General features: G+C 55.9%; 17 protein-coding genes, 2 long non-coding RNA genes and 1 other non-coding gene across 33 annotated transcripts; 10 read left to right on the top strand and 10 right to left on the bottom strand.

Annotated features, from left to right (window-relative positions):
- Positions 1 to 1,363: 1,363 nt before the first annotated feature.
- On the bottom strand, positions 1,364 to 22,614 carry LOC128337062 (sodium/calcium exchanger 1-like). Its single transcript, XM_053277615.1, has 7 exons — positions 21,381 to 22,614; positions 12,375 to 14,145; positions 8,906 to 9,012; positions 7,879 to 8,000; positions 5,641 to 5,740; positions 4,708 to 4,980; positions 1,364 to 3,202 (listed from the first exon to the last, which is right to left on the bottom strand). Exons 2-7 carry the CDS (start codon positions 14,126 to 14,128, stop codon positions 2,826 to 2,828), a joined length of 2,733 nt encoding a protein of 910 aa, XP_053133590.1. The 5' UTR covers positions 14,129 to 14,145; positions 21,381 to 22,614; the 3' UTR covers positions 1,364 to 2,825.
- LOC128337064 (glyoxal reductase-like) lies at positions 6,423 to 29,100 on the top strand. Of its 3 annotated transcripts, none has more exons than XM_053277618.1 (4): positions 22,721 to 22,832; positions 24,106 to 24,465; positions 25,983 to 26,142; positions 28,005 to 29,100. In XM_053277618.1, exons 2-4 carry the CDS (start codon positions 24,282 to 24,284, stop codon positions 28,867 to 28,869), a joined length of 1,209 nt encoding a protein of 402 aa, XP_053133593.1. In that variant the 5' UTR covers positions 22,721 to 22,832; positions 24,106 to 24,281; the 3' UTR covers positions 28,870 to 29,100. The 3 variants fall into 3 exon arrangements, with proteins under 3 accessions (XP_053133594.1, XP_053133593.1, XP_053133592.1); XM_053277617.1 differs by lacking the exon at positions 22,721 to 22,832 and adding an exon at positions 22,938 to 23,151; XM_053277619.1 differs by lacking the exons at positions 22,721 to 22,832; positions 24,106 to 24,465 and adding an exon at positions 6,423 to 6,877.
- BAD (BCL2 associated agonist of cell death) lies at positions 29,017 to 32,665 on the bottom strand. Its single transcript, XM_053277622.1, has 4 exons — positions 32,438 to 32,665; positions 31,471 to 31,681; positions 29,910 to 30,079; positions 29,017 to 29,577 (listed from the first exon to the last, which is right to left on the bottom strand). The coding sequence occupies exons 2-4, from the start codon at positions 31,607 to 31,609 to the stop codon at positions 29,449 to 29,451; spliced, it is 438 nt and encodes a 145-aa protein (XP_053133597.1). The 5' UTR covers positions 31,610 to 31,681; positions 32,438 to 32,665; the 3' UTR covers positions 29,017 to 29,448.
- Positions 32,666 to 35,204: 2,539 nt separating this feature from the next.
- Positions 35,205 to 42,184, top strand: GPR137 (G protein-coupled receptor 137). Its single transcript, XM_053277620.1, is given in 8 exon segments — positions 35,205 to 35,935; positions 37,062 to 37,111; positions 38,008 to 38,233; positions 38,892 to 39,041; positions 39,612 to 39,740; positions 40,244 to 40,338; positions 41,543 to 41,577; positions 41,580 to 42,184. Coding segments are annotated over 8 exon segments (1,311 nt in total). The 5' UTR covers positions 35,205 to 35,569; the 3' UTR covers positions 41,840 to 42,184.
- Positions 42,185 to 42,321: 137 nt separating this feature from the next.
- On the top strand, positions 42,322 to 61,434 carry LOC128337063 (uncharacterized). 4 transcript variants are annotated; one of them, XR_008312171.1, is made up of 14 exons: positions 42,322 to 45,336; positions 46,782 to 46,978; positions 47,693 to 47,781; positions 49,059 to 49,111; positions 49,230 to 49,416; positions 49,812 to 49,948; positions 52,143 to 52,220; positions 52,383 to 52,491; positions 53,394 to 54,289; positions 55,096 to 55,261; positions 56,773 to 56,946; positions 59,165 to 59,323; positions 60,534 to 60,626; positions 60,987 to 61,434. XR_008312171.1 is itself a non-coding variant. In XM_053277616.1 (12 exons), the coding sequence occupies exons 1-12, from the start codon at positions 45,175 to 45,177 to the stop codon at positions 59,305 to 59,307; spliced, it is 2,391 nt and encodes a 796-aa protein (XP_053133591.1). In that variant the 5' UTR covers positions 42,322 to 45,174; the 3' UTR covers positions 59,308 to 59,948. The 4 variants fall into 4 exon arrangements, 1 of the variants encoding a protein (XP_053133591.1); XR_008312170.1 differs by having other exon boundaries at positions 60,534 to 60,723; XR_008312169.1 differs by having other exon boundaries at positions 60,534 to 60,727.
- A 1,190-nt stretch (positions 61,435 to 62,624) lies between these two features.
- Positions 62,625 to 89,901, top strand: KCNK4 (potassium two pore domain channel subfamily K member 4). Of its 6 annotated transcripts, none has more exons than XM_053278091.1 (12): positions 62,625 to 62,709; positions 67,329 to 67,648; positions 68,456 to 68,570; positions 69,903 to 70,063; positions 71,412 to 71,598; positions 72,414 to 72,553; positions 73,060 to 74,566; positions 76,169 to 76,809; positions 80,515 to 80,999; positions 85,518 to 85,623; positions 88,011 to 88,087; positions 89,628 to 89,901. In XM_053278091.1, exons 1-7 carry the CDS (start codon positions 62,643 to 62,645, stop codon positions 73,561 to 73,563), a joined length of 1,494 nt encoding a protein of 497 aa, XP_053134066.1. In that variant the 5' UTR covers positions 62,625 to 62,642; the 3' UTR covers positions 73,564 to 74,566; positions 76,169 to 76,809; positions 80,515 to 80,999; positions 85,518 to 85,623; positions 88,011 to 88,087; positions 89,628 to 89,901. The 6 variants fall into 6 exon arrangements, 4 of the variants coding, with proteins under 4 accessions (XP_053134066.1, XP_053134064.1, XP_053134065.1 ...); XM_053278089.1 differs by lacking the exon at positions 62,625 to 62,709 and adding an exon at positions 63,339 to 63,484 and having other exon boundaries at positions 72,342 to 72,553; XM_053278090.1 differs by lacking the exon at positions 62,625 to 62,709 and adding an exon at positions 63,353 to 63,488 and having other exon boundaries at positions 72,342 to 72,553.
- On the bottom strand, positions 80,324 to 83,004 carry LOC128337291 (uncharacterized). Its single transcript, XR_008312223.1, has 2 exons — positions 81,495 to 83,004; positions 80,324 to 81,381 (listed from the first exon to the last, which is right to left on the bottom strand). It is a non-coding gene; the product is annotated as an uncharacterized LOC128337291 (long non-coding RNA).
- Positions 89,902 to 91,590: 1,689 nt separating the features above from the next.
- LOC128337102 (speckle targeted PIP5K1A-regulated poly(A) polymerase-like) lies at positions 91,591 to 96,052 on the bottom strand. The gene is made up of 3 exons (XM_053277705.1): positions 95,712 to 96,052; positions 94,166 to 94,353; positions 91,591 to 92,634 (listed from the first exon to the last, which is right to left on the bottom strand). The coding sequence occupies exons 1-3, from the start codon at positions 95,824 to 95,826 to the stop codon at positions 92,545 to 92,547; spliced, it is 393 nt and encodes a 130-aa protein (XP_053133680.1). The 5' UTR covers positions 95,827 to 96,052; the 3' UTR covers positions 91,591 to 92,544.
- Positions 96,053 to 114,056: 18,004 nt separating this feature from the next.
- On the top strand, positions 114,057 to 135,897 carry LOC128337269 (uncharacterized). Its single transcript, XM_053278059.1, has 6 exons — positions 114,057 to 114,102; positions 114,492 to 114,571; positions 132,552 to 132,605; positions 133,034 to 133,111; positions 134,600 to 135,275; positions 135,749 to 135,897. Exons 1-5 carry the CDS (start codon positions 114,057 to 114,059, stop codon positions 135,248 to 135,250), a joined length of 909 nt encoding a protein of 302 aa, XP_053134034.1. The 3' UTR covers positions 135,251 to 135,275; positions 135,749 to 135,897.
- LOC128337091 (proton-coupled zinc antiporter SLC30A1-like) lies at positions 134,929 to 139,832 on the bottom strand. The gene is made up of 2 exons (XM_053277688.1): positions 138,583 to 139,832; positions 134,929 to 138,092 (listed from the first exon to the last, which is right to left on the bottom strand). The coding sequence occupies exons 1-2, from the start codon at positions 139,139 to 139,141 to the stop codon at positions 137,362 to 137,364; spliced, it is 1,290 nt and encodes a 429-aa protein (XP_053133663.1). The 5' UTR covers positions 139,142 to 139,832; the 3' UTR covers positions 134,929 to 137,361.
- A 2,216-nt stretch (positions 139,833 to 142,048) lies between these two features.
- Positions 142,049 to 150,652, top strand: UBXN1 (UBX domain protein 1). 3 transcript variants are annotated; one of them, XM_053277692.1, is made up of 10 exons: positions 142,210 to 142,338; positions 143,348 to 143,426; positions 144,338 to 144,391; positions 144,482 to 144,603; positions 145,904 to 145,982; positions 146,577 to 146,768; positions 147,147 to 147,198; positions 148,172 to 148,315; positions 149,523 to 149,706; positions 150,268 to 150,652. In XM_053277692.1, the coding sequence occupies exons 2-10, from the start codon at positions 143,371 to 143,373 to the stop codon at positions 150,315 to 150,317; spliced, it is 933 nt and encodes a 310-aa protein (XP_053133667.1). In that variant the 5' UTR covers positions 142,210 to 142,338; positions 143,348 to 143,370; the 3' UTR covers positions 150,318 to 150,652. The 3 variants fall into 3 exon arrangements, with proteins under 3 accessions (XP_053133665.1, XP_053133667.1, XP_053133666.1); XM_053277691.1 differs by lacking the exon at positions 142,210 to 142,338 and adding an exon at positions 142,364 to 142,412; XM_053277690.1 differs by lacking the exon at positions 143,348 to 143,426 and having other exon boundaries at positions 142,049 to 142,338.
- A 363-nt stretch (positions 150,653 to 151,015) lies between these two features.
- DMAC1 (distal membrane arm assembly component 1) lies at positions 151,016 to 152,148 on the bottom strand. The gene is made up of 2 exons (XM_053277708.1): positions 151,871 to 152,148; positions 151,016 to 151,569 (listed from the first exon to the last, which is right to left on the bottom strand). Exons 1-2 carry the CDS (start codon positions 152,055 to 152,057, stop codon positions 151,502 to 151,504), a joined length of 255 nt encoding a protein of 84 aa, XP_053133683.1. The 5' UTR covers positions 152,058 to 152,148; the 3' UTR covers positions 151,016 to 151,501.
- A 2,427-nt stretch (positions 152,149 to 154,575) lies between these two features.
- On the bottom strand, positions 154,576 to 156,280 carry LOC128337104 (ubiquinol-cytochrome-c reductase complex assembly factor 3). Its single transcript, XM_053277707.1, has 2 exons — positions 156,103 to 156,280; positions 154,576 to 155,010 (listed from the first exon to the last, which is right to left on the bottom strand). Exons 1-2 carry the CDS (start codon positions 156,220 to 156,222, stop codon positions 154,879 to 154,881), a joined length of 252 nt encoding a protein of 83 aa, XP_053133682.1. The 5' UTR covers positions 156,223 to 156,280; the 3' UTR covers positions 154,576 to 154,878.
- A 1,939-nt stretch (positions 156,281 to 158,219) lies between these two features.
- On the top strand, positions 158,220 to 163,932 carry LOC128337099 (proline-, glutamic acid- and leucine-rich protein 1-like). The gene is made up of 4 exons (XM_053277702.1): positions 158,220 to 158,283; positions 160,684 to 160,922; positions 161,293 to 161,644; positions 163,228 to 163,932. Exons 2-4 carry the CDS (start codon positions 160,716 to 160,718, stop codon positions 163,269 to 163,271), a joined length of 603 nt encoding a protein of 200 aa, XP_053133677.1. The 5' UTR covers positions 158,220 to 158,283; positions 160,684 to 160,715; the 3' UTR covers positions 163,272 to 163,932.
- A 1,331-nt stretch (positions 163,933 to 165,263) lies between these two features.
- Positions 165,264 to 168,052, bottom strand: CSKMT (citrate synthase lysine methyltransferase). Its single transcript, XM_053277698.1, has 2 exons — positions 167,941 to 168,052; positions 165,264 to 166,877 (listed from the first exon to the last, which is right to left on the bottom strand). The coding sequence occupies exons 1-2, from the start codon at positions 168,050 to 168,052 to the stop codon at positions 166,183 to 166,185; spliced, it is 807 nt and encodes a 268-aa protein (XP_053133673.1). The 3' UTR covers positions 165,264 to 166,182.
- Positions 168,053 to 168,964: 912 nt separating this feature from the next.
- On the bottom strand, positions 168,965 to 170,362 carry LOC128337107 (uncharacterized). Its single transcript, XR_008312178.1, has 2 exons — positions 170,176 to 170,362; positions 168,965 to 169,187 (listed from the first exon to the last, which is right to left on the bottom strand). It is a non-coding gene; the product is annotated as an uncharacterized LOC128337107 (long non-coding RNA).
- LOC128337743 (small nucleolar RNA SNORA57) lies at positions 169,416 to 169,556 on the bottom strand. The gene has a single exon (XR_008312425.1). It is a non-coding gene; the product is annotated as a small nucleolar RNA SNORA57 (small nucleolar RNA).
- A 9-nt stretch (positions 170,363 to 170,371) lies between the features above and the next one.
- Positions 170,372 to 173,685, top strand: C14H11orf98 (chromosome 14 C11orf98 homolog). The gene is made up of 4 exons (XM_053277706.1): positions 170,372 to 170,528; positions 171,335 to 171,459; positions 172,744 to 172,841; positions 172,936 to 173,685. Exons 1-4 carry the CDS (start codon positions 170,490 to 170,492, stop codon positions 173,052 to 173,054), a joined length of 381 nt encoding a protein of 126 aa, XP_053133681.1. The 5' UTR covers positions 170,372 to 170,489; the 3' UTR covers positions 173,055 to 173,685.
- A 1,191-nt stretch (positions 173,686 to 174,876) lies between these two features.
- INTS5 (integrator complex subunit 5) lies at positions 174,877 to 180,591 on the top strand. The gene is made up of 2 exons (XM_053277668.1): positions 174,877 to 175,110; positions 176,019 to 180,591. The coding sequence occupies exons 1-2, from the start codon at positions 174,920 to 174,922 to the stop codon at positions 178,858 to 178,860; spliced, it is 3,033 nt and encodes a 1,010-aa protein (XP_053133643.1). The 5' UTR covers positions 174,877 to 174,919; the 3' UTR covers positions 178,861 to 180,591.
- Positions 180,592 to 182,620: 2,029 nt separating this feature from the next.
- On the top strand, positions 182,621 to 201,213 carry GANAB (glucosidase II alpha subunit). 2 transcript variants are annotated; one of them, XM_053277669.1, is made up of 25 exons: positions 182,621 to 182,704; positions 185,078 to 185,179; positions 185,414 to 185,522; positions 185,859 to 185,986; positions 186,947 to 187,126; positions 187,843 to 187,908; positions 190,381 to 190,480; positions 190,943 to 191,036; positions 191,194 to 191,290; positions 192,084 to 192,264; positions 192,558 to 192,711; positions 193,003 to 193,238; positions 193,560 to 193,686; positions 194,640 to 194,719; positions 194,825 to 194,968; positions 195,355 to 195,451; positions 195,681 to 195,782; positions 195,972 to 196,215; positions 196,612 to 196,676; positions 197,143 to 197,219; positions 198,375 to 198,449; positions 198,577 to 198,690; positions 198,789 to 198,901; positions 199,056 to 199,156; positions 199,764 to 201,213. In XM_053277669.1, the coding sequence occupies exons 1-25, from the start codon at positions 182,634 to 182,636 to the stop codon at positions 199,871 to 199,873; spliced, it is 2,967 nt and encodes a 988-aa protein (XP_053133644.1). In that variant the 5' UTR covers positions 182,621 to 182,633; the 3' UTR covers positions 199,874 to 201,213. The 2 variants fall into 2 exon arrangements, with proteins under 2 accessions (XP_053133644.1, XP_053133645.1); XM_053277670.1 differs by lacking the exon at positions 187,843 to 187,908.
- The last annotated feature ends 787 nt before the right edge of the window (positions 201,214 to 202,000 follow it).

Genomic DNA, 202,000 nt, shown 5'->3' with positions numbered 1-202,000 from the left:
CCCAGGAAGCGTTGGCTGAAGCATCTCTCTCTGTGAGTCTTGTTTGAAGCGCTGCAGATGGACGGACTGCTCATCTTGCGGGTCTGGGGCCAGCTTCCCCTCGGAGTGGGGCTGGGCTCCCTCTCTGTCCGTTGTCTCCAGCCTTTCTCGGGTTCCAGGTCCTAATTCCAAACTGCAGCCTGGGACTCTCGCTTCTGCCGGTCTCTATGCCATTTCCCCCTCGCTCCGATGCAAACTGGTCTCCCTGTCCCGGGGTCTTCAGAGCGTGTGAGCCACCCCCAAGATGCTCATGGGGGCGTTAGACAAGGCCCACAAAAGAGGCATTCGCCTTGCCAGACCCCCAGTGTGGTGTTGGGCTTTGAGCGTCCTGACCCTGGGGCCTTTAGGGGCCCAAATGGCAATGGTGTCAACACACAAATTACTGTCAACTGTTGTTGATGTTGTCAGAGGACTGGAAACGAAAATGGGCACGAATGTGCTCCAAAGAGGACTCTGGAGAGAGGACAAGCATTCTCCCTCTGACCCTCACCCTTTCCTCTGTGCAGAAATGACTGCAATTTTACCCCATACATTTGGGGGTGCGATGAAGAAGGACTGAAAACTCACAGAAAGCTGTTCAGTGCAGCGATGCGATCGCCTCCTTTCCATGTCTAGAGGGGTAGATGTTGCCAAAAATCACTAGGAGCCAGTTGGATGGTAAAGGTAAAGTGAATCGAGTCCGTGTCGACTCGGGGCGCCCCCAGAGCCCTGTGGTTGTCTTTGGTAGAACCCCGGAGGGGTTTCCCATGGCCTCCTCCCGCACAGTATGAGATGATGCCTTTTGGCATCTTCCTATATTGCTGCTGCTCAATATACGTGTTTCCCATAGTCTGGGAAATATACCAGCAGGGATTTGAACCGACAACCTCTGGCTTGCTATTCAAGTCATTTCCCCATACCAAGGGTCGAAATGTGTAGTCCTGGCTCAGCTGGTCTTGTGGCAAGCATTAATAGTCCCCTTTGCTAAGTGGGGTCCACCCTGGTTTGCATATGAATGGGAGACTAGAAGTGTGCGCACTTTTAAGATATTCCCCTTAAGGGATGGAGCCGCTCTGGGAAGAGCAGAAGGTTCCCAGTTCCCTCCCTGGCAGCATCTCCCAGATAGGGCTGAGAGAGAGACTCCTGCCTGATACCTGGGAGAAGCCGCTGCCAGTTTGTGAAGACAATACTGAGCGAGATGGACCAAGGGTCTGACTCGGTATAAGGACGTTCCCTGTGCCTATGGGGCATGTGCTCTCAAGAATGATGCGTTCGCAGTGCCTGCTGCTACAAGCCACCCCCAACCAAACATGCTTTCTTAAAAAAAAAAAAAAACACACACAACTTTCTCCAGCAAGTTTTAAATAACCTTTTTTAAAGAAAAAACAAATGAACAAAACCACACACGCACACGCGCGCGCGCACACACACGCACACACACAAAACAAGTTCAAAGTAGTACATACAGGCAATTGGACACGGAAAGGGGGCCATGTGGGCAAGGAAACAGGACAGCAGGCGGGAGCGACGGGCAGGCACTGGCAGAAGATGGGCCACAAGCATGGCACGAAGCGACTCACAGACACACGGCTCGGATGAGTTGGACACGAGGGCCGCCATGCAGACCAGGGCATGGGACGCACCGAGATCTCCACCCGCCCTCTTTTGAGGGAGGAGTGGGGAAGGAAGCACCGCGCACAGCAACCACAAGGTAGGGAGTGGGGCTAAAGGAGTCCACGTTAAGGGACAGTGAAAGGGGCAGAGGAGTGAGTGGGTGTCACAGGTTTTTCTGTTTTTTCTTAAATAAAAATAAAATAAAGAGATTTTTTTTTCTGTTAAGCAAAATAAGAAAAACTAAATATAAATCTAGGTTTTGTACAGAGGGGAAGAAGTGAATGAAGATGGTGGGGAAAGGTGGTGGATTTGGCAGCTCTGGCAGGGAGGGAAAAGCCGCTGTCCTGCCATTTCTTGCTGTTTTTGCAATGTTTGTGCTGTTCTGGGGTTTGTTTGTTTTTTGCAAGAGTGCAGGTTTTTGAGAGAGAATTCACTGTGCTTGGAACAGGAGGAATGGGCAGGCTGGGACCCTCTTTCCCCACCACGGCACAATTATTTGGGTGGGGTGTGTGTGAGGAAATGGTGCCCCCCGCCTCGAGGGCAATGCCACGTTCTCGCCACCACATTCCACCCCACAAAAATTGTCCCGGCTTCAGAGGTGAGCGGCCTCTGCTCTCCTCTGCCAAAATGGTGGCCAGACTTGAGGCGGAAACGCCACCCTGTCAAGCCCTCTCCAGCCCATCACCAAAGACTATTCAGAGTTGGCCGGGGTGGGTGGCTGGGTGGGTCATCTCTTCCCTCCTACAGTCTGGGGTGTTTAATTCATGGGGCACCCCAGCTTTGCTTGAGTCAGCACCCCCAAACGGACTGGTGTCCCCAAACTTGGGTTGGGGGTCTCCTAGACCAGATCCTGGAAGCCACAGGAGGCAGGCGGTGTTTCTCCCAATGGAGACGGAAGACCCCCAGCGGTCCGTGGCAGAACTGAGGTGCAGCCGGTCAGCCGGGGTTAGCCCCGTGGTTTCCTCGCCCCGTTCCATCGACGCTCGGCTGCGGGCTGTTTTTCTGGCCAAGTCTTCATCTGAACTCGGCAGAAGTGAAGGTGTCCCTGTGTTGCTGGACAGGGAAGAGGGGGTCCCAACCTGGGCGGGGGAGTCTTCTTTCAAGTCCTCCAGGGAGGGGTCTCCCCAGGTTTGGGCAGGGGGGGCTCCCCTGAGCCAAGCCTGTCGGCGAATCGACCCAGTCCGGCCCCTGCCCTAAAAGCCCTTAATGTGGCAATAGGCCTCTAGGGCAGCCAGGAGGATGTAAATCAGCCACAGGCAGACGAAGAGCAGCGTGGACAGGATTTTCGGGGTGCGAGGCCCTCCCAGTTCGCCGCCGACGGGTGCCCGGCGCCGGTAGAGCAGGACCGCAATGCTGACAAAGGCGAAGATGGTGAAAAGGGTGACCGAGAAGGCCAAGTTGCCCGGCTGGACCAGGAACGGCTTGCCCTGGCTGGCCCAGTAGCCGGCTGCAATAGTCCAGGCCACCCCGATGCCCAGGAAGACGTTGACTGCGTTGCTGCCTGTCACGTTGCCGATGGAAGCGTCGGCATGCTGGTCTTGGATGGCAGCCACCTTGCTGGCGAAAGTGTCTGTGCAGGGGAGAGAGAGAGAGAGAGAGGAGGAGAAGGAGGAGAGGATTGGTGAAGGAAGAAAGCCGCCTAAGTTCACGCCAGGCGCCACGTCCATTTGGGATCCAAACCAAGTACGGAACGCTGGTTGCACCAAAGGGACTAGGCACTTGGGTGTTTTTGAGGAATCCAAGCAAGTGGATCTGGCCACCTCCCACTCAGCGACTTCCATCCATCATGACAACAACCCACAAGCCAATGAAACTGGGATGTATTACGCCAGTCTGCACAGCAGAATGAAGGGATTTTATGCCCGTCAATGACCAGCTGTGGCCTGCTGCGAAGTTTGATTCGTCACTTCATTGAGAAGTTGTTGTTTTTTAACCTGCTAAGATACTACTCAGTTGGGCAACAGATCTTTTTTAAAAAGCACCTATATTTAATCCAAGTACCCTTTTTTGGAAAGATGGCCAGCAGCAACTTAAGAGGCATTTCTGGAGAAGACCTCGTCCACCATGTTGTTTTGTTTTTAGTTGTTGTAGCTTTAAAGTGTGTTTAATTGCATTTTTATTTTGTTTTACTACTTTTGTTGTGTGAGCCACCCAGGAAAAAATGGTCATGGGGCAGCCATACAAATAAATGTGTTTGTTGTTACTTTTTATGCATTCCTTCATTCTGGGGAAGGGGTGTGTGTTCCTTCTCCATTTCTGGCTGGCATCTGCCCAAGCGCCAGTTTAGAAGGTGTTCCCACCTGTGTGTGAGAGAGAACAGGGCACCCCTCTGCCAACAGGGCACCCCATGGCCAGCAGTTTCTTAAAGTGGGGTTGAAACCTAGATCTCCCCCCACTAATATTCCACCCCCTTTCCTTCTGAGGAGTCCTTTTGGCCCCCACGGTTTTGCAGTCTGCCTCTTCAACCCTTCCAGAATCCCCCCTTCTCCGTCATGATTTCCTGTCTTTAGAGAGAGAGAGAGAGGCATTTAAGTACTTCACGGGTTGCCTCCTCCCCGCCGCCGCCACCACCACCGCCCACGAGATTTAGCCTTATCACCATTTCTCCACCAGCCTGACGGGAGAGCTTTTCCATTCCTAATCCCGTTCTCCAGACTGTCGGTTAAATACAGCCACCACCGTCTCTCCCCCTCCCGGCACCATTCCCGCCCCAGCCGCTGCAGCCTCTGGCGGCTTTATCAGCGGCGTGTCCAAGAAGTTAGATGTTCTGCTCTCTCATCAAAATCATGACTCTGCATGTGCAGCTGGCTTCGATGGGCGCTCCCCAAATCACAGCAGGACTCAAAGGTACCAGGGCCAATTGCGGGGTGGGTGCAAGCCGGGGAGAAATCTGTGGATGTACTAACCCTAACGGGGGCCCTGCTTTGCGTTTCAGCTGCTCCGTTTGCCCCGAGAAAGGGGCCTCATCCTGCCTGATTTGTGCGGCTGCCCCACCCAGCCAGCCCCCCCCCCCCCCCGACAGCATCCTGCTGCATTCCAGACCCACCCTTCCCATGCCTGGTCTCCCTCACTGACCGGGGACGGAAGTGCCCAGCGCCACGAAGACCACGGCCGTGACCGAGTCCTTGAGGCCGACGGTGCAGCCGAAGTGGGCGGCCAGGTCCCCCGTGAGGGCGGTGAGCACCCCGATGAGGCAGATGGAGACAAAGAAGCAGGCCCAGCCGCACCAGTACTCCGTGGGCGGCACGAAGGCGAAGAGGACCTTCCAGAAGACCGTCAGGAAGTGCATGATGTAGTCAAAACAGGAGGGGAGGCGTTCCTCCCCAGAATCGTCATCCTCGTCGTCGCCTGCAGTGGGGAGGGGGCAGGGGGTGGAGAGGCACACCAGCGATCAACACAGTCCCCCCACCCCACCCTGGCCCTTCCAGGCTTTCTCCCCCCAACTGTAGGGTTGCCCTTTCTCCAGGACTGGCCTGGGCGCTTCCCAGATGACACGCTGTTCAGCGTTAATGTGCTTCGGCTCGGCCAGATCGTTTTGAAAATGTAAATAGCTTGCACAACCCTCCTACAATGCCGGGTGGGTGGGTGGGGGGATACCGCTCTCTTTTTTTTTGGCGTCGTACATGCCACGTTGCAGGGCTAAAATGCAAGGATGACATCCGAAAGGCAGCATGGGAAATGTGATCGGCACCCTGCTGACCACGCAGGGAGTTCAGGGTCGAAACACAGGCAGGACGGAAGCACACTTAGCAGACAGTAGGGACACTGTTGTGGCGGGTCGTCTGGGAAGCGCCCCGGCCTCTCCCGGAATTGGCATCAGGTGCCCCTTGAAAGCCAGCCTGGAGATGGTCAGGGCAAGCCCCCTCCCTCTGAGAACTAGACTGCAAGTTGAATGGCAGCAGATCCACCTGCAAGGAAGCACCCAGGTGTCTCTGCCGTGGCCGGCCTGATGCCAACCTCCCCTCCCTCCCCTCGACAACTACGGATATTCCTCTCCTCCTTTCTTACCTGCGCTGACGGTCACGGCACTCACAAACTGCTCCCTCCAGCTGCTGCTGCCAACCACCAGGGCCAGGTTGGTTTTCTTGATTAATTTGTCCACAGTGCTCTGGAAGCCGGGGAGAACCAGAGGGTTAGAGGGGCCTCGGGCAGGGCAGAGCCCTTTTGCATGGCTGGCCGGCAGGCGCTCGCTCGCCCCCTGCCGCCCGCCTGGTCTCGGCTGCCTGGTGCCAGTGAGCGGGCACAGCTCAAGAAATGTCACGGCCTCCTCTTTTGGCAGGGCGCTGCCCCCCCCCCTCCGCCCTGCCTGCCACATCTGCCTAACCAGCCATGAAGACAAGGGCGCTGGAGCATGTGGCAGCGCGAGGAACGGGAAGACAGATTCAAAGGGGCCGGGAACCGGTGGGGCATGCATCTTGCGCCCAGGCAGGGATGTCAGAACAGCCAAAACAGGGCGCTGCGATTTGTGGCGTGCCTCCGCCTGGATTGGCACGGGGGCATATGGCGCTGGAGCGCACGGTGGGGGAAACGCCAAAGCATTGCGCTGGGCAAGGTTCCCTCCCGGGGGGCTGTCTCCTGGGGGCGCAGGGATCTGTGATGGGGAGGCCAAGGGGATCGGGGCAGTGTGGGGCCGGGGGAAGCCTGCTTCCTGCACCGCAGTGTTTGACAAAAGCAGTGCGTGGTGCAGGACGTGGCTTCAATGTCCCACGTTTTGGGCGGGATGCAAGTATGTCAGATAAATAAATAATACACGAAATCTTCCGTGCCGTATTTCGCAGAAAATATACGCCGGAAGGTTTATAAGGCCCAGGAGGAGTTGGGGAGGAATCGGGCAGAGAATTTGCTCGGGGAGTCTGTAAGAAGAGGTTGGGGGAAGGCAGTGCAGTGATTGTATTGCTTGTCAGTGCAAGGACTACTCATGTGTAAAGTGACTGTAACACTGAGTAGGTATCAAAGCAGGCCATTGGCTGACTCTGGCGAAGTAAAGTGTGTTTGTTTTGCACCTTCCCTCCAAATGATCCCTATATGTTTGCCGGGTGGAAGCCTAACCAGGTGTCAGAAGGGCCTGGCCCTTGCTGAAGGAAGAAAATGGACCAGCTAAAACCTCCCGATGAATTGTGGCTAGAAGGAGGTGTTGCTGGGAACTGGAGGAAGTGGAAAGGAGGCTTTGGACGGCATGATTGTGCTGCCAGGGGAACAGGAAAGAGGCTGGTTTCTGCCAATGGCTGGAGAAGAACCCGGAAAGGTACCCAATACATTTTTCATTTTGATGATGGAGCTGATAAACAAAAAGGCTCCAGGACTGGGAGATCAGTTTGATGCTTATGGTGCACCTAGAAGGAACGTTGCCTATGCAAGGTTACTAGTCGGAGGGCTATGGGCCACCTCCAGCCTCAGAGGCAGGATGCCTCTAAATACCATTTGCATGGGAGCAGCAACAGCAGGAGAGAGGGCATGCCCTCAGCTCTTGCCCGTGGGCTTCTCAGAGGCATCTGGTGGGCCACTGTGTGAAACGGGATGCTGGACCAGAGGGGCTTCCAGCAGGGCTGTGCTTAGGTTCTTAAGGTGTAAGTTTTTCACTACCTCACAACCAGGAGGAGGAAATGCAGATCCCTGCAGGGCTGATTGGAAGTAATTGGCACAGCCTTGTGAATGTGACCAGATGTATTGCATTGTATGCAGAGTTAGACCGGAGAGAGTCAGAGCAGGGCAACTGCGAGGGAAAGACTGGGCCCTTGAACCTGCCGAGGAAGGGGAAGGTAAGCGACTAAAGGAACTTGGGGGGTGGTAGAGAAATGAGAGGATGGTTGTGAAGAGTCTCACCTGGTGTCGAGGAATCTAAAATCAAATCAAGTTCCACCACGACTTTTAGAAAGCATGTCAAATCTTGGCTTTTTTACCCAGGCTTGTATATGACTGTCTCTGCTGCTGTTCTTTGTAGTTTGCATTGTTTTTATACTTGTGTTTTAAATGTTTAAATCAGATTTGTCTTATGTTTTCTGCTAAATATTTTAACTGTGTCATGTTTATAATCTTGTTTTTAAATTTTGCTGTAAACCGCCTTGGGATTGGTTTTAATGAAAGGCGGGATATACATTTAACAGTAAATAATCCAGTTGTAAACTTGCACACGAGTAATACAGTCACTGCAGGGGGGCTGCTGAGAGGCAAGGCGAGGGTTCTGGGGGAGTGAAGGAAGGGGACCTCTCTGCAAGGAATTCCCGGGGAGAGGCAGCTCCCATTTACCTTGAACTCGTAGGACTCCTCGATGACCACCTCGAGTCTGCAGTGCTCCCCCAGGCTGGGGCACCCCATCTTGGCAATGGCTTCCTCTTCTCCCTCGGGCAGCCGGTTCTCGTTGGAGTCGCCTGGGGTGAGCAGACAAAGCAAATAGGCGGGCCGTGAGAGTCGGGCACCCCAGGGTCCCCTCTCCGGTGCGTCTGCCTTTCCAGTCCACCAGCCCCCAAACCGCTGCTCTCTGTTCTTAACTGGCACCCTCTTTCTACGGGGCTGGCTCCTCTTCATAGCAGCCTGGTCACTTTCCGGATTACACACTGCCACGGGGTCACTACGGATTTGCCAAGTGTGCTTCCGCACAGGGGCGTAGCTAGGGGAGAGGAGGCCCGTGTTCACCCCTCTCCCCAGTGGCCCCTTGGAGTGAGGGAGATAATTAGGAAAATAGGGAGGGGTGGAACTGGGGGGGCCTCACCTGGGGGGCCCCGGGTTCTTCGAATCCCTCCGCTCAATTATAGTGACAGCCCTGCTTCCGTACTTCCTGAGTTGTGACACCGCAGTCCCTGTGCTGTCAGCAAGGTGCCGTCCACATTTGCGATGCCTCCTTTCGGGTTTTATCCTTGCGTTATAGTGCTAAGACGTTGCATGTGCGTCGCGAAAAAGGGTCGCTGTATTTTCCCACTGTAGGAGTTTGAGATTCTGGGGGTCGTTTTCAATATGATCCTGCCCAGCCTAAGCATTTTACCCCTGTGGTCGTGTGGAATCTGGACACCCTGGCAGGCAGAAATCTAAACAAGCTTTTTCTCTTCATCTCCCTGCCAGGGAAGGGGAATCTTTGCCTGATATTCTGCACATCAGGTGGTGACTAAAAAATGCAGGAGCATGGCCAGAGGAAAAGGTGGCAACCGTATATAATATATATTGAAGCAAAGGATGGAGAACTTTGGAGACTAGAGTTCTCCTTGGGCAGTCTTTGAATCCATTCCACAAGGAGGCTGCATTTGCCTCTGACTCAGACATCCCCTCTCTCTGCACTCACCATGCCGTGGGCCAGTATCCAACAGTTCTGGCGGCCCCAGCTGCAGGTGGAAATTCTTGTTTTTCTCATACTCCTCGTCATCAATAATTTTAATTTCGATGTATCTCCTGGGGAAGATTAAAAAAAAAAAAAAGATGACAACACACCCCCATGGAGATAGGCAATAATTAGGTGATCAGTTACTCAACCTTTCCTGGGACAGGAATACTAACTGGAGTTGGGAGAACCCTCCCCCCAACAATTGCCCCATTTTTTCCTCTGGCCCAGCTCCTATGCCTTTAACAGCCACCCTAATATGAAATCCAAACACAAATTGAGCCGCTGGCCTTTGACTTGGCACAGAGATGACCTGATGAGGAAAGTGTCACTTGCTCGCTTTCAGTGTAGCTCTTCTGGCAGCTTTTAAAGGTATAGGAGCAGAGCCAGTGAAAAAAGTTGGCAGCCCTGCTGCTAGCATCTAGCTCACCACTGCCAACATCTATGCACAACCTCACAGCTCCTGACCAGCCAAGCTGTAACCCCCTACAGTCATGGCAAGTCCTTGGACCTCCCTCGGTGCCATCTGCTTAATTTCCTAATTGCAAACGAAAAGGGCATCTGTGGGTCAGGCAAGGGTTTATCCTGTGGCGTTGCCAGGAGCTTGGGCCTGCTCTGTCTTTCCCCATTTATTTTATTATCTACCTGCTAACTAATGGACTTGCATTCTTATCCTGGCTGTCCTCCAAGGAGTTCAGGCTAGTGAGCAAGATTCTTCTCCCACTTCATTTTATCCTCCCAATAACCCTGTGAGGTGGGCCAAGCTGTGGGCAGCCAGTTTCGTGGTCTCCGGGCTCCTAGCCCAACGCTCTAACCACTACACCCCGCTGCCTTTCAGGGCTCCCCTCCCTACCGTGGGCCACCAACAGACAGGGAGGCCACAAGCTTGCGTTCACCTTGAAACCTGGAGCTAAGGTGGGCCTTTTTCTTCCGGCCCCGCTCCTGCACCTTTTAACTGCAGCCTGGCAGGCAGATATTACGGAGGGGAAGCTTTTTCCTTGGTCAGCTGGTTTCCATCCCAGGAGAAGCTCCGCCAGCTTAATCCCCGCCTGCCAGGTTGCCGTGAAAGGGTGCCGCTGCCTGCCAATGACACCAAGGCAAGAGAGCAGACAGCGTGTGCGCTTCAGATGTCTGCAGACGCCAGTGGTGTGTGTGTGTGTATGTGTGTGTGTGAGTCCTCCAGATGAGGTGATGCTCAGAGACAGCTCATGTGTGCGCGCACACACTCATCCCACGAAATTTCACGGACGCTTGCTCATGTCTGCCACCCTCCCCACACCACACCGGCCCACCGGCTCCCGCTGCACCGCATGCGCCCGTTTCCAGCGCCTCCCGCTCTCACCTTCTCTGCCTCCTCGTGCCCCTTCCAGTCCCGGACGCCCCCTGCCCCCTGCTTCCACGCTCTTCCCCCGCCCGCCGTCCAAACGGGCCACGCTCCTCCTCCTCCTCCTCCTCCTCTCCAGCGCTTCCCTTTCTCACGCAATTAGGTCAGAGCCTGTCAAACTGGGAGTTGGAGCCTGCCGTGGTGGGTGAGCAATTAAGATTTGCAGAAATGCATCCCATGTGTCTGATGGAGCCAGAGGGCGGCCGGGCGGCCGAGCAGTAACGGACCGGGCTGGCTTTCTGCAAAGATGCCCGTGTGAAAGGGGGGCTGGGTGGGCAACTCCAGCCAGCCTTGGCGGAGCGGAGAGCATGTGCAGAGTGCCAGCTGCTCGGGCGGCCAACTCTCCTCCTGGCGCTGCTCCCCTATGCCGTCGACACCGACCCCCACGTGTTTTCCTCTGTCCCTTCGCTCCGGCCTGCAGCAGCAGAGTCCAGTTTCTGCCTGTGTCAAAGGCAGAGGCGGAGGCTGGCCGATCATGGGGGCAGCAGGGCTGGCAATCCCCTAAGCGCATTCGTCAGTGGGGCGGAGCAGAGGGGGGCAACACCCTCCTGGTCCAGCACCCTGTTTCCCACCAGCTGCCCCCCGGGGAGTCCCCCGCCCGGATTTGAAGGCACTGAGAGGCCTCGGGTCCCCTTGGGCTCCGTTGTCTGTGTGGCAGGCACCTCCAGAGAGGGGCTCTGCTGCTAGGGTTGCCAGCTTTCCCCCCTGGCCCAGCTCCTCTGCCTTTAACACAGGCAGGGGCTAAGCTGTAAAGCCCTTCCTGCTCCTGCTCCTTCTGCAAAGAATATCTTCCCCTAGTGTGGTCCCTACTTCCCGGTTACTGGGAGTGAAGACAGACGAATATAATCACATTCAAGGAGCAAGGAGAGCAAAAACCCCACCACTTGAGGCTAAGGTTCACAACTGGCCTGGCACAGAAGCCAGCCAGTGTGACGAGCTGGCTCGCTTTCAGGACCACCCCTTCTTCAGGCAAACGGTCCACTTTTTGTTTTGTTACAACAAGAAAAGTAAGCATGCCGAGTCTGTCTGTCTGTTTATCTGTTTACGTTTCCCTTGCTTGCCATATATATGTTGTGTTTTCCTCTTCTGAAAAACAAACGGTTTTTAAAAGAGTTGCACGGCTGCTGCTCTGGGAACTGCAGGCAGGGAAGGAGGCCGCGACATCACAGGCACTAGCCAATGGGCAGCCCTCCACAGCTGCCTTTGCTCTGGTGCCAAAGGCGCCAACGCCCCCAGCCGCCAGAACCGGTTTTTCAGAGCTGGGGCTTTGGGCCCCAAAGTGGTGAGGACACTTCTGATACATCTTCACTGTTCTGAAAAATGTGAGGTTGGTGTAGTGACCAGGGGCACAGCAAGGATGGAGTGGGGGCCCTGGGGCAAAAGAGGGAGATGGGCCCCTGCCCCCCTCCCACCTTCTTCTTGGGAGGGGCAGGAGGGGAGAGCACGGGGGCCCTCCCTCGGGGCCCAGGGGTATTTGTGCGGGAGGAAAGCTGGCCTTGTGGCAGCAAGGATGCGCTGTCTCCTTTGCTAGGCAGGATCCACCCTGGCTTGCATTTGGATGGGAGACGACACCTGTGAGCTGCACAGATATTCCCCTCAGGGGATGGAGCCGCTCTGGGAAGAGCAGAAGGGTTCACGTTCCCTCCCTGGCAGCATCTCCAAGAGAGGGCTGAGAGAGATTCCTGCCTTCAACCTTGGAGAAGCCGCTGCCAGTCTGGGTAGTCAATCCTGAGCTAGATGGACCAAGGGCCTGACTCAGTATGTGGCAGCTTCCTATGTCCCTATGTGCCCCGCTCCCATCCAGTTATAGCTACCCCCTACTAGTGACCCAGAACCACCATCTCTCCCCTTCGTGGGTGTGCCCCAGTGTGATATCCCTTGCACACTGCCCACCTGTGTTCCCAGATGCTCTTGACTACCACGCTCAGCCAAAGGCCGTTGCAGCTGGGGATGCTGGGAGTTGTAGTCCACAACATCTGGGAACCCCGGTTCCAAGGGACACGGTCTCCCCCCCCCCAGCCCCCTTCCACCACCCCCACCGTCTCTCACATGGTCTCGTCGTTCTGGAACTCCACCTTGCCGGCGACCTCCTCGTAGTCCTCCCCAGCCTTGGCGGTGCCCTCGATGGTGTGGAAAGGGATGGCTACTCGCCCGCGGGCCCCCGAGGTCCTCAGCACCTTGATGCGCACGGCCCCCACGCTCTCGCTCACCCGCATGGAGGCCCCCTCGAAGGTGAAGATGCCGGCGTGGTCGTCGTCGAAGATGGTGACGGTCGCCATCTTGGAGGGCCCGAGGCAGGCTTTGGGAGGAGGCTCGGAGCCCGGCTCTGCCCAGGTGGCCCACACGTTGCTGAGGTGGACGTAGAAGTACTCGTCCTCCTCGAAGATGTCGTCGTCGATGATCCCGACCCGGACCTCCTTGTGGGTCTCGCCGGGCTTGAAGAGCAGAGTGCCCTCGGCAAACTCGTAGTCGGAGCCGGCGTTGGCGCTGCCGTCCTCCGTGCGGAAGTCCACACGCAGCGTGACGCGGGACGGGTCCCCTCCTCGCCGGGCCACCGTCAGCACCACCGAGCCACAGTTCTCGAAGCACTGGTAGTGCGCCGGCTCGAAGCCGACCTTGGTCACCGACTCGTCGTCTTCCGCACGCACTTCCTGCATGCTGACGGCCTTGCGGGCCTGGTCGGCCGCGTGCTTCTTGAGGACGTTGCCTGCCCCGATCATCATGCGGGTGGCCTGGATGCGGTAGAAGGCCCGGCTCTTCTGCTGCTGGACCAGGACGTGGTAGTTGGCCATCTCGATCAGCTGCTCCATGTCCTTCTCCGGGTGCTTCTGCCTGAGGTCCCTCAGCGTGCGGGCCATGTCCCGGCGGGCTTCGTCGTCTTGGTCCTTGGCTCCTTCCACGAGGCCTTCGGACCCTTCCTTTAACGAGTGGTCCATCTCCATGTCCAGCTTGGGGTAGCTGCTGTCGCCCTCGGTCTCGATGATCAGGCCCCGGGCCTTATCGGCACGATATTTCTTCTGGACGTACTTGTAGAAGAGCAGCCGCCGGTCTGCAACCCAAGCCTGGAGGACGCAGATGGGGAAGAACAGGAAGGTCAAGAGGCCCTCCCATAACTCCACTTCCCCGGGGGAGAACCACGCCAGGATGAGGTACAGCCAGATGTAGGCGAAGATGCTCCAGGCGGCCGTGACGAAGAAGACCCGCAAGTGTTTGATCCGCCGGACTTCCCCCTCGGGGACCACGTGGACGCAGACGGCGATGATGATGAACATGTTGAAGGCGGCGCTGCCCACGATGGTGCTGGGCCCCATGTCTCCGGCGTGGAAGCCGTGGCCCACGATCTCGATGATGGAGAGGAGGATCTCGGGGGCGGAGGAGCCCAGCGCCATCAGGGTCAGGTTGGAGACGGTCTCGTTCCAGATGCGGATGGTGGTGGTGGTGGTCTCGCCGTTGGGCTTCTTGATGGTGATCTCCTTCTCCTGGGAGGTGATGACTTCGATGGAGGCCATGAAGCGGTCCGCGATGATCGACATGCCCAGGAACATGTAGATCAGCGCCACGAAGTAGACGATGGCCCGCGCCACCTTGTCGCCCACCGAGGGGTTCTGGGGCAGCCACACCGGCAGGATGACCCCTTCCTGGCACTCCGTCGCCTCCTGGCACTTGGCAGTGCGGTTGCCGCCATCGGGAGACGTGGCCCCGATCCCAAGCGTGCCCAGGTGGTCGTCCACCGTTGCGAGCGGCGAGGGGAGGAAGAAGGCCAGGAGCAGGGCCGAAGCCTTCAGCTGAGACAGGTGCGACATGGCGCGGACAACGGCCCCTGCGAGGTAGGACAGAGAGCACTGGTGAGGTCAAGGGTCGTGGTGCTTGGCATTGGGGGGCGCTTTGGGGGGACTATTTGAAAGTGGCCAGACCTGGCTGGATCCAAAGGTGAGGCTGACAAATCTGGGATGGCTGGGTTGTTTTTTTCCCCAGACCCCAAAGTAGCCGGCAATTTTGTCTGAGCTTTGTCCCTGTGGTGTGGGCCCTCGATTGCTACTCTGGCCAAGGCACCCTCCCCACCAGGTTTCCAGCTTGGTCTAAGGGCCCACAGTACAACCCCCTTGCTGAAGCTAAGCAGGTGTTGGTGTGGCCAGTGCCTGGATGGGAGGCCCACGCTTGCCCCCTTGGGGGAGGGGGGCTGCCAGAACCTAAGCGGTATACTCGTGAGTCAAATGGGCTGTAACCCAAAGTTTGGCTTAAAATAAGCCAAATCTGGCCACCGCTCAGTGGTCGAGCCCCTGTTTTGCAGGCAGAAGGTCTCGGGTTCGGTCCCTGGCAACATCTTCATGTGGGGCCGGGGGAGACGCCTGGAGAAACCGCTGCCAGCCAGTGTAGGCAGTACTGAGCGAGAGGGACCAAGGGTCTGACTCGGTGCAAGGCAGCTTGCTGTGTCGGCTGGGTAACCCTGTCTGCACTCAGGACAAATGTAATTATGTACTTTTCACACCCGGGATTCTGGAATGGAATGTTTGCAAAAGAAGCGACTCTCTCTCTCTCTCTCTCTCTGCCTCCCTTCCTCTTTCACGCCTTTTCTTGCAAGAGGGGAGACAGCGGCCCCCCCTTCCCACTCCCCCTCCACTAACTGATGCCTGCAAATAGACTCCACTCATCTCCCCCCTCCCCAAGCCCCAGAAATAGCAGGCAGGAGTCACACGGGAGGGCTGTCTCTCCCCCACATGCAAAGGGATGACGCAGATCTCACACCCTTACGAACCCCATTCATTAATCCAGAATAACAGCCACTCGGGCCCTGGCAGGCACCCAGACACCTGATCCTTTTGCAAAAATGCTCTGAAAAGTTTGCAGGGAAGAGGGGAGGGGTGGGAATCCAAGGCTACCTCTCCTGATTCCTGTAGAGCCCAACAATTCCTGCTGTCCACCTGACATATTCCTGCACAGGGAGAGGAACCCGAGGCTGTGTCTCCTAGCTTTGCCGGTCTATATTCCAGATTATTACCAAAGTAAAACTTCTCCGTTGGGTGCCTAATTAAATTGATGGAACTCACTGCCACAAGAAGTGGTGATGGCCACTAGCCCCGATGGCTTTAATAAAATAAGATTTGACCAATGAACAGAGGAGGATGGGTCTACTGAAGGCTATTTGGAGCTTTGGCATTCCAAACCATTCAGCCGCTGGAAACCACACCCTGGGGAGCAAGAGGGCTCTAGTTGTGTCCTTTCCTGCGGTTGGGCTTCCCCAAGGCATCCAGTTGGGCCAACGTGGCAAGCAGGATGCTGGACTAGATAGGCCTTGGGCCTGATCCAGCAGGGTTCTTCTTATAACTACAGTGATAGTTGAGAACGGAACCTCCATGCTCAGAGGCAGTATAGCTGCCCAAAGTGGGGGAGGGTTCCTCTCTGGCCTCTGGAGCACGTGCACGGACCCCACACATCGAGGCATTGCTGCCTTCCTTCCCTCCACTCCACAACTGGAGACGTAAATGCCTTTCAGTTCTGTAAGCGGCATAACGGGGTCCGTCCTTTAGGATTAAGCACTACGTTAAGCATTCCTCAAGTGTGTGTTTTTGTTCAAGAACATGATGGTCAATTTACTAATGCACTCTGCTTCTGAAGCCAGCGCAGGGCAGAGTAAGCGAGTGCTTGCTTTTCTTTTCTTCTTGGCTTTTGGAATCAATCGCTTGTGAACGGTGCTAATTTAGATAGCGAAAGCGGGAGAAAGAGGCACTCAGAAAAATCAAACGAGCCTCATCAACATCCAGGGCTGCTGTCCATCTGCGGGCAGAGCTCGTCGGTTCCTTTCCATTCCGCGAGTGTCCCGTGTCTCGGCTGGAGACGCTTCATGCCTGCTCAATCTTGATGCTGTGATTAATCCATCTTTTGGATTAATCATTTTATTTTCAGGCAGGAGAGACAGAAAGGACGGTGGAAAATGGCCTTTGAGGAACCAACTGCCCCCTGAATCTTGTCCTCGGTCCGGAAAAAGCGAGACGGCTGGTCATAGGAACTGAGGAAGCTGCCACATACTGAGTCAGACCCTTGGTCTATCTAGCTCAGGATTGTCCACCCAGACTGGCAGCGGCTTCTCCAAGGTTGCAGGCAGGAATCTCTCTCAGCCCTATCTTGGAGATGCCGCCAGGGAGGGAACTGGGAACCTTCTTCTGCTCTTCCCAGAGCGCTCCATCCCCTGAAGGGAAGATCTTACAGTGCTCACACTTCATATGCAACCAGGGCAGACCCTGCTTAGCTAAGAGGACAAGTCAGGCTTGCTACCACCAGACCAGCTCTGCTCTCCTAGGCCTCTCACTACCTTATGCCCTGTATGTTGTTTTTGCTTTTCTACTTTTCCCCACAGCCAAAGTGGGAAGGATCTAAACCAGGAGAGCACTATGATGATGCTCAAGGCACAATTTAAACCTCAGAGCCTGTTTCAGCCCGAACACGTGTGGAGAGAGTGCCCCTGAGCTTTTGCAGAGTACATTTCCCTCTCCTAAAGGACGGCTAGCTCTGATCTGGACAGATTAAGCAGTGCCACTTCCAGTGGGCAATTGTAAATCCCTGAACAGAGGGCAGGACCCGAGAATCGTGTCCGGCCTGAGTCCACCTAGCAAATTCCCCGCGCTGGAGTGTGGGCTTCTTGGTTCACAGCTGACGCTCTTAGCCGGCAGGCTGTGCTAAGATTTGGTGAGGAGGAGAGGCAGGGAGGGAATCTCTGCGGAGGCAACTTCTCCCTGGCTCAGGAGACTTCTGGAAAGTGGCCCTGTTCCCCTCCACCGCTGTAGCTCCTGCAGGGAACCGATAAGCAGATGGAGGGTCTTACAGCAGGAGGCGGACACCGGGCGGGGGGGGCAGTGTCTGTGCACCCCCGCAAAAAAACACAGGAAGGAGCCTCCCTCCCTGGCTGCTGGCGTCCTCGGCCGCCTTTCGGGTTCTCCTGCCTCTTTCTCCCCGCCTTCGTCTCTGTCCTAAATCGGCCCTTGTGCCCATTTGGCTGGGCAATCTGGCATTGTAATCCCCGCCATTAATCCATCCGCCTTGGTTTGTATCGGAGGGTGGAGGGGGGGGAAGCGATGCCCCCTTATTCGCCTTCTGCTTGCCCTCCTCCCGGGGGTGGCGGGTAGGCCAGCCATCTCTCCCCCTCCTTCCCCGATGGCTTCGGTTCCAGATCTCCCACTCTGGACACCCAGTGAGGATTTCTAGGATTCGTCGGGTGTCCTGCAGGGCGAGACGCTCTCTGGGTCTGTCACCAAAGGGAAAGGAGGGCGGAGACCCTTCAAGGCCCCCCCCCGCCGGCCGGCTTACATGCGTCAGATGCTGCATCCATGCACGGCACTTTTGGGGAGGGTGGGGGGGACGTGTCCCATATGGACGTGGTCTCGTGTGCCACTCGTGTCTCTTTGGGTGGCTGACGCCAGTGCCCAGATGGCGGCATCTCCGGGCTCCCCACCACAAGACCACGTGGCGAAATCCACACGTGGCGCCTGGTTCTCACCGACCAACCTCCTCCAGTTTTGGGAAACATGGCTTGGGAACACAGGAAGCTGCCTTCTACCCAGCCAGACCCTTGGTTCACCCGACTCGGTCTTCGTCTACACGGACTGGCAGCGGCTTCTCCGAGGTTTCAGGCAGGAGTTCTTCCCCGCCCGACCTGGAGATGCTGCCAGGGAGTGAACCTGGGACCTCCTGCAGGCCAGGCAGATGGGCAGGGCGATCTCTCCTGACTCATCCTCCATGCACGTTCATTTATCCAATATTCCGGGCGGGGACTTCTCTGTGGTGGTGCCACAGTTTGGGCACCCTGTTCCTACAGACAGTCCTTAAGCCCTTCTCTCTTTTAACTGGGCAGGAAAACCTTCCTGTTGCCTACAGCTTTTTAACCGGCCGATGTATTTGATGCTAACGGCTGCTGTTTTTATGCTGCTTGCTACACTTACAGATCTTGCTCTGCTTTGTCTGACTAGCAGCTTTTCTCTAGGGTCCCAGACACAGCAAGGCGTTCCCCAGTCCTACCGGAAGATTGAGCCCCTCAGGTATTGCCTCTTCTTTGAGCAGTGTATTTGGAACACAGGAAGCTGCTACCCACGGAGTCAGGCCCTTGGTCCCTCTCGCTCAGGATTGTCTGCACTGACTGGCAGCAGCTCTCCACAATCTCAGAGAAGGGTCTTTCCCAGCCCTACCTGGAGATGCTGCCGGACTCTAGGCCTACAGAATGGCACCCCATCTCCAAGGCCACAGAGATTAGCAGACTACCAGGTCCTGTGGCCGGCAAACAAAGCCTAATAATAACCTCAGCTAACTGGGCAAAGAGGCACCTTTTAAAAGTGCCGATTCTCTTGTGTTTAGCAGGGGGAGAGCAACTGGCCCTCTCCACCCCCAGCACAGCATCCCTCCAGTGACTGTGGCTGGTGTCTATCTTTTATGTTTCTTTTTAGATGGTGAGCCCTTTTGGGGGACAGGGAGCCATCTTATTTATTGATGATTTCTCTGTGTAAACCTCCCCGAGCCATTTTTGGAAGGGCGGTATAGAAATCCAATTAGTAATAACAATATAATAATAATAATAATAAATGCATGAGTGTGAAGGAGGCTGTGCATGTGCGAGAAGCATCCCAGCGGAACGGACCGGTGAGCACAGAAGGCACCCTATGCCGTGCTGCCCGTTTCTGGCACCGGGAAGGTCCGAATTCAGAAGCAGAGGGCCTTGTGGTCAGGCGGCAGAGATGGGAAAGCACTTCACTCGTGCTCAGAGTTGATCGCTTGCACCCCGACTCGGAAGCAGGTTCCGAGGCGGAGCTTGGCTTGAATCGCAGGGGTGGTGGGTGCCAAGGGGGCGTTTGCTCCGGGCACGGGATTGAACCCCTCCTCTCCCTGACAGCAGCACCAGGTCAGACTAGCTGCCCTTTGGGGTCTCTGTGCCCGAACGTGCCTGTCACGGCTTCCTCCACGGGCAGGCACAACCCCCCCCTTCCGTGAGGATGGCCTGGCAATCCCCCAGGGGAAGCGACATAACGGCTTGGGCTACCTTGGCAGGGGCGTGACCAGCTGGGTCCTGGCCAGCTATGTCCTCGCTCTCCACCACCAGGCCACGTCCTGGGCCCGGCCAGCCTCAGCCTCCCCTTTCCCTGCCCCGTGGCAGCGGGACTCTCACGGCCTGGCCGCTCTGCCGTTGGGCCGGCAATCGCTTCGCAAGACAGACCACCCTGGGTTCTTGGGTGCCCTTCATCACACAGAATTTCCTGACCCCCAACGCGGCTCACAGAATATAATTCCTACCTGCCCCACGCCGCCAGCCTGCCCTCTCTGTGCCCACCACAGTTTGGGCTTCCTGTCTTGTTCCCCGGGCAGGGTGGCCAGCTGGCCAGCTGCTGTTGGACTACTGCTCCTATCACCCCCTGCTGCACTAAATGGCAGCAGGGGGCTGTGGGAGTTGTAGTCCTAACCGCTGCTGGAAAACCTCTGCTTCGATGCCCCCCGCTCTGGGGAAATCTCACTGTGCTGACTGCAGGAGCGGGGAGGCTGAGAGCCGGTCTGGTGGGAGCAAGCATGGATTGTCCCCTTTGCTAAGCAGGGCCTGCCCTGGTTTGCATTTGAATGGGTGACCACGTGTGAGCGCGGTACGATCTTCCTCTCAGGGGAAGAGGGTCTGCTTTGCATGCAGAAGAGTTGAAGTTCCCCACCGGGCAGCAGCTCCAAGACAGGGCAAGGAGAGATCCTTAAGCCTGAAACTCGGAGAATCTGCTGCCTGTCAGGGCAAGCAGTCCTGAGCTAGAGGGACCAAGGGTCTGACTCGGTATGTTGCAGTGTGTGTGTGTGTGTGTGTGTGTGTGTGTGTGTGTGTTTCCGTTTCCGCACTGCATACTCATCACAACCCTAAACAACGTTGTGTCTCGCATGCAATGAAGAGTGCAGTGATCTCTCTGAGCTGGTTGCCCCCCCCCCCCCAGCTGATCTCCGCCATGCCAAGCAACCTGGCCGGGCCGACACGGGGCTGGTTTGTGTGCATGCAGCTCCCCGGACGCCAGCCCCCACCCCCGCCAGGCCGTGCAAGCATGCCCTGGCGGCTCGCCCCCCCCGCCCCGCCCCGTGCCAGGCAGCGCACCCACGTGCTCTCCTGCCTCTCCCCCCCCCCCGCAGTGGTGCAGTTTCTGTTCAGCCTCGTTGCATCCTCACGCCGGGCAGCCAGACAAACACCCCCTCCCTCTTCCCATGCAGAGGGGAGGGGGAGACAGTCCGTGTGAAGTGGGGGGGGAGATCCTCCCAGAATCCCCCCCCCCGCAAGCCAGGGCTGGGCTGGGGAGGGTGCTGTGGGTGAGCGTGAGAGAAAGCCAGCCAGCCATTCATTCCTGGACAGCAGGGGTTTTTTGGGGGCGGGGGCGGGGGGGGGAGAGAGAACCAGCCTGGCGCCTGCAGTGGAAGTGTGGGGCGGGAGGGGGCGCTGCCCGGGAGCACTGGACCCTCAAACTTGGGGCTGGCACTGTGCGTGCGCTGCATCCCAAATGCGCCTGGAGGGCTGGCTGCTCCAGGCTGGGGGGGGGCACACGGGTTTGGCTTGGGGCAGGCCCCCCTCCAGCGCGGGGCTCTCCCCACCTCAGCAGCCAGCCTGGCTTTCCTTGCTCCCTGTCCAAAACACCCCTCCCCGCGCGCTTCCTTCTCTCAAGCGCCTTCTGCTGCTGCTGCTGCTGCCATGTGCCCCACAACCTGCCCTACTTCTCCCCTTCCTAGTCTGCACCCCCCCCACGCACACACACCGGGCCTCCTCGGTGCAAAAGCCGGGGGGGTGCAGGATATGGCCCCCTCCGCCCGCGTCGTGGGGCTGGCTGCATCCTCCTCGCCTCTGGACCGGCTTCTGGTTGGGCGGCGGGGGGGAGAGAACCCATCCATTTCCCCCACACCTCCAGTCTATTTGCCATTCAACTTTCCTCCTTTTGGGGGTCGGGGCGGGGGGGGGAGGAGAGGGAAATAAAGATCGGGAATATGCTGCCCCCCCCAACCCTGGAGCCCCCCACAGACACATTTTAACCCCCCAGACAACCCTCCTCCTCCCATAAATCTTACCTGCTGGTTAGAAGGGTTTGGGGAGGGCTGTTTTCCCGTGCAGCCCCCCAGGGATGGGGCGGGCAAGCGCGGGGTGGGTGGGCGCGCAGTTGTCGCCTTGCCTCACTTGTCCATGGTGTTGCGGGGGGGCTGCTGCCTCCCTCCCGCCTCCCCCCCCGCCTCCTTTCGCTTGCTAGGAGCGGATCCGATAGGCGGGGGGGCGGCGGCAGCAGCAGCAGATGCTCGGGACTCTGGCGCCGAGAGATGCTCCAGCAGCGACCAGCCGCCTCCTCCTCGCTTGCTCCACCCTGGAGAGAGCCTCGTTGCGGGGGGGGGGGGGAGGACCGCGCGCAGCTTCTGCAATGGTGTGTGTGTGGGGGGGGTGTCGCTCCGGCCGCTGCTGGGCTGCCGCCTCTTCCTTGCCTGGATGGTGCTTTCCCCCCCGCCAGGACCCCCCCATCACCCCTTTCCTAGGAAAAGGGACCAGCGGCCCCCCCAGGAATGACCGGGAAGGTTATGGGGGCCCCGCAGAGCAAAAGGACAAAGCAAGAAGACCTGGGTGTGTGGTGTTGTGCGGGGGGGGGTCTTCTTAGAGCCGATGGGGGGAATAGGGAGGGGGGTGAGTCGGGAGACTTGGACCCCCCCCCCGCAAGCGAACCAGGAGGAAGGACTTTAGTAGGTCCGCCGATCGTGCAAAAAAGTATTGAAAACCTCCCCATCAACAATCAGGACCCCCCTCTCATCAGTTGTAAAAAAAAGAGAGATCTAAAGCCCCCCCCCCAACTTATCATAAAGACCCCAATGCTAACCAGCGAAGCGAAGCCCAGTCCCACCCGGTAATAACCCACAAGAAAGAGCAGGATCGCGCCCCCCGACTAAGAAGGAAGACCCTAATTCCCAACCTACAGGGAAGACCCTTAACCACTCATAAAGACCAGCCCGCGCCCCCCATCTTCCCCAGGATAAAGCTCCCCTCTCCACTGACTCTCGATCTCTGCCCCATGATTCACAAAGCGACCCTTGTGGGTGAATCGGGCCCAGTGCTAAAGCCAACCCTATCATGGAGGTAGGATTCCTTCACATACACCGGCCGCCCCTATTCAAGGGAATGCAGAGCAGGCAGGCAAGCTGCAGCAAACTGCTGCCCGAGGGAGCCGGCGGAACTCCCTGCTGCTGCCTAGCCCAGGTGCATCCACCCAGAACGCAGCCCGACATCTTTAGCCTCTCCAAAAGGTTGGTCTTTCCTCGAGTCGTCAGGGGAGGGAGGAGGCCGGGAGAGGCGGCACCCCCCACCCCGCCCGGGCAAAAAGCCCCCCCCCGTTCCGCCCTCTGGCAGCAGGAGGCGCTCTGCGGAGTCAGGACCCGGCGGGGAGTTCCGCCTTCTCCCCCGGCAGCCGCTGCCTCTGGCCACGCCGCCGGCCCTGGCTGCTGCTGCTGCTTCATCTCGCCTCGCTCTGCATTCCGGGCACGCCGGTGAGTTCCCGCGGCCTGCAGTCGCTTCTTTGCCAAGCGGTGGGGGCTGGAAGGAGGGCAGCGGGGTGGGGGGGCACTCCTGAACTGAGCTGCTCCCCCCGCCTCCCTGCTCTGCTGCTGCCCCCTTTGCAGAAACCCGCCCCACATTCTGCCCCCCAATGCGCTCGCCCCAAGGCCCGAGTGTGGGGCTGCAGCAGCTGAAGGATGTCCCCATTCGCGGCCGCTGGGATTTCCCCCTCCCTCCGACCTGGGGGGCGGATTCCCCGGGGGCCCTGCCCTGGAGGAAGGCAGGATTCGGCGGCGCTCCAGCGCCCAGGAGGTCGGTGTGTGCTGCGGGGGGCCGTGGGGCTAGCTTGAGGCGGGGGGCGACGCTCACAGCATGCTTGGGGGTCTTCCGCCCCCCAGGCTGCAGCTGGCTCGATGTAGGGTCTGGAGTGGGGAGAAAGCATTGCAATGATCAGGGAGAAGAGACTGAGTGTGGGGCGCGCTTCTTCCCAGCCTCTCCACGAGCCATCCCCAGAGGGCCAGGAGTGTGTGTGCCTCCCGGTGTGCCCACCCGCCCGCTGCTGCCACACGATACAATGCCATCCAATAGAAGAAAGTGGCCACGCTTTGGAGCGGTGTGTGGCGCCCTCTGCCGGCCTGCCCCTGCTGCCAGCTCTCTCTGGGTTCTGTGCTATTAATTTCTCTCGCCCCCCCCCCCCCAGCCCCTTTGGCAGAGGCAAGAAAATAAATAAAAGGGAAAAGTTGAAGTCTTGCCAGAGGTATTAAACTGAAATTCGCATCTGATGGCATTTTATTGGAAAGACAACTCTGCTGAACATTGCCAAGGTCTTCTGGGGGAACTGTAATTTGGTTAGGAAAATAATTGGGAGAATTGCATGAGAACGTGGCAGGCCGCAGCGAGTGATTACGAGAGAGCAGTGACCTCGCTTCTGGGGGTGGGTGGGTTAGGAGATCCCTCTTGGAACGGCCTGCTTTATCCGGCCTCCTGTCTCTTGCACTGCCCAAGGGCAGAAGTCCACAGGCAGGCCTCACTCCCTGGGGCTGCACCCCAGAACTGGTATGCAGAGATAGACAGCCTCTGGCTCTGGAGGTTCTGCAGAGCCATTATGCCTAATTGCCACGGATGGGCCTCTCTCCCTCAGCTTCCTCCACTAATCCTCTTTAAAAAGCTATCTGAAGCGAAGGGCTCTCAGCGCGTCTTGGGGCAGAACACTGCGTAAACTTAATTATGCATCGTGTGAGGAAGTGCTTTCTCTTGTCTTTCCAGAGTTTGCCTCCAGTCCCTGGAGGATTTGGATTCTAGTGTTGTGGGAGGCGAAGAGAAAGTTATCGCTCTCTGCTTCCTTCACACCGTGCATTGTTGTGGAAACCTCGGTTGCTCTCTGTACAGATCCTTGGGGGATCTCTCCTAGAGGAAGATGGGTCTGTTAATGGCAACCAGTAATGACTGCTAAATGGAACCTCCTGCTTCGGAAGCAGTCTAGCTCTGAATGCCAGTGGTTGGGGAGGAGCAACGCCCGCAGAAGGCTGTTGCCTTCAAGCGTATGGGCATCACAGAAACATCTGGTGGGATCCTGCAAGGAGCAGAACGATGAACTAGAAAAGAGGGGTTTCAGGCTTTTGAGTGGTAACAAAAATGTTTTTAAAATGCCTTAGAGCTGATTTTTGTACAATTTATCGGGGGGGGGGGGGAGAACGATTAAATTACAGGCAAGACTTGGGTATTGTAACTGATACTTGTTCTAATGATGAGATGGAAGTCTTCATGTTTTGTTTTGTTTTGTTTGTGTGTTTTTCTTTTTTCTTTCTTTTTATTTTTGTGTGTGCGTGTGTGTATCTTATGTTGTGAAAAATTGAACAAAAAGTCGTTGAAAAGAAAAGAAAAGAGGGGTTCCATCTACACCTTGGGTCTCCACGTGCTTTTTGACCACTTCCACACCCCCAGCCACAGTGGCTGAAGGTGATTGTAGTTCCACGGAGGCTCTGCTTTGCACGCAGAAGGTCCCAGGTTCACCCCCTGGCAGCATCTCCTCCAGCAGGGCTGGGAAGAAGCCCCCTGAGCCCAAAGCCCCAGAGAGCCCCCCCCCCCCAATCCAGGGTAAGACGTGACTCCAGCTTCCACTCTGGCAGAAGGGAGTGGCTCCCGTTTCAAGGGCTTGGAAAATCGCGATAGCTGTTTGAGATTGCGAGCCCTCTGGGGACGGGGAACCATCAGAACAGCCCTGCTGCTGGATCGGGCCCGAGGAGGCCCATCTAGTCCAGCACCTTTTTCCCACAGTGGCCCACCAGATGCCTCTGGGGAGCCCACAGGCCAGGGGCAAGGGCAGGCCTTCTCTCTTGCAACTGGCATTGAGAGGCATATTTGCCTCTGAGGCTGGAGGGGGCCCACAGCCACCCTCGGATTTATCCTGTGTCAACTGCTTTGAGAACTTTGGTTGAAAAGTGGTATATCAATCTTGATAGTAGTAGGTTGTTTTTTTTTAATGGCTGGCATCTGGATGAAGTTTCTCAGGAGTGACTTGAAAGAACTAATTAATTTCAGTAGGACTATTTGGGAGTAATTTAGTTTGGAGTAATAAAATAAATAAATAAAGATTCCTTTTATAAGTGGCTATCCGGGTTCTTACGGACTCTTCCTAACTTGATCATCTTCTAGCTGACCAGAGTGATTTAATGTCTTTATATTAATATCTTCTTGGGTAGCCAGCAAAGATTCGTCAGGTGCTCATTATGAATTCAGTTTAGCTGTCCTGTTTGGAGGTTCAGCTTGTCAACATTGTACTACAGCTGTTATGGTTTGCTCTGCTGGGCTTCTGTGTGTATGCATTATTGTGCACTGCCCTGTGACTGTCATAAAGTGTTTGATCTTGATCAATGTCTTTCTTTATTATTTTATTAAATTATTATTATTATTATTATTTTATTGTGTCACTCTATTATTATTATTATTATTATAAAGCACGTGTACAATTACCAAAGAGAAATTAGGAGGCTGGGTGTGTACGGTTCTTTTTAAAAACTATTATTATTATTAAAGAGGGGCGGAGTGGGGATTTGAACCCCCGGTGTTCAGCCGCAAGTCCGACGCGCTAACCGCTACGCCAAAAGCCGGCAGGCGGACGCGGCTATGCTTTCTTCCTGCAGCGCGCAGCCCCGCCCCGCCTCCTTTTCCTCGCGCGCTGATTGGAGGGCAGCCGCCGTCGCTCCGCGCCTGGCCCCGCCTTCCCCGCGCGGCAGCGCGCCCGAGCAACTTGCCCAACACCGCCAGCGCCATGCAGCAGCCGGCGGAGCTTGCGCGGCCGCGGTGAGTATGCAGATGCCCCGGGGCGGGGAGCTGCCTTCGGGGCATGCCTCTGGAGGCTCCCCCTCTCTCTCTTGCATGGCTGCAAAGGCCGCGGGTTGGGCGAGCCGGGGGCCTCCTTGGCCTTTCTCCTTGCACACGCGTTGCACACGCGTGTGAATTAGTGCAAAGTACGTCTGCCTGCCCTCCCGTTGTGAGGCTGGTGGTGCTCCTGGTTCAGGGCTTCCTTGTGGCTTTTGGGATTGGCAGCCCTCCCGGAATTGGGCTCCGTTTCACCAGGGGGCTCAGCCAGCGCGTTAAAAACACTGCGTGTGTCACGGGTGTGTGTGTGTGTGTTAGGGGGATGATGCGTAACTTGAGGGGGTGGGGCGGGGCTCCAAAGACTTTTAGGTCCAGGCTCCAAAATTACCTCTGGGTGCAAAATGTGGGCAAACAAACAAAAAAAGTCTCCAGAAATAGCTTGTCTAAGCTAGCAGTCTTGATGGAGGAACAACTGAAACATAAATAAATAAAATAAACTTTGCAGCCCTGAGTAAGACGACTGTAGAACAAAATAAACCTTCTTGTCATGATCTCACGGTGCCGTGCGCTGGCTAATTGACTTCTTGGTGGCTTTGAGATGTTTGTTTTGTGGTCCCCTGGGTGTGTTTACAGGGCTGTTAATTGAGGCGGATTTTTATGCATTGCGTTGGTGATAGATTGCTTTGAACTGAATTTGGTGATTGCTTTTCCATCCTTTTATGGTCGTCTTATTATTTTTGTATTAATTGGGCTTTCTGGGGCTGTTGTTGGCTGCTTTAAGCTTCCCGGGGGAAGGAAAAACAGGTTATAAGCAATGAATTGAGAAATTAAATCTCAAGACAGCATGCCTATTCTCATCTTAAACTTAAATGCCAAACGCCTTTACTAGGTCGGGAATGTTCAAACTTGGGTCCCTGGATTATGTTGGACTACAACTCCCATAATCCATTGTGGCTGGAGATGATGGGAGTTGCAGTCCAACATCATTTAGAGCCCTGAGTTGAGAAACTCTATACTAGGGAATAAATCCCCTTGAACTCAGTGGGCTTTGCTTCTGAGTAAGTATGTTCTGGATCACTTTGCCCAGTGACTATCATAATTAGCTAGGCCTCTTCCACTGTTGATGCATGCTGCCCATTTCACTTCGGTAATGCAGTTAAGATACTTATTTTCCTCTTCTGGAATGGCCTACTGTGTCCTACCTCAATTGAGCTCCAACCCCAATTCCCAAAACAGAGAGAGAGGTTCACACTTCCCCATGAACCTCTGAAGCTGCTGTCTGCTGAGCCTGGTCTTTGGTCCAGCTAGCTTAGAACTGTCTGCACTGACTGGCAGCAGCTCTCCAGGTATTCAGCTAGGGGTCCTTCCCAAACTTGGGGGTGCTAGGGGCTAAATCCAGGACCTTTGCAATGACCCCTACGACTGTTCCCTCTAACAGGGATTCCCAGCTGCCACGGCCTTTGGCTGGGGATTCTGGGAGTTGTAGCAATCAACACCTGGAAATCCCTGTTAGAGAAAACACTGACCCGTCCCCCACCCAACCATTAGCAGTACAGTACAGGAAACTGCCATTTACTGAGTCAGACCCTTGGTCCACCTAGCTCAGGATTGTCTACCCAGACTGGCAGCGGCTTCTCCAAGGCGGCAGGCAGGAGTCTTTCTCAGCCCCACTATCTTGGAGATGCTGCCAGGGACTGAACCGGAGACCTTCTGCCTGCCAAGCAGAGGAGTTGCGACCCCATCCCCATAAAAAGAAAGGAGCTGGCCCATTTGGCAGGGGAGGGCAGCAGAGGCAGCCGCCACACCCCCAAGAGACCGGCGTCTCCCTGTTCTGTTGCTTGCAGGGCCCCAGACCACACGGTGAGCCTGAACACGGGCGCCCCCTTGCCCCTCCTGGGACTGGGCACCTTCCGCCTGCGTGACGAAGAGACCCTGCGCCTGAGCCTGGACGCGGCGCTGGGGAGCGGCTACCGTCTCGTGGACACGGCCGCCGTCTACGGCAACGAGGCCGCCCTTGGGCGCGCCCTGGGCGAGTTGTTGCCGCGCCACGGGCTCGCCCGCGGAGATGTCTTCCTGACCAGCAAGCTCAGCCCCAGGGACCAGGGAGAGGGGCCTGCCCGAGCGGCCTGCCTCCGCAGCTTGCAAGAACTGGGCTGCGACTACCTGGACCTCTGCCTCATCCACTGGCCGGGCACTCAGGGCCGCCCCCAGGAAGACGAGGGGAACCGAGAGTGCCGGCGGCTGAGCTGGCAGGCCCTGGAGCGGCTGCATGAAGCTGGGAAGCTGCGAGCCATCGGCGTCTCCAACTACACCGTCCGGCACCTGCAGGAGCTACTGGCCCATTGCCGGGTCGTCCCGGCCGTCCTGCAAGTGGAGTTCCACCCGGAACTGGCCCAGTCGGCGCTGCTGGACTTCTGCCGCCAGAAGGGCATCCACCTACAAGCGTACTCCTCGCTGGGGGCCGGCCACTTGGTGGGGCGGCCAGAGGTCACCGAGGTTGCCCGGCGCCGGGGCCGCACGCCCGCTCAAGTCCTGCTCCGCTGGGCTCTGCAGCAGGGCGTGAGCGTCATCCCCAAGTCGGCCTGCCCGGCCCGCGTGGCTGAAAACGCCCAGCTCTGGGACTGGGAGTTGAGCCCGGCTGATATGGAGTTGCTGGGAGGCATGGATTGTGGGAGGCGCTACTGTTGGGACCCCAGCGAGGTGGCGTAGGCAGGATGTCAGGCCCGGAGTCCGGCTCTCCAAGGTCGGCCCTCAGTGCCATATCGGGGGGGGCGGGCACTGGCTGATGTGAGTTTGGGCAGTGTCTGCACCCCTAGAGATGGAAAGTCGCGGCTTCTCTCATTGACACGCTCTGCACCAGAAGTAACAACACTTTAATGAAGGCTTGTACAAATGTGATCCATAGAAAAACAGAAATCCAGGCCTTTTATTCCAATAATGCATTCAGTGTTTGCCTTTTTTCTTCCTTTTTAAAGTACTCTTTAGACAGGGCAGGGCGGGACCCCCGCGGAGTTGGGAGTGGGTGGGTGGGAGGGATTCAAGGGTGGGTGGCAGGCAGCGGAAGGCATTTGATCCTGTGTAAAGAGGCAGCAGGTAAGATTCGTCCACATCATACTGTAGTGTGAGGTGTGGGGCAAAATCTTCTAAGGGGGCGGGGTGTTTGGGGATTCTCCCCCCACCCCAATACTCTGGGACACCACAAAGGAGGATGTGCCATGTGGGCCCTGCAGGCTGAGTTCCCCATCACCGCTGCCTTTCCTTCTCGTAACAGGCAGCAGTGGGGCGACGTCACGGAGGCCCCCTGGGGGGCTCGTTGCTAGGGGGACCTCGGGACCACCACGACTGCAGGGTTTCCTTCCAACCTGTGGTCCGGTACATTTGGGAAGCGGCCCCTGCACTTTTGGGCCGTGGCAGCTTCTGCAAGAGAGAGGAGACGCTAGAAAGATGTCGCATTTCCCACCCCCTCTGCCTTCTGAGCTGCGGAATCCTAGCTGCTTCTTTTTATTTATTTGCTTAGGGACGTAGGAAGCTGCTTTATACAGAATCAGACCCTTGGTCCTTCTAGCTCAGTATTGTCTATTCTGACTGGGAGTGGCTCTCCAGGTTCCAGGCAGGGGGTTCCCCACCAGCCCTACCTGGATTTGCTGCCCGGAATCAAACCCGGGACCTTCTGCGTGCAAAGCAGATGCTCATGCTCCGCGGCTGAGCTGCACCCCCATCCTCATGCGCCCCACCACCACCAGCCTCACCTGCAGTGCTCCGTGGAATTCATCGCTCATCCTGCGCAGCTCCCGCCCGTAACGCTGGGCAGCCCACAGGTTAGGGGGAGCGGAGCGTGAGCGCGCCCGGAAGGTGCCCAGCTCATCTGGTGTGTCTGGCTCCGGCAAGGGAGCGTCGGAACCGATACGGCGGCGCAGCTCTGCGGGACGGGGACAAAGCAGAAGGGCAGGATGGAGTTATCCCTTGCATGCAAATGTTAGGCCAGGGCTCAAGTCAGTACGGCCTTGGGTAGGCCTGGTGCCCACATTCGTTTGAATCTAGCTTTGGAGTCTGTGACCAGCTTTAGTGTCTCCATGTGAACCCGCACAAAGGCGGAAATCTCAGATTCTTATTGGGACACAAGCCAAGATGGATGATAATCTTTGGCCTGGGTTCACACAACCATGCTTATGTTGGTTTCCAACTTTTCCAGCCAGGCTGTAGAGAGCTAGTGTGGTGTGCTGGATAAAATCTTGTATGGGACCAGATGTCAGGAATTGCATTTTTAGATTCAACCCATGTTTAAAAAAGTAGACAAACCCTTGCCTGCTAGTGGACTTCTGCGAGGTTTGCAATAATACATTTGAAGGTGTTGTACACACACAAAGTGTGATAGAAATGTTACGTAGTATAATTATCAACCATGTTGCCTCCAACGCCCTCTGCATTCAATCTGACTTCCTCCATTTAGGATTTCAGCCCTAAGTTTGGGAATTGGTGTTCCAGGAAACAAACAGCACTAGCAAAAGGTGCGAAACGGTACAGAATAACATGAGAAAACAAGAATCAATTTGAAAAAAAAGGAAATTGAGAGTCTACAGGAGTGCCATTCAGACATTATCCTGGACATGTGTACAGGATCTGTGTGTGAATGGCTATACCTGTGTTCATTTTAAAAGTGAACCTGGGAACAGGTAGGAAGCGTACTTACTACTATACAGCCCTGTTCACACATTATGTTCAACTCTTGTGCAATCTGTGTTCCGTATACACAGGTACAGATGTTGCGTTGAACACGGGTGCCGTGGTATGCTTCCAAGTTGCCTTCTGCATTTTGAGGGGCCTGATGCAGGTTCACTTTTAAACTGAATATGGATAAAGTCATTCACACCCCAATGTACCTGCATTCAGATGTTCGTACACATGTACAACATCATGTCTGAATGGCACTTATAGGTGTTGGCCGTAATGCTTGAATAACTGCATATGTGTACAGATCTATGCGCACACTGTATACACACTGTATGTGTGTTGAAGCATTCTGTGTGAATAAGGGTACAACAGATGCCACTGACACAACAGAAAATTGAGAGTAAGGAACTGAATGGGCCCATAATGCCATCTCCATAAGGAGAGAGGGGATTTTGACTAGGATACTCTGTTTCAGTATAAAGGACCCCTGAAGGCGAAATGATTTATGTCTAAACTGTTTTTCAACAAAAAAAGTTCTAGCAGAAAGAAGGTGGTGGTTTCCTGCCCTGAAAGAGCCCACACTCGAAATCCTAAAAGCTGTCTTGCCTGCACCCCCGCCTCACACACACAGACACACACCTTGGTGCCCAGGACTAGCTGGGCTTCCTGGCTCCTTGGCGCCTTCTGGATCTGCCTTCCAGGTCAGCTTCTGTTCCGGTGGTTCCTTCTCCTCCGCTGGGAAAGTCTCTTCGTCATAGTACTCGGCAATCTTGAACATGGTCAGGGGGCTGGCATGGCCCCCACTGCTCAATGCGCCTCTCTCCAGGGGTACGCAGGGTTGTTGGCACAGCTGTGGAGAAGGAGGGAGAACAAGAGGGTTGCCCTGCGGCACCTAGATTCGTGCCAAAGAGAGCAACCGGGCAGTGCTGGCTTCAGTCCTCGCTCCCGCCAAGAGTTCCCAAGGTAGCCTTAACCATTCTTGGTCGGGTTCTGGGCTTTAGGGCGGGTACAGGCAAATCAGACATCCGGTTTGATTAATAAACCTGATTTCCCCTCCTGGAATCCACAGCAGGAGCACCTTGGAGAAGCCACTGCTGCCAGTCTGTGAAGACAATCCTGAGCTAGATAGACCAAGGGTCTGACTCAGTAGACGGCAGCTTCCTAGGTTCCTGTGTGGACCCCAGGAGGCAAGGTTGGCTGGTCTTACTATGGTGGGGGGGGGGGCATCTTGATGCTGCCGCTTTCCAACTAGAACCCCCCCCCCATCTTTATTCTCCATAACAAGAAGCAAGTATGTAGAGAAGGCTTAGGGGGAAGCTTGAGGGAGGTTTCCCCAGGAGCTGCGCCTTGCATTTCCTGAGGCATGATGCATGCATGCCCGCGCATCCTGCCCTGCCCTGCCCTGACCCCACACCTACACCTCAGGGCGGCTGCTGCAGCTACCTTGACTCCCCCCCTCCTCCCCCCAGCCAGATGCATGCTTGACTTCCCCCTTCCTTGCTTCCTTCCTGGATCCAAGGAGCCTCCAGCCCGCCCTGCTGCCCCTCCCAGACCCTGCTGGGCCTCCCCCCCCCCACACACACAGGCAGCCCCCCCCCCATGCTACCTCTGAGTGAGGGTCGCTCTGGCACTTGCGCGCGCGCGCTCTGCTGCTGCCGCCGCCGCCGCCGCCGCCTCTCTGTTTACAGCCCGCAGAGTCCCGGCCACAGTCGCCGGGGTAATGGAGAACTGCCAAGCTCAGCGCCCAATCAGGGCTGGCAGCGTCACGGCGCGGGGGGGCCAGACTGCCCTGTCTCCTGGCGACCTCGGCCCCGCCCAGCCCCGGCAGGGCTTCCGCCACATGCAATTGACAGGCGGAGGAATGTGGGTCGGAGCGATGCGGGGCCCTCCCTCCCTCCCTCCCTCTGTGCATTTCTTTCTTCACCTTTCCTTTTTCTCTTTCCTCTCTCTCTGTTTTTCTCTCTCCTTTCTTTTTCTCTTTCTTTCCCTCTTTCTTTCTGTCTTTGCTTTTTTCTTTCCCTTTCTCCTTTCTTTCCCTTTCTGCTCTCCTTTTCTCTTCCTCTTCCTTCATCTCTCTTTCTTTTTCTCTCCTCGCTCTTCTTTCTTTCAATATCCTTTGACTTTCTCTCTCTCTTTCTTTGCCCCCCCTTCCTTCCTTCCTTCCTTCTCCTTCCCCCTCCCTGAGGAAGAGTCGCCCTCACATTTCCAGTCCAGAATGATTGACTGATTGATTAAGTGCCATCAAGTCGGTGTCTACTCTTAGCGACCACATAGATAGATTCTCTCCAGGGTGATCTGTCTTCCACTTGGCCTTTGAGGTCACTCAGTGGAGAGGTGCATTCACTGCTGTCGTAATAGAGTCCATCCACCTTGCTGCTGGTCATTCTCTTCTCTTTCCTTCAACTTTCCCCAGCATTATGGACTTCACAAGGGAGCTGAGTTTTCGTATAATGGGTCCAAAGTATGATAGTTTGAGCCTGGTGGTTTGTGCCTCGAGTGAAAATTCAGGATTGATTTGTTCTGTGATCCATTTGTTGGTTTTCCTGGCTGTCCATGGTATCCTCAAAAGTCTTCTCCAGCACCAAAGTTCAAAAGCGTCAATACTTTTTCTATCTTGCTTCTTCAAAGTCCAGCTTTCGCATCCATAGACTGTCACGGGGAAAACTATTGTCTGAATGGTTCTAATATTTGTAGATACAGACATGTCACGTAGACATGTAGATATAGACATTTGTCAGATATAGACATGTCATGGCATCTAAATATCCTTTCCAAGGCCTTCACTGCAACCCTACCAAGTGCTAGTCTGCTGCATATTTCTTGACTGCTGGATCCTTTTCTGTTAATGGTTGATCCTAAAAGGCAGAATCTATCCACCCCTTCAATGTCTTCATTGTCAATTCTGAGCCTGGTTTCTGTACCCGTTGTAATCAGTGTGGTCTTCTTTACATTTAGTTGTAGTACCATCTTTTCACTGTGCTCCTTGACTTTCACTACTAGAGCTTGCAGATCATCCACATTCTCAGCTGTCAGAGTGGTGTCATCAGCATAGCGCAGGTTATTGATGTTTCTTCCTCCAACTTTGAAACTATGCTCATTTTCCAATCCAGCTTCTCTTGTATATGTTTCCAGTCCAGAATAGGACCATCTGTTTTGTTGTTGTTTTTTTAAATAAAAAGCAGCTTTTAGGGGAGGGGTGCATTAAATAAGTGCTCTCTTCAGGTTAGAGAGCGAGAGTCTGCTATAGCTCTGCACATCCCACTGCTGTCAGGCAGGCTGCTAGTGTGAACTGTAATGTAATTCCCTGCCTGCACTGGGAATGCATTCTTCAGTGGGGCCTGGGGAAATCTCTGGCACAAGAGTGAGGGGGGAGGATGTTCCTATAAATGAGGCTCCCTTATATCCTCCATTTGTGTTGGGGGCTTCAGTACTTGAGGGACACAACTGGGGTTCATGGTTCCTACTGGTGTACTGGGAGGTTCTGGGCATATGGGCTGGTCCTTATGGGTCACGATTGGGAGGCAATGTGGGAATCATGTTTGCGGGGGGCGCGTTTCTTGGGCGCCCCCTGCCCCTCGGAGACCTCTATGGGCACAGAAGGACAACGTAGCTCCGCCTGCCCACAGTTATGATGGCGGCCGGAAGCAGCGGCGCCGTTCTAGTCTCACCCCCTCCATGGTGAGAGCTATTCACGGCGCCGCGCACGCCCTTTGCGTAGGAGAAGGGGCAGCTGCTGATAGGAGCGGCGCCGCTCGTTGCGCCCGAAGCGGCGAGAGGGAGGGGGCGGGCCCTTACGCAGTCTTCGCAGCTCGCTCCTGCCGGGAGTTAGCGCAGCTGATTTAGGCCGGGGGTGGGGGGTGGAGGGGGGCTACCTTCTTCCCCCCTTTCTTCCCGGGTCTCGGGGAGGACGAGGGGGGCGGCCTGCGGGACCCAGGCGTCCGGGAATGTGAGGAGGGGTGGAGGGAGCCACCAGGTGTGTCCCAAGGACTGGGAGGGGGCTTGGGGACCCAGGCGTCCGGGGGGACCCCGGTGCTCCAAGGGGAGTAGGAAGGGGACCCAGGCGTCCGAGCGGAGGTCAAGGCCGGGGGGCGGGCAGGGTTTGCTAAGGGGCCCAGAGCCACCCAGGGCTTGGAGGCGGAGGAGGGACCCAGGCGTCCTGGGGTGGGGTGAAGAAGTCCCTGAGGAGCTGCTTCTCTCCCCACCCACTGGGGCAGGCAGGGCAGTGGATGGTCCCCCCAGACCCCTGCCCTCTTTGGGCCTGGCCAGGAAGGAACCCAGGAGTCCCAGGCGGGTGACCCTCAGAGAAGGGCCGCCCCAAGGCTTGGTCTGCCCCTCTTGGTGGGAGAGGGGATCGGGGCCCCCGGAGTAACTGGTGCCTGCCGAGCCTGGCTTGGAGGCTCTCTCAAGGAGCTCCCTGCTCCCCTCGCCAGGGATCGGTGCCGCCAGCTTTCCTCTCCTCCATGCCTTCTTAGCCAGGAGGGGAGGTGGGTGGGCACCCCCCCCTCCGGCGGCGGCGGCTGCTGCTGCTGCTTGTTCTCCCCACCTGCCCTTCTGTGCCCTCCTCCATGGACCTTGCAAGCGGCCCCTGACTCAGGAGGACGTCGGGGGCCCCCTGAAGGATGTAACCCCGGGCCCTGAGCCAGGGGCCAGCTCCTCCGCCTGCCCCGCTCCCCTGGACGCCGTGGCTTCTGGAGATGGTGCCTGCCTGCTGAGTGGGCTCCCTCTGCCGGCCCTCGGGATGGAGAAGGCCCTGGGCAACCTCAGCGCAACGGTGCCAGCCTCGCGCCTCACCCCGGCCTTCCCGCCTGCGGTCAAGGTTGGCCTCACGGCCCTGTACACGGCCCTGTACGCCCTGCTTTTCCTCTCCGTCTACGCTCAGCTCTGGCTGGTCCTCTTCTACCGCCACAAGAAGTTTAGCTACCAGACGGTCTTCCTCTTCCTCTGCCTCTTCTGGGCCGCCCTGCGCACCACCCTCTTCTCCTTCTACTTCAAGAACACCCTCAAAGCCAACCACCTGGGCCCTTTCTTCTTCTGGCTCCTCTACTGCTGCCCCGTCTGCCTGCAGTTCTTCACCTTGACCCTCATGAACCTCTACTTTGCCCAGGTATGCACTGACGCGGGGGGGAGGGGGCGCCCAGAGGCTTAACCCCCCACACACTGCCCCGAACCGCGGGAGGCCTCTCTGGGGCGGATGGGATGGCATCGTCCTTGGATTATGCTGCCACCTCCGCCATTATTCATGCATTGCTTTTTGAGTTCTGAAAACAATAGCAAAAGCAGTCAGAAAACGGGTCCCCCTCACCTGTGATCTCTGTTTTTTTCCAAGTGGGGGTCACTTGGGCAAAGAATCTCCCATGTGAGAGCCATTCCTGGAGAAGGTGGGGCTGAGGTACTGAGGCCCCCGAGAAACCTCAGATGCCACCCAGGCCGTGAACTCCTGAGGAGGCCACCTAAAGCCACCTCCTGCCTGCAAAATGGAGACCCCCCTGGCCTCTTTCCCTGCCGTGGTCGTTTTAAGGCAGGCCTCAACTGCGGCCCTCCGGCAGATGTTGGCCTACAACCCCCATAATCCCTGGCTATTGGTCACTGTAGCTGGGGATTATGGGAGTTGTAGTCCAAAAACTGCTGGGGGCCCCAAAGTTGAGCAGGCCTGTTTTAAGGGGTGTGTGAAACATGCTGGAGATTCGGAAGTGTGGCAATATATACGCGGCTGCAGTGACACAAAAGCATCCTGGCCTATGGCTCAATGCCGTAGAGAGAGCGTAGCTGCAGTAGTATTCCCCTTCTACGGATGGAGAACTGAGGCCCCTTCAGAGGCTGGCTTTCCCAAGGCTGCCGAATGAGTCAGCGGTCTGGCTGGCTTCCAGATCTGTGTCCCTCTCGTAGACACCAAGTGTCTAGTCCTGTGTGGGCTCCTGCTCTGTCCACACTCCTGGGTTCCTCCCCAGGTATCTCCTGCACACGGAAGGGCAGAACTGTGGCTTGCCTGTGTGCCCCATCACCTTGCTCCAGAGGTCAGCTCCTTCTGTTGGCTACTGATTAATTTGATCTGCAATGAATGACCGGACGGTGGCGTTAGGCGGACAGCCGTCTGAGGAGACCGTGCTGGATGTTACTCTGTTGTTCTTGGCTATGGGGGCAAGAGAGGGGCGCATCCATTGAGCTAATCTCCCCTCTTCCCCTCCATCTCCACCCAAGGATGCTAATCTTTCCCTTCTATTTCCACCTAGGTGGTTTTCAAAGCGAAAGCAAAGTACCGCCCTGAACTGACCAGAGGCTTGTGAGTATCTGTATTTCTGTGCATGGGTAACGTGTGAACATTTGCCCCCCCACACATGCTTCCCTGTAGCAAAGCGATCCTTGAGCAAATGGGGACAGGTATTGCTGGTGGGGCGGGGCGAGGGGGGGGCTGCCACCGGATCACAACTCTCTTCCCGCCCCCTCCCCCCCCCCCCCACTAAGTCTGGAGACAGCCACTGGTTTTACTGGCTTTAATGAAGGGTGCAAGCCGTTCATGGAGCAGACGGCTGCCCGTGGTTCTTGGCCGTGAGAGCTTGTTCTTTTAATCGGATCTGTCGTTTTCTATTCTAGCTCACGTTTTAATGGTTTTAGTTTTGTGTAAACTGCCTCGGGATTGCTTTGGTGAGAGGCGGTAAAGGAATTTAACAAAAAATCAATCCATAAAATAAATAGATCCTACACGTTCGTGGGGGTTGGGCTGTTTGTCTACCTCTGAATGTTACTTAGTTAGTACACCTTAAGTGGCACAGCGGGGAAATGCTTGACTGACAAGCAGAAGGTTGCCAGTTCGAAACCCTGCTGGTATCAGGCAGCAGCGATCTAGGCAGATGCTGGAAGGCATCATCTCATACTGTGCGGGAGGAGGTAATGGTCAGCCCCTCCTGTATTCTACCAAAGACAACTGCAGGGCTCTGTGGGTGCCCAGAGTCGACATCGACTTGACGGCACACTTTACTTTTGCCTTAACTTTGTATACCACCCCATACCAAAAAGCCCCTGGGTGGTTCACAATTAGCTGCTAGGGGGTTGTTGCCTTCCGGCTTCCCATGTTCCTACAGCTGGCCACTAGCCCAGGAAGCTGGGCCGGACAGACCCGCTCTCTGGCCCTCCAGGACTCCCCTTGCATCCTGCTCAAGACCTCTGTGTATCCCTCAGGTTGGCGGTGCGGGGGGCGTGCCTGGGCGCTAGCCTCCTCTTCCTGGCGGTGAACGTGGTCTGCGCTGTCCTGGTGCGAGCGCGCCGAGCCGAGCCGTGGGCGGTGGTCCTGGCCCGCGTCCTCATCAACGACTCGCTGTTCGTCCTGGGGGCTGTCTCTCTCGCCCTCTGCCTCTGCCTGGTGGCCCGTGGGTCCCCGTCCACCCGTGTCTACTTGGAAGCCAAGGTAGGTCCCTCCGCTCCGGGCGGGCATCTCTCTTTCTGCCGAGGTGGCTTGCTCCGATGCTGAAGGCCGGCAAGGGCAGGGTGGGTGGGTCATGAGGAATGAGAAGGGCTCACTGCTGAACTGGAGAGGGCTGCACGGACATCCCACAAACCGCCAGTGGCTGTTAATGGGGCCGCTTGAAGACTGCTTGGGAAATCCTGGGATCGGCACAGATAGGAACCTAGGAAGCTGCTGCCATCGACTGAGTCAGACCCTCGGTCCATCTCGCTCAGTATTGTCTACCCAGACTGGCAGCGGCGTCTCCCAGTGTGGCAGGCAGGAGTCTCTCTCAGCCCGATCTGGAGATGCTGCTGCCAGGGAGGGAACCTTCTTCTGCTCTTGCACAAGACCAGCGCTCCTCTCCTGACGCTTGTGCAAGGCAGATGGTCTCGCCTGGCTCTGTGCTGCTCTTGCTAGGGCCGTGAATGGGGTGCCACCCTACAGTTCCAGAGAGGGTCACTGCAGAGCCCCCCGGGGTGGGGGTGGGGTGGGGGTGGGGTGGGGGTTCTTCTGGCCCACGAAAGCTTTCCCGCCATCGTCCCCCAAGGGCGATGCTTCGGGGAGCTCTCCCCTGGTCGCTCCCCCCAGGTTAACCGGGCCTCGCCCCTTCCGTGCACAGGGCACCACACTCTGCCAGACAGCGGCCATGGGGAGCGCCATTGTCTTGCTGTATGCCAGCCGAGCTTGCTACAACCTGGCAGCGCTGGCACTTTCCTCCCGCGCCCGGCTGGACTCCTTCGATTACGACTGGTACAACGTCTCTGACCAGGTGAGTGGGATTGGCTGAGATTTGGGGGGCAGGGGTTTAAGCTGAGCGGTCCTCGGGGAGTTGACTCATTAAACCAGGGGTTCTTGGACGTGGGTCCCCGGTTGTTGGACTACAGCTCCCATCACCCCCTGTGTCACATTGTGGCAGGGGGTGATGGGGACGGTAGTCCAACCACACCTGGCCGCTTTCCAGAGGACGCGCTGTTCAGCAGTAAAATGCTTCGGCCTGGCAGGGTCGTTTCGGAAACGTAAGTAGCTTGCGCAACCCTCCTGCAACGGGAGGACACAGCTGTCGGCTTGCGACGCACCTGCCACGTTGTAGGGCCAGAACGCAAGGGTAAGACCCGAAAGGCGGCATGGGGGATGTCAACGGCACCCTGCCAGAAGCGCAGGGGAGTGCGGTGTCGAAACACAGGCAGGACGGAAGCACACTTAGCGGACACGCCGTGGCCCTGTTGTGGCGGGTGGTCTGGGAGCGCCCTGGGGAGGACCCACGTCCGAGAACCTCTGGATTAGGCAGTTCCGGCTGCAGACCTAAGACTCCCCCCCCCCCCCCGCCCTTCTGCTCCAGGCGGACCTCATCACAGACCTGGGAGACCAGGGCTACATCGTCTTCGGCCTCATCCTCTTTGTGTGGGAGCTGCTGCCCACCACCTTGCTGGTCGGCTTCTTCCGGGTGCACCGCCCGGCTCAGGATATGGTGAGTGAGGGGGCTGGCTGGGGAGAGGAGCGAGCCCCCAGAGGTGTCCTGGGAAGGAGGTCAGAGTGGGGTGGGGTGGGGTGGCGCCTCCTTGGCAGCTGCCGGCATGGCATGTCATCTTAGAAGCCGCTTCTGTGATGAGTCAGACCGTGGTCCCTCTAGCTCAGGACTGTCTACACTGACTGGCAGCCGCTTCTCCAGGGTTTCAGAGCCAGGAAGATCTTTCACGGCCCTCCCTGGAGAAGGACCTGGGGCCTTCTTGTAGCCCTTGCTTGGAAAAGCAGAAAGGATCTCATGTCCCGTGGGCTTTGGTGTTCCCTTTCCCTGGAGCTGTCAGCGGCAACCCTACAGAGATGTCTCCGACATGCGCCCTGCTGGAAGGGGATGGGGTGGCCCAGGAGGAGAGCCCTCCCTCGCTTTGCAAAGGGGAAGGGGCGGGGAGGGGAGGGGAGGGGAGGCGTTCTCAGTAATGGCTTCTCTCCACCCGCCTGCCTGCCTGCCAGAGTGCCAGCCGGGTCTTCAACCGCCAGCTCGGAGTCTCCCGTTCCTATTTCTTCGACCACCTCGGGCAGCGCGAAAGTGAAGGATTGACTGGCAGGTAAGGACTCCCCTCCCCGGGCCTGGGGGCATAACCATCACCTCCATAATCCTCCAGCTTCCCGAGTTTGTGTAGCGGTGCCCGGGACAGGGTGGCGTGTGTTTCACAGGGCACTGAAGAGATGCGTGCTGGGAGTTTTGCTCTCTAGCCTGGAGGGCCTTGGCGGGCCACATCCACCCACGGAGGCAGACTAGAGTCGTGCACGGCTTCAGCCCCCCGGTTTAAACCGAAATCCTCTGCTGGAAATCCGTGATCCTCTGCGAACATAAAACCAGCCCTGCTGGGTCAGGCTCCAGGAAGCCCAACAAGAGCCCAGCACCCTGGTTCCCACAGTGGCCCACTAGATGCCTCTGGGAAGCCCACAAGCAGGAGGTGAAGGCGTGCCCCCTCTCCTGTGGTTGCAGCTGGCATTCGGAGGCCTCTTGCCTCTGAGCCTGGTCGCATGCTGTAGCCGTCTGGACTATTATTATTATTATTATTTATTTGATTTGTATACCGCCCTTCCAAAATGGCTCAGGGCGGTTGAGTAGCCAGTGATGGACCAGGAATTTTTCTAAGCCCCGCTTAAAGCTGTCCAAGTGACCATCACCACATCCTGTGGCAGGGAATTCCATAGGTCAGTTATGCCCTGTGTGGGGAAAATACTTCTTCTGATCAGTCCTAACCTCCCTGGCCATCAGTTTCCTGGGATGACCCCTGGTTCTGGTGTTGTGAGAGAGGGGGAAGAATCAATCTCTCTCTCTCTCTTTCTCCACACCGTGCATAATTTTATAAACCTCTACCATCAGTTTAATACCAGAAGTGCCAGGGAATATTTCGGTGGCACTGTACACCCGTGCCCCATCTTGTATCAGTCTTCAGACTGGGGATCAGGCCAGGGTGGCCAGCTATGGACTGCCTGCCTGATGGTAAACCATTCATAGGAACATCGGCAGCTGCCATATCCTGAGTCAGACCCTTGGTCCATTTCGCTCAAGATTGTCAACCCAGACTGGCAGCGGCTTCTCCAAGGTTGCAGGCAGGAGTCTCCTCTCTCAGCCCTCTCTTGGAGATGCTGCCAGGGACTTGGGACCTCAAATGCTCCTCCCATAGCATCTGGGATTCAAACAATCAATGCACTCAAATGCCAATTGCACACTCCAGACTGGAAGTTTAACCTGATGGTTGCCATATGCCCAACCCTCTCTCTCCTCTTCCCCCTCAGCTTGACGGGCCGTCTGAGCAGCGGGAGCTGGTACGGCTCCATCAACCATGGCGGCCTTGGCGAGCAGGACTGGTTTGGGGGGCCCCCTCCCACAGCCCCCCTCCTCTTCTCCCAGGCAGCGGTCTCCGGAAGCCACCACCACAGCCTCTACTCCACCCCACAGAACTGAGACCGGGAGGGCTTCTCGGCGGGCCAGGAATCTTAATGATGCCGGACGTGCGTGTTTTATCGAGGTTGGGGGCCAGGAGTGCGCGCAGTGTTATGTCCCCACCCCACCCAGTTTTTCAAACGCTGTAGTCAGAAACCCCAGCTTGTTCCTTAGCCGTGGGGCTGTATGCCAGCATCTTGATGCTTCAACCTCCCCCCCCCCAGGTGTACCTGCCTCCCCCCACCCCACCCATTACCAATAGTATACTCTGGCACTTTAATTGACCAGGGGGAGGCGTTTTTATCTGTGATGTCATTGTTTCAATGAGTTTTGGCAAAACAGCCGTGGGGTGAGGTGGGGGGGGCAGCTTTCTCCCCCCCCCCGTGAGCTGGTAGCTGCAGTGATTGGGGTCTCCTCACGCCCTCCGCTACACTTGCTGCGGATCAGGTGCTGTCCCTCACCCACCCACAATAAAGACAATGTTGTGTTAGTGACACTGCGTGTGGTTTTTCTGTGGACCTGCTGGGCAGAATTGGAAACCAGAAGTGTGTGTGTGGGGGGGGGGGGACCTCCCGCTACCTACTAGTACGGAATACTGTATAATTATGAGGCCAGAGAAGAAACACACAGTCGCTTTCTTGGGGCGTGTATTCGTGGTCTGGCAGCCGTGGTTAGTACCGGCTCAGTGGCATCTGCTTATGTGCTTCGACCTGTCTGAGAATTGTGTTTCTGTCCCATCTCTTAAACCGACCCTCCGTATAAACCATTGCGGGTAGAGAGCTAGGAATGTGATGGTTGGCATTAAATGTTGGGCTTTTTTGTGTGTGGGTGGGGGGGGACACTGTGCCCGTTCTTTTGAACTCGAGCTGATTATTTTTGCATTGTGAAAATGTTGCCTGAAGTAGAATGCTCTCGTGTCCTTCTGTCTCTCTCTCTCTCTCTCTCTGCCTGCTTCCACCAAATCTCTCTGAAGGGGTCAGCCTTCATTTTAGAAGGGGAACGGGATTGCGTGCGAAACCCTGGAGCCACCCACTCCGTCCGTTTGGGACCCGAATGCCTTGGTTTTCTGTCGGTTTCCTTCTTTCTATGAAAATTCGACACAAATTGCGTCTTCTCATGGTGTGTTGATGTATGGCGGTTCCATGCTAGGAAGCTGAAGAGCTAAAGCGGAGAAAGTTCATGTTTGTGTCCACTGCATTGTGGAAAAGATGGAGAGGTGGGCGGTCTGATCTCCTTTTTGTGTGGAGCGTGTCGTCTGTGATGGTTGCTGGTAGTTTCCTTTTTGTTACCTTTCGATCAAGCAAGCGGAATTGTGGCAGGAAACCGCTTCTTAGCCCATTCAACAAAATTGACAAGAAGCCAGTTCTTGTGCTGAATGTTGCCTGTTTCCAGACCTTCACTCACTCCTCTGTTTTAGGACGGACGGGTACCTGCCGCGTGCCCCAGCTGAGTAGCTCTGCAGTCGTCCTCTGAGTTGCAGCGTTGTGGTCGTTGCGCAAAATAAACGTTGTTGTTTCCCACTCGAACTGGTTCCTTGGGAGAGGACGCTTGCTGCGGGAGGCCTGTCGGCCTGGAGGGCAGACCACTTCCCGGAAAGACGGCCCCAATCTGGAGGGTTGCCTTGGCGTTCCTAGTCGGTGGAAGTGTCTTGAGTTTAAAGATGGCCCGCTAGGAGGTGCCACCCCAACCTGCTTCACGCCGAGTTGGGCCAGGGTGGGGTTTGGCCTTCTGGGGCCCCCCCCTGTGAATTGAGCAAAGCGGCACCTTTGCAGGTGGGGAGCAAGTGGGCCTGTTCAGCACAGCGTCCCTTCTGGTGGCTCTTGCTGAGGGCTGGGCGAGAGAGAGGAGAGCTTGGGAGCCCCTCTGGGGCAGGGAACCCCCTTCTTATTCTTTTCTCCCTGGAGCCTGCTGTGGGGACCTTTCCCCCCTGCAGAGGCCAGTGGAGGGGTCCCACTGCTGAATAATTGATGAGCTTCTCCCCCTCGGGCAAAGGTCGGGCAGAGGTCAGCCAGGCGGCACCTGCTCAGAATGGGGGCTCCCTTGTGCTGAGGAGGGGGCTTTGGGCCAGGACCCCCCTCCGACCCCAGCAGAGCCTCCCTCCCAGGGGCCGGTCCTGGGGTCTCCCTGGCGTCTCTCTAGACTGGGAGCCCTTTGGGGCAGGGAACCACCTTCCTTTCTGCTCTGGCACCCGCTGTGGGGACCTTCCCCCCCTGCAGAGGCCAGCGGAGGGGTCCCACTGCTGAATAATTGATGAGCGTCTCCCCCCGGGGCAAAGGTCAGCCAGGCGGCGCCTGCTTAAAATGGCGGCTCCCTTGTGCTGAGGAGGGGGCTTTGGGCCAGGGCCCCCCTCCGACCCCAGCACAGCCTCCCTCCCAGGGGCTGGTCCTGGGGTCTCCCTGGCGTTAACTTTTTAGACTGTAAGCCCCTTGGGGGCAGGGGCCCTCTTCAGGCCCTCTGGAGGCACACAGGTGAGGGGGGGCACCTTTTCAAGTGGGGGCTCCCTTCTGGATTTAGCAGGGGTGCGTTGGCAACTGGGTTTCCAGGTTTGCAGGAGACCCCAGAAGCAGACGGACACAGGTGGAGAATCGGGGGCCTTGCGAAACTACCGATGGGCCGTGTTCAAATCAGGTTCAGATTTTTCATGACAGGTCATTGTTCTCATGTTTCCACGTTGTTCTTAATCTGTGGTGTTTTATTTCATTGTAAGCCGCCCAGAGACGCGAGGCTTGGGCGGTATACACACATGCTAAATAAGAAAATTAACTGAGTGAAGGTGATTCTGCAGAGGTCTGTGCAACAATCAGTGCTGGTGGCCCCACCCCTAACAGTCAGGGGGTGGGGCCTAGGGACTTGGGGGTGGGGCCTGTTGAAGTAGAGGTCGCTGGTCCCTGGATCTTCATCGGAAGAGTCAAGGTTCTAGGCCGCCTCCTGATGAGTTTGAAATGCAGGCTGAATAGCGCCCGCTTTCTCCTGATTTCCAGGGTTTTTTGTTTTTTTCCAAGAGAAGCACTAAGCCCGCCTTGCCCCCCCCCCCCACCCCGTCCCCCCAATTCCTGCAGAAGAAGAGGCAGACAACTGAGCCGGCCAAGGAAACCTTTTCCCCTCTTTGCCTGGAAGTATTCCTTCCCTGCAGGGGGAATTGGGGCAGATTGAAGTTGAGGAATAGGCAGGAGAAAAGGCCCGAAACTGACTCGTTCTGGTGCTTTGCAGCAAGATTAAACGCCCTGGCCTTGGAGACCCCGAGAGGGAGGCTAAAGCCCTGACCGGGTCAGACCCGGAGACCCGGCCAGGCAGCGTTGGCGCCGCGTGGGCGGTCTGGTGCCCGCCCCGCCGGTGCCCGCGGCCCCTCTGCTGCCGTGCAAGGGAAGATCCCCCTGCCAGCTCTGACGGCAGCATAAGCCTTTGCCGCCTCGCTAATCCCAGCAATCTGTCCTTGGAGGCCGCAGGGAGGAAGCCGGGCCCAGCCCTGGTCCGTGCGGGCACCATGAGCTGGCCGGGCGAGGAGTGGAAGGTGGGGCTGCCGGCCCAGGCCCTGAGGGCCATCGCCGAGGTGGAGCAGCGCCTGGAGCGGGCGCAGAAGGAGCGCCAGCAGAAGCAGGTGCAGCTGGACACCCTGGAGGCTGTGATGCACAAGCAGAAGCAGAAGGTAATGCAAGGCCCCCCCCCTTGCAGGCGGGGGTGGGGAAGGGAGACCCCCTTTCCCCCATGCCCCCACGGGCATTTGGAGTTGCTGCCTACCGAGTCTGACCCTTGGTCCCGCTAGCTTAGCGTCGCCTACACTGGCTGGCAGCAGCTCCCCTGCGCTTCAGGCCGGGGTCTCTCCCAGACCGACCTGGAGATGTGCAGCCGGGGACTGAATCCGGCGTCTGCCTAAGGCAGGCGCTCCACCCCTGAGCCACCACGGCTGCCCTGCAGAACTGTCTTGCAGCCTGTTCCCAAACGTGACTTGTCTCAGTGCTGGGGAAGGAAGAGGGACCCTTTTAACAGGGACGGAGGAGCCCACACAGAAGAGCTCTGGGAGGGGATACACTTCCCGAGGCCCTGGGCACCCTCCTAAGATGAGGCAGGGGCTCAAGAAGGCTCCGTTTCCCTTAAGGGAGGGGGAGCCCCCCACACACACACCACCGCACAACACGGCACAGTGAGAAGGGTGATCTCCGCGTGGTGCCAGCCGGGGGGTTTGGGTCAAGCATTCAGCTTTGGCTGAAGCTTCACACAGGCCCAATAAAGAATTGGGCTTGGGGGTTGTGGGGGGGGGGGCTGCCACTGGCTTCTGGGCTTTACAATATTAGGACCCTGGCCTTGGAGGTCCAGGGCCGTGCTGTGCTGAGATTTGCCGCTTGGAAATCCTGACTGCACTCCAAAGCAAGGTTCTAGCCCTCAGGATGGTGGATAAAATCTTGGGGATGTCTGTGTTCTGGCTCTTTTGGGGCACATACACAGACAAATGAAGCGTGGGAGTACAAAACCCCTCCAAAAGGTAGACCTGATGCAAATGATGCATTTCTGCATACCTTTTAGGCCCATTCACACGTTATGTCTGACACGCGTACAAGTGTACAGTGTACACGGGTACAGATTTGTGCAGAGGGACAGTCGTCTGCAGGTTGTGTGGGCCAGCCGTCCACTCCCTCCCACTTGAGGGGCTTGTGCCCAGTTCCGCTCTTAACAGGAACGCAGCAGTAACGGTCCTTCCCATAGCCAGCGTGGTGTAGTGGTCAGAGTGCTGGACTAGGACCGGGGAGACCCGAGTTCAAATCCCCATTCAGCCATGATTCTTGCTGGGTGACTCTGGGCCAGTCACTTCTCTCTCAGCCTAACCTACCTCACAGGGTTGTTGTGAAAAGGAAACTCAAGTATGTAGTACACCGCTCTGGGCTCCTTGGAGGGAGAGCGGGATATAAATGTAAAATAATAATAATAGACATGTGCCCAAGTGGACAGACCTCTGTGTGCTCCTGCAGCATCATGGCTGAACCGGGCTTCTGTTCACACACCGGTCTCCTGGCCACCCCACTCTAGATTTTGGAGGGAGAGGTGGGGCTGCCCCTCCAGCCCCGGTGCTCTCACGAGACCCCTCCTCCCTTGCAGCACGCGGAGGAGAAGGCTTCGGGGGCGCTCCTCTCGCAGCAGAACCGCGGCCTGGCCGAGGCCTGTGAGCAGACGGAACGGGCCCGCCAGCGCCTGGCCCAGGAGCTGCAAGCCAAGGAGGCCCAGCTGAGCTGCCTGGAGGCCCAGCTGGCCCAGGCCGCCCGCCACCAAGCCGAACTGGAGGAGGAGCTGCGCAGGTACTGGTTCACCAGCATGGCGCCCGGCTGTGCTGTCTTCTGCTCGCCAAGGAGTGGGAAAGTGTGCCCGGGGCGGGGGGGAAGCTGACATTTTATATTTTTATTCCTCTTCAAGCATGTGGCTAGTCCCTAAGCTGTGTGGGCCAAATGGCTGGGAGATCTCGGGAGGTAAAGGGGGGAGTTAAGCAGGGTTGCTTGGGGTTGTTGGGGGGCAAGGCCTACGGCCCCCTCTACAGCCGGGGCCGGCCACCTCGGCGCTCCAGCGCTTGTTACTGGACTACAACTCCCATTACCCCCAGTCGCAATACTGGGGAGGGTGGGAGTTGTAGTCCAGCAACAACGGGCGCGCCGAGGGGGCTGACCCCTGGCGTAGAGTAGTCGACTTCTCTTGAGGAGGTGGGGAGAGCGGAAGCTTCTCTGAGGCCGCTTAGTGCTGGTTCTTTTTAAACTCTTAACTGCTGCCGTTTCATCCATCCTTTCCTCCTCCAAGGAGTTCAGGGGTGGCATACAGCCCTGCTTCCGTTTCATCTTTGCTACAACCCCTCCTCGTAGAAGTTCAAGGGTGGCATGCAAAGTTTTCCCTTTCTACCCCCTCCCCCCAGTATTTTATTCCTGCAACAACCCTGCGAGGTAGGGCTCCCGGGCCCCAAGCGATGCTAAGCAGCTGGGCTTTCTCGTCTCCTCCTCCTCCTCCCCCCCTGCCCCCCTCCACAGGTGCCAGGTGGAGCTGAACAGGCTGCAGTCCAGATCCCATCTGGTTCTCCTGCCCTCCCGCTGGGGGTCCGCCATGCAGTGGGCTGAAGGTAAACCCCCTGACCTGCTGCCTCCTGCTGAGTCCGGGCATGGCTCCCTCTCGCTCAGTAGGGTCTGCCCTGACCGGCAGCGGCTCCCCTGATGAGGCTTCCCAAGCGGGTGCCGCCCTGCCTTGGAGCTCCGGCCCCATCCCGCCGGAGAGGAGGTGGCGGAGGCTTCCTTAGGCCTTGGCAACCTCTGCTCCCTGCGCCTCGGCCCCAGGATTAGCGGCCTTGGCAGATGGAGACGGATTTAGTGGCCAGAGAGGGACAGGGCAGCCTCGGTGTCTTTGCGGGAGGGAGGGAGGGAGGGAAGGAGAGCCAGAGGGCTGGTCAGTCCAGGGAGGCGGCCAGAGCGGGTGGCTCTTTTTAACGTTAAGCATATGGAGACCACTTCTCAAAGGGGTTCACGTAGCGAAAGGAGGTGGCTCCCTGTCCCCAAAGGGCTCGCAAGCTCCAAATAAACGAGGAAGGCGCCAGCGTCACCCCCTGGAGGGATGCTGGGGCTGGAGGGGGACAGAGGCTCCCCCCCCACCGCTAAAGACCAGAGGATCGCCGTTTTAAAAGGCTTCTCTTGGCTTATTCTTTCCCCAGTGTTCTGCTTCCTATCAAAGCCTCTGTTTTGCGTTCAAGACTCGCCCGGAGAGGAGACGGATGCCGATTCCTGTTTCCCTGGAATGGGCTTTGGAGGGGTATTCATGTGAACTGGGGGGTCAGCTTATTGCAGGGCTGCTCCGCTTCGGCCCTCCTGCAGATGTTGGCCTACAACTCCCGTAATCCCTGGCCGTTGGCCACTGTGGCTGGGGATGATGGGAGTTGTAGTCCAGAAAACAGCTGGGGGCCCTAAGTGGAGCAGGCCTGGCTTATTAGAACATAAGCAAGACACAACCTGAGCGTGTTTCCCTCTTCAGTTTTTAAAATTAAGCTTTCTAGTCCTCACGACCGTGACTGAGCAAAGAGGCTCCTTTTAAAAAGTGGTGATTCTCTTGACTGAGCAGGGGGAGAGCAACTGGCCCTATCCATCCCCAGCACAGCATCCCTCCAGTGGCTGTTGCTGGGGTCTCTCTTACTTTTTTTTTTTTTAAGATTGTGAGCCCTTTGGGGAGAGGGTGGCCACTTGGTTTATTTATTTATATCTCTGTAAAACCGCTTTGGGCAGAAGTCAGATGAGAAGTCATCTCCGCAGGGGTTGGGCAGCGCCCGAGCCTTTGACTTGCAAAAGCAGAGTCTAGTTCAGACCTGCAGGCTGCAGCCGGGTCCCCCAGAAATCCTGTGCGTCTGTCCTGCAGGTGGGACGGAAGCCAAAGCAGACCCCAGCAGAGCCCTGGCGGGCAGAACAAACGTGAGTACAGGAAACGCCCCGCTACCCCGGCCCGGCTTAATTCCGCCAGTGCTTCAGAAGGAGTCCTTGAACCACGAAACGCTCCCTTTCCCCCCCTCTCTCTTTCCATCACTTTCAGTCCAGTTGCCCTCCGCTTCGGGGTGCCTGGGGGAAGGACAGCCCCATGACCTGCTGGCAGCAGCAAGCGGCCGCCTGCCCCAGTGCCCCGCCTGGCAGCCCTGTGCCCACGGAGAATGGCGAAGGGGCCCCCCCAGAGGGGCCAGAAGTGACCTCCGCAGGAGACGGGCTGCAGAACGACAACGAAGGTATTGGAGCTACTTTGGGGCTCTTCTGTGCAGCTGGGCTCACTTGTTCGAGCCGCCTGCAGGGCACCTTTCCACCGCGATCTTGCTTGGGAGTGGCACGCGGTAGTCGGAATGGGACCCTTTATTCTGCTTCCACTGTGGGGTGGCAGCAGGGGATAGGCACAGCCCCCAGGAATCCGGCTCAGTCCTCCAGGTTTGGAAGGGTGCAGGCAGCCTGAATCTTTGGCCTTAGTGTGTTTGTCTTTAAGGTGCCACAGGACTCTTGGGGGCCGATGCTTTTAAGTTTGCCCTCTTCCTTTTTCTGGAGGGAAGATTTTTGGGGGGGGCGGGGGCTTCACTCTACTTCTCTCTCCGACCCTACCACCTATGCTGTGCTTCTCTTTCCTGACCCTCAGAACTGAGACAGGCGCTTCTCAAAGCAGAGGCCCAGGTGCAAGAGAAGGAGAAAGAACTCTGGAACCTGCAGGGGCAGCTGGAACTGACTCGGGCCGAACTGGCCCAGTGGAAAAAGCACCGGGAGGACCCCTCGGAGGTGAGCTGAGTCCCAGGAGGCTGGGTGCCCCCCACCCCCGGTGTAGGGCTTGCTGAACTGTTGTGAGAGGTGGCCTGCTTTGGGGATTCAAAGCCATGTTTGAAAAGCAGTGGCGAGGCTTCTCCTGAGCATGCACAGAGGGCCTTTCCTACCTGGGCATCTAGGACCGCAAGGCAGGGAATGCAGGCTTCTGGGCTGCTCTCGGACCTCTTGGTTTAGGCCGGGGGGGAGGCAACCTTGGGCAACCCAGCCCAATACAACGCAGCTGGGGATGATGGGAGTTGTAGTTCGGCAGCGGGAGGGCGAGAGGTTGCCTGCCCCTGGTTAAGACGTCTGCCTGCCAGAGGCTGAGGAGGGAGGGCCCAGGCTTGGTGCATGCAGCATCCATCAGGACTGAGGGAAGGGCAGCTTGCCAAGGGGAGAGGAAAGGAAGTTTCCTTTCCTATGCGTCAGTCCCTGCCCCACGGAACGCGGAGTGGGGATCACGGTGGGTCATCCAGCTCCCGGGCTGAAACGGGCTCCGTCCCTCATGCGCAGCCTGACAGCTTTTATGAGGCCCCGGCTCGCCTCCCTTCCTGAGCGGACGAAGTTAATTCGGATCGTTAATGATCGCCCGTCTTCGGTTCGGCGGAAGCCACCCCTGTCGCCGCCCGATCCGCAGCGGGGGATTTTTTTTTTACGAGGCTGCAGGCTCATCAGCAAAGTGCCTTTTTACAAGCTCCTGGTCGGGAACGGTTCGAGAGGGTCCTGGCAGCCGCTGTGGTGTCTGGACAGGTCCGCGTAGGAGACGCTGCCTGCAGGGTTGCTTTGTCTGGGCCGCCGAAAAGCAGGCGTCAGCGGCCATGTGTGGCCCTGAGATCCTTGCCACGGACCCCTCGCTAGAGCCCTTATGTGTGCAGAGCGGGGGAAAGCGCTGCTGGTGCTGAGCGGTGGCACAGTGGAACTTTTAATTCCTTTGGCCATTTCTAGCCAGGACGGGCCAGCCAGACAACCTCTTCACGGCCTGACTAGCTTCAGTTAGCAAGAGCCGGGCAGTTGCGGGGAGGCAGAGCTCAGCGCAGGAAGCTTCTACGGCAGGCCTGCTCAACTTAGGCCCCGCCTCAGCTGTTTTTGGACTACAACTCCCATAATCCCCAGCCGCAGTAGCCAGGGATTATGGGAGTTGTAGGCCAACCTCTGCAGGAGGGCCGAAGTGGAGCAGCCCTGGTCTCCCTGATGGAGACTCCCTGACGGAGGGCCGCCCAGCCTCTGTTTGGAAACCTCCAGCGGAGAGAGCACACTGCTTCATGTGGCAAGCAGTTCCACTGTCAAACAGCTCTTGCAGTCAGGAAACGCCTCCTAATGTCTAGCCTGAGTCTGCTTCCTTGTTTTAGTCTTGTCCTCACAGACCCCTAGTCCCTTGGAGAATACAATTAACACTCTTAAAGTACCCCAGTAATGCCTGTGGGAAGTCTTGGATTAACCATTAGCATCCCTGACCAGTGAGCTTCCTAGAGGTTGATCCCTGTTGGAGACAGAAAGCTGGGTTAGATGCATCTCTGACAAAGAGTGTTAAAAACAGTGCATTCATATCCATGAAGGAGAGAGATGAAACAATGTTTGCGGCAGCGGTGACTGAAAGAATTGGGAGCATTTTATTGGCACTGCCTATTTTAATTTCCAGAAGTGGATACATGAGCATCAACCCTGGGTGGATCAAATCATCTAGCCCTACATATTTGGTCTTCAACACAGGCCGGGTAGAAACAAAGAGGTGACAGACAGACATCCCCAGCATGTTGCATCCAGGGGTATACTGCTTTGGCACACGGAGGCTTTATTTATGGGTCATTCCTACGGCTAGCCAGGAAACGTCTCTATTTGGTATTTTAATCTCCTAGACCATGCACACTCCATAACCGTTACTGCAGGTGCTGTGCTTTTCCTATAGCATCTGAAGACAGTGGAAGCCGAAATGTATTTCTCTGCTGTTCATCAACAGTAAATTTATATTATTCTTTCTCATTAACTGCATCCTTCTGGGACCCAGGTAATACTTGCATAGAGTTCTGTCTGCAGCTGTCAAAGGCCGCCTGTCTCTGTCTCTCTCTCTCAAAGCTCTCTGCAGTTGTGGGGATGGGAGAGTGAGTTTTGGGGGGCTGAAATTTGGTGCGGTTACTCCCTCCTCCTGATCGGGTGCTTTTTCCTGTCTCAGGTTGGCCCCCTGGAATGCAGGGGAAGGCGGCGCTCCGAGGACGTGAGCGGCCAGCGCCGAAGCCGGGAGCAGCACACGGTGGGTCTCTTTTGCAGTGGGGCTGAGCAGAGTTAGCGCTTGGCCACCCTGGACGGGACAACCCTGCCCTCTTGGCTAAGCCAGCCTCAGGGCTGGGCTCCCTTTTCCCTGAGCTTGGATGCACAGCTCTTAAAACTCCTGCTGTGCTCCATTCCCAAACAGGGCCCGGTGGGGTTGGAAACGATGCCCCCAGGAAGCGGCCGTCGGAGTGCCAGCTCATCCCGTCTGGAGCAGCCGGCGGAGAAACGGGGCGCTACCGGCAAGCTAAAAGGTGGGACCATGTTCGGGTTGGTGTGGGCGGGGCTGGCTGTCTGGCTGCCCAGGTTTGCAGTCCGAACTGCGTTTGCTGGGACTCTGAACCTTGGGTCCCCCAGATGCTGGACTACCACTCAGAGCTGGGCTGGTGGTAGCAAACAGGACTGGTCCCCTTAGCTAAGCAGGGTCCACCCTGGTTGCATATGAAAGGGGGACTAGAAGTTTGAGCACTGCAAGTGATTCCCCCCTCCGGGGATGATGGAGCCGCTCTGGGAAGAGCAGAAGAAGGTCCCAAGTTCCCTCCCTGGCAGCATCTCCAAGACAGGGCTGAGTGAGATTCCTGTGAAGACAATACTGAGTGAGATTCCTGTGAAGACAATACTGAGCTAGATGGACCAGTGGTCTGATTTAGTATGTGGCCGCTTCCTCTGTTCCTAAAATCCAGGATTTTATACAAATACGTTTAGCAGGAGGGGGTTACAAAGAGGTGTGAGATACAGGTAGGTGCATGAAACAGCAGTAGTTACCCTGCCTCTCTTCCAAAAAGAGAGAGGAGAGCTGGTCTGGTGGGAGCAAGCATGACTTGTCCCCTCAGCTAAGCAGGGTCCACTCTAGTTGCATATGGCAGCTTCCTATGTTCCTAAGAGCTCAGAGTGTGGAGTATAAATCCCTCCCCCTTGAACCTGACAACAGCCCTGTGAGGTAGGTTAGTTTGAAGAGAGTGTCTGGTCCAATAATATCGCCCATTCCGAGTGTAGATTTGAACCCGAGTCTCCCCAGGCCTTGCCTGATGCCAGGGAGAGGCTCTCTGCTTGTTGTGGAAGATGGCGGACAAGAGGCGGAGACCTCCATGATGCATGACCTGCTCCACACCCATAAGGACTAGCACCCTGAGCTGTCGTCTGTCGTCTTTCCCAGGCATTCCAGTCCCGAGTCCCCGACCCCCAAGCTCCGAGCATCGCTGGGAGGAGCTGCAGGCTCTCAAAGCCGAGGTGCTGACCCTCCGGCGGCGCCTGGATGCGTCCGAGAGTCAGCGCAAGTCCCTCCTGGAGACCTGCTGGCGGCAGAAGAGGTCTCAGGCCTTGGCCTCGGAGAAGCCGGCGCCGGCATTGCAGCCCCAGGGGAAAGAGGCTGCGGATATCCGGGGCGGCGGTGACCCACTTGGGGATGAAGCGCTGGCCCGGGGCGGTGGGGGGTCAGGAGAGGCTGGAGGGGAGGAGGCCGAGACGGGGCCTGAGGAAGCGAGGCAGCAAGCAGGGGAGGCCAGAGCAGGCGCAGAAAGGCGGGAAGAGGGCAGCCAGCCCGAGGCTTTGGCCAAGCAGGGAGGCCTGGAGGCCCTGAGAGAGGAGCTCCGAGCCTTGGCTGCTGGGAAGGCCGAAGCGGAGGCCGAAGCGGGCTTGGCCCAGCGGAAGCTCCAGAGCCTGCAGGCCACGCTGGGGATGCAGACGGATCGGTTGGCACAAGCCATGGAGGCCCAGAGCTGCCACATGGAAGAGCTCTTGGCGGACGCGGAGGAGAAGGCGCGGCTGACGCAGAGCCTGAGCGAGGCGCTGGAGGAGGCCCAGAAGGCGCTGGAGGAGGCCCACGCGGAGAGCCGGAGGCTGCGGGTTCTGCTGGGGCAGCGGGCAGGAGAGCCCCACCCAGCCACACCCACCGGTGTGCCAGGGCTGTGCGAAGGTGGCCAGACGGCGGAGGCCCCCGCGGACAAGCCACCGGCCCGGACAGAGGGAGGCGAGGGATACTCTGGCGAAACGAGCCGAGCAGGATGTCCTGGAGGAGCGGAGGAGAGGAGGCAGTTTGCCGGACAGGAACAAGTAAGATCGTCTCGGCACAGACTGCTGGGGGCGTTGTGTGACGAACTGAAGCCAGAGACCAAGTTTCTGGCCCTCATGAAGGCAGAGAGATTTGGAAGTGTTAATTGGCACGGTATTGGTGTGGGTGGGGGTGTCTTAAGGACAGAGGATATAGGGAACACATCAGGGTTTAATTTAATGTTCGTGTGGGATGAATTTGCGGACAGCACCAACTCCACTCCACTCCCTCAGACGCATGAGGTGACTAGGCAAGGATGTGTGTAGTAGATAATAAAATACATATTAAAATGTAACCAAGTAATGGAATATTAAAAACGGGGCCAAAAAAACCCCAAATAGAAAACAAATTAAAATAATAGGAAAATGAAAATAGGGGGGGGAACCCCGCCACATAGATCGAGGTGGCATTCTGCCCGCTGAAAATGCCATGCCAATTAAAGCGTTCAGAACCCCTCTGCCTTCATGAGGGCTGGAAACTTCTTGTTGGAATGGCCATATGGTGCCCAGCATTTGGTGCGGTGTGGTGCCTGTGCACTGCTCTTTTGCCCTTTCTCGAAGTCGTGGGAACTTCCTCTCCGGGGCTAACAGGTGTGGGAGTGCTCTCATCTGGGTCAGGGCTAGGGTGGGGCAAAAAAGCCCCCACCCCAGTGCGGCTCCAGTATCTCCCTCTTTGTTGCTGCTATTTGGAGCAGAGCTGCTGGGCCCAGCCCCAAAGGCGTGCTTAATGTAACGCACATGGGATGGAGGCTACGGAACTCATTTCCACCAGTGACTTCTCTGCCTCTCCTCCTGCCTTCTGTCTGCAGCTGGAGGCCTCTCTTGCCCGGCTCCTCCAGGAAAACCAGGCCCTGCGCAAGGAACTGGAGTATTGGGAAACGCAGCACTCGGAAGGAGGAGGCGACAACCTCCTTGCTGGCCTGCCTGAATCGGCTGGTTCAGGAGGCTGCGGCGACCCAGTGGAAAATGCAGACGGTGAGTTTTTTTTTTCCTGGGGTTGGAAATCTGGACGGAAAGAAACAGAATCCGAGCCGAGTGGGAATCGCACTGGCCGGGAGGGGGAAATGCAATTGCTGATGGACAGGTGGATTTTCGGCAGGGAAGATCTGTTATGGACACCAGAGCATTATTCTTCAGCAACTGGTAGAGAAATATACCAGTAAACCCAAGAGTTCCTTTTATGTCGCATTTTTAGATTTCCAGGCTGCTTTTGACGAGTGTTGCCAGACACAGGGATTCCCATCCCAGATGTTGTAGACTACAACTCCCATAATCCAAGGGCCATGGCGGCTGGGGATTGTGGGAGCTGTAGTCAACAACATCTGGGAATCCCTGTGACAGGCAACACTGCCGAAAACTTGGAAGAATCTTGTATCGATGGGCGGCCGTTGGGTTTATATCAAAATACCTCACTTAGAATTAAGCCTTAGAGCAGGGATTCTCAACGTTGGGTCCCTAGATGTTATTGGACTTCAACTCCCATAACCCCCAGCCCCAGTGGCCTTTGGTTGGGGATTATGGGAGCTGAAGTCCAATAACATCTGGCGACCCAACGTTGAGAATCCCTGCCTTAGAGGACACCTTCAGAGAGATGAAGAATATCTCTTCAGGACATTGGCTCTTTCTTAGGTCTCCTCAAGCTTTTTGATTAGGGTCTGGGCTATTTCCGCTTCGGACTGGCTGCTGTCGTGTCGGAATGAATCGGGGCACGGCTAATCCTGGAGGAAAAGGCTGACCCCTAGACGACAGCAACAACAGAAACTTGTATACCGCTTTTCAACAAAGGTTTCCAAAGCGGTTTCCACAGAGAAATAATAAGATGGCTCCCTGTCCACAAAGGGCTCACAGTCTAACAAGAAACCATAAGAGGGACACCAGCCACAGTCACTGGAGGGATGCTGTGCTGGGGGTGGAGAGGGCCAGCCGCTCTCCCCCCTGCTCAATCAAGAGAACCACCACGTTAAAAAGGTGCCTCGCTGCCCCGTTCGCAGAGCCACACGGCCGCCCTTACGGATTTTGTGTTTCCCTTTGAAGGAGAATACTTGGTTTGTCCTCTGCCTTTCCAGAGTTATTGCCTGTAAAATGCTTGGATCTCTGCAGTCCTCACAACCGCCCTCCGGGGTGGGTCAGAATCCGGATTTCCATGACGTAGGTGGGAGAAGTAGGACTCCTTGAAGGCCCTTTCTGAGCGAGCAGAGACAAATCTCAACCCAGGCATCCTTGCATCCCCTACAACATCGGCTCTTAATGTGGGGCCCGCCAGACGTTGCTGAACTACAACTCGCAGCAGTTGATTGCTGGGAGTTATAGTCCTGCAACATTGGGAGGACCCCATATTAAGAACCACCGCCCTTAAACACTGCCTTAATTACTCTCTCTTCTTACCAAAGGAGCTGCATCCAGGCAAAAGGTGAGCACCCCTGGTCCAGACGGTGACATTTCTCCCCCCTCCCCATCCTGACACTCTTCCTTTCTCTGTCAAGCAGTTCTTGAGGCTGCCCAGAAGAAGGAGCTCCCATCACAGGGGAGTCGCCGTGATGCTCAGACCCAGACGGAGGGGTTGGAGGGCGCCCACCGCAGGCGCAAGATGAGGGCCTCTTCGGTTGCTTTTGATGACACCCAGTACGAGCCCTACGGCCTTCCCGAGGTAGTCATGAAAGGTACGTGTGGCAGCAGCGGAGAGACTAGGGAACAGGAAGCACAAGATAGACCTGTGAAGAAGAGAGGGTCTGGCCGCCTCTCCCCCTGAGGGAGGAGAGCTGGTCTGGTGGGAGCAAACATGCATGGTCCCCTGTGCTAAGCAGGGTCTGCCCTGGTTGCATTTGAATGGGAGACTGCATGTGTGAGCGCCGCGAGATATCCACGTTCCTTCCCTCCCTGGCAGCATCTCCAAGATAGGGCTGGGAGAGAGTCCTGCCTGCAACCTTGGAGAAGCCGCTGCCAGTCTGTGCAGACAATACTGAGCTAGATAGACCAGTGGTCTGACTCAGTATATGGCTGCTTCCTATGTGTACAGAACGCATTCTGCAATGTGTAGTCACACAGGGCAGAGCTGGATGTGATGGGGATGAACCATTCAAAGTCTGGGTTCAGTTCTTGGTTCCCCAGGGTGCATTAATTCCCCAGGTAAGACGCTCGTTTTCCAAAGCGATACAATCGCCCATTCAGACAGTTTGAACCACGTTGGATATGCTTCCTGCAGAACAATCTCAAGTTTCCTTGCTTGCAGTTCTTACCAATAAACAAAAAGCCTCTGCAAAAATCATACCGCGGCTATTTAACTTGAGGCAAAATATTTATTTTTTTTAAACCCTCGTAAAAATCCAAACAACCATGCCACTGGTCAACAAAAAACCGGGAAATCCAACACTCATCATATGTGTTTGTAAATAAGTAGAAATTGAATGAATGAATGAATGAATGAGTCAATCAATGAATCATATGATTCATTCATTCATTCATTCATTCATTCATTCATTCAATTTCTATACTGCCCTTCCAAAAATGGCTCAGGGCAGTTTACACAGAGAAATAATAAATAAATAAGATGGCTCCCTGTCCCCAAACGGCTCACAATCTTAAAAGAAACGTAAGCCAGACACCAGCAACAGTCACTGGGGGTCCTGTGCTGGGGGTGGATAGGGCCAGTTACTCTCCCCCTGCTCAATAAAGAGAATAAAGAGAATTGCCACGTTAAAAGGTGCCTCTTTGCCAAGTTAGCCGGGGTTATGGTCAAAGGACTGAGCGCTGGTGTAGTCAGCCGCTTGTTCTGAACTGTTTACTTTCTTGAACATCTGCAGCTGCTTCCTTCCGAGTCAGACTCTTGGTCCATCTATCTCAGTATTGCCTGCTCTGACTGGCAGCAGCGCTCTCAGGTTTCAGGCAGGGAAGGGTCTGTCCCCACTCCGGCCTGGAGATGCTGCTGCCAGGGACGGGATGTTCTGCATGCACAGCTGGAGTTTTAGGCCCCTTCCTCTGTTTATGAGCTAACTTATCTGGTTCCAGGCAACCACAAGATTTGGGGGTTTGAGTTCAGTGTTGGTTTGCTAAGAGAAAATCTGGACCAGTTTGACTCCCAAGTTGGGGGGTGTGTGTGTGTGTGTGTGTGTGTGTGTGTCTTCAGCAGTGAACCCACTGGGCAGACCCAGACTGAGAACTCCCAAATACTCCAACTGATGCTTGCTTGGACCTGCAAAACCAGAGGGTGTGTCTGTGCTGAACACCTGACAGGATACCACACAACTTAAGCTGGGGGTCTGTGTTCTCCTTGGCGCATCTGCAGCCTGACCTGGAACCTGTCCCAGAACCCCACATAACGTTGAGGCGTCCCTCTGGCCCACACAGATGGGGTTCCTCCTCGTGGCCAGAGAACTAGCTTGCCAGTCCTAGTGGAAAGGGTGCCACCTGGTCTCAATACCTGAGGGACCGCCTGCTCCCCGGGGTTGCTGCCCGCTTGACGAGGTCCCCTGAGGGGGCTCTGCTCCGGGTGCCGACAATGAGGGAGGCTCGGTTGTCGTGCACGCGGGACAGGGCCTTCTCTGTGGCTGCCCCCAGACTCTGGAAGGCTCTCCCCGTGCCTGTTCGCTCCGCGGTCTCCATCACAGTTTTTAGACAGCTTGTGAAATCCTGGCTTTTTACCCAGGGTTTTATATGATCGACTCTACTACTGCTGCTTTGTATTACTGAATCGTTATATTGTGCTTGTATTTTAGATCTTTTTCTTTAGTCAGATCTGTGTGTTTAGGTTTTTACCTTAGTATTTGCACTGTGCCATGTTTATGGTCTTTTTAATTTTTTGGTGTGGACTGCCTTGGGATTGTTTTAATGAAAGGCGGTAGTCAAACTCAGCAATCAATTAATCAATTCCTCTCCTCCCAGGATTTGCAGACATCCCTTCTGGTCCGTCCTGTCCGCATGTTCTCCGCAGGGGCATTTTGGGGAGTGCCTCTGTTGCCCGGCTGGCCCCCAGAGCCGAACCGGAAGAGGACTCTCCCGAGACGGAGGAAGGGACTGGTGTCTGAGCAGGGCGCCCACCAGGTGAGGCATCCCCATGGGAAATGAGTCGTATCACCCCAGAGTCAGCTGCCTTGTGTGCCGGGCAGGGGGCACACACAGACACACACACCCCGCCCGTAAAACAACGCTGTGGGTTTTTTTTAGTAGACTCATAGAATGGGAAAGGGTCTTCTCAGTGCAGGAAATGGCTGCAACATTCCAGATGGTGCCCCCGCCACCACCACCACCGAGTGATGTGAGAGGGGTGGTTAGGAACGGATTTAATATGGCTGAGCTGCAAGAATGCTAATTTGGCAGGAACTGGAAATCCAGAGAAATACTTTTTTTTTTCCCCTTCCTGAGGCAGAGAGAGAATAGTTCTAGCAAGTTTGGTTAAGTGAGTTCTGAATAAACTGTCAGTCATTTATGCAGCCGTGGGTGGGAAGAGCTTGAAGGCAGTATATCAACTTAATAATTTAAATGCAGCATTTCTAAATCACTTTGTTCTATCTAAATGTAAGCGAGTTGGCTATAAATGGGGGACATGTGTCCAGCCTTTGGCAATATTAAATATTCCAACTTAATTTCTATTTATTTATTTAGTACATTTCTGTACCGCCCCATACAGAAGTCCCTGGGCGGTCCATTAAAACATTAACACGCTGTATTTTATTTCTTTGATATGGCTTGCTTTCTCTTTATTTATCTCCCACTCTTCCTGCAAGGGCCCCCGAGTGGTGCACATGGTTACCTTTATCCTCACAACAACCCTGTGAGGTAGGCTGGGCTGAGAGAAAAATGACTGGTCCAGAGTCACCCACAGGAGTTTCACGGCTGAGCGGGGATTTGAACCCGGGCCTCTCTGGTCCTAGTCCAGCACTCTGACCCGGGGGGGGGGGCGTGCAACCTGAGCTCTCCAGCTGTCACTGGGTTGGACAACATGTGCCATCATCCCTAGCCACAGTGGCCAGTAGTCAGGGTGATGGGGCTTGTAGTCCAACAGCAGCTGGAGACTGAAGTTGTGATCTAACCGCTACCCCACACTGCCACTGCTTCTCATTCCTTTCTAATTGTCACCTTTTCCCCATTTATTTTGTTGATGAATTTGTGTGTGGGGTGTGTGACTTGTCAAACATACTGTGGAAAGCTTATAAAAACATTAAAATAACAACTGCTGTCCTCCTCCCACATGTCACACAGTCAGCTCCCTGGGTTTGAGATCTAACCTGTCATTTCCGCCCTCCCTTCGCAGGCTGGCTTCCACCACCGCCACCTCCGAATTGCGCCCGTGGTGGTGGTCCCTGGGCTTCACACCTAGCCAGGACTTCTGCAGTGACTGCTACAGGTTTGCGGCTACAACCACAGCCACTCCCTGCTGGCCCAGTCGCTTCACTTCCCAGCCCTGATTTGGATGGCAGAGGGGATCGTTAGAGGAGGGAGGGGTTGGTGAGCCTTCATTGGGAATTGGGGAGGGGGGATTGGGGAGGGGGAATTGGGGAGGGGGTATTGCCAGCTCTTACCCCTCATTGGATGGGGCCATCTTTCCACATTGGCCGTTGCTATCCAACAGCCAACCAGAGTCTCCATCATCCTGGTTTGCTTCTTCCAAAGGACCAATAGCGAGGAGGGCTGAGCACATGGCTGGGATGGGGGTCTTCCTCCCCCCACCTCCTTCCCCCCCCCACAAATTTTGCTTTCCTGCCAGCAACAGAAACGGGGGACCCATCAACGGACCTGCTCCTGTTTGGGAGAACCTCTCTAGCAGGATGCTTTTTGGGCAGGATACAGAAGACCGTTGGGCCAGGTGACCGTGGATGGAGCATCACATGCGGAGGACGCACATATGTACATGTGCTTTCTAGGACTGGCGGAAAACACACGTGTGCAGGGTGTCTGATGCAGAACGGTTGGGATTTGGTCAGGTTTGCTGCTGCCACCTAGACAGCTGATGGAAACCAGCCCCCCTCTCCTTTAGGCATCTGCATTTAGAGAGCGGGCAAAAGAGATCGGTCTGGGTAGTCACGGGGGCTCTTGTGGAGCTGGTTTTCTGAGGGGTTTGGGCAGAGCATGTGCACCATGGTCTTGTTTTGTTTTATTATGGACTTAGACCCACAAACACACACGTAACAAAATAAAGAATACAATTGACAATACCGGCACTGGAAATTCTGCTGCATCAACAACTATTTAAAACTAGTTACTTGTATTATTGTATTTACCTGAATCCAAGATGAGGTTCCACCCCACCTCTGGGTTTTGATGTTAAAAACCAGGAGGCTGCCTTTTAGCCAGAGTCCTGTTCCTTGTGAGTAAGTGCAGGTATAACCTGCATTTAACCTCTGCTTTTTAAGCGGGAGGCGTCTTAAATTGAGGAGTCTCCATTTCAGGTAAATATGGCGAAGGGTCTGTTTCCTAGTTCTCTGTTGCCCAATGCTGAGCTCCTGTTTGCGCAGTCCAAAGGGACCCCGGAGGTCGTCTAGTCTAACCCCCGGCTCAAACCAGCAGTCTCCAGATGTTGTTGGACTATATCGTCTGCAGCTGCAGTGACCAAAGGCCATTATGACTGGGGCTGAGGGCTGTTGTATTCCAGCAACATTGTGGGGGAGACCCACATTTCAGAACTCCTGCATCTCTAATGGATGGCTGTTCGGCCTCTGACTGAAAACCTCTAGTGAAGGAGCGCCTACCCCTGCATGAGGCAAGCTGTTCCACTGTCCAGCAGCTCTTACAGGCAGCCAGTACCGCCTCGTGCCTAGCCTGCACCTGCGTAATTCCACATCATTTGGCAGTTGGAATCCAAAAAGCCCTAATGCTAAACTAAATGGGGTTGGGTTGGGTGCTGACCCCACTTTTTATTACATTTATATATCCCCAGAGTACACTGTTGTGTTTATCCTCACAACAGCCCTGCAAGGTAGGTTAGGCTGAGAGAGAAGCAACTGGCCATGAGCCACCCCGTGGGTTTCATGGCTAAAGGGGGATTTGAAGTCGGGTCTCCCCAGTCCAACTCCTGCACCCTAACCACTATGCCATACTTCTGCCAGAGGATTGGATCACACGGTGGCTGCAGTTGGAGAGGATTTGAGGAGAGCTGGTCTTGTGGTAGCCAGCATGACTTGTCCACTTAGCCACGCAAGTTCCACCCTGGTTGCATCTGAATGGGAGACTAGAAGTGGGAGCCCTGCAAGAGATTCTCCCCTTCGGCGATCATGGGGGGCCGCTCTGGGAAGAGCAGAAGGAGGTTCCCAGTCCCCTCCCTGGCAGCATCTCCAAGATAGGCCTGAGCGAGACTCCTGCCTGCAACCTGGGAGAAGCCGCTGCCAGTCTGGGAAGACAATCCTGAGCTAGATGGCAGCTTCCTATGTTCCTAGGGAACTTTGAGGAGCAACGCATAAGCCGCCTCCCCACCAGGAGCCAGTGGAGCAGAGGTGAGTGTAACTTGGCATGTCTTCATTTCATGCCCCTGCTTTCTAGAAAATGAATGTGCCCCCCTCTGTGCCCAGCCTTCAGTTTGGATCTCTTCTGCCCTGCGGTGGTCTCCTCCCTGTTTACTGGGAACGCAGGAAGCTGCTGCCTGAGAGTCCGACTGGCAGCAGCTTCTCCAAGGGCGGGTGCTCTGAGTGAACCAGCAGGAGGGATGGCCAAGGTGGGCCCTGCTGGGCGGTGCCCAGAGGTGTGCCACTGCCCTGCGCGCACGAGCGGCTGATCTCGCCCCCTCCCTCCACAGTCGAGGCTGTCTTGCCCCCCTGGGCAGCCCCGGGCCTCCTGTCTGGCCCTGAAGGAGATGCCATGTGGGGGATGCCCCCACCCCCTGCATCCTCACCCGCCCTGCTTTGCAAGTCACTCTCCAGGCGCTTTAATCTCCCGCCCGCCCGCGATTCGTGGCTACTAACCGTGACGCCCGCAGGCCAGGCGGCGGCGGCTGCTCACCCGCCGGGTGTGTCCTCCTCTCCCCCCCCACCCGCCGCCGCTCCTGCCCGTGCCCCGGCCCTTCCCCCGAAGGGTTAACCACCCTCCCCATCCCCTTGCTTGCGTCGGTCGCCCCCCCCCCACCTGGGCTGCGCCGTCTGCCTGCCAGGCTGGGCACCGGCAGCGGGCGACCCACGCTGGGGAGGGGCGGCGCAGCAGCAGCAGCAGCAGCAGCAAGCCGGGCAGCAGAGCAGCAGCAGAAGGTGGAGCCGCCGCCGCCGCCGCCTGCAGAGAGTGAGTGAGTGCCGGCAGGATGGGGCCCTCCGCCGGGCGTCGCTCCAGCACCTGCAGGGGGGCGCGGGCAGGCACGCTGCCCTTGCATGCAGGCCGGTCGAGGGGGAGGCAGCCGGCGGGGCGCCGGCCGTGGGGAGGGGGCTCTGGTGCGGGGCCCCCGCGTGAGCAGGCGGCTGGTTGCGGGGGGGCGGCGCGGGGACCGCCGCCGCCCGTGCCGAGGGGGAGAGGGCGCGCGCGCGCGCGTGTGCTTCTAGGGCAGGGCAGGCGCAGCGCAAGTGCGCGCGGAGTCTGCTTGTGCACAGGCGGCGCTCGGGCGGAGTGGGGGGGGGGCCACCAGCCCCAGTGCGCGCGCTGCCGTTGGTGCGTGGGGGGCTGGGGATGGGGCTGGGTGTCAGCGTGGGGACGACAGGTGATCTCAGGCTCTCTCAGCCTCCCAGGCAGGCGTCCTCCCTGCCCGCAGCCCTGGAGAGCTGCCGCCGCCGCCGCCAGTCAGAGTGGAGGGTCCGGCGGAGCAAGCTGGGCCGGGGGTAGCAGGAACTCCCCCCCTCCCAGGGTGGCGGCGGCAGCAGCAGCAGCTGGAGCGCGCGCCGCCCTGGCCTCTGCCCGGTGCCTCTCTTGGCTGCGTCTCGTGCGGGTGGGAGGAATGAAGACCCTCTGAGCGCGTGGTGCGGGCCGGCGGCAGAGAGAATGAGGGGCGGGCGCGCGGGCAGGCAGGCAGGCAGGCGGCCCCCCCCCCCCGGGCTCGAGCGGGAAGGGTCCCCCGAGGTCTTCTTGTCCAGCCCCCGGCGGGGGGGGGGGCTGCTTCCCTCCCGACAGAGGGCCAGACAGCCTCTGCTGGGAAGGCTGGCGCAGGACTGGGGGGCATGAAAGGGCCCCTGCTTGTTTCCCGAGTGAGGGGCGGGGTGCCGAGGAGAGCCCTGTCTGGGTGGTGCTCCCAGGTGCGAGGCTGCTGCTGCCCCCCCCCCCCACATTTGGCAAAGCTTCGCCTGGCCCAGACTTCTGTGGGCAGCAGCGGGGCAGGGAGAGGGGGGGCCTTCCAGGTGTGCCGAGAACAGAGCAGCCCCCCCCCCCCCGAGCCGCCCTCCTTGGGGGCCAATGACTTTTGAGAGCGTTTTCGGACAGGCCTTGGCTGGAGGGAGGATTCTGTGGGATGCAGGGCAGTGCTGCTGCCTGGGGACCACCGCGAAAGTCTTCCTTGGCACGGGGCTGGGGGGACGCAGTCCCCGATGGTGCCTGCCTGGGGGGCACGGAGCAGCGTCCGACAGGCTCCCCCAAAGACCCAGAGACCCTCTGCCCCTGTGGGGAAAGGAGATCGCTGTGGGGGGGGAGCGGAGGGGGTCCATTAGAGACAGGTGCCCCCGGGGGAGCCGGAGAAGTGCTTTGCCTCTTCCTGGGGCTGCCTGCCTGTGCCTGGGGAGTTGCTGCGAGGGAGGAAGCGTAATTGAATTGTCTCCAGTTAATTGGAGCCATCCTTGGTTTGTGGGGTTGGCAGAGGGCCAGCTGCACCGCAGGCCTCCCCCACCACCTTTCTCAGCGCAGTGCTGGGAAGGGCTGGCAGCTTCCAAGCCACCCCCCCACCCCACCCCTCTGGAGCTGCACACCCCACCCCACCCCCCAGATCTCTGCACTAAGAGGACTTGCTGGTGACAGGGATGTGTCAGACGACCTGCGGGCCGCTGGGGCTTTGGAGGTGAGTGGAACAACTTGCACGCAGAGTGGGGGGCACCCTTCTCCCCCCCCAACACACCCTTCTCCCCCCCAACACACCCTTCTCCCCCCCCCGCAGGATATTTGGGTCCGAAGGCTGAGAGAGTCTCTCGGCTTCCCTCCCCTTCCAGATCCGAGACCGATCCCTCGCCTTTGCCAGTTTCCAGTTCTGGGAGGGGAGCTGGTGGTCTTGGGGCAGCAACCATGGCGTGTCCCCTCTGCTAAGCAGGGTCTGTCTTGGTTTGCCTTTGGATGGGAGATGGCATGTGTGAGCCCCGAGGAATCTGGGAAGAGCCTCTGCATGCATGCTGAGGGCTGCAGGCGCAGAAGGGTCTCTCCCAGCCCTACCTGGAGATGCTTCCGAGGAGTGAACCTGCGGCCTTCCGCATTCAAGGCAGGTGTCCCCTCCCCCTGTGCTACGGCCCCTTCCCAAAGGGGGCATCCATGGTGGGGGTCTCCCATCCAGGCACTGACCACCCCACCACCTGCTGTACCCTGTGCCCTCGCAGTTTGTCTGCAGAGCTTCAGTCCTCCAGCTGTTTGGGGACTACAACTCCCAGCAGCCAGAGCAGCCAGCGGTCAGGCATGATGGGAGTTGTAGTCCAACATCTGCAGAAGGGCCGGAGTTGTGCAGGCCTATTCAGATGATGCCCTGGGCCCCAAGTTTCCAATCGTGTCCCCCCTTGTAAAGATGGGGGGGGCTGAGTAGATTTGCCACAGGAAGATGGGGCTTGGAGTTCGCTTCAGAGGGCCAGGGAGGGACGCTCTGTTGTTTCCTCCCCGCGTAATCTGTGGGGGGCAAATCAGATGGAGACGTTTCGAGGTGGGTAATGTGGGACTCAAGCCTGGAGCTGGAAGAGCCGGGGAAGCAAGACGTGGTCCCAGCCAGCCTGCGCTTGGCTTCAGGGGGGGATGCTCCCCCCCCCCAACGGAAGCACAGCCTTGCTGGGAAGCGCTGCCATCTTCAGCCTTGAACCCTGGCTGCGAGGCTCTGCCTCCCGATGAGTTCCTGATGCATGCTGTGCAGCAAAGCCAGGGCGAAACCCTCGAGCTGTTCTTCAGGGCTCCGAAAGAGCCCCAGGTTTTTGCTCTCCAAGAAACCGGGCAGGGATGCAGAGGAGGCGAGAGAGAGCAGGGCTTCCCCCCCCCTGCTGGGGGGTTATCGGTGCTCCCTCCTCCCGCCAGGAGTTTCCTTGCAGGCTGAAGTTCTGCTCCCAGCAATAGCCAGCCCAGTGAGAAGCTCACAAGCACAGAAGCAGTCTCTGCTTCCTAATACCTGTTCCCAGCACCTCCTGATATCTAGAGGTAGAGTGCCTCTAAGCTTGGGGGTTCAGTTTAACTTAACACCCAGTAGCCATCGGTGGATTGGTCCTGCAGGAATTTTGCCTAACTCTTCCCCCAGGTTGTGTGAGCTAGTGGCAGGGAGTTCAATAGGTGAGCAGACTGTACTGTGAAGGGAAACATCCTTTCCCTCTGCTCTGGGTGTCTGGTCCATCATTTTCACCTCCTCTCTCCTCCCCCTGCCCAGCCAGTTCTTAATTTCTCAGGGAGTTCAGCTCATCCTTTTGCCGAGTTTTCGGCCTTAGCTTCGGTATATCGTTTTAGTTCTGCTGTGATTTATTTGTGTTTTTCTGATTGGCTGCGCATCGTCTAACCGTGTGGCGTGTCGTTGGCTGATGCCGCTTTCAGCATCCCATAATAAATGGGACGGGAAAGCAAAATATGTGCACAACGAAAAATCAATCAATAGAAATATTGGATGGATGGACCCTTGAGCATCCATTTACAGCAGTGGGGAGTTGGGGGGCTGTGGAGCAGGGTGATGAGTACCCCTGCTACCTCAGCCAAGAGACCCCTTTTACAGTGGCGACTCTCTTCTCTTTAGCAGGGGGAGAGCCACTGGCCCTCTCCAGCCCCAGCACAGCATCCCTCCAGTGACTGTGGCTGGTGTCTATCTTTTATGTTTCTTTCTAGATGGTGAGCCCTTTGGGGACAGGGGACCATGTTATCTTATGCATGCCTGGTTTCTCTTTTTCTGCATAAACCGCGTTGGGAATTTTGTTGAAGGGCAGGATATAAATATTTGCTGTCGTCGTCGTAGTGACCCCCCGCTGCCTCCTCTCCGCCCCCTCCGCAGTGAACTACCTCCCACCCCCGCTGCCCGCCGCCATCTGCCCCCCTCCTGACCACCATGGGTCCATGACGGTGGTCTGCTACCCTTCCAAGGAGTCCATCCTCAGCCTCCGGCCCCCGGGCCGCAACACGGTGATGCGCCTGACCACCGTCCTCGCCCTCTGCGTGGTGGTCTTGGTCTACCTGGTCACGGGGGCCTTCGTCTTCCGGCTGCTGGAGCAGCCCTACGAGATCCGGCAGCAAGGGAAGCTCCGGGCCCACCTGGAATTCTTCCTGCGCAGGCACCAATGCGTGGCTGCAGAAGAGCTGGATGGCCTCATCCAGGTGAGGAGGGCCGAGAAGGGCAGGTTGGGGGAGGCAACGGGCAGGGGGTGGGATGGCCCTTGGAGGCAAAAAAGGAGTCCGGACTGGAGAGATCTGGGACACACACACACCCCCGAGTCATGCGTTGGGGGCCCAGCCCCGGAGAGCTGCTGCCCGTCAGTGTGGACAACGCTGAGCTAGACGGACCGACGGTCTGACTCAGTAGAAGGCAGCGTCCTCTTGGGGAGGAGAGCTGGCCTTTGGGCAGCCAGCAGGAATGGTCCCCCTTTGCTAAGCAGGGCCCCCCTTGGTTTGCATTTGGAGGGGCAACTACATATGAGCGCGGCAAAATATTCCCCGTCGCTGGTGGGCCATAGCTCAGAAGCAGAGCATTTGCAGGCAGGTGGGGCCCGGTTCACTCCCTGGCAGCCTCTCCAGGTAGGGCTGGGAGGAGACCCTTGAGAGAGACGCTGCTAGTCTGGGCAGACCACACCGAGCTAGGGGGACTCAGGCTCTGACTCGGGCCGTTTCCTTCCGCCCGCCGAAGGATGGATGCCAGCCGTTGAAATGGCCAGAGATGGCCGTCTTGTTTCCCCCACAAAGCTTATGAAAAAGTGTCCCTCCCCTCATCCCTCTCTCCATCTCGCAAAATGGTTTGCAGATGACCTAAATAAAGGGTGGCTGAACATTCTGTGACATTTGGGATCGGGGTTGGATGTCGTAAGGGTGGCCCTAATGAATCGGGGCCAGGCCTAGGTTGGGAGGGCTGGGGGGCCCGTGGGGTCTCTTCGTCTTGAGTTTGGCTGCTTCCTCTGTCTCTCCTCCTAGCATGTCAGCGAGGCCCTGGGGGCTGGCGTGGACCCCGTCCTCAATGGCACCAATTCCTCCCATTGGGATATCAGCAGCGGCCTGTTCTTCGCCGGCACCGTGATCACCACCATCGGTACCCAGGGGTGGGGGACGGGAGGCGGGGGCTGCTGGCTGGGCTTCTGAAAGGAGGAAGCCCGGCTACGAGACGGTGCCTCTCTTTGCCTGGGGGGGGGTGGCTTGGCGATGGAGCCCTGTTCAGGGAGGGATTTTGCCGATGGATTTGCAGCCTGCTGGGCAGAGAAGGAGCTGCTCTCCAAGGGCCTTTGCTCCTTGGCTGGTGCCTGCAGAATCGCCGGCAGTGCCGCCTCCTCTCTCTGCAAGGATGCAGGAGCAGAACAGACCTCCCTCCTCCAGGCCCGTAGCCAGCCTAAAGGGTCGCCCCAAAATAGTCCGGGGCGGAGTGTGGGGCATTCTCACCATCTTAAGTGCAAGCAACGTTCAGTTATTTAAGAATTGCAAAACGTTTAGGGTGGGGCGGAGAAAAATGGGGGCAGGCCCGCCCTGGCTATGGGTCTGACAGGGTTGCCTTGGAAGTACACCCCACCCCGCTGTCTTTGGCTTGCCCTCCCCAAGCAGCTCCACCAGCCTCCCCCCTTCTTTGGGGTTTGGCAAGGAATGGGCGAAACGGGCTTCCGCTGGGTGCCTGGGCTTCGGAGGGCTCTGTCCTGCCTGCCACTTGGCCTGGCTGCATTCTCTCTTGATACTTGTTCCTTGTGGTTTATGGGGTGGGGTTGTAAGCTGCCTCAAACTGACAGCATGGGGCCAAAGAGGGGCAGAAGGGTGCCAGGGAGAGAGATCAGACAATGGGGAAAGTCCCTGGGAGTTCAAAGAGGGTACAGCAATCTTAACTCCCTCGCCACAGAAATTGGGATAGGAGAGCTGGTCTGGTGGTAACAAACAGGACTTGTCCCCCTAGTTAAGCAGGGTCCATCCTGGTTTCCATTTGGATGGGAGGCTTGATGTGTGAGCCCTGGAAGAGACTCCCCTCAGGGGATAATGGGGCCGCTTTGGGAAGAGCTGAAGGTTCCCAGTTCCCTCCCTGGCAGCATCTCCAACGAGATAGGGCTGGGAGAGACTCCTGCCTGCAACCTTGGAGAAGCCGCTGCCAGTCTGTGAAGACAATACTGGGCTAGATAGACCAATGGTCTGACTCAGTGTATGGCAGCTTCCTATGTTCCTAAGCAGGGTTGGAAGAGTGTGTTAAGCAAACTGGCCAGACGTTTGTGTGCCTGGCCACGGAGACGCGGCCTGGGGGTCTTTGGTGGAAATGGGGACAGCAGACCAGGGCACTCCTTGAGCTCAGGCTCTTCCTCGGCCAGTGCTTCTGTCTGTCCCCAAAGGATTATGGATGCCTTCTTAGAAATGGTCGGCCTCTTCCACTTCTCTTCCTCCGCCTCCCCCCCAGGCTTTGGAAACATCTCCCCGAAGACGGACTCTGGGCGGCTGTTCTGCATCTTCTACGCGCTGGTGGGAATCCCGCTCTTTGGGATGCTGCTGGCCGGAGTCGGGGACCAGCTGGGGTCCTCTCTGCGGAACGCCATTGGCAAAGTGGAGGACGTTTTCTTGGTGAGTCCCGGCCGAGGGGGAAAGGGCTCTCCAGCACCTCCAGCCGCCGCCTTGGGCACTCTGGCACAGGGTGCCCCCTGGGGCCCGGGAGGATGGCCGGCATGCCCCAGAGCCCTCCTTCCTCCATGAGTCAACACTCCTCTCTGGAGAGCTGCTCTTGATAGGGAACTCACTGCCACAGGGTGTCGTCTGTGCCCCTGGCTCCAGTCTCTGTGCCTTTACACAAAGCGGTGGTGCGGCCACATCTGGAGTCGTCTCTTAAGGAGGGCAGTGTAAAGCTGGAGAGGGTGCAGAAGAGGGCGACCAAGACGGCCAGGGGCCTGGAGCACCTTCCTGAGGAGGCGAGGCTGCAACGCCCGGGGCTCTTGAGTTTGGGAAAGAGGCGACTGCAGGGAGACGGGGTCGAGGGGGACACAGTTATGCCTGGAGAGGAGAGGGTGGACGGAGAGAAACGTTTCTCCTTCCCTCCCATCCCTAGAACCCGGGGTCATCCCTTGCTAACTGGGCAAAGAGGCACCTTTTAACGTGGTGATTCTCTTTATTAAGCAGGGGGAGAGTAACTGGCCCGATCCACCCCCAGCACAGTATCCCTCCAGTGACCGTTGTTGGTGTCTGTCTTATGTTTCTTTTTAGAATGTGAGCCCTTTGGGGACAGGGAGCCATCTTATTTGTTTGTTATCTCTCTGTGTAAACCAACCTGAGCCATTTTTGGAAGGGCGGTATAGAAATTGAATGAATGAATCCCAGGAAACTGAAGGCCAGGTAATCTAGGCCCAACAAAAGGCAGTAATTAATCGATGGAATTCTCTGCCGCGGGATGTGGTGCTGGCCACCAGCTTGGATGGCTTTCAACGGGGCTTAGACACCTCCACGGAGGACGGGCTATCAATGGCTGCGAGTCTGAGGGCTCGAGGCCACTTCCAGCCTGGGAGGCAAGATGCAGGGGAGTCACGGCAGCGGGAGAGAGGGCATGCACCTACCTCTTGCCTGTGGGCTCCCCAGAGGCATCTGGTGGGCCACTGTCCGAAAGAGAACGTTGGACCCCATAGGCCCCCTGGGCCTGGTCCAGCAGGGCTGCTTTTACATTCTCGTAAGCTGGCTTTAAAGGGGGATGCAAGGAATTTTGGAGAGGTCTGCCAGCACCTATTGGTGTAGATCGCAAAAGAGAGCATCCAGCTTCAGAAGCAGTATACCAGATGCTAAAGGCAAATCAGGGGGCGACTGTGCCCTAGCAAAGAACTTTCCAGGGGCACCGTGCAAAGCAGAGAGCCAGGCTTTCTGAGCGCCTCTGGAGCAGGACGTCTCGAACCCCAGTCACTCCCCGCCTCCTTCCCGTCTCTCTCCCCAGAAGTGGCAGGTCAGCACCACCATCGTGAGGGTCCTCTCGGCCCTGCTCTTCATCCTCATCGGCTGCCTCCTCTTCGTCTCCCTGCCAACCATCATCTTCCAGCGGGTGGAGAACTGGACCCTCCTGGAGAGTGTCTACTTTGTCGTCATCACGCTGACCACGATCGGATTTGGTGACTACGTGGCCGGTAGGTGCCGTGGGAGGCAGAGACCCCGGCGGGGTGAGGGGTGGGCTGCCCTCGGACCCCCCCTTCCTCATCCTCCTCTTCTCCTCTCCTGGTGGGCTGAACAACTCCCAAGCAGCTCTCTGTCTTTTGGTTGGCTTACATGTTCACAATGCCCTGCATCCCAAGACCCTAGGGTGGTAAGCAAGAAGTTAAAAGGGGCCAGCCGAAAGCAAGCTTCAAAGTGGCAGAGAAAACTCATTGAAATGCTGATGCTTGAAACATTTCAAAGAGGTGCCCTGCTGGGCCTTTCCTAGAGTTGCTCCAGGACTCTGGAACTCGCTTCCTCATGAAATTAGAGTCCCCCTTTCTCTGCATGTTTTTGAGAAGGACCTGAAAACATACCTGCATAGCCGGGCTTTTCATGAAAGCGTCGGTTTGCAAATGGTTTTCACGGTGTCGATGTTTGGATGGTTTTTCGACTGTGAACCGCCCAGGGACTTTTTTGTTTAGGGCGGCATAAAAATGTAATCAATAAAATAGACGAAAAACATCAGAGCAACTGCCCAAGGGAGAAGCCTGAACGAAAAGGGTGGTCTTCAGCCTCCTCTGAAAGGCTGGGAGTGAGGGAGCCCAGCGGATCTCCGCTGAGAGGGAGCATGGGGGCAGCCACCGAGAAGGCCCTGCCGGCCAGTGGAGGGATGCCTTGGAGAGGACCAAGCAGCCTCCTCCGGGCATCGTCCCGCTCAGACCTCTGTGTCTCGCAGCCCCCTTCTCTGGGCGGGAGGACCAAGAGGGAGGAGGAGGGAGTCTCTTCCGAGCCCTGCGATTCCTTCCAGGGGACCAGAGGCAAGAAGACCGCATCTGGTACCAGCCGCTGGTGGTGGTCTGGATCGTGCTCGGCCTGGCCTACTTCGCCTCCATCCTGACCATGATTGGGAACTGGCTGCGGGTGCTGTCCCGACGGACCAGGGCCGAGGTGAGGAGGGGACCCCGGGGGCCCTCCCCTGGGCGCACCGGCCCTCCCGGCAGGCCCGTCCCTTCTCCCCTCCAAACACAGGGCTGGAAGCGTCCTCTCTACTGAGTCACGCCAGGGGTCTGTCCAGCACAGGATTGTCTGCACTGACCGGCAGCAGCTCTCCAAGGTTGGCAGGCCGGAGTCTCTCTCAGCTGCACCTGGACGCTTTCCAGACTAGGCCCTGCCGGCGGGGTCAGGACGCATCTCGGGAGGAGGGTGCCTTCCACATGTCCCATGCCCAGACATCACCACAGTCCCAATGCGGACAGCAGGGGGCCCGTTCGCATTTCCTCTGCCTTGTTGTTGCGAATTTCATCGCTGAATTTCGTCACCGCTGTCTGGAGGGTGGCAGCCAGCTAAGAAATGGGACCCCCTGCAAGTGCTGGGCAGAAGCTCAGCCGCCTCCCACCCCCCACCCACCCCCACCCACTGTGCTGCTGAGCTGACCCTCTTTCTGCTTCCCACAGATGGGGGACTTGACGGCCCACGCGGCCTCCTGGACGGGCAATGTGGCCTCCCAGCTGCGGGTGCCCAGCGTCACCTTCCCGGAGAAGCTGCACCGTGTGGGGACCCTGAAGGCGGGCAAGCCTTCTCCTCCTGCCATCCTGCAGAACGGGGAAGACGCGGTGGGGGAGACCCTGCCGCCGCCGCCGCTACAGCCCGCTGCCTTCCCGCCGCCGCCGCCCCTGCTGCCGCCGCCCCCCTCCCGCAGCCCGTCTCCCGGTTCCCGCCAGCGCCGGTCTCCGCCGAAGCCCTGCAACGCCGTCCCGCTGCGGCCCATAGACTACGTGGGCGAAAACCTGGCTTTCATTGACGAGAGCTCGGACGCGCTGAGTGACGGGGGGCCGCCGTCCGCCCGCCCGCCCCGCCGCATGCGTCCCCGTGCTCGCCACCGCGCCCACGAGGTCCAGCCGCCCGGACTGCCCATGGTCCTTTTGAGCCGCACCCGGGACAAAGGGGAATTTGTTTAAGGGTGGGGCCGACTGATCGGGGCCGATGCCAGGCTTGGCGCAAGCCGCGGGCCTACAGCGGCCCGCGTGCCGTTCTCCGCATTCCCTCGTGGTGGTGGCCAGGAGGGTGCTAGCCACGTGGCCAGCCTCTCCCCCCCCCCCCGCCCAGGTGCTAACACAAGGGCCACCTTTTGTGTCTTCGACTCTCCGCGCTGCATTCTCGGTTTGCGGTCCGAATTCCGCTCACCCACCTTCCACCGTGATCTTTGCTTTCGGAACTCTTCTCCCCAGAGCAAGAGATGTGCCCCAGTGGGAGCCCTCCCCCACTCTGTGTGTGCCTGTTACCCTCTTTCTGCAAAAAGACCACCACCAGAACTGCATGGGGGCGGAGGTCAACACGGCACCCTCCACCTAGCTTCAAGCACCTCCACCTTCCTTCTGCATGCCCTCCTGAGCCTGCCACTAAGCGCACACACGCACACCACCTCCCCTGCAGCTGTGTGAGTATCTGTACTGCAGCTTGGAAGAAATTAGCTGGAGGGAGGAGGGGAGCATGGTTCAGTGGTACGAGCATATGCTCTGCATGCACGAGGTCCTGGGTTCAAGTCCCGCTGTGCCCAGGTAGGGCCAGGGAAGAGCCTTCTCCAAGATGCCCAAGTGCTGCTGCCAGTCAGTGTGGCCAAGACAAGCCTAAACTAGATGGGCCAGCGGACGGCTGCTTCTGAGGTCCCTACAGAAGTTTATGCCCTCCCCCCCCACACACACCCTGCCGCCCTGGTAATTCTTGGAGGCTATGTGGATATTCAGCTGCATCTGAGCGCCTTTTGGAAGTGAGAGCTCCCCGGGATAGTCCAGAAGAGCAACGTCCTGCCTGTCGCTATCGTCCCAGGACAAGTCCGTCTTGCAAAACGACTGCATGCCATTTGAGTGGTGGGGGGTCTCCTCCTCTTCTTGGCGTCTCCTCGGCCCCTCCCTCAACAAACAAGAAAGCCTTGTAGGAACATTCCAACATCTCACGTTTACGGTGTGTATGTGTGTGTGTGTGTGTGAGTGTGTGCGCTCCATCTCTGCCAGGGGCTGATTGGTGAAGGGGGGCAGCTCCCCACAAGTTGTAGGGGCCCCCCTTCTCTTCCTGTCTTCCATCCTCCACTTCACAAACGTGCCTGTTCTCTAGTCTGTGTATTGGAAGCCTTGTGGTTCTGGGGTCTGGTCTTCCAGAAAATTAAAGCCAAGCTGCACAACAAGCCAGGCCTTGGCTCTGCGTGTCTGCTTCCCTTCTTCTTCCTTGGCAGGCAAGGGCAGGGCTGATCCTCGGACCAGAGTACCCGTTTCCTTGGGCCGGGTCAGTGGCGGGTCCCAGCTGTGTGCTGCTAGCAAGGTCTCCGCCAACAGAGGCCACCCCCACCCCTCTCCAGGGTCCCTCCGTTACGGGGAGGGGGAGGGTTTTCCCTGTGGTTTTTCCCAGGGGTGCCTCTCTGCCCCTCTCTCTTCTCCTGGTCCTAAAGAGGATTTGCCCTTGCCCCCCTTGATGGTGAGAGCTGGCTTTAGGAGCACCTTCTTGGGAGTATGCTCAAGAAGGGAGGAGAGTTCTTCTTCTGGGATCCAGCAAGGGGTGCTGAGTTGGTGCAGGATGCTCCTGCAGGGCAGAAGACGAGATCCTTGAAGGGGTTTCCTTCATGCATTTAGGGATATTTGGGCCGCAGGTGCAGCCATGAGAAGATTCAGAGCAGTGGGGTTTTCAGGAGGGCTGGTGTGGGTCTGGTCTCCTCTGTAGTGTTTTGTGTGTGAGATAGTAAATCCAGTTTACTTTATTTTATTTTAATAGAAATGTGATTGTGGATCTGCAGAGTTGTGTACAGAGTGCCTGAGTGGTATGGATGAGTTAATTTTGCTAGTCAATGTGCTAGTATTGTCATATGTCAGTAAGAGAGTTTGGAGGAAACGTCCTGGGGGTGTGTCTGTTTCACCCAAGATCAAGCTATTCTGGGTGTGTGTGTGCCCTTTAGCTGAACATCTCTTAGAAGCAGAGTTGTGCTTAAGAGAACGTTGCTTCAGTAAGTTGTTTGGAAATATGCCAGATTTCCAAAGGGACCACACTGCATCAGTTGGTTAATCCCCATATGAATAGTACTTTAGAACCCATGAGGCTTGTCAGGTGTGTTCTTTCCGGTGTGCTTTGTGGCTGAGGTATGTGCTCATGTGTTGTGTTGATGCTTGCATCACTTGTGTCTATCTAGGCTGGTTTCCTTGCAAAGGGATCTTCAGAATGTATCCTGCTGAAAAGCACTTGGGGAGGCTATTCATCAAATTGGAGGGGGGGTTCCTGTTTCTTCTTGCTCAGGGGTGCTCCTGCCCCCCCCGTCACATGACCCAGTGCTGAGTCGGCAAGCTTCTCTGGAGCCGAGCCTGGCTGGCCTTTCGCCCACCACACCTGAGTGGCTTCTCGGGGGTCCATAGAAGTTCCAGTGGGGAGTTTGAGCATACCAGAGAGGTGGGCTTCAGCAGGGCCCTACTTGGGGGTCACAGCTCTTCCTCTCAAGGGCAATGTCCACATGCCTCTTGGGACCCTTGGTCTAAAAGCCAGTTTTCCTTACCCTTGCCTTGGTCCTGTTCCCCCCCCCCCCAGACCTTCCTTTTGTCTTCTCGAGAACCCACCCGGGGCTGGGCTGGCCCTGCCCTACCAACCCAGAGGAGGCGCTCTTGGGGAGGGAGAGCGGGGTGCGGCTGGGTCTCTGCTGCTGCCCAGCCTGATGATGCCCCGGCAGAGGAGGAGGAGGAGGACCCCCTGCGCCCCGAGGGGCGAGAGTGTCCCTCCTCGGCTTCCTGCCTGGCCGGCCGGGAAGAAGCCACCCCCACCCCTGCGGCCAGGCTGGGCGAGCGGGCATGCATTGCACACAGCCCGCACTGGACTCTGCAAGGCAGCAGCAGCAGCAGCCAGCTCCGCCAGGTGCCGGACAGCCCACACCGACAGCAGCCTGCACCCTCCTCAACTCCACCCCCGCTGCCGCCCCTGGAATGGTCGCGTCCTCCTCGTGACGACGCTGGAGACGTTCTCATTGGTGGGCGGGCCGCGGAAGAAGCGTGTTGGAACGTTCAGGCCCGGGAGCCGACGAGACCATTGAGGCGGGCAACGGGGGGGGGAGGTGGCGGGCCGAGTTCTCGCGATGACCCGGAGCCCGGCCGACTCCCTCTCCCTTTGCTAGTCGACGACGGGAAGAGACACTCCGGGAAGGCGCTTGTGGCGGCGGCGGCAAGCCAGGAGAGCCGGTAAGGGGGGCGGGGAGGGGTGCACCTGCCCGGGGCGGGGCATGGCGGGGTGGGGGAGTCGGCGCGCCGCATGCCTGGAGGGCCCCCCCCACATGCCAGCAGGGTCCTCCTCCTGCGCTTTCCCTTTAAGAGCCCTTCTTCGGTCTCGGCGTGGCTTTTGTTGCAACACGTGTGCTGCTCCCCCGTCTGTAATTGCACGTCCGAAAGATGCTTCCTGAAGGTCTTTCCCCCGCTTTACAGGATGATGCTTTCCCCAGATTAGCGTAACAGCAGGCGTCACTTTAGGAAAAAAACAATCGCCCATCAATAACTTTGTGACATAGGCAGGACAGCTAGACGCCAGGAGTAAAGAATCAAAAGAAGAGTAACTTTATTTGCAGGACTGGAAAACAAAACAGTGGTTTTGAGTTCTGGCTGCTTTTATGAAGTCTGTCTTGTAGTCCTCACTCTGGTCCTGCCTCCCTATCCTGGGCGCATGACAGACACTTGGACAGTCTTAGTGACACAGTGTAGCAGTCTCCACTCTGGTCCAGCGCCCGGCTCTGGGCAATTGCACGTGCTCAGTGAAGACAGCTGCACTGAGCATGTGCGAATGTTCGCTGTGTGGTTTGAGCAAGGAGCTGGACCAGAGGGAAGACTGATACAGTATCTCAGGCTAATCCTGCCTCCTTGCTTTGCACACGCAGCTGACACTTGCAGATGCTCATTGCGCAGTCTTCCTTCTGGTCCAGCCTCCTTGCTCTCACCTCACAGCTAACTTTTGCACACGCTCAGTGAGACAGCTTCACTCTGCTCCAGATTTCTTCTTCTGGGCACGCCACAAACACCTGCATGCGCTCAGGGAACTTGGCTAGATGCTTCCTGAAGGTCTTTCCCCCGCTTTACAGGATGATGCTTTCCCCAGATTAACGTAACAGCAGGCGTCACTTTAGGAAAAAAAACAATCGCCCATCAATAACTTTCTGACCTAGGCAGGACAGCTAGAGGCCAGGAGTAAAGAATCAAAAGAAGAGTAACTTTATTTGCAGGATTGGAAAACAAAACAGTGGTTTTGAGTTCTGGCTGCTTTTATGAAGTCTTTCTTGTAGTCCTCACTCTGGTCCTGCCTCCCTATCCTGGGCGCATGACAGACACTTGGACATTCTTAGTGACACAGTGTAGCAGTCTCCACTCTGGTCCAGCGCCCGGCTCTGGGCAATTGCACGTGCTCAGTGAAGACAGCTGCACTGAGCATGTGCGAATGTTCGCTGTGTGGTTTGAGCAAGGAGCTGGACCAGAGGGAAGACTGATACAGTATCTCAGGCTAATCCTGCCTCCTTGCTTTGCACACGCAGCTGACACTTGCAGATGCTCATTGCGCAGTCTACTCTCTGGTCCAGCCTCCTGGCTCTCACCTCACAGCTAACTTTTGCACACGCTCAGTGAGACAGCTTCACTCTGCTCCAGATTTCTTCTTCTGGGCACGCCACAAACACCTGCATGCGCTCAGGGAACTTGGCTAGATGCTTCCTGAAGGTCTTTCCCCCGCTTTACAGGATGATGCTTTCCCCAGATTAGCGTAACAGCAGGCGTCACTTTAGGAAAAAAAACAATCGCCCATCAATAACTTTCTGACCTAGGCAGGACAGCTAGAGGCCAGCAGTAAAGAATCAAAAGAAGAGTAACTTTATTTGCAGGATTGGAAAACAAAACAGTGGTTTTGAGTTCTGGCTGCTTTTATGAAGTCTTTCTTGTAGTCCTCACTCTGGTCCTGCCTCCCTATCCTGGGCGCATGACAAACACTTGGACATTCTTAGTGACACAGTGTAGCAGTCTCCACTCTGGTCCAGCGCCCGGCTCTGGGCAATTGCACGTGCTCAGTGAAGACAGCTGCACTGAGCATGTGCGAATGTTCGCTGTGTGGTTTGAGCAAGGAGCTGGACCAGAGGGAAGACTGATACAGTATCTCACGCTACTCCTGCCTCCTTGCTTTGCACACGCAGCTGACACTTGCAGATGCTCATTGCGCAGTCTTCCTTCTGGTCCAGCCTCCTTGCTCTCACCTCACAGCTAACTTTTGCACACGCTCAGTGAGACAGCTTCACTCTGCTCCAGATTTCTTCTTCTGGGCACGCCACAAACACCTGCATGCGCTCAGGGAACTTGGCTAGATGCTTCCTGAAGGTCTTTCCCCCGCTTTACAGGATGATGCTTTCCCCAGATTAACGTAACAGCAGGCGTCACTTTAGGAAAAAAAACAATCGCCCATCAATAACTTTCTGACCTAGGCAGGACAGCTAGAGGCCAGGAGTAAAGAATCAAAAGAAGAGTAACTTTATTTGCAGGATTGGAAAACAAAACAGTGGTTTTGAGTTCTGGCTGCTTTTATGAAGTCTTTCTTGTAGTCCTCACTCTGGTCCTGCCTCCCTATCCTGGGCGCATGACAGACACTTGGACATTCTTAGTGACACAGTGTAGCAGTCTCCACTCTGGTCCAGCGCCCGGCTCTGGGCAATTGCACGTGCTCAGTGAAGACAGCTGCACTGAGCATGTGCGAATGTTCGCTGTGTGGTTTGAGCAAGGAGCTGGACCAGAGGGAAGACTGATACAGTATCTCAGGCTAATCCTGCCTCCTTGCTTTGCACACGCAGCTGACACTTGCAGATGCTCATTGCGCAGTCTACTCTCTGGTCCAGCCTCCTGGCTCTCACCTCACAGCTAACTTTTGCACACGCTCAGTGAGACAGCTTCACTCTGCTCCAGATTTCTTCTTCTGGGCACGCCACAAACACCTGCATGCGCTCAGGGAACTTGGCTAGATGCTTCCTGAAGGTCTTTCCCCCGCTTTACAGGATGATGCTTTCCCCAGATTAGCGTAACAGCAGGCGTCACTTTAGGAAAAAAAACAATCGCCCATCAATAACTTTCTGACCTAGGCAGGACAGCTAGAGGCCAGCAGTAAAGAATCAAAAGAAGAGTAACTTTATTTGCAGGATTGGAAAACAAAACAGTGGTTTTGAGTTCTGGCTGCTTTTATGAAGTCTTTCTTGTAGTCCTCACTCTGGTCCTGCCTCCCTATCCTGGGCGCATGACAAACACTTGGACATTCTTAGTGACACAGTGTAGCAGTCTCCACTCTGGTCCAGCGCCCGGCTCTGGGCAATTGCACGTGCTCAGTGAAGACAGCTGCACTGAGCATGTGCGAATGTTCGCTGTGTGGTTTGAGCAAGGAGCTGGACCAGAGGGAAGACTGATACAGTATCTCACGCTACTCCTGCCTCCTTGCTTTGCACACGCAGCTGACACTTGCAGATGCTCATTGCGCAGTCTTCTCTCTGGTCCAGCCTGCTTGCTCTCACCTCATAGCTAACACTTGCACATGCTCAGTCACCTCAGCTGCTGTCTACCAATCCAGCGTCCTACCCTGAACTCTCCTCCCACCTCCCCTTGGAGAACCATAGATGTCACCAGCCCGGCCCTGAATGCAACTAGCCCACTAAATGCCAAAGAAATGACTTCTCTGCAGGAGCAGGGGTGGCTGGGTGGGGCAAGGTGCATTTATTGGCAGAAGGATAGGCTTTTCCTGGTTCTAGAAAGAGGAATAACCATGCGATTATTCCTTGGGATTTTCTCAATGAAAGGCAGGGTATAAATTTAACAATAAAATGAATACCTAAATTGGTGACTTGCTCACCCTCCCTCCTAAATGAAGCTTCTTTCCTCTAGGCTTTAGACCTCGAAAGTATTCACAGCCACCATTGGTGCATCCAAAGCTGCAGCGCTTTCACAGGAGAGAACCTCTTAGCTGGCATCGACTGGCTGTTGGATGACATCTCCAGCCGGATATTCACAGCGGACTGAGTGGGGGAAGTGACGCGGGCATCTCCCCCCCGCCCCAATGCTCTGTGTGGAAGTGGTGCCTTTGGGTGGGCCTCTTCACCATCCTGGGCTGGGGCTTGGCCTCCTGTGATAAACTGCTTCCATGTGTGTAAGGTGCAGGGAGTGCCTCCCCTTTCTACAGAATGTGGCCCTCAAGCAGGAGCCCCTGTCTGTAGGATGGGGTGGGGCTGAAGGGAACTGCCCCCCCTTCTCTGCAGTTGTATTAAGAGTGTTTCAATAAAGCTGTGTTGTGATCCTAACAGATGCTCGATGGATGGTCTTCTAGCTGCTGGTGCCCCATGTCCATATTTCCTGATTGGAGCTTCCGAAGGGTGCAGAATGAGTATCCTTTCTTTATAACAAGAGGGTCGTCCTTGTATGGGCTCCTGTGGGTCTGTCAGTATTAAAACAACGCACAATGAATCTTCTGTCTGCATTTCACTGGAGAAAGGGTGCCAAGGCAGGCCCCTGTCTAAAAGAGGTGCAAGAGGTACTAGGTATAGTGCAGGAGCTGTGTCTCCAGCTGTCCTTGGGGCAGGGCAAGCAGGCCCACTGGAACATAGGAAGCTGCCATATCCGGAGTCAGACCATTGGTCTATCTAGCTCAGGATTGTCTTCACAGACTGGCAGCGGCTTCTCCAAGGTTGCAGGCAGGCAATGTTGATTCACTGGAAGGCCACTCTTGATGCTTTTATACTTCCACAGCACTCATAACTTGGATTTAAAAATATGAATTGAATTAGGGGAACTTACAACTTAGGCAGCTAGTGCCACATCCCAAATGACCCAGGCTCAGCCTTCCCCTCCTATCCCCTCCCCACACGTACCTGCCCAAGGACAGGCCCCAAGGGGGGTCCTGGAACAGCCTGTCCTGCTCGAATGATCGTCCGGATCACACTTCCGGGATCCACCTTTTGCACCGCTTTGGCTGCTCGGGAGATCTTCGACATGGCAGTGCTGGGATTGGTAGATCTGGCTTAGGAAGAAAGATGAGGGGAAATGGTGGGGAGCAGGGGGAGAGAACAGAGCCTAGGAAAGGACAACATTCAGGGGTGGAGAAGAAGGTCTGCTGATCCCCGGGGGCCATCGGCAAGAGCCCAAGGACTGGGAAGAGCAGAAGGTCCCAAGTGCCCTCCCTGGCAGCAGCATCTCCAAGACAGGGATGAGAGAGACTCCTGCCTGCAATCTTGGAGAAGCCGCTGCCAGTCTGGGTAGACAATACTGAGCTAGATGGACCATGGGTCTGACTCAGTATATGGCAGCTTCCTTTGATCAGTGTTCCCTCTTCCCAGTCGTTGTTGAAAACAACTCCCATAATCCCCAAGCAAAAGCCACTGCAGCTGGGGATTGTGGGAGCTGAAGTGAACAACATCTGGGAACACCTGTTAGAAGGAACACTGCCTACGACCAACCTTTAGCAAGGGGCTGGAGAAAAAGGCTGCCTCTCACACAAAAAAGAGTCATCCTACTTGCTGCCTCAGTTATTGTGCTTTGTAATTCTGGGATTTTTAAAAAGGACTCATAATGAGCCACATGCTACAGAACTGGGGGGCAATCAACATTTATAGTGAGGCCTGCTTAGCAGAAGGGGGGAAGGGGGCCCAGGAGGGTGGGGTGTGTGTGGAACATAGGAGGTTGAGCAGTTGGGAGACTGAAACCCTGCTCTGTGTGTGTCTAAGCAGAGGCACTGGCCAGAGATTGCCTAACAGGATGGAGTTGTGACCCACAAGCTTCTAGCTCTTATTGGCGGGGGGCTGCATCTCCCGTGTGTGCAGTCCTGGGTGCAGATCCTGGTAACAGCTTCAGGGAAGGGTCCAACTGTGGGGGAAAGGAAGCACCTGAGACCCCAAAGAGCTGCTGCCAGCAAGTGCAGACAGCTCTGAATGAGATGGGCTGAGGGCCTGACTCAGTCAAAGGCTGCGTATGTAGCCTCCCATTGTGTTTTGAATGCCTGTTAAGCTGATGAAGCATAAAAAGACCCTTTTGTGTGTTCAGAGGCAGGGCATCCTTGGACTTCACTCACTCACACACACACACACACACACACACAGAAGCTGCCAGCACCTAGCCCCACATGCCAGGAGAATAAGTTGGCAACCATGTTGCATCTTTTAAACAAGGCAACTGGGACCTAGAACCTCCCTAACCGGGAGGAGGGCTCCCTGCCAGGGAGAGAGAGGCATCTGCCTGGGGCCGAGAGGAGTCCTTGCAAGGGGGCGAGACCCTCTCTCTCTCCACACCCCACCCCACCCCTGCTGCCAGGCTGGACTCTGCAAGGCAGACGCAGCCAGCCCCGCCAGGTGACGGACAGCCCACACCGGCAGCAGCCTGACCCTCCTCGCCGCCTCCCCCGCTGCTGCCCCTGGAATGGTCGCGTCCTCCTCGTGACGACGCTGGAGACCTTCTCATTGATTGGAACGTTCAGTCCCGGGAGACGAGACCATTGAGGCGGGCAGCGGGGGGGGGGAGGTGGCGGGCGGAGTTCTCGCGATGACTCGGAGCCCGGCCGCGTCCTTTTGCTCGTCGACGGGAAGAGCAACTCCGGGAAGGCGCTTGTGGCGGCGGCGGCGGCGGAGGAAAGCCCGAAGAGCCGGTAAGGGGGGCGGGGAGGGGGGCACCCGCCCGGGGCATGGCGTGGGGGAGTGGGCGGGCGGGCTGCATGCTGGGAGGGGCCCCCTCGGGCCCCCCCCCACGTGCCGGCAGGATCCTCCCCCTGCGCTTTCCCTTTAAGAGCCCGCCCTGCTTCGGTCCCGGCCTGGCTGGCTTTCCTTTTTGCTGCTCCCGGGTCTGTCCAATGTGAATGAATAAATGAATAACTAAATGGGCCCTGCATGTTGCTGGGCTGGCAGAAGAGACCAGTCTGTAGCCTGCAGCAGGCTGAGCCTGGGCTCTAGGGAGGGCAGTGGGCGGTGCATGTTGCTAATGTGGCAGAAGGGAGCCCTCCGGTGGCCACTCAGTGCACTGCAGTGAGTTCAGGCTCGGCTCTATGGATGGCAATGGCCAGTGCGTGTTAGTGTTGTGGGGAAAGGGTGCCCTCCGGTGGCCACTTTGTGCATTGCAGCAGGCTGGGGCTTCGCTCTGTGGATGGCAGTGGGCGATGCATGTTGCTAGTATGGCAAGTGGGTGCCCTCCGGTAGGGAGGGGTGGAGCGGGGGGGGCCTCAGGAGCTGGGGGCCCCTGGTTCTTTAAACCCATCTGCTCAGTTATAGCCACACCCTTTCGTCTCGGGACACAAACGGATTGCATTATTGCCCTGGGTTGTGAACTCATCTCATCCTGGGGAGATTTGTCTCTCTTGAACTGCACTTAAGAAGACTAAGAACTTCCCTGCTGGATCAGGCCCAAGGAGGCCTATTTAGTCCAGCATCCTGCTTCTTCACACAGTGGCCCGCCTGATGCCTCTGAGAATCCCACAGGCGGGAGTTGAGGGCATGCCCTTTCTCCTGCAACTGGTATGGAGAGGCATCGTGCCGGCCTCTAGCCACCTATAGATTAGTGGCCCCCAAAAGATACGGAGGCCACACAGGTTTCTCAGTGAGCTGCGTGCCTGCATGGTGCTCATCTGGAACCCGTTTATCCTCCTAACTGCCCTGCGAGGCAGGAAATCTTCAGACAGACTGGAGCGATGCAAGTGAAAAAGCCAACAAGCATCCATTTGTCTCTGGGTCTGGGGTCTTCCCAAGTCCGCCATATAATTCCTGCCTCTAAGAGTCTACAGACAATCGCTCTGTAGGATTCAAAAGCTGGCTGGCTAATGCCTCCTGCCTCAGTGGTCGCTAAATGCTAGCCAAGAAGCAAGCTTGGACCTTGAGAACTGGGTGCTTCAGAAGAGCGGCCCGTGTGCTTAGATTGTGTGGTGGCTGAAGTCAAGTGTGTTGCTGTTGTACTGCTTGAAAAGGTGACGGTCGAGTTGGTGGCGATTCCTGGCGCCCACAGAGCCTTCCTGTGGCTGTCTTGGGTAGAGGCCAGGAGGGGCAGACCATTTTGGCCTCCTCCCGCGCAGCGTGAGAGGATGATGCCTTTCAGCCTCTTCCTCGATCGCTGCTGCCCAAGATCGGTGACATAGCAGCCGGGATTCCAGCCGGCAACCTCTTCAACACATTTCCCCGCTGCGCCATTGAAGGAGGGGGACAGAAATTCCAGAAAGGGGGCCTGCAGGGATTCTGCATCCAAGTGGCTCTTGAGCATGTGGCTAAGCCAGGGGTGCCGGACTCTCTCCCCCCTTTCCCAGTTTTGCTCCACTGCATTTCCTGCTGCTTACTGTTGTTGTTGGTGGTGGTGTAATTAAACTAGGGAAGTCACTGCCACAAGGTATTGAGATCAGGCTATTCATTTAAAGGACCCTGAAGGGGAGCATGCCAATTCAGAGAGGAGGAGAGATTTATCCATGGCTACCAGCCATAAATAGAACCTCCGCATTCAGGGGCAGTCTACCAGGAATACCAGTTGCACTGTGGAATACACAGCAGGTGGGGCTGCTGGCTTTCTGCCCTGCTTGAGGGCTTCCCAGTAGTGTCCCAGCAAGGCTGCTCTTATGTTGACGTCATTAATGGTAAAACTCCCTTTCTGCTTAGATTGTATGCTCATCAGGGCAGAGATCTGTCCCTTTCTTGGTCAATGTGTCCCTTTCTTGGTGAACAGGTCATGTCGAGCTCCTCTCTCGTAGCACCCCTGAGGCCCCCCTCCCATAAATGCAAAGGGCAGATGCTTCCATGGGGCAATTAGCGGTCTTGGTTGCACTATCGGCCAGCGGCCTACCAATAGCAGCTGCTTGGGGTGGGCTAGAAGACCTCCAGGGACCCCTTCCAACTCTAACCATTCTATGCTTCCTGCTCTTTTGTCCCAGGCAGAAGACAAGAGAGGATTGGTGGCGTAACCGAAGAACCGAAAAAGAGCCCTTCTGGATGAGAGCAAAGGCCCATCAGCTTCACCACCCACTTTCTACAAAGCCTGCAGGTAGGATGCAGAAGTAACCTCCTCCTCCTCCCCGTTTTATGTCCCTCTAGTATGGTCTGGCATTTTGCAGCAGACTGCTGCTGGAGAAGGAGGTTCTTTTTAGCTAAGGCAGCTAATCAGTATAGCACCAGGGCGGGTGGACATCCCAAAGGTCCGTCGCCCACAGCTGACCAGATGGAGCCCACGAGCAGAAGGTGAAGAGGAGTCCGGCATTTTGGAGTGTTGAGAGCATTAAATGGGAGTTTCATTCTTAGTGTTAAAATATGAAAAGTTACAAAGTATTCCAGAGTGTTTCTCTGCATGCATCTGTGACAGGCTGAGGTCCTCTGGAGAAATCCGGCCTTTCTGGATGAGCTTCCCAGAAACAGAGGCCCTTGTTAATCTGGTTGTTCCTGCTCACAATCCTTGGATCAACCAGAACCGTACAGCTTATTCAAAACGTAGCCGCATCGCTAATGTGAAGCCCTTGAATATTGAATGGAATCTTGTATATATCCCTTCTAACTCCTTTAATTTGTTAGACGGCAAGCCCTTTGGGGGTAGGAAACCCTCTTCTCCTTATTCTTTTCCAATTTAAACTGCTTTGAGAACTTTATTTGGTTGGAAAGTGGTATATGAATGAGGAATAAATGAATGAATGCACAGCTGCCTCTGTAGAACAGGGTTAGCTCCAAAAAGGGGGAGGCATTTTCCGGGAGTAACTGAATGTTTTCCAGAGTAACTTGTGTTTTTCCTTATGAGCCCCCTTTTCTTTGCTGCTGGATCATAGGCAGTGCTGGGATTCATGTGGAATTCAGGTGCCGCTGCCTCGGGAGGGATGCTGCCAGCCTGGGTTTGGCAAGGCGAAGACCACACTAGGGGGTCTGGAGCTTTAAATCCTCTCTCCGATTGGGCAAGACCTGTAAGGCCTTTAACTGGCTTTTCCCAGAAGCTCATCTGCAGCACAAATGTGGTGCAGGGGTCTGGGTGCTGCTAATATATTTCCTTTTGACAAAAGCATATCTAAATTGACCAGTGTTTTGTTGTTAACCTTTGTAAATTATGTATTACCAATTTTAACACTGGATGTAGTTGAATAAAAGGCCTGCATCTCAAATACTGAGAGATTTGAGTATTAAATGGGGGGGAAACGTTTCTTATTCAGTGCCTTTGGGGCTTTCCTTTGCAGTTCCGTTTCATCTGCACACACGCAGGCAAAATCCGACTGACCCAGTTACTAGGACTGCTTCCCATTCCCTGGTCGGTTTCAGCAAAGGAAAGGCTTTGTTCCTTGGAAGAGGGATTCCCAGAGGTTGTTGACTACAACTCCCAGCATTCTCAGCTGCCGTGGCCTTTGGCTGGGAATGATGGGTGTTGTAGTCGACACCTTGGCATCTCTCTTACAGCCAGGGGACCGCCCAAACGAATGAATGTATGGTGGGAAATACTATTGTGGGTGGAGCCCACTTCGCCAGATGCACAAGACTCATTCACAGGACGATACTTCCAACCAAGTCTGGAGTTTCTGAACTCGTAGAGGCAAGCTGCGTGACCCAGTGGCAGGGCCCAAATGGTGCCTCCTGTGAGCATTGAGCGCAAGGCGCAAATGTGCAAAAGATGGAAGGTCTCTGGTAAGGAAGCATCGATCATTGCTTCTTTGCCCCTCACTGCTGGGGGCGGAGAGGGCTGCATAGCTCAATGGAACCTCCATGGTCCGAGGCAGCGCACCCCGATCCCCAGCTGACAGACAGCCCCCCCCCCAAGGCAGCTTTGGTTGATTTTATTTTATTTTCCTGCTGCTGCACCCCTAACCCAGAGCGACAGAGTGAAACAAGCTACCAGCTTGGCTTTTTTAAACTCAAGAGGAGACGGGAACAAAAAATAAAATAAAAAGATCTAGTGGCTGTTATTTTGGCAACTTAATTTTTAAAAGGGGGGGGCGTAAAGAGTGTTTACGATTAAATTTGAGAGTCATATCAGTTCATCCAGAGTTTCATTTCTGGATGCCTATGTACATATTGGATTTGACCATCGTATTTCTGTATCATTGTATACCAGGGAGACTGACCGTAATACATATTTACATTATAGATCATGTCATCCATCTTATTTAAAAGATCATTTACCTTATGGGCAGTTCCTCAGATTAAAAAGAAACAACACCCTGGACTCTGATTATAAGAAATCTGCCAGGAGGCTTGAGGTACAATTGCTGAACAGGGATTATCCTTGGTGTGTTATTAAGAGAGCGAGACGACGTGCAGATAGCATTCAGAGGAGATGTTTATTTCAGACCAAAGATAAGTCCATACCACGCAGGATTACATGGGGACTGAGTTATTCTTGACTAAGTAATAAAATTGAAAAAGTGGTTCTCAAATATTGGCCATTGGTTAATATCATTCCAGGTTGTGAGGAACCACTGTTGATTGGCTTCAGGAAAAATACAAGTTTCTTGGATACACTCGGAGATGCCACAGGAGAGGTAAGTTCTGTCAAGGGTGAAGGGCCATTTCAAATGTGGGACGTGTGCTGCGTGCAAGTTTTCATTGCCCACTAAAGTCTTTCCACATCCTGCTGGCAATTATGTTAAGCCTTTGGAAGATTTTTCCAGTTGTAATTCTGCTTATGCCATATATATTATTATGTGCCCATGTTTAAAGCTATACAGGTGAAACTCGGAAAATTAGAATATCGTGCAAAAGTCCATTAATTTCAGTAATGCAAATTAAAAGGTGAAACTGATATATGAGACAGACGCATTACATGCAAAGCGAGATAAGTCAAGCTTTAATTTGTTATAATTGTGATGATCATGGCGTACAGCTCATGAAAACCCCAAATCCACAATCTCAGAAAATTAGAATAGTACATGGAACCAATAAGACAAGGATTGAAGAATAGAACAATATTGGACCTCTGAAAAGTATACAGTGTACTGTGCTTGATTGGCCAGCAAACTCGCCTGACCTGACCCCATAGAGAATCTATGGGGCATTGCCAAGAGAAGGATGAGAGACATGAGACCAAACAATGCAGAATTGCTGAAGGCCGCTAATGGAGCATCCTGGTCTTCCATAATACCTCATCAGTGCCACAGGCTGATAGCATGCATGCCACGCCGCATTGAGGCAGTAATTGCTGCAAAAGGGGCCCAACCAAGTACTGAATACATTTGCATGCTTATACTTTTCAGAGGTCCGATATTGTTCTATTCTTCAATCCTTGTCTTCTTGGTTCCATGTACTATTCTAATTTTCTGAGATTGTGGATTTGGGGTTTTCATGAGCTGTACGCCATGATCATCACAATTATAACAAATTAAAGCTTGACTTATCTCGCTTTGCATGTAATGCGTCTGTCTCATATATCAGTTTCACCTTTTAATTTGCATTACTGAAATTAATGGACTTTTGCACGATATTCTAATTTTCTGAGTTTCACCTGTATGTTGGCTGCACCATACGTCCGGTTAAAAAACGTATTTTAGAACATTACTACAGAATAAAGAATGGAGTATTAGAGGCACCACTCACAGAACATTTTTTGCTAGCTGGTCATCAGCCTGATGACTTTAAATTTGTGGTGATTTCCACCTTTAGAAAAGAAAAATTTAGATACTGTAACGTTGATGCAGTAAGATGGTTAAATAGACAAGAATCGTTTTATATGCACAGATTAAATTCCCTGTCACCTTATGGTTTAAACATGTATTTAGACTTATCCTGTTTTTTGTAATTGTGGTGCCCTAATTAAGCGTGAGGAGTGCCAGATAGTGGCTGATTAGGAGGTTCAGCAGCTGAGAATGATTGAGAGTGTTAGAAACCTGGAGTAAGGCAGCTTGGTCAGTTCATCCGAGCAGGCTTGATACGACTGGGTGTCAGTTTGGGCAGCAGTTTGTGAACCGTGGCACCTTTGGGGTAATTATCTTTGATGTAGACATATGCATTTCAGTAGGTTGTTAATGTTTTCTCTCATGTTTTGCAAACGTTTTCTTTTATGTATGGTTTGTGTTTTGTATTTAGAAGGCCTCTGTCTAACTCCCTTGGAGAAATCTAAGAATGTTTGGATACAATCTACACTCCCTTTGAAGGAATTGAAGAAACCTTTTTGGAGGCTATTTTGAAGAACTCTATACACCAGGGAGGATGTAAAGTCTATCACGTTTGGGACATAGCAATTGTTCTTTCACTTCTGAGGAAGCTCATTGGGAAACAAGGACTTATCGCGAAACCTTGTCAAGTGATTCATGTATATTCAGTGTTTTATTATAATAAATGACTTATATTAATGAAGTGATTCAAGAAGTTCCATTCATACGTATATTGGCATGGTTTCTATTTCTTGCATTGGGTGGTATTTTTTTCTTTGTTATTTTGAGTAGTACCACTCTGCCCTTATATTTTTTTCTGTTGTAAGAGGTCTCCAGGCTCTCCCAGCAGCCCAGACAGAGTTGACAACGGATTAGCTGCTCTCAGCTTAATTCTCATTCTCAGCACAATACAGCACATTTCTCTTAACTAAATATCATTCATGCCATTGCCCAAGGAAATGTCTTCAGAAAAGCTGTGTCCCTTTTTTGCATGTCTAAGTTACAAAGTTACAAAGTTACAAAGTTACAAAGTTACAAAGTTACAAAGTTACAAAGTTACAAAGTTACAAAGTTACAAAGTTACAAAGTTACAAAGTTACAAAGTTACAAAGTTACAAAGTTACAAACTTACAAAGTTACAAAGTTACAAAGTTACAAACTTACAAAGTTACAAAGTTACAAAGTTACAAACTTACAAAGTTACAAACTTACAAAGTTACAAACTTACAAAGTTACAAACTTACAAAGTTACAAACTTACAAAGTTACAAACTTACAAAGTTACAAACTTACAAAGTTACAAACTTACAAAGTTACAAACTTACAAAGTTACAAACTTACAAAGTTACAAACTTACAAAGTTACAAACTTACAAAGTTACAAACTTACAAAGTTACAAACTTACAAAGTTACAAACTTACAAAGTTACAAACTTACAAAGTTACAAACTTACAAAGTTACAAACTTACAAAGTTACAAACTTACAAAGTTACAAACTTACAAAGTTACAAACTTACAAAGTTACAAACTTACAAAGTTACAAACTTACAAAGTTACAAACTTACAAAGTTACAAACTTACAAAGTTACAAACTTACAAAGTTACAAACTTACAAAGTTACAAACTTACAAAGTTACAAACTTACAAAGTTACAAACTTACAAAGTTACAAACTTACAAAGTTACAAACTTACAAAGTTACAAACTTACAAACAACGGGTCAGTGGGTGGATGGTTCTAAATTGAACTTTCCAAAGGGCTCACATCCAGGTTGTTGGCTGTCACCACATCCTGTGGCAGAGAGTTCCACAAGTGGATCACGCATTGTGTGAAAAAGTACTTCTGTTCAATGGTTCCAAGGTTTGAAGGGGCAAAGGGGCAGTGGGTCAAAAGTGAACTTTCCAAAGGGCTCACACTCTAAAAAGATACACAAGTTGGGTTCCTGCAACAGCCGCCACTCCCACCCCCCGAGGGATTTTGTGCTGGGGCTGGATAGGGCCAATTGCTCCCCACTTTCAAGCAAGAGAATCACCACCACTTTTAAAGAGGTGTCTCTTTGTTCCGTTAGCAGGGAACCCAGCAGACCACCAATCCAACCCTCCCTCCCCGTGCAGTACTTGGCCAAAGAGCCTAGGCCAGGCATCCCCAAACTGCAGCCCTCCAGATGTTGCTGAACTACAACTCCCAGCATACCCAGCCACAAAAAATTGTGTCTAGGGATGCTGGGAGTTGTAGTTCAGCAACATCTGGAGGGCCGCAGTTTGGGGATGCCTGGCCTAGGACCCGGGCATGCTTCCTTGTAGGTCTCCCTGCAGAGAGAAACATGCTGAAGAAGGTTAGTCACAGTCTACTTCAACACAGTAGATCCAGCATTGTCTCGAGGAAATAAACTCACACAGCATGTTAAAGATTTTTTTTATTATTATTATTATTATTATTATTATTCAGTTTCTATAGCGCCCTTCCCAAAATGACTGAGGGCGGTTTACACAGAGAAATAAATAAATAAGATGGATCCCTGTCCCCAAAGGACTCACAATCTAAAATATGCAGTGTTGATGCTACAAAAATGACTCAACATGGCTCTCAAAACATCCTTCTAGATATTCACCCACAATCCCGGGCCATACACATGTCAAGCTGATCCAATTTGCATTTTTTCTCAGTACATCATCTTTAGCTCTTTTATTTCAATTTCATTTACATCTAGAGTATTTTGTGCACTACCCACCCCCCCTACCTTACTGCTTCAGGGGCTCACAACATTAATATGAGACAATATAAAGTAAACCAATAAAATACAAGTTAAGACTAAGCTAGAACCACTTTTTAAAGTTACAAAGCTTTCAGAGTTGTAAGAGTTAAGTTTAAAAATAATTAGAAAAACCTAACAGATATAACCAATGTTTCCAACTCACTGATGTATCAGAAGCCAAAATGCCCTTCAAGGAATTGGCACTTTGTGGATCTTAGTGCTAAACAATACACAAATGCAGTTTGTTTCAGATCCAGTGGCACTTGGGCCAACCAGCAAGCTCAAGATAGTTGCACAAAGCAAAGCTCAAAAAACTCAAGCCAATCAGTTATCAAACACACACACACACACACACACAAACGTGCATGTTACCTGACCAAGAAGTTTCTAGGACAGACACACACAGGCTATTGTTAACAACTGCACAAGAGTGTTATTGGCTACAAAGCCTTCCTGACACACAGTCCTGTTCCAGCATGAATGGAGCTGTTTGGGGCATGAGGAGGGCCCCCCCCCGCCCCCGGGATCTGCCTCCTCACTCCACGGTCACAGCCCAGGAAGTGTGTCTTATGAGGGTGCAATTCCAGCTTCTGAGAGTCAAGGTTTTCTCACAGGTTTCTGGCTCCCTCCGGACGTAGTGCAGCTTGGCTTCCTCCGTGTTCCTGGCCTCTCTTGCTCCTGTGAAGTCTGTTGGGGAAAGAGCAAAGCAGGTCATCTATTTTGAAGTGTGGGCTCTAAAGTGTGGGCGCCAGCGTGGTATAGTGGTTAGCGTGCTGGAATAGGACTGGGGAGACCCGAGTTCAAATCCCCATTCAGCCAGGAGACTTGCTGGGTGACTCTGGGCCAGTCACTTCTCTCTCAGCCTAACCTACTCCACAGGGTTGTTGTGAGGAGAAACTTAAGTATGTAGTACACAGCTCTGGGCTCCTTGGAGGATGAGCGGGATATAAAATAAAATAATAATAATAATAATAATAATAATAATAATTTGTAGTAATAATAATTTGTAGTCACACAGACTGACTACAAACAAAGGCATGACAAAGTAGGGATGATACACTGGAACATCTGCAAAAAATACAAGCTACCTGTAGCCAAGAATTGGTGGGACCATAAAATTGAAAAAGTTGAAGAAAATGAAGATGTAAAAATATTATGGGACTTCCGACTACAAATAGACAAACATCTGCCACACAATACACCAGATATAACTGTAGTCGAGAAGAAAGAAAAACAAGTCAAAATAATCGACATAGCTATACCAGGGGATAGTAGAATACAAGAAAAAGAAATAGAAAAAATCACCAAATACAAAGATCTACAAATTGAAATTGAAAGGCTGTGGCAGAAAAAGACCAAAGTAATCCCAGTGGTCATTGGTGCCCTGGGTGCAGTTCCAAAAGGCCTTGAAGAGCACCTCAACACCATCGGGGCCACAGAAACCACCATCAGCCAATTACAAAAAGCAGCTTTACTGGGAACAGCCTATATTCTGCGACGATATAGATATCGTCACAGAATATAGGCTGTTCCCAGTAAAGCTGCTTTTTGTAATAATAAAATTCAGCCATCCCAGGTCCTTGGGAAGGACTCGATGTCCGGATAAAACAAACCAATCAATAACACCTGTCTGACTGTGTAAAATAAAATAATAATAATAATAAGAAGAAGAAGCCACCGCATGGTCAATATTTGCACAATATAAGTGGAAAATCAGACATCACCAAGACCTGGCAATGGCTTAAGAATGGCAACTTGAAGAAAGAAACAGAGGGTTTAATACTGGCTGCACAAGAACAGGAACTAAGAACAAATGCAGTAAGAGCAAAAGTCGAAAAATCCACAACAAACAGCAAGTGCCGCCTTTGTAAAGAAGCAGATGAAACCGTGGACCACCTGATCAGCTGTTGTAAGAAGATACAGCAGGCCATCCATTTAACCACATCCCTTCACCCCCACAACCCCAGCCAGACTAGGCTGCAGCTTATCAGGAGGGGTATGTTAAGTCTGAGGAGCCATGGGAACCCAAAAGGAGTTCGCATGCATACCTGGTGGCACTGCTCTTTGCAAAACGACTAAGAGAAAGCATCAAGGCGTTTTTGAGAGGCCTCCTGCTCCGTTTAACAGAAGAGTTGCAGGCTTAGAAGTGCGAGGCTGGCCCCACAAGCGAGTGGCTTTGGCCCCCTGGGACTCTGCCCTTGTTTGCCAACGGCCTCACCTTCTCTTTGTCCATCACGTCGACCACCTCTCCGTAGGCCTGGAAGTAGTCGCTCCGCTCCGAGGCCGGCGTGCCCTTGCGGAAGCCCCTGACAAAGACACTGCGTTGCTCCTGGGCTGGGCGGGCGGTGCGGAGGTTCTCCAGGCGCTGGTGTTTCTTCCCACGCAGGTGGTCCTCCAGGCTGGGCTCTGCAGCATGAAAGAGAAGCCTTTCAGGGACAGCCCAGGAGGGAAGGGAGACACACACTGCGCGGACAGCCTGCCCCGTTCCCGGAACCCAGGCCAGGGCGCGTCTTGCCAGAAGGCGTCTAAGGTCCCACTGGGGGCGTTTCTGAGGCCAGGGCAATAGCAAATGGAGAAGGGGACAGAAGGGAAGGAGCAGGGTTGTCCCTCATGGCGACCCGTTTTCAAGAGAGCCCAACAGTTTCACTTGTGTATTCAGAAGGAAATTAAGGAAGCCAAGGAACATAGGAAACTGCCATATACAGAGTCAGACCACTGGTCCATCTAGCTCAGGATTGTCTACCCAGACTGGCAGCGGCTTCTCCAAGGTTGCAGGCAGGAATCTCTCTCGGCCCTTTCTTGGAGATGCTGCCAGGGAGGGAACTGGGAACCTTCTGCTCTTCCCAGAGCAGACCCTAACCCTGAGGGGAATATCTTACAAAGCTCACACACTTCTAGTCTCCCATTCAGATGCAAGCAGGGCAGACCCTGCTTAGCTATGGGGACCAATCATGCTTGCTACCATAAGACCAGCTCTCCTCTCCAAGGAATTATTAAAATGTGCAGAGCAATGGTTAGAGTGCCGGACTAGCACCGGGGAGACCCGAGTTCAAAATCTCCATTCAGCCATAAAACTAGCTGGGTGACCCTGGGCCAGACACTTCTCTCTCAGCCTAACCTACTTGACAGGGTTGTTGTGAGAAAGAAACCCAAGTAGGGAGTACACCGCTCTGGGGCTCCTTGGAGGAAGAGCGGAATATAATACTAAATAATACAAATACTAATACTAATAAGGTGGGAGCTCATACACATTAGGAACATGCATAGGAAGCTGCCTCCTACCGAGTCAGAGCCTCGGCCCATCTAGCTCAGTCTGGCCTCCCTGACTGGCAGCAGCTCTCCAGGGCCTCCGGCTCAGGCGTCTCTCCCAGCCTGCCTGCCTGCCTGCCCGGGAGATGCTGCTGGGGAGGGAACCGGGGACCACCTTCGGCCTGCCCAGCAGGGGCTCCTCCTCGGAGCTGCAGCCCCTTCCCCGCAGGGGAATCTCGGGCAGCCCCCCAGGGAGTCTCCCCACCAGAGGGCAGAGCAAGGCGGACCCTACTCAGCAGAGGGAACAAGCCCGGCTTGCTGCCACCTGCAAGGAGCCCTGCTGGGCCAGACCCCGAGGCAGCCTGCCCTCCTGCCCCCAAAGCAGCAGCAGCAGCCGCCAGACCCCCAGGAGCAAGCGAGGGGGGCAAGAGAGCCTCAGGACGTGTGCAGAGCGCCTTCCCCCCACCCCGAGGAGCTCCAGCCAGCTGCATCCATCCCCCCCGGCCCCCACTCACTGTTGGCGACGGGCACGTGGCAGAGGCGGCAGCGAAAGCCTCCTCGGGGCAGAGACTCCGCGTCCTCCAGCGCCGCCATGATCCCGGCCCGAAAGCGGTCCATCCCCGAAACCATTCCCCAGATACTTCCCGAAACGAAAGTTTCCCCTTCTTCCGCCGGAGACTCCTCTCGGCTCTATGGCTCCGCCGGAAGCAGGTCAAAGCCACGCCCCTCCTCTAACACGTGATACGCGAGGCGCTATTTGCTTTTGTCCCATAGAGGTGACGGTCGCCTGGCTTGTGGCCATCACTTCCGTTGAGGAAGGGACTCCTAATGGGAGCTCGCGGCTCCCGCTTTTGTCCGGAAGAGTAAAGAAGTCTCTGTTCTAGCTGCACTCCCATGTCTCGTTGGCTTATGTTCGGCTTTTTGCCTGAAGTGTTTCAATGTGTGTGTTCTAGCTGCACACCCTTATCTCTTTGGCCTATGTTCGGCTTTTTGCCGGAAGTGTATTGATATTTGTGTTCTAGCTGCAGACCCTTATCTCTTTGTCCTACTTAGGCCAAAGAGATAAGGGTGTGCAGCTAGAACATACACATCGAGACATTTCCGGCAAAAAGCCGAACACGGGCCAAAGAGATAAGGCTGTGCAGCTAGAACACACACATCAATACACTTCCGGCAAAAAGCCGAACAGGGGCCAAAGAGATAGCGACATGCAGCTAGAACACACACATCAATACACTTCCGGCAAAAAGCCGAACAGGGGCCAAAGAGATAGCGACATGCAGCTAGAACACACACATCAATACACTTCCGGCAAAAAGCCGAACAGGGGCCAAAGAGATAGGGATATGCAGCTAGAACACACACATCAATACACTTCCGGCAAAAAGCCGAACAGGGGCCAAAGAGATAGGGATATGCAGATAGAACATACACATCGATACACTTCCGGCAAAAAGCCGAACACGGGCCAAAGAGATAAGGCTGTGCAGCTAGAACACACACATCGATACACTTCCGGCAAAAAGCTGAACAGGGGCCAAAGAGATAGGGATATGCAGCTAGAACACACACATCAATACACTTCCGGCAAAAAACCGAACAGGGGCCAAAGAGATAGGGATATGCAGCTAGAACACACACATCAATACACTTCCGGCAAAAAGCCGAACAGGGGCCAAAGAGATAGCGACATGCAGCTAGAACACACACATCAATACACTTCCGGCAAAAAGCCGAACACGGGCCAGAGAGTTAGGGATATGCAGCTAGAACACACACATCAATACACTTCCGGCAAAAAGTCGAACAGGGGCCAAAGAGATAGGGATATGCAGCTAGAACACACACATCGATACAATTCCGGCACAAAGCTGAACAGGGGCCAAAGAGATAGGGATATGCAGATAGAACATACACATTGATACACTTCCGGCAAAAAGCCGAACACGGGCCAAAGAGATAGCGACATGCAGCTAGAACACACACATCAATACACTTCCGGCAAAAAGCTGAACAGGGGCCAAAGAGATAGCGACGACGTGCAGCTAGAACACACACATCAATACGCTTCCGGCAAAAAGCCGAACAGGGGCCAAAGAGTTAGGGATATGCAGCTAGAACACACACATCGATACACTTCCGGCAAAAAGCCGAACAGGGGCCAAAGAGATAGGGATATGCAGCTAGAACACACACATCAATACACTTCCGGCAAAAAGCCGAACAGGGGCCAAAGAGATAGGGATATGCAGATAGAACATACACATCGATACACTTCCGGCAAAAAGCCGAACACGGGCCAAAGAGATAAGGCTGTGCAGCTAGAACACACACATCGATACACTTCCGGCAAAAAGCTGAACAGGGGCCAAAGAGATAGGGATATGCAGCTAGAACACACACATCGATACACTTCCGGCAAAAAGCCGAACACGGGCCAGAGAGTTAGGGATATGCAGCTAGAACACACACATCGATACACTTCCGGCAAAAAGCTGAACAGGGGCCAAAGAGATAGGGATATGCAGCTAGAACACACACATCAATACACTTCCGGCAAAAAGCTGAACAGGGGCCAAAGAGATAGCGACATGCAGCTAGAACACACACATCGATACACTTCCGGCAAAAAGCCGAACACGGGCCAAAGAGATAGCAACATGCAGCTAGAACACACACATCGATACACTTCCGGCAAAAAGCTGAACAGGGGCCAAAGAGATAGGGATATGCAGCTAGAACACACACATCGATACAATTCCGGCACAAAGCTGAACAGGGGCCAAAGAGATAGGGATATGCAGATAGAACATACACATCGATACACTTCCGGCAAAAAGCCGAACAGGGGCCAAAGAGATAGCGACATGCATCTAGAACACACACATCGATACACTTCCGGCAAAAAGCTGAACAGGGGCCAAAGAGATAGCGACGACGTGCAGCTAGAACACACACATCAATACGCTTCCGGCAAAAAGCCGAACAGGGGCCAAAGAGTTAGGGATATGCAGCTAGAACACACACATTGATACACTTCCGGCAAAAAGCCGAACAGAGGCCAAAGAGATAGGGATATGCAGCTAGAACACACACATCAATACACTTCCGGCAAAAAGCCGAACAGGGGCCAAAGAGATAGGGATATGCAGCTAGAACATACACATCGATACACTTCCGGCAAAAAGCCGAACACGGGCCAGAGAGATAGCGACATGCAGCTAGAACACACACATTGATACACTTCCGGCAAAAAGCCGAACAGAGGCCAAAGAGATAGGGATATGCAGCTAGAACACACACATCAATACACTTCCGGCAAAAAGCTGAACAGGGGCCAAAGAGATAGCGACATGCAGCTAGAACATACACATCAATATACTTCGGGCAAAAAGCCGAATACAGGCCAAAGAGATAGGGTTGAGAGCGGGGCAGGGGGAAGGCTGCGTCAGCTGCGGGCTGCATGCTTGGAGGGTCCCCCTCGCCCCCTCCACATGCCAGCAGGATCCTCCTCCTGCGCTTTCCCTTTAAGAGCCCTTCTTCGGTCTTGGCGTGGCTTTTGTTGCAACGAGTGTGCTGCTCCCCCGTCTGTAATTGCACGTCCGAAAGGGGCGCCTCCTCCTCCTGGCTCTCTCCTGGACGAGGCTCCAGGCCGCCTGGCCGGAAACAGGGAAAGGCTGAGATAGGAGCCTAGCGGGTGGCCGCCTGGTGCTGTGTGCGGAGTCCGGCCGACGCAGTCTCGTCCACTCTGACTGGCAGCATCTCGCCAGACTTTCAGGGGGCGCATCTCCCAGCAGGGGCCTTTCCCAGCCCTCCTGGAAGATGCGGTGGCGATCAGGGGTTGGGCCGGGGTGGCGGACCTGGTGCCTGCCAAGCAGATGCTCTTCCCCTGAGCTCCCCTCGACCTAATTTGCAAAATAGCAAGGGATTGTTATATCGTTTGCAACATCCGCTCAGGTTTTCATTAATGTTTTGCCTTCTTTTTTTCGTGATTCCTGTTTTATGATTGTAATGGAGGGTGCTCTGCTCTCTTTGGCTTTCAGTAAGATCTATCTGGAGTTCACCACAACTGTCTTAATTTTAACTTGTCAATATTGCGTACAATCTGTCTGACTTATTGTGCTGAGTTTTTTGTAAGTATGTATGTTTTACTAAGAACTGGTCTGTGACCGCAATAAAGGATGACTGACGACTGACTGAGCTCCCCAGATGTTGATAGACTACAACTGCCATCATCCCTGTTGGCTATTGAGGCTGGGAGTGATGGGAATTGTAGTCCAGCAGTACCTGGAGACCCAAGGCTGAGAACTTATTCAAAACATAGCCTCATCATATCTGGATTTTTATCCCGCTTTGGGTCCAAAAACACATTTCCAAAGCGGCTGACGTAGCAAAAGGAATGAGAAAACATCCTGAGGTTTCCATAGGTGAATATTCAGCTATAGACTACTTGAATTCTATCAAGAAGCACCGTGATCTCTGTGTGAGCATCTGTCCAACAACAAGGGCACATCGGCACTTCCGATTACCCAACTGTTGAATGACAGGGCTTCTGAAATCATCTGAATAGTACTTTGAGGCATTGGTATTATTATTGTGTGTGTGTGTGATTTGGAAGTCTGTGATCTCTTTGGTTCATTTCTTTAATATAATTTGAACATATTTCTCCATTATTGTGAGCTGCCTAGGGACTTTTTCTGTATGGGGCAGGCTTTCTATTGTAAGGATGGTGTGTGTGGCATATTGGATTTATTTAGCCCGTTAATGTGAAGCCCTTGAACATTGTATGGAATCTTGTATATTTCTCTTCTAATTCCTTTAGTTTGTTAGACTTTGGGGATAGGAAACCCTCTTCTCCTTATTCTTTTCCAATGTACACTGCTTTGAGAATGTATTGTTGTGAGCTGCCCTGAGCATAGTGCACTGCAGGGGTGGGGTATAAGTATTTTAAATAAATAAAATAAACTTTATTTGGTTGAAAAGTGGTATATGAATGATGAACTATGCTGGTCTGTGACCGTAGTAAAGATTGATTGATTGACTGATTGAATGATGAATGAATACATGACTGAATTCACAGCTGCCTCTGTAGGCCTCTATTAGCTCCAAATGTGGGAGGCATTTCCCGGGAGTAACTGAATGGTTTCCAGAGTAACTTGTGTTTTTCCTTACACACCCCACTTTCTTTGCTGCCGGATCTTGGGCAGTGCTGGGATTCACGTGGCATTCAGGGCCTGCTGCCTCGGGAGGGATGCCCCCAGCCTGGATTGGGCAAGGTGAAGACCACACTCAGGGGTCTGGAGCTTTAAATTCTCTCTCCGACTGGGCAAGAGCTGTAAGGCTTTTAAACGGCTTTTCCCAGAAGCTCATCTGCAGAACAAAGGTGGTGCAGGGGTCTGGGTGCAAATCCTGCCCAGATCCTTTTTAGCCAGGGTTAGGGAGGCCACTGGGAGTTGGTGCCTCCAGGTCCAAGTCCTGAAAGCGTTTCCCCAACAGTTCAAACCACACCAGGGAGGAGAGCGGCCCTTCTGGGCTACTTGTCCAGATCTCTGAAGCCAGCCTGACTGCAGGAATGGGGCCAGATCAAGGGCAGGGTGAGCGACTACTTCCAGGCCTACGGAGAGGTGGTCGACGTGGTGATGGACAAAGAGAAGGTGAGGCCGTTGGCAAACAAGGGCAGAGTCCCAGGGGGCCAAAGCCACTCGCTTGTGGGGCCAGCCTCGCACTTCTAAGCCTGCAACTCTTCTGCTAAACGGAGCAGGAGGCCTCTCAAAAACGCCTTAATGCTTTCTCCTAGTCATTTTGCAAAGAGCAGTGCCACCAAGTATGCATGCAAACTCCTTTTGGGTTCCCATGGCTCTTCAAACTTAACATACCCCTCCTGATAAGCTGCAGCCTAGTCTGGCTGGGGTTGTGGGGGTGAAGGGATGTGGTTAAATGGATGGCCTGCTGTATCTTTTTACAACAGCTGATTAGGTGGTCCATGGTTTCATCTGCTTCTTTACAAAGGCGGCACTTGCTGTTTGTTGTGGATTTTTCGACTTTTGCTCTTACTGCATTTGTTCTTAGTGCCTGTTCTTGTGCAGCCAGTATTAAACCCTCTGTTTCTTTCTTCAAGTTGCCATTCTTAAGCCATTGCCAGGTCTTGGTGATGTCTGATTTTCCACTTATATTATGCAAATATTGACCATGTGGTGGCATTATTATTATTTTATTTTATTTTATTTTATTTTATATCCCGCTCTTCCTCCAAGGAGCCAAGAGCTGTGTACTACATACTTAAGTTTCTCCTCACAACAACCCTGTGAAGTAGGTTGGGCTGAGAGAGAAATGACTGGCCCAGAGTCACCCAGCTAGTCTCCTGGCTGAATGGGGATTTGAACTCGGGTCTCCCCAGTCCTAGTCCAGCACACTAACCACTATACCACGCTTGCACCCACACTTCAAAATAGATGACCTGCTTTGCTCTTCCCCCAACAGACTTCAAGGGAGCAAGAGAGGCCAGGAACACGGAGGAAGCCAAGCTGCACTACGTCCGGAGGGGGCCGGAAATCTGTCAGGAAACCTCGACTCTCAGAAGCTGGAATTGCACCCTCCTAAGACACACACACACACACTCCCCGGGCTGTGTCTGCAGAGACCAACACTGTGACCGTGGAGTGAAGAGGCAGAGCTTGGGGGGGCGAGGAGGGGGACAGGCCTCCTCCTTATGCCCTGAACAGCTCCATTCATGCCGGAACAGGACTGTGTGTCAGGAAGGCTTTGTAGCCAATAACACTCTTGTGCAGTTGTTAACAATAGCCTGTGTGTGTCTGTCCTGGAAACTTCTTGGTCAGGTAACATGCACGTTTGTGTGTGTGTGTTTGATAACTGATTGGCTTGAGCTTTTCGAGCTTTGCTTTGTGCAACTATCTTGAGCTTGCTGGTTGGCCCAAGTGCCACTGGATCTGAAACAAACTGCATTTGTGTATTGTTTAGCACTAAGATCCACAAAGTGCCAATTCCTTGAAGGGCATTTTGGCTTCTGATACATCAGTGAGTTGGAAACATTGGTTTATCTGCTGCTTATAAATGTTCGGTTTTTCTAATTATTTTTTAACTTAACTCTTACAACTCTGAAAGCTTTGTAACTTTAAAAAGTGGTTCTAGCTTAGTCTTAACTTGTATTTTATTGGTTTACTTTATATTGTCTCATATTAATGTTGTGAGCCCCCAAAGCAGTAAGGTACGGGGTGGGTAGTGCACAAAATACTCTAGATGTAAATGAAATTGAAATAAAAGAGCTAAAGATGATGTACTGAGAAAAAATGCAAATTGGATCAGCTTGACATGTGCATGGCCCGGGATTGTGGGTGACTATCTAGAAGGATGTTTTGAGAGCCATGTTGAGTCATTGTTGTAGCATCAACACTGCATATTTTAGATTGTGAGCCCTTTGGGGACAGAGATCCATCTTATTTATTTATTATTTATCTGTGTAAACCACCCTCAGTCATTTTGGAAAGGGCGGCATAGAAACTGAATAATAATAAAAATAAAAATCTTTAACATGCTGTGTGAGTTGATTTCCTCGAAACAATGCTGGATATACTGTGTCGATGTAGACTGTGACTAACCACCTTCAGCATGTTTCTCTCTGCAGGGAGACCTGTGGACAATGACTGAAAGCTGTGGAAGTTCCTACAAGGAAGCATGCCCAGGTCCTAGGCATCCCCAAACTGCGGCCCTCCAGATGTTGCTGAACTACAACTCCCAGCATCCCTAGACACAATTTTTTGTGGCTGGGTATGCCGGGAGTTGTAGTTCAGCAACATCTGGAGGGCCGCAGTTTGGGGATGCCTGGCCTAGGCTCTTTGGCCAAGTACTGGCCCCTCTCTTTAGAAAGAGACACAAGGGGGAGGGTTGACTTGGCAGCAGGGCCAGCCCCACTTGCAGTCTCGGCAGCAAGGCTCCCCTGCTTTCCAACTCATGTCATCCTGGATGCCAGGTGGAGACCTGTTTTCTTGTGTGCTGGAATCCAGTGTGAGCTGTCCGGAGACCAATCGTGTGGCAGCCAATAAAGCATGGTTTGGAATAAAGATGAAAAGGTGTACCTTCATGCCACAGACACTGCAGGGGGGGGGAGAGTTGGATTGGTGATCTGCTGGGTTCCCCATCTTAGCTGAATCCTCCAGTCGTCCTTGTCTCTTCTCCTTTGGAGCAACCTGTATCTGATACCTCCATGCAAGCACACACCAGCCCCCTGCTAATAGACACCTCTTTAAACATGGTGGTGATTCTCTTGATTGAAAGGGGGTAGCACCTGGCCCTATCCAGCCTCAGCACAAAATCCATTGTGGGCGGAGGCTGTTGCAGGTACCCATCTTGTGTATCTTTTTAGAGTGTGAGTTGCAAACTTACAATGTTGCAAACTTACAATGTTGCAAAGGTGCAAAGGTACAATGTTGCAAAGGTGCAAAGGTACAATGTTGCAAAGGTGCAAAGGTACAATGTTGCAAAGGTACAAAGGTACAATGGTACAAAACATCCAGTAAAATCAACCATCTGCTGTACATGGACGATCTGAAGTTGTATGGAAAGTCCCAGTCAGAAATCGAATCACTGCTAAACACTGTCCGTATATTCAGTAGCGATATAGCAATGGAGTTTGGACTAGACAAGTGTGCTGCATTAATAATGAACAGAGGGAAACTAACAAAAACAGAAGGAATAGAACTGCCCAATGGAAGCAAGATCAAGAACCTGGAAGAGAAAGAACATTACAAATACTTGGGCATTCTCCAGGCTGATAACATTGCACACACTGAAGTTAAAAGAAAAATTGGAAGTGAATACATCAGGAAAGTTAGAAAAATCCTCAAGTCCAAACTCAATGGTGGGAACACCATACAAGCCATAAACACCTGGGCTATACCTGTTATTAGATACACTACAGGAATAATAGACTGGACCCAGGCAGAGCTAAAGATGCTAGATCGTAAGACCAGGAAAATCATGACCATCAATCATGCTCTGCACCCCCGCAGTGATGTAGATAGGCTCTACCTCCCTCGCAGATCAGGTAGAAGAGGAATGCTGCAAGTCCATCAAACAGTAGAGGAGGAGAAAAGAGGCCTTGAAGAATATATAAGGGACAGTGAAGAAGATGCACTTCAAATGGTCAATAATGCGAAACTATTCAACACCAATGAAACAAAGCAGGCACACAAGAAAGAATAAGTCAAGAACCGAGCAGAAAAATGGAGAAATAAGCCCCTGCATGGTCAATATTTGCACAATATAAGTGGAAAATCAGACATCACCAAGACCTGGCAATGGCTTAAGAATGGCAACTTGAAGAAAGAAAAAGGAGGGTTTAATACTGGCTGCTCAAGAACAGGCACTAAGAACAAATGCAGTAAGAGCAAAAGTAGAAAAATCCACAACAAACAGCAAGTGCCGCCTTTGTAAAGAAGCAGATGAAACCGTGGACCACCTAATCAGCTGTTGTAAAAAGATCGCACAGACTGACTACAAACAAAGGCATGACAAGGTAGCAGGGATGATACACTGGAACATCTGCAAAAAATACAAGCTACCTGTAGCCAAGAATTGGTGGGACCATAAAATTGAAAAAGTTGAAGAAAATGAAGATGTAAAAATATTATGGGACTTCCGACTACAAACAGACAAACATCTGCCACACAATACACCAGATATCACTGTAGTTGAGATGAAATAAAAACAAGTCAAAATAATCGACATAGCAATACCAGGGGAGAGCAGAATAGAAGAAAAAGAAATAGAAAAAATCACCAAATACAAAGATCTACAAATTGCAATTGAAAGGCTGTGGCAGAAGAAGACCAAAATAATCCCAGTGGTAATTGGCGCCCTGGGTGCAGTTCCAAAAGACCTTGAAGAGCACCTCAGCACCACAAGGGCCACAGAAATCACCATCAGCCAATTACAAAAAGCAGCTTTACTGAGAATAACCTATATTCTGCGACGATATCTATAACAACAGCAACAACATTGACAATAAAATTCTGGCATCCTTGGGAAGGACTCGATGTCTGGATAAAACAAACCAGTCAATAACACCTGTCTGACTGTGTAAAATAATAATAATAAATCTTTAACATGCTGGGTGAGTTGATTTCCTCAAAACAATGCTGGATATACTGTGTTGAAGTTGACTGTGACTAACCTTCTTCAGCATGTTTCTCTCTGCAGGGAGACCGGTGCACAATGACTGAAAGCTGTGGAAGTTCCTACAAGGAAGCATGCCCAGGTCCTAGGCCAGGCATCCCCAAACTGCGGCCCTCCAGATGTTGTTGAACTACAACTCCCAGCATCCCTAGACACAATTTTTGGTGGCTGGGTATGCTGGAAGTTGTAGTTCAGCAACATCTGGAGGGCCGTAGTTTGGGGATGCCTGGCCTAGGCTCTTTGGCCAAGTGCTGGCCCCTCTCCCTAGAAAGAGACACAAGGGGGAGGGTCGGCTTGGCAGCAGGGGCAGCCCCACTTGCGGAGTAGTCGCGGCAGCAAGGCTCCCCTGCTCTCCGACTCATGGCCTCCTGGATGCCAGCTGGAGACCAGGTTTCTTGTGTGCTCCAGTGTGAGCTGTCCAGAGACCAATCGTGTGGCAGCCAATAAAGCATGGTTTGGAATAAAGATGACAAGGTGTCCCTTCATGCTACAGTCACTGCAGGGGGAGGGAGGGTTGGATTGGTGGTCTGCTGGGGTCCCCATCTTAGCTGCATCCTCCAGTCGTCCTTGTCTCTTCTCCTTCGGAGCAACCTGTATCTAATACCTCCATGCAAGCACACACCAGCCCCCTGCTAACGGAGCAAAGAGACACCTCTTTAAAAGTGGTGGTGATTCTCTTGATTGAAAGGGGTGAGCAACTGGCCCTATCCAGCCCCAGCACAAAATTCCTTGGGAGGGGGGGGCTGTTCCTGGTACCCAACTTATGTATCTTTTTAGAGTGTGAGCCCTTTAGGAAAGTTCACTTTCGAACTATTGACTCTTCAATCAACTGTTCCAAATTTGATACATCTTGACTCTTCCCCTGTTATGCAGCCTTGTGGGGAAGAGACTCTAAGGAAGTCTGAGAGGCGGTTGTCTGTCTGTTCCAGTGACCTCTTTACGGGCTCTTCCGCTGATGAGGAGAATCCTGAGCACAAACATCAGCTCTCTTCCTGGATGGTTTTTACAGAAGAAACCACAGCTCCGGGAGCTTCACCACATGGGCGACAGCGGGTCTTTTCCATCTCCAGTGAAAATGCTCAACAGACTTTGGGTTTTAAATTACCGTTTGCTAGTGATCCCCACTTTGATGCACTAAATGAGTTGTTTGTTTCCAACGTTTCTAGTTCACCTGCTGATCTGATATCTGACCAGAGTGTTCCATCTACTAACTTAACAGAGTTAAGGACAGTGTTCCAACTGCCTGCTCATCAGCCAGATAAGAACATTATGGAGGTGCCAGTGTCATTGCCCCTCTCACCAAGAGTGCAAGAGTCTGCTAAATGATGGGATATTGACCAGCATAATGCCCAATTTAGATTCTTAATGTGGAATGTTAGAGGCTGGGGTAGCAAGGTGCTGAGTTTTGATAAATTCAGATTGACTGATGTGGCCTTAATCCAGGAAACCTGGTTAACCTCAGATATAGTACTTAATGGTTTTGTAACTCACTCTTTGATGGCAATTAAGGAGTCTTCCAGAGGTCGGAATAAGGGGGTGGGAGGCTTGCAGTTTTGGTTGCGAGTTCACTTCAGGCTAGTTCAGTGATTATTTCTACTCTGGGTCAACTAGCTTTGTCGGTCCGGATTTCCTTTGGGAAAGACATTCTTATTGTGTGGTCTGTGTTTACTTCCCACCACTATCTAGAGTGGGTCAAGTTAAGGACCGATGAGCTAAGTTTCAGGCTTATATTGATGATCTTTTATTGACCTTCCCTACTGCATATTTCTTGATTGGGGGAGACTTCAATGCCAGAATGGGCCCAGACGATGCTACACTATATGGTTCCCACCACACTTGCCCTCCCTCTTTTGAATCTCCCGAATCCTCTTTATTTCTGCACCATCGGGTATTTAAAGATCAGAGATCTAACTATGCAGGTTTTTGTTTGGCCCAGACGATGAACGCGCTAAATCTTTTTGTTCTTAACGGGGCACTCTTAGGAGACCGCCCAGCAGAGTTCACTTTCTGGGCCAATACTGGAACAAGTACTATTGACTATATGATAGTATCTAGCAATCTGCTTATTTGGATAGCCCGACTCGAGGTTATCCCTTGTGTGGACAGTGATCACTTTCCTATTTGTATATTTTTTAGATCATTTGGCAACCTTTCACGTCCAATTGAATGGTATCATCACGACATACAGTAATCAGCACAAGTCTGCTGGGTTAAATGGTCCCAAGCTCAGGGGGACAAGTTGAAAACACTGTTGGACTCTGAACAATATAGACAAATAGCCACTGCTGTTGTTTCTGAGCCGGATCCTGAGAGACTTCTAACTTACTATGAGGACCTGGTTGCAAATTTGCGTAAATATCTTACTGTTAAGCCTTGTAGAAAGCCACTGCGGATTAGGCCTTGGTCTAAGCCATGGTTTGATTCTGAGTGTATTAGGGCTAACAGAAGTTTAACTGTTCAGTTCAGGGCCTATAAAGAATCCTGTACTCCGTCTTCGTTACAAGCCCTTTTAGAGGCAAAAAAGAATTACCATGTTTCCCCGAAAATAAGACAGTGTCTTATATTAATTTTAGCCCAAAAAAATGCACTAGGGCAATTAGCGGTACATCAGAAATTACTGCTAGGTCTTACTTTCGGGGAAACAGGGTATAAGCAGCTTTTAGCTAGAAAAAAAATGAGGAAGCGAAGTCAACGTGGAGACGGCTTATAGAGGCAGTTGGAGGAAGGCATTTTACATTATTCTGGTGTACTATGGCTGGTCTCTCGCTAGAAAGGCCATTTTATCCTGAGTGCTGCATTTCACTTGAGACATGGGAAAGCCATTTTCAGTCTCTATATAGGGATACTGTTCCTTCTGTTTCTACAGAGATTAACTGGGACGAATTACCCCCCTGGCCACCAGTCTCGGAGGCTGAGATTAAATATTTGCTTGCCCAACTTAGGCCTGGCAAGGCTGCTGGAATTGATTGTATTCCTCCAGAGTTGATTAAAAATAATATGGATCGGTGGACACCTGTTTTAGCCACTCTATTTACGGTGATAGATAGGACAGGACACATCCCTCAGGATTGGGGGCTGGCAGTTATCGTGTCTATTTTTTAAAAAGGTCAGAGAGGTGATCCATCCAATTCATAGGCCCATTAGTCTCCTTAGTGTTATTAGTAAGCTCTACACAAGACATCTCTACTGGAAGCTAAGGGGCTGGATGGACAGGGAATCAATCTTGGCGGAGGAACAGGCTGGGTTCAGGGCAGGTAGATCTACCATGGATAATTGTCTAATTTTGCAACACCTCTGTGAGAAGTATCCCAATTCGCTTTATGCTGCTTTCATAGATCTAAGATTTGCCCTTGATTCCATCTCACGATCTAGATGGTGGGAGAAATTGAGAGCTTCTTCAATAGATCGCCGCCTCTTGGCTTTGATCTCTGCTGTACACGAGAACTCAGCCTTGAAGGTGCACGGCTCTCCCTGGGGCCATTTGTCTTCTGCAATCTCCACTCAGAAAGGGGTACGCCAGGGTTGTATCCTGGCTCCACTTCTTTTTAATTTCTACATTAATGATTTGGTTACTCACTTGGCAGATCTGAATTTTCACCCTCCAAAGTTAGCGGAGAAGCACATTAACTCATTGTTGTATGCTGATGATACTCTTATCCTGGCAAGAACACCTGTGGGCCTCAGACGTGCCCTGGGGGTATTGGCCTCCTATTGTAAAGGAAATCGTCTTGAAATTAATTATGCTAAAACAAAGATCATGGCCCTTGGTAAAAAACCTAAACAATTGGAAAATTGATGACCACCCTATTCAGCAAGTATCTACCTTCAATTATTTGGGGGTCCTCTTCCATGCCTCGGGCTCTAGGAAGCCACATGCTACCTATGTGTCCCAGAATGCTCAAAGGAGTGCGTCCGCTATTCTCAGGTGTTTTTTTTGGAGTAAGGGGGGGCGTTTTACACCCTCTGCTATCAAACTTTTTATTGCCAAATCTCTTGCTCAGCTTACATATGGTGCACAGCTAGGGCCTTTATCTAGTTTTCAGCAGGTGGAAAGAATTCAATCTAAATTTCTTAGAGCTGTACTTTCTACCCCCCGTTGTGTCTCTAATGCCAGATTGAGACTGGAGACGGGTCTAGTGAAGGTGGAGGTTAGATATTGGATACTTATGATTTTTTACTGGATTAAAATCCATCACTCCCATGGTAGTTTAGTATTTCTCACATTACAAGATTCATTTCATGCCTCCTGGGAAGGCAGAATACTTACTAAACTGGCAACATTGGGGTTGCTTCCGCATACCCTGCTCAAAATGGAAGTATCACAAGCCCATGCCTTAGTGAAACAGAAAATATTAGACACCGAGCGGGAGGAAGATTTATCTAAGTCTCCGGGTTTCTACTGTAACGATACCACAAGGTACCTTGTTGCTCCTTTATCTTATCTGCAACAATTAGACATCCCCAGATATAGGTTGGCTTTCACACAGGCCAGATGTAGATGCCTTCCCTCTACTGTCCTTGAAGGTCGCTACAGTGGGACTCCCTATGCAGAGCGTCTATGCCCCTGTGGTGATGGGGAAGTTGAAACAATCGAACATGCTTTGCTTTATTGCTCCTTTTATAGGGACTTACATTTAGAACTAATATCTCCACTGCTGGCTTGTTTCCCAAGAAATTCGCCTAGCCAACAAGTGGCTTTCCTGCTTGAGGACAGCATACCTGCCATTACTCGGAAAGTGGCGGGCTTTTGTGCAGCAGCTCGAAGAGTGCACCAGTTTTTAATTAACAGTTCTAGTGCTGCTCTATAACCTTTCAATTATAACATTGCTGATGGGTTAGACTGTTGACTTGTTACCCTTGTACCCTTGTACCTTTGTACCTTTGTACCATTGTACCTTTCTACCATTGTACCATTGTACCCTTGTAACATTGTACCTTTGTACCACTGTACCATTGTACCTTTGTACCATTGTACCACCTGAATTCCACATGAATCTGAATTCCACATGAATTCCAGCACCTGAATCCCAGCACCTGAATTCCACATGAATCCCAGCACTGCCCATGATCTAGCAGCAAAGAAAAGGGGGTGCATAAGGAAAAACACAAGTTACTCTGGAAACCATTCAATTACTCCCAGAAAATGCCTCCCCCTGTTTGAAGCTAACCCTGTTCTACAGAGGCAGTTGTGAATTCATTCATGTATTAATTCATCATTCATTCAATCAATCAATCAATCAATCAATCTTTATTACGTCACAGACCAGCATAGTTCATCATTCATATACTACTTTCCAACCAAATAAAGTGCTCAAAGCAGTTTACATCCTATCCCCAGAGGGCTTACCGTCTAACAAATGAAAGGAATTAGAAGGGAAATATACAAGATTCCATGAAATATTCAAGGGCTTCATATTAGCGGGCTAAATAAATCCAATATTCAATTCCAATTCCAAACACAATTTTGAAACACCTGGGTGAACAATGAGGACCTCCAGCTGCCAGGCCAAAGGCCATGATGGTGCCTGGTGAGCCTCATCAAGAGGGGGCCTCTGCCAACAAGACCCTCCCCCTCCTCTTTCTTTGTAGCTGCAAGGGAGCCCTTCCTCTCTCTTTGCCAATGTCCCATTTTCCTTTCTTCGAAAGGCTATAGATGCCCCTTGTTGCATTTCATGCAGCTGCTCTTCCACACACCCCACTCCACCATAATGGTCCTCCGTAAGGGCAGAGAGACGAGGCAGTTCGAAGGGCGCTCTCTGAATTGCTGCCCTGTGAGCTGGTGGGCTACCAGAGAGCAGAGCGGAAGACGCGTCTCCATTCACTCTCCCGGACCAACCCCTCCCCACCAAAGCGCCCTCTATTAACCGCTGCCTTTTCCTCTGCAGCCTTGTTGCCGAGAAGATACAAAGGCCAAAATATGCTTTTTAAAAAGAATTGTTCTGCTACAATCTGATTGGGACGTTTACATTGACAAAAAGTGCACCTTGCTTTGCATGAATGAGTGAATTTATTACAGTCAATGACCAGCAATCAGCAAATCAAAATAAAAAGAAAGTACAGTATTCTTTCCCTATAATATGAACAATATAGAACACCACGTGAAATGGTTTCCATCTTGCCCGAACTGCATGGGCATGGCGGGTTCCTGAGTGGTATTTTCTTCCATCTGCCAGCCAAAACAGCAGGAGGCGGTGGCAGGGCACTGAACCGCGCCAGCGAGAAAGCTCTCCTCTGGTTTAGAGTGGCCAGGTGGCTGAAGGAAGTTTGGGAAGCCGTCTGGGCCCCAGAACTCTGATCAGCTTGCTTCTCCATATCCACAATTCGCTGTTTAAGAATTTCACTGGCAGCATCATATAGAAATCAAACAAACAAACAGATCAATATCCCAGTGAAAACAAGTATGGTGGAGAGAAGCCACCTCTGCCCAGCTGATCACAGAGGCTCTGGAACTCATCATCTTCCAGTGCCAGGGGGCGCCCAGGCCCTGATGGCAGCCATGCAATTGGAGCCGAGAGTCAGAGGTGTGGCACCACCCTGTGAGGCTGCTTCGACCTGCTTCTAGGCGCAGGGTGGTCTTCAAGACCCATCTCGGCCCCTGGAACATGGCACACGCAGGAGTCTAGGCGGGACCACTTCCACAGGTCGGAAGTGACAGGTGGGGCCATACACACCTGGCTTTGTAAACCCGGCACTGTTAGAGGTTGTTGATTTTCACCCACAATGGGTAAAACAGCAGAGCACTAAGGAAGGAGCACACACTCCAGTGACAGAGTAGGTAGCAGAGGATGGTTTGGATACTGCAGCTGTTTAGAGAAAACACATGCAGATCCTTGTAGAACTAAATACTAAATATTTATTGGTTAAATACACTTAGACAGGAAAGACCTATCTCTAATCTAAAGGACTACATAGTGGATAGGTAAGGAGAGAGAGAGATGTTTCCATCTGCTCTCTAGGAGGAAAGGAAGGATTGTGACTCCACACAGGAAGTGCTGCAGAGTCAGTTCAGGGGTCATCAAGTAGGGACAGATAGGGAGACCCTGACTCACTGTCTCTGCTCCCAATGCCCCTAGCAGTCATTAGGACAGTTGGTGCAAAAGGTCAATGCACTGGAAGTTCATCTCCAACATCCCTTCTCATTGCCTGTCGCACCTGGTCACGACTCCCATCTTCTCACGAAGCAGCTGGAATCTGTCTCTGGATAATGGCTTAGTTAATCCATCTGCCAGCATCTCTTCTGTGGGGCAGTACCTCAGCTGGACCACCCCTTTTTCTTGCAAGTCCCAAACATAGTGGTACTTTATGGGAATATGCTTAGTTCGAGATTTCATCTTCTCCATTTGGGAGATCTGGATACAACTTTGGTTGTCAAACATCACTGTGGGCTTTGGTTCCTCGATGCCAAAGTCTGATAGTAGTTGGTGTATCCATACTGCTTCCCTGCATGCTTCACTTGCTGAAACGTACTCCGCTTCTGTGGATGACTGTGCAACAAGTGACTGCTTGCAGCTACTCCAGGTTATGGCTCCACCTCCATACAGGAACAGGTGTCCACTTGTGGACTTGCGGTCCGTTCTGTCTTCGCCCCAGTCTGCATCCACATATCCCACAAGTTTGGGATTGCTGTTTGCTGGGATCTCCAGTACATAATGTGCAGTGCCTTTCAGGTACCTTCCCAGTCTTTTGACCGCTACCCAGTCCTTGTTTGTTGGCACACTCACTTTTCTCCTCAGGATTCCCACTACTGAGGCAATGTCTGGCCTTGTCACTGTGGCTATGTACAAGAGTTTTCCAATTGCCTTTCTGTACTGGTTGTTGGCTGGTAGAGGCTGGCTGTCCTCATCTTGCTTCCAGAAATCAGCATCCATTGGCGTGCTGACTTCATTGGCATCTGTCAGTCCCAGGCATTCTAGAAGATCTTTTATCTTCTGTTTTTGGTTGAGAAGGAATGTTCCGTTCTCTTCTCTTTCTCTTTGGATGCCAAGGTAATATGAGATGCTTCACCTCTATTTCCTTGTTCAGGTGTTGTACAATTTCATGACTGTCTTGCCTTTCCTCATGTGCAAGAATCAAATCATCAACGTAAGTCAGAATGTAAGTCCATCTATTGTCTCTGAGTCGAGAATATAGGCAGGGGTCAGCTTTTCCTTGCGTGATCTGCAGGGAGAGGATCAGTAGCCTCCTGGGTTGGGGGAGGGCCACACGGGGCCAGCAACCGTCCAAGGGGACCTTGGTCAGATGAAGCCAGTCCTGGTCAGAAAGGCAAATGGTCCTTATTGGTGTTAAACAAGTATCTGACAAAGAGCAGAGGGACTCCACCCCCCTCCCAACCCCCCCCAATTACACAAGACCCCCCCTCCGCTTCTCAGGGTGAAGCAAGGCCAGGGAGGAAAGAAAGAGAAGCGAGCACAGCCAGAAGGCGGCAGAGGGACTTCGTGGCGACATCGCTGACCAGCACAGGAGACCGTGCCGCGGCGCTGCTCTGCCCACTGGAGATGAGGGCAGGCGGGAGGGGGGAGAGGGTCAGTAGCAGGGCTGCTGCAGGCCCCCACCCGTGCCCCCTACCCTGCCTGCCCCGTGATGGGTATCTACCGGTTGGGTTCCTGCCGCTCCGGAGGCACTTCTGCAGCCGGCAATAGTGGCACCGGTTGCGCGACTGCCTGGTGATGATGCAGTTCCTGTCCCGGCTGCAGTGGTACACCCGCCTGTCGCCAGGCGCGTATCCAGGGTGGGGCAGGCAGGGCACGTGCCCTAGGCGCCACTGAAGGGGCTGCGCAATGTGCCTGCCATGCCCCACCCCTGCCCCCACCACGACAATTTTTTTAAAAAGTTCTTTAAGAACTTTTTTTTTTGGTCTGGGCCAGTGGTGCCCCCCCACAGCGGCCCCCCCCCCGTCAGACATGCCATGACTCGCCAGTTGTGAGATCTGTTGGGGGGGAGGCTCCTGGAGAGCAGAGGCAAGTGAGTCAATTGCAGCGGAAGGGTTAAAACTAGAGAGCTTTCCCCCCCCTCCCTCCCTGTGGGCAGCCCCGCCTTCTCCCAGCAGCTGCTGCAGCCTGATTGGTTCTCCTGAGCTCTGCCTTCTTGTGCTCCGCCCCCATTAGTATGCAGCCAGCTGCCCAGCGAGGAAGCCAAGCTGAATGGGACGGAGGAGGAGGGAATGGTTTGCTGGGCTGCGCTCAAGGCAAGGACAAACGAAACCTTATGATAAAGCCCGTATCTGTTTCCCCCATCTCTCTCTGTGTGTGAGTGAGAGATTTCTACCCCCCCCTTGCTTGGAAGCCACCACTGGGTGTGTGCATGTTTCCCGTCTGTGTGTGAGAGCAAGAGTAGCACTGCCTCCAAAAGCCTGAATTTGATTTGTCTGTATGCGTTTCTTCCCTTCCCAGCTGGAAAAGTTGTCTGTGTTCTGCACTTTGAAAGCCTCTGTGTGTGTGTGTGTGTCTTGCTCACTTCCCTCCTTCTTCCCCCTGATTTGGAACTGCCTATTTCTGTGGGAGAAAGACCTCTCCACCTCCCACACACTTGAAACATCCCCCTCTTTGTTATGCTGCTTCTCACTCTTGAGTTCTGCCTTGTGCTCTGCTCCCCTTAGTAAGCAGTTGCCCAGCGAGGAAGCAAAGCGGAATGGGACGGAGGGGGGAATTGTTTGCTGGGCTGCTCTCAGGGAAAGGACAAACAACACCTTATGATAAAGCAGAGATGTAACTATAGGGGGGGCAGGGGGGCATGTGCCCCGGGCGCCATCTTTTCTGGTCACGTGGGGGGCGCCGGCATGACCAAAAAAATTTTTTGTAATTTTTTAAAAAATTTTTTGTTAATACAAATGTTTCCTGCTCAGTGCAGCAGTGCTGCAGCAGTCAAGGGAGCGTGACGGCGCCCCCTCCCCCACGAGCAGTCCCTTCCACGCCGCCTGTGGGCCCCCCCATTGCTTTGCTGGCGCCTGGCGGCCAGTCAGTGGCCTGGCTTGGCGGCGGCGGGCGCTTGTGAGGAAAAACCTAAGTATAATGTAGTATGTTGGGGGGGTGCGGGGGGTGCCATTTCAGTGCTTGCCCCGGGCACCGTTTTCCCTAGTTACGCCTCTGTGATAAAGCCCTTATCTGTTTTCCCCATCTGTGTGTGTGTGTGTGTGTGTGTGAGAGAGAGAGAGAGAGAGATTTCTACCCCCCCCTCCCCGCCTAGAAGCCACTGGCATTTGATTTGTGTGTATGTGTTTCTTCCCTTCTCAGCTCAAAAAGTTGTGTCTGTGTTCTGCACTTTGAAAGCCTGTGTGTGTGTGTGTGTGTGTGTGTGTGTGTGTCTTCCTCACTTCCCTTCTCCTGCCCCTGATTTGGAACTGCTTATTTACGTGGGAGAAAGACACACACACACACCCCCGCACACACACTTGAAAAATCCCCCTTTTTGTTTTGCCTTGTGCTCCCACCCCCTTGGAATGCAGGCTTTCAAGTGGAGACAGTACTGCTCTTGTGCGTGCGTACACACACACACACACACACACACACACACACACAGTGGCTTCTAAGCAAGGGGTAGAAATATCTGCCATGGATATTCACAATTTTGCTCAGTCTCCTGCCTCTGACAGTGGCAACTACTCATATTTCAAAGGGAGGTGAAAACACATGCAAAGTGCACACTATAGGAGAAGATATCTGAAAAAGGCAGTATCCTCATTTTTCATAATGTGGTGGAATTTAGCCCTAAGGCATGGATATTTATGTCCCTCCAGCTATGTAACACCAATTATTCTTGCTCTACTTATTTATTTATTTATTTTTACATTATCTATCCTGCTCTTCCTCCAAGGAGCCCAGAGTGGTGTACTACATACTTAGGTTTCTCTTTCACAACCACCCTGCAAAGTAGGTTAGGCTGAGAGAGAAGTGACTGGCCCAGAGTCACCCAGAAAGTATCATGGCTGAATGGGGATTTGAACTCGGGTCTCCTCGGTTTTAAGTCCAGCACTCTAGCCACTACACCACGCTGGACCTGGCCAATTTTACTTTAAATCTTGGCTAAATTCTAATCCTCAAACATAACCTGTGGCAAATATTTCCATAGGCCAATTAGAAATTATGTGAAAGAGAGTTTCCTTTAATCGTTTTGGAATTAGCCAACTTAAAGTCCATTTGTGTTTGTGTTATGATAAAACGAAAGGCCACATACTACTGTTTCATCATGAGTGAGCCTGCGTCCACTTTCTTCTAAGCAACTACTTCCTGCTAAGCAAAATATTTCAGTATGTATTTTACATCAGTTTATTTTTTGCATTCTGCTTTGAATCCAATTGTAATTCCACCATAGTTCTAGGCAGTGTCAGTCTCCTCTCTTTGTATATATAGCAACTAAGCTCCTTCTTAAATTTAGTGTCCTCCTAGCATAAAGAGCTCCATGCTGCCCCAAAATACTTTTTATTCCATTGTGAGTTTGGTTTGAGGGGAAATTTTCACTGGCAGTCTCAGGCTGCTGGGTTGAGGCAAAAAATTGATCCAAGAAGATAGGCAGGAAAAATAAATTTAGAAGTAAAAAAGACATTCCTAAAGACATGTGTAATGTGAACACTAGGAAGGTAACTAATAAATAAATATTTTGACTAGACTAGAGATAAATAATGACTCCTGAAAAGTTTGGAGTCACCTGTCATGGCGGTGGTGGTGGTGGAGGGGGCCTCCGGTGAGGGAGGGCCCTCCAAAGGCCTTTAGGTCCAGGCTCCAAATTTACCTAGATGCACCACTGCCTATAAGGCTGGAGGTGGTCTAGCCCTCAGACCAGAAGCCAATGACAGACCTGTCCTCCATAAATTTGTCTAAGCCCCTTTTAAAGCCATCCAAGCTAGTGACCATCACCACCAGTGTTCCCTCTAAGGTGTGTGCAATGCGCATGTGCATGTGCTCACATGTTTTTAAAAATGTTTTTTAAAGGACATAGTTCTGGCAATTAACTATATGACTATATAAATAGTTATAAATATAATAATATACGGTAGTTATAAATATAACTATATAAACATTCACCATGTTCATAATGTGGAGCCAGCGTGGTGTAGTGGTTAGAGTGCTGGAATAGGACTGGGGAGACCCGAGTTCAAATCCCCATTCAGCCATGATACTTTCTGGGTGGCTCTGGGCCAGTCACTTCTCTCTCAACCTAACATACTTCACAGGGTTGCTGTGAGGAGAAACTTAAGTATGTAGTACACCACTCTGAGCTCCTTGGAGAAAGAGCGGGATATAAAATGTTAATAATAATAATAATATGGGGATCTGAGTCTGAGTGCACTATATATTGTGAAGTGTGTGTGTGTGTGTATCAGTGAGGGGCCCATTTTAAAATCTTGTCTCTGGGCCCATTTTAACCTTGCTACACCCCTGCGCGCTCTCTCTCGCTCTCTCTCTCTCTCTGAGATTTCCTTCCCCCTATGCTTAGTAAAGTTATCTGTCAGATGTTTGGACAGGGGCGCAATTTCAGTGCTTGCCCTAGGTGCTATTTTCCCTAGATATGCCTCTGCCTGTTGCAGATGCTCCTTCTAAAAAAGCATTTACAGGCTTCACAGGAAAGGATGCTCTAGTGCCTCCTGGTTGCGCTGTCTCCACAGACCAGGCAGGTTTGCTGATCCCCGGGGCCATCTGCAAGAGACCAAGGACAAGGGAGGTGTGAGGCACCGCGAGGAGGCGTGAGGCACCGCGAGGCGAGGAGCACCCACCAGAACTGAAGCTGAACTGAACAGAACGGAAGAGAACTGAACAGAACAGAACTGCAGCTGAAGCACCCACCAGAACCGAAGCTGCCTGCTCCGTGGTGGGTATCTACCGGTTGGGTTCCTGCCGCTCCGGAGGCACTTCTGCAGCCGGCAATAGTGGCACCGGTTGCGCGACTGCCTGGTGATGACGCAGTTCCTGTCCCGGCTGCAGTGGTACACCCGCCTGTTGCAGATGCTTCTTCTAAAGAAGGATTTACAGCCTTCACAGGCGAGGACGCCGTAGTGCCTCCTGGTTGCGCTGTCTCCACAGACCAGGCAGGTTTGCTGATCCCCGGGGCCATCTGCAAGAGACCAAGGACAAGGGAGGCGTGAGGCACCGCGAGGAGGCGTGAGGCACCGCGAGGCGAGGAGCACCCACCAGAACTGAAGCTGAACTGAACAGAACGGAAGAGAACTGAACAGAACAGAACTGCAGCTGAAGCACCCACCAGAACCGAAGCTGCCTGCCCCGTGGTGGGTATCTACCGGTTGGGTTCCTGCCGCTCCGGAGGCACTTCTGCAGCCGGCAATAGTGGCACCGGTTGCGCGACTGCCTGGTGATGACGCAGTTCCTGTCCCGGCTGCAGTGGTACACCCGCCTGTTGCAGATGCTTCTTCTAAAGAAGGATTTACAGCCTTCACAGGCGAGGACGCCGTAGTGCCTCCTGGTTGCGCTGTCTCCACAGACCAGGCAGGTTTGCTGATCCCCGGGGCCATCTGCAAGAGACCAAGGACAAGGGAGGCGTGAGGCACCGCGAGGAGGCGTGAGGCACCGCGAGGAGGCACCGCGAGGAGGCGTGAGGCACCGCGAGGCGAGGAGCACCCACCAGAACTGAAGCTGAACTGAACAGAACGGAAGAGAACTGAACAGAACAGAACTGCAGCTGAAGCACCCACCAGAACTGAAGCTGCCTGCCCCGTGGTGGGAGTCTACCTGTTGGGTTCCTGCCGCTCCGGAGGCACTTCTGCAGCCGGCAATAGTGGCACCGGTTGCGCGACTGCCTGGTGATGACGCAGTTCCTGTCCCGGCTGCAGTGGTACACCCGCCTGTTGCAGATGCTTCTTCTAAAGAAGGATTTACAGCCTTCACAGGCGAGGACGCCGTAGTGCCTCCTGGTTGCGCTGTCTCCACAGACCAGGCAGGTTTGCTGATCCCCGGGGCCATCTGCAAGAGACCAAGGACAAGGGAGGCGTGAGGCACCGCGAGGAGGCGTGAGGCACCGCGAGGCGAGGAGCACCCACCAGAACTGAAGCTGAACTGAACAGAACGGAAGAGAACTGAACAGAACAGAACTGCAGCTGAAGCACCCACCAGAACTGAAGCTGCCTGCCCCGTGGTGGGTATCTACCGGTTGGGTTCCTGCCGCTCCGGAGGCACTTCTGCAGCCGGCAATAGTGGCACCGGTTGCGCGACTGCCTGGTGATGACGCAGTTCCTGTCCCGGCTGCAGTGGTACACCCGCCTGTTGCAGATGCTTCTTCTAAAGAAGGATTTACAGCCTTCACAGGTGAGGACGCCGTAGTGCCTCCTGGTTGCACTGTCTCCACAGACCAGGCAGGTTTGCTGATCCCCGGGGCCATCTGCAAGAGACCAAGGACAAGGGAGGCGTGAGGCACCGCGAGGAGGCGTGAGGCACCGCGAGGCGAGGAGCACCCACCAGAACTGAAGCTGAACTGAACAGAACGGAAGAGAACTGAACAGAACAGAACTGCAGCTGAAGCACCCACCAGAACCGAAGCTGCCTGCCCCGTGGTGGGTATCTACCGGTTGGGTTCCTGCCGCTCCGGAGGCACTTCTGCAGCCGGCAATAGTGGCACCGGTTGCGCGACTGCCTGGTGATGACGCAGTTCCTGTCCCGGCTGCAGTGGTACACCCGCCTGTTGCAGATGCTTCTTCTAAAGAAGGATTTACAGCCTTCACAGGTGAGGACGCCGTAGTGCCTCCTGGTTGCACTGTCTCCACAGACCAGGCAGGTTTGCTGATCCCCGGGGCCATCTGCAAGAGACCAAGGACAAGGGAGGCGTGAGGCACCGCGAGGAGGCGTGAGGCACCGCGAGGAGGCACCGCGAGGAGGCGTGAGGCACCGCGAGGCGAGGAGCACCCACCAGAACTGAAGCTGAACTGAACAGAACGGAAGAGAACTGAACAGAACAGAACTGCAGCTGAAGCACCCACCAGAACTGAAGCTGCCTGCCCCGTGGTGGGTATCTACCGGTTGGGTTCCTGCCGCTCCGGAGGCACTTCTGCAGCCGGTAATAGTGGCACCGGTTGCGCGACTGCCTGGTGATGACACAGTTCCTGTCCCGGCTGCAGTGGTACACCCGCCTGTTGCAGATGCTTCTTCTAAAGAAGGATTTACAGTCTTCACAGGTGAGGACGCCGTAGTGCCTCCTGGTTGCGCTGTCTCCACAGACCAGGCAGGTTTGCTGATCCCCGGGGCCATCTGCAAGAGACCAAGGACAAGGGAGGCGTGAGGCACCGCGAGGAGGCGTGAGGCACCGCGAGGAGGCACCGCGAGGAGGCGTGAGGCACCGCGAGGCGAGGAGCACCCACCAGAACTGAAGCTGAAATGAACAGAACGGAAGTGAAATGAACAGAACAGAACTGCAGCTGAAGCACCCACCAGAACCGAAGCTGCCTGCCCCGTGGTGGGTATCTACCGGTTGGGTTCCTGCCGCTCCGGAGGCACTTCTGCAGCCGGCAATAGTGGCACCGGTTGCGCGACTGCCTGGTGATGACACAGTTCCTGTCCCGGCTGCAGTGGTACACCCGCCTGTTGCAGATGCTTCTTCTAAAGAAGGATTTACAGCCTTCACAGGTGAGGACGCCGTAGTGCCTCCTGGTTGCGCTGTCTCCACAGACCAGGCAGGTTTGCTGATCCCCGGGGCCATCTGCAAGAGACCAAGGACAAGGGAGGCGTGAGGCACCGCGAGGAGGCGTGAGGCACCGCGAGGAGGCACCGCGAGGAGGCGTGAGGCACCGCGAGGCGAGGAGCACCCACCAGAACTGAAGCTGAACTGAACAGAACGGAAGAGAACTGAACAGAACAGAACTGCAGCTGAAGCACCCACCAGAACTGAAGCTGCCTGCCCCGTGGTGGGTATCTACCGGTTGGGTTCCTGCCGCTCCGGAGGCACTTCTGCAGCCGGTAATAGTGGCACCGGTTGCGCGACTGCCTGGTGATGACACAGTTCCTGTCCCGGCTGCAGTGGTACACCCGCCTGTTGCAGATGCTTCTTCTAAAGAAGGATTTACAGTCTTCACAGGTGAGGACGCCGTAGTGCCTCCTGGTTGCGCTGTCTCCACAGACCAGGCAGGTTTGCTGATCCCCGGGGCCATCTGCAAGAGACCAAGGACAAGGGAGGCGTGAGGCACCGCGAGGAGGCGTGAGGCACCGCGAGGAGGCACCGCGAGGAGGCGTGAGGCACCGCGAGGCGAGGAGCACCCACCAGAACTGAAGCTGAAATGAACAGAACGGAAGTGAAATGAACAGAACAGAACTGCAGCTGAAGCACCCACCAGAACCGAAGCTGCCTGCCCCGTGGTGGGTATCTACCGGTTGGGTTCCTGCCGCTCCGGAGGCACTTCTGCAGCCGGCAATAGTGGCACCGGTTGCGCGACTGCCTGGTGATGACGCAGTTCCTGTCCCGGCTGCAGTGGTACACCCGCCTGTTGCAGATGCTTCTTCTAAAGAAGGATTTACAGCCTTCACAGGCGAGGACGCCGTAGTGCCTCCTGGTTGCGCTGTCTCCACAGACCAGGCAGGTTTGCTGATCCCCGGGGCCATCTGCAAGAGACCAAGGACAAGGGAGGCGTGAGGCACCGCGAGGAGGCGTGAGGCACCGCGAGGCGAGGAGCACCCACCAGAACTGAAGCTGAACTGAACAGAACGGAAGAGAACTGAACAGAACAGAACTGCAGCTGAAGCACCCACCAGAACCGAAGCTGCCTGCCCCGTGGTGGGTATCTACCGGTTGGGTTCCTGCCGCTCCGGAGGCACTTCTGCAGCCGGCAATAGTGGCACCGGTTGCGCGACTGCCTGGTGATGACGCAGTTCCTGTCCCGGCTGCAGTGGTACACCCGCCTGTTGCAGATGCTTCTTCTAAAGAAGGATTTACAGCCTTCACAGGCGAGGACGCCGTAGTGCCTCCTGGTTGCGCTGTCTCCACAGACCAGGCAGGTTTGCTGATCCCCGGGGCCATCTGCAAGAGACCAAGGACAAGGGAGGCGTGAGGCACCGCGAGGAGGCGTGAGGCACCGCGAGGCGAGGAGCACCCACCAGAACTGAAGCTGAACTGAACAGAACGGAAGAGAACTGAACAGAACAGAACTGCAGCTGAAGCACCCACCAGAACCGAAGCTGCCTGCCCCGTGGTGGGTATCTACCGGTTGGGTTCCTGCCGCTCCGGAGGCACTTCTGCAGCCGGCAATAGTGGCACCGGTTGCGCGACTGCCTGGTGATGACGCAGTTCCTGTCCCGGCTGCAGTGGTACACCCGCCTGTTGCAGATGCTTCTTCTAAAGAAGGATTTACAGCCTTCACAGGCGAGGACGCCGTAGTGCCTCCTGGTTGCACTGTCTCCACAGACCAGGCAGGTTTGCTGATCCCCGGGGCCATCTGCAAGAGACCAAGGACAAGGGAGGCGTGAGGCACCGCGAGGAGGCGTGAGGCACCGCGAGGAGGCACCGCGAGGAGGCGTGAGGCACCGCGAGGCGAGGAGCACCCACCAGAACTGAAGCTGAACTGAACAGAACGGAAGAGAACTGAACAGAACAGAACTGCAGCTGAAGCACCCACCAGAACCGAAGCTGCCTGCCCCGTGGTGGGTATCTACCGGTTGGGTTCCTGCCGCTCCGGAGGCACTTCTGCAGCCGGCAATAGTGGCACCGGTTGCGCGACTGCCTGGTGATGACGCAGTTCCTGTCCCGGCTGCAGTGGTACACCCGCCTGTTGCAGATGCTTCTTCTAAAGAAGGATTTACAGCCTTCACAGGTGAGGACGCCGTAGTGCCTCCTGGTTGCACTGTCTCCACAGACCAGGCAGGTTTGCTGATCCCCGGGGCCATCTGCAAGAGACCAAGGACAAGGGAGGCGTGAGGCACCGCGAGGAGGCGTGAGGCACCGCGAGGAGGCACCGCGAGGAGGCGTGAGGCACCGCGAGGCGAGGAGCACCCACCAGAACTGAAGCTGAACTGAACAGAACGGAAGAGAACTGAACAGAACAGAACTGCAGCTGAAGCACCCACCAGAACCGAAGCTGCCTGCCCCGTGGTGGGTATCTACCGGTTGGGTTCCTGCCGCTCCGGAGGCACTTCTGCAGCCGGCAATAGTGGCACCGGTTGCGCGACTGCCTGGTGATGACGCAGTTCCTGTCCCGGCTGCAGTGGTACACCCGCCTGTTGCAGATGCTTCTTCTAAAGAAGGATTTACAGCCTTCACAGGCGAGGACGCCGTAGTGCCTCCTGGTTGCGCTGTCTCCACAGACCAGGCAGGTTTGCTGATCCCCGGGGCCATCTGCAAGAGACCAAGGACAAGGGAGGCGTGAGGCACCGCGAGGAGGCGTGAGGCACCGCGAGGCGAGGAGCACCCACCAGAACTGAAGCTGAACTGAACAGAACGGAAGAGAACTGAACAGAACAGAACTGCAGCTGAAGCACCCACCAGAACTGAAGCTGCCTGCCCCGTGGTGGGTATCTACCGGTTGGGTTCCTGCCGCTCCGGAGGCACTTCTGCAGCCGGCAATAGTGGCACCGGTTGCGCGACTGCCTGGTGATGACGCAGTTCCTGTCCCGGCTGCAGTGGTACACCCGCCTGTTGCAGATGCTTCTTCTAAAGAAGGATTTACAGCCTTCACAGGCGAGGACGCCGTAGTGCCTCCTGGTTGCGCTGTCTCCACAGACCAGGCAGGTTTGCTGATCCCCGGGGCCATCTGCAAGAGACCAAGGACAAGGGAGGCGTGAGGCACCGCGAGGAGGCGTGAGGCACCGCGAGGAGGCACCGCGAGGAGGCGTGAGGCACCGCGAGGCGAGGAGCACCCACCAGAACTGAAGCTGAACTGAACAGAACGGAAGAGAACTGAACAGAACAGAACTGCAGCTGAAGCACCCACCAGAACCGAAGCTGCCTGCCCCGTGGTGGGTATCTACCGGTTGGGTTCCTGCCGCTCCGGAGGCACTTCTGCAGCCGGCAATAGTGGCACCGGTTGCGCGACTGCCTGGTGATGACGCAGTTCCTGTCCCGGCTGCAGTGGTACACCCGCCTGTTGCAGATGCTTCTTCTAAAGAAGGATTTACAGCCTTCACAGGCGAGGACGCCGTAGTGCCTCCTGGTTGCGCTGTCTCCACAGACCAGGCAGGTTTGCTGATCCCCGGGGCCATCTGCAAGAGACCAAGGACAAGGGAGGCGTGAGGCACCGCGAGGAGGCGTGAGGCACCGCGAGGCGAGGAGCACCCACCAGAACTGAAGCTGAACTGAACAGAACGGAAGAGAACTGAACAGAACAGAACTGCAGCTGAAGCACCCACCAGAACTGAAGCTGCCTGCCCCGTGGTGGGTATCTACCGGTTGGGTTCCTGCCGCTCCGGAGGCACTTCTGCAGCCGGCAATAGTGGCACCGGTTGCGCGACTGCCTGGTGATGACGCAGTTCCTGTCCCGGCTGCAGTGGTACACCCGCCTGTTGCAGATGCTTCTTCTAAAGAAGGATTTACAGCCTTCACAGGCGAGGACGCCGTAGTGCCTCCTGGTTGCGCTGTCTCCACAGACCAGGCAGGTTTGCTGATCCCCGGGGCCATCTGCAAGAGACCAAGGACAAGGGAGGCGTGAGGCACCGCGAGGAGGCGTGAGGCACCGCGAGGCGAGGAGCACCCACCAGAACTGAAGCTGAACTGAACAGAACGGAAGAGAACTGAACAGAACAGAACTGCAGCTGAAGCACCCACCAGAACCGAAGCTGCCTGCCCCGTGGTGGGTATCTACCGGTTGGGTTCCTGCCGCTCCGGAGGCACTTCTGCAGCCGGCAATAGTGGCACCGGTTGCGCGACTGCCTGGTGATGACGCAGTTCCTGTCCCGGCTGCAGTGGTACACCCGCCTGTTGCAGATGCTTCTTCTAAAGAAGGATTTACAGCCTTCACAGGTGAGGACGCCGTAGTGCCTCCTGGTTGCACTGTCTCCACAGACCAGGCAGGTTTGCTGATCCCCGGGGCCATCTGCAAGAGACCAAGGACAAGGGAGGCGTGAGGCACCGCGAGGAGGCGTGAGGCACCGCGAGGAGGCACCGCGAGGAGGCGTGAGGCACCGCGAGGCGAGGAGCACCCACCAGAACTGAAGCTGAACTGAACAGAACGGAAGAGAACTGAACAGAACAGAACTGCAGCTGAAGCACCCACCAGAACCGAAGCTGCCTGCCCCGTGGTGGGTATCTACCGGTTGGGTTCCTGCCGCTCCGGAGGCACTTCTGCAGCCGGCAATAGTGGCACCGGTTGCGCGACTGCCTGGTGATGACGCAGTTCCTGTCCCGGCTGCAGTGGTACACCCGCCTGTTGCAGATGCTTCTTCTAAAGAAGGATTTACAGCCTTCACAGGCGAGGACGCCGTAGTGCCTCCTGGTTGCGCTGTCTCCACAGACCAGGCAGGTTTGCTGATCCCCGGGGCCATCTGCAAGAGACCAAGGACAAGGGAGGCATGAGGCACCGCGAGGAGGCGTGAGGCACCGCGAGGCGAGGAGCACCCACCAGAACTGAAGCTGAACTGAACAGAACGGAAGAGAACTGAACAGAACAGAACTGCAGCTGAAGCACCCACCAGAACTGAAGCTGCCTGCCCCGTGGTGGGAGTCTACCTGTTGGGTTCCTGCCGCTCCGGAGGCACTTCTGCAGCCGGCAATAGTGGCACCGGTTGCGCGACTGCCTGGTGATGACACAGTTCCTGTCCCGGCTGCAGTGGTACACCCGCCTGTTGCAGATGCTTCTTCTAAAGAAGGATTTACAGCCTTCACAGGCGAGGACGCCGTAGTGCCTCCTGGTTGCGCTGTCTCCACAGACCAGGCAGGTTTGCTGATCCCCGGGGCCATCTGCAAGAGACCAAGGACAAGGGAGGCGTGAGGCACCGCGAGGAGGCGTGAGGCACCGCGAGGAGGCACCGCGAGGAGGCGTTAGGCACCGCGAGGCGAGGAGCACCCACCAGAACTGAAGCTGAAATGAACAGAACGGAAGTGAAATGAACAGAACAGAACTGCAGCTGAAGCACCCACCAGAACCGAAGCTGCCTGCCCCGTGGTGGGTATCTACCGGTTGGGTTCCTGCCGCTCCGGAGGCACTTCTGCAGCCGGCAATAGTGGCACCGGTTGCGCGACTGCCTGGTGATGACGCAGTTCCTGTCCCGGCTGCAGTGGTACACCCGCCTGTTGCAGATGCTTCTTCTAAAGAAGGATTTACAGCCTTCACAGGCGAGGACGCCGTAGTGCCTCCTGGTTGCGCTGTCTCCACAGACCAGGCAGGTTTGCTGATCCCCGGGGCCATCTGCAAGAGACCAAGGACAAGGGAGGCGTGAGGCACCGCGAGGAGGCATGAGGCACCGCGAGGCGAGGAGCACCCACCAGAACTGAAGCTGAACTGAACAGAACGGAAGAGAACTGAACAGAACAGAACTGCAGCTGAAGCACCCACCAGAACTGAAGCTGCCTGCCCCGTGGTGGGTATCTACCGGTTGGGTTCCTGCCGCTCCGGAGGCACTTCTGCAGCCGGTAATAGTGGCACCGGTTGCGCGACTGCCTGGTGATGACACAGTTCCTGTCCCGGCTGCAGTGGTACACCCGCCTGTTGCAGATGCTTCTTCTAAAGAAGGATTTACAGTCTTCACAGGTGAGGACGCCGTAGTGCCTCCTGGTTGCGCTGTCTCCACAGACCAGGCAGGTTTGCTGATCCCCGGGGCCATCTGCAAGAGACCAAGGACAAGGGAGGCGTGAGGCACCGCGAGGAGGCGTGAGGCACCGCGAGGAGGCACCGCGAGGAGGCGTGAGGCACCGCGAGGCGAGGAGCACCCACCAGAACTGAAGCTGAAATGAACAGAACGGAAGTGAAATGAACAGAACAGAACTGCAGCTGAAGCACCCACCAGAACCGAAGCTGCCTGCCCCGTGGTGGGTATCTACCGGTTGGGTTCCTGCCGCTCCGGAGGCACTTCTGCAGCCGGCAATAGTGGCACCGGTTGCGCGACTGCCTGGTGATGACGCAGTTCCTGTCCCGGCTGCAGTGGTACACCCGCCTGTTGCAGATGCTTCTTCTAAAGAAGGATTTACAGTCTTCACAGGTGAGGACGCCGTAGTGCCTCCTGGTTGCGCTGTCTCCACAGACCAGGCAGGTTTGCTGATCCCCGGGGCCATCTGCAAGAGACCAAGGACAAGGGAGGCGTGAGGCACCGCGAGGAGGCATGAGGCACCGCGAGGCGAGGAGCACCCACCAGAACTGAAGCTGAACTGAACAGAACGGAAGAGAACTGAACAGAACAGAACTGCAGCTGAAGCACCCACCAGAACTGAAGCTGCCTGCCCCGTGGTGGGTATCTACCGGTTGGGTTCCTGCCGCTCCGGAGGCACTTCTGCAGCCGGTAATAGTGGCACCGGTTGCGCGACTGCCTGGTGATGACACAGTTCCTGTCCCGGCTGCAGTGGTACACCCGCCTGTTGCAGATGCTTCTTCTAAAGAAGGATTTACAGTCTTCACAGGCGAGGACGCCGTAGTGCCTCCTGGTTGCGCTGTCTCCACAGACCAGGCAGGTTTGCTGATCCCCGGGGCCATCTGCAAGAGACCAAGGACAAGGGAGGCGTGAGGCACCGCGAGGAGGCACCGCGAGGAGGCACCGCGAGGAGGCGTGAGGCACCGCGAGGAGGCACCGCGAGGAGGCGTGAGGCACCGCGAGGCGAGGAGCACCCACCAGAACTGAAGCTGAACTGAACAGAACGGAAGAGAACTGAACAGAACAGAACTGCAGCTGAAGCACCCACCAGAACTGAAGCTGCCTGCCCCGTGGTGGGTATCTACCGGTTGGGTTCCTGCCGCTCCGGAGGCACTTCTGCAGCCGGCAATAGTGGCACCAGTTGCGCGACTGCCTGGTGATGACGCAGTTCCTGTCCCGGCTGCAGTGGTACACCCGCCTGTTGCAGATGCTTCTTCTAAAGAAGGATTTACAGTCTTCACAGGTGAGGACGCCGTAGTGCCTCCTGGTTGCGCTGTCTCCACAGACCAGGCAGGTTTGCTGATCCCCGGGGCCATCTGCAAGAGACCAAGGACAAGGGAGGCGTGAGGCACCGCGAGGAGGCGTGAGGCACCGCGAGGCGAGGAGCACCCACCAGAACTGAAGCTGAACTGAAGCTGAAGCTGAAGCACCCACCAGAACCGAAGCTGCCTGCCCCGTGGTGGGTATCTACCTGTTGGGTTCCTGCCGCTCCGGAGGCACTTCTGCAGCCGGCAATAGTGGCACCGGTTGCGCGACTGCCTGGTGATCGCGCAGTTCCTGTTCCGGCTGCAGTGGTACACCCGCCTGTCGCAGATGAAACTTCTAAAAAAGCATTTACAGACTTCACAGGGCCATCTGCAAGAGGCAAGATTAGTTCAAAGGTTTGAAAGTTCAATGGTTCAATTTTTCAATGCTTCAAAGTTTTGAAGGTTCAAAAGTTTGAAGGTTTTAGGGTTCGAAAGGTTCAAAATTTCAGTGGTCTCTCTGGAAACTACCTGGGGAACCCTTTTGAACAGTGTCATATAAACAGGAGCCATGAGAAATCCGGGAGGAGAACTGGAGACCGCTGTGATTTCCGTCTTCTCCATCAAGGCTTTTCCTCTGGGCTCCTTCATGTGTCCATTCTATTGCCCAGGCCACTGAGGAAGGTTTCCCGGTGTGGTTCTTCCAATCTGGGCGAGGGGAGGAAAAGAGGAGTCAAGCAGAAGTGACCCTCACCCTAACCCCATGCAGGGAAGTATCTTCAAAGGTATGTTTTGGAGGGGAGTGGGCATTGAGGTCTTCCAAGCAGCGCTGCACCCCCGGGGTAGCCCACAGGACCCCTGGCAGCTGGAGGGCGGGCAAGTACTAATTTTAGTCAGGGTCTTGCTGCATGGGCAAAGAGGTCAGCTTTCCACTGCCCAAACAGCCGCTGCTGCTTGGAGGGAGAGAGACTTTCGGTAACCTCCTCCCCACTGAATTCTCCCACAACTTTGTCTGGCTCTAGTTGTCGGTTGTGGCTGGAAGAGTTGGCTAGACAAACCCTGGGGCCTCCGTGTGCAACTGTGCCCATCGACTGGCATGTGGGTTAGGCCCCAGACCCCCCCCCTTGGGGGTGGCCTCTGTTGGCGGAGACCTTGCTAGCAGCACACAGCTGGGACCCACCACTGACCCGGCCCAAGGAAACGGGGACTCTGGTCCGAGGATCAGCCCTGCCCTTGCCTGCCAAGGAAGAAGAAGGGAAGCAGACACGCAGAGCCAAGGCCTGGCTTGTTGTGCAGCTTGGCTTTAATTTTCTGGAAGACCAGACCCCAGAACCACAAGGCTTCCGATACACAGACTAGAGAACAGGCACGTTTGTGAAGTGGAGGATGGAAGACAGGAAGAGAAGGGGGCCCCCTACAACTTGTGGGGAGCTGCCCCCACAATTCACCAAGCAGCCCCTGGCAGAGATGGAGCCCACGGAGCTTGGCTGGGCTTCACACACACACACACACACACACACACACACACACACACACCCTAAACGTGAGATGTTGGAATGTTCCTACAAGGCTTTCTTGTTTGTTGAGGGAGGGGCCGAGGAGATGCCAAGAAGAGGAGGAGACCCCCCACCACTCAAATGGCACGCAGTCGTTTTGCAAGACGGACCCGTCCTGGGACGATAGCGACAGGCAGGACGTTGCTCTTCTGGACTATCCCGGGGAGCTCTCACTTCCGAAAGGCACTGAGATGGCTCTAGCTGGATCTCCATACAGCCTCCAAGAATTGCCAGGGTGGCGGGGGGCGGGGAGGGCATAAACTTCTGTAGGGACATCAGAAGCAGCCGTCTGCTGGCCCATCTAGCTTAGGCTTGTCTTGGCCACACTGACTGGCAGCAGCACTTGGGCATCTTGGAGAAGGCTCTTCCCTGGCCCTACCCGGGCACATCAGGACTTGAACCCAGGACCTCGTACATTCAGAGCATATGCTCGTACCACTGAACCATGCTCCCCTCCTCCTCCAGCTAATTTATTCCAAGCTGCAGTACAGATACTCACACAGCTGTAGGGGAGGTGGTGTGCGTGTGGAAGAGATTCCCCTTCAGAGATGGAGCCGCTCTGGGAAGAGCAGAAGAAGGTTCCAAGTTCCTTCCCTGGCAGCATCTCCAAGATAGGACTGAGAGAGATTCCTGCCTGCAACGTGGGAGAAGCCGCTGCCAGTCTGTGAAGACAATACTGAGCGAGATGGACCCAGGGTCTGACTCAGTACACGGCAGCCTCCTATGTTCCTAAGGGGAAACACTTATTTGTTTAGGAAGCGTGTTCCAGAGTCCCTGGGCAACCCTAGAAAAGTCCTGGTCTCAAGTTGCCACCAACTGAGCCGGGGCAACCATGACCGGACCTCCCCAGATGATCTCAACAGGCAGTGGGGTTGACGAAGAAGAAGGGGCACCCTTCAATATGGGAGGAATGGTGCCCGATTGCATCTCCGCCAGACCTTGGGAAGAAGAGCAGAGAAGACCTGGGGATGATCAGAGGAATGCTTCCCAAAAGCAGAGCCAGGGAAAGGCCCGGAAGCCCACATGAGGGGGTGACCGAAGGCTGCTGACCCCTGGGAGCCCCCCCCGCCCCCCTGTGCCAACCCAGAGTCTTTGTGGGGTGGGGACAGGCCCCCCTCAAAGGCCTCCGGGGAACTTGAGTGCAGGAGGGAGGGAGGGGTCGGGGTTTGGGGTGGTCCCTGCTGTTGGTGGCACCCTGGAGCCGGCTCTCCCGCTGGAATGAGCCCCCCCCACCCCCAGGCGTGCTTCTTGGAATGCAGGGGTGGTGATGTCATCGGCTCTGGAGCAGGAGAGCTGACCTTGGAGACCGAGAACTCTGCCGCGTTTGCTTAGCGACCTGGAGGCTGAGGCCAGGCCTGCAGGGAGGAGGGCCCCACCACCACCTGGCCGGGCCCCGTCCATCTCCGGGACCTCTGTGGGGCCTGAGCCCTCCCCCCTCCACCACCGCCTCCGAAATAGGAGGCCCAGGGACGGCTGCCGGTCTGGGGTCTGGCCTCTAACTCCAAAGACGCAGGCGTGGCCCTGGCCTTTGGCCACCGACTCCCAGGGCCAGGCAGTTGGGGGGCAGATTGCTCCATCCTCAAGCCTGCTGCCTCCCCTGAGCTCTCTTGACTGACCCCATGGAGGCTGCCACGCCCCCTGCCACATCTCCCGCCACGCCTGCCGCCGTGCCTCCTGCCACGCCCCCTGCCACATCTCCTGCCACGCCTGCCGCCGTGCCTCCTGCCACGCCTCCTGCCACTCCTGCCGAGGCACCACCCGCTACACCTCCAGCCGCTCCTCCGTCCACACCTCCCACGGCGCCTCCTGCTGCACGCCCCGTGGCGCCTCTTCTCCCCCCACCACAGGCCCCTCCTTCCGCCACAGCTCCAGCCACACGGCTGAGGATCCATGAGGACGTCACGGCACCACTGCTCCAAGTCCACGTCGTCTTCTGGTAAGGCGTGGCAGGGCTGCTTCCTGGCCCCCACAAGGCATGCCGCAGTCAGAGGAGAGGGCAGGGAAGGGAAGGGGAAGCAAGGTCCACCTGAGCGGGGGGGGGGTGGAGGGCTCCCTCTCCCCCTCTCTCTCTGGCTAACCTGCCTCACAGGGTTGTTGTGAGGGTAGAAGGCTGAGGGGCCTGAACTACACCTTGATCTCCTTGGAGCAAGGAGGGGAGAGAAACGAAGCCATCCTCTGGGTGAGAGGCAGAACTGGTGGGGGCATTTCTGGGTATCCCTGTTCAGTTTCTGCTGGGGAGGGAGAGACGGCATGGCCCTCATATGGAGGGTCGCTGATGAGTTCTTCCAGGTCAGCTCACCTGGTGGATGGGCTGGGAGTAAAAGGCAAAGGGGCGGAAGCTGTTTAAAAAGCCGGCACTTGGACACGTCTCTTTCCTTTTTCATCCTGTAGAAGCGGATGAGGATACAGGCTCCGGGTAAGTAGCCACTTAGAGAAGCGCAGTGGCCCCCCCCCCCGCCGGCTTGTCCCTTCAGCAGCCCCCTATTCTGCCCCCTGGATCTCCTCTAGTTGCCTCTGTGGTCCCTCCGGCCCCTCCTCTCTCTGCCCTTGTGCTGCTTCTGCCACCCCAACACATTGTATGGGGGCATCATCGCTGCACGACCAGACCCTTCCTCCCCTCCTTCGGGAAAGGCCTCCTGACTGGACCCTCTTGTGATCCTTCTCCCCAGTTTGAACAGCTGAAGAGATTCCTGGAAAGAACCTTCCCAAAGAGCCTGGAGATCGTAAGTGGCTGGGGAGCGGTGTGGGTGTGGGGCAGCGGGGTCTCTTGTTCACCCAGGGGCTTCTCGGTTGCTTCTGATGCTTGTGTGTGTTCGGCTACTTTTTAATGGGACGTTGTTTGATTCTCTTGTTGCTTTTAACCCTGGTTGCAATCCACCTCCAGTGATCTTTGACCTCAAAGGCAGGACACCAAAGTTCTAAAAGTACAGTAAAACAAAGAGAGCCTTTAGCAAAATGCAGGGGCCGCTGGATTAGTCTGGGGCAGTCTTGGGAGGAGCACAAGAACGTCTAGGGGTGGTGGTGCATGTGCCCCTGTTTTCAGCACTGGCTGCCATCTTGCGGGGGGGGCATTAAAATCAGGAGGCTCCCCTGGAGAGCAAAACAATCCCCAAACAAGCACCAAGATCATCTCTCTCTCCTTCCTTTCCAGACTGGGGACATTGGCAACCTCCCTGGTGCCTTTGAGGTGACGCTCCCAGAATCGCACCAAGTTTTGCATTCCAAGCTTGTGAGTATTCACTCCGCTCTGTGAGCAATCCTGCAAACCTACTTTCTGGAGTCCCCGTAAGGTGCCCTTGCTGAGGCACACTGCTGCATTTGATGCTGGGCGGAAGGCACACAGGTGCATCCTGGGGCACGCAAAGAAAGAGCCATGCTAGGCACCTGTCTGCAGAGGTGGCCAGAAACTGACTCCACAGGCAGAAGAGACAAGCACCCAGGGTCTGGGCCTCTCTATGGCTGATGTCGTTTTTGCAACACCCGGGAAAGAAGGAAATGGGTGTGTATGGCTGGGGCAGAGCAGGGCTGACTCTGGGATGGAAATTGCCACCTGGGTCTCCCTAGTTCTTGCAACATCCCCCGCCCCACCACCCAAACAGTGGAACGATGATGCCCCCGAGTGTGTGAAGCCCATGGCCTTCTGGTCCTAAATGGTGACAACCCCAAAAGGGGAACATGAAGTTTCTTCCGTTCCCATAACTTGACCCAGGATGAAAGCCAAGCCCAGAGAAGAAAGGGAGACATGTTTTAATCTGTGCATTCATTAAGCCTAAAAGCCAACATGTTACATGTTTCCTATTGTATACGTTTCAGATTGTATTATTCTGCTCTGTTGGTAGACAGCTGGTAGATAAACTGAGATTTCACAAGGTCCTTTTGCAAGACCTCAGTTGAATCTGAGCTCTCTGGCAGCTCAGGTTCAGCAAAGTGCATCTTCATTTGGCCTGCCCAGAAACGGAAATCCTGGCAGAAGGTCCTTTTGATCTCCAGCCCAGGATTTGCAAGGCTTATTTTGACTGGCTTAGGTGACTTCTCGGCCCAGGGACAAAGGCAGGGGAGATTCCATAGCTTGTTCAGATACTGATGGTTTGCCAAAATGGAAGGAGATTTGGAAGAGGGATCCTGGTGTGCCCATCCTTCCCAAGGTCGTGGGTGGTGCATCTAACAACGGTGGGAGGGATGGGCACGCCCGGATCCCTCTTTTAAACAGGTGCTGCAGGTTTTTAAGGGGTTCAAAAACTTGCTTGGCTGGAGGCCACCAGGGAAGCTCAGCTTGGACCAACCCGCTCTTCTCCTGCTCAGAAGACTGGCAGGTCCTGCAAAAGCAGGGAGACGATCCAGCCCAGGGCATCCCGAGGCTCTGCGGCCCCTGAAGTAAGGTGCCAAATGCTGCCTTGCCCCACAGCCCTCGTGTGGGGCCATCTCAAATCCAGGCCTTGCATGTGGCGGGGGGGGAGCCGTGAAGGGAGGTTCCCAGCAGCCTCCTCTCCTCCCCTTGGGCTTCTTGGAAGCTGTGCCAGAAGCGTGAGGAGAAGCACTGCTGGCAAAGCTCGCAGCGACTGGGTTGGTCCTCAGGAGCTGCCCTGAGAGCAGGCGGGCTGCTGGCCGCCCTGCCGACACCCCGATCCCTGGCCCCCTGAGGTGGCCGCCTCACCCAGCCTAATGGAAGGGCCGCCCCTGACCCCGCCAGTGACAAATCTCTCCTCCTCCCTCCCAGAACGGTGATGGGTACGTGGACACCAACGAGAAAGTCAAGAAGATTTGCGATGGCATCTGGAAGATCCTGAGGCCCTATTCCAAGCTGGAGTTCATCATGCCAGAACCATCGGCAAAAGTGGCAGAGAAGCCAGCGCCCGAGCCCCCAACCCAAATCCTGGTCCGAGAGGTCGCCACCATCCAAGCCTCAGAAGCCGGCACCATCAAGCTCCCCAGCGCCATCAAAGTCTCCAACGCCGGCCCCATCAGAGCCTCCAACGCCGGCCCCATCAAGGTCCCAGATGCCGGCACCCGGCCCCTCAAGAAAACAGGCAGAGAGGTGGATGCCGGCGCACCCAGTGCCGTAAAATCCCCGGCAGAGCGGGAGCTGGAGCGGAAGGCGTCGGCCAAGGTGGCCAAGAAGGCCAGCGTGGGCAAAGCAACGGTGGAGCAGGAGCTGGAAGGGAAGCCATCGGCAAAGGTGGTGAGGAAACCAAGCGGGGGGAAGTCCATGGCGGAGCGGGAGCCGCAGCGGAAGGCGTCGGCCAAGGTGGCGAGGAAGCGGAGCATCGGGAAGTCCAAGGTGGAGCCGGAAGGGGAACCCAAGCTGGAGGTGGAAGGAAGAGCGGCCCCCAAGGGCCCCCCAGAGGACAAGCCGCCGGGCAAACCCTGAAGGCGATGAGTGTCGGGAGATCCAGGTACTGGGGAGTGGGCCCCCCTTGGAAGAGGCATTCCCGCTGGGGGGGGGGTGCAGAAGCCCCTTTCGCTGCTAAGGTGATGAGATGCAAACCCCACACAGACCCTCACTTTGGAACTCCGTCACGTAGGAAGCTGCCTTCTCCTGAGTCTGGCCCTTGGTTCGTCTCGCTCCCTGTTGTCTGCACACACTGGCAGCAGCTCTCCTGGGTCTTAGACCAGCCCCCGCGCCCCCTGCCCCCCTCCCTGGAGATGCGGCTGCCGCCAGGGACTGAACCAGGGCCCTCTGGCAGGCCAAGCAGCGGCCCCTCTGCCTCTGAGCCACCAGGGCCCTCTTCAGGAAGAACCCCGGCCAAGGGAGGGGAGAGGGGAGGGCTCCACCCCTGTGGCCCACTTTAGCTCGAGGTGCTGTCCACTCTGGGGTCCTGGCCCCCCAAGTGCTGACGGGACCCTGGCCCTGTCCTTTCTCCTGCAGGATGTGGATCGGGGGCAGATCATGATGGAGTCGTCCGCAAAGGAGGAGCAGTCTCCCTGGGCGGCCCCTGAGGCACCTGCTGCTGCCCCCCCCTCCCTGGATCCTCCCCCCCTGCAACTGGCAACAATACAAGCGCCTGATATCCGGTGCCTTTTGCTTCCCAGGCGGCTTATTTCACTTCTTCAGGCCGTGAGCGGGAGCCCACTGTCTCCTGGCCTCCTCTTGGCCCTGGGGCGCCCGAGCCGATTCCCCTCGGGGCCAAATGGCAGCCGTGGGGCAGAGGCTGAGCTGGACTGGGGCCACAGCCAGGAGCAATGGATGGAAGACCCCCACCACACACACTCCCCACGGTCCCCATTCCGATTAGCCCCCCACCCCACCCGCCTCCCATCCCCAGCTACTCTGTAGGAAACCAAAAGCAGACCAAGTCGCATGCCTGGCTTTACTCGGCGTGGCTTCCCAGCACGTCTCCCCAGGCTTATGGACTAGAAACCCGCTATTTGCTTTGGCCGTGTCCTGTGTGTTCAGAGTTCCCTGTGACCTCAGAGCTGCACGTGCTCCTGCAGGACTTCCAGGCGAGGCTGGTCAGACCACAGCGGTTCATTTCACCAGGAGCGACAGCAAGGCCAGGAGCACCCGGAGTTCTCGGGTGTTCATGCCATGCTCTGCAGGAGCTTGCTGGGCTCCGTCACCCCAACTCCTGAACGACGGGCCCTTCTCCTTGTGAGGACACAGCCTGTAAGGGAAGCCGAGAGGCCCAGAAAGCCGGACCTTGTGCCCAGCTTAGACCCCCCTGCACCTTCTCCTGCCCCACCCGCCCCGATGCTTATGCAGGACTGCAGCACAGCTACAGGCCAGACTCCGTGTCCGTGTGCTTTCCTGCTGGGGTCAAGGGAACTCATCCTTGCCCAGACCAGCCACCTTGCTGGACCCTGCTGGTAACTTGAAGCACATCCATGTTTAGCAGCCTCGGGGGGGGGCTTTCTTTTTCTTTTAATTAATTAATTAATAATTTTATTATTATTCGTTTATTATTATTTTTATTTTATTTTATTATTCCTTTATTTTATTCATCATCTGTCTACATGTACCCTGAGCTCACTAACATCCTGGCAGGTTGGTCATCCTGCCTACCTCACAGGGTGGTTGTGGGGATTTTTTTTTTAAAGGGAGCCTCTATGATCCCCTAAACTCATTCATTAGAGGACCTGTGTGTGTGTGTGGTGGTGGTGGTGGGGGTCTTGCCCCTGCTGACTGGTGCTGCTCCTGGAGATATTCCTTCTCTCCGGCCACAACGATCTGCCAGGTTGCTTGCATGGGGAAGAGGGCGAGCAACGGCTACTGGCCTTCGGCGCTGTCGACTTCTCTTGGGATCAGGGGGGCAGGAGCAGCCCCCTGAACACCCGGTGCTGGTGACACCAGCAGGAGGGGGGCTGCCCTCTTCCCCCCCCACCCTGCCCGCCAGCTTTTGGGCTTCCCAGGTGCACCTGGTTGATGGTGGCTGCATGAGGCAGGACCCTGGCCTAGAGGGGCCTTGGGCTGGATCCAGCCGCAGGGCTGTCCTTAGACACTGGCATCCCCATTCCTGGTGTCCCAGAGGGGAGCAGCCCTGCTCACACAGTGGTCTCGTACTCCATGACCACGGCCAGGCTGGGGGCTGCGTCCCCCTTCCACGGAGCCACGGGACCCCCTTTGGGACCGCGGCGCTCCCTGGCCCGGCCAGCGCTGAGCTCCGGCTGGACGGTGGTGCGGTGGATCCCATGCTGGCAGAACACTAGCCGGACCCGCTCCAGGACGGCCTCGCAGGAGCCGACGTTGAGGCAGTGGACGTGGGCCGTGGCCACCAAGCTCCTGGGGCCGTCCAGCTGCCACACGTGGAGCTCCTGCAGGGCGGCCACCCCTTCCGTGGCCTGCAGGCGCCACGCCAGCAGCTGCAGGTCCAAGGCCTCCGGGACAGCCTGCAGGAGCACCAGGGCAGAGCGGTGTAAGGCGGGCAGGGCCAACGCCAGGAGGGCCATGGCTACCACCAGGGCGAGCCCGGGGTCCAGGTAGAGGAGCCAGCAAGGGGCTGGTTCATGCCAGGGAGGCGCAGAAGCATCCCCAGCCCAGCAGGGGGGCCGGAGGCAGGGGCCGAGGCAGGCCACGTGGCCCAGACATGGCGTCCAGAGCAGATGGAAAGCCGCTGAGTGCAGGAGGACGGCCATGGGACCCAGGCAGGCCACCACCCAGCCCGGGCAGAGTGCCTGCTGCCGACCAGGTTTCTCCACAGACAGCGTGGGGCCGACCTCTCTGTCGCCGTCTGTCCAGGCCTGCTCGTTTGCTGAGGATCCGTCTCCCAGCAGATCTGCAGAGGAAGCAGCAGCTGAAGTGGGCAGGGAGAGGAGAGACCCACTTCTTATGGGCAGGGGGCACAGATGAGTGGTCCAAGGGGCACCCTGGCAGAGGAGGGGGGGGCCTCACTCAAGGAGTGAGGGGCAAAGATGGCACTGAAGCCCATCAGTTATGTGTTCTGGGACGAAGGACTCTCCATCCTCTCACCGTTTGGTGGCCCCAAGTTCTAGTATTCCACTGCAGCAGATGTGCCGCCACTGAAGAGGCGAGCCACATCCCAGCAGCAATAAAAACAGGCTTGCCTCTTCAGCGTCCTGTGGAAACCTCTAAATACTGCCAGTATTTTCAGCATTTCCTTCTGTTATTGGTCTAACAAACTGCCGTTATCTTTCCTTCAAGGGACTGTTAGTTTGGTTCTCCCCACTCCTTGGATTCAGGGGTCCTGGGTCAGGCTCCCCTTCCCCACATCCCTCTCCCACACACCCATGAATCCCAGGACTCACCTTCCATCTCATGGGAAGAGCTGCCGCCTGCTTGCGTAGCCCTCCTCCTCTTCCTGCAGCAGCAGCAGCAGGGCTGCCTCCCTGGGTCTTGGCGGTGCCTCTCGGGCAGGCCTGCTCCGGCCAGGTGAACAGGGATGCCCACGGCTCCAATCCCCATCAACGCCAGCGCATGCTCTGTGACTTGCGGAGCTGCTACTCTGCGCAGTGCCTCAGGGATGAGGGCCAGGCACAAGGCGCTCAGCAGCACAGCACTGGCCAAGGTACCAGCCACGCGGGCTCTGGCCCACCCAAAGGTGTTCCTCCTCCCAGTGGGGCAGCCCCCAGCGTCCAGCCAGACCTCGGCCAGGGCCACGGCCAGGGCCAGCGTGCCTCCCAGGGTGTGGAAGGAGCAAGTCAGCAGGAGCAAGGACCCCGTGGTCCGGCTGGCAGCCACCTCGACCAAGAAGAGGGCCGCAGAGAGGCAGAACTGGCTAGCCAGCCAGCCTGGGGAGCCGATGGCCCAGCGAGGTGAGGGGGACCCCATGCCCACCCTGGCTGGCTTTTCCCAGGGGGCTGCCATCCGGGCCTCCTCTGTTCCAGCTGGTGCCCCCTCCTCTGCCCTGCTCTCTCCTCCTTTCCGGTCCCTTGCCCCGTCTGGGCCTGTGGCTTCCCTCCCCTGCCCTGCTAGTCGCCTGCCTCCCTCTCTGGGCTCCTGCCGCCACTGCTCTGAAGCTCTGCACTCCGAGTGCCCAGTGCACACAGCCCTGTGGCCTCCGGCCGGGGGTCTCTTAAAGCGGCAGCGCTCTCCTGCTGGCCCCACGCCCAGGCCCAGCTCCCAGCTGCAGAAAGCGGGTCATAATCTTGCATGTGATTCTCTCTGGGACAATGGGCGAGAGTGTGGGGCTGCCAAGTCTGACCAAAGCCATTCTCGGAGAGGGGCTCTGGCCAATATTTCTCCGCAGAGCAAGCCGCTCACACCTCCGGGAGCTGCTAGCAGCAGCAGAGCCACCCTTCCAGGACAGGCCCCGGGATCTCCAGGCATCAGCGGCACCCCTCTCCAGGTGGCTCTGGAAAGCCAGCCTGCAGGTCTCCGTGGCTTTATCCTTGGCAAAACTCTGGAGAGGAACTTCTCCCAGCTGCGCTTCAGTCAGAACTGGCATCCCTCTCCTCCATCGGCAGGGCTTTTCTCTTTTTTTTTTTGCAGGGAGGTGTGGGGTTATTTTGCAGAACTGGGTCAAAAAAGCACCGTTCCAAGTGGGGACTCCCTTCTGTAGAGCAGAGGGAAAGCAAATATCCCCACCACCACCACCACCACCCTGCTCAGCAGCAGAGCCTCTCTGGCAGGCCTGCTGCTGTGGTCTCCCTGTGGGTCATCTTAGACTGTACTTCTTAGACTCTCCACCCTCCTTTTGCTCTGGAAACCACTGTGGGGCCCTTCTCTTCTCGAGAAGCAACCTGGAGGGGGGCGTGGATGACCCACAATACATGAGCCTCCCCCTGTCCAGGCAAAGGCAGCCTCCTTAAGTGGTCCCTCCTGACTGGGCCAGGGGGCACCTTCAGAAAGTCTCTTCAAGGGGGGGCGGGGGGCGCTGAGCCCACTGGAAGGCACAGAGTCCCTCCTGGGGTCTGTTTCTGGGGTTCTGCAATGCAGTCCTCCGTGAATACTGCCGGGGAGAGAGGGGGCCGAGGCGAGTTTGGGTTTCTGCCCAGAATCCCTCCCCCTGAAACTGCCTCGGGCAAGAGGCAAGGCCAGCCTCATCCAGCGGGGGGGGGGTGGACCTTGAGAGCGAGGGGCAAAGGTCAAGCAGACGCGGCCCAGCCCCTGCCCAGCACCCCTCCAGCGACAGGGGCAGGGAGCCCCTCTGGTTTCTCCCCTCCGTCCACCACTTTGAGAACTGTTTGTTGGAAGCAGCATATGTACGATTTATTATTTATTTATCTATCATATTGTTACACCACCTGATATGTACATCTTTAGGTGGTGTACAGAATTTAAGATATTAAAACAATACAGATTAAAATACATGAAACACAATAAAGCAATAGTATACAACAGTTGTTATAACAAATTGTTAAAATTATTAAAATTAGTTCTAACTAAAAGCTTGCGAGGACAGAAGAGCCTTAAGGGTCTTCCTGAAAACAAACCGAGAAGGAGATGCTCTTATTTCAGTGGGGTGCATATTCCAAAGCCCTGGGGCAGCCACAGAGAAAGCCCCGTCCTGAGTTGCCACCAGATGAGCTGGTGGCAGAAGATGGTAACAGGATTCATGACAAAGGAGGCACTCTCTTCAATAGCCTGGACCCAAACCATTCCCCGCTTTATAGGAAAGAACCAGCACTTTGTATTTCACCCGGAAACATATCGGCAGCCAGCCTGGTTCTTTCAAAACCGGTGTTATTATGTGGTCCCAGAGAGCAATCTGGCTGCCGCATTCTGTACCAGTTCTAGTTTCCAGACGATGTACCAAGGTAGCCCCACCTAGAGAGCATTACAGTAGTCAAGCCTGGAGGCTACCAGCATACGTCCCACTGTTTTAAGGTCATTCGCCTCTAGAAATGGACGCAGCGGCCCAAGCGGATAAAAAGCACTCCTGGCCACCGCCTCCCCCTGAGAAACCAGGGAGAGCTTGGGGTCCAGGCGCACTCCCAAGCCAGGGCCCTGGTCTCTCGGGGGGGGGGAGGTTAGGGTTAGATACGTACCTCTTCACCCCATCCAGAAGAGGCCGGTCTTATCGAAACCATCTCTTGGTCTGCGCCCCCCCCCCCCCCGCCCCTCCCAGTCAGTACCTCCGTCCTGTCTGGATTCAGCTTCAGTCTGTGACCCCCTCCTCCATGTATAGGATGTGGATGAAGCTGATGGGAAGTGGGGCTGGGGCTGGCTCCGGCTGGGGTCTCCCCCTGCCCTGCCCCTCTTCCCGGCAGACGCGGCCTCTTCAGCACCCCGGACAGAGCACTCGCCTCCGAAGGCCCGGCCCTGCTTGCCTCCCAGGCCCTTTCCCTGCCTGCGGCTCCTCCTCGGGGTGTGTGTGGCCTTGGCCCTGCTGTGTGCCCACAGAAGGCCCCCTTCTCCCCCTGCCCCACAGTGCCCCAGACACAAAGGTAAGTCCGCGAAAGGGGGCAGAGGCAGAGCCCCTGCTTGGCTTGCTGGCGGCCCCGGGTTCACTCCCTGGCGGCGGCGGCGGCGGCATCATCATCATCAGCTCCAGGCAGGGCTGGCGAAAGACCCTCCTCTGCCTGAAACCCTGGACAGCCGCTGCTGCCAGCCGGGCCAGGCAGTCCAGCTCAGCACACGCTGTGCTCTGACTGGCAGCAGCAGCCAGGCGGAGAAGGGCCCTTGTTCCTCCTCTCCCTGGGCCCGCCTGCCTGCCTGCCGTGGCCCAGTCCCTGCTGCCCCTGCGACGGCTCTGCGGGAGGGAGCAGCGTCCCCTCTAACAGGGCTCGCCCGCTGTCGTGGACTACAACTCCCAGAATCCCCACGCCAAAGCCGCTGCAGCGGGGCATGATGGGAGTTGTCGCCCACAGCAGCCGGGAATCCCGGTTAGAAGAGGGGACACTCGTAATTGGGAGCCCCCCCCCACCCGAAGGGAGGCGCGTGGGTGTCCCTTTAAGGCGGAGCTGCCTCCGTCCCAAGACTGTCCTTCCGCGGCCACCGTCGGCGCTTCCGGCAGCCCCCTCACGTGACCCAAACAGCGGCCGCGAGACCGACCCGCCGCTTCCGGTCCTGCAGCCGCCGCCGGGAAGGAAGGAAGGAGAGGAAAGAAGAGAGAGAGGAGGGTGAGGCCGTTTCCCTGCCCTCCATGCCCCCGGTCCGCCCATGGGGACTAGAGGCCCCTGGTCTGCTGGTGGAGGTGGGGAGGGGGAGGTCATGGGAAATGGGGGTCTGAGGGGAGAGGAGGCTGCTGCTGCTGCTGCTCCCCGCAGAGTCTGGCCCTTGGCCCACCCGGCTCTGACTGGCAGCAGCATTCAGGTTCGGGCGCGGGGGGGTGGGATCGTCTCTCCTCAATGAACCTAGAGATGCTGCTAGGGACGGATCCAGGAGCTCCTGCCTGCCGAGCCAGAGCTCTCCCTCGCCACCGCCGCCTCCTCCTGAGTCTGGCCCTTGGTCTCTCTGTCTGCCCCAAGGATGTTGGCGCTGACGGGCAGCCGCTCTCCAAGGTTTCGTGCTCGGGGTCCTTCGCTGCTGCTGCTGGAGACTGAGCCTGGTGCCCTTCTGGTTGGGGTGTGGTGGGGGGAGCCAGTGCTCTGCCCTGAGCCCCACTGGAGGAGGCGACGGCAGCGGCTTTATACCCAGCCCTGTGATTCCCTACCTGCCAGTCGGAGCTGTGGCCCCTCTCGCTCAGGACCAGCATTCCTTCTAACAGGGGATCCCAGAAGTTGTGGGTTGTGGCTCCCAGAACCCCTCACCGCTGTGGGCTTTGGCTGAGGATGCTGGGAGTTGTAGTCATCAACCGCTGGGGTTTCCTCTTCTCCGGCAGGGCTCCTGTTCCTGGCCTGCAGAAAGGGAGCTGAGAGGGCCATTTGGGATTCAGCAGAGGAGCGTCCTCAATGCGTATCCGGCTGTGTCTCCACAAACGGCCTCTCTCTCCCCCACTCTTTCTCCAAAGAGCCCTCCCAGGGTGACGCCCGTGATTCTCCCCTTTCCGATTTTAGGGATTGGCTCCCAACTAAAAAGAAACGTCTTGAGAAGTGGCCTGGAATTTGATCAGGGCTGTGTGGGCCATACACCGGACCGTTGGCCACCGGCAGTTCCACTCATGCTGGGCTTCTGCTGTTCCTTTTCCAGAGTTTGCTGGCGGTGGCACCACCATGGAGTGTACGGCGCTGGAGAGCCTCATTGAGATGGGCTTCCCCCAGAACAGAGCGTAGGTGTCTGCCCCCAGGGTGCCAGACAGGCCAGCCCTTCCGATTCCAGACCTGTGGCCTGGGACGGCTTCCAGAGGCGGCTTGAAAACTCAGCCAGGCACATGGGGGAGAGAGTTAGGGACGCCCTCTGCACAGTTTGTACCTTAGCAGACAAATGGATGTGAAGGAAATGGGGGGACGGGACCCAAATTATTATCATTATCATGATGCTGATGCTGATTACACACAGTCTTCCAGATGGTATTGACTGGATTTGGTACTTGAGTTATTGGGCCCTTCCCCAGGGTCTAGGATAACGAAGAAGAATTCAAGAGAGCGTCGTCGTCTCTGTGCTGTCCCGAGTAGGGTAGTGTGGCCTTCTGTCGTGGATGTGTGGTGATTGGATTGATGCCTGAGGTGTCGAGGTGGCGTTCAAGTGCTTTGGGTGCTGCACTAAGGGCATCCACGACTGTGGGCTCCACTCTTGCTTTCTTTTCCCAGAGCCGCTCAGCTTCAGTCTGGAGGTCCTTGTACTTAGTCATTTTCTCCAATTGTCTTTTGTCGACTCGCCTATCCCCTGGGATTGCAATATCAGTTATCAGAACCCAGTTGTTCTTGGTGGCTGTCATATCGGGCATATTGTGCGCTAAATGCTAAATTATAATTATAACAAAAATATGGATGTGCTGCCTTTCAACAGAGATGTTCTCAAAGCGGCTTAGCATTGGGTGGACTACTTGGGAGACCTCTTATTGCTGTGCAGCACAGACCACACTCCACAAGGTCACTGAATCTGCAGGGTGCTGGGGATGGCCCAGAGCCCTGGAGCCACGTGGGGTTCATGGTCCCTCTCAGGAGTGTCTTCTGCCGTTTGCCTAGCAGAAGACGTGAGGAAACTAATGCCTTGCCTCTCTCCTCTCCTTGCCCCTAGAGAGAAGGCCTTGGCGCTGACGGGGAACCAGGGGATCGAGCCAGCCATGGACTGGTGGGTAGGATCTCCGCGCCCTTTCCCCTGCCCCAGAATCCTGCCCGCCTCCCTCCCTTGGCCTGAATTCTGTGCCTCTCTCCGTTGCAGGCTTATGGAGCACGAGAACGACCCTGACCTGGACGAGCCGTATGTGGCACCGCAGGGCCACGTCCTGAGTCCAGAGGAGCCCCCCGAGGGAAGGACTCCAGAGGCTGTGCCGAGTGGAGCAGGTCAGCCTAGAGCTGGAGGTGGGGGCGGTCTGCTCTGGAGCCCTCTGCAGGGGACATGCATCGCCCCGGTCTCTGCCACCATCTGCCCTTTCGGTCCGGGAAGGTGGGGCTGGTGAAGAGCGGGAGCTGCCCGCTCTTGAGTCAGACCCTGGTCTGGCTAGCTCAGGACTGCCTAACTGGCTGTCAGCAGCTTCCCAGCGTTTCCGGCAGAGAGGAGTCTTCCCCAGACCTACCTGGAGAGCATTCCTGGGACCTTCTGCCGCCGAGCGATGGCTCTTCCTATCAGACATTTGGAGCTGCTTCCTGCTGAGTCAGACCATCAGTCTGTTTAGCTCAGAACTGTCTGCTCTGGCCGGTAGCAACTCCCCAGGGTTTCAGACAGGGGTCTCCCCCAGCCCTCCCTGGAGATGCTGCTGCTGCCAGGGAGCATACGAGGGACCTTCTGCAGGCCAAGCAGAGGCTCCTCTTCCCCTGAGTGGCGGCCTCCCCCTCCTATGGGTGAGAGGTGCGAAGAGGAAGATCCGCCGTCGCGGGTGGCTCCTTCCAGCCAGGCTGTGTCCTCCAAGTTCTGCTCTTTCATGGGTTTTTGAATTGTGCATCCGGATGTCTCAGTCACACAGTTGGGCTCTCTCCACACATGTGAGGTCTAAAAGCTTTTGTGTGTGTGGTGACCAAACCAGGGGTGCGTAAGAACGTAAGGAGAGCCCCGCTGGGCCAGACCAGAGGCCCATCTGGCCTGGCTGGCCAGGACAGGTAAAAGGATGCCCTCTCTGCTCTTGGCCTCCCCCTGCAGTCCCCGAACGGGTCTTCAGGTACAGACTGCCTCTGGACTGGGAGGTTCAGTCTCGCCATCGGGACACATAGCCACGGAGAGTCCTCCTCGAGGAACTGGTCTCCTCCCCCTTCCACATCTGCGTGCTTTTAGGGCAGGCAGGCAAGGCCCCCACCCCACAAGCCCTAAACTGCCTGGGGTGCTGCCTGTTCGTGAATCCCCTTCCGTACCCTCTTGGGGATCTGTGTGTTTCACGTTCACATCCTTGTTTCAAGAGATGTGAGCCCAGAATCTTCCCGCGCTCCCTAAGCAGTTGAGGAGTGTTCCCCCCACCCGCCCAGCCCGTCTCCCTTCCAAACGTGGGTCGTCTCTTCCTCCCAAAAGTCCCCAGCAAGGAGTCGCGGCTGCAGCTCTGCCTCTGCCTGCACTCCTGTCCTCCAGCCGTGGGGTGAATGCGCCTGCTGCGTGTCCCTTCCTGGGTTCCGGCACATGTTGGGTCTCTCTCTCTCTCTGCCCCCCCTCCCCTAGATCTGACACTAGAGGAACTGACCGAGGAGGAGAACAGACGTCCCCTGAGCGAAGAGGAGAAACAGGAGCAGACGAAGAGGTAACGTTGTCCGGGCTCTGTGAGAGAACCCTTCTTCATCTGCCGTGAGGCAGAGGAGGACGCAGGGGCAGCCCTGCCGCGAAACTAGCCGCTGTCCCCCACCCCCCGCCAAGGCAGCTTCTCTAGTCCAGCGTCCTGCTCCACACAGTGGCCCCCCAGATGCCTCTGAGTGGCCCACAGGCAAGAGCGGAGACTTGTCCGGGTAGGTGCAGGACTCCTCTGTCTATGGCTGCAGGTCAGAGGAATGTAGACCCTTGGGCCCTGACTGGCAGCGGCTTCTCCCGGGTTCCAGGCAGGAGTCTTTCCCAGCCCTACCTGGAGAGGCGGCTGCTGCTGCTGCCGCCGCCGCCAGGGAGGGAACCTGGGGCCTCCTGCGTGCTACTTGGCCGCTGAGCTGCAGCCCTGGGAGCCAGCACTCTCCCCCACCGTGGCTGCTGCAGTCGGTGGCCCTCCAGCCTCTCGGAAGGAAGCCAACGCTTGCCCTCCCCCCCCGCCCCCGCTCTCCATCTGGGGCTTCTGGGAAAGGGGCCGAGGTCCCGGGGGAGAGTCAGAGCCGGGTCAGGATACTGACAGCTCTGCCCGCTGCCCCTCCAGGATGATGGAGCTGATCTCCCAGAAGCAGCGCGAGCGCGAGGAGCGGGAGAAGCGGGAGAGCATTGAGCGGGAGAAGCAGCGCCGGAAGCAGGGCCAGGAGCTCTCCCTCATCCGCCAGAAGCTGCAAGAGGACGAGATGAAGAAGCTGGCCGAAGAGCGGCGCCGGGAGAAGATGGAGGAGAAGCTGGCCAAGTGAGGAGGGCCGCGGCGGGGGGCTGCGATTGGGCCCAGGGGGCTGGCTGGCGCCTTGCTCCCGAGGGCCTCCCTGTCCTCTGGTCACCCACGAGTCAAAGGGAAGGCTGGAGGGGGAGGGAGTGGCCGCCTGCTCGGGCGGGGGGGGGTCGCCACGGACTTGGAAGAGGCAGGCAGGGCCCCAAGCCCTCCCTGCAGCCTGGTCTGTGCCTCACACGCCAGCAGAAGCGGCTGCCGGGCTGGTCTCTCTGAGAACCGTGCTGAGGAGAACAGCCCTGGGGGTGGGGTGGGGGGAAGGTGGGAGCCTGCCTGGGACTGGGCTGCGTCGTGGCCATCTCGCTTCCCCTTCCACCCGAGTCAGTCGGTTCTCCTTTCCAGGCAGCGGGTGCGAGAGAAGATTGAACGGGACAAGGCTGAGCGGGCCAAAAAGGTGAGGCAGGGAGGGAGGGAGGGGCTGCTGCTCTGTGGAATGCAGGGGCCGGGCGGGGGGGGGGGAGCAGCGGGGCGTCGCTGTGTGGGTGGCATGAAATGGCACTCCCAGGGCTGGGCTCCTCACACCTGGCTCCACGCTGGAGAAGAAGCCAGGTGTGTCCAGGCCAAATGCAGAGTGCTGGTTATTCCCTCGAACGCCCTTAGCGGCTTGGGCCCGGCGTCTCTCGGAGAGTGCCCCTTTCGGCATGACCCCCGTGGAGCAGAGTGACTCGGAGCGGGGCCTTCTCGGTGGCCATCGGGAGACTGGGGAAGGGGCTCCCTGTCGGAACAGGAGCTTCCCCATCTCTGGCTGGCTTTCAGAAAGCCCTCAAGACTCTCCTCTTTCTTCCGGCTTTTAGTTCGGGGTGCTTGTTTTGTTTTTAAAGAACCGAAGCCCGGCCCGGCTGCTGGATCAGGCCCAAGGAGGCCCACCTAGTCCAGCATCCTCCTGTTCCCTGCAGGGCCCACCAGCTCTTAGTGATTCCCTGTGAACCACCGAGAGAGGCTTGATTAGGTGGTTCATGAAGAACCCCACCGGCCCACCCCTGCCTTGGAGAATGGCCCTCCACAGCTTCAGCATGGCATTTCTCCGCTCTGTGTGCAGCTGCAGTACAGGATGCATTTACCTGCAAGCAGGGCTTCAAGGCTGCTGAGTGGAGAGGGATGCAGAGAATCCCGGGGCCGGGTTCCTTGCAGGCCCCCCCGAACATAAGAACTTCCCTGCTGGATCAGGCCCAAGTTGAAGGCATGCCCCTTTCTCCTGCTGTTATTCCCCCGCAACTGGTCCCCAGAGGCACCCCGCCCCCGAGGCTGGAGGTGGCCTACAGCCCTCCGACTAGTAGCCGTTAATAGACCCCTCCTCCATGAGGTCTAGGAGGCCTTTTCCCTCCAAGTAGCCTGGCTGATGCCTCTCGTGTTCTCTCCTCCCCCAGTTTGGTGGCGGTGGCAGCAGCAGCTGCAGCAGCTCTTCCCAAGCGTCCAGCCCGCCTGAGCCGACGGCCCCCGCACTGCCGGTGCCCTCCTCGCCTAGCCAAGAGCCCCCCGTCAAACGAGAATATGATCAATGCAGGATACAGGTAAGAGGGTTTGGTGGGGCGGGGGATGCTGGGAGTGCAGAGAGAGCTCTGCTTGGCTGATGAGCCCATGGAGCTGCTTCCTACCAAGTCAGACCCAACTAGCTCAGTCCTGCCTGCACTGGCTGGCAGCAGCTCTCCAGGGTTTCCGGCTCAGGGGTCTCTCCCAGCCCGACCTGGAGATGCTGCCACCAGGGGTTGAATCTGGGGCCTTCTGCAGGTCCGGCCACTGAGCTGTGCATGCTCCTGATGAGCATACCCTGAGTCAGACCATTGGTTCACCTCTTGAAAAACCAAACCAAACCCTGGGACTGGAGGTTTTGTTTGTCCCCCAGCTAACTGAGCCATGCAGCCCCTTTTCAAAGTGGTGATTCTCTTATCTCTACCAGAGACAGAGCAGCGGTCCTTCTCCATCCCCAGCACAGCAGCCCTCCAGTGGTTTCTCTTTTAGATGGGGATATGTACACCACTTGGGGAACTCTTGGAAGAGCAGAACTCTAGAAAGAGAAGTCGTATTTGTATTCGAAGGGACCTGCTCAGATGCAGGCAGCTGCTTCGCGGCCTCGCTTCTGAGGACTGCTGCTGGGTCCTTGGCCGTGGTGGCTGAGCCTGCGTCTCTTGCTGCCATCTCCTCTGCCACGAACCCACCTCTGGCAGCCCCTGGGGACGGTGTGGCCTGTCTGCCTTGCAGCGTTGCCAGAGAAGGTAGAGCTAGCCTACGGAACTCTCTCTAAAGCAGAGGCAGGCAACCGTGGCTCTCTGGCTGTTGCCGAACTACACCTCCCAGCAGCCCCTGCTGCAGTGGGGGTGCTGGGAGTTGTAGTACAGCAACAGCTGGGGAGCCAAGGTTGCCCACCCCTGCTCTAAAGCACCCTGCCTGTTCTGTCTTGCACGCTGGTGAGTTCGGTTAACGTTGCTTTGAATAGATATGAATTTATAGCAACTTAAGCTGCTATGAGTACAATCCTGTTGTCGAAAGGCCGGAGGTGAAGAGGACAAGAGAGCACTGGGGGCTGAAATTGTTCAGGCACCTGGGCAGGTCAGGGAGCGCCTCTGGGTTCCTGCTGACATCTCCATATCTTCCAGCCTCTTTTGGCTCTTGGTCCTCCATTACTGTGGGGATAGTCATGGCTGGTCTTGGGTGCGGGGGGGCGGGGAGAGACATGCCCAGCCCGCCCACAGCCCCCCCCTGCCCCCTCTCCTTGGGCAGGTGAGACTGCTGGACGGGACGTCGCTCACCCAGACCTTCAAAGCCAAAGAGCAGCTGGCGGCCGTGCGGCTCTACGTGGAGCTGAACCGCAAGGATAGTGGTGAAGAGCCCTTCAACCTCCTCACGAGCTTCCCCCGGCGGGTCTTCACCGAGGAAGACATGGAGAAGCCCCTACAGGAGCTGGGTGAGCCCGGGCGGCAGGGGATAGGGCCTGGCCCCGAGACTCACCAGACACCCCCCCACACCCCAATACAGGCACAGGACTCAATTCCCAAACCAATCCTGAGTCTTCTTTGCAAAGGGAAATGGGAGCATCTGCAGGGCTGAGTGCATCTTTGGGGGCTGTAAACGATGAGGAGAACCCGGCCAGCCAGTCCTGCCTCAGCCAGCCAAGAGGAGGGAGGCCACCCCCTGCGTGGTGCTCGGCAGCCCACGCCCCCTCCAACCCTGATGGCTGGCTGCTGCTGAGAGCCCTCCCCTCCATGAAGTGCAAGTGGGAGGCAGGAATCTGAACTCAGCACTTGGTCAACCAGCTGGGGGAGCTCTGGAAGCTGTGGGTCAGCCTCCTCTGGAATTGTTGGCGGGGGGAGGTGAGGGTGCCCCCTCTTTTTCACAGGGGAGCATGGAGGCCATTGTCCTCTTCAGCGGGAGGACCTAAGCCCGCTGAGCAGAATTTGAGGGTGGCGCTCGCCATCTTCCTCCCTGGGCTTGGGTCTCCCACTTCAGCCTCTGTCTTTCTCCCCAGGTCTGGTGCCTTCAGCTGTCCTGATTGTGGCTAAGAAGGGGAACAGCTGAAGAGTCCTCTGCTGCTGCCGCTGCCACCGTCACCTCCGCCCACCCGCCCTTTCCTGCTCCTGCTGGGGACAAATCCCCCCCACCCTCCTTGTGCTCCAACCCTGGCGGAGCCCCACCACGGCCCCCCTCTGGCTTCCCCACTCAGCTCTGATCACAGAGACTCCAAAGCAGCAACGTTGCTTGGACTGGGGTTCAGGATCTGCTTGGGGGTGGGGGCGGGGGGAGCGGAAGAGTCTGGCTGTCTGACGAGAAGCCGCCTGGCCGGGAGGAGGGCAGCACTGCAAGTTGGTTTCCCTCTGGTGCCATCCGTGAATAATAAAACATCTTCTCTCTTCTGCTTTGGGTGATGACCGTTCTTTGAGCCCCTACGGGGGGCGGGGGTGTGTGGGTGGGGGCTGGCTCCAGCAAGAGCCTTGAAGAGCTCTTGGTTGGTTCCCTCTTTTCTGAGAGGGGCGGGGGACGTCCTCTGCCCTCTCCAGAGACTGCCTTGCAACAATGCCCTGCATGTGTTTACTGAGAAATCTGTCCTGCCACATGTCCAGTCAGCCTTACTCCCAAGGAAGCATGCCGAGGAGTGCAGACTGAAAGCAGCAGCAGCAGCTGCTGCTGAGGGAGAGGCGAGGCCTTGGCCACTCCTATTTTTCCAGCCTCTCCCTTTGGTTAGAACTGTGAGAAGAAGATCCACAAGCAGCGGTCAATTGCTTTCATTAATATTACTTTTAATGTGCTGCAAATGGACACACACACACACACACCCCTGCAGCACGCCATGGTCGGTCCCACCTTCCAGCTGTGCACACAGTACATGGCTGCAAAGGGGGGGGGGGTTCTTTTGCACCTGGAGTGCCTGACAGCGACACGGAGCCACTGATGATGCCAAAGGGTGTTCTGACCTCATAAGTAGAACTGGGTTTATTCAGAACAGACTCAGTTAATATGTACACAGGCGTTTTCCCACATGCACACGGATGGAGGTGCTGTCCTGCCTCAGGACCAAAGGTGGCAGCGTTTCTGCGCCAACCTCTGCTTTGCAGAAAGCAACGCGCTCCCCCCAGTCTGTATGGCCCGAAGTAAACGCAGGCCGGGCTGCTGACCTCCAAGCGTGGTCCAGAGGGCCTCCTTGTTCATGGCTCAAAGCCGGGGTGCATAAGCGGGGTGGGCCTCGGTCGGAGAAGGCGCCTCCCTCACTCCCCTTTCCTCTTCTGCTTCCCCACGGGGTCGGTGATGACTACAACGCCCCAACAGACGAGACCTAGGAGGAAAGAGGGGGAGAGTAGCGGGGAGTCCTGGGCACAGGGAGCTGATCCTTCGCGTGCATCAGATCACTGGCCCATCTTGCGGCGGGCCAACCACGGAGAGCAAAGCGGAGCCTCCCTGGGCAGGAGCAGTCTGCCTCCGGCCGCAGCAGCTGGAGCCTCGCTGCACGGCTAACTTGCCTACCCCGCAGCCAGGTTTTCGGCTTGCAAGCCCTGACGTGGCTCAGGCCCCAGGGAGGCGAGGGACGCACGGGCACTCTGCGTATGCTCAGGGGCACCCTCCTCCCCAACTCGTACCGACGGCGAAGGTCATCTGGGCGATGTGCCACATGTTGGGGGGGATCCGCTGCTGCATGACCTGCCGGGGGCCCAGGTAGACCCAGACTCCGGAGCCGATCAGCGCCGCCCCGCTCAGGAGGCGGCAGCTCAGGCAGGACCAGAAGGCCGACTTCTGCGGCGGCGAGACCGGGTTGGGGGCGGCCATGGCGGGAGGAAAGGGACAGAAAGGCGGCCCCGCTAGGCTTCCCCTCGTCTATCTCCGGCCCCGGAAACCGCGGGGGGGGGCGCGTGCCGGCTATAAAGGTCCGGAGAGGAAACAAGCTCCTCTTTTTTTGTTCCGATTTGGGAGAGAGTGCCGAAAGCCTTAACCTGTCGGAAGGTGAGAGCCTGTATGAGAGTACCGTTTTCATTGCTGCTGCATTGTGTGTTACTGGTTTTTTAAATAAGTTTTTAAACTTTTCAAATAGAGAGAGATTATATTTAATACCTTTTTGTATTTTAATTGTGTGTTTTTTTAAACTTTGGGAGTATTTTAATGAAAAGCAGTATATAAATCCAACAATAAATAAATAAACTTCTAGTTTCCTTGTTGGAAGGTGTCCTTTTATAGAAAAACACATAATTTCGTGGAAGCAGATGGCCAGCTTGATGTTTTGTCAGTTTCAAATCAGCTGTGCTTCCTGGGTCTACAGAGCAGTTCCAAAAGTGATCTCTTTTCATGTAATGTATCTTATTTATGACAATTTAATCCTATCTTTACTGCAAGGAGCTTTAGATTATGATACAGTATATCCTTCTCCATCTCCTCCATTCTGATAATCTTCACAACCCTGTGAGAGGTAGGCTAGGCTAAGAGGAAGAGAGAGGTATAGGATTGAGAAGGAAATGCACTTTTGAAAGTGTTTCCTTTCTTGGAAAGAGTTCTCTTTTTCTATATCACAGTTGTTCCAGAGAACACCTCTTACTGTAGAAGCTTCTTTCCCAGGGTGTTCTCCCCCCGCCCCAGATTTTGGTAATTCATGTTTTGTGCTATACAGTTAACACTTCAGTCCTAACTGCTGGATTGGTCTAACAAGCTGGTGTATATACTCTAGGAAAGTCCACATGTTTGAAAATCTGAACAAAACTCTAGCAGTTTTTTTAAAAACCCAGACTGGAACAATGTGGTTTCTCCTACCTGCAGTCCTAGAGAGAAACCTCTCTGCCCAAGACCAAACCTCCAATAGGAAACAAATGTTCAGGGAGCCAGTATACACACCTCCTTCATGCATTGTTCTTCCTCATATTTATTTATTTATTTATTTATTTAAGTGATATATTTATACCCCACCCTGCAGCACAAATGTGTTTTTGTAGTGGCTCTCAAGGTTTGAAATTTAAAATCAAGAAATTTAAATCAAGAACTAAACAACAGCAAAACACAGCTGATAAAATGACCAAATCCTGATGGGGGAAGGGCCGTGGCTCAGTTGCAGGCCACCTGCTTTGCATTCAGGAGATCCCAGGATCAATCCCTGGCTGGGAGAGACACCTGCCTGAAACTGGGAAGAGCTGCTGCCAGTCAGTGCCGAGCTAGATGGGCCGAGGGACTGACTCGGGAGATGGCAGCTTCCTAGGCCCGCTCGTATTATTTAAACAGTGGGAGAAGTATAAAGGCCTTCCACCGAGCACCAGAGTGATGTGCTTAGACTTAATGAGCTTTCCTGGGGGGTCTGTTCCACAGATGAGATGCCAGAGTCCAAAAAGCTGTCTCTCCACTCACCTGAGAAGGCAGCAGCAGCAGCAGCCAGAAGAGAGCCTCCAAGAGCGCCCACAGGCAGGCTGAGGCGGGGAATCGGGCCATCAAGTTCCCAGGTCCTGAGCCACGCAGGGCTTGAAGGGTAAGTGCCAGGGAAGCAGCGTAGCTGAGTGAATCCCCGCGCCTGGTCCCGCTGAGCAGGACACTTCCAAAACGCCCGTCTCCTTGGAAGGCATCCAGAAATACAGCCCTGGGAAGGGCTATGCAGGTAGAAGCCCAATGTTCCCAATGGCTGGGGGGACCCAGGAGCAGGATTCAGAGACCCCACCACCCTCATGGTGTCTCTGAATCCCTCCCTTCCGCCATGTGAAGTGGAAGGTTGTCACGCCCTTTGATGGCAAACCACATGCTCTTCTTAGGAAGGCCACTACAGTGAAGGCAAACCCCGGCCAGTCATTGTGCCACTGGATGGTCCCCCCTGACCAAGATCCTGTAGCCCAGGGTTGCTTCACTTTGGGTTCGCTGATGGCTGCTAGACTACAACTCCTGGCATCTGAGGGACCTCTGTTGTCGGGGGGTGGGGTGAAATGCACCTTTGTGAGTACAAAGCACACGGACACAGGGCACCCCACAGGAATCTTTACAACATTCAGCTCACCCCCACACCTCACCCTTCGTAATGTCAGACATAGGGTTGCCCTATTCCGGCTTTCCGAATCTGGGCACCCAATTTACATATGATGTAAATGGGCTTGAAAATAATTGTTGAGCAGAAAAGTGGCTCCACGTTTTGCTCTCTAACTCCGCTTCTACAAAGGCTAAAGCTAAGCACTTTTTTTTTTAATGAAAGCTGAAATCTGGGCGAATCTGGGTGGGCTAAACAATCTGGGTGAGATGCTTAAAATCTGGACGAAACCTAGAATTCCGGGAGGCATGGCAACTCTAGTCAGACATGCTAGGTTACAATAAACTGGGCAGCCCAGCATTAAAGCAGCACAGACTTCTTTAATCCAATCCCCATTGCAATTTTAAGAACACCATTTGCTGCTTGTCATCAACACAAAAGCAGGTGGGTCCCCCATGCCAGAGCGAGAGAGATGCAAGAGAAACCATGAGCATCCCTACCAAGAAAAGGGCAATCCCACAACAGACTTGACGCTGTTCCAGCACGGTACATGCAAAGAAGGCTCTTTCCCAGTTCAAAACAGAGAGCCCGGAGGTGTGCTGAGTCCAGTATCTGTGGATGTCCACCTGGGGTGGGGCTCTTACCGCTGGGGCCCAGCTGCTGCTATTTCTGCCTGGGCCACTCCCTCCGTGCCACATTCTCCTGGGTCTTGGCTGCCTCTTTAATGGTCTCCCAGATCAGGGCGTTCTGCCGTTGCCTCTCATTGTACACCACAGGGTTGGACTCTGGCAGGTCCTGGAGAAGAAGAGAAGCCATTAGAAAAGGGGGTCTGAGAGGAAGAGAGAGATGCAGCATCAAGGAGCCCATCAGCACATTCTCACTGCAAGGCAGCCTTACTTCAGTGGGCTTGTAAAGGAATGGAACATATTTCCTTGGTAAAGATTTGCCCTGAAATGTGTAAGAAACACTGGACTGTAGCTGGTGTAGCAACACAGCTAAGAGACTGATCTATGGCTTGGGAAGTCTTGGGTTTGGATCTTGCTTCTGCTGTGAACACAGGGGCCTTGGCCAGCTTCTCTGCCTCAGCTCCTACCTTGCAGGGTGGTTGTTAAGATTACATGAAAATTTATCCAATGCATTCTCAACACTTGAAAGCACCATTGTATTATTGTTACATGTTTATATAAATGCTGCATATCTGTTTAAATGTTACCACCTCTCCTGCTTCTGCATACAGCACTGCCATAGCAGTTGCCAAAATGCTTTTTGGAGATTGCAAAGTAAGCGTGAGATAATTTTCAGTTATAAAAAGAAAAAGATTCCCATTGATCCCCACTCCCTTCAGGCACTAAGCACAAGACAACGCACACTCTTCCTGGGTCAACCACGCCTCTGCCTCCCTCTTCACCAAAATCTCAGTGTAAGCTCCTTAGGGCAGAGAGCCTGTGGCTTATGCTCAGGCTATAGAGACACCGATCGGGCTGGAACCATTATTATTATTACTCCATTCTCTTAGTTATTAGGGTTGCCTGCCCTCCAGGACTAGCTGGGGGTCTCCCAGGAATCAGCCACCTCCAGGGGATGCTTGGAAGCAATTCTGGAGTTTTTAGTGGTCGGGTCTTGTGAAGGAGGAGAAATCTCTGGGGTGGGGGGCAGCCAAGCAGCTCCCTCCAAATTGCTCAGGGAAGTCTGGGTGTGTGTTCCCCCTCCCTTCCACCTCCACAACAACCCTGCAAGGTAGGGTTGCCGGTCCACTCTCCTGGAGCCTCCCCAGAGCAAGGCCGGCGTCTGAATGGGTGCAAAATGCTGGGAGAGATGCGGCAAGAGCAGCCCACCCCCCGCAAATCCAGCTGCTGCAGCCTCCCGAAGCCGGAGCGGCGCCCCCACCTTGAGCATCTGCTTCCTGCGCTCTTCAGACGGCGCCACGGCCATCCAGAGGGCGCCCCCCAGGCCCACGCACGCCCCCACGCCCACCACGGCCTTCGCGAGGCGCGGGACAGACCCCATGGCAGCGAGCGACCACCCCGCTTCCTGAGGAAGAGCGGAGGGAAGGCAGAGGCAGGGCACCACCATAGAGAGGAGGCGGGAGGCCCAGGCTAGAGTGTCCTAGGGGGCGGGGCACCCAGAGCGGGGACGTTGCCCTGCGCTCTGTGTCCTTTAACTCTATGCGCTGCGCTGGATTTCTTCTGCTTATAGAGCTTCCCCCGCTTCTCTGGGCGAGAGTGGCCCACTGTTCATAGAGTAGGGACCTGCTGGTGGGCCAGAGAGTCGGCTTGGGGCTGGTGGTCCTCTTGGTCCTTGCCAGGGCTTCTGATGATGGAGCCCAGACCAGCCTTTGCATGCCTGGTTAGGGCTGCCAACCCTGCCCGGCAGACGCTGGCCCTGGACATCCCCCCACCCCGCTGGCAGTCTTTCCCACAATGTGTTTTGCGGTGCAGAGCACCACTGACAATCCCCAGGGTAGCTTTCAAGAGCTGCCTAGAGGAGGCGAATCCCTATTCCTGGAGGCCCCGGCTTAGCCTTGAATGGCAACCAGCCATGAAGGCACCACTGAGAGGCCTCAAAGGCCAAGTGGAAGACAGATCATCCGGGAGAGGATCTGTCTTTGGGACGGCACATAATCGAACAGTCAATCAAATCAACTAGACTGCCCTTCATTGGCTTCATGCAGAGCTCTGTGTAGCCTCAAAGTGTGCAGAATTAAACCACCCTTCCTCAGCCTGATGCCTCGCCTTGTCTGCATAATTTGCCTCGCAGGAACAGAACTTGCAATGACGAAAATGTGTACATAAGAGATTATTCCTCTAATTATTTGCAATAGCGTTAATATAGTTATATATTAACATCACTCATATACCACTGTTGTGGTATATCACATCAGTGGTATATGGGTAAAATACCACTGATGCAGAACCCTGAAGATCCTACAATCTAACGCTCAACAGAGGGAGACAAGGAGAAACAGGGAGCATGTGCTTTCAGTCCAGTTAGACCTGTTTAGGCTCCGTTTCTGTAGGAAAGAAGGATTAAGAGGTTGTGCCAAAGACCCACAGAAAAGGTAGAAGAAAAGATTGGAAGGAAAGAAGTGAAGGGCATCTTGTGGAGCGGGGGTTGCAGGCATGCTCTGAAGTGTGTGTTGTTGTTTATAGTCTTGATGTAGTTTTTGTGTAAACCACCTTGGGATTGTTTTAATGAAAGGCAGTATCTATATTTAACAATAAATACAATAGAAATAAACAGACTGCTCTGAGGATTGCCAAGGATTTCTTTCCCCCTGAGTCTGTGCTTCTGATTTTACCAGCCGCCTGACACACAGACAGTTGGCCTGTGAGGTTTTTCTGGGCATGAGAAGGAAGTGATGGGGAAAGCTTCTCCGCTTGGTTTCTGCCTGCCAGGTTGCGGTTAAAAGGCACGGGAGCAGAGCCAGGGAAACAAACCAAGACCAGGCGGCAACCCAGCTCCATGCTGTGGTCGGAACTGATCATCTCTGAGCGTGACAGAGGCGTGGGCCACAGGCTGGGACGGAGAGGCCAAACTGCTGCCTCCGTGACGTGGAACTGAGCAGGCAGAGTGCCTGGAGAAGAGGCTCCCCCCCCCCACGGAGCAGGCTGGGCGCTTGGCTCAGCTGGCCAACCCAGGATGCCCCACTGGCCTCTGGCATTAGTGAGGCTCATCCCCCTCCCCACGGTCTCCTCTCCCCAAGTATCTCTGCTGCGCCCTACTTTGTGACAGCCCCTCCTCCCTTCCTCCGCCCTGAGCTCATTAGCTGTGCTCTGAGTTTCCATGAGCTCAGGGTGATTAATAAGATCCCTCCTCCTCCTCCTCCTCCTCCTCCTCCGGGGAGAAGGTTCCTGATCACTCTGCCCTGGGGTGACCTCCCACTGGGCACTGGCCACTCCCCCCCCAATGCTTTGTCCTGCTGCCCAGCCCCGGGCCAGTGAGCAGCACAGCTGCCTTCCCCACCCACATGGGAAAGGGCCTTTCCATCCTGCCCGGAGGGAGGGAGTGCTGAGCCTCGAAGAGGGTCCACCTGCAACCCAGGAGGAGGAGGAGTCCTTGAACAGACCGGTGAGCACAGAGCCCTTTGCGATGCCTGCAGTCCGGCTGCACCTGTCTGTCCCCGGACACTTTTTCGGCTGGGGTGGCCAGACCCTGGGCCGGCGGTGGGGGCCCCTGACCTTGGCTCTGGGGCCCTCCCAAAGCTGCTGCCAGGGCCTGAGCCTGGGGCCTTTTTCTGCACGCAGCCCTCCCCACAGAACTGGGGGGGGGGCTGGCCTCCTCATCTCCACCACTTGGCTTGAATCGTGGGGTGGAGCCATTCTGGGGTGGCAAAGCAAGGACTGGCCCTAGCGGGATGGCAGAGCCCTGCGATGGGGTCTGCACACAGGTACCAGGTTTGCTCCCCGGCAGCCTCTCCAGGTAGGGCTGGGGAAGACCTCTGAGGCTGGAGCCTGGGAGGGCTGCTGCCAGCCAGTGAAGGCAGTACTGGGCTAGATGGACCAAGGGCCTGACTCGGTGGGAGGTAGCTTTACAGCTCTTAAGTGGCAGAGCCCCTGCTTGGCATGCAGAAGGTCCCGGGTTCAATATCTGGCAGCATCTCGAGGTTGGGCTGAGAAAGACTCCTGCCTGGAACCTCGGAGAAGCCGCTGCCAGTCCGTGTAGACAATCCTGGGCTAGATGGACCCAGGGCCTGACTCAGTCTGTGGCAGCTTCTTGTGTTCCTATGTTGCTTGTATGGGCAACATTCACCCCCTGAAATTCCCACCAGCTCCTTTGAGCATGTCAACATCCAGACTGTTCTCCCGAAAACTGGCAAAGTCAGATCAGCCAGAGAAGGGTGCCAGCACAGAAAAGCAAGGTCTGCATGGAGATGGCTTCTCCTCCCCCGCCCCCCTATTTTGCACTGGAGGAAGCCATCACATTCTCCAGGCTGTTTCCACAGTCACCTGGAGGTGGAAGCCGATTGCAGGCTGACAGGCCACGGTTGGTGGTGATGGTTTCTCTGGAGAGAGACTCCCTCCCCGGCTGGGTACTTTTTACAGACCCTGAATTCAATGACTGTGTCTGGACCTCCAGCATCTGAGCCCCAGGAGAGAAAGCCCAGGGAGGAGAGCTGGTCTGGTGGTACCCAGCTTGCATGGTCCCCTTTGCTAAGCAGGGTCTGCCCTGGTTTGCATTTGGATGGGAGGCTACATGTGCCCACAGCGTGAAAAATTCCCCCGAGGGGGTGTGGGGGCCGCTCTGGGAAGAACACCTGCCTGCTTACAAGCAGAAGGTTCCCAGTTCCCTCCCTGGCAGCATCTCCAAGACAGGGCTGAGAGAGAGACTCCTGCCTGCAGAACCTTGGAGAAGCCGCTGCCAGTCTGTGCAGGCAATCCTGAGCTGGAGGGACCCAGGGTCTGACTCAGTCTAGGGCAGCTGCCTGTGCTCCTATCACATCCCTGCAACATCTTCCTTGCATGCCAGGCCTTCGGATCTGGGGGTGTGCCTGGGCAGGGCTGTGCCCCCTGCGAGGGGCCAGGCTGGAGGAGTCACGCCAGGCCCTGGCCTCACATGGTCTGGGGTGTGGACAGCAGCAGCAGTGAGTGCTGATGGTTGCGGCTGCTTTTTCAGCCCGGGAGGATTATCTTGCTAGCAGCACAAAGGAGCTTTAGAGCACCTCTCTGGCAGCTGCTGGGGGGGACGTCACAGAGGGACCCTAATCCAGCCTGAGCTCCCTGCTGCTGGTGAGTGGTGGCTGGGTGGTGATCCTGAGCCCCGCAGGGCAGGCGTGATGGGGACCCTGGGGAGGGGGGGGGACCGTGTGGGGCTCCAGCCCATGGCAGTGGCCTGCCTCCTTTCCCAGGGCCCAGTGAGAGTGGAGCCCCATAAGCTAGCTCTGCATGCTCCCTGTTTCTCCACGGATGGCAAGAGCAAGCACCCCCTGGGAAGAGGGAGGCGGGAGAGGCTTTCCTGGGAATCATCCCCACAACGGCCCTCGAACCAGAGAGGCTGGTCCACGTTCTGCTGCTGGGCTTCAGGAGGGGCTCTTCCCCATCGGCACATGCACACCGATCTAAGTGATGAACCCCCCTTCGCGGAAGAAAGGAACTCAGGCCGTTATCCGCTAGCAGTGCAGTCCTGTGCGTGCCTGCTGGCCCCGAGGACCTCTTCTGAGTGGGGCCGGCTGCCCGGGGAACATGCTCAAGGTTGCCAGGGTGTCCGTTTCGCAGGCTGAGTTAAGCAGGTGGGAGTGGGGCCCTAGCCGCTCAAGGGCGGAGCCTCTGCTTTCCTTGCAGAAGCCCCCCCCCCCCCGGCAGCCTCTCCAGGTAGGGCTGGGAAAGACCCCTGAGCCCCGGAACCTGGGAGAGCCGCTGCTGCCAGTCCGAGTGGTCAGTCCTGAGCCAGAGGGACTCGCCCAGGGCCTGACTCGGTGGGAGGCCGCTTCCAGGGTCTGGTTTCTGCTCATGAGGATTGCTCCCTGCCCAGGCAAGGAGCCTCCCCCTGCAGATGCAGCAGTCATGGCGGAAAGGATGAGGGGCTGTGAGAGTCCCGAGATGCCTGCCGAGGGGGGGGCCCCGTGCCAGATGCCGCCAGGGGGCCGGGAGCCCCACCACCCAGCCGCCAGCGACGGAGCAGGCCCCAACGCTGACCAGGAGATGCAGTGGGTCTCAGCCAGGGAGGAGGAGGAGGAGAGCCTGCCAGGAGCACCTGCCCTCCACAGCCAGGTGAGACCAGAATCCCCTCCCGACCAACAGCCAGGTGCCGCCCTCCTTTCCCACACGGGGAGACTGAGGCAGCCTCTAGGTTCCCAGTCCCCTCCCTGGCAGCATCTGCAAGATAGTGGGGCTGAGAGAGAGACTCCTGCCTGCCACCTGGGAGAAGCCGCTGCCAGTCTGTGAAGACAATCCTGAGCGAGATGGACCAGTGGTCTGACTCCGTATGTGGCCGCTTCCTCGGTTCCTATAAGCAAGGGGGCTAACCCTCCAGCGGACAACCCGTCATGGCGGCATGTGCTTCAGCCCAGGGTGCAGCACCGCCCTGTGCAGAGGGGCCCTGGCGGGTTCTGCTCTCATCCAGCCCCCTCTCTCCCCTCAGCTCTTCCTCCGCCCGCCGCAGGGCCTGGGCGCCGAGGCCTTCTTCAGGGGCCCCCCGGCGGAGCCCTGCGAGGAGATGTCCCGGGACCCTGCCGAGTTGCCCGGCCAGGCCGCGGGCACCGGAGGAGGAGGAGGAGGCCCCCCCTGCCCAGGGCCCTGTGAGGGGCGCTGCCGGGACTTCTACGGGGGGGAGCCGTGGCCGGGGAAGGCGCGCCTGCCCTCCATCGTGGTGGAGCCCAGCGAGGGGGACGACGACGTGGAGAGCGGGGAGCTGCGCTGGCCCCCGGACGAGTTCTCCTTGCTGGAGGAGGAAGAGGAGGAGGAGGAGGAGGACGACGACCTCTTTGCCGAAGGTGAGGAGGCAGCGCTTGGGACGGGTGACGCAGCATGCGAGGAGACCGCCTGTGAGCACGGGGAGAGATTCCCCTCGGCTGGGGGTTTGGGGACGGGGGCCCCCTGGCTCAGGGGCAGCAGAGCCCCTGCTTTCCCCGACTGGGGGGAACTCCTCTGCCGGGCAGCAGCGATCGAGGAAGAGGCTGGAAGGCATCATCCTCTCATCCTGCGCGGGAGGAGGCCACGGTCAACCCCTCCTGTATCCTCCCAAAGACAACCCCGGGGCTCTGGGGGCGCCAGAAGGCGTCACGACTCGATGGCACGACTTTGCCTTTTGCCTTTTAATAGTTTGATCTTGTCAGCCTCTCAGAGAGAACGCTTGTTCAGGGCTAGCCCATAAATACTACTGCGAAGTGTACCTGCCTCTTTTCAACAAACCATGTTCAGGACGGTTTACGCAGAAAAAGAACCAGACAGAAACAAGAGGGTTCCCTGTTCCAAAATGGTTTACAACCTAAAACAAAACACAACACATAAGAGAGACTCCGGCCAGAGCCACTGAAGGGATGCTGTGTTGGGGTCGGAGAGGGCCAGTTGCTCTCCCCCGCTTAAGCACCTATTTTATCAGGCTTTTAGTTTATTAGCAGTTTAGTTTAGTTTATTAGTTTTATTTTATCAGGCTTTTAGTTTATTAGCATTTTATCAGGCTTTTAGTTTATTAGCAGTTTAGTTTAGTTTATTAGCAGTTACTTTGTTTTATGTGATTGGAGGTTTTAGTTGTTGTGTTTTAATTTGTAAACTGCCCAGAGTTTGTATATGGGGTGTGTGTGTGTGTGTGTGTGTCTATGTATGTAAAAATATGACAGATGGGTGGATGGATAAAAGAGGCCACTGCTTTGCAGGCCGTCTCCTTGCTTGGTTGGCAGAGGAGATGAAATGCAGTGGTGGTTGTTATCTTGGTGCTCTGGCCAGCAGCGGATCTGAAGGGACCCCGTCCCCCGTCCCCTCGCTTCTGCAGTCTTTGCTCACATGTAGATATCGCACCTCTACAAATGTAGTTTTCTTCTTGCGGAGTAAAAACCTCATACAGCTGGGAATGCACAAAAGATGATGAGATGCAGCATAGAGACAGAACACAACCATGGGCAGTGCATGTGAAAGAACAACATCCAGGCAGCAGGGTCGTGAATACAAAGATCAGATGTGAGGCAACGAAAAGTCAGAGAAGCCGTGCATGTGTGTGTGTGTGTGTGTGTAGAACAGTTGCTTTCCTGTCTGTGATCTTGGGAGCTGCACAGGATTGGTGGATTGCCTTCCACTCTTTAGCTGAATCATGGTGTGGATTTGTATCAGCCACCTTTCTATAGCACTGAGGTTGATGTCTTGTCTCAAAACGTTTGTTCCTATTTTGTTACATCTGTGGTTTAGTTTTTTTAAAAACGTTTGAATGTTTCTAAACTGTTAACTTTCAGTTGTGCATTAAAGAAGATGGGGTAAACAAAGCAGCCCCAGATCCCGTCATGGAGACAGTGCCACTTTCAGGAGTCCGCAGCCCTCCTCCGGCTCCCCTCTGACTTTGCCTTCTCTGTTTCTGGCCTCGCAGGGCTGTCGTCTTTCGAAAGCGACCTGGAGGAAGTGCTTCTGTAAGGCCGCCGGAGAGAGCCTCCCAGAACGGAAAGGGGAGGGGGGGCACGGGACCCCTGCCTGGCCTGGCCTGGCCTGCCTGCCAAGCTCCCTTGAAGACGGCCTGGAGCTTTCAGCTGAAGAAACAGAGTCGAGCGGCTCCCGGCTTTGCCCTCGGTGGATGCAGACGAGGTTAGCAACATGGAGACGCCCTGCTTCTGTTTCTAGCTGTCTGTCTGGTGGGGGTAACAGCTCTTCCAGGGAGGGGTGCCAAATAGGCTGACCCCCCCCCCACACAAGACAGCAGGGTGGCTGTAATTTCGGCTTCATCCTGGCCACAGAGAAAGGAGGCTGCACATGTAGAGACTGCAAATATCAACACTGTGTCATTTCCCTTCCTTCTGATTTGTATAACTCAGTCCACATAGCACAGGATTTGTGCTTTTCCTATTGCCCCCAGGGTGGGTCTCCCTGGCTGTCAAAATGTAATCTTCTTGGGGCAGAGACCTCTCTCTCTCTCTCTCTCTCTCCCTGGCTGCTCTTTAATAACGAAGGCCTATATTTGTTAGCCACCCCATAACAAACGGTTCTCTGGGTGGCACACAACAGTCAAAAACATCCCATTAAAACCCATGACAGACCAATGACAATAGAAAAAACACAATATAGAGACAGTTTTCCAGCACAGACGTTGTCATAGCCGTTAATGCAGAAAACAAAGAGGAAGAAGGACCCTGGCTGTCCCCAAAGGGCTCACAATTTAAAGAGGGGGCAAGAAGGCACCAGCAGCCGCCGCTCTCTGGCTCCCCGTTCCTCTTCCAGGCCTCGTGTGCAGTGATGCGGCTGCAGAGGTAGAAACAGCGGCCTTTTCTCTGTGGCTGGGCTCTGCAAGGACTCCCCCTCCGCCTCTCCCCTCTTTTGCTGGCTGCCTCCGGGGGAAGGCATGCAACCGTTTGCCAAGGGGCAACTTGCTCCCGGCTGCAAGGATGCCTTGCCCGGCCCACAAGGAGAAGCACTCTACGCTTCCACTCCGGATCCAACATCCGGGGTGCGAGGGAGTGCTGATCACCCCTCCTCTCCCCTTGCAGGATCGAGCAGAAGTAGAGAGCAGTTCTGCCCCGACCGCGGGGAACTGACCCTCGATAAACAGACTGCAGTAGTCGCCTCCCGAAGGAACGGATCCTTATGGAGGCCCAAAGGCCTGACGGGGTTCTGGCTTCGGGGCAATTCGTCCAGGGTGTCTGAAATGTGGTGTTAGCCGCAATAGCCAAATAGAACCTCCATTTTCGAAGGCCAGGAACTCTGAGCAGTGCCCCCCCCCCTCTTTTTGTTCCATCTGGGTGCAGAGCAATTTTTCTTCTGGGTGGCAGGATCCGGGCAGAGTGGGGCCTAACCCAATTCAACCTGAGCAGGGTTTAAAATAAATGAACCAAGCGGACCTTTAGAAGCTTGTGTGTGCATGCCTTGGAGGGAACCCTGCCTTGGGGTGCCAGGCGTAGGGGTGCTAGCCAGCGGGGACGGTGCTGCTGGGTTTCCCCGGAGCACCTGGCTGCTTGTTCTCGGGATCAGTGTACTGGGCAGCTGGGCAGCACTCTCTGTCGGATCTAGCAGAGCCATGATGGTTTCTGTGGGAGGCTGCCTATTTGGGGTGCAGCTCAGTGTGTGTGGGGAGACTTGATGTTTGAGCACTGTCAGAGATTCCCCTTATGGGATCATGGGGCCGCTCTGGGAAGAGCATCTAGGTTCCCAGTTCCCTCCCTGGCAGCATCTCCAAGATAGGGCTGAGAGAGAGACTCCTGCCTGCAACCTCGGAGAAGCTGCTGCCAGTCTGGGTAGACAATACTGAGCGAGATGGACCAAGGGTCTGACTCAGTCTATGGCAGCTTCCTCTGTTCCTATGTGTGACCAGCTGGCATAGCTGGCTGCATATCCTTGTTTCTGAGAAGACTGGTGTATAGCGAGGCCCTGACCCTCTGCCTACATCTTGCCAATAAAGGGTTTCTACTACAGTCCTGATATGGTTATTCCATTATTTTATTGATTGATTCAGTCTGATTTGTATACCGCCCTTCCAAAAATGGCTCACATTAAAACAAACAATTAGAAACAATGGACAGTTAAAAACAAAAACCAGTTTAAAGCAAATTAAAATTTACAATTAAAACTAGATAACATTTAAAAACAACAACAGACATTAGGAAACGATGACCTGGAACAGCTAGTTCCTGGGCAGGGGGTGCCTGTCTGTGCAACCGCAGTGCTCAGAGCTGCTTGCCCGAGAGAAATCGCTAGAAACTAGAGCTGAGTGGAGCAGCCTCTGCTTGGCAGGCAGGCTCAGCCCTGGCAGCATCCCCAGGGAGGGCAGGGAAAGCGAGTCCCCGGGAGAGCTGCTGCCAGTCAGTGCAGACAGTTCTGAGTGAGACGGACCAAGGGCCTGACTCAGTCGGAGGCAGCGGCCTGCGTTCTTGTCTGTGCTTCAGTTTCCACTGAAATGTCTTCAGGATCCTGACAAGCTGTTTCGGCCAGGCAGACGCCTCCTAGCAACCCCTCCCAGCAAACGGGTGTTACCAGTGTTAATGAAAGATTGTGTGAACTCAGGCCAGGGCGATTCTCGCCTTCACGGATTCGCACAGTGCTGGCAACCCACATGAAACCGAGTCCAAGATCCAGCCTGCTCCCCGGCAGCTTTTTTGAGGCCCTTCTTCAAGCCCCACCTGTTTCGCCAGGCGTTTGCCCTTCCATTATCATTATTTTAATTAATTGGTATTGGTATTGTTGTTCACCGCCTAAAGTCTTTGGAGGAGGTGGTATATATAAGAACAATTTAAATAAGTAAATAAATAAACAAAGGGGACTGTGTGAACAGGCCTTGGTTGCTCTGGCCCTGGGCAGAGTCGCGCTCCCTTGACTTTGCTCCACCCCAGAGGGTGGCGACTCAGCGCCCCTGCTCTGGGACTGCCCCACTGCTGCCCGCAGAGTCTGGGGTCCTCCTTGGGCCAAGCAGGTAGGCATAGTAGCAGATGCCGCTGCTGCACCCCACCTCCCTGACGGTGACGTCCGCCCCGCCAGCCTGTTCCAGGAAGGGCAGCCTGGCATCGGGGTCCTCGTCCGAGAACTGCAGCAGGCGGCCCTGGGGCCTCAGCACCCACAGGCACTCGGCCACCAGCCTCCGGGCCCGGCCCGGCCCTTGGGGGCAGCGGAGCAGCGTGTCGCAGGTGCCCTTGTCCAGCACCAGGTGGAAGGAGCCCGCCTCAAAGGTGCCGCTCAGGTCGGTGGCGTCGGCCAGGTGGCAGCGCAGGCGGGAGTGCGGGTGGTGGGGCGCGGGGGGGCTCTCCTCCAGCAGCCGGCGCAGGGTGGCCACGGCCAGCGGCGAGAAGTCCAGGCAGGAGATGTCCAGCGGGCGGGCGGAGTCCTGGTAGAGCCCCAACCCCAGGGCTGAGGTGCCGCAGCCCACGTCCAGGATCCGGGCCGGGCCAGAGGGCAGCCCTTGCAGGACAGACCGCAGGAGCGGCGAGACGTCCCGGTAGCCAAAGAACCAGTCGAAGTGGCCGGGGCCGCTGCCCGCTCGGCCCTGCTCGGCGTAGAAGCGGTCCCAGGCGTCGTGCTGGTGCATCCGCCGAAGCAAGTCCTCTGCAAAACAGACAGGAGCTCCCAGCCAATGGACGGCAAGGTCTACCTGGCAGCAGGCAAGGCCTGCCCTCCTCCACCCGGACCCCTTTCCCTCTGGCCCACCGAAACCTTGTCCTCTTCAGAACCACCCGTCCTGTGACTCAGGTGAGGCCACGTGTGGCATGCCCACCCACCCACCCAGCCCTCGCCTCTGGGCGCCAGGAGGCTCTTTGCTAACTGCTGGGCCAAGAGGCACTTTTGCAACGCGGTGACCCCCTTGTGTTTAGCAGGGGGAGAGCAACTGGTCCCCTCCACCCCCAGCACAGCATCCCTCCAGTGGCTGCGGCTGGTGTCTCTCTTCCCTTTATTTTTATTTCTCGATGTCAACCGCTTTGGAGACTTCTGTTGGAAAGCGGTGTATCGATCTTGGTTGATCCTGGGATGGTTTCACACAGGGTCTGTTTTCTTGAGAGGGGGGCCCCTTCCTGGTCCCTCCTCTAATCAAAGGCCAGGGGGAGGAGGGGGAGGCCTGCTAGAATAAATCTGTTCTACAGATAATGGGCAGGGCAGGGCAGGGCAGGGCTGGGCTGTCCTTGCAGAGCCCTGGCAGGGTGCAGGGCCAGGGCCAATTAGCCAGGGTGGGGCCCCCTTCCAGGTAATTCTAATGGGAGTTAAATGAGTGGGGCCCGGGCTGGCCGCCCTGCTTGCTATGCCCAAAAGACAGCCCTGGTTCAGTCCCTGGCAGGCAGCATCTCCAGGTGGGAGGGCTGCGAAAGACCCCCATTCGAAACCTTGGAGGGCTGCTGCCAGTCAGTGCAGACAGTCCTGAGCTAGCCGGGCCAAGGGTCTGACTCGGCAGGAGGAGGCAGCTTCCTCCTAGCCCACCTGTGGGACAGCGAATGCCAGAGCCCTGCTTGCAGTAGGTTGCCTGTCCCCCCAACAGCCCTCCCAGAGAGGAGGAGGATCGAGTCCCGGACCCCCGCTGCTTCTGTCTGCAAAAGGCAATGCAGAGGTTCCACCCGGGGGGGCGGGGAGGGATGCCCCTGGGGGGGGGGCTGACGCTGCCTGGCTGAGCAGCACCCACCTGCCCAGGCAGAGGAAGAGCCAGGAGAGGAGGAGGAGGAGGAGGAGGAGGCATGCCAAGCCCGTCGCAGCCCGGCCCGGGAAGCCGCCGCCAGTCTTGCTGCTGCTGCCATCTTCAAGGGGGGAGGAGGAGCCAAGGGGGGAGGAGGAGCCGAGGCGGAGGAAGGAAACCCTCTCCGAGGAGGAGCAGCAGGGAGCACTGGGCTCTGGCAGGCAGCAGCATCTCTGCCAATGGCCCAACGCGCCAGGTTGCCCACAGAAAGGAGATGAAGTTGAAACCTTCCTCTGGATTTTCAGCCAAACTTCTGGAAAGTGGACCTCTGGTTAACGCTGCCTGTTCCTTCCCCTTTCCCAACTGGTGGCTCTTCTCAGCAGGCAGCTCACACACTCTGTCGACCAACCCAGATGGCTTCAATTTCTCTAGTATAAGTTTTGTTTGGCTTGAAAAGAAGGAGGGTCCTGCTCAGTCTCTGGGGCAGCCTCCAAAACTGGGAAGCTATAGAAGGGTGCAAAGGAGGACCTTGCGATCCAAAGAGAAACCGGGAAAGCAGATGCCCCCTTCTTATCTACCTTTCCAAAGGTCAGTGAACCCTTGTGAACCCCACCCCGCTGGCAAAGCATCCAGAGCTGTTCCAGCCGCGGCATCTGTGGATGGATGGCATCTTAGCCCAAATGTGCACATGCGAACTTTAAGGCCCTCAGCAGCTGAGGAGGTTAGGTTGTGTTAAGTAATATCGCCTATTGATTGAATAAGTACCATCAAGTTGGTTCAACTCATCGAGACCACAGAGGTAGATTCTCTCCAGGAATATCGCCTATTACAAGACAATTAAGCCCCCCCCCCGCACCCCCTAGTTCTCAGACAGGGTGAAAACACTCCCACCCCCACCCCCTGCTGTATTCCTTGTTCCACACTGCCCTTCTGAAGAATATGGTTGTGTAGGCTGAATATTGGAGCAACCACCGAGAGACATGAGTTTGGGGCAGTATATGCAGGTTAAAGAAAACCAAAGGGGGAAAAAAAGTCAAGGTTTTTCTCAATGCTTTTATTTTGTGAATACAGGTTTTAAGCAAAACATGCTATTGTCTAACGGCTTTTGCAAAACTCCCGGGTCCCGGCCTGGAAAGGGGCCCTGGATCCCACCCCTCTTCTCTGCAGGAGACAGTTGGGCCTGGCTTCAGCCTCTCTTCTCAGTACTGTGCAAATGTTTCCAGAATCCTAAGGTATAAACCGACCTGAACAAAATCCTGCAAAGAAAGGAAACAGTGGTGAGCAACGCCCGGCCTGTTTGGAACGGAGTCCAGAGTCAAACCCTGGGTCCATCTTTGGCTGGCAGGAGCGCTTCCCAGTTCTACCTGGCGATGCTGCCAGACAGGGCCGGGCCCTGGATACTTCTGCCTGCACAGCAGGTGCTCTGTGCCCCAGGACCCGCCCCAAGGTGCGTGTGTGCATGTGTTCACAGGGGCCCGCCAGCCCCGTGTCCCAGTGCTTGAGGATAGAACCAGCAGATGGGGATGCCGCTGGCACCGAAGACAGAGCACTGGGTGGGTTTTCCTTTACCTCCGGACATTACGGAGCCGGGCACTGCCACGCCCGGGCCCGCCAAGAAAAGGAGGCCGTTGTTTCAGGACTGCAGGCCCCAGAACCATGCAAATGTCTAAGCACACAGGACTGTGCAGGATGCGACCCGGGCATTTGGGGGAGCAGCAGTGGGGGGGCGATGTGGGTCGTATGAAAGCAAAGCACAGAAACCACCCCCTGGAGACTGCATGGTGGGCATCGTGGCTCCTCTTTTGCCAGCAGTCCAAGGGGACTCTCTGCACTTCTCACAGGGCCTCTTTATGGGCGCATTATCCGGCGGGAACCAGCACAGGCTGGCAGCGCCGCCACGCATGCAAAGGCCTCGCCTGATGGGTTTGGGGCACATTGCGCACACGAAGCCAGGAAAAGGGTGCCCATGCCACTAAGACACACCCAAGAAAAGCAAAAAATGTCCTGGCTTCGTGTGCGCAATGCATTTGGGGGGGCTGGAGGCTTGGGCTCGCTCTCTTGCAGGGGATCTGCAGTAGCTCTTCCGGGGAGGACCCTGCTGGCTCCAGGGCAGACCCTGCTTAGCTCTGGGGACAAGTCATGCTTGCGACCACAAGACCAGCTCTCCTCCCGAGTCCCGGATTGCTGCGCTCTTAGGGCGGCTTCCCGTTCCCGCCCCCCCCACCCCCCCCAGCTCCCACCGACCTCTTCTCTTTGCAGGGTCAACTCCCGCCGCTCAGTTCCAAGAGGGCGCTCGGCGCGCCGGCGCAGACATTTATATTCGGGGCTCTGGGGCGCCCCCGCGTGGCCATGCCAGGAAGAGGCGGGAGAGGAAGGCGCGGGCGGCGCGCCTTTGGGCCAATCGGAAGAGGGCGGGGGCGTGGCGCTGGGTGGGAGGGGCGCGGCGGGGGCCCGCCGGTCCCAGGAATGAATGGGGAAGCGGGAGGTCACGTGAGCGGCTCCCCCGGAATTGCTCTCCGTGAAGGTGGAGGAAGTTTCTGCTACCACGTGGGGGGACCATGGGGGCGCCTGGAGGAAAGATCAACAGGCCGCGGACGGTAATCAAGACCCCCTCCACGCCCCTCCTCCCCTTAGGCGTCTCCTGTTGGGATCTGTTTCTGCTGCCCAAGGATCCCTTTCCAATCATGCTTACTTTTATTGTTATCATTAAGAATGGCAGGCAGGGAAGCAGGGGTGTTTCTGAACGACAGCGGCCTCCTGTTGAGTCAGGCCCCGGGTCTACCCAGCTCAGTACTGCCCACCCTGGCTGACAGCCGCTCTCCCAGCACCACTGGGGAAGGCCCTGGTATGAACTTGGGACCACTGACCACTGGCACACAATCGGGGAAGCCGCTGCCAGTCTGTGAAGACGATGCTGAGCTAGAGAGACCAATGGCCTGACTCAGTATATGGCAGCTGCCTCTGTTCCTATGCAAAGTGGTGGGTGCTTGGCCACTGAGCTGCAGCCCTTGGCTAAAGCGCTTCAGTACAAGAACCTGCTTTCTGCTGAGTCAGACCCTTGGGCCGTCTAGCTCACGACTGTCTGCACTGACTGGCAGCAGCTTTCCAGGGCTTCCCACCGAGAAGGGTCTTTCCCCAGCCATACATGGAGAAGCTGCCAGGGATCGAACCTGGGATCAGCATTCCCTTGAACAGAGGATTCTAGATGTTGCTGACTACAACTCCCAGCATCGCCAGCTGTGATGGCCTTTGGCTGGGAATTATGGGAGTTGTAGTCAACAACAACTCCTGGGATCTGCTGCATGCACAGGAGGCACTCTGCCTCTGAGTCATGGCTGCTCCCCATTCTCTTTAGGGCCAAAAGCCAACTAGGAGGGCTTTTCTCTCTCTTTTCCCTTTCTAGGAGCTAAAGAAAAAGCTTTTTAAAAGGCGCCGTGTTTTAAGCCAGCAGAAGAGGAAGAAGCACCGCATTGTGGGGGCTGTGGTCGATGAAGGACTCATCACCGTTCACCACCTGAAGAAACGGTCGTAAGTACCGATGAGTTCTGTATTCTCTCTTTGAAAGCAGCGCATCTGCTAGGAAGCCCGGGAAGGAACCAGACTATCAAAGTGAGGGGAATCTTTGGGAATCCTGAATTCTTGTCCCAGCCTTGAGGAGGAGGAAGGGCAGGAATGGGACCTGAACTGCTTTTCTGCCACTCTCTGTGTGAGAAAAGTTGCTGAGTAGACAGGAACACAGGAAGCTGTTTTATACTGAGGCGGATCACTGGTCCATCTAGCTCAGGACTGTCTGCTCTGACCTGGCAGCAGGTCCTCGCCAGGGTTCCAGGCACGAGTCTTTCCCAGCCCCACCTGAAGATGCTGCTAGGGATTGAACCTGGGATCTTCTTCATGTAAAGCGGGGGCTCTCGCACTGAGCTATGACCCCCTCCGCCTGGGTGCTGAGATCCAGAACCCCTCATTTCTGTCTTGTACTTTGGAAATGAATTGAGGATCTAGGGCTCTCCGGGTGCATCTAGGTCTGAGTTTGGATGTAAGAAACCTGAGTTTAAATACCAGCTCCATTTAGAAAACCATTGGGTGGGCTTAGCAAGCCATGATGTCATGGTCTTTAGCTTTGCAACACCCCTGAGAGGTAGATTGGGATCTACCTCTCATGGGTGTTGCAAAGCTAAAATGGTTCTTGGAGAAAGGGCAGGATGAGAATGAAACAGCAAAGCGAGGGAGAGCTGGTCTTGTGGTAGCAAGCATGACTTGTCCCCTTAGCTAAGCAGGGTCTGCCCTGGTTGCATATGAAAGGGAGACGTGATGTGTGAGCACTGCAAGATATTCCCCTCGGGATGGAGCCGCTCTGGGAAGAGCAGAAGGTTCTAAGTTCCCTCCCTGGCTTCTCCAAGATAGGGCTGAGAGAGATTCCTGCCTGCAACCTTGGAGAAGCCGCTGCCAGTCTGTGAAGGCAACACTGAGCTAGATAGACCAATGATCTGACTCAGTATATGGCAGTTTCCTATGTTCCTATGAGGGTTTGCCACCAGGTTCTGCTGGGTTTGTTGCACAAGTATGGAAGTGGAGCAGGCTTCAATGACCACTCCACTTGCGTTGCCAGGGAGGAAAATCCAACTCCAGCAGTTAGAGCTGGGCCTTGAGGTTAGGGTTCTGGAACGATGCAGAGAAATGCTGCTTAATTTGCAGGCTTCACCAACTGGAGAGAGCTCCATTTGCATTTAAGGCAGAAAGAAACCTGGATTCTCATTGATCTTGTTGTCAAAGCATTTAAAAATTGTATCTCTTCTGTGCGTCTCTCCCTTCCAGTTCCAGCTCTCGAGCAAACATCACTCTTTCAGGGAAGAAGAAAAGGAAACTGCTGAAGCAACTCCGTCATGCCACGAAGGAGAAAGCAGAAATGCAGGGTAAGCCCCCTTCTTCTAAGTGGCTCCTAAGAACAGCAATGCGTAGTACAGAGCCAAGACTGTTTTTACATTTTTTTCTCCTTCCTTATTGCAGTTGATGTGACCCTGGCTTCAAGTAAAAACGCTAGCAAGAAGAAAAAGAAAGGAAAACTAGCAGGCTGCCCAGATGTGGAGATGGTGGAAATTGAGCCTGCACCAGTATTGGAGAGCTGAGATCCACCTTGGAAGTCCTGCAGTTTGCTGCCAGCAGTACTCAAAGGGCACAAAGCAGCAATCTAGCAAAGCTGGACGGCTTTGATTTTGAACCCATTTCATCTGTAAATGTCAGTGTGACTGAATTGTTTTTAAATTATAAGGTCTGACTCGGAATATTTGCGTATCTGCCTCATCCCTGTTTTCTCTTGGCAAACAGCTCTGAGTTCCTCTTGTTGGAAGTGGCATCTGCTAGAATTTGGAGAGGGCTGAAAAATACCCCAGAGAGCCCCACAAGCTTAGCTCCCTGCATTAAGATAATATGTTGCATGGGGCTGGTTTTTATATGATGGCATGTGTTTCTTCCATGTCACAGCTGAAAAGAAGGGCCCATGTGGAATGCTCTTATTGCCGTACCAAGGACTGCTGGATTTTCATACCAGGATTCCCCTACTCTAGGCCTCTCCCTACTGCTGAATGTTCTCCATCTGCTGTATTCATTTTCCTGGCACTCGCCTACACCTTCTAGAGGTGTACTGCTTTTGACTGCTCATATGCTAGTTCATAACCTCTCTTTCTCCCCATCCTTCTCTGTCTAATGTGTATTCTTGAGGGTTTTTTACACAAATAAAACATGACAAAGTGCAACCAAGGTGTGTTTCAGCATTCTCAAATTTTTAAAAAGTTGAAATGCTCACAATCAAAGCCTTGCATATTTTAAAAACCACAGTCACAGCTATTGGAGGAGAGGTGGCCAGACTCAGAGGTAGAACCCTAGTGTTGCATGTATGGGGACAGTTTTATAGCTGCTTCACTATATACACAAATAAATCTTACATCAATTTAACTAAAGGTTTATTCAGAAACAGCTCCATTTTCTCCTTCGCCTCCCTTTTTCTTTCTGACTCCTCCCCCACACTACACAGGGACAAATGTGGGACAAATATCCAAACAAACAAACAAACTGTGAAAAATGACTGAATAGAATACAACAGGCACCTAGCCACGTTCGATAGCTCAAAGGGTGTGGGAACGTATAGGGAACAGACAGACATACAGACATTTGATTTTATATAGCTAGATATTGATACGTCGCTCCTCCAGCACACTGTGGCATGGTTGGCTCACCATGATCTCCATAAAACAGACACAGTGCCTCAGCAGTACCAGAAAGGGCAACAACAAATATTTATATACCGCTTTTCAACAAAAGTTTCCAAAGTGGTTTACATAGAGAAATAATCAGTCAATAGAATGGAGTCCCCAAAGGGCTCACAATCTAAAAAGAAACAAAAGATAAGACACCAGCGACAATCACTGGAGGTACTGTGCTGGGGGCAGGTGCAGATACACGGGTGAGACTCTTTAATGTGGCCCTGGGGAAGAGAGCTGGTCTTGTCATGACCTGTCCCCTTTGCTAAGCAGGGTCCACCCTGGTTGCATATGAATGAGAGACTCCGTGTGTGAGCACTGTAAGAGATTCCCCTCGGGGGATGGAGCCGCTCTAGGGAGAGTGGAAGGTTCCAAGTTCCCTCCCTGGCAGCATCTCCAAGACAGGGCTGCCTTAGAGAGACTCCTGCCTGCAACCTGGGAGAAGCCGCGGCCAGTCTGTGAAAACTATACTGAGCTAGACGGATCAAGGGTCTGACTAAGTATACGGCAGCTGCCTATGTTCAGGTCCACACATGAGCAAAAAAGATAATAATGCTCTAGAGAAAGGATGCATCGCTGGGAGACAGAGCCTTCCTGTCCAGGCGGTGCATTTCACGGCCTTTTCACTCCAGGGCGATAAAGCAGGGCGCTAGGCAGCAAGCGGAACGTCTGTGCTGCGGGTGGCGGGACCCACACGGGCTTCTTTCAAGGGGACTCCTGGGTGCACCGCTGTTATGCTTCCCCGTCCCGACGGCGCGCGCAGACGCAAGAAGAGGAGGGCAGGAGGGTCTGGTGGTGCTTCCCCGACTCCTTCTCTGGCCCCGGCCGGCATGTCCGCCCTGTGCGATCCCCCGGGGGTGGCGGGGCCTCCAGGGGCCGCCCCCAGCCCCAAACCGGCACTCCCAGCAGCGCCCCCCTCGCTCAGGTATGGGGACCCCCAAGGATCTGCGGGGTGGTGGGATTTTCACTTTGGCTGGGACACACACACACACCACGCCTTTGTTGCTGTTTTCGTAGCTCCGCCGTTGAGTGAGCATCGGGCTGGGCAGAGAGGGAGATTATTCTAGGTCCCTGTCCCGAGGGGCTTACAGTCCAGAGCGGGGCACCAGGGAGACGGCGCAGGAAGGGGGGGAGGGGCGAAAGGATAGGAACCCAGGAAGCTCCTTTTGCTCATTTTTCTCTGGCATTGTCTCATGGTCAGGCTTTCTTGTGTGGAAATTGTCTCTAGATAATCAGAAATGCAGTGAATTGCATCTTGAAGTAAATTGGTTTTTTTAAAATTGCAGGGATTGCAAAAGGATATCTTTTCTTTGAAAAAAGTTATGTGTGATCTTTTGAACTGCTTGCACAGAACCCTTCCTCAGGCTGAGTACAAAAAAGAACAATCGAAAAGAGAAGAAAAGGTTTCTGTGGGTAGATAGTCTGTTTGGAGGAACTCCTAAGTTAGCACCGTCCCTTGTGCAGCAGATCTCCAGTTACACAGAAGCGTGTGGAAACAGAGAAGCCCACTAAAGTTTCCCCTTGGGTGGCTAAACAGAAGCAGCAGCAGGAAGCTGAACCTCCTCCAGTGCAAACTGGAAGCTGCAGGCCCCACATACTACAGCACAAAATGGAACTAACATTCTGTATGTGGCAACCCTGGTTTGTGTGTGTGTTTTAAGTAGTCCAAAATGGGGCCAACTCTTAATCTGACCACACAGGGGCACTTTCACAAGGAAGCATTCTTTTGGGAGAATAGCAGGGGAAGCTGACTATGTGTGGCGACATTTGTATATGCTCTCCCTTGGGCTGTGTGAACTTAAGGCTGACGCTGTGTTCCTTTTCCTCCTGCAGTTCCCAAGAGCTGGCCCAGGAGATTAAGGCTTTCCTTAGCGGCGTGGACCCCGTGCATGGGAACAAGCTGACCATGAAGGAGCACGCCCGCTGTGCCATGGTGCTGCTGCGCAGCCTGCCCCCGGCCCGCAGTGCTGTCCTGGACCACCTCCGGGGCGTCTTTGACGAATGCGTGTGCAGCTACCTGTTGGAGCTGGAGAGCGGTGAGGGCGGGCTGGGCTCCCTACGCTCCCAGGGCCCCAGCCTGGATGATGTGGTGCAGGAGATCCAGGCAGTTCTCTCCGGATTTGTCCGCATGAACCCCAAGGCGTGGGCAGGCCTGGTCTCGGCCTGGTCCATCGACCTGATGGGGCAGCTGAGCAGCAAATACGCCGGACGGCACGGGGTGCCTCACGCCAGCAGCCTCAACGAGCTGCTGCAGCTGTGGATGTCCTGCAAGGCGACCCGGACACTGATGGAGATCTACACGCAGTGCCTCTCTTCCATGATCAGCACCTGCCCGGATGCCTGCGTGGACGCCCTCCTGGATACCTCCGTCCAGCACTCGCCGCACTTCGACTGGGTGGTGGCCCACATCGGCTCTTCCTTCCCCAACACCATCATCAGCCGGGTCCTCTCCTGCGGGCTGAAGGACTTCTGCATGCACGGGACAGCCTCGGCCGACCTCCTTCTCTTCCCCAGTGCTGCCGCCGCCGACAAGCGGGTGCCCAAGATTGCCTCGGTGGTGGGCATCCTGGGCCACTTGGCCTCGCGCCACTCGGAGAGCATCAAGCAGGAACTCCTGCGGATGTTCCACGGCAGCCTGGGCCCTGCGCGTGGCGGGGCAGGGGGGGAGCAGCAGCAGCAGCAGCAGAAAGCCACGGTGCCCTTCTTGCTGCAGCTGGCGGTCATGTCTCCCGCCCTGCTGGGCACCATCTCGGCCGAGCTGGTGGACTCCCTCAAGCCGGGCGTCCTTAACCAGCTGCACCAGCACTTTGCGGCCCTGCCCCGGGAGGAGCTGGAGAACGTGGTCAGCATCGTGGTGCACCTCATCTGCCAGACGGCGGGCGGTGCCTACCGCACCCTGCAGTTCCTGGTCAACACGGCCATGCCGGCCTCCGTCATCACCACCCCGGGGCTGGCTGTCCACGACAGCGTCCGCGAGGCCTGTGACCGCGTCATCCAGCTGCTGCTTCTCAACCTCCAGAAGCTGGTGTACAACCGGGGGGCGGCCAGCCTGGCAGAGGCCCCGCCCCGGCCGGTGCCTTTCCTGGATGAGCTGAAGGGCCGCGTGCGGGAGCTCTGTGTGGAGACGCTGCGGCTGGAGCGGAAGCGCTTCCTGTGGCAGCACCAGCTGCTGGTCCTGCTGTCCGTCTACTGCAGCCCCAGCTGTGCCAGCGAGGCCCTCTGCTGCCTGCTGACCCTGGCCAAGAGCCAGGAGGAGCTCAGCCTGGCCACCCAGCTCTACGCCGTGCTCAGCTCCTGCATGAGTGACCTGCTGCCGGCCACTGTTCAGACGTGTGTGTGCCAGATCCACGCCGGGGGCCTCTCGGAGCAGCACACTGCCCAGCTGCTCCAGAACCTGGCCTTGGCCACGCAGTGGGAGGGCGAGGGCCCAGGTCCCGCCTCCGTGAGCCAGCAGCTCAGCCAGGCGGTCTCGGCGCACCTCTATGACTTCGGCCAGCTCCTGCTGCACCGCCACCCCCAGGTGGCCCAGGCGGCCTCCCTGCTGCTCTCGGTCTGCCCCGCCCCCAGGGCCATCCGCCCGGCCCACTTGTTCTTCCTTGTCCGCGCAGCCGTCCACCACTTCTTCCTGGTCCTGCGCTCCCAGAACCCCACCGGCATCAGCTACGGGAGCCGCCTCCTCTGCTGCCTGAGCGGGGCGTCGCCCATGGCCAGCAAGGCCATCCTCCAGCACCTCGTGGAGGGCTCCTTGCACCCGGGCAATGCTGAGCTCTTTGGCGGCTTGGTGGAGCCCCCCGCCGCTGGGAGCGATGCCGGCCTGGAGGGGGCCCAGCTCTCCCTGCTGGACATCAACCGGCGCTTTATGGCCGCAGTGAACTTCTCAGGCAGTGTGTGGTCGGTGTTCCACGCCGGGGTGATTGGGAGGGGCTTAAAGCCGCCCCACGCCCCCCACCAGCGGGAGCTGGAGGAGATCTCACACAACATCCAGCTCTTCCTGAGTCTGCTGCTGCGCTGCTGTGGGGCAGGGCCCTGTGGCCCGGAGGCCTCCCAGCGCGTAACCATGGCGGTCAGCCCCGAGGCGGCCAAGACGGTGGCGGTGGTCCTGGTGGAGACGGTCTGCCCTGACGTCACCAACAGCGAGCTAACGTGGCCCCCCGAGGAGCACACCCGCAGCACGGTGGAGCGCGACATCCAGGTGGGGCGGTCCTTCCGCGACAACCCCCTGCTCTTCCAGCTGCTGAGCCTGGTGGCGGCCGGGCGGCCGGCCCTCTGCTACTGCTCGGTGCTGCTCCGGGGCCTGCTGGCCACGCTGATGGCCCACTGGGAGGCCTCGCGGGAGGGCGACACCACCAGCTCGCCCTGGCACCTGCAGGCCTCCTGTGCCCTGGTGGCCTGCATGGGGGAAGGGCAGCTCCTCCCACCCGTCCTCAGCAACATGCACGAGATCTTTGACCAGCTGGCCCCCTTCGAGGTCCACCTCTTGCTCCTCAGCGTCTGGGACTACGTCCACGACAACAGCCCCCTGCCCCAGAAGTTCACCTTCGACGCCAGCACCGGCCTCTTCTTCCGGGACTTCTCCAGGGACACCGACGTCGGCAAATACCTCTGTGTCCTGCACAGCGTCCTGCACAAGAACATTGGCCGGCTGGGGCTGCTCTCTGGCCGGTTCCAGACCTAGCCGCTGCTTCCGGCCTCTTTCCTGGCCGCTGGGCAGGGTGGGGACACGCCTCCTTTTTAGAAACACAACGCCCACCTCGGGACCTCTTTGTAAACGAGCGAAAAGCCATTGCAACCAGGTCCAGCTGGGCAGCAGATGGCCGTCTTAATTGCGGGTGGGGGGGACCCCATTGCCCCTTCGGGGGGGTAGCAGTGGTGCCCCTCCTTGCAGCCCCCACCAATCCAGCCTTGCTTAGAGATTCCCCGGCTTGTTGACTGTGGTTTTGTTGGCAGCAGTGTGTCTATGAAGGAATTGCGGAGCCTTCGGTCATGGGTAGCAAGGGGGATTTTGCAGGGGTGGGGAGTGACTATTGCAAAGGAGGAAGGGCGCTGGGGCAGTTTTACTTCATGGCGTTGCATTCTTTGGTCCAGCTCAAAGGCAGCTGGGATCTAGCATTATCCTCACTGTTGTGCATCATGGGAAGTCAGCACTGGCATCGACTGGCTTGGCCCCATGTGATGTGGCGTGTTAGGGGTGTTGGCCGTTTTCTGCACCCCTTTCTTCAGTTGGTTTAGGCCAGGCCTGCTCCACTTCGGTCCTCCTGCAGATGTTGGCCTACAACTCCCATAATCCCTGGCTATTAGCCTCTGTGGCTGGAGATTATGGGAGTTGTAGTCCAAAAACAGCTGGTGGCGGGGGGGCAGTTGAGCAGGCCTGGTTTAGGCCATGAAGCAAGGCATGTCTGTGGGTTGACTTCTCCTGGTGGGCAATTGCTGGGCGCCGTGGAGAATCCAAGCACATTTGTGCAGAAACATGTTCCCTCTTGTAGGAAGAAGGGTAAATCTGGCGATCCAATTTCCCTCCATTTTCTAAAAATACATTCTCCAGCAAGGAGGGCCGTGCTGTTTCATGGGAAAGTAACAATCTGATAAGATAAAAGTCACCCATTGGGCTGACCTCCATTGATACAGAGGGCACAAACCTTTCCAGTTTTGTGGAGCTGATGAAACGTCGCCCTGCTGAAGACTTCTGTGCAATTTGGAAAGTGTGTGTGTACTTCTGGGCTACACAGAATTCTGCAGCAGGCCGGAATGACTCTGTTGGCTAGACAGCTTTGCCTTTCAGTAGGATGGGGGCCCCAATCGATATTGCCTCATCTACTTTAGATTATTTTTCTGGCACTCATGCCCTAGTTGCTGTCTATACCAGACAGCTTCACTGCAGTTGGGACTGGCTAGCTTGGTTGGCCTCTGAGCTAGTGAGGTCAGCAGGCCAGTGCGCCCCCCGCCTTAGCCCCCTTTGAAAACGTGCTGCTCTGGCCTGGCATTCTAGGAATGCCGTCAGCTTCCCACCCACTCTGGTGCTACTGTGGGGCAGCAGCAGCAGCTTAGTCGAGCCCCAGAGCAAGCAGGGCTTTTCACCATTTGGTCAAGCACAGTTCAGCCCAGAGCACGTGAGAGAGACCCTGCCTGTGCCATGTCCGAGACCTCTTCTGCCTGGCCCCAAGACAGCCTTGGAGGAGCTGCTGCTGCTGCCGCCGCCCTATCAGGGAAGAGCCACGTTCTCGGACCACCACGCTCCCTTCATGGGGTGTGTGTGTGTGAGGGAGAGCAGCAAGGAGGGTGCTCAGAAGGGTCTTGGGCTCCAGCCGCTCTGGGCAGGCCTGAAGGGCTGCTCTTGCCTCAACAGAGCCTAGTCTTAGTATTTTTTTTTTAACTACTTCCTTTTCTAAATAAAAAGGTAAAGAAGCAACTTCTGCTCCTTGGCTGTCATTTGCAGAGATGGAACTGAGACAGCACTTCAGTCTCGGGGGTGAAATGAGCAGGTGTACCATGTGCGGTTTAGTATTGATGGCAGGTTTTTTTAAAATCAAAGATGGAGATACTGGGGAAATCCTGGGGAGTCATTAAAGAAGCAGACGTGGTGTGTAACAGTCTTGCCATGGAATCCTGGGGGACTTGAGCAGTCGTGCGCATGTCCGTTTGGGAGTGAGGCCCAGTCAACCCTGTGGGGCTGCCTCCCCCACGGAAGGCAGGCCTCAGTGCTGTTCTGTCGACAAAACAGCCAAGGGTCTTGTGTGCCCTTCAAGGCAAGCAGCGTGCCTCCTTTGCTCAGGCACGGCATTTCTGGGCATGCAAAAGCCAAAATACTCTCCCCACCCCATGTGCAAATGTTTCCTACGCTTCATGGGGCAGGAGGGAGACACACAGATTTGTGGTTTCAGGTACGCACAACATGCTGGTGGTGTTGGGGAGCAGGCCTGGGCATGGTGGGAAGAGAAGGCCACTCTCTGAGAGAGAGAACCATACACCTTGGGTCCCTCTCGTGACTTCACAGCCTGCCCTCTCCGGGCTCTGGTGGCTTGCTCACTCGCCCCACTGTTTTGCTCCCTGGGTTTGCTTCTCCTGCTAGTCTTTCATGTGCTCTGTCCAGTTCTGGACTTCAAGAGGTGGGAGTGGGGGCTATCTCTCTCTCCTTACCTGCCCCCTCCTGGCTACAGGTCTGTGCCCCTTTGAAGGGATCCTTCTCCATATCACACCTCCCTCTCAAAAGCAATGAAATGAGCCTGCCAGAGACGTAATTTTCTTCTCTTTTGATAATCTTCACTTGAGGGGTGTGAAAGCCCAAGTGGCTCTTAAGGAGACCGCTTATGGAGACCACCTAAAATACCACCAAGTTGTGAGCAAGCTTTGGAGTACGCCAGGACGCTTCATCAGGCTGGATGTTGAGCAAAAGAGGGGTGGAGGAAGACCAGATTGAGCATGATGGGGAATGGCCCCAGGGCTTGAGGCAGGCTGCGTTTCATTAGCCCCTGCCAGCTGAAACACATATCTCAATTTCTACACCTCACCATGGCTAATACATTTTCAGCCTCTAGCCCCTTTCCAAGGGGCAAGGGCACTGGATCCTCTATGCCCCAGAGGTGGCAAAAAAAAAAAAAAAAAAAAGGCTTGTATTACAATATTGGAAAGACTGGGAAATCCTACAAAGCAGCCATGGATTCAATTTTGCTGATGTGGTTGCCTGTCACGAATAAGCCAGTCGTGACTAACCGCCACTGAAATCAAGGAGGCTAGTTAGTCATGACTAACTGAAGTGCCATCAATTTCAGCAGGACAGCTTTACCTGCAGGCTGCCCCATATTTATCTGTATCTCACTTTTCTACCCCAAGGGTAGGATAATGTTGAAGCACGTTTCTGGTTACTCATGTTTTTCTGTGGGCTGCTAAAGCCCGTTTCAGGGTGGCCCCTCTCAAGGACAACTGCGCTTCCTGCTTTCAGAATGCACGAAGTATTGATGAAAGTCGTGTTGTTGGCAAAAATCGGTATCTTAATACATTGTTTTATTCTTTTATAGTAGAGAGGGGAGATCACACCTCTTTTGCAGGCAGGAGGAGGTCTCAGGCAGGTTCAGTGCTGGGAGAGACTCCCCAACCTGAAACCTTGGAAAGCCGCTGCCTGTCAGTGCCGGCAATCCTGAGCTCGCTGGACCAAAGGCCTGACGCGGTAGAAAGCAGCACCCTCTGTTACTAATAGTGGTGTTGTTGTTAATAATATATTAAATTATTAAATAATTCATTAAATTGTTAAGTTTAAATTATTAAATAAATTATTAAGTTATTAAAAATATAATACAGGCAGACCATGCCCTGCTCCCCGCGAGGAGGGCCCAGTACACACACCAGCTCCCCCCGCCCCGCGCGTGGGCTGAGCCTGTGGGGCCGCGTCGCGCCCGCCGATTGGAGGAGCGACGGGGCGGGGCTACGCGGGAGGGGCCAATCGGCTGCCGCGGGATGGGCGGGGCCAAGTGCGGACGCAGGAGGGGGCAGGCCGGATCCAAGATGGCGGCGGCGGGACCCGGGAGGTGAGAGCGGGAGCGGGATGGTCGCCCCCCCCGGCAAAAAGAACCTCCCCCGCTTCTCTCCTTGGCTCCCCACAGGAGGTCTCCTTCCCTCTGCTTTCTCCCCATCGCCAGCCCCAGGGCCACCCGCCACCTACCCCCCACCCCATGAGCCCCCACCCCATAAGTGCCGCCCGCAGGCCTCTGGAGGAGGACCCCAGAAGAAGAGCCCCGCAGGGGGCGAGCAGCCGGCAGCCCCCAGCAAGGGGCCTGGGGGGAAGGAGACTGCTCCTGGGTAAGGAGGCTCTGCTTTGCTGCCCCGGCTAGTGGCAGGTGGCCCTCTGCGAAAGCGCACGGATCTCCTTGCTGGGTCCGAGCAAAGGGCCGCCTAGCCTCTCTGAGGGGAAGAACCGCCCCTCAGTGGCAGAGCCCCTGCTTTCCATGCAGCAGGCGGCCCCCGGTTCAGTTCCTTCCCGGCAGCATCTCCAGGGAGGGCTGGGAGGTTCAGAGACCTGTAACCGAGAGCCGCTGCCAGCCTGAGTAGACCACACACGGCTAGCTCAGTATTGTGCGCGCTGACTGGCAGCTGCTCTCCGGGGTTTCAGATGGGCCTTTCCTTGCCCTTCCTGGAGAGGCTGCCACGAGCTGAACCTGGCTCCTCATTCTCCACCCGCAGCTCTTCCTGTAACCCTCTGCCTAAGCCTCAGACAGGCTTTCCCTCGCATGGGCCTCTGTAGCCCAAACTGGCACTTGCCTGCCTCCTTCCCTGCTTCGCTTTGTTCCCTTCACGTGCTCACAACTTCCTCTCAGCAGACTAGTTCTCCTTGCCCGTTTGTAGTCTGCAGAGTTTCTTACCACCCTCCTGTCATTCATCTCCACAGTCGCCCTGTGAGACAAATGATCAAAGTTCACGTTTTTCCAGTCGTGTTAAAGAGGTCACTTGAGTAGATCTGTGGCTGAGCTGGCATTTAGAACTCGGGCTGTAGCCCCCCCCCCCCCCCCACGAACAAGTTTGCTAGCCGGCTCTTGTGTTCTTTGAAATCTCCATTGCGAAGAAGTCTGGCAGTGAACCTTTGGTTCCCCTGCCACGCTTAATATTTGCATTCCTGTTTTGATATATTGCTCCACACTCATGAGGGCTAGAAACCTTTTTCTGAACTTGGACAAAAGATACTACTAGATGAGGGCTTGCCCTCTCTCGTGCTGTGGCTTCCTTGCAGTTGGTATTCAGAGGCCTCCTGCCACTGAGCCTGGACAGAATGTAGCCATGGTGATTAGTAGCCACTCTCCTCCGTGAAATTGCCAGCTTGTGTACAAACTTACCTGATAACTTTGCTTCATTTCTGAGGGCCTTTCTCTTGCTTCCACCACTGGTGGGTGGGTACTAATGATGGGGCCTGTTGGGTTTTGGCACCCAAAATATGGGATGGCTGCTTAAGAGAGGAACACCTGGCCCCATCACTGGATGTCAGTTCTTCTCCAATTGGTTCTTTATGACATGCCTTCTCTAAATGTGTGTTGATGCTTCTGCCGTCGTCTTGTCACAGGTGATGGTTTAACCCTGTCTCACTTATATGATGTGTATCCCCCCTCCCCCTGATTTTTGACTGTGATCTGCCTTGAGTATATTTTAATATAGAAAAGTAGAGCATAAATTATAGAAGGAAAGTGAAAGTTGGTTTTTGGTGACGCTTGTGAGTTTGGTGCTGTTAGATTTGTGTGTAGATGTTGCTGTCAGTTTCCATCAAATGCCTCAAAATATGTACTCTAGTTTATAGTACTTCTGATTGGACCATGACATTGGTCCATGGCAAGGAGAGGAGACAGCAGAAGGGAAGGCCTCTTCAGCTTCTGCTTGGACAGGGTTCCATGAGCAAGAGGCCCTGGACTGGGAGTTGCTGCCGCTGGGCCACGTCTCTGACCTTGTTGCAGCGCCCATGGAGAGCGGAGTTAACCTTTGCACCAGCAGCAAGAGATAGGCCTGCTCTCTGCTCGCCCTCCCTTTGGCCTCACAGCTGCTCTGGATCTTGGGATCTGTAGCTGGTGGCTTGATCTCGCCTTGGGGGTGCCTAGCAATGCACTGTGCCTTCTGGAGGCAAGAGGAGGCTTTACCCACGAGCCGGCTTGCTTTTTAAAACCCTTGTGCAGCACTAAGAGGTCTTGGGCACCTTTAGAAATAGTAAGAGAGAATGAGGATCTCGTTGCAGAAGGCTGTTGCTTGTGGTTGGCATCTAGTGCTCAGTATCCCTATCTATCGATATCTCTCTCTCTATAGAGGGAGAGACATCTGCTTTGCATGGAGCGGGTCCTCGGTTGACTCTCTGGCAGCATCTCCAGGTAGGCCTGGGAGAGACCAAGCAAATGACATGTTGCATCTCTCTTGCCCCTTCCCACCAGATTCAGGCTGGCAGCTGTGGCTTGGCTTGCTCTTTTCCTGGGGGTGGTCTATGCTGTCGACAGGAGCAACTTCAAGACGTGTGATCAGAGCTCCTTCTGCAAGTAAGTTGTGGGTCTCTTGCCTGTGGAGCCGGCAGCCGAGGGAGGGCTGGCGCTCATTCCTACTCCCCGAGGGAGTTCTGGAGGGCTGTGGTAATCCTCCTCCAGCGTGAAGCGCAGCTGGTGCTTGGCCCTGGGGTCTGAGGGCACCGAGCACAACAAGTTGCCTCTCTCCCAGAGGGCAGAGGGGGTGGTGCTGGTTTCTGGCCTCTGGTAACCCTTCCTTCTCCCTCCCAGGCGCCAGAGGAATGTGAGGGCCGGGAGCTCGCCTTACAGGGCCTTGCTGGAGTCCCTGCAGCTCACCCAGGACTCCATGAGAATCCAGCTCATCAATGAAGCTAACAAGGTGGACCGGAAAGGGGGGAACTCCCTGGTGCACTCCCCCCCCCGCCCAGTCAGCCTCGCAGGGGGGTGGTTGTGAGACTCAACTGAGCTCAGCCCTCTGGACATAGGCCAGCGGCTCTCAGATCAGGCTCACGGGCTCTGTGCGTCTATCTCACACTCTCTCCTTTGCTGAATTGTGGGCCAAGGAATCTTGGGTCTCCAGCCTTTATAGGCGATCTTTTCAGAGAGCAGATTTTCAGGTTCTGAGCATTCTTGGTGGTAGGAGAGGAGAGCTTCCCTCCTGGGGCCACAGCCCAAGCAGTGGTAGGACGAGCTGGATCCTGTTCTCTGCCTCCAGGTTCACCTCCTCCTTGAGCTCTATGGCTTGAAGGATAACATGACCCGGATCCGGATCAACGAGCTGAATCCGCTCAAACCCCGTTATGAAGTCCCAGATGTGTTAGTCCAGGATCCACCCACCGCCAGGTATGTGAGTTGGGCTGCCCATCCTGATGTAGCAGGTTGTGGAGGAAGGCGCAGGGACCGTGCAGGACCCTCATCCCTGGGGTGGCCTGGGCAGCCCATGTGATGAGAAGGCTGCCCCTTCCCTCCTGCTCCAAGTGGTTGAGAACGTCAGAACAAACGTAAGGCCTGTCTAGATTCCAGATGCCTCTGGGAAGCCCCCAAGCAGGAGCTGAAGGCAGGCCCCCTCTCCTGCTGTTCCTCCCCGGCAACTGGTATTGAGAGGCAACTTGCCTCTGAGCCTAGAGGTGGCCGACAGCCCTCAGGACTAGTAGCCCTTGATAGACTTGTCCTCCGTGAGTGTGTAAAGCCACCCGGGCTGGTGGCCATCACCACAGCCTGTGGCAGAGAATTCCATAGATTAGTTTTGCCCTGTGTGAAAAAGTCCTTCCTTGTGTCACTCCTAGATTTCTTGGCGGTCAGTTTCATGGGATGGTGGTGTGAGAGAGGGAGAAAGTTCTGTCTCTGTCCACTCTCTCTATGCCATGCATAATTTTATAGACCTCTATCATGTCTCCCTTTAGTCGTCTTTTTTCTAAACGAAAAAACCTCAGACGTTGTAGCCTTGCCTCGTAAGGAAGGTGCTCCTGGCTTCCCTCTTCTGCCCCTCTCCCAGTTCTAAAATATCCAGGCTCATCAGCAGGAGAGGGAAATAGATGTGCCAAGCCAAGAGGTCATGTGTCAGAGGGTTCCAGTGGACCTAAGAAGAGCCCTGCAGGATGGGACCAAAGCCCCCCAAAGGAGGAGGCTTCCTTTTCTGTTCCCGAGGGCTTGGAAGTGGGGGAGAGGGCTCGCCCTCTGAGATGGAGATGCAGGCAGGCGGGGGCCTTCCGGCGTGCCCTTCTCCAGGGCTCTGGGGCTTCTCCTGACTCACGCCAGGCGCCCTGTGTGTGCTCCTCCCGCCCCCCCGCCCCTCCCCTCCAGGCTGTCCGTCACGGGCCGGGACGACAACAGCGTGGAGCTCTCCCTGGGTGAGGGGAGCCACAAGCTGATCCTGACTGCCAAGCCGTTCCGCATGGACCTGCTGGAGGGCCGGGAGCTGGTGCTGAGCGTCAACTCCCGGGGGCTGCTGGTCTTTGAGCACCTGCGGGCCAGGAAGGACTCGTGAGTGCCGGGGCTCTCCGTGGGGGCGGGGGGGGGCGGCTTGAGCAGAAGCCGAGGAGGGAAGGGGGTCCGTGGGGGGGCGGCAGCTCGCACCCCAGACCCCTTCTCCCGAGTCACTTGCAGCGGGGAGGGCTTAGAGCCTCTGGTGGCTCTGCAGATAGGCCTTGGGAGCTGGGGGCTGGCTGGGGTGAGTCTGGAGAGAGAGGTTCTTCTCGGTCCTGGGGGCTGGGGATGAGGGGAGTGGTGTTCCGGCAACATCCTCGCAGGACCCCCGTTTGAGAAGCCCTGCTTTAATTCATCTGCCCTTGGGGGATGGGGGAGTCCCTCCCCACCAAACGGAGCAGCCCCACCCTCTCCCTGGGAGGGAACTCCAGAAGGGGCCGAGCCTCCCGCCCTCGGGGGGGCGCCATAGTTACAGGCAAGCCGGCCAAGGGAGTGACGGTCTCCTGCCTTCCTTTCCTCTTTTGCACGCACAGTCAGCTTTCCTTTCCCAGGGATGTGGGCTTGGGGCGGGAGCTGTGTCTGGAGGGGAAGCAGCAGGCTTTCTGCAGGGGGTGCGGGGAGAGGTGTTGGTGTGGCCCCCCCTTCCCTCCACTCCCCCTGGTCCACATGGGGGCGGGAGGGGCGCGGCGTCTCTGCCATTCCGTGCACTGACTCTCTCGTTGTGTTTTCTGTTTTTGTGGATTTGTGCCTGCCCCTCTCGCTCGCCCCCCCAGTTTCTCGGAAACAGTTAGTAGCACGGTCGTTAGCATTTGGGATAGGATCAAGAACCTTTTTTCTAGGTAAATCTGCAGCTTCTGCTTCTGTTTCTGAACTGCCTTTCCCTGCTCCGTAGACAGTGGCTTTGCCCCCCCACCCCAGTTGCTGCAGCTGCCCCCTTTCTCCCTGTGGGCTGGGGAGCACCAGGGCTATTCCTGCCCCCCAGCCCAGGTCCTCAGGGGGGTGGCCCCAAGACATGAGCTGACCGGGTTAGGGAGTATCTGTCCATTGTAAGTGCACAGAAACGTGTCAGCTGAATCCCAGAGTAGTGCTACAGCCTGGGCCAGATCCAGCCAAAGTTAAGCCCCTTCCCGTCACGGTGGGGAAAGTCTAGGCCCTGGCAGAGCTGCCATCATAGCATTGTTGTCTCTGGCTGGCGCTTGGCAGGGTGACACGGATGGGCCCCTGCCCCCAAGGGGCTTGCAGTCCAAGGGAGGGAAGGAAGAGGGCAGGGCGGGGGAAACGGGGGCCAGGATTGAAAGTCGCTCAAGGTTGGGGACGAGGGTTAGGGGGATGCCCCAAAGGCCGGGTGGGAGCGATGGGCTCGGAGGAGGGGCGAGTGGGGCCACTGCTTGCACGCTCTGGGAAGGGAGCTCAGACATGCTTTGCTTTGGCCGGATCAAGCCTGCTCTGTGTGAGCTTCAGAACTGCTGGAGGGGCTGTGGGTTGCCCTGGCCGCCCACTGCTTTGGCGCGTGGGGAGCTGGTGGAGCAGAGTGGCGAAGGGAGAGCTGTGCCTCGCGCCCGCCCTGGCCAGAATCTCGCCTCCGCCTGCCCTGGCCTGGGGCAGCGAAGCCGCTCCCTCGCGGCCTCAGCTGCCATTTGAGGAATACTGACAGACACCTTACAGCAAGGCCGTGCAGCTTCGGCCCTCCGGTGGCCTGTGGACTACACACCCCATCATCCAGAGTGGCCAGGGGTCACTGGTGATGGGAGTTGTAGTCCAGCATCTGCAGGAGGGCCAGAGTTGTGCAGCCCTGCCTTGCAGGGCACAACTTGGGCCCTCCCGCAGACGTTGGCCTACAGTTCCCATCACCCCAGGCTATTGGCCACTGTGGCTGAGGATTATGGGAGTGGTAGTTCAGAAACAGCTGGGGGGGTGGGCCCCCCAAGGTTGAGTAGGCCTGCTGTACAGGTTCCGTCCAGGCTGCCCCCAGGAAGGGCTCTGCAAAGCCCTGAGACAGTTCCCAGGCGGTGGTGCCTGAGCTGCTGCTGCCGCCACCTTTAAAGCAGACCTGGTGTGAAGGAGAGGAGCACAAGTGTCCTGCCCAAAGGAGCCCTTTCCGGTGCTCCTCCCGCTTCTGCCCTTGCACTCTGCAGAGGATTGGGGCCACTGGGCTGCTGCCCCCAGGTGCACGTACAAGCCACGTGCTGGGTGCACCTGGCGGTTGCTCTCGGCCTGCAGGCCGTGGTCCACACATCCTGTTGTTGCCCTCCCGGGGCCGACCAGGACCCGTTTTTCTTTCCCTGGGCCTGCTTCCGGTGCTGCTTTAACTGGCTGTCGCTGGTTTCCTTGCCTTTGTAGCAATGACCCTCCTCCCGCTCTCCCCAGTTAGAAGAGCTGCTGAGCCCCCTCGAAGGCCATTTGGCTTGTGTGGGGCAACAGCTGGGCCCCAGACTGGGGGGGGGCCTCCCTCCATGAGCAGCGTCCTGCCCCCAAGGGCTGCTCCGAATCCTTGGGAGCTGCAGGGCTTCTCAAGACCTGGCCACCGTTGCTAGGGATGATGGGAGTTGTAGTCCGGCAGCATCTGGGGGCCCCGGTTTGAGAACTTCTGCTTGGGAGCCGGTGTGGATCTGCCCACAGACCTGCAGGCGGGCTCTTCGGGCAGTGTGCAGAGCAGACCTTGAGGGCAGGGGGCTTGTGGACAGGAAAGGGCCGTCGCTGAGGAGCAGAGCTCTTGCTTTGCCTGCAGAAGGGCCTTTGAGTCGCGCCGGGGATGTCCTGGGTCTGAGACCTTGGAAAGCTGCTGCCAGTCAATGCTGACAATCCTGAACTAGGGGGGCCCAGGGTCTGACTGCCCGGATCAGGCAGCGTCCGATGTTCCTGCGAGGACCCGGGAGGCTTCCAGCCACTGCCTTGAGGGTGCAAGGAGCCGTGCAGCCCCAGGCCGAGGCACAAGCGGGCGCCGGCCTTCGGGGGTGGGTGCAGTCAGTGGGAAGCAGCCGCTGCCACTGCTGTTTGGGGAGGGCGGCCAGTTGGCTGCCCTGTCCGGGAGAGGAGGAGGATTTCTAGGGGAGAGGACCACTGCTGAGATCCCTGTGGGGTGGGGGGAGCCTGGCTTGCCCCATGGCTGTCCCACCCCACCCCCCATTCGGCTAACTGGCTGGGCTGTCAGTCTGTGTGTGTGGCTTGTAGTGACTAATGGGTCCTGCAGTTGGGGGGGGGGGCTTGCCGGGGAGGGGGCTAGGGCTTTGGTCCCTGCCTTGGGTCTGCCTGAACAGGGGGAGGGGGCTGTCTGGGGCTGAGCCCTCCTCCCCCCCCTTCCTTTCTTCCAGAGAGCCATCCAAGGAACCCGCATCGGAAGGAGACGGGGCTCCTGAGGCCTCAGATCCCTCGTTGGCTGCAGAGCCAGAGTCCGCGGAGAAAAGCGAACAGGTGAGCAGGCTGGGGAGAAGCGCGGGGTTTTCCTCCCCTTGAGGGAACCAGGGCAGGCAGGGCCAAGAGCCTGGGTCTGGGCCCCGTCTCCCAGCGCGAGGCAGGGACTCCGTGGGCAGGAGCTCTCCGTCTTTCAAGTGTGCGGCTCACTCTGTGCCCCGTACTATTTCCTTACAACGCCCCTGCGAGGTAAGGTGCGATTCTTCCGATGTCTCCGGCTGGGGGGTTTACCCGAGGGGGCCCGAAGAAGGGCCGAGCTTGGTCGAGACGCACTCGCTTCACTTGCAGAAGGCCAGCCTCCGAATCTCTCAGTTTGGAGCTGAGTGGAGGCCGGCGGCTTGCCCACCGTCCCCAGCCCAGGGCCTGACTGTGCCAGAATTGGAATGCTTGTCTCTCTCGTGGGGATCCGCCCAGCTCTGAGCACACCAGCTTCCTCTGACTTGGTGAGCGTTGTCCTTTCAGCCCGAGGAAGCATCCAAAGGGTCCGGTGAGGGTGAGGAGGAGCCGGGATCCTGGGAGGAAACATTCAAGACCCACACGGACAGCAAGCCCAATGGTGAGAGCTCTTCACTCTGGCGGCAAAGGCTTGCCTGGTGGCCACACACCGTGGCACCTGTGGAGACCTCATGGCAGAGGGCAGCGTTTGGCCTGAACCATAGACATCTTTGGCCCACCCTCTTCCGGGCCCTTTCTCTCACTCTCTCCTCATGCAGGCCCGACGTCGGTGGGACTAGATTTCTCGCTGCCAGGGGTGGAGAATGTGTACGGGATCCCAGAACACGCAGACAACCTTCGGCTGCGAACCACTGAGTAAGCCACGGGGCAGTGGGGCTCTGGCCTCCCACGGAGATCAAGCCGTTGGGGTTGGAAAGGGGTGTTTGTGTGGGGGGCGGTGCTCCACCAGGGGAGGGGTGGAGTGCAAGCTCCTCCCATCAGTGTAGCGGTTGGTTTGTAGCCCGTCAGGAATCCACCCGTTTAGGCTTGGCTCACCGGCCAGCCATTATCTGTGGTCGCCCCCTCGTCCCTCGAATCCTTTTCTGGCACTCAGGCAGAGGGCTTGGGAGAGAGACGGGTCTTCTGCTCCCTGCCCTGGGAGATGGATTGGGGAAGAAACCGGGGGGGCCCTGATCTCCTGCTGCTCAGGAAGGTGTTTCTTACCTTCTCCAGAATGGCAGCGGAGAGGAGACTGCTGGGGAGGAGACTGCTGGGAGAAGCTGGGTGTCCTCGCCAGAGGGGCTGGGGGCACTCACGACTGGTGAGCTGGCCAAGGGATTTGGAGATGCTGCTGCCCAGCATTTAACTGGGAGTCAGAACAGCAACGGGAGGATAAAACAATCAGGGTATAACATCAGGTTTTAGGGCAATCAACAACTTTCTAGAGCAAGAGAGAGAGAGAGACAGTGCCACGGAAGAGAGAGCCTCTCTGGCCCTTTGAGACCGCTCTTAAGGATGGGCAGCCCTTAAACTGACCGCAGGTCTCTGGAGACCTTAAAGGCGAACGCCGGCCCCTCAGGTTGGGCTTGGAAGAGTGCGGGAAGCCCTCTGAGTGAAGGGACGCTGCCTGCCCGTAGCCTGCGGTTTCTGACCACCCCACCCTTGGCAGGGGAGGAGACCCTTTCCGCCTCTACAACCTGGACGTCTTCCAGTATGAGCTGTACAACCCCATGGCCCTCTATGGCTCGGTCCCCGTCTTGCTGGCCCACAACGCCCAGCGCACGCTGGGCATCTTCTGGCTCAACGCGGCGGAGACCTGGGTGGACGTCACCTCCAACACAGCTGGCAAGGTACGGGGTGCGGTGTGGGCGGGCCAGAACCTCCCCTCTGCCAAGGAGGGATGCGCCCCACCCCTGGGCAAGGTGGGGAGGGGGTGGGCAGCCTCGGCACGGCTGAGTGGCCCGGCTCCTGGCATTCCTCCTCTCCCCCGCACGCCTCGATCCTCCCCCCGGTTTGCAGAGCAAGCGCAGGCTCTGGTTTCTGGGTGCAGCCGAGAAAGAGGGAGCTCTGGAGGGAGGCGGGAGTGCCTGAGCCCCGAGGAATGGCCACGGAGTGAGCCCCTCCCCCACCCCCTTTCCCTCAGACCCTCTTTGGGAAAATGTTGGACTACATGCAAGGAGGCGGCGAGACCCCCCAGACCGACGTGCGCTGGATGTCCGAGAGCGGCATCATCGACGCCTTCCTGCTGCTGGGGCCTTCGCCCAGTGACCTCTTCAGGCAGTACGCCTCGCTCACGGGTGAGTGGGCAGGGCCCCGCCTTGGGGGGGACACGAGGCCCATCTGCGTGAGCAGGGCTGGCGGGCAGCGGTGTTCCTTGCGGCAGGGATTCCCAGGGGCTGTTTGCGGCAACTCCCACAATCCCCAGCCAAAGGCCCTTGCAGCCGCGGGGGGGGTCTGCGTCTTCTGCGCACTTCCAGGAGAGCAGCCTCCGCTCCTCCAGACGGGGGGCGGGGGGGCGGCACCTGGCCCCTTTGCCCCGCCCTGCTGCTCAGCTGGCCCAGGCGGCCCCTGACCCGCTTTCCGCGCAGGCACCCAGGCCCTGCCCCCGCTCTTCGCCCTGGCCTACCACCAGAGCCGCTGGAACTACAACGACGAGGAGGACGTCGGGGCCGTGGACAGCGGCTTTGACGAGCACGACATCCCCTACGACGTCATCTGGCTGGACATCGAGCACGCCGACGGGAAGCGCTACTTCACCTGGGACCCCAACAAGTTCCCCCACCCCCGGGGGATGCTCCAGCGGCTGGCAGCCAAGAAGCGCAAGGTGAGCTCCGGGAGCCCTCCGGGGCCTGGCGTGGCAGCAAGCCCACGGTTGGAGCCTCCAGGCGTGCGGGCAGACCCCGACGTGGAGCTGGGGCTGCTTCGCCTCACGCGGACCAGAAGAGAGCCGGCTGTCCCCGAACACTGGCCACGCTTGTATGTGTGCGTGCGCTTGCGTGCCTGGCCATTCCGCAGCTGGGCTCTGGCAGCCGCGTTTGGCCTGCAGGCCGAGTGCTCGACTGGAGGAGCTGGGAAGAGGCCAGGGGCCTCCTCGGCTGTGAAGCTCACGGCTGGCCTCTCCTCCTCCTCCTCCTCCTCCTCCCAGATGGTGAGCATTGTGGACCCCCACATCAAGGTGGACGGCAGCTACCGGGTCCACAACGAGATCCGCTCCCGAGACTTCTACGTCAAGACGAAGGACGGCAGCGACTACGAGGGCTGGTGCTGGCCAGGTGAGGAGAAGGGCTCGGGGCAGCCGGGCTCGGGGCAGGGCCCCAGCTCTCCAGGCAGGAGGGTCCCTCCCAGGGGCGCTCGAGCTGCTGCCAGTTTGTGCAGGCTGTCCTGAGCTTGGTGGAGCAAGGGGCTGCTCCTCCGGGTAAGGCCGCTTTCCCAAGGCCCACCTCAGGCCAGGGGCCCTCCTGGGGTTTCCAGTGGCTGCCTTGGAGAGGGTGAGCCAAGGGGCAGCCCAGCACCCTCTTCCCCACAGTGGCCCACCCGATGCCGCATGCCCCCTCTCCCGCCCTCGCAGCCCATCACCACCTGGACTCGCTCTGATCGGACCTGGAGGGAAGCCGCACTGTCCAGCACTGCTCAAGGGCAGGAAGGCACTAGGCCTGCAGTTTGCTTTGACAAATGAGTGTAGGAAGCTGCCTGGCTCCAAGATGGCTGCAGCTCAGCAGAACCATTCCTGAGACTTCTGTGGAGGGGCAGCGTCTCGAGTGGGAGACTCCTCCCACTTGTGCCAAGGGCAGGGCCAGGCAGATGTTGGTCCGCGTCCCTTGGAGGTGGCACCGGGGAGGGTGGGGGAACAGATCTAATGGCGCAGCGGGGAAGCAACTTGCCTAGGGAGCAAGAGGTTGCTGGTTCGAATTCCCTCTGGAATGTTCTTCAGACAATGGGTGACACCTATATCAGGCAGCAGCGACAGAGGAAGGTGCTGAACGGCATCACCATCTCATACTGTGTGGGAGGAGGCAATGGGCAACCCCTCCTATATTCCACCAAAGACAACCACAGGGCTCTGTGGGCGCCAGGAGTCGACACCGAATCAACGGCACACCTTTACCTTTATTGGGGGACCCTTCAAAAGGGGCGAAGCTGAGGGAGAGAGCATTGTCCTATGTGTTTGGCTCCTGAGAGAGAGAGAGCCGGTCTTCACCTCAGCTCTGCCTCCCCTCACCCCCAGGCTCGGCAGGATACCCGGATTTCACCAATCCCGAGATGCGCTCCTGGTGGTCCAGCATGTTTGGCTTCGACCAGTACGAGGTGGGCAGGTGGCTGCTGGTCCCCCACGGGGCGGGGGACCCTCTGGGCCGCAGCGTGTAGCTCCCTGCCCTGCAGTCGGCTCACGAAAGAGCCTCTCCTCCCCAGGGCTCCATGGACAACCTCTTCACCTGGAACGACATGAACGAGCCCTCCGTCTTCAACGGCCCGGAGGTGACGATGCACAAGGACGCCGTGCACAGGGGCGGCTGGGAGCACCGCGACGTCCACAACCTCTACGCCTTCTACGTGGTGAGTGCCGCAGGACAGCATTTGGGGGGTCCACGCCACGGGCTCCGTGGAGATCTCCGACTGGCTTGATCCAGCCCTTACCCCAAGCAGGGTATGTGGGGAGCAGGCCCAAAGCGGATCTGCCTGTGCTTCCGAAGCACACACCCCCCGCCCCTGATTCTACAAGAGCAAGTCAAGCTGCCAGCTGCTCTAAAAAAAAGCCCACTCCAGGCAGCGGAATTCTGTGTCCATGCCACCGTTCTGCACTTGTCCTGTGTGGGGGATTGCGGCATGCACACAGGACACGTCAGCCATTCTGTTTGGGGAGTAGCGGAAGGGGGGGGGGATGGATCTCCGGCTGCCTCTTCATTCCTCTTCCTTGTTCTCCCCTCCCCGCCCCCCACCAGCAAATGGCCACAGCCCAAGGGCAGGTGCAGCGCTCGGGGGGTCTGGAGCGGCCATTCGTCCTGACTCGGGGCTTCTTTGCAGGCTCCCAGCGCTACGGTCAGTATCTGGGGGGTGTGTGTGTGTGTGTGTGTGAGCAGTAGGGCCTGGCGTGGGGAGAGCACGGCACGGTAGCAGGGCTGGGATGACCCGCGACCCCTTGGCCTGGGGTCAAGGCAGCTCTCGGCCTGTGCAGAAGAAAGGGCTGGGCTGCCTGCCTGCCTGCCTGCCTGCTTGCTTGCTTGCTTGCTCGCTCACGATGGCGCGGTGTCCTTTGCTTCCCCCACAGGGGCTGTGTGGACAGGGGACAATGCTGCCGAGTGGGACCACCTGAAGATCTCCATCCCGATGTGCCTGAGTCTGGGCCTGGTGGGCATCTCCTTCTGTGGAGGTGAGCAGCCTGACGGTGGGGTGTGTGTGTGTGTGTGTGTGTGTCTGGATGCAGCTGGGCGGGGCGCCTTGCCCTGCTTGGGGGCTCCCCGGAGGCATCTGACTGGCGGCCCTGGGAGGCGGGAGGCGGGCTCTTCCGGCCTCCTTCAGGGCTCTTCAGGGGCTCGGTCTCTGTCTCCCACCCCCACAGCGGACGTGGGTGGATTCTTCAAGAACCCAGAGGCCGAGCTGCTGGTGCGCTGGTACCAGGCGGGGGCCTACCAGCCCTTCTTCCGGGCGCATGCCCACGTGGACACCACCCGGCGGGAGCCCTGGCTCTTTGGCGAGGAGAACCAGGCCCTGATCCGGGAGGCCATCCGGGAGCGTTACGCCCTGCTCCCTTTGTGGTACACCCTCTTCTACCACACCTACCGGACCGGTCAGCCCGTCATGAGGTGAGTGGGGGCGGCCCTCGGCAGGTCCAAGGCGGACGTCCCTCAGAACGCCATCCAGTCCGCCTGCCTGAGGGTAGCGTTAGGGCCCGATCCCAGGGAAACTTTTATTTGTGAGGGCTTTACTTCAAATATTTACACTCCACTCCTCCAGTGCCCTACTGCTCGGGGCGGCTCACAACAGTAAGCACCTGTCCTTCCATTTGGGGACACGGGGACTAGTAGCAACTTGCACGGGGCTTCTGAGAGTTCATGACCAGACCCCAGACCAAACTGGTATGGTCTGATCATGGAAGTGGACAAGGTGCAGGGAAGGACGGGGAAGGGGCAGACCAATGGCACCCGTCCTGGCGTCATCCCGAGAGCACGGCCTCCTCTTTTCCTTTCTGTTGCATGCAGGCCTCTCTGGGTGGAGTACCCCCAGGACGCGACCACGTACGGCATCGATGACCAGTACCTCCTGGGTGAGTTCAGATTGGGAGGTGGGGCCGTCGCAGCTCTGGGGCCGAGCCCCTGCTTGGCAGGCAGAAGGTCCCGGGTTCCCTCCCTGGCGGCGGCAGCAGCAGCAGCTGCTGCTCCCAGTAGGGCTGGGAGATTCTCCTGAGCCGGAAACTCAGCAGGGAAAGGGAGAGGGTTAGCCCTGTTGTGGTGGCTCCCCTGTTTTGGGCCTGATTTTCCCCGCACGGTGCCTCCAACGTGGCCGGGCAGGCAGGCAGCGGAGAGAGGCGTCTCCCCCCCTCTCCGAGGATTCCACCGCCACTTCTGGGGGCCGGCAGGAGTGGAGGGCAGCGGTCTTGGCCGCAGCCGAGACAGCAAAGGGAGGCCCGGCTGTTTCCTGTTCCCTCCACAAGGCAGCCGCGAAGGGCCAAGGAGCGGAGGGTGCTGGGCGTTCCCCGTCCGACTTCCTCCTCCACTCTGTTTTCCTTGTAGGAGACGCCTTGTTGGTTCACCCCGTGACAGCGCAGGGGGCTCGAGGTGTGCAGGTCTACCTGCCCGGCAAGGGAGAGGTGAGAGGGGCTGGGGGAGAGCCCGCCGTGGGATGAGGGAGGGGAGCTACGGGCTGCTTCTGCCCAAAGCAAACGAGTGGCAGGCACAGCATGAAGGCTGGATGGAGCCCTGTGCGGGGGGCGGGGGCTGTCTGCAGAGCCAGCAGTTGGGGCGTCCAGTCCCCGCAGGGTGAGCTGGGGGGCCGCCTAGCTCAGCTGGTTGCCTAGCTGACTGAGCCTGGATGCTGCTAACTTTCATCTGTGGGGATCGTCATTCAGTGGCAGAGCACAAGCTTTGCATGGAGAGGTTGGTTGCAGGTTGGCCGGCTTTGGTGGAACAGAGGAGGCTGCCATATACTGAGTCAGACCATTGGTCTATCTCGCTCAGTATTCTCTTCACAGGCTGGCAGCGGCTCCTCCAAGGTTGCAGGCAGGAATCTTTATCAGCCCTATCTGGAGATGCTGCCAGGGAGGGAACTGGGGACCTTCTTCATGCAAGCGGGCAAATGCTCTTCCCAGAGTGGCCCCATGCCCTAAGGTTCTTGCAGCACTCACAAATGAAGTCTCCCATTCAACTGCAACCAGGGCAGAGCCTGCTTAGCAAAGGGGACAATTCATGCTTGCTACCACAAGGCCTGAGCTGGTTACATGGTTAAATCATGTACGATAAGTACAAAAAGAATGCTTAGAATTAAAAAGTAAAAAGGTAGCTAGTGCAATTTGGTTCCCGAAATCCAACACAGGGTCAACTGAAGTTGAAAAGGAGAACCTAACACTTGGAAGATTAGATCCTCTTGCTGCTTACAGACAATTACTTCCCCTCAGACTCGTACAAAGAGTTGCCACAGCTAACTATTATGTACAAGCCTTTCAAAAAATAAATAATCATTTTTGTCTTAGTGGGATCTGTGTAGTTAAGAAATGATCACTGCCTTCCAAAAAGTAGACAGGATATAAAACTTAATTTGCGAGGTTGTTCTGCCCACGATCAGTATTTCCTGTGCATAAATGGATGGAATTCTACTGCTGGCCTGCTCGAGTGTCTTATCATGAGGGCTAGAAACTGGAGTGCTTTTAAATGAGAGCAGAGGCTTCCAGTGCTCCAGATTCTGTGTGGGATTGTGTCAAGCGGTCACTCTACAAATGACTTTCTGACCTCTCTCTTGCTCCCTGCAGGTTTGGTATGACATCCACACCCACCAGAAGCTCCATGCACCCCAAACTCTCTACTTAGCGGTCACCATGAGCAGTGTAAGTCAAAGAGGCGAGTGGGGGGAGGGCGTTCCCTGGGGAGGGGCAAGAAACCAGATACAGCCTGAAAGCTCCCTGGATGTGGGAAACGGCCCAGCCTGAAAAACACCTCCGTGCTTCCCTGCAGATTCCGGTGTACCAGCGGGGCGGCAGCATCGTCACCCGGAAGGAACGGGTCCGCCGGTCTTCAGACTGTATGCACAGTGACCCTTACACCCTCTATGTGGCCCTGGGCCCCCAGGTGTGTGGAACAAAGGCTGAGTGGGGGGGGGATGGGGGGGCCTTCTCCGTGAGCGCCAGCCAAAGGTTCCTCCTCCTCTTCTTCAATTCCCCACCCAGGGCACAGCCCAAGGAGAGCTTTTTGTTGACGACGGGCACACGTTTAACTTCGAGACGAAACGGCAGTACCTGCATCGCCGCTTCCATTTTTCCGGCAACACCTTGACGGCCAGGTACTTTGCCCCCACCCACCCTGCCACACCATTCCGCTTCTCCCCACAGCCTCCATGTGGGCCGCACCACTACAAACCCCCGGCGGGGGGGCAGCCTTGACCCCACTTCACAGCCACAGCCTCCGGACCTTCTGCCTTTTTCTCGGTCTTCTAGTTCTGCAGACCCGAAGGGCAGCTTTGAAACCCCGGCCTGGATTGAGCGGGTGGTGATCCTGGGAGCTGGGAAGCCTGCAGCCGTCTTCCTCAGACAAGCGGGTGAGTGCCTTGGGGCGACGGTGCCCTGGGGCTGGCCAGGAGTCCAACCTCCTCTAGTCCAGGAGGGCAGGCCAGGGGAATGGAGAGCTGTGGGTAGGTCCCTGGGCCATATGCTGGGCAGCCATTTCTGACTCCCCAGACTGAGCTGCGGCTAAGAAGAGTCAACACCTCTGCTGTGCCTGGCCTCCGACTAACTGCTGGTCTCTCTGCTTTGGGGAGAGGGGCCGGCCTGCCCATCCAGCTCCAGTCCACCCCCTTTCCCAAAGCAGGGGATGTGCCACAGCTGCACATCCCCAGCCTCTCTCAGGAGGGGCCCTGCCGCTGGGAGCGCAGAAGAGGCCAGGGTGTCTTGCGATGGGGCAGCCGGGCTGTTTGCCCTCCTTCCTCAACCGGAGGCTTCTCGGCCACAGCAGCACCTCCCACCTCTCTCCCCCCACTGCCACAATCCCACTCGCTTCCCGCACTGTTCATCCTGGCGGCCTGTGCCTTAGGCGAGGCAGCCCTCTTTCTGCGTGGGCAGCCCTGGGTTGCAAGCCCTGTGTGGGGAAGGCCACAGCCAGGAGCTAGCCCCAGTCTCTCTCTCCCCCGCCCCTCCCGCCCTCCACAGATGCCGCAGAAGTTCGCCTGGATTTCACTCACGAGGCCGAAACGTCCGTCTTAACCCTCCGCAAACCTGCAGTCAACATTGGGGCAGACTGGAGCATTTCCCTGCGATAATGCCACGAGGTGGGGGTGGCAGGGGGCAGCTGGGCAGAGGGTGGGGAGACACACGAGCAGTGCTGGGTGGGGTTGGGGCTGCTCTGGGGCAGCCCCTTCCACTGGTAGCTCCCTGTCTGCGGTGTCTCCAGTGTTCAGAGAAAGGGGGACTAGTGCTCTCTCCCCTGCCCTGCTGACCCTGGCCCGGATTTTCTGGTGGTTCCATAGATTCATGTTTAGCAATATTTGCTGTAGAATGAAGAATCTCCGGGTTGGGTCAGCTGGGTTTCCCTCTGTCGCTGCAGGGGAGGGTTCAAAGGAAGGTGCCTCTCCCTCCCCATGCTTGAGATGCAAAGTTGGGACCAACCTTTTGAGGGGCTGGGCCTTTCCTGGGCAGGGAGGAATCGTTCATTCAGTCCTCTTTCTCTCCCACCCCCACCCCCACCCCCGGCGGCTCCCTGTCTCTTCTTTCCTTTACAGCCCACCACCTCCGCCCGCCCATGTATTTCTGGCTGAGATCCAGGCCATTGACTGGACCAGTTTGAAACACAGAACAAAAACCAGGTTTGCCTGTGCAAGGACTGCCTTGAACCTCCTCCCCTTGCCCACAGGTGAATGTCTGGGGAGCCTCCCCTCTGTACAGCCACTCCCCATAAGCAAGGGGCAATGTTTACAGTGAGATCATGACCCCTCTTGTTGCCTTCCCTGCATCCCTCCCCCACTTCCAGTCCCCAAAGGTGGTTCTCCCCAAATCCTTAGTGCTGTGGACAAGGGGGGTCATTCTGGTTTGTGGGGGTGGGCGAAGGGGCCTAGGTGTCAGTGAATCACTGTCACTTCTGTTTATATATTTTTTTGGAGGGGGAAGGGTAGACGAGACGGATCATGTGAAAGGGAAGGAGGTGGTGGACATCCCGTTAGGAGGCCGATGTGATTGTCCTGCACTGGGACCTAGAAAGGGGGAGAAAGAGAGAGGCGAGGGCCAAGCTGCTACTACGATACCAGGCCCCTCCCCTGCTGGCAAGAGAAGAAGGGTTGTTCTCCAGAGGGGGAAACGGGCCAGCCTTTTCCTCCTGGGCTTCAGTCCCTCCCCTCTCCGGCTCCCTGGTTCCAGCCATCAGCGCCGCTGTCCTCCGTGTGGCTTCCTCTTGTGCCTGCATGGATGAACATTCTCAGTTCCAGCAGGTTCCCCCTTGATGTGTGTTCACAGGCAAAAGACCAGAGCAAGGCTTTTAAATCTGTCAAACTTTCTTCTTAAACACACACATTTTTCTACCCTCCCCTGAGTGTGATTTCATCTGCAGGTAGACCTTTCACTGACTGGGTATTTTGATAAAAGATGGACAATAAAAAACAAAATCCAATACTTTTGTTTTCTCTTCTGTTCCGGGGCGTCATATATGGCAAATTACACAGATGTGTATTTTGGTATGTGGAGGTGTGCTGGCAAACTCTGGCCCGACCTATTCCTTAAATGTGGGATAACTAGACAGATACAGCTGTTGTAGTGATGTGTTTCCCATGTACTGCGTGATGGATGGCTTGCATATTAGGACTGGCACAATGCTGCTTTCTTTGGTTGTGTGTCTCTGCCATCAGTGAAATCGTTGTGCTCAGTACAGCCTGCACTCTGCCGGAGATGCCAGTTTTGCTTTTAAGGCTGTGACTTTTCTCTGCAAAAAGCTCTTAAAAACCCTTTCCTTTTTGTTAGCGTATTGTAACACATTAAAGTAATGTGCTCAAACCAGCAAAATGCAAATACTTTTTACTGCATATAAAAGAAGCGGTTGTAGAGCACTTGCTTTGTAGGCAGAAGATCTAAGGTCCGGTTCTTGTGGCAGCTCCAAGTACCACTGGGGCAAAGACACGGGAGAGCGGCTACCACTCCAGAGCAGACAGTGCAGAGATGGATGGACCTGGGCTTCTGAGTCGTGTAAACCACCTCCATGGGTTCACACACAACCACCTTTTATTATATTCTGTCCACTCCAGCACAATCCAGAAAGGAAAAGTCCAGCAGAGCGCCCCAGGGGTAGAGCAGTGGGAAATCATGCTGGGCTTGGAGCAGCACACCTGGGAGGACCTGCAGCTCACAGAGTCAGCTTGGGCCAGCCGACCTCCCGGGACTTGTTTGAAGGAAAAGACCAATGA

The sequence above is a fragment of the Hemicordylus capensis genome, chromosome 14, assembly GCF_027244095.1.
Source record: "Hemicordylus capensis ecotype Gifberg chromosome 14, rHemCap1.1.pri, whole genome shotgun sequence".
NCBI lineage: Eukaryota > Metazoa > Chordata > Lepidosauria > Squamata > Cordylidae > Hemicordylus > Hemicordylus capensis.
This window is presented reverse-complemented; position numbering and strand designations above follow the sequence as displayed.

Excerpts from the sequence above, each read along its gene's own strand:
- INTS5 (XM_053277668.1), top strand. The coding sequence starts at position 174,920 with ATGCTTCCCCGTCCCGACGGCGCGCGCAGACGCAAGAAGAGGAGGGCA. Across the intron at positions 175,111-176,018 it reads GCAGCGCCCCCCTCGCTCAG|TTCCCAAGAGCTGGCCCAGG; the intron begins GTATGGGGACCC and ends TTCCTCCTGCAG.
- LOC128337104 (XM_053277707.1), bottom strand. The coding sequence starts at position 156,222 with ATGGGGTCTGTCCCGCGCCTCGCGAAGGCCGTGGTGGGCGTGGGGGCG. Across the intron at positions 155,011-156,102 it reads GCAGGAAGCAGATGCTCAAG|GACCTGCCAGAGTCCAACCC; the intron begins GTGGGGGCGCCG and ends CTTCTTCTCCAG.
- LOC128337062 (XM_053277615.1), bottom strand. The coding sequence starts at position 14,128 with ATGTCGCACCTGTCTCAGCTGAAGGCTTCGGCCCTGCTCCTGGCCTTC. Across the intron at positions 9,013-12,374 it reads TTCCAGAACGACGAGACCAT|GAGATACATCGAAATTAAAA; the intron begins GTGAGAGACGGT and ends AATCTTCCCCAG. Across the intron at positions 5,741-7,878 it reads AGGAGTCCTACGAGTTCAAG|AGCACTGTGGACAAATTAAT; the intron begins GTAAATGGGAGC and ends CCCGGCTTCCAG.
- LOC128337063 (XM_053277616.1), top strand. The coding sequence starts at position 45,175 with ATGAGCTGGCCGGGCGAGGAGTGGAAGGTGGGGCTGCCGGCCCAGGCC. Across the intron at positions 49,417-49,811 it reads GCTGCAGAACGACAACGAAG|AACTGAGACAGGCGCTTCTC; the intron begins GTATTGGAGCTA and ends CCTGACCCTCAG. Across the intron at positions 52,221-52,382 it reads GAAGCCGGGAGCAGCACACG|GGCCCGGTGGGGTTGGAAAC; the intron begins GTGGGTCTCTTT and ends ATTCCCAAACAG.
- BAD (XM_053277622.1), bottom strand. The coding sequence starts at position 31,609 with ATGTTCAAGATTGCCGAGTACTATGACGAAGAGACTTTCCCAGCGGAG. Across the intron at positions 30,080-31,470 it reads AGCTAGTCCTGGGCACCAAG|AGCTGCGCCGCCGTATCGGT; the intron begins GTGTGTGTCTGT and ends CCCGTCCCGCAG. Across the intron at positions 29,578-29,909 it reads AATTCCACGGAGCACTGCAG|AAGCTGCCACGGCCCAAAAG; the intron begins GTGAGGCTGGTG and ends TCTCTCTTGCAG.
- LOC128337099 (XM_053277702.1), top strand. The coding sequence starts at position 160,716 with ATGGCGGAAAGGATGAGGGGCTGTGAGAGTCCCGAGATGCCTGCCGAG. Across the intron at positions 160,923-161,292 it reads CACCTGCCCTCCACAGCCAG|CTCTTCCTCCGCCCGCCGCA; the intron begins GTGAGACCAGAA and ends CTCTCCCCTCAG. Across the intron at positions 161,645-163,227 it reads CGACGACCTCTTTGCCGAAG|GGCTGTCGTCTTTCGAAAGC; the intron begins GTGAGGAGGCAG and ends CTGGCCTCGCAG.
- CSKMT (XM_053277698.1), bottom strand. The coding sequence starts at position 168,052 with ATGGCAGCAGCAGCAAGACTGGCGGCGGCTTCCCGGGCCGGGCTGCGA. Across the intron at positions 166,878-167,940 it reads CTCTTCCTCTGCCTGGGCAG|AGGACTTGCTTCGGCGGATG; the intron begins GTGGGTGCTGCT and ends TCTGTTTTGCAG.
- LOC128337091 (XM_053277688.1), bottom strand. The coding sequence starts at position 139,141 with ATGGCAGCCCCCTGGGAAAAGCCAGCCAGGGTGGGCATGGGGTCCCCC. Across the intron at positions 138,093-138,582 it reads CTCTTCCCATGAGATGGAAG|ATCTGCTGGGAGACGGATCC; the intron begins GTGAGTCCTGGG and ends CTTCCTCTGCAG.
- LOC128337064 (XM_053277618.1), top strand. The coding sequence starts at position 24,282 with ATGACTGCTAAATGGAACCTCCTGCTTCGGAAGCAGTCTAGCTCTGAA. Across the intron at positions 24,466-25,982 it reads GGGTTTCAGGCTTTTGAGTG|CGCGCAGCCCCGCCCCGCCT; the intron begins GTAACAAAAATG and ends TTCTTCCTGCAG. Across the intron at positions 26,143-28,004 it reads GCGGAGCTTGCGCGGCCGCG|GGCCCCAGACCACACGGTGA; the intron begins GTGAGTATGCAG and ends TGTTGCTTGCAG.
- LOC128337102 (XM_053277705.1), bottom strand. The coding sequence starts at position 95,826 with ATGGTTTCGGGGATGGACCGCTTTCGGGCCGGGATCATGGCGGCGCTG. Across the intron at positions 94,354-95,711 it reads CCACGTGCCCGTCGCCAACA|AGCCCAGCCTGGAGGACCAC; the intron begins GTGAGTGGGGGC and ends TTCATGCTGCAG. Across the intron at positions 92,635-94,165 it reads ACGTGATGGACAAAGAGAAG|ACTTCACAGGAGCAAGAGAG; the intron begins GTGAGGCCGTTG and ends TTTCCCCAACAG.
- LOC128337269 (XM_053278059.1), top strand. The coding sequence starts at position 114,057 with ATGCAGTTCCTGTCCCGGCTGCAGTGGTACACCCGCCTGTCGCCAG. Across the intron at positions 114,572-132,551 it reads TTTGCTGGGCTGCGCTCAAG|TTTGAACAGCTGAAGAGATT; the intron begins GCAAGGACAAAC and ends CCTTCTCCCCAG. Across the intron at positions 132,606-133,033 it reads TCCCAAAGAGCCTGGAGATC|ACTGGGGACATTGGCAACCT; the intron begins GTAAGTGGCTGG and ends CTTCCTTTCCAG.
- KCNK4 (XM_053278089.1), top strand. Across the intron at positions 68,571-69,902 it reads CACCGTGATCACCACCATCG|GCTTTGGAAACATCTCCCCG; the intron begins GTACCCAGGGGT and ends CCTCCCCCCCAG. Across the intron at positions 71,599-72,341 it reads ATTTGGTGACTACGTGGCCG|CCCCCTTCTCTGGGCGGGAG; the intron begins GTAGGTGCCGTG and ends TGTGTCTCGCAG.
- UBXN1 (XM_053277690.1), top strand. The coding sequence starts at position 142,064 with ATGATGGGAGTTGTCGCCCACAGCAGCCGGGAATCCCGGTTAGAAGAG. Across the intron at positions 144,392-144,481 it reads ATCGAGCCAGCCATGGACTG|GCTTATGGAGCACGAGAACG; the intron begins GTGGGTAGGATC and ends TCTCCGTTGCAG. Across the intron at positions 145,983-146,576 it reads AAACAGGAGCAGACGAAGAG|GATGATGGAGCTGATCTCCC; the intron begins GTAACGTTGTCC and ends CTGCCCCTCCAG.
- GANAB (XM_053277669.1), top strand. The coding sequence starts at position 182,634 with ATGGGCGGGGCCAAGTGCGGACGCAGGAGGGGGCAGGCCGGATCCAAG. Across the intron at positions 187,909-190,380 it reads ATCAAGAACCTTTTTTCTAG|AGAGCCATCCAAGGAACCCG; the intron begins GTAAATCTGCAG and ends CCTTTCTTCCAG. Across the intron at positions 198,691-198,788 it reads ATGTGGCCCTGGGCCCCCAG|GGCACAGCCCAAGGAGAGCT; the intron begins GTGTGTGGAACA and ends TTCCCCACCCAG.
- C14H11orf98 (XM_053277706.1), top strand. The coding sequence starts at position 170,490 with ATGGGGGCGCCTGGAGGAAAGATCAACAGGCCGCGGACG. Across the intron at positions 170,529-171,334 it reads AGATCAACAGGCCGCGGACG|GAGCTAAAGAAAAAGCTTTT; the intron begins GTAATCAAGACC and ends TTCCCTTTCTAG. Across the intron at positions 171,460-172,743 it reads CACCACCTGAAGAAACGGTC|TTCCAGCTCTCGAGCAAACA; the intron begins GTAAGTACCGAT and ends TCTCCCTTCCAG.
- DMAC1 (XM_053277708.1), bottom strand. The coding sequence starts at position 152,057 with ATGGCCGCCCCCAACCCGGTCTCGCCGCCGCAGAAGTCGGCCTTCTGG. Across the intron at positions 151,570-151,870 it reads CCAGATGACCTTCGCCGTCG|GTCTCGTCTGTTGGGGCGTT; the intron begins GTACGAGTTGGG and ends CTTTCCTCCTAG.